A 288358-nucleotide genomic window follows, 5' to 3' on the forward strand; every position below is an offset into this window, starting at 1 on the left:
CAACTGCTTTGAAGAACAGCGCCCATAATAAGCCCCAGTGAACTCAAAGGTAGCATTTACATTCATTGGTTATATGTATATATAGCCCTAAGGTCAATGCATGTATTCACTTGACTCCTTTATACAGTATAAGAATGCAATGGGGTAAGATGAGAGAGCAAAGACTCCTTATAAAATGATCTTAAATAAATAGAACACTGAAAGATCATATTCAATGCTTTATTTATTTGTGATTAGCCCCTCCCTCCTCCTTTCTTCCCAAAATCGACCAGTTGTATCTGCTTCTCCGATGTCGGAATGAAAGAAATGTTGGAAGTATCCTATTGACAAATTAATATCCTGGATTTAAAGTTGCATTATATAAACACTTAAAAGCACACCAACATATACAGCACAAAATGTCTGAAGTGCAAAGTTGCTATTTCTTTCTTAATTATTATTGTTTGTTTTTAAATGTATGGATTTTGTAAGATTTAATATGAAATCTGCTAGACTTCTGAAATGTATTTGCACCCAGGAAACCATTCCATGAATCTCTCTGGTAAATTGTCATATGCAGTGGGTCACAGAGGTCAATGATAAATTGCACCATTATCAGCATTGTTTCAACACACTTAGTGGAATTAGCAGACAAAGAACTACGCTCTGACCCATGCTTGACGTGTACTAAATTCAGAAGTTTTAGTGTACTACTTCATATGAATAAAACTAAAATCTTTATTGCTTTCATAAGAATACCTGCATGCAGCTACAAGTTGCTTGCTACAGCATGTGATTTTTTAAACTCACACAAGAAGGAATCTGTTGTAAGAAGAAGGTAGCAATTTTAAGACAATAGCCTTATGATTATAAATGTTAAGATCAGCAGATGACGCATATTCTCAAGGGCAACTGAGACAAAATGTACTATGGAGAATGGAATAAAGAAACATTAGTGGATAAATAATTGAATTGTCTTAGACAACATTTAAATTACACTGTTTCCCAGTGGATACCATTTTTCTTCATTTAACTGGACACTACTCAGTTGAATGTTAACAGCTCCCACAAATGTTCCTTTGCTTTTCACAACAAGCTTCAGTATATGGCTTTTGAGCTCCATGACTTTGTTGTACACAACCTGAAATAATATAAAGGTTAACAGAAAAAAGCATGTGAATCTATTTGTCAGACAATATACTTACAACTGTACAGCATTCTGGATGATGATGATAACTTTCCAATAATTACTTTAAACTGCCCTCTAGAATTATCAACTACTGTCCGTGAGCCAAATTCAAGTTAATGAATATATCTCAGAAATACATTTGACCTTATATAGTTTATATAAAGGAGATTCTGCCAGCTTAGGCTTGTGAAATCTGATTACCAAGTATTCATAAATAAATTTGCAACCCGTGTTGCAAAGCTTGAGAAAAAAAATAGGTACACATAATTTTCCATGTGAAAATTGAAATTCTAACTTGAGCTGAGTGTTGAACTCAATTGTGAAGATATATCAGATACTCCATGAAGCTCAGCAGGGAAAGATAACACTGTTGATTTTCAAGAGGAGAGATTCAGATAAAGGGTACTTATCATGGACAGTGGTATGAAACCATAAGGTAGGTAATTACAGAAAAGTGTAGTTTATTATAATTTTTAAATATCTTCCCATAGCAAATGCTTTGATGGTGTTACTGGTGTTACTCATCTAAAGAAAATAATAACATGAACAGACAGGAAAACTGTTTTAATATCAAAATTTTTGTTTGCAACAAGATATATAATTTTTCTTATATGTTGCACTGATACACCTCAAAAAGGTGTATCACATCAATGTACAGTACTTCAGAATATTGTTTCTTGGTACTGTACTTGTGATTAAATCACATCCTGCACACCAAAATTAAGAAAGAACATGCCAAAGCAAAAACACATTTTCTTCTGAAACTACCATGAAATTTCATAACTGTTCTGGATCCAAGAAACCTGCATCATTAAAGAAACAATAATTTTCCTTTGAAAATTGTTTTTATAAGATTTACTATTGCAACACAAATAGTTGTATGCATGATTCTGGATGCTAATTGTATCCAAATATGTCCACTATAAAAATATTTGCATTTTTTAATGGACTCATCAAATTGTTGACATGATAGAAAGCTCAGCCCACTCCCTAGATGTTGTGGGTGTGGAACATCGTTAAGAATGGACCCAATTCAGCAAGTGGAAACTACTCAGTTTGGATGTTTCTGTTAGTCAAGAAGTGTTAATGCTTCTCAAATTAAATGAGACAGCTTGCTTAGCATCTCTTTAGAAAATTACTAAGTTTTAAAAATATCTTTGAAATTACCTTGATATGCTGAGAAAGCGCTGAGGTTCATTATGAAATGGTAATGATATATTTTCTGAATTTAAAAAAAAAAATCTGGAGTGATAGGTCAACAAGTAGGAGCTGCATTCAGGACAGACTCCTACATTTCAGGCTCCGCATTAATCAAAAACTGCTGAGTGAACTGCATATAGGCTGATAAAATGTGAAAGAATGCTGTCAGCTAGTTTCAGGCCTCAAAGGAAAGCTTTGTTAAGAGAAGTACATTTAATCTAAAATTTGTATGGAGGGAAATGTTTCCAATGTTTTTGCTGTTTTAGTTGCAATGGAAAATGCTTTAAATTTTAATCTCACTGTGAAGCTTAAAAAGCAAATGCAGTAACATACTGTCACTTCGTGAGAATGGGAAAGTGGAACTGCCTACGATGAGCTTGCCATGCAACCTGCTTGGATTTATTATGCAGTCTGAATGCAGTCTATACACATGGCACTGCTGAGGAGGAGGAACATTAGACTGAGCCCCTCTGCCCCATGATCTCTGTGGGCTGGACTGCAGAGTCCTGTCTGTACTTTGAATTATAAGAAGTAGAAATGGCCATGGGAGACATCCTTCAACCAGGGACAGAATTTGTAAAGGCTCAGCCGCAGTAATGCTTCTCTTGCAAAGTGGCAACAAAAAGGTGGTTCTGAACCTCACAGGTGGACCCAGGAGGCATGAAATTGCTGGTTCTCCCTGACAGCCCCACCAGGCACAGGCTGTCCCTGTGAGATTACAGATTGGTCTGGTCTGCGCCGCGAGCTGCTGGAGTGGCACAGCGGGCAGTGACAGGCAGGACACCGGGACAGGCTACTTGGTGTAATCGGTGTAGCAAGGGTGAATGGCCATGGGTTTGGGGATAGAAAAACTGCCCCTCTCACTCTTTTTATTTGGCTTTCAGAAAACTTTGGAAGTTATAGTTTGGAACAGCTGTCATGACAGTAGTGCCAGGTGCTTTTCAGTTTTTGTTTACTGTGCCTGTTTCACCAAATTGCATATGAATAAAAAATTCCAGCTTTCCTTTAAGAAGGAAACCAGCTTTACAGTAAGCAATTACATACTTTAGAATAAATCTATGATTTGATTATTTAAGTGACACTAATTCTACTGTATAAACATGCAATTTCTTTGCCAATATATGAAAGTTATCATCTTCAGCTTTTGCTTTAAGTCCCAACAGGCATGAACTGTGGTAATGAACAACTTTGTATCCATGGACAGAAAGAAGCTTTAAGTTTTGAGCAATGCCACACCTTGACGTGTGGGGTGGATGTCTTTCATATGACCCCAATAAACAGTTTCTAAAATGACCTTGCTCCAGCTGAATTTGCAATATCATCAGGATGCGGGGACAGAAGAAAGAATGCAGACAGCTGAATTAGTATGTGGATAAAACAAATACCTACCACCTGCCAGAATTTCAAAATGAGGACAGTTAAATCCTGAAATCTACATTTAGTAATAATATTGGCCTCCTATTTATACAGTCAGATCAAATGGAGGTGAGTTATACATGGCCATGCAGTAAATCAGCAGGACAGCCAGGACTGGAATTCAAATATTTTTGGCTCCAGAAAGTGAAGCACTACTGACCTACAGGAGTCTAATGACATTTTAATCACAAATGAGGGACAGTTGCTTCTCCTTAGGTAGCCATGGCACACTTCCTAGATTTGCTCTTAATTGTCCAAATTAGCTTTGACGCACAGTGCTGGCCAGAGCTGCGGTGGCACCTGGCTCCTCGTCCCCCTCCATCAGGCTTCCTGGGGCAATTCACGTCACCGCAGGCCAGCAGCCCCTCTGCTCTGAAGGCAGCTGCAGTAACACCCATGGACTGGTACAACCCAGGTGTATTTACTCATGTTTCCCCCATGCCCAAGCTTCATAGGCAGGATGGAGGGAATTCCGTCTTGTTCTGGCAAAGCACACATGGTCCTGTCTTGGAGGTTCACTCATTTTGGGGGTGTGCATGCATGCAGGCACTTCAGAGACAGACGACAGTGAGAGTGAGGGCTTGTAGCATGCCTCATGGCAAATGCAATACATACGAGCAAGAAACCACTGCAGCTCATTGCCACTTTTCATGGTGAGAATTTGAACTTAAATCGTTCAGATTCACTTTGAATCAAGTTTTCTTACTTTTAATGGAAGTATTCTGGAACCTCCCAAGTGATTACTTATTCCCAATAGTGACCTATAAAAGCTGGTATATATATTTTTTTTATTATTATTATTATTTTTTTTTTCATTGTCCTGCACCCATTTTCCCTGTGTTCTTTCTTTTCTTCACAACCATAATTTTTTAATGCAATGATACACCAGTGTGAATGCAACAAACACCAAAATCCAAATAGAGGAACAAGAGAAAAAAGGAGTGCTTGTTAAAAGCAACTCCAAAACATTCAGCATAGTTCATTCTACTGTTAATCCTCCTGGACCTTCACATTTTACTCTCACACATATGAGTAAAAATCAAAAATAAAATGCACTTTTGCAAGGTTGATAATTTGCTGTAGGCAGTCATAAGCAATAAAAGTACAAAACTAAAAACAAAAATACCCAAGAGAAGCACATTTCAGAATTTTCTCAGTCTTGAACATGGAGAGAAATTAATATACGGTTTCCTTCCAGCCGTTTGGCTTTAATAAAAACTTATGAACTCATAAAAAAGGCTAGTACATTTCTGTACACAGCATTTTGGACAGTAACTAACTTAACAGACAGCTGACTTATATTTTTAGTTGTTTTTCTTCCCTGGGGCTTCTTCTGCCTCAGTCTACCAGCCTTGGACACAAAATGCATACAGAATGATATCACATATGGAGGAACAGAGCTGCTAACAGCACAAGCTTCGGGTTTGAAATGTCCAAGTTCAGTGGAGCCATATGTCCCCACTGCGATTAGCAGTTCCTTGTGAAAAAGATTGAGCATCTGTGAAGAAGGTTGTAAGTTTTGAGTAAAGGATATTAAAGTTTGCATGGATTTTCTCTAATAGCAGTAGGATGGTCCTTAACCACAATTAAACCCCCTCCCAGTGAATACTGTCTGACTGCAGCCAGGATTTTGGATTTTCTTGTATTCAAATGGGTCTAGTAATGATTAGAAACAAAATTGCCTAACAGTGTTGCTAGATGGTTCTTGTCCATAGCTCATTTTAGATATTCCTAAATGAATGTTAAATATAAAAATATATATTTTTTAATAACCTTCAAATGTAAAGAAATTACTTTGGCCAGGTTGATTAGCCTCATTTTGCTCTTTGATTGAAAACAAACAAACAAAAAAAGAATAAAAATAAACCCTATTATCTTTTTGTTTCACTGCAACACTATAGGCAGAAGAATCTATCTCAGCTGTTAGCAGCAGTACTACTTGAGGAGCCTACTTACAGCAGTCATCGATGTAAGTAGGTAACTTTAAAATCATTGAGAAATAAGAAAAAAATCAAAATCCCAGGACTGGGTAACTAGGAGATAAGGACTCTTAGTCTCAGCTGACTAATTTATATTTCATCGTATCTTATCTATGAAACAGGGTGGAGTGATAATATTTTCTATGCCTTCTGCTTTGAAGCTTGCTCAAAGTACATTTGTAAATTGCCTTGAGATCTTTAGGAGATTTGCTATATGTAATACTTACCATCTCCAATCCCACCTACTGTTTGAATCTCATCTCCCTTTACGAAAGAATATAGTTTATGCTGTTTCTCATTTTATGGTAAACATTTGTCCATCCAAATGTTTCTCTGCTTAACTCCAGAGGCATAAGCACTTCAGTGGTAAGTGAAATAATTATATATGGCTGTGAATTGCTAGATTTTGACATAACAAGAACTGAGCTATTTATTATTGTGCTATCATTTAGGACAGTGACAGCCAATTTGGTTGTCCATTTTCAAATGCAAATTTGAATAACAGCATCCATTCAATTAGTATTTGTGCTTTTTATGCTATTATATAAAGCTGAATTTAAAATGGTCTAGGTTTTGGTGCAATGATGCTGGGGCTCATTTGGCTAACATTTAACAGTGATTATGGTATAAGACCAAACAGTGTGACTAATCCAAACACTTTCCTAAAGAGAAAGATATAAAGAGACTGCCTCACTTCTGAGAAAGAAGCAAAAGAGAAGATAGTTTCCATTTATGGTTCCGCTTCTGATATGTTCCTTCTGTTTGATAGTACTCATTGTAATAGCTCTAAATGCTCTATTGTTATGGTATTTCAAGAGTAGATAACAGAAATCAAGCACATAAGAAAGGATGGAAGAAAGTGAACAGTACTCACTATTTCATTGTAAGTAGGGTCAGTGCTTTTTGGAACCGTTCTTGTTTTCCTTCGACTAACCTCATCAGGGTCCGGCAGAAGATAAAATTCAGCATGTGCACTTGGGGCAGAGCCATCTGGGAGGCGCTGAAAAACAAAATGGTCATAAATATGAATACCTCTGCTATAGCAAAGAAAACAAATAAAGAAATACCAAATGAAATCTGGACTATAAGCAGACACAGAAACATATTACATTCTCAGTATTCTCTTGGCTAAATCAGAGTGCTAATACAGTAAACAACAGGCATTCTTAGAATTCAGCTTCATATTGAATCAGAAAAAATAAATCAAATAATACAAGGACAATGCAAAATTGCCTATCTTTAATATTTTACATTCTGTTAGAAAAAAATCCTTACGCCTTAATCTGCTTTAACTCAATTTAAACTGAAACAAAGTCTAGTCCTTCCAATTTCCAGAGTAATGTATAGAAACTGGATTCCAGCTGATATGCTCCTATTGATTTTAACCCCTAAATAGCAGTGCCGATGCTGGGGAGAACTGTTTGTTTCTAAGCATATTTCATAAAGCATATTACTACAGAGGAGCCAGGAGCATTTCCTGCAGCAGTAAGGGCAGGATAAGGAACAGGATTCTTATAATAACAGTCTGTCCCATCTCTTCCATCACATAGCTGCAACCTCTCTTTAATTTTCAAGCTCAAATTACTTAGTGATATTCCAGATATTCCAGTTTATGGTAGCTACTCCAGATCAGAGCCAGTCTATTTACCAGGCTCAGTCATAAGTTACTGCTGGTGGGTGGACAGCATTTGGATAACCTCTAAGCAGCTGTAAGCTTATTACTAAAGCAATATTTCAGTTACTCAGAAAACATATTGGTAGTATGAGAGGCTTTAAAAGAACATGCAAAAAATACAATGATGAATAAGTATGGAAGAGGTATCTTCCCAGTATACGTAACTTAATTCTTAGCTTATAATTAAGCAGAAACCTTTGTGTTGGTAAAATGCATTAAAATCAGAAACACAAAGTGGGCATAAATGTGTGGGTGTTTATCTACATATTGGTAATTTCAGTAGTATTATCAGTATTTCAGGCAGCAAGTTTACCTGATAGCTCATAAGCAATCCAGTGACAGGATGCAAGTGAAAATGCAGGCAAAAAGAAGAGATCTTGAGATATATGGAACACATGAACCCAGAGCATTCCCCATGCAGTTGCATTTATATTTCCCATTGTAGTTTCACCTGGCTCAGAATAAAATGGTTTCTCAGATTTTGATTATTCACAGTATGCGACCAGAAATATGAGTCTTTCTACAGGCATTATCAACACCATACTCTTGTGATAGGAGAAAACACTGTTGTCTTAGCAATAAATAACTTCTCTTTTGGGAAGAAAAACAGTGCTTGTATGTGTAAGCAACCAGTTCTTGCACAACAAATCTCTGATTTTTGTTATCTGAATTGATCCTTCAAGGCAGATGATACGGTCAACTGGAAAGTTTAATACTGCTGTGGTTAATACTATATGCTCAAATCGTCACATATGGTCAGCTCTATGTGAATGATTAATGATCTTGACACTAAGCTCTCCAAAATATATCTGATGTAAAATATACATGGGATTTAGTTAGGTGAGATTTAACTGCCAAAATATGAATGACATTAATGGCATTTTCCTAGGACTAAGTACTGTATTGTTAACACAGGACTCATAATTTACACTATCAATTTAAAAGCCCATCTCTATTGATCTAAGACTATATTAACACTTCAGTTAAGAATGACAAAAACAGTAAATTGATCAGTCTGTTAAAAATCAGGAAAGAAAAAGATATTTAGCATATTACCAGTCCAAGAAACCAGGATGGTAACTGTAATCAAGCTCTTCCCTTTTCTGTGAATAAAGCATCACTGTAAGTTGAAGACACAAAAAGGAATCTGCTTTAAAAAAAGAAAGGAGTCATTCTTACCAACTCAACTGCTGTGACCCAGCACAAGGATCTTCACTATCTCAAGCATGGAAATGCAATATAGACAGAGTCTTGTAAAATGTCAGGTTTTATAAATTGTCTCAGCAGTGCATTGCCTAACCAGGGACCACGTCAGAGCTAATACTGGATGTTGAGGTAAGCAGCACCTGAAAAGGGTACTGGGCTGAGGAACTCAGATGGTAGGTAAGAGGCTACAAAGGTAACAGAGAGAACAACTGCATCTGTTCAATTCCACTCCCGTTTGAGCTGCCAAGATAGTACAGGGTGCAGTTGCCTGTACTGTGCTCCACTGCACCCCTGAAGACAAAAATGCAGATCAGATCATGCATAGCAGTAATCTCCATATCAAACAGGCTCAGCCTGGCAGTCACCTGCCAGGGAAAGAACCCAAGCTGATTGCTGTGAGATTGTTTAACAGGACCTGGGTACCAGTAGTGTACACAAGGAGTTGAAAAAAAAAAAAAAAAAAAAACAGATAAATTTGTTGCAATGCCCTGGATCTGCTCCTTGTACCCTAGTAGCAATTCTGGCACATTGGCCTTCAGCCAACTCACCTAACCGGTCAGCTGACCCCTCCCAAAACTCAGGGAAGACACTTTGTAGTACCGCTGTGGCCATAGGAAACATGGAGAGAAAAGTACTTCCTCACTATGCCTTTGAAAGTAGCTAAAGACATGTTGAAAGGGGTGAGTAGGAGGAGAGGGTCAAGACAGAACATCAAAAAAATATATATATAAAAAAATTTAGCAATTCACAGAAGAAAAATCAGGGCAGAGCAGTTGCCCTGGGATCTTTCAAAACTAAAACCAAAACCACTTCTCATGAATAGCCACAATCAGCAAACTCTTAGAGGTAATGTAAAGGGCAGCCACCTGAATTCCAACTACAGATCCTAGTTCCATCTGTTTGTTTGGGCTTGTTTTGGTTTGCTTGGTTTGTTTGTTCATTTGTTTTTCCTTCTTTGCAGATAGTGTTTTCCCACTTCATCTTCCCTTGCTGGGAAGGCAAAGGGAAGACAAACTCCAGATTCCACAGTTGTCACAGTTCTCCATCGGCAGTGGCACTGGTATGCCATCAAATGATCAAAGAGCTTCAGCTGAGCACTCTTCAAGCCAGATCACATCTTTATGACGCAAAATATCTAACAAAAGTTGCTCAGTGTCAAAAAGGCTCTGTTCCATTGCACACTCATCATTCAAAACTACAGAGGAAAGGCAGGTATAAATCAGTCATGGTTTTACAGGAGCAGAGTCTGGGTAGCTCATATGTTGAGCTTGTGTCGGTTTCTCTTCTGGCTGGCACAATTGTTTAATTGTTTCTTGTGAAGGGCCTGCTTCACCAAAGGATTTCTTGAGACAAGACTACTGGTGGTCCTTGAAAGAGCTGTACTTTGCTAGGCCCTCCCTGCTAGGAACAAAGTGGGATATTGTTGGTTTGAAAATTGTAGTCTGAAAACAAGAGTGAGATTAACATGGTAGAACTATAGTTTTAAATCTAAAATAGATGAAATTTGGAGTAAGTTGTTTTATTAAGACAACAAACATGCCAGACAAAAATCTCAAGCATTTGGGAAAACTAGGTCTTTCTCAGGCTTTCACATATGAGTTAAATGCTTGTTTGAATGATGAAAAATAGAGAAAATAACAGAACTTTTTTCTTGCTAAAGATGATGTCTTCTGTCATATTCCACAGTGACACATTTAGAGAACAGATATGCTGGGCTATCCTTCCAATTCTGACTCAAACTGCACTGGCAGATGTATAAACTTAAATAAACATGAGGAACATCTGACCTAAATGCCAGACTTATTTACTCCAAACAATATCTATTCCGGGGTGGGTCCATTATAAACATGTAGTCAGATTTCTAGCAGTTTTATGAATAGTTTTAAAACCCAGCCAAAAATCCCTTTTGTTATTAGTGGATCAAAAATCACTCATTTCCATCCATAGTCCAGAAGAGAAATCATAAGGTGCCTTGGGAATGCCATTTTGCACTTTAACTACTTTGCAAAACACTTCTATCTTGAACGTACTTGTGATCTAGCAAGAAGAAAAAAACTTTTATACTGAATTCTATTTGCTTAATTCTCTAACCATTTAATTAATCCCAAAGTAAAGGAAGTTTACTTCCTTTAAATGAAGTTACTTCCAATTTAGATTACTGTCTTACTTATGTATTCTTGTAAATACATTCCAGCAGTAAAAATCCATAAGGCTGCAAAGGTGTAAAAGCTAGTTCACAACAGAAATGCCATTACTCTTCTTGTTATGCCTATGGACAAAAAAATAACCAACCAACCAACCAATTGAATGAACAACAACAACAAAACCACAACACAACAGTGATTTTGATCTGTAAAAAAAAAAAAAAAAGACCCTCATAATGACTAAATGACATAATGACTAATTATGGCCCTCATAATGACTAATGGAGGAACTCAATCACAACTGTCTGCATGTAAGTTAAAAAAAAAAAAAAAGAAACACAACAACAACAACAACAACAACAAAAACAGTTTATTTTGGAAATGTTATTATTCTAAATTCATGTAGTAGGTGATGAAAATATTTAAAAGAGAGATGGAGTGAGAGAGGAAAAAATACACTGGATCTGCTTCTCTCCACATCTGTAAGTCAATACTGAAAAACTAAGACAGACGTATCTATTATGGGTGTGTTCCATTCTTCACTCCAATTTTATTTTCCAAAACTAAAAAAGTATTGATATTTACTTACAGAAACCCACGCAGATAGGTTATGTTCTGTGTAATTTAATTTTACATATGATAATTGTAGCTGGGAAATAATGGATGAAATTCAATTAATTTTTCCACAGGAATTACATTATCTTAATGACTTTTCTCCCTCAATCATTGCTAAGCATCCTCAACTCTCCTTCATGATGGGTTCTTTATTAACATTATGAAAGGGCCAACTACTTCAAAATTTGCCATATTTAAACTACACAATTTAGCATGACAACATGAATACTGGGTTTCACTCATAAGAATGTAAAGGAAAGTTTTATGATGTTAATGCAACAGATGTTGGGGATGATCTATTGTAAAGTTCTCTAAAACTCATCTCTTCCTAAGTGACATCAAATTTTCTCTTTTGGTGACTGTTGCCTCAAATTTGTATCACCTCATCAGCTTCTCGTAGTGTTAGACATGCAGATATTTTCGTACTTTTTGTCCTAGAGTGAAACAGATTGATGGCTCCTGAAGATTTGATAGTTCCAGCTGCTGTTCTTTTTCTCATTTTTCACTTTCAACCATCTTGACAAAAAAAATAAATGATCAAAGGTAACTTGCATTAACTAATGCCACCTTTCCTCCTCTATAAATAACTTCCTTTCTTCCTCCAAAATTAATTTCCTAGACATTTTTCAAAACTCAATTGTTCTCTTGCCCTTCTTCAATGAAAAAAAACACATATATAATAAAAAATCAGGGTCTAAAAAGGTTCCCATTTAGCTACTCCCACAAAATGAAAATAAGAGAAAAGCAAACTTTCATTTTGTCCAGTAGCTCTAGCTCTGTTTTCCTATCTCTTACCTTCATCTATTGTTTTTCTTTGAGAATTAATCTTCTATATTGTGAAGAAAGGACTGCAAAATATTGCTTGATATTTAAAATAGAGTTATCCTTGCATTTTAAAACACATAAAACACATACTACTATAGCAAATAGGGAAAGGAAAAACAAACAAACAAACAAACAAAACGCTTCAAAACTCCAAAGCAAATACTAAATATAGTGGTGAGACAGATTTGCTTATTATCCATCAAAAGAGAATTAGAAAAAAAATCCACAGAAGAAATTAGCCTTGCATCACAGTAACCTGTATAAAATAGTAGTTGCCTCCTGATTAAATTAAAATGAGACAGAAATGTGGGAGAGCCATCAGTGTTGCTGCGCTGTCTTTCATTTTCTCTGAGAGACAGTGTAGTCACTATGTAACTTAGCAAAGAAAAGCAAAACCTGTGTAAGCTGCACCTTCAATAACTTCAATAACTACTGCCTTACGAAAAGCTAACATTGTCTGGGCTAAAAGTATCTGAGAAGATAATCAGCCCTAAAATAATGATGTTATCAAGCAAAAAACTCCTTCAAAACTAGAAAAATGTTATGTAAACCTTAAGAACAAACCCTGTGAATGAGACACTGAATACCTGTAGTCTACTCTGCTACTACACTATTCATTTTCCTACCACAAAATATTTTCAAATAATTAAAAAAAAATACAAAAGAAAATCATATTTGCAATAACTAAAAAACCAAATACAAAAGATAATCCAGTATATTGCTATGGTGCACTCTGCATGCTCTGCTATTGGCAAAACAAATAGAAAAGCAAGCAGACAAAAGTAATTGCACAATAAGGTATTTTTTTCACAATCATCCTTTTTTTTTTTTTTTTTTTTTTTCACCCCAAATTTTTAAACATTTAGCTGCTGCTCTGCAAAATAAGTTTTATTATATTTTCTGGTGCTGAATTTCTTGCCCTCTTCTCTGTCAGCAACTTCATTCCTATTACTAACTTCATTTTTATCTCCTGCAGACATTCAGATATGTACATGAACAGAGATATTCTGTAACAGAGGACACTGGCATGGAGGTTGCTGGCAAAGCAAAAACAACAATAAAAAAGAAATGAAATTGATCTCAATTTAATGCAGGTGAGTAAAAAAGATATGTTGTTTCAGAAGAATATATATGATGTTTCAGGGAAATTCTCAAAGGCATTTTTGGAACAGTCTTTTTCTACTTTTCTGAAACCTGGTAGCATCAGTGGTGTCAGTGAAGCAAGCCTCCAGATGGGCTTTGTCATTTACTATGATAAAAATGCAAAGGTGCTGTATCTGCATCTCTGATTTGAATCTCCAAAAATAGCTTATGCATATCGTGTAGTCCAATACCTTGAACATCCTCATCAACCTACCCGTTCTGCATGCAGCCTGTCAGTGCACCAAATGGGCAAATTGTGCCTAATGTAAGCGCTGTTAATTCAAAGGAAAAAAAGCAAAGCAAACAAAACAAAACAAAAAAAAAGTTTTGTTAACTGTAGTTTGTTCCATCCCTTTCTCCCTCACATGAAATAAGGCATTTTGGAAACAAACAAACAAAAAAAAAAAAAGTGCAAGTTTTCTGTTTCATATTTGATTGTAGTAGAGTAGCAGGGAAATGGACTTGTGCAGTATAGCTCTTAATAAAAGATGATATGCTGTATTTTTAACAGGGAGAGCTACAGCTACTCTGGCAAAATAGGGACTAGAGCTGTCCTGGGTCACAAAATCTCTGAAGAATGAACCAGCCATCCAGCCAACACCCTCCAAGGTCTCATGGCTGTCAAATAAGAAAAAATAACCCTCAGTCACTGAGGCAGAAGGAAAACTTCACAGCTATGGGCCAGAAATTTAAACGCCAGTTCTGGGCAAAGCTGTTGAGATGCTGACATATCCAAGGGCATAAGTGAGCTATGTATGTAAGTACCCATAAAAGTCTAAGCAGGTTTCTGTAATGCTGTTAAGGAGGTAGGTGAGAAATGGTTTCATCTTAATGTATTATAGACAACTCCAGGTGGACTTGGTTAAACCGCCCATGCATTGGTGCCTGGCACCATTTGAGATAAAGAAGATGCTTCAGATATCTGCATAAATGGTCAGGCAACACGCAGGCTTTATGTGAAGCCCTCCTCTTCTGCAGCAGCAGCTGGAGGACAGATGAGACATGTTAGTTTGTCTCCTGTATGTTCAGGAAAATGAATTGGGCCTTAAATACCCTCTGATCAAGATAGAAGCTCAATTGTTTAGGTTAGTCTCCAGTTTCTAAAATATTCTAAAATATTGGTGCCTCACATAACCTGAGGTGCCAGAAGATTTGTATGGAGTAGGATATATAACATAGGCTTCATGGAAAACTGGCACCCTTTGAGCAGCACTGGAGAAGAATGAAGATACTTCATGGTACTCAAAATAACCAAGATCAGACAAATAAACTCTCTCACATCATATATGTATGTGTTTTAATTTCAAAATGAATCCAGTCTAAATAGGCCAAGGCACACAGGAGTTGTTGTTGTTGTTATTATTATTTTCATTAACAAATATTTATGAAACATTTCACAATTTTTTTTTTCTTTTTTTTTTTTTTCTTCTAAGGAGGAAGAGTTTCTGGAAAACAGCCTGTGTCCCACAAGATTCAGGGCTACCTAAGAATACATCAGAACTTCTGATCTGCTTCAGTAGTTTGAGAGGAAAATCCACCTAACTCCACTTAGAATTAAGTAAATAAAATGAAAGCTTTCCTGTGATATGCAGAAGGTCACAAGGTTATCCAAGGTTTCTAAGCCTTTATTTCTGTAAAGCTCTGAAATCAGAACTGAACACTTTCAGAAAGATGAAGAAAGGAACTGAGATGTAGCTAGTGTTCAGTTTGAAAAGAGCAACTTGTACTGATGATCCAAAAAGAGATGTATATTAGGATAGTCACAGTCCTGAATGAAATGGGGGAAGAGTCTGTACAACCATATGACTATAACTTTCAGGTAAAATAGGCTCATGTCTTTTAGTGACCATACACAATAGCAGAGGAGGAGGGCTACAAATTAGTTCCATCAAGTCATGATCCAACTTTATTTGCATCCACTACCGTTTCTGAATGAACAAAAGAGAAAAAGATGACTTAGAATGACTTGTGTCCCTGCCCAGCCCACTCCAAGCTTACATCTAGCTCCTGAGGCTCTAACACCCCTCTAATACTCCTTGTAACTCCAATGCCCAGCACTAGATTACTGGGTACTCACATAATGTGGGTATCAAAAACTTGTCAAGATTGCAAAAATAATATAAAAGAATGCATATATAAATCCTGCATAACCAGAAATGTAAATGTATATTAAACGTGCAAATGTATATTAAATGTACTGCTTACAGTAAGATTTGAGCAAGAATAACATACATTTTTTTTTTTTCATGAAAGAAGGAAGTGACAAGATATACTCTAGATTCCCGAATCCCATTCTGCATTGCAATCTTCAAGTCACTTAAGTTGTGTGTTTTTCTTTTCTTCAGGTCATGTGTTTTTTTCCACACAGATAAAAAAATCAATATTCAGTCATGCCTTAAAATGGTTTATTCAATGGATGAGCAATGTTGGTGCAGGATGTAGAATGCAGAGAATAGATTTCATGAATAGATCTCTGAAGCCTTTCTTCCAGAATTACCACCAAGTCTGTAAAGAAGCTAAACCGCATTCCTTCTTTGTATTTTCCTCTCTGCACTCTATATTATTGTTGTGTTCAGAACATTTAATTTTCAAATTTATATTTAGTTGCAGGATCTATGAAACTGTCTGAGATACAGTGATCTACTTTGGACCCTTAGAAACATAGATCCCAGAATGTCTTATCTCCTGAACAAATACTTAAGACAACATTCACCTTTTCACTTTTCTTTTAAAATTCCTCTGCTGCCTGTTAGAGTGCATAAAATAAATTTCCCTTTGAGAAAGGAAACACATGCAAATGCTGTCGTTTTGTTTCTTTTTGTCACATATTCTTTTCTCTCCCTGTCTAGTCACAGATCACAAGTGAATGTAAAATGCATGTAGAAATTGTAACTACTTTTACTGTGCCGTCACTCTGCATTTTCTTAATTTGTTAAAGAAAAAGTCTGTATGTGCCTGATCTAGACTACTTCTAATTTCTGAAACTGTATAGAGCTCCCTCCACTTTTCTGTAGGAGATTATTCTACAGCTTGTCCCCTCCTTTTGTAAGAAAGCATTTTGTTACATGATGCATGAAATTTCTCCTTCTTAATTGTCATTCATTACTTGTAGTTACACTCACGCTCAACATCCTAAATAATTCTTCTTGAACGTTGCTGTGTTCTCCCTTAAATATTTGACAATTGACTTGTGTCCTTGTTAGTCAGTTCTCAATTAAGTTAAGTTTAAGTAACAATAAATCACACCTGGAGAATCAATCATTCCCAAACAACCCTACTGAGAACTCTTCTTTGAACTTGTATTCTAGTTCTTAAGAAGCTTTCAGAGAGCTACATTCTAGCATGAAAGTCTTATAAAGATGAACTTACTTTCTGCACCATGAAACAAGGATCTGGCCTTTCCATTGTCATCTCTCATGGCAACCTCATGTCTCACCATTTGCGTGTTATATTTTCATGTATGGGAAATAGATCTGTAACTCCCTGAGGGGATAGTTTTCATTTGTCCAAGCTAGTTGTAGTGTTCTGTAAATTAATTTTATTCTCTTGATCACGCTCTGTTTCCAATATTATTTTGAAAGTTTTCCTCTTTTGCAACAAATGGCAAATTTAATTTATGTTCACCTTCATCTCTGTACTGGGTCTGGTTGGAAAGTTAACTTTCCCGGCAGCAGCCCATACAGTGCCGTACTCTGTACTTGTAGCTGGAACAGCAGTGTTATCACACCAGTGTTGTGTCTACTGCTGAGCAGCAGTGGCACAGCATTGGGCCTTTCTCTAACCCTCCTAGGGGGTGGGCAAAAAGTGAGGAGAGAAACATCAGTAGGGCAGCTGACCTAAACCAATCAAAGGGATATTCCATACCATGTGATGTCACACTCAGCAATAAAAGGTGGAAACAGGAAGAAGAGGAGGGGGGGGGGGTGTGGGCTCTTGTTGAGAAGATGTTGGTCCTCCTCTTGAACACCGGCTGCGTGCGTTGAGGCCTTGCTTCAAGGACGTGGTCAATCATCGCTCATTTGTGGGAAGTAGAGAGTAATTTCTTTCCTCTGCACTTCCATATAGCCTTCATTTATTTTGTTTGTTTGTTTTCCTCCCTTCTTTTTATTTTTCCTTTTCCCCTCCCTTTTCCCCTTTCCCTTTTTATTTCCCCTTAGTTAAATTGCTTAGTTCATGGTAGTCTTTATTTAATTATTATAATTATTTCCCTTTAATTAAATTATCCTTATCTCAACCCGTGAGTTGTTCTTTGCTTTACTTCTCCCCCTCCTCATCTAAAGGAGGGGGAGTGAGAGAGCGGTTGTGGGGTTTAGCTGCCCAGCACGGTAAAAACACCACAATCTCCCAGATCACTCATACTGTTAAACAGAACTCACTGATCTTATTTTATTCAACACAGATCAGGTATGTAGGGAATTACTTATTTAAAAATTAACTGTTAGAATTTAGAGCTGAGGTAGTACTGTGGCTGTGACAGATGAAAGGGTTTAACAAGAAATAATAACAAAACTTTCCATACAATGTATTTGTCAAATGCCTTTAATAACAAATCAGATGGAATCCAAAAGTAATCCTTGTGTCACAGAAACTGAACTCATCTCTTTCCAGTTAAACTAGTGTTGTGTAATAGTAGCCTTTGATTATAGGTGTTCAGCTAATTTTCAGTCCAAAAGAGAACATGTCTATCTAAGCTAATTTGCATTCATTTTTAAAGTAAAAGCATTTTCTATGAATATGAAATTAAATCCAATTTCTCTACAAGCTAAAGTTAGTACAAGAGCCTTCTTTTCATGGCATTTTATTCCATTTTTCTGTGAAAGTCTAGGGAGAATTCCATCTGAATGTCTTACCCTCCTACATCAGCCAAACTGTTGATTTCATTCTGTTACCAATACTTGCTGACTAGCTTTTGTTCAGCTCAGAGGGATTTTTTCCACTTGTTTTACATCCGTAGATGACTGGCCAGACTTTGCTTACCTCTGGAACTTCTCTATCCCTGTTGGCTAATCCATGGGCCTCAGTAAAGAAAGCAGGATACATTCATAATATTCTGAAAGGGTAATGTTGCTTTTAAATTAATTGGCAGACATTACGTTGCTGGTAGGTAATATATTTTCCATTTATATCTATATAATGCTGTTCATAATGTGTAAAAATTAGTAGGCCCATGAGAGGAACAATGGGAACCAACTTTGATGGACCAAAAATCCCCACCCCTTCCCCAGCTCAAGTTAGGCAGTGAAGCATCTACCTGTGCTGTAGTTGGGAACTTCCCTATAGCCCTGCACCTGCAGGCTTAGAATTAGATTTCATTCTCTTGTTTTAGGGAAGACTTGGTTCTCACCTTTCTTCCCAAAGCTCTTCAACTATCAAGTTTCACAAATGTTTTTGGAAGCAATTTGTACTCGGATAGCGTAGGACACAAAATGGAAAGAGGCTGGATGTCTGTATAAGCTTAAAGCTGATTACTAATTCATCACCCACATATCAGCTACCCCAGAATCATTAATCACCAGGAGTGGTTCATGACAGCTTCGGAGCTTTTAAAACAGGAAAGCTGGAAGAAGTTTTGGAAAGTACTATAGGAGTTTATTTTAATTTCAGCAAATTTCCCCCCTGTAAAATTGGTTCTGAATGCATCACCTACACCCGCTTTCCTGAATTCCAGTAACATTTTACATTTATTGGCATGAAGATCAGGATAAGTTGGCTTTGTTTCTCCTCCCCACTGCCCCTGAGGAGTTATTCTGTCCACAAGAAATGGACAAAAATGTTTAGCAGCAAGGACTGAAAGTTTAGCTGCTTATCTGGAAAAACAGGGCATGCCTGAAGTCATGACAATGAAGCCAGAAGAAAACACACACTTCTTCTAAGCCAACCCTCAATGACTGTTCCCTTCTGGTTGTCTATGGAGCACAAAAAGAAACTTACTAACCGACTTTTTTTTTTTTTTTTTTTTTTTTTTTTAACTTCAGAAATGGCTATTTCTTTTGCCTCTGGTGTCTTGTTGAATAGACAAGCAAGCCCAGCAGTGGTTAGCCTGGTTGTTTCTGGCTATGCAGTATTATGCTAGTTCATAGTCTGCTCTGTGTAAGATTTGTTATGATCTTGATATTCTGCATTTTCTGTGCTGGTTAATACATGGAAGTGAACTTGAGAACTGTTCAAAAACCTATGTGTCTCCAGTGTTCATAAATCCACCTTTACAGCTTCTGCACAGATCTAGGCATTTACATCTTTCAGGCCACCTCTCAGGCATTCTTCCTAGTACTCCCTCTGTGCTCCTGTTCCTAACTGATGCCATTCTTCTGGGTATTGTCCTGCCAAGGCTGGGTTGTTCTTGATCCTCCTTGACAAGCCCTTTCACATGCTAAAACCTCACCCTGGATCCTGTATCTTCCTCCCAAGACCACTTAGTGCATTTTTTGAGGTATGGCACTATTGAGTTTCTGTAAGAAGCTAGCCTTGATTCATCTCCTGCTGCTGCCACATTGTCCAAGACTCAGGGGAAAACTCTCCCAGTCTCTCCACACAACCTCTCCAGTTCATGGCTACACCAACATTTCCTTCTATCCCAGCTTCATTTTCATAAGACAATATTGCCTCTACCTCCTGTGCATAAAGTGCACAGGCACTGCCTGCATTTGAGGGGTGCAAGTAATGGTCCAAGAGGCTGACTTAAAGTTATGCAATATACATGTATGGAAAATCACATTTTATTACTATTGCATATTTTCTATCTTTGAAAATTGGATTATTTTTTTTCCTCAACAGTGCAGTTGATACCTTCAAATCATAAGTAGAAGCTGTGAGTCTGATGTGAGTCACCTGACTTACAGAATCTCAGGATTCAATTAAAAGTGTGAATTTCTAAGGGAAATCATGAGACTGAAACATTGATAATATCTTGTAAACCTTATATCTATTTAACAGAACTCAGCTTCACTGTGCATACATAGCCTTAAAGTGTAGGCAAACATTTGCAACCAGTCTTATATCTCTCCCTTCTGAATGTTTTACCATGTGAATTGCTTGTCAAGATGCAAGCATTTTTTACAGTGGAAAAATATAGTTTGTGCTTTCCAGAAGGTTAGGTTAGATTAATGGTCCCTTCCAGTCTCAAAATCTATAAGGCTGTTCTACTCTATTGTTTTTTGAGGTATTTCTAATAGAGTTTTCTTCAAGAAGGACTGGCTTTCATAACACATAACTGAAATGTTGGTGGTGTTAGAGAGAGGATATTTGGAAGCAGATCTAGTAATGACTGATTTGTATATATGCAGCACATCTGGCACATGTGGATGCATCAGAACAAAAGTGCCTACTCTGTGGAATCGATGTATACACCAACATTAGACAGTCATTTGGTATGTCTGCACCAGATTAATGCTCTTTCATGTTCTATAGTATTTTCTACTATGACAACCCACATGAAAAATTCTGCAAAGCTACCATTGCATTCTTTTGACTTCCTCCCTTAAAGAACCTGTGTGATACTTGAGAATAGCTATAAACAACACCAGCTCCTTATGGATTAACTTGTACATCACATATTAATATAAGGTTTTCACAACAGGATCCAGATCTATTAAAATGCCGAGAACAAATCCCCACAAATAATAAATTTTATTTACATGGTTCAAAATTCTGTATCATGATGCCTATCTGTTCTATAAGGCTACATTTGGGATTAATTTGACCCACTACAATTATTTTCACATCTGAACACATCATAAAATCTCTATAAATAGATAAATTTAATGGGGAAGAGTGGCACAAGAATTATTTACTATAAATTATGAAATAAAACAAGATGGCAAAGTAATCTCTGCACAGATGAACCACTAAAATATAATTAGTGAGACTCTGCAAGAGACTGAATATACCTGAAATAGCTTTAACATGTCTTGAATAAGATATGATCTTGGCATACTTTTTAAATCCCTGTTCAGCTTAATAAAAAAAAAAAAAAAAAGAAAAGAAAAAAAGAAAGAAAGAAAGGAAAAAGAAAAGAGAGCATGTCAGAGAGATTGATCTATACAACTAGAAAGCTGAGAAGACTACTAATGGGATAAAGAATATTTCTTTTACAGGTTGCTAGTCTGAAGGCAGTCCAGTATCACAGTACCCCAAAGCACAACAGTTTCATATTTCAGATCAGATCAAATGAAGGATGGCTGGCTTGCAGGAAGGAATCAGAAGCCCAGGATTTAAAAACATGATTGCCTAAGTTAGGCTGCTAAAACACTCACCTTATTTTCAAGCCATGAATCATGGCTAGTTTTACTGAATTGGACTCCTACCACTTCTCTGCAAACTTACTGGAAAGCATTTCATTAAAGTCACTAACCTTCCTGAGCTAGATGCTAACTTAACTTTGTGTTGTCCCTCCCCATAAAGTGAACTGAACCCTGCATGTCATCTATGCTGTAATTTATTTTCATTTAATTAAATGACATGTACTTTCTAAGTTGAAGAACACAGTTATGAACCTATACATTTAAAATGACAAAAACAAGGAGAACGACTGTTTCCAACATCTGTAGCTCTATTTGTGTACATCTCCACATTACCCACCTGAACTCACAGTAACAAATGAGCACATCAAACATTTACATATTCCCCTCCCACAACCTAGAAGTTTATCAAAGTCATTTAGCTTTAGAAAGTACAATAAGAAAAATAAAGAGGGTGTTATACTATATCCTGAAGGTAAAGTTCATATAAATTGGGCCAGCAGAGGCTGATCTCACCTGTCAGGATGGCACATACGAAACATAGGCAAGTCTCTCAGGACAGAGAAATTACAGGATTTTATAGAGTAAAATTAATATACTTGAAATGAATATCAGAAGCTGGAGTAGCCAATGAACAGCTGGAGCTACATAATCCTCATGTGACTTGTACAAATTAAATGTTCAGCCCCATTTTATTACTGGATGGCACTCACATACATTCCTCAGTTTGGCCTGATCTAGGGAAACCTATTGCGATCCAGTCTGAGATGGAGGCAGCTTCAATGTATGCAACAAGAACCTGCATACATAAACACAAATCTTCCAGATAAACAAAGATAGCAAAAGATCTCTTTGCCACAGCTATTACTCAAGACCTGAGCAACAGGAAATTCAAGAGGACATCCAGGTGGCTGAACTCATGATGATGTAGCAGACACACTGCCTCAACTGAGGTACCCATCTAGATCTCTCATGTTACTCTCAATAATTTAATCTGTTTTATGCTGAGAGAGCTCTGCCAGCTCTCTCCTTGCATAGTCTGGCTCCAGAAATGTGCAGTATTTACCACTTAGCATCATGAGAGAGAGCTTGTTATAAAGATGAACATCATCACACCAAGAGACACTGCTTCTTTAAACACTCCACTACTCCCTCTGCTGACCTCTTCCCTGCTTGTAGACCAGTCATGTTGGGTTGAAAGAAGGGTGTGGATAATCAATAGAACCAGGCTGACATCCCTCAAAGAGTTATGATACTGCATGAGGCCATATATTTAGATGGCATCAAAATGTGTCAGCTGAAAGGGCCAAAACAGGCATCAAAATTGTTTTTCTACATGGCCTGGAAAAGATCATTGCCAGACATTAGGTTTCTAAATAAGTTCCATACTGAATGAGATCAAAGGAAGAAAACAAGTATTAAATATTGAAAAAAGCATATCATAATTCTGAGTTAAAATTACTTATATCAGAAATGGTGTTTTAGGATTAATGTTTTCAAAGTACTCTGCAAATATGAAGACTTATGCTTTATAGATTATGATGAAAATACTTACAATATTCCTCATGTGTTTCAGCATTATTGTCAGACGGGTGCCCTCATAAGATATGACTAATTGTACTCCAGGCTTATGATCAGTTGACTGAGGACCTAAAAAAGGTCAGTTTGATTTTTTAATAAAGAAATTAGTTGAAGTAGATGTCTAAAATAACTCAGAATACATGCAACAAAATTATTGCCTGCTTAAATCAGTGATCAAATTAGAAAACACAATTAAAGAGTGTGATCAAGAAAGTGGTCTGACGTAGTACTCATCTTCTTGCTTCTTTATGCATTGACAGTGAGATTTTTGTTTTCTAACTGCCATCAATCTGAATTTCAGTGGAAAATTTGTGACTGAGCTAAAAATAATTCTATATTTTTTTATTACACTAGTTAGTATTGTTGCAATTTTTCCTTTTTTTTTTTTAGTTCCTACCACCAAAAATAAACAAAAACAAACAAACAAACAAAAAAACACACAAGTTTCCAGACCAGTTCCAAAACAATAGTAGATTTACGATAACATCTGTATCTAACAGATTTAAACTCTCCCTTCCTCATCCTGTATTTCTCCTGCTCCAGGCTGGTTTTTATACAACCCTCTCCTTTCACAGATTTTCTGCTAAAATGAATTTACAGAGTTTGACTTCATTCTCACTGAAAAAATAAAAAAAAAATAAAAAATCAGTTTCCAAGCAAGAAGAATCAGGCTCGTAATATGGAATAAATGACTAAGCATATCCTGTTCCTTCTTTCTGTTGGAGGCATTGAGCCAGCTGTCTTCACTGCCAAAAAGGTGTGTCCCTGAACTGAGACATGTGTCTTACCTGTCCCACTGAGACAATGCAGACAATAAAAATGTTTTTTTTTACCATGATATACCAGGTAACAGTGAACACAATAACCTCCCATTGGTATTTCTCTGACCATATTATTCTGCAGTGCTAACCCTGAACATGGGGGACATGAGCTGTTTTGCACCACTTGGTCTGAGGCCCAGGGCTCTCACCACACTGTGATCATCAAAGGCAGCCCAGACACTACCTGTATGAACTAGCCTGGTTTTACTTGCAGAAATAGGGTTTCATTTAATTAGACCAAGGCTATGTTGCATTCAGTATTTTATATTTACTCTACTTGAAAAAATAAGAACTTAATCCTGCTAACCTTACAACAAAACAGTTATCTTGCAGGAGCTATGTTGTGTTCTGCCTTCCTCCCCATTAAAAATACAGCTGGGCTTGAGACCTCAAACAGAAAGGTGCTGCTCCCCTGCACATGTCTTGGGATCTGCCAGTAAAACATCATCCTACCACAGGGAGAGATAATGACACAAGACAAAACAATACAATAGTAATTAATTCTTTAAATAGAAACATATCATATTAAAAATGGAGGGAAGGATAATAAGAATGAAAGAACTGCCACCACACACTGGGGTTACGCAGTAGAAATAAGAGGTGTTTTAGAGAGCATCGGTACTATTCATCTTCAATAGCGGACAGGATTTTCATAACTCTCTTTCAGTCTCAGCAGACACCTGTGCACTCTTTTGCTCTCTCCATTTCTCTTTTGCAAATGTGCACGAGAACTGTTACAGCCAGGGTCGTAAGGGCAAAAAATCAACCCCTCTCTCCTCAGCCTTTACTCTGTTAGTCAGCAGAGGAAGCAGCAAGAGGGAAGTTATAAAGAATAAGCCATGTAGGCTATATTTTTCCGAAGAAACCAAACGTGTAACCTCTTGAGTGAACAGAGGCTAAAATAACTGCTAAGCAGATAGAATTACAGTGCTGTAATGTACTACAGAGAGCCACAGTGCTAGTGTAATTGCCATTTATCCTAAGGAAAGGAATTAAAATTAATTAAAAATAAGAGTGGGTACATACAATTGCCATAATATATTTTAATATATTTATTATATATTTTTATAATCACTTCTGAGTTGCTGATGTTTGGACTGGAATTTCAGAAGATGAAGCCATCTCCAGTTTCTTCCCTTTGGAGACTACAAAAATATATTTTTAATCATACCCTAATTAGAAAAGAGCCTGAAACAGACTCTTGAAGAATTGAAATGTTACGAAGAAATCACTAAGCTAGGACTTAGAAGACTGAGATGCAGTCCTTCATTTGTTATTCTCCTTTATGAGCTGTGACAAATCACTTAGCTAGACTATAACTTATTTCATTTCTTGTATGCAAAGAAGGACAGTGAGGGATAAGAAAGTGAGGAAAACTCCATGAAGCAGAAAATGCTGATTTTTTTATTTTTTTTTCCCTAAGGGTAACAAAAAGCTCACAATCCCCATTGCACACTCCCACTGCTCTGCAAAGCTGTTATCATTTTTAAAAAAAACCTGTGGGGGCCTTTTCCTTTAAGTTGCAGCAGGAAACATAGAATTCTAGGGCTTTCAACTCACTGTAACACAAGGGGCTTGTGCTTTAATGCAAGGACACAATTCTCTTGAGGGGCTCTGTTAATTTTGTGAATTGGAGTGGGTCATCTTGAGCAGTTTAGCAAGGGCAGCAGACCTCAAAAGCTAAATTACGTCATTAGAATTCAGTGAAACATTGTGCCTTTCTCTCCTACCACTACGGCCACTGCTTTTTTCTGTTTTATAGTGTGAGTGCTTATGTCCAGTGGAGAACTTTGACAGTTGTTGGCATTTTCATTTAGAAAAAAACCAACACAACAAATGTAAATAAGTTTCTAACCAAACTGAAAATAATGAAGTGTAGGAGGAGAAAATGCAATTCTAATTGACTATGTAAAACAGAGTATGAAACAGACACTATGGTCATGGCCATTACCAAAGCATTTGCTCCTGCTATGGGAATAAATTGGGCTCTAATCAAAGCACAAAAGCAAAAACAAAACTAGCCCTAAAATGAAGAAAAAGGGGGGAAAAACAATACAAGAAATCTAGTAAATTTGGAAATGACTTCTATTCCTTATATTTCATAATAAAAGACAGTTTCTATTAGCTAGACTTAGATGTTATATTTTAGGTTCTCCTACATTCTGCGCTAAATCATAGTCTTTTTGAAGTCTAGGTGATTTCAGCTTCAAATAATAATAAAATACACATATAATAATTACTTTCAGTCTATCCAGCTTGGGCAGGTGGACTTGAGCTCAAACCCTGCATTTTTAGGAACTGTCATGCTCTACTTGCACTTCATTATATGCAAGCACCAAATGCCAGTCTGTTGTAGATATAGGATAAAGCTTCACTGATTTCCATGAAGCAAGATTTCCCTCCCAGGGGCCGATACTTCACTCACTGGTGTCAATGCAAAACCTGTCAAATATCAAATGAGGACCCTGGAGTTGGAGTGCCAACAGACAGAATGGCATTTGTAACATTTTTATAAACGACTCGTGTCTGCATGCCCCGGCACTCGGGAGTGAATGTCAGCTGCCAATTTCCACTACAGAGAAACTCAAACATTGTGCCAGTTTATAATCTTTTTCATCAAGAAGCATGAACACTGGAAAAAAGTGGGTCTATTCTTCTTTTTAAATGACAAAAATAAAGAAATCAGTTTTCAAATTAATTTCTATTGAAGGTGGAATGATCTTCAGAGCAATCAATTATATAGTTCTTTTATTATCTAAATGGTTTTTCTAGCCTGTTGGAGAACTACCTGCTCTAAATTCTGTATTTTGTGCAGTGTTTGCTTTAGCAGCATTTTAAAATAAGCTCTGCATTATAATTTGCACAATGCATGAGAAATATAAACAGTGGAGAAGATGCTACACAGAAAACTGATGAAATCAATAGGGAAACTATAATTTATTACACCGAATTTCACATGTAGACTGCAAAGCAATATGCAAACACTAATTAACAAAATGTCATAGCACTACCATCAGGGAGTTAATATTATTCTGTCTTCTGTACCCTTGAATATGTCTTATACCTTCTTGGTGTTAACCTGTTCTGACCAAGCAAATGGTACTGGAACCTGTTCAATTTCCCAGGACCAGAGCTGAACATGCCTAGCCAAACAGTTGCTTGCTCTAGTTACAGTTTGGGTTTTTGAGCCTCCAGCATAACTGACAGTGGATCACAGAATCACAGAACGGTTTGGATTGTAAGGGACCTTAAAGGTGGTTTAATTCCAGCCCCCCTGCCATGGGCAGTGACACTTCCCACCAGATCAGGTTGCTCAAAGCCCCATCCAACCTGGTCTTGAACACCTCCAGGAATGGGGCATCCACAGCTTCTCTGGGCAGCCTGCTCCAGTGCCTCACCACCCTCTGAGTGAAGAATGTCTTCCTAATATCTAATTTAAATCTACCCTTTGTTAGTTTAAAACCATTACTGCTTGTCCTATCACTATCTTACAAAGAGTCCCTCTACATCTTTCTTGTAGGCCCACTTTAGGTATCAGATGATTGTTGTAAGGTCTTCCTGGAGCCTCTTCCTCTCCAAGATGAACATCCCCAACTCCTTAAGGCTGTCATCATAAGGAGATGTTCCCAGACCTTTGATCATCTTCGTGGCCCTCCTCTAGACTCGTTCTAATAGGTCCCTGTCCTTCTAGTGCTGGAAGCCTCAGAGCTGAACACGGGGCTCCAGGTGGGGTCTCATGAGAGCACAGCAGAGGGGGAGAATCCCCTCCCTTGCCCTGTTGGCCACATTGCTTTTGATGCAGCCCAGGATACAGTTGGCTTTCTGGGCTGTAAACACACAGTGCCACATCATGTTGAGCTTCTCATCAACCAACACACCCAGGTCCTTCTCAGGTTGCTCTCTGCCCAGCCAGTATTTGTCCTTGGGATTACTCTGGCCCAGATGCTGAACTTTGCACTTGGCCTTGTTGAACTTCATGCGTTTCACACAGGCCCACCTCTCAAGCCTGTCAAGGTCCCTTGGACGGCATCTCTTCCCTCCAGCATGTCAACCACACTACACAGCTTGGTGGCATCAGCAAACTTGCTGAGGGTGCACTTAATCACACTGTCCACATCACTAACAAAGATGTTAAACAGAACCAGTTCCAATACCAGCCCCTGAGGAACACAGATATATTCACTGATTCTCACCCTGCTCTCACCCTGTAAACCAACAAGAGGTGCTTATGGCCAGCAAACATCCTAAACCCAAGTGAAATAGGAACACAATTTATGGCAGTTGCTTTACGTCAAGAATGAACAACTGCAGCAGATGAGAATGCTATATAACATGAGCAAAATAGCCTACTCTCCAGAGGGAGCATTCATGAAGAATGGGATTCTTCATGGAGTGGCGTATTGTACATATTGCTTTTTGGAATGCTTGGATCTTGCTTCAGAAAGACACAGAGATGTTTCCTCTACTGCTCTAAATAGACAAAAGCACACTGAAGTGCATGCAACACTTATCAAACTTACCAGAACAGGACCTGGGTTGTGAACTGTTATAACCAATACCAAAGATTTCTTGCTTTCATAACTTTACCAAAACAGGCTCAATTAATCATATTTTCATGAGATAAAAACTCCAGAGGAAAAAAAATATATATAGAGATTGATATAAAAATTTTTTGATAGATTTTCTTTCTTCTTTTTATTTTTTAAGAGTCTTTATAAAAGCCTGTCTGTGAAATCATTCCTAATATCCTCTCTCACTCCCTTGTAGTGTGCTTGGTGTAATGAAATGCTGACAATATTCAGTGTAATTCAGAATCCATCCCACTGGGAATATTGAATCAGTATTCATGTCAAAGTAAATTTAGCACTGATTTTTAATCTCTTCATTGCTAGGAGCACAGTACAATTTCATAAATTTTAATTTTTATTTTACTTTAGTAAGTGTAATTACCTACAACATTTGTGAATTAAAGCTGTGTAAGAGAAGGATGCTATCTTGATCAAAATTCATAACCTGCTTCTGCTGGGCATTGGCTTTATTTTTTATTGATCCTAACTAAAAGACAGATGATTTGCTTGTGTAAAGGATGAGAGAGAAACCAGCAGGTTCATGGAAAGCTGCAGCCCATATTAATCCTGCATTATTCTTCAAAACAGGCAAAAATTAAGGTGTTTATATGTTCATAAATCAATAAAATCTGTGGGTGAAGGATGTATTGTTTTCATGGTAATTGCCTTTCTCCTGCAGGCACAATGAATTTCCCACCCCAGTCCAAATATGGCATTTCTATAGGGCTTTCTTTCAAGTCAAGTGTTTCAGGGCACCCTCAGCAAAGAGGAGCCTCCAGGACCAACAGACGGTGCCCTCCCCAGAAACTCTTTGTATGCTACCTGGCAGCTTGGCATGATCACTAGCCTGCCTTAGCTGGACTTGTGTCTTCCTTTACTCACAGGACAGATCGCAATAGGGCGGTGAATGTCATGCAATATAGATCTAAGTGAGCTAGGCACCTGTGGTATGGCAGAGATCTAACTCCAGCAACAAGGGGTGAAGCTTAGAGTAATGTATGAAAATTTTTCAAGTGAGTAATTAGTATGTACGTGGTTGGTAGGCTGACAGCTGCAATCAGCTGTGGACCAGGTTCAACCTCTTTCGTCACCAACCAGAAGTGGTGGCATACTCAAAGCAACTCAGTCCATAATTCTTGATCTCTGTTTTTACAGTGTCTAAACTCATTGTGTCCTGGTGTGGACCTTGGATCTACTGCTATTCTATTAACAAATGTCAGCAACCAATTTCTAGGCTAAAGGGAGATTTTAATATACATACATAAATACATACAGACACACACATACATATATATATATATTTCTGTTAAACAGTGTTTTTGTCCTGGGCCTACAATGAATGAGTCCAGACTTTAAAAGGCAGAGTTTCTGAGCAGGAAAATGATACCCTCTGTAACTACACTACATTAATCTCTCCTGACCAGGTTGTGATCTTTACGTAATGGGGCCACTGAGTTCACAGTGAACCAGCAGATTGGGTTTTCTGTCACGTAGCTTTCATCAAATACCCACTAAACACATTCTTACCTTTTTTTTCATCCTGTTCTCTGATTTTGAAGTAATTGACAACAAACTTAAGGACTCACCCTTCAGATTATATTGGTTTAGGACACCACTGTAGGACTAATTTATTTTGCAACTTTGGTACAGTTCAGTTCATGCTTTGCACAAGATATTTACACATGGATTCTCTGTAATAACTAGGCACCTAAACCTAATTGAAATGTCAAAATCCCTCTAAAGACCTCAGACTTAAACTCCCTCATGCCTCAGCTCACTCTCATGTCTGCAACATCGGTTAGAGTCTATAGAGAGCAGTAGCCCATGGACCCAGATACATATCACATTTGTACTCCAGGCTGGATTCTCTATGGTAAGATTCAGTTTTGAATATTTAAAACACCTAGGCCATTTCTGCATTATCCTCTCATTCTTTTGTACAAGTTAGAGCAACCATTAGTAATTTCCAATATTCATAATGGATTTAATATGATAATGGCATCCCTAATCAAATAAACTACATCGGGGGAGTTCTTCCAAAGGCTGAGAAGACAGAATAGGATTTATTTTGTTCTGATGAATTTTTTTAAAATGGTCACAGCAAAAGAGATAATAAAGCCCCTGTCTGCAGAGAGAAGAAATTAACATAATGGACATGCAAACTAAATATGCTGAGCTATTCCACATTTCAGAATGGAGTGTGAGAACTGGTCATCTTGGAAACATTCTGTCACTTGGAGCAAAAAACAACCAGATGAATTGTTTTGGTGCAGGGTGCAGCTGCAAGCTTCTTTATGAGATTTTATTTTGCCTAAAAATAGACTATTGAAGTTTATTTTCAGTGTAGAAATAGTGCAGTGGAAAATAAGAAACATCTATGGTTTACATTATATGGTTTATGTTTTGGCCCTTAATTCTGTAATGTCAGAGATTAGATTAAATTAAGTGCTGCACAGAAGAGGATAATGGTTAAGCATTTACATAGGCTAAGGGAACAAAGTGGAATGTCATTTAGTTAAGAAGTGAATTACCACTACCATTAATAATGTATGCCTAGGTATTAACATAATGTTCTGTTATTTACCTGCTCCACTCATTGTAAAAATGACTAAAGTCATCCCTAATGTTCTTTTCTTGCCCAAGTATACATTGTTCTTTGTTATGACTCATACCCTTTCCTCTAGATTCTTCTCTGAAAATTGTTTTGTAAAAAAGAAACATGCCATAGTGTGTCTAAATAAACTTTTACTTTGCATATAGGTATGTTTATTCAAAAAGAAGTAAAGCAAGGCTGAGGAGCACATGCCAAAGTGAAAACAAGCTACAGGTCACATTACTAAAACATTTCTAGAGACCTTGAGAATTCAGGAAGCATTTGTTGGTTATCTATTGATCAAAAAAAAAAAATCCACATTAAACACTTTATTCGCCTAAGAATAAAGAAGATTGGTAGTTGACATACCTAAGGTCACAGATGATGATGTTTCTGTGAAGGTTTTTTTGGTCCAATTCAAGAAGAAGCTGAGTACAAGCTCATTCTGAAAGAAAATAAAAATACTTTAGGGAATAACACATGTGCTCTATTCCTTGAATTAGTTCTCTCAGAGCAGATTGCTGGTAGGCTTTTGATGCATATTTTGGAGTCAGCAATGAAGGCCAACCTTTCCACTCCAGTCATGGGCAAGAACCCCATGGAATGATTTCTATGCAGGCACTGGGAAGACAGTGGTGCCCCTTACCACTGGCTCAGGGAGGCTGCACGGATGCCTACCTCACCCCTTTCTTTCAACACCCATCCAAATAGCAACGTGCAATATAGGCCATATATTTGCATTCTTACTGGATCACAGTATCTCCAATATACACATTAGCAGCTGCAACTACATATACAGTGCAGCATATCTATGAAACAAATGCAGGGTAACATCTTTCCAGAGTATTGTGCAGTCAGCATAAAATTTGTCCTTGGCAGAGGACCAGCCTCAAGCATCTGACCTGACCTGTGCCCCACCCTCTGGCTTAGATATTGCACATACCTGACTTGGAGGTTTAATGGATGCTCACACTGAAAAGGTCCATACAGAGTTAACTCCTACCAGAAATAGTCATATTTTACCAGCCTGTTTCAAAGAGTAAGCCACCTTACGCACTGCCCTATCACTTTGTTTTTTATGTACTGCCCTGTACTGCTCCAGTGAACATATATAACGGGTAGTTACATTCAGCTTTAGAGAATTAAACCAATAAACCAAATCCCCAGATTTGAGTATTGTGCAAGGCAATAAAAATATGAATTCTAAAATGAACTCTTATGATTCCGAATCAAAGGTGGACAGTAATTACATGTTATTCCCTTTTTCATAAAGTCATATTTCAGAATGTCCATTCTTTAAGACTGTAAGAATTGCTACATTCATACTGATGCCACTTGGACTGATGCATTAACAAATGGGCTGAACAAGAGTCTTTTCTGATTCTAGCATTAAAATGCCACCTTTTTTTTTTTTTTTTCCAGGCCATGCAAAAAAAAGTCTCTTATCGACAAGATGTATTTCATGTAGCTTTCGTATTGTTTCAAATTGACAAGATGCAGCATGATTTGTGAAAGGAAAGAAATAAAAATAAGAGTTTAGTGACAAATGCAGCTAGTGAGGAGTTACTGTAAGTTCAGCAAACAGAAGAACAATCTGTATATGGCATGGAGATAAAATTTAGCAATCTGGATTTATTTTAGCAGTTGTCTTTTGTTTTTCATTCCACTGCTTGGGATTTTTTCTCCCACATTGATATTTGCTTTAAAAAAATCAGAAAAAAAAGATAAATCAATATTTTTTTCTTCGAATTGAATGACAAATAATGAAGCTATTATCAATGGATTGCCGATATACCTGTCCGTTCTGAGAATAAGTAATTATTTTCTCATCTCATGAGGATAGGTTATAGTGGAAAGCTCATACATCTGCTTCAGCTTTTAACAGCTTTAAACAGCCAAGTTACTCCCTGTAGGACCTCCATTTGCTCTTTCAGCACAAGTCCCAAGGGTAGGAAATCTCAAGTGTTGAAAGAATGTATTTTTTTTTGGCAGCTCAGCCTTTATTTGACAGCATGAAAATAAGCAAAGAAACTTAGGTAGCCCTTTGAGTTGAAAGATCTTGAGAGAAGTGGGTAGGATGTGGAAGGAAGGATACACTAACTGACTTGAAAGAGAAATAGAAAAATTCCACACTGAGCAGCCTCGTGTTCTGCTTCCTCTGCTTACTCTGTCAGCAATCTGAAAATAGATATAATAGTGAACAGAGAGGTTTGTAAACAGGAGATGGGAAGATTTTTTTCAGGATACAGTTCCAAATTCTCTTCCTAGAGGAAAGAACACTGAAAAAAAAGGACATTTGGTTTAAGAACACAAGAAGAATCAGTGCAGATCATACACTAGGCATGAACATAACGGGCATGTACATGGCTAGTTCCACAGCACTAATTTCAAAGCATTCCCTGTCTGTGTGTCCGTTGTATTCAATTGGTATTGAAGCATGTGGGCAAGCAGCAAGGCTAATGTTGGTAAATGGAAAGAAAAAAGCAGGCCAGGTTGCAGGGGCAGATTTATCAAGGGCAAAGTGTTTCAGAAACAATGGAGGTGCTCTCTTACAGGTTTGCTTCAATAGGCATTTTGTACACTGCTATGTACAAGACAGCATTTTCTCCCTGAACTGTGCTAATCTACCTACTGCAGGATACCATCATTTAGGTTTCCATCAGCAAAGTATATAAGTATCTTCTTAAGTTTACTCTTCATCATCAGATCACCAAAACACATGCTGAACTTACAGGTGATTCCTAAATACTGTTGCAGTTAATGGGACTTCAATCAATTGGGCACCAGTCCAGGACTGAAGCACATGCTTAGAGTTAAGCATACATCTAATCACATCGCTAAGCAGAACCAGGCACTTCAGAGCCTTGAATGCATGCATGTATGGTCAAACGCACATCATATTTAGGTGGACAGAGTGAACAAGCAATTGTTATTACAAAGACGTGCGGCCATAGGTGGGAAACTTAAGATCCCATGACTGTCTTGGCAGATGGGCAGGGACTGAAGATGACCACAAGAACTCATCTACTATTTTTTCCCCTTAAATTATTATCTTTAAAACAGTAAATGGAAATTCCATAAGATAACAGCCATTTGGGGATTTTTAGGAAAGCCCCCTACCAGTTCTCTAACCATTCTTACCTACTTAGATAACAATTTAAAAGGTAATGTTGGTATTTTTCCAGGTCACTCAAAAACATTAATCTTTTGGGGAGCAGCCAAATACGTATAGGTGCATCAGTGCTGGTCTGGTTAGAACTCTTGCGTGACCTTTATTCAGCCATTATCTCAAAAGAGATGAATTCCACCTTCACTTACACTAGTATACAGTTGATATAAGCAATTTCAATGACATCAGGGGGACTAGCACAGCCCTGTACACACTATAGCACAGTAGAATTTGTCACTGTTTTCCATTAGAGCTTAACTAGAAAAGTACTCTGCTGTTAGTGAAACACAGCCAGATTTCAAGCCAGATTTAATTTCATCAAAAAAAAAAAAAAAAAAAAAAAGAAAAAAAGAGCAGTGTTCTTTGCTTTCAGCACTCTTTTCAGCTTTTAGAATAGATTTGGGGTCAGAGAACACCCAAGCACCTGTTATACTTAACCAGGATGGAGAAGCAGCAGGAAAGAAAGAAACCAGAAAAAGCTGACCTTGTTGCAGCTATTATAAATTCAGGAAAGGACAGAGGAAAAGAGAGGACTTTGAACCCTCCCCATTTGGGCTCTGCTTGATATCTGCCTGTAGGAGTACAAGAGTGGTGGGAGTTTAAGGGACCCACATAACTTAGGTATGCTTTGTACCTTTGTGTTATATAACTCCGTGCGGGCACTGCCAGAGATATTTTCTCAGATCTGTAAATCTCAAGTAGCTCCAGTGAATAAAATACAAATGAAATTTGGTAAGCTCTTATCAAGCTTTGTTACTTCTACAGTGCAAACCATTAGTCACTCTAGAACCACATTGTGTGCCTGTTTTTCACTGTATGTTTGAAAATGAGCGAATATAGTCTACAATCATTTCCATTTACATCCTCTTTAAAGCCATTTCACACAGCCTTCAAGTCAACATAAAGCTTCTCATAGAATCCATCCATACCTGATACACTATCACTGTTTGCTTACCTGATTGCACTTGGTTTATCTCTGCCCCCTAAAGTTTTAAATATTTTGGAAAATTAAAGAGAAAATTTTTATAGCGACAAAACACAATGCACCTCATTTCTTCATACTAATTAGCTTACTGTGCACTTACACTTATTATGTTGTTTTTTTCCCACTAACACCAAATGTGATAAACATCTCCCCTCAAACCTCCCTACCCACCACACTCACAAAACCAACCTATGTGAAAGATAAGGGATGAAAGAAATAAGTTCGTTTAAGGTATATCCTTAACTACATAGTAGTTTTGCAAGATCAGTATGTACATCTAGTTTCTGAGCTATGCTATCAATAACAATATGTACATATTAAATGCCACTTCTTTTAAATGATGAGAGATGGGGAAAGTATCCATAGAAAGTTACTATCTGGCCGTTGGTACCAAATACACAGCACAGCTACATCATACGTTGCTTTAGATTCAGTTTTATATTTTTATTTGTAATGCCCAAGCCAGGTGCAAGTTGTCCTTTAAAGATAAGCAAGAAAACCTTCAGCTTAGTCAATATCTAAATGCTGCTGCTTGTCAGCCGGGCCAAGAGCAGACCCAATGAACAGAGCCTTACCTTGCTTTTGTGTTCACAGGGAGTGTGAAACCTCCTACAATACTACTGAAAAATGACAAGCCACTAGGGCAGTCCTAATTTATATTTGTTGTGATTTGGGCTGCAATCTCCATTCACCCCATCACTCGGAGTTAAGAGTAAAATAGATAAAACTGTAATAGTAGGTGGCAGCAGCTGCCTTTTGTCATAGATTTGATTTATACTACAACAGTGTGTATTTTTGTCCTCCCCCATGTTACCAACTGTCCAATTTTTGTTCCTTGATGTTTCGCCTATTATTTGTGGCAACACTTGGCTATTTTGCCATTTAAAGAATCAAAACTTCAGGAGTCTATACATTGTTGAATATGTAGCCTTGCTTAGCCTGATCTAGAAGACTCAAACATACCAGCGCATGCAGCTCGTCAGTCAGTCAGCAACAGTGCAGCTGGCACAGAACTAAATATTTCTATGATGTGATCACACATATTGCCATTGATTTGAGGGGAGTAGAATGGAATTAAAAAAGATTCTGAAACACATTTTTGATCATGTCCCAAATGAAAATATGAAAATCAACTTCTGCATTTTAGTAGTTGATGTTATGGATATAGCTTGTTGTTCATGTATATAGTCTGGTGGAGTAGTTATTTATAAATGAGTGTTAACCTGAATTAAAAAACAAAAAAACAAAACATTCCTATTCCAGGCAACTCTTTAACAAATGTCTATAAGAAAACCAGTAATGAGGTTTATGCTCAAAGTAAGCCATAGGCTTAAAAAACTTTGAAGAAAAATGGGCATAAACACGTTTAAGCATTTAAAATAGCCCAACAGCAAATATCTCCATCAACAGATTTCTCAGCACAGATCCAATAAGGATGTGATACTACAACTCAGAGATAGAAGAAGGTGGCTTGATGCTTCTGTTCTTTAAAGAAGAATTTAAAGAAATACTTAATTCCATTTGAGCTACAGTACAAATGAGAAGACAGCTATTTCCCACATCCCTTCCTTTGTTCAAACCATTTAGCAGAAAAGGTCAGTGACATTCTGACCTACTCTTAATCATTACACAATTTTCACAAGTAGAACTTAGTCTGGACTGAAAAGCATGCACTTAAGGCATGACTGAGGAACAAATTTGGATATAATCCAATTCACTTTTTATTTCTAGGGTTTTTAATTACTTAGCTGATAGAACCAAGCATGCAGTTGGTCCTGTGCAGACTTGAATAACTCTTCAGTGCTGAAAAAAGGTGGTCTGTGGTGTCCAGTGAATCAGGGTAATGTGTTTACAGTGATAGCAAGGGTATTTAATTATGAAATAAAAACTCTTTCCCTTCTTGGCTTAGCATCATCTCAAACAATGCTCCAGGATACCATAGAGCTAAAATACAGCAGAGAAAAATGGTTGTGTCAAGAACATACAAGGATCCCTGTTCTACAGGCATCTACTCTTACATCATTTCTTCTCAAATTTCAGAATGAATTATTTAGTCCTACATAGTTTTACTCTTTCATAGGAACGACAGTTTGGTAAAGCTTGAGAACAGACATCTCCCTAAATGGTTTTGGTCAGGCTCCCTAGAAATTTGAGAAAAAGGATAAATTTGACTGTAAGGTGGTCCTATGCATGCAGAGAGAAAATAATTGTGTTTATTTTTATCAAGAAATCCTCCTAACTTGGCTTTCTGCTCAGAGTAAAATCAAGAAGACATTATGACACTTTTGAAAGAGTCAAAAGGGAAAAAGTAAAAAAGAAGCCTTCAGCTGGGAGTACAAAGGAAATTACCCACTGACTGGTATCCTTGTTCTAAGTGGGTCAGAATACATCAGCGTTTTCTAAATTTCTTACATCTCCCAGCAACAGAAGCATATTGAAGTAAAAATAATAATTCAATGTTTACAGAGTGTCAATAATTTTAAAGGTTATCACTGAGAATTGCAAGTCAGATGCATGAAGGTTAGCAAGATGATTTCCAGCATGCAACAGAACTTTATAGATGGAAACAATCTTCTCATTACTCCATTTACTATTGTTCCCCCTCCAAGTCCTGCACACAAGTAGCTGTATGATTGTTTTAAGCATGTAATTGTTTTATCCTCCTCATGGTTTACCAGTAGAGGCTGTACCAGACTTGAATGGTTTTTAGCAGCTGAACAGTCCAGCATGTCTGCATACCCCCCACTGGACCAGTTTAGAGCCACACCAGCATATGCTCTCAAACAGATCTGCTCACATTTCCCTACAAATACCCTATTCATCGTTGTGTCCTAGTGTCTCAGCAGCAACACTGGAAGAACTTATCCATCTCCACAGGTGTGCACTGCAGGACTGTAAAGGGAGGAGGCAAGGAATTAGGAAGCCCACTGCAAGGCAGCATGGTCAGGCTAATTATTAGACTGTTCTTAGACTGATTATTAGACTGATTATTAGATGTATTAGACACACATCGCATTGCCACATCATCCTTCAAAAAAGAAAGAAGGGCTATTGTTATGGGGGGCTCCCTTCTGAAAGGGACAGAGGGACCGATATGCCGACCGGACCCAACCCGCAGAGAAGTCTGTTGCCTCCCTGGGGCTCGGGTGAGAGACTTTGCCAAGAAAGTCAGGCGCCTGGTACGGCCCACTGACTACTACCCGCTACTGGTCTTTCAGGCTGGTAGCGATGAAGTAGCAACGAGAAGTCCGAAGGCGATCAAAAGAGACTTTAGGGATTTGGGGCGACTACTTAGAGGATCAGGGGCGCAGGTGGTGTTTGCCTCTGTCCTTCCGATAGGGGGGATCGAAGCTGAAAGGCGTGCTGTTCACATAAACTCGTGGCTTCGAGACTGGTGTGACCGGCAGAACTTTGGGTTCTTTGATCACGGGAAGGTCTATGCTACACCGGGCCTGATGGCACCGGATGGGATGCGCCTCTCTTGGAGAGGGGTAAGGATCTTTGGTCAGGAGTTGGCAGGGCTGATAGATAGGGCTTTAAACTAGAGTCGAAGGGGGAAGGGGCTAAAACTAGGCACGCCGGTGAAGACCTAAGGGATGGTACGCTAGAATCAGAGGGGCTGTGTGCCAGTGAGGTCCTTCGGTCAGATCCACAAGGTGCTGAGTGTAAGGAGACGCACCTGAAGTGCTTCTACACGAACGCACGCAGTATGAGGAATAAAATGGATGAGCTAGAAGTCCTGGCCCAGTCCCGCAACTACGACATCATCGGCATAAGCGAAACCTGGTGGGATGAGTCCTGTGACTGGGGTGTTGCGATAGATGGTTACAGGCTCTTCAGGAGGGACAGGCAGGGTAGGCGAGGTGGTGGGGTGGCGATGTATGTGAAGCAGGGGCTGGACTGTGTGGAACTTCAGGTCGGCAATGGCAAAGTTGAGAGCCTCTGGGTAAGGATCAAGGGATGAACGAATAAAGGGGATGTCGTTGTGGGAGTCTATTACAGACCGCCTGGCCAGGACGATAGTGCCGATAAATTATTCTTTACAGAACTAAGAGAGGCCTCGAGATTAACTCCCCTTGTCCTTATGGGGGACTTCAACTTGCCAGACGTTAACTGGGAGTGCCACACGGCTGACACGAGCAAGTCCAGGAGGTTCATGAAGCACCTAGATGATAACTTCTTGGTGCAGGTGCTAACGGAACCAACTAGGAAAGGTGCCCTCCTAGACCTGTTGCTAGAAAACAGAGAGGGTCTGGTGGGAGATGTGGTGATTGGTGGCTGCCTTGGTCATAGCGACCATGAAGTGGTTGAGTTCAAAATTTACGGTGACAGAAGGAAAAGTGCCACCAAAACCTCATCCCTAGATATGGGGAAAGTGGACTTCAGGCTGCTCAGGGAACTAGTCAGCAAGGTCCCCTGGGAAACTGCTCTTGAAGGCCTCGATGTCCACTAGTGCTGGTCATTCTTTAAGCGATGCCTCCTAGAAGCACAAGATCAGGCAATTCCTAAATATCGCAAGTCAGGCAGGCGGGGCAAGAGGCCAGCGTGGCTGACCAGGAATGTTCTAATGGAGATTAGGCAGAAACAGAGAGTGTTTCGCTACTGGAAGGAGGGCCAGGTGTCATGGAAAGAATACAGGGATGCTGTTCGTGTTTGTAGGGAGAAAGTTCGTGTGGCCAAAGCACACCTAGAGTTGAAGCTGGCTGTGTCTGTGAGAGAAAATAAAAAGGGTTTTTTTAGATATGTGAATGGAAAAAGGAGAACTAAAGAATACATAGGGCCGCTCCTTGATAGGGAAGGTCTCCTCACAGACAATGACATAGGCAAAGCAGAGATGCTTAACGCCTTCTTTGCCTCTGTCTTCAATGCCGATGATGGGCTTCGGGACCCAGGGTGCCCTGAGCTGGAGGACCGGGACGGTGGGGATGACAAACTCCCAGCCGACCCTGAACGTGTGCGGGATTTGCTACTCCACCTGGATCCCTACAAGTCCATGGGTCCGGATGGGATTCATCCCCGGGTGCTGAAAGAGCTGGCGGACGTCATCGCGGAACCTCTCTCCATTATTTTTCAACAATCCTGGGAATTTGGAGAGGTCCCGGTAGACTGGAAGCTGGCAAATGTTGTGCCGATTTTCAAGAAGGGTCAGAAAGAAGACCCTAGCAATTACAGGCCTGTCAGTCTCACGTCAGTGCCTGGTAAAATCATGGAGAAGATGGTTCTCGAACTTATTGAGGCCCACCTGGGGGACAAAGCGGTCATTGGTCCCAGCCAGCATGGGTTTGTGAAGGGTAGGTCCTGCCTAACTAACCTGATTTCCTTTTATGATAAGATCACCCGTATGGTGGACCAAGGGAAACCAGCTGATGTGATTTTTTTGGACTTCAGCAAGGCTTTTGACACGGTTTCCCATAGGATCCTACTGGACAAAATGTCCACCATACAGCTAAATAAAAACATCATACGATGGGTGAGCAATTGGCTAACGGGCAGGGCCCAAAGGGTTATGGTAAATGGGGCTGCGTCAGGCTGGCGGGCGGTCACCAGTGGGGTCCCTCAAGGCTCCATTTTAGGGCTGGTACTTTTCAATATTTTTATAAACGATCTGGATGTAGGAATAGAAGGTATTTTGAGCAAGTTTGCTGATGACACCAAACTTGGAGGAGTTGTGGACTCGAATGAGGGTGGAAAGGCCTTGCAGAGGGATCTGGATAGGTTGGAGAGCTGGGCAATCACCAACCGCATGAAGTTCAATAAGAGCAAGTGCCGGGTCCTGCACCTGGGACGGGGAAACCCTGGCTGCACGTACAGACTGGGCGATGAGACGCTGGAGAGCAGCCTAGAAGAGAGGGATCTGGGGGTCGTGGTAGACAGCAAGTTGAATATGAGCCAGCAGTGTGCCCTGGCAGCCAGGAGGGCCAACCGTGTCCTGGGGTGCATCAAGCACGGCATCGCTAGTAGGTCAAGGGAGGTGATTGTCCCGCTCTACTCTGCGCTGGTGCGGCCTCACCTCGAGTACTGTGTGCAGTTCTGGGCACCACAGTATAAAAAGGACATGAAACTGTTGGAGAGTGTCCAGAGGAGGGCTACGAAGATGGTGAGAGGCCTGGAGGGGAAGACGTACGAAGAACGGCTGAGGTCACTGGGCCTGTTCAGCCTGGAGAAGAGGAGGCTGAGGGGAGACCTCATCACAGTCTACAACTTCCTCGTAAGGGGGTGTCGAGAGGCAAGAGACCTTTTCTCCATTAACACCAGTGACAGGACCCATGGGAACGGGGTTAAGCTGAGGCAGGGGAAATTTAGGCTTGACATCAGGAGGGGGTTCTTCACAGAGAGGGTGGTTGCACACTGGAACAGGCTCCCCAGGGAAGTGGTCACTGCACCGAGCCTGTCTGAATTTAAGAAGAGATTGGACTGTGCACTTAGTCACATAGTCTGAACTTTTGGGTAGACCTGTGCGGTGTCAAGAGTTGGACTTGATGATCCTTAAGGGTCCCTTCCAACTCAGGATATTCTATGATTCTATTCTATGATTCTATGTTCACAGACCATAGAGCAGGAGGGAGAGGAGAGCTGTGTGTGGTTAGAAAGTGTTTTTATTACCATCCCAGGACTTTAAACAGTCTGATTTTTCAACCATAGATTAGACTTCAACACAGCAATGCTTGGCCTAGATTGAAAATTCATGTACCTTACAGAAGCCCAGAGAACAGCTGAAGATAGAGAGCTCTTCATTTCTAGGTCGCTGGCTTATATCAGTTTTTCCTCTGCTGTGACCAAAAGGTGCTAATGTAAAACAAACCCGTGACTCTACCTTGAGTGACAGAGTTTACACAACAATTAACCTCAACCTGTAGAGTTTATTTTGCAAGGTCAGTCAGGAGAGCCAAGCACAAGTCAGCTGTCCATGTTAAATTAAGTGCAACTCTGTGACACACATATAATCTATCACTGGAAATCTTCTCAATTTCAACTTGGCACATAATTTTTATTAATAGTAATAAGTAAACTCCTGTTTGGTTTATGTATGGACAGTTTTCTCTTTAATCTCTGCTATGTAATCACAGCTGGGAAAGTTATAAAGGTAGGCAGTAAACATTTTTCTCCTCTTGCAAGATGTTTGAAATTTTGAAGAAAAAATATCCCATCATATCCCTCTTTTGGCACCCTAGACTGTTGACATTATTAAACCAAAACAGCCTGAGTTTGTGCTATAGCCCTGAGGCAATGGGACATGACAAGGCCCATTTGGCAGAAGCCCAGGCTCTGCTAAAGAATGTGCTACCAGTGAAACAGCAGAAACAATGTAGGAGATCATGCCCCAGCTCCCTTGAATTTATTAAACTCCATATAACCATAGGGTCCAATCTTTCCTGTCCATCCAACACCTTTCCTGTCTATTGCTGCTCACAGGAAGACACTTCTTTTTCTCAGACCCAGTAATTGATCATTCAACTTATGAAGTTATGCAGCATAATTTAACATGCTCCCAGGATGCAAAAGGCTTCCTAGATGCCGTTAGCCTGGTGTTTCGCAATGTTGAGGTGCATAAGGCTTTGTCCTGGGCCAGACAGTGAAGAGTCAGTTTTTGTTACTATTGTGACTGTCCATTTTGAAATAGGAGGAAAACACCAAATCTTAGAAAACGATCAATAAAAACCTGTCAGTTTGAATGGACACAATATATCACTCTGATAATGAAATATTCTGATTTTGCTTTGTTTGCAAAAGTTTCTTCTACACATTACTTAAATTTTGAAATGAAGAGGTAGCTCTGTGCTGAAAAAACGGGACTTTTCATTTAGTAACTGTCAAAATCGAACTTTTCAATATTTCAAAATTTACTCCTTTTTTTAGACATTACATTCCTCAGAACCCACTCCTTACTGTCAAAAATACAGTGAATTACTACTTTTGGATGGCAGCAAAGGAAGAGAAGTTATTTTGAATAACACCCTGACAGGTCTAATAAACTATTTTTCAGCCATTCTTGCCTTTGTCTTAAGCTCTGATGAATGCTACAATGGATCCACCTTAAAATGGGTGCATCAGAAGTGTCATTTATGGCATTTAGTTTTTCAGACCAGGCAGTGGAAAGCTTCCTGATTCTTTTGGTACTATGCTACTAAAAGTCATGTGCAAATAAAATAAATACCGGAAATGCTCACATTTGCCATTTTGATGGATCCACTTAATAGCTGCTTCAGATAGAGATTCAAATCCTTCACTCTTTTATGTTCAAGATCTGCAAAAGGTATATGCCATGTGTGGGGAAACCTGCAAGAGAAGAGTATTTGTAATTATTACTCTTGTACTGTATTTGCTGAAAACATTTCCAGGTCTACTTAACAGAACATTAACTCTTTCTAAAATGTTTTGCTGGCAGGTGAAGAGATGGGTAGTTTACATAGGATTGTTTACTCTCTGCTTCTGGTTCTTTTCTGATAATAATTTGCTAATATTCTGTTTCATACTGTACCCTTTTTTTTCCTGTCTAAATCATTACATTTATGTTACACACACACATATACATATATACAAGTTAAAAACCTTAAAAGGCACTTATCTGCATTTTAGGGTATCTAAATACCTCTAAAAATTGGTCCTTTATGATTGTAGGAAAACATTACCCTCTCCATTTTTTTGCATAGTACATAGCACAACAGATCTGATCTCAGACCAAGGCTCATACTATACAAAGCCTTGCCATACAATAATGAATGCCAAAACCTTACAGCAACAATGTGACATTTTATGAATATACCAATGCTTTTTTTTGTTTGTTTGTTTAACCTTAGCTATTTAGAGTGTAGATAAGTTTTTCAGACTAGGCCCCTGAGCCTGAATGCAACTTCACGCACTACTATAACAAAAATAATATATGAAAACAAACTATCATCACAATTAGAAAATCAATCCCAACAAAAGCAATAACAACAGTAATAGCAATGTTCTGTATATTTTGTATTAAGATGTATTTCACTTACTAAATAAAACATATTGGCACAGGATGGTTTTATATCAATTTTCAAATGCTATGGTGAATTAAAATGTCAAAATCTGCTATTTTTTTCACTTGAATCATCTTAGTGTTTTAGATATAACATATTAGATCAGTCAAAAAGTGAGATTTTTAACAATACACATAATCAATTTACATTAACTTTGCCCTGACAAGGACTATTTCTGTCAGGTTGAAGGATCATTGGAAAATCCACCTATGCTGAATTGCATGTAATGGGTTTTATGATATAGATTACTAATATTGCTAAACTAGTATTATACTTTATGTCCACTGATCTATATAATACAGGGTAGCAGAAATATTGATCTGGTCATATTTCATGTTACATCACCACTGCAAACACTTAACCATGTATTGTTTACAAACCTCTTTTTCCTGATACAACCTGGTTTATGCAGCAGACCTGAAGAGATATCTGAAGGCTCCAGACAAATTACTAAAAAGCCAGCTAGCTCTCAAAATACACTGAAAATAGACACTTGCCCAGCCTTTTGAAAGACAGCTGGTCAGATCCTACTTTGAATAGGTTTTACCCAATTCCACAGCTCAGTGATAAGATGTCATCAGCTTTTCAAAAGCCAGCCAAATAGCAACACATGGAGCAGTGGATTCCCATCCCCAGAGAGGAACACTGGCCAGCATTGCAAACCACCCAGCTGTAAAAATAGCACAGCAGCCTCACCTAGTGAAGATAAAATGACCAAAGACAATTAAGCTACAGTTTTTGTTACCAAGAGATTCAAGGTAATTAGATTTCATGAACTGTAATTAGATGTTTTTTGTTTGTTTGCTTTTAAGCTTGTTTTTTAGCAGAAGGCCTTTTATGAAGAGAATACTGATTAATAAGGATATTGTAATTCTTTACAAGAGGACAGGTCTTTAGCTATCTTGTGTAATACTTCTGAGGAAGAACTTAACACTGGTATAACTTAGTCTGCAATTAAAATGGCAAAGAGTCAGGATGATAGCAGCATATTGCATAGCCTTTTGATTATTTTTGCCTGTATCATGGGAAGATCAGGGCTCAGTTAGGCACTGTAAAAATGAACACTGAGAGGCAATTCTTGCCTGAAGAAATTAGAGTAGTAGGGGATGTGACATGACCCAGAATCATGACATATATGAGCTGTACACATAAAATTAGAACCCAGGTCGTTTGACATATATAGACAGGCTGTGAATGTTTTGGGCTTCTCTAGGGCACAAAAAGGACTTCTTTCAAGAGATGGTAGGGAGGATCTGTTTGGAAGCAGCACAAAATAAATGAGGCTGCATAACACAAAGAAAGGACTCTGTAAAATGTTGGCCCTCAGAAAATGCATCCTAAGCACAGTGGCCAAACTGAGGACAGATACATGCATTATCTGTAACTTCAGAGACAGCTGATTGATGGCACCCATAACTCTCTGCTGCAGTGAAGGACAATATGAACCTTGTAGTAGAACTGAACAGTTCTTTAAAGTGACTTCATGCTTTTGCTGAATTGTGCCTGTGGCTGAAACGGAGTTTGCACTTGTGAACATGCTTGTGTTAGAAAAGGTTAAGCTTCCAAGTTGATTTTGAGCTTTGCATCTAGTTTAAAGAGATCAGAAAAACATAAACTTGGGCCATTTACACACATCCTGGGTACCAGATCCCATTTGCTACCAATTAGTTTGAAGAACATTTCCATGTATAAACTATTTCACTTAAATGCTTTGTTGAGTGAAAAGACTTTTGGTTAAAAAAACAAAAAACAAAACACACACACAACAACAACAACACAACAACACAACAACAGACGACGACAACAACAACAACAAAACAAAAAAACAACCAACCACAGTTAATACTTTGTCTAAAATCAAATAAGAGAGAAGATGCCAGGGTGCAAGGGCTTGTTTGGGGAAGCTGTACTTTGAATTATAAATATGGGATGAAAGTTTACATGCAATAGCAAAATTTTACATGCTGAGAACTCTGAGCTTCTGTCTTTAGTTTCTTGTGACAACAATATGAAGCAAGCTTTTTGCCTTCCTTTGATGCTTCTGGTATTGGCCAGTGCTAGAGGCCTGCATCACACAGACTAATGGTGTGATATGGTATAGCAGTTCCAGTGAGAACTTCACATACAGAAATAGCTTAGTTTTTACTCTCTGGGCTGCACTAGAAGCCTCCAAATGACAAAGCTACATTAAAATTAAAAAAAAAAAATAATCAAGATGTTAGCATATGAACATTCATATAGAGAAACATCATAAAATGAATTACTTTAACACAGTCTTGAGGAAAGATCATAGAGTGATAGGTTACTGCTGGGACAGAGTTTTGGCAATAAACTTCTGAAAGCCTCAGTATATGTAGATTAACCTCCTGTGAGTCCTGAACTCTCATTTGTATTAAAAATATTATAAGTTATTTTAATAAAGGTAGATTTAGTGAAAAATAGCTAGTGCTGGTTTTGAAATTCACTACAGGATTTCTGAGGTCTGTACACTTCTAGAAAGGAATATATTTTCCTTCAAGGGGTGTCTTCACTGAAAAAAAAAGAAAAAAGAAAGGAACCAAAACAAACCAAACAAGTCATAAATAGCCACTTGAATATTTTATTCTGCAAACTAATAGTTTGCATGCAAATGGCTCCAAATCAAGACAATGATTCAAGCACTTTAGGTGTTCAGTGAAATTCCAATTCTGACCAACTGCTGCAACCAGCTCATGTGGACAGTCATAATGAGTCAAACTGGAGCCAAACTCCCTCAGTTATGGGAAAGATTCTCTAGAATTAACCAATCTAAAGCCATTTAACTGAATAAATCTCACAAACTCAAGGAAATACCAAATTAGACTGAAATGCATCGATTTTATTTTGTAAGTCAAAATCATGTTAATTGCAGCTATTTATCTCAGGTCAAACATCGAAGACCTTTCTATCTTTCAAGTGTATCACTGGAATATCATCTTGGTTCAGGTAAAATGTTTATCTTTATGGTCAGCTTTTTGCTTTATTGTAGATTGAGCTTGAAGAGGTGCTTGTATTAGGCAAGCCAGTATGACTGTTTAGTATTTTCTTCTCAATAGCATATAAAATACAAAGCATATGATATCTGTAGAATATATTACTCTACTTATATTACCAAAGCCATGGAAAATTATTATACAAAGTAAAGCTGTTTCACGTAAGACAGAAATATGAAGCTATAAAGATGTACGCTTCAGGATATTCAAAGCAGGAATGAACATGTACATTGATAAAAAGGAATAGTCAGAATTATTGCAACTAATGATGGCTTATTTTTCAAGACTTATTAACTATTATTATTGATTGATGCAAGGCATAAGGTATTGTTTTAAAGGACTGGGAGAGCAAGGAAGGTTACTGAGTATTTCTCAGCTGAGAAGTATGTGCATCTTTTTGTAAAAATGTTGATCATGCCTGTCAGTATCAGAGATTGTCTTGTTTTTGTTTGGAGCCAGTGCGAACATTCCTACATTGTTTTAATATACTGATTTTGCACAATATTTTGACAAGCATCATGCAGAAAATAAAAACAATTAAAGACTCTATCATGCCTTTAATGAAGTCAATACCATTTACCCTTTGATTTCAGAAATATCTGTCAGGCTCAAACTGTTCCCCTCTTCTATTCCCATTATAAAGGATGAATAAAATATATAAAAGTTGGACTGTCACAATGGTCTATGATTCAGTTTCTTCTAGCCTGAACAGAAAGGTTGATAGAATATGTCTCATTGCCTTTGTGTTTCTAAAAATATGTCTGCCATACATTTTCTCACATTTTTATCTGTGCACAGAGAGAACCATTTAACATTCACTAATATGCTGCCTTACTCTGGGAGTGCCTCTGATGGAAACTGCTTCTGGAGATGGCTGTGAAGTTTTGAGAACTGGTCAAATGATTTCTCCACAAAAGTGACCACATTGCAGGTTTGCACCACCTGGACTAGATATAGCTGTATGGGGGAAAAAGGAGACGCAGAAAAAAGAAATGATCAGAGAGGAAATTTTAAAAAATAAAAATAAAAATGTACAAGTGAAAATATAGGGTGATTTTTACAAAGAAAACCTTTCTTTAATGTAGTGCCAAGTGCCACAGAATTCAGTTAGTAATTTATAGTCTTTGCTACACAGGAGGAACTTGCCTGGATAGCATACAACTGAAAGATCACTGTAGTGCGTGAAAACTAATAATGCACCATTAAACCATTATATAACAGTCTCCAATTTCTATTAGGCTTCCTAATTTTGTGCCATGCTTTCCTCCTGGATGCTTTAATTAGCTCTTGATTTATTTTTCACTACAGGTCAGGAACTTTTCTCCTTAATGGCTCCCTGCTAATAGCCGTCTGCCTGGTGTTCTTTCTCTCTGCTACCTCATTGGCACTGCTGTGATCCTTTCAATGTGGCAAAAGCACATCTTATATAAAAGAGGAGGAAGAGTATATAAGCTCACAAAAGAGTCATTGAAGATCAAGTGAAAAATACAACACATACGGAGTCAGACTTTTTGTTGAACCCCAAAATGGTGGCTCTTGCAATTGACTTCTCTGTGTTCAGCATCATCCATTCCTGGGGGACAGTCTCTGGAGCTGGAGGCTTTGCAGAGCCTGTCACTGACATCTGTGCAAGTGTGTGGATCAAGTTATTGAGCTTAACGGGAAAGCACTCCAAACTTTCCTTTATTTTCCTGAAAAACAAACAGAAGAGGTGCTATTGATGTATCTGGATCCCATTTCTTGATCCTTAGTTTCACAGATACAAGAACCAAAAAAAAACCATACCTAAAACCTACCTCACATGAATATGTACCATATGCACACCACTGACCATTATTTGCAGCAATACATTTCCATCCCTTGAGCCCCTCTGCTTTGAGGACCACTCTTGCTGTAGCTTCTCATGACTGACCTTGGGGTAGTTATACTTCATAAGCTGGATACAACCAGCCTATCAGACAAGAGACAGCCAGAATATTTTCATGTGTGTTTTGAGGAATTCCAGGTTAGAACAACATGTGCTCACTTCAAAAGGGACGGAAGATTGTCTTTGCAATTTCATTACATTAATCTCACATGGACATTAATCTCACATATGTCTGCACAAGGCTAAACATCTCTTGCATCCAATTTTTAATTTAATTGTGTGTGTCTTGTTAAATCCCCTACACAATTCTTAGAAGCCCAGTCTTTGTGGAACAGCTTAAGATGTATATATTTATTTAAAAAAAATATAAATAAATTCTCTTCTCCTCCTATCTTCTCCCATCTCATCCCTGTGTCAGAGGAACCAGAACATACTTCTAATTTCCTAGTTTTGAGATCTTTCATCAGAAAAGACACAATGGAAAGAAAAATTACTAGATATACATGCAGATATGTAGCACAAACTTGTTTTAACATCGAAGTGAACTTGAATTGGGAAATAACACTGCAAGATAATAACTGGTCTTTGAAGAGAATATGCAGTGCTTATTAGAAAACACTTGCCCTTCTGAATTCAATTGCTGCTTAAAATCTATTTAAAATGTGTTACTATTTTTTTTTTTCTATTTCCACGCTTAATTCTATAGCTCTCTGAAGACATTCTGGATGGGTTTTATGTTATAGAACAACATCCTATTAGTTTCAGGCCATATAGTAGCAAACCTCTATCAAATTGTCTGGTGTTCCCCCCACTCCCTGTTTTGGACTATATCTAACTAGCTTACAGGAATTGACAATACCCTTAACCACCTTCGTCATTACCTCTTTGAAGCTGAGCAAATGCTTCATCTGTCATTTAAGATTAAATTCTTATTCATGTCTTTCTCTGTGTGGGCTGGATTGCATACTACAGTCAATTGAAATCAACTCCATTCATCACATTAGTCTGATTTTCATGATCTCAGACATTCTGGCTAAAGACTATAGCTTTACAGATGCCACCATACCAAAAAGAATATTCTACCTGCAGCTAGCTCCCCAGCTTGCTCCCCCAACCTGAGATCTCATTCAAAATACCATGTGAACTCATCATACACCAATTAGGCATACTAAACTAAGGAAACAAGATGTATATGTTTTTCTTAATGTAATAGCATGAAAGGTATCTCTGAATTGATTTAGTTCATTACCTTAATTATTAATTACATTCTTCATAAACAAATACCTACAGACTATTTAATAAATAATTAATTAATACTAAAATTGAAAACAAGAAAATAAATCTAATTTCAAAATATTAGTACAAAATCACTGATTAGTTAGGTCACATCTGAGGTGAACATTTCTTTTTTAACTCTTATGTGTTTAATTTAATGTTTAGTTTAAACACTTGCTAAATCACTGAGACATGATTTAGGTTATAGAAACTGTAAATTGGCCATATTATAGCAAACTGATTAGGGATTTTGCAATGTTACTATAAGAGACGTTCACTTTGCAACTAAATACAGTGCATTTAAATTCACATAAAACAGGTCTCTGCTTATAAATTAGTATTAATTCAGACATCATCACTGTCACAGAGCAGCTGATATTGGAATACTACTATTTAAACAATCCAGTATTTTAATAGTTTGTAGTTTTTTCCATGGATCCATTAAGCTTCTAAAATACTTTTAACACTTAGATTGCTAATCACATGCCTTCTCTAAACCAAAACAGAGGCTTTTGTTAATGCTGTATCACTTGTCAGTGTTTAAAGGTAAACATTTAAAACAAAATAAAGCTAGAATTATATATAGTTTTTGCCATCTCTATATACTCTGCTTTCTCTGTATGTGGTCCTCTCTGTTATAATAGAAAGCAATAAGCAATCAGTATGTCCTGTCATTAAGAATGAGTTTAAAAGGCCTCTTTGCTATTCTGATGACATCTCAGAGTGTGTCTTCACAGCAAGGTACAACAGCTACAGTTAAAATTTGCTGAATTTTCTTTCAAGGGTGAACAAGCTTAAGGAAACTCTCTATTCCACAGTTTCCCAAAGCTTCCTAACAATGTATGGAACAGTGATGTACATCAAACTCGTGTCATCTTTTTAAATTTTGTGTTTTATTTTTGGTGTAGATTACATCGCTGACCCAGTTTACCACATTGTGGCAATCTGATTCCCCTTTCTGCCAGCATTTTAAAAATTCATTAGAAATTCATAAGAATCTGTACTAGAACCTTCTCCTTGAACTCTCTCAAATGCTTTCTCTTCTATTGAGCCCCATTAAGTTTAGCTACTGGTGAAGAATTTGTTAATAATGGGTATCATTTACTGAGATCCTCTTGCTCCCTAGGTCACTACCACTTTTGCTGTGCCTATAGCTGGCTCTGTCCTCACAATGGTATCACTGTGAATCATAATATTTCTAAAACAAAATTTGCTGGCAGCAACATTTTTTTGTTTGTTTATTTGTTTGTTTTTTCCACATGACAATATTCTTTTACCACACAGATTGCTGTCTGACCTATTTTGCGGAAACATGAGTTAAATATCTGGGATTATTCAAAGGGAATAACTTTTCATGTTCCACCTGCTGCACGGGCTTTGACTTTCAGATTTGGTTTACAGATTTTCTGCAAAACTGTCAAATCACTATCAGGTGAAACATGCACAGACTGGTTGGCAGTTTATGTAAACAGATGCATGAAAAATTTGGCTTTTTCAAGAGTGCCTAGTGATGGAAGTATACCCCCAAGTCTACATGAGAAAGTAGTGAAGTCCAAAAAGATTTATTATGTGAAATATGTGGTGTTGAGACTCCAACAGCCATGCAGCCATGTGCCTTTTAGGGGTTTACTTCAGGCTAACTCTGATTCTATGGGCAGAGCACATCTGATACTCTTTTGAGGTGCACCTTCCATTCCAGTTTCTTCACTGGTAGTCTTCCTGTGCACCTCTCTCCCATACAGAGGACATTCCCTTCCCTGAGCTGGTGACACATGGGGTTTCTACAACAGTATGAATGTCTCAAACAACATAACTTCAAGGAGGAAGTTTGCCTCTGTTCATTTGATGCAGGTTTACCAAGACCTTTACAAACTACTTGAGTGCAGCTGAAAGAGAGTTTAGTATAGTAGTTTTGTCTATGTCCCATTAGAAGTCACCAGCTGTCACTGTTTTTTCAGCTGTTTGGAAGATTTCTTGCTGGAATATCTGCAGTCACCTCAGAAACAGGGCTTGTCTGATCATTTAAAGATTAGTGTCACGTTTTGAAAGGGGTTACTGTGAACTGTCCAGTTTTGCAGCTGTTGGCAGTTGTGGTTTGGAGTGGATACATTTGACCTAGGCAATGGCAGGTACCTAATAAATGAAAAATAAGTAAAGATGGCAGCTGACCTTAGCAGCACCCCTCAATCAAGCAACTGAAGATATGCAGTGGTACTTCGCTGGTAATTGCCAGATCCACAGTGCCTCTCTTATTCATGAGTTTCTAGAAGTGAGTTAGATTGCATACTACAATCAATTGAAATCAACTCCATTCATTGCACTAGGCTCACTTTAATACCGTAAAAATAATTTTAAATACATATCACTTTACAGGCATATTAAAAATGTCAGGCAGCAGTTGACACCATGCTGACATTTGAAGATTATCTACAGAATACCAAAGAGGAAATTTATATCCAGAAATAGGATGACTTTCTTTTTTCATTGTTATAACTGAGTTGTGAAGGAATGAGGAAAGGAGGGAGGGAAAAGGATCAAGTTGAGTTTCAAGGATCAAACTGAGTTCAGGGCAGATGCTGGAGAGACAACGTTTCATTTGGCACTAGGTGCACAGAAATTACAGGCAAACACAGAAACTCTTGTTTAACTCTCAATCGGTGCACTGTTTATTCATGATCTGAGAGTGTGACCTTCCAGAAGGCTGCAATCTGTGAGCTTCAGAACTGCTGCTCATCAGCTCATAATAGTGAACTGACCCAATGTGAGAAGAGAACAGTACACAAATGAAAACACAGATTACTGAACATGTCTTAATTCAAAAGTGAGAGCAAAAGAAACACTGAATACTTTAGAATACTGAAAGGATTTGGACGTTAAAGTCCAAACTCTGGTATCATTATCCCATTGGCTAAAAAGGTGAAGGGCAAAGAAAAAATTAACATTGCTTTGCCAAGAATATTTGTGGCATTATTCATCGTTTTATGCTGTTTTTAAGTGCCAGTGGAGGCAATATCAGTACTATTCTCAAATCAAACTCAGATTAGCAGGTTTTTTTTTTTTTTTTTTTTTTTTTTTTTTTTTTTTTTCCAGCGGATACGTTATATGATTGAAACTGAAAGATCACAATAAATAACTTGCATTTAGAACAACAAATAACTCTTGGCATTTTTCAGCATTCCAATGACCACATTTCTTATCTAGAAATGAACTTTTAAAAAATAATGTATATAGAAATGAACTTTTTCAAAACAATAAAATGTTTACAGAAGTAATTGTGGAGAGAAAGCAGCTATGAATTTCAAAGGATTTGAAGGCTACTGGAAGTTATGCTAATAAACAGAACTTCCAATTTCACTTGCTTTCTAAGGAAAACCTGAAAAATAGATATAGGAATAAACTATGGAGAGACCATGAGAAGTGTGGGATTTGATTTTTTTCTCACCTGTGCTTTTTGTACAAAAAGGAATTAGGGAGGAATTTTTCTGAAGGATGGGAATAAAGACAACATAGGTAATGCAAAGCTCACAAAAATCTCAAAATATTAACATTCCTAGGAGCAGGTCAGAAAATGCTTATATTGACGGTAAGTCCTGAATAGATCTAGGTATCAAGCCATACCAAAGACTGCCTGGAAACACTTTTCAGAAGTTAAAATACTACTAGACATGAAAGCTGGCATTCTGCCTATGTTTAAACATGTAGAAGTGTTAGCTAATACATGCATTGAATTAACACAAATTATGTTTAAGCATGAATACAAATTAGAATTAAAAAAAAAAAAAAGTAAAATGAGATCCATAGAAATTCATGAGCTGATGAAAAGACAACTTGTACTTAAAATGAGCATATATGATACAAACATACACCTAGCAATATCTGAGTTTTCTGTATGATATAATGATCTCTATGACCAGCAACAAATTCAAAGGAAATTAGAACAATAGCCCTAGAGTTCTCTAAAAGCATTATAGCAGAAAATACAGTTTCAAATAAGATCTGAGCCCACAGCACTGCACAGATCTGCAGCATGGTGTTACTTTTATTGGTAAGCAGGACTTGAGGGTCGATTCCCACTCTAAAGTCCTGCACTTTCCTCAGCCTCAAAACTCCATAACCACCTCACCCACTTCCAAGAAAGAGTACGGAGAGAGCTCTCGTCCTGAATGCTGCCCTCATCCTTTATCTTCTGTCTAAGCAAGACTGCTGTGAATTTAACCCTAACCGTAACCTTATTCCTACCCAAGTGAAAAGCATACTAATGCTTTTAACCTCCAGAAGAGTTCTAGGCACTGGCTCTGAGTTTTGCATGACACTAATTCAATTTTTGCTCTGAAGACTCACGTTTCCCTATTTGTTATGTATAACCTAGTCTTTTTTTTTTCTCTAATTAAGTGAAATGGCTTTTCTACCCATGAGAGGCAAACACATCCACCCAAACTATGACAGATTCAAGACTTTTACATTTTAATTAGAAGCTGCATGTTTCCTATTTGAAGTGGAAATGTAAGTCTGTAATTTGGGAATATGTAAAATTTTAAAGGAAAGGATAAGGTAGGAGTTGACAGTAAATGTGAAGCTGTAATTAAATTTTAAAATAAACCAATCTTGTTAAGGGGCAATAGGGAAAGCATATGAGAAAACAAGAGTTAAAGGAGAGAAATCTCAGTGCTCTGCTGTGTGCAAAGTGATGGAACAATTGCTCTTGCCTAAAGGCAGTTCACGCGGTGGGAGAATTATGCGGCCTTATGGAAGTGTCCTTTAGGGCTTTGAGTTTGGAAAGACTGTCAACTGGACGTGCCCTGCACATGCACAAGAAGAAGCAGTCAGAAGGGTGTGGCTTACTGTGCATGTGTATGCAGTGATGAGCATGCTGTGAATTCAGACTGTCCTTTGCAAATGATGGTGTTGCAAAGAAGAGGTTCTGACAGGGAGAGATTTTCTCATACTGTGCCTAGAATGAGAAAGTGAGCTTCGAAATCCATTCAGTTTCCATTGATTCAATATAGAGCATCATCAAATTAACAGTTGGAAGTATATGTACTACAGAGGCCTGTCCCAAAAGATCACAACTGCAGGTTTCCGACCAATTTTTAATAGGTCATCTGCAACTCCTCACCAATAATCCCCAGTTATTATCACAAACAAGTAAAACATGTGATTATCCTCATACAAATAAAGCATTACATATACCTATACTCATATACAATTCTGTTCTGTTATACATCTATTAAGTCCTTAACAGAAGAATAATTACCATTTTGCAGATGGAGAAACTATGGCTAACAGAGGCAGAGTAACTTGCCTGAAGCAACGCAAAAGGTAGAAAGAAGATCAGAAAAGGGAATATAATGCAGGAATTTTAAGTCCTCATTCAGACGGTTAACAAGTCAAACCTTTTTATGGGAAGATTTTACAAAACCCACTGCAAACATTATTCAGATTTTGTTGTTGTTGTTGTTTTTGTTACTTGGAAGAACATTCAAACATTCATTCAAAATGTCTGCAGTCCAAATCCTGTTGCATGGAGTTAGTAGATCTAAAGGCAGAGGTAAACTGGCTATAAATAAGCCATAGTGGTTTTACCATTCTAACTGAATAAAACCGGTAGGCACTGAATAACTGTCTTCCTACATATGTACCACAAGTGCACAACTGTGTATCTTTGAGAAACCTGAGAAGGTTGATTATAAGATGCATAAGGAGTGGATTTTTTAAAGTAAGCATATGAGGATGAATTATCCTTTTGTGTAATTTCACTCATTACAACCCCTTAACATAAGAGGAAAAAAATGTGTTAAAAAAAAAAAAAAAAAAAGACAGCTTTTCTTTATGCCTGAAGGTGAAAAACTTTCTGGATTATATTGTCTTTACCTTGTAAAGTAGCTTGTAGCCTGGAGGTCTGAGTCCTGAGGACGGAGGTTATCATAGACATATTTCAAATCCTGAATACTCTTCAGCTCAGGCAATCCTGCATGCAGCATCTTAAAGTAAAGAAATGTCATTACTTCCTTGTGCTACTAAAAATAAAATTAAATTAAATGGGGCCAACTGAGAAATGGAAGGATTTACACAGAAAGGGCTTTTTCTAAAACACAAAGTTTTGCTGATCTGTAAAGTTGTTCTGGTGCTAGAGCAATGCCTGGAATACTAAAGTGAACATACTGCATTGTAAACCTTCACACTGAGGTACCAGGAAGAGGAACTGGAAAATCACCAGTCTATTTGAGCTATTTATTTTCTATTCCAATGTCACAATCTCAATACATGCCTTGCTAATCTTCCTTCATAGCCTTCTAATGGTGATAATGGGAAGACAACAGGATGCTGGGAAAATGTAGCCACCTGAACAATAGTGACCACTTTTCTGTTACACTGACAATGATAGCCAAGCCCTAATCCTATTTAGTGCAACATCACCTTCTCATCTGTAACTACGACTTCCACTAGCACTGCTCTGGACTCTTCCTGCAAATGGATCATACAGTCATTCCCTTTACAGTCAGTGGAGGAAAAAGATCCTTTTAAATGTTCACTTACAGAAGGAGCCCTGACTTGGCCACTCAGAACTGCTCTCTGAAAGAAATACATAATTCCTCTTCCATGAGGGATGGAGCTGGTCTAGTTAGTTGGCCATGTTAGGTTAAAAAGACAAATAATACAAATATTTCCCTTGCAAAGTTACAGTACAATGAGCAGTGTAGACAACTGTGTCCAGTTGACCATACATCTCTCTCCATGCAATGTAAAATGTCACAACAAAAATCTTTTTGATTCACTTCAAAACATACTGATTTTTCTCAACGATCACAGTAAGTTGAGAGTGATGTTTTGTGTGTAATGGAGAAAAAAATCACTCCTTCACATTGCTCAGAAGGAAACGTATGTGATTTTGCAGTCACTGCTGTGCATTCTTCATTGACATTTATGTCTACTGCAGATAGAATGTCCCACTGAGTTTTGCAGATAATGACAAAGAAAAAAAAGAAACACTGATCTTATTTTATGGTTTGGTTGAAGGTTAAATAGAGGAAAGCGAAAAGGGATGAGGGGAGGGTGTCATTTTCCTTATTACTTCAAACCTCAATATTTTTACATCAAGTTTCAATATTTTGTATGTTTTCTTTTTGGCATTATGAGGAAAATCTTGCTTCATGTAAGGCCAAATCAGTACTACCACTGGACCTTTAGATTGCTGTCTCACAGAGTTCTGGCTAGCAAGGAGCAGAAAGACAGAAAGTTCAATGAGGCGAATGTAAGTAGCTTGTTTTCTTGACTGGATGAAACTTGGTGAGTTGAGAGCTGGGACAATAACAATGCTCAGCACTTAGGGATACACACTGCTATTTACGTCTCCAACACATTTATAAGAAAGGTAACTCCTGTCCCCTTTTAAAATTAAGAGAGTTGTTGCATAGACAAATTAAGCTTCTTGCCCTTCATTAGAAAATGGAACAGTGACAGATCTGAACATAATCTGAATGATCCATAGTGTGACTACATAATGGGATTCTTTAGGATCCCTGAACTGCAGAAGGGAGTCATTTGCCAGCCCCCAAAACATCTTCAGCTGGGTGGTACCTACACACTGTTTTGCTGACTGCAAGAGTTGCTAGAGGGTTATTACACTGCTTCATCCCTCTTGCTTCATATACCATATCTATCTTGCTTTCCCTCATGGAGGAGGCTTCTAAAAATGTGGCTAGTGTTTCTAGATGCTAATTGGACAAGAGATGGAACAACTGTTCAGAAAACAACTACAGGTTGCCTAGGGAAACTCAAATACTAGATGGTTAAGTTTAAGCGTCTGGATTTATCCCCTCTTGTCTGACCACACGTCTTGACCTACCACACTTAATCATCTCAGGCCATCTTACTTGTTGAGTGGAACTGCTTATGCTCTCCTTGGGCCTGGATTCAGAGCTCCTATCAGCCTCTGTTTAATAGCTCACATCAACTCTTTAACAAGAGCAAATCTAATGAACTACAGTCATTTATACACCTGAACACTGTCAGCAGACTGTTGGGTCTCCCACAGATGTTTCTGCTTTTCAAAGTGATGGAAACTTCATGGATTATTTCTTACTCCCAGAAAATGTTGGAACAGTTCTAGAAACATGCTGCTCACCACTATGAAAAAGCATTAAGTCCCATACTACGGGAAAAAAAATAATTATGAAAACACTTTGCTAGAAACCACTAACAGTCACTGACCATCCAGAGTACTGTTTACAGCTCTTGTCAAGCTGTACTTTTTGGAAATGGCCTTATAGTTTGAATTTTTTTAACCATGCTTTACAAATAGTGTCTTATAAAACAGAATGGGACAGGGGAAAGAGAGCTAAATGATGCAGATTTCCAGATATTGAGAGGTATCTTAGACTGTCATTGATACACATAGGCAGTGGTTAGTTTGTCTTGTCCTTTCCTGATAACATCTGATATTTTGCATAGAAATTAATTCAAATTATGACTTCATGGTCTATTTAGTTTTCTTAACTAAAACAGTTTCAGAACTAAAACATTTTGATACCTTCTTCCAACCAACACTCCATTTCAAGTACAGAACCAGACTCACCTTTCCAAACATCACTGGCAAAAACAAGGCATGCACAACTCATCTAGTTTTATAATTTCCTTTTGATATCAAGTGCTCATCAATGAGGTGTGAGTACACTGCCAGTTGTTTTTCATTATGAAATGCAACACAATTGACTGAACTGCAGTTCATTGACCAATGCTTAAACATATTTGTATCCTGAATTTTAGCTCAGCACTCAAAGAACAGCAGAAACAATAGAAGAGGCAGTATGCCCTGAATATAAACAAACCTGAGCTGTATCCAGGCAGAGATAGCTAGGTATTTCAGAGTTCCTGCTGGGAACATTTTCCTAACACTCTCTATATATTATCTCACAGTAATCTAACATCAGTATCTCTTCTGGTTGCAGAAGAAGGGACTGACTGCACTGAGGACCAGGGGGTGAACAGGAGATGTAGCTATATTTCCAGCATGCAGTTTTAGGCAACCTGTCCAGAAATGCAGAGATAACTGCTATGGATGAGGGTGCACAGGTGCTCTTGATTTTTTTCCAGAGACTCTTTAACTTAGATAGTATTTCCCAGAATGGCATTTTGCACTACTTCCAGCCACTATGGCTACTACGTGTTTGGGCAGAAGCAGGGTTGAGATTTGATGCAATCCTTCCTGCTCTATATTGGGTAATCACACAACGTACCACTGCATGAGAATTTATGGACAAGACAGAGGCAGGACAAGGAAATTCTTGCTGTTTCTTCCCCCCTCCCCCACCTCTCCACCATTGCAGAAGCTGGAGACAATAGAGCTGTGTTTATGGAGTAACATTTTGGCTGTACTCCAGCTTCAGCAGGAATTCTGGTTATAACTTCATATAGAATTTTCATACACTAACATTACCTAGGCTTTGCATTGGGCCCTGGACATAAGTTTTGGATTAATAGTCTAACCAAGCATATAAACAAATATTAGTTAATTTAATATTCTCATTCTACCCGTGAGAGGGGAAAATTATTAAGGTTTCATACTCAAGTAGAGTCATAAAGAACTTATGGAATCTGCCACAGCACGTGAATCAGCATGAATACTTAAGGGATAAAAAACACCTAAAGATCTTTAAATTCTATACAAAAGGATTCTAAAATCAGTCTTAATATAGGTCTTGCTCCTTTATTTGCCATCCTAAAAAGGGAGTGTGGAATTGTGCAAAAAAAAAAAAAAGGCATCACTGGTAGCTGCAGTGCTGCTACATACTCTTACATCAGTCAATGTGTGAAACATTTAGTTTTCTTTGGCTTGCTATAACCATAAATGAGGTTGGCAAATGATTGCTTGAAAACCTTGAAAAATGACTGAGTGAAAATTCCTGAATGTAGACCTTGCACCCAGGTTATTTTACAGCTTTCAGCTATTTTGTAAAAAACAAATAAACAAAAACAAGTGGCAGCTTAGCTTTTCTCTTCTTAGAAATTAGTACATGAAATTGCATATTTTCTTTGCACAGGAAGTGCCAGCACTAACATTTTCTGGAGTGCAGCTTGATACCTCTTCAAATCATAGTGCTACAGGAGGCAGTAGAGAAGTGTTAAAAGGGAAGAGAACACCAGAGGAAATTGATTTTTGGTTTCATCTTCAAGTTTCTTACCATCTCCAGCAGATTCAAGAGTAACTGGCTGTGTTTCCTGACTATATTATATGCTCGACAACAAAGCTCCACAAACTCTTGAAAACGCTGTGGGTTTTTTCCACCTTCTGTGATGAAATACTCCATCTCTGATGTGAAGATGAAAGGAGCTCGGTCCCTTAAAAAGAGAACAATTACATGAGAAATTTCATTTAAAATAGCAAATCATGCAGGACGGTTAATATTTGTGTCTCATTATTCATATTTGTTTTTCCAATATTATCTTCCTCATTATTTAATCTCTCCTTTCCTCCAGTGTGGACAGGTCTATTGGTCTATCTGGTATCCCTGACTAATTGGGGCAGAGACAGGTCTCACAGCAAGAGCTTCCCAGTAAGAAAGACAACAACTAAACAAGTTTGGGGCTTACTTATTTTCCTCTGTCTTTTCTTTACTTTTCTTTTTAAATTCTCATTGTTTAATTTCTTGACTTCTGCCCGAAAGTGAATCTGGAAACATGTTCACGCCTAGTATTGAAATATTTAAAAGCTGTTCTCAAACAGGATGGGATATAAATATCAACTCCCTACCAGAAGTAGGGAGAACTGAGTTAAAGAAGTGAGTTAAAGAAAAAAAATGCAACCCCACAATCCAAAAGCAACAACAAAAATATATAACATATGATGTGATCATTAAATATACACCATTTTGAAGGGATGTTTCTAACTTGAGTTAAAACAGAATAAACCCAAATACATTCTCTTGTTCTATGTATAGTTACCCTGTATTCACTCAGGAGTAAACGAGGTGCAGAATCTGAAACCATGTCTTGCCTTTTTTCTTATCAGTAGCAATGTTTGTGACTATGACATGCTATAGAAGTAAAAAACAAATTAACCAGGCTTCTGCTAACAATGCTATCATTTGATAGTTTTAGAAAAGACAGATATACTGCATCTTACCACAGACAAAACTACTGCAGTGATTTTCTCATCACAACTGTGTATACAGATGCATGTACACAGATTAGAGGGCTATATCCCACGGAAATACACACAGTTGGTTAACCCTTAAATCAAAATAAACTCGAGTAAACCAAATACTTTTGGGAAACAAATGCAGAAACAAAGTTGAGAATGTCTGTTTCTTGCTAAAACTTCAAATGTGGGCAGAACCTACTCTGCTTGCTGATTCATTCATAAACAAGACAGAGAAAAATTTCCTTGGAAATGTCATCATTTTCCTACAAAAATGTTTGCTTGGTATTACTGTAGAAAGTCCACTTGCCATGAGATTCGAGGCTGCAGATGGAAGTCTCAGTTACATGAAATGTTAAATGACCTTCCCTTTCTTATTTGTGGAATATTATTTTTGTTGTTTACAGTGAAGACAACTTCCTTGAAAACAGACCCCCTACAGGCATCATTCAGCTCAAATCAGCCCAGGTCTTTTTTTTTTTTTTTTTTTTAAATTATTACTTTTATAATTTTTTTTCATTTTTTTTTTTAAATATATTATTCCATTTCATTTAGGCAGTATTAGGAATGACGAAAATCTCCACAATATTGATTCTTATTCTTTCCTTCCACATTTTTCTGTATCATGCAAGATGTTAGATGTATCATGCAACATAACAGTGTGACAGTTATGTTACAGTAAGACTTTTTCACAGTGATTTTGTAGTTTTGTGCTGTAGCTCTCAGAGAATTACAAAATTGATTCTATTACTGATTTCAGAGAGCAAGATTTTCCCAGATCCATCTCTTATTCATTCATCTTTCAGCTTATCTTTTGTCTATCAGTGGCATTTAATGTAGATGTTAAGTATTAATTAGTTAGGTTCAATTAGGGTCTCAGAAGTCAATTTGTTGAAACCAGTAAGAAAAAGAGATTGACCCAGAAAATAAACATTTTCACGTATCTGTGGGTAGACATCCAACCTAAAATCTTATTTGAAAGCTTTCTAGCACCTTAAGAATACTTAAAAAACAGAACTCAGTTTCTTGTCCACAGTGGGGTATTTGGGCTAAAATATCCCGAGCTAAAATAACTGCTCTAAATTTACCATAATGTGTACTATGTTCAAAGCTCATATTTGATTTCTGATGTCCAGCTGCATGAAGAGACACAATTACACCATGAAGACAAAGCCCTTTCTGAGCTAGTCCAAGTATCCCACATTAAGCTACTTGCTTAAAACAGATAGTTACATCAGAAATTACTTTAATGGAAGAAATATTATGTTTAACATTGCTGGGTTGGGCTGTGGGCCAACTTCCACATAATGCATTGACTGCAACATTAGTCAATTCCCCTACTGCTGTTGCTAAAGGATCCATTTGAACACATAACTGATATGTTGGTATTTACATGTATATTACTTACAGGTTAATTTTTCTTGTGAGATAATTTTAAGCAGTTTTACAAGGTTCTTAAATTTCTCAGTATTATTGAAGACATTATTATTATTATTATTAATAATAATAATAATAATAATAATTTGGTAGGGCTCTCTGCCCTTATTAACTTGCAAAATATGGTATAAATTTTTTTTTCATTATATAAGCCTGATTTTGCTCAAGGTATTGTAGTATCAGAACCTTGCCCACAAGTAACCCCTGCAATGATTCAGACACTAAAGCTCCATGCTTGCCTGTGTCTAAGTAAGCTGTCCACTCAGAAAGGGATCACTTGCAGTTGAAATAAAAAAACATGAAAACAACCTAGTATAAGAGACAAGATCCATGAGAAGGAACAACAGAGTCATTTGTCATGATAATATTAAAAAGTAAAGTTTCAGTGGGAAGAGATACTCGTTGACAGTAGGTTAAAGTTTCTGAAAGAAAAAAAAAAAAAAAAAACAACTGACAGGGCTGAACATCTATGTAAGTAGGCAAAATGTTCTTTGCTGTTTTCACAGACTTCTCTGGAATATAAAAATATGGAAAGTGATAATCTAAAGATTAGTCCAGAAAAATTACATACAGGCAAGTGTAAGTCACCATCCATCATGCATGGGAAAACTTACATCAGCAAATGATGGTGGATGTTTTAGCTTGCATAAGAAAAAAAAGCAATGACTGCTCTGGTTTTGCATGAGCTTTTTAATTTATCACACATACATGTGCAGATGAACTTCACCCAGGTGTACAGCCTATGTTTCTATATTTAAGCCATCTCTAACCAATAGCCTTCTCTATGGCACAATAGCTTAGACAGTATTTCAGATAAGCTTGTTAATAAATATAAAAGACATCACTTATTTGAACATAACCCTATTACATAATTTCTTCAAATGAAATTATCTAAAATATAATTATCTATCTATCTAAAAGATAATTATCTAAAATTATCTAAATATTAAAAACTTTATACCCCCAAATATACTCAAGATCACAGATAAAACCTATAATACTTTAAATCCATGGGATGCGCAAGGACCCATATTCTGTACTACAGCCAATAGGAAAATAAGCCATAGCCTAAAATCTGTATCTATTACATTTTTTTCCCATGCAATTAATGAATTAGCTGGGTGTAGTTTAACAAAACTAGTATGATTAGGTACTTTCAAGGAAAAGACTTTTACTATGATATCCCTGTAGAAGACCAAAATCCTTTTTATTTTCTTGAGTACCACCATTTCTAGAAAAAAAGCCTTATTGAGACAATTGGTGTGTCTTGAGGTGGACCATACCATAGATGTACAGTGTATAATCCCCTCAAAATCATTAAATCTATCTTGTCACTTTCTCTTGCTCTATCTTCCTCCTCTCTTTTCCCCCATGGCACTAAAGATCTAGATGAGATTAATAAACCTTTTTTTTTTTTTTTTTCTTTATGGGAAATCAGTCAAAAAGGTAATACCCCATTTTATTCCAGAGCCTGATTGCAATCCTGGACATTAAAGAGTTTTGCTTTACTATGGCTGTGACAAAAGAGTGCGCTCACATCATGTGCTCATGCAGGGAAAAATAAGATTAGTTTTATGTTTTGGTGGTTGTTGTTGTCATTGTTGTTGTTTTCTTTATTTACTGCTTTTAGAGATATAAGATTTTCATTGGAATGTGTTTTACAGTTCCTCTGAAGATTAAGAATGTTTGGATAATATGTCATCAGAGAAAGGAAAGAAATTAAACCTCAAGCAACTAAACAGATCATCATGCAAAAACAAACTTAGTTTGGGTTTATGGGAACACTTATTAGGACTTTACTATAGGCTAGAAATATGTTGCATTCTCTCACCCTCCCCCCTCCCTCTCTGGGATGGGGGAGAGAAAAGGGAAACTGAAGCCTGTGATAAAGATAGTTTATTAAGACAGGAAAATAATAATAACAATAATAATAATAATAATAGCACTAATAATAATAATGTGTACAAAACAAGTGATGCACAATGCAATTGCTCACCACCCGCTGACGGATGCCCAGCCTAAGCTCGAGCGGTCTGGCCCTCCCACCTCGGCTAGCCACCCCTATATATTGTTCAGCATGATGTCAGATGGTATGGAATACCCCTTTGGCCAGTTTGGGTCAGCTGTCCTGGGTCTGTCCCCTCCCAGCTCCTGCTGCACCCCCAGCCTGCCTGCTGGCAGGACAGAGCAAGAAGCTGAAAAGTCCTTGGCTTGGTGTAAGCACTGCTCTGCAACAATTAAAACATCAGCATGTTATCAGCACTCTTCTCATCCTAATCCAAAACATAACACCTTACCAGCTAGTAGGAGGAAAATTAACTCTGTCCTAACTGAAACCAGGACAGAAGACCAGTAAGATCATCAGGTTTTGTTATGAAATAGTAGATGTAATCTGATTAACCATTTTTTTTAAGACAAACAATAGCTTGCGTATTTTCTATTATGAATCTCACAGCACAGAACATTCGAGATAGATACACTGACTGTATTTTATATAAGTAGCAAAAGCACATGAGATAATCAACAACAGCAACTGAACTTTACTCTGATCCTATCTAAACTTCTTAATAGTGTTGTTAGTGCTTAAGGCACATGCAATAATACAATGAGACAAAACCAGATTAGTTTTTTGGATGTAGTCAAAATTGTCATATGGACATATGAGATAGAATGTGAAATGTTTTCAATGTAAAAATCATCTGCTCAGTAGCATAAACCCCCGTATATTCCCTGACTACTTTAAAACCACATAGGCTGAGTCAAGAGCGATGGATGGCATTCAGCATGATTATGTGGAATTTAGATGTATCCAATAAAATAGGAAAAGCTTTTAGGGAATGTTTGAATGCTGACATCTTTTGCTCTATGGAAAAAGCTGAAAGCTTACTGAAGAACACACACACACACACTAAATGAATATGAATGCTTATTTCTATAGGCTAAGTGAAGATACCTAATCACAGTAATGATATACATATACATATGTATATATTTGCAGACATAGAAAAAAGAAAACATGAGCAAATGTATCCCCTGCATATATTACAGAATGAAGAAGTAAACAACTGCACAGTACAATTTATCTTAAGCACGCATACATAGAGTCATAAAAAGATATGCCTGGAAGGGCAACCACAAGAGATACTCCATCTTTCTCCTTATGCAAGGACAAGATCAACCATAAACACACTTCTGAGATTCTTGTTTATCCAGTTTTTAAAGACGTAGTGACAGAACTCTTCTACATCCTCCCTATCGGATTTCTGTTCCAGTATCTCCCTTCACAGATTTTTTTTCTTAATGCCTAATCTAACCTTGCTGCACTTTCATCCTATTAATTCTTGTACTTTCCTAAGGGAACATGAAGATGCTGTCTTCTTTACAGCAGCCTCTACTGTATTTGCAGACTGTTATCATTTCTTTCCTCAACCTTCTGTTGACATTTGTTTCAACCTTTTCTCATATGTCTTGTTTTCCAATTGTCTGATAATTTTAATTACTTTTGTCTGAACTCCTTGTAATAGGTCCACATCTTTCTAAAAGTAAAATGTTGAAAGTATTCCAGTAGAAGTTTTACTAGCGTTACATGAAGCAAAAAGATTACTTCACATCTCATGCTTTACAATTCAATATTCTATCATCAACTTATATTCAATTTGTCTGTAGTACAACTGTCATATTCCTTTCTGTAAAACTATCTATCACTGCTAAGTCCAAATTTGAACATGGTCAAAAGCTCTTGTAATAAGTGTCTCCTGAACAGTCAACAACCGTATTCTCTGTCTCATCATACTAGTTACTAATGAAAATATCAAAAGACATCACTCCTACAACAAACTTTATGGTATGCTACTTGGTGTATTCTTCCATCTTGACACTGAAATGCAGGCTGGTAATTTCCATGAATGGTTGTTAAGGCAGTTCTGTGTTTTTTATAAAGTATGAATACCTCCCTTGCTGGACTTGACATCAGTTTTCCCATTGACTTCAATGATGGTTGTAACACTTACAGTATCATTGGCTTGTATTGCAAATCTATGTTCAGCTTTGTTTAGAAAACTTGTCTGGTTTCTGTTTATTTTACTGAAGGAATATTGCAAACTGTTCCAAATATATGTATCTGCTCCTGAAAAGAGTAAAAAATGTCTTGCTGAGACTTATTTCTCAAATCACCCCAAACTGACATATATCCATCCGTATCTAAACAGAATGACAGTCTAAATTTCAATTGCCAAAGTAATTATGATGCTTTAGAATGGGATAGAAGAGATAAATGAATTAGCAAATTTTAAATAGCTTCCCCCACAATAAAAAAATAATGTATTCTTCCTGAGGGATTTGTATTGTATTGAATTGTATTTTTGATAGCTTTTATTTCCAGTAGCAGAGAGATGGAGACTCACTTGGCTAAACAGAGAACTCATGACTAAGCTTCAAGGCAAAAAGGACATATATAGGGGTGGAAGGACTGAAACTCTACCAGGGCATGTAGAAATGGTGTTAGGAAAACCAAAGCTCAACTAGAATTAAAACTGGCAGTGGACATGAAGGGAAACCAGAACTTCTACTGAGATATCAATGACAAAAGAATGAAAAAGCAAATGTGGGCCTGCTGCTGAATGGTGCTTTACTGACACAGGAGCACAGATAAGACTCAGGTGCTCATTGCCTTCTTTGCCTGTCTTCACTGACGAGGCTCCTCTGGTGTCTGTGCTGACAGGTAGAGTTCAGGGAGGAGACAAACTGTCGGCAGTGGTTGAGGATTGAGTCTGGTATTACTTCTGAGAACTTGACCCACACCACTTCACGGTAGTGGGTGGCCTACATCTGATGGTGTCAAGGGAGCTGGCAGATGTCATTCTCTCACGTGAACAGCTGCTTTCCCTTGCCATCCTGGTGTGCCCTTCCAAAAGAGCCTCCATCTATCTGTTGCGGCTGCCCAATCATGTGAGCTATCCCACCATGTCTCTCTGATCTTGCTGAGATTGTATCCCTGTAACTCTGCACAGACCTCTAATCAATCCCATTAGTTTCTCATGAGGTATGTGCTAGTATAAGCAAACTTCAGAGAGGCACCCAGTTGTATTTATTTTCCAGGAATCTCCACTGCCCAACTCAATAAGTATAGATTATGCTGCCTCTCCTTTGGGACATGCAATGTCTCAGATGTGATCTGGTAACTTTCCTTTTCATCATCTCTTACCCTGCACAGTCTGTTGCCCCCCACATGAAACTGCTTTACTTCCTCCACCAGCGCACATTTCCAGTAGCCTGCATCAGGAGCTTGCATTTCCTGAAGCAAGAACACCATCTCCCCAGTAGCCTCCATCAGGAGCCTGCTTGAGGTGAAAGTCTCTAACATTACAGCGGTAGCTGTACATGCAGCCAAGCACTGTGATTAATGGTTTGTTGCCTGTAGGTCAGAAACAGACCACAGGGGTTTACTCTAGGTCCTATCACGTTCTGTATGTTTATCAACAACCTGAAGGAGAAGAGAGAATGTATCCTCAGCATGTTGGCAGATGGCATCATACCAGGGGTGAAGCTAAGGTATTATGGCAAAGCTGCCACTCAGAGGGCCTCAGGCTGGAGAAATGTATGAACAGGAATCTCGCAATATTCAGCAAGGAAAAATACAGAGCCCTGTCCGTAGATGGAAGAGCCCCTGCAACCACCCAGACTGGGGCCTGCCCTCTTGGAGAGCAGCACTGTGGAAAGGGTACAGGGCCCTGGTGGCAGCACACTAAGCATGAACCAGTAGTGGTGGACCAAGTACAATCTTTGGAAGTGATGAAGACTAATAGCATCCTGGTCTGAATTAATGGGGGTGTAGCCAGTAGACCCCCTTTACCAAGTACTTTTTAGATCACACCTTGCCAAATTAAGAAAGATGTCACTAAACTGGAGTAAATTTAGCAAAGGGCCACCAAGATGTTTGGAGGGCTGAAGCACTTGCCAACAAGGAGAGGATGAAGGAGGCAGGCTTATTTACCTAGGGAAAGAAGAGGTTTTCAGGAAACCAAATAGAAATCTTCTAATGCCTATAGGAGGTTACAAAAAAGATGGAGCCAGGTGAGAATAAGAAAGGTCAAAAATTGAACAGCTGAGGTTATGACTGACAGTAAGGGGGAAACAAACAAGCAATGAACAAACAAGCAACATAGACACAAACACAAACCAAACAAACAGTTGAAAAAACTGCCTTCAGTATGAGAATAATTAAATATTAAAACAGGTTACCCAGAGAAGCTGTCCTGTGAGGTTTTCAAGATTGAACTGGACAAAGCCCCAGGTAACCTGTCCTGAATTTAGTGTTCTCCTTATCCCCTTGATACTTTCATACAAATGCTCCAAAACACATTGAACATCCTTGGCTCAGGTAAACTATATGGCCTGGACATTCAAAACATGCATATAATATTTTTGACCTATGGTCTTTACCCAAATGACAAGAAGTCAAATCAATACCCGACAACAAGGTTTAAACTCTATTTCCTGTCATTTCTACTGCTGTTTGAGATATCTACTGTGTAAAAAGTTTCTAAATGTAAATTTGAAATCTTGCCTCCAATTACAGTTTTACCCATCTCATTTTTATATTAATATCTATTTTTTAGTGTCAGAAACATCAAACTAGAAAGGATATCCTAGATTCCTTAGGTAACTGAGGATGGTTCTTAAACCATTATGGTCTTATTTGTTCATTACATTACTTCTTCTTAAATTCACTTTGCTATTATTAATAATTTTTATCATCAGAATCTTAATGTTAGCTTCCCAGTTAAATCACTGTATTGGACAAACCCACTATTTTGCCCAGTAGTAAAAGTAATATTTCACACATTGCACTGGCCTATTCTAGATGATTTATCTGTGTCTGTCAGTAATTGAATTGTTTACATTGAGATTTAATCATGCTTAACTGATATGGTGGAAAACAAGCTGTAATCCTCGCCTAAGCTAAGGGTTCTGATTCATCATTCTGTTAACATCTAGTTTCCCCATGTAAACTGAGCCACAGTACCTATTTATTTGTGCCCCTTTGCCTGTCCAAAGTGCAATGGAATGTCATTTGACTGAATTCTCTTTCACAGTGGGCCAAATGAAGTTACTGAAATGAAAATTCAATTACGTATGTTCCCATAGGATTACTGTGCTAAGTGACAGCATAGCTAACACAAATATTGACAGCTAAGGTTAGATATGTTCCTAGTGTACACCTAGTATTTGCATTGTGTATTGCCATGGGGACTCATTTGGGACCTTACCTTGTGACAAGACAACTGGCAATAGACTCATGATGGGAGAGCAGAAACTAATTTGAGACATTTCTTGATTATTTTCCTACTATTTCCCCAGTCTTTACTACTTATTCTGCAATCTGACCACAATTTATTCACGTATATCACGGAATTTCAGATATGTTGTACAGTCAGCTGCATTTATGTTTTGGAAGAATCCCCCCAAAAAATCCTACCTCAGGGATGTACTCTGTTCTAAGAACATTCATGCAACCTTGCATCTCATATTGACTAGTTTAAAAGCACTACTGTGTTCAGCAATACTGTGTCCAGTTATATTCTGGGGCTTCATGTCAAGATCCTTTATCCAGAGAGACACACATGAAGTAGCCTGTATTCTGAGTCACTAGCAATCAGATTGCATAACAATTTTAAGGTGGATTTAAATACTTTATATACTTTATGTTCAGTAGCTGTATTTGAAATTGTTTGGTACAGCTTTCCTGATGCCTTATACAATTTTCTAAGACTATCACATTTTTCGTACTTGTTAGGAATTTTTTACTGTGTAGACAGAACAGCTGAGAATCATTCACAGGGAATTGGAGTGATTCCTCTTGTTAATAAAGATTGTTGGACAACTGCTTTTTGTGTTCTGGACAACCCTCAGCAGTGAAAAAAAAGGTTTTAAATTGCAGTCATGAAAGATGCTTTAAAACAAGTGGGCTTTTGCAGTCAAGAAAGATGCTTTAAAACAATTGATATATCCCATATCAATTAATTATTCAGCTAACAGGTGTTTTCAGAATGAGACGGCTATTTGGAAAATACAGTAGTAGATGTTGGATGTTTGTATATTGCCATGCAAAATAAAGGAATAAATCAGTGAAGAAGTTGAAATTTCTTAGGGCAGGGTATGAAATATACATGAATTAAATATATCAGTGTGCTTGTGCTTTCTGCTTAAGGATGAAGGACAAAGAGGTATCATTATGCAGAACAAGCTGAAACAGATACCAAATCTAAGCAACAGAGATTAATTTAAAATTGCTTGATGTATACAGACTGTGTGTGAGAACAGCTCCCCCGAATATAAATAGGTATGTAGAATGCTTTGGAAAAAGAGATTTATTATAATAAAATGATTCTGAGGGTAGCAGGAAAGAGGAAATCTATGTCTCTGAAAGAGTTATACTTTGAAAATGATAACAAATAAAACCATATAATCAAAGTGGACAGTGAACATGAAGTCTTTTTTCCCTTTGATTCCTATTTTATCGTTAAACCTTCTGCCTCTAGAGTTATGATCTATAAAACTTTGTGGGGTAGCTGAGAGAAAAAGGGAGGAGGAAAGGGGAGAAAGAAACCTCTGAAACAGGAAGATGATAGGAAGTCACTGAAATAACTCATTTGCAATAAATCTCCCAAAGTGCTTGGAATTCCATTGGCATCAGTCCTCTAGCCCAAATAATTGTTAGCAAGAATATATGATAACTCCTTCAGGAAAGTGTCTGTTCTTAAAGACTGGAAAGCAGTCAATGCCTTGCTTCAGCAGAATGAAAAGCCACGAAGGATATTGGGAGCTGCAACAGATGGGATCTGGGTTCCAGGGAACTCAGTTGAGCAGAACAATACACTTGGATGAACAGAAGTGGACAGGGTCAAATCAGTGCACACTGTATGGGGAAAAAACATGTTCCCCTTAACCATCTGAGTACTTTGAAAAGATTAACAAATAAAATCAAGGATATAAAGTGAACAGTGAACATAATTTACACAAAAAGCTTTAGCTGAATGTCCTCCACAAGAGGCTATTACTGAAAAATAAATATCCAATAGTAAAGCACAAACTACTATCCAATCTTGATAATTAGAGAAAGTATCAAAACAACAATAAATACCTACTGTTCAAAGCAGACATAGATAACAGAAATGTATCTGAAACTCAAGACTGCAATTTGTGCTGGTCACATATTTCAGACCTGATTTGTGCTTTTGGTGTTTAAGACATGACAATTATGGGTACCTAACTTTGGAAGTGATGGACTTCTTGCCTCATAAATTCAAGCCCCGTTAGGCATTGTCACCTTTGAGGTGACACTGTTTCGCCTTTATGTCTTTATGCATATTTCACCTTTCAGTCTTTACACAAAGACTTATATGTATGACTAACTTTAAACACTTGTATAATCTTACTAAGATCATTTGGATTACTAAAATGTTTTAAATCATGAGATTAAATCTTTCTAAGCTTTCAGTCATATTTCTGGAAGAAGAACGCATAGAGGAAGTGTTGAAAGTCGATGATGGCATGGAACTCTATACCTCACATAACCTACTAACTCCAGGTTGATCATACCAGAAAAACAAATTTAACCTTCAGAAAATGAATTACTAGACAGGCACACCAAAACATTTAGAATAAAATTTTTCAGCAGATAATACAGGCTGGCCCGAAGTAACAGTTTGATTGTTATGTTAATTTATTTTTCAACTTTCACATTTTAGACTCTTCCTTTAAGGATTACTCTAAATAATATATTTTTAAAAAATGAAAAAAATGAAAAAAAGAAAAAAAAAAAATTTTCAATTTTCTAACTTATCTCTTGCTTATTTTTCCTAGTTTTAGGAAAAACACGGAAAACATGTAGATACATTTTTTTTTTTTTTGACTGTATGCCAACATTGACATTTTAGAAAGACATACCTGAAAAGAATGCATTTCTTCAAATAAACACTTCCAGTAAAACAGGAATTTTAATTTTAACTATTAACCTTAAAAACAAGATGTGTTATTTTTGAAATAAGATACATTTTTCTGCATGCTCACACTTTCTTACATGCTATTTAGTATAGGAAAATACTGACATAGGAAGAAAGTGTGGGAAACATAATTTTCCCATATTTTTGAAACTTCCTTCAAAAAACTGGAATTTCCCAGTGGAATAGCTAGATTGCTTCTGGTAATTAACTTTGCAGAAGAAATCAACTTAGCAGATTTAACTTCTGGGAAAACCACACCAGCAAGCAGAATGAGTTTGGCAAAGAGACAAGAGGGTCTCTGTGATTCAGATCAGGGAAAGAAAGGTCAATGACTGGGTGTTTAAAAAAAAAATAACGGACACTAAAGTTATCATGATGAGAATATATAGTGTGCCATTTAGGTGGACTACTCCATACCTTGCCATCAGTTTTCAGACTTGGTGACTAAAAAAATACAGGCAACAGTTCTTGAAGTGACTGGTAGTGGAGAGGATGAAACTGCTGAAGTTAGAATTAGTTCAGTTAGCTCAGGATTTAAATAAATCTCTTACAGCCTAATTCAGCAATGAAGAAATATTCAAAAGGAACTGGTCAGAACTGAAAGGAAGAAAAGACAATCAAAGAAAGTGTGTGAAGTACCGCCATTAGACTGACACCTTCTTCAGTGCCATTTGATGGAAGTCCTGTATGATTACGTGGATAATATGACACTTATTTTAGTCAAAGCGGGTCTTAGATGATTGCCCTGGAATACTCAGTAGTTAAAGAATAGGACAGTTATATGAAGTTAAATGACAGAATTTTCTTCATACAGTTTGAAGTATTCCTGAAGAATTCTCTACTTGAGGGGTATGTAAGGTCAAATTCAGTGGCTGGATTAAAGAATGAAGGAAGTCAAGTTTTATTACCACTAACAAAATCTGTCATTTAGTGTGACTAAAACATTAAACAAATAAAAGATAATAAAGTCTCATGTTCAATAGGAAAATTCCCTGTGTGAATTTGGGAATAATCTGTCTGCCAAACTCTGTTATTATACTTTTGGTTAGATATATCATACATAGACTTCCAACACTTCTTCTGAAAGATTAGTTCTTAGACCCAAGTAAAGATAGGCTATTAGTACTACTGAACATATTTTGCTGCACTGTGAAGGTACATGGAACTGGAAAAGATAGAAAGTTCCTGATTCCTCTTCCCTCTGAAATCAGTAGGAGCCGAGCTACTGACTTCTACCTTGGACTCAAAACTGAGCAGATTTATTGGATACCAGTTAAACATGAGGGCAGGAATTAGAAAAGCTAACTAAACCCTTGAATACAAAAGAGCATGACTACATGAATCATATCAGCTTCAAAAGTTTCTCTGAAAATTCATATTGGATTTGATAGAAAGAACTGCAGCCCATGAATGATGTTGTTCGATTCTCAAAACTGCCATGTTTGTTTTACAAACTTTGTTTTACACTAAAAGAAATGCTCCACAGCAGAATGTTGGAGAGGACCTACTGTTATGAAGCTTTATGAGGAATAAGAGCTTGCTAATGGCAAAAAGCACTCACTGAAAACAGAAAATGGACAACCGTGGCAAGCAAGTTATCTTCCTAACTTTTAAAAGGAATGTCCATTTTAAACATTTCAGATAGGGACCCCTTATCTATAAGCATCTACTCACTTGAATAATCTTTTTCTATTTTTTTTTTTATTTTTTTTAAGCTGTTAGGGATTGGTATCAGATGCTTTCCATTCTTTAAAGCTACCTCCAGAACTTCACAAGCATGTATATAGCACCTATTGTACAAAACCCCAAGGGTAAGCACAAATAATTCTGAAGACCTGGAAGCATTTAATTGCTGTTTTATCAATATTATTTCAGGGGCATGGTATTGTTTGGGAGTGCAAAGAACCCAAATAAAAATCTAATAAGAACTCAAATGAAAAACTAGTATAAAGAGCTTTTAAAGAAAGAAGAGGCTAAAACTATTTCAGGATTTGCATTGTGGGAATGGGTAGATACAAATAGCATGGAGGGTTTTAAATTCTGAGAGGGCCTGAAGTTTGTGGGAAGTTGAAATGTGATATCCCTGGGTTCCTGTGTTACAAATAATATGCTACATTTTACGAAGGTGCATACAACTCAGGAGAGCTATAGTTATTAATCTTGCACCTGCTCAGCTGCATGTAGGGACAGGGAAGACAAACATTGTCCCATGACATTCACAACCTACAGAAAGTGAGTCCTTGTTTTGCTAAGGAACCATGACGGAGTTAAGTGAAGGTCCTAAAATGTATTACCATTTTATTTTATGGTTTAAGAGCAATATACTGCATGGAGAAGCAGGAAAAAAACGGCCACTATTTATGGAAGTTATTATTCTTTATTTTTTTTTCATAGACTTAAAAGACAGTAGAGGAAGACTGAATGATAAAACAGTAAAATCAACATCTGTTTTTATTATTGCTATTACATAATTTCTGTTTAAATTTGATTATTGTGTGTCCCCTTGTATTTCATTGGTCCTACCTTTCACACCTAGATAATTCTTTGCTCATGAAAAAATACTGCTCAATTCCTGCTAGGCTCCCAAAGTCAGTTTGCTGGAGTGAGGGATGCAGCACTTGTCTCTGAGTGTGCATGAGTATCTTTTTATGACTCTGCTCTCCTTTATTCTTTCCACAGCAAATAAGTAGGATTAAGAGAGCATATCTTGAATGATTGATGATAATTCTGAGCACTGCAACTAAATCTTGTGACTGCCTAGATTAGAAGTACTTATTAGCCTCATCAGCTTCCCTCATACCAATACTCCCACGCTGTTATTTGTCTTAAACAGTGAGATAGTCAAAAATAGTCAAAGGCCAGCCTGAGGGGGATTGGGGGAAGGGAACGAATAATTCCAACTATTAATCCTGGAAATTATCAGGAAACTTGGAAGAAAGTCACCACCCATACACACACTACTCATCACTGTTAGGGATCATTCACTCATTCTCTATTCTGCTGTACCAGTTCCTTTATGCATTGAACACACTAGCATTACCCTATCTACTTTTATTACATCCCAATTAAGTCCTCCATAGCATGTTCACAGTAGGAAACAGAAGACACGATCACACTATTTTGTTTATAATGGGATAGTCACAACAGATAAATACAAACATAGAATAATCACAGCCTCATCCAAATAAAACAAGATATTTGCAAAATAGACCCTGACCTTACTGTGGTTGGAGGTGAAACTTTGAAAGATAATGAAAATATTATAATTTCACCCACAGAGGCATAATGTAATCATTCTCCATATCTATTTGGAAAATTTGGTTTCTTCTCTGAACATGGCAAGGAAGTTGCCAATTAAACACATTTATTGTTTATCCGTTATAGGAATATTGTCAGGAGAAAAAAAAAAAGAAAAAAAAAAAAAAAGATATCTGAATCCTTTTGACATAGGCTAGTCTACTATTCTGGCCACAACAGAGCTGCATCTAATTCAAATCTCTGACAATACAAGGATTTAGATGTGTTTTTTGATGTTTTTTGTTTGTTTTAGACTGAAAGGGGATCTCTAACATCTCATTTTAATTACTTTTCCAGTCATTCCTATATTTATAAAGGTTCTGTGAACAACAAAAAGATGATGTCCTGGAAACTTCAGAAAAAAAAATCGCGACCTTATTTATATTTTTTTGTATGGGTGTTGACAAGGCAGTAAAATTTTAGACCATTGTTTTCAAACTTACTATATGTGTTACTATAGATACTAACCTTCTTATACTTCCAAATGTCTGTGCATGACCTAAAAATTTTCCAAAATCTATGTGGAACATGTGTCCAGCATTTGTCAGCATTATGTTGTCATTGTGTCGGTCACAGATGCCCAGAATGAAGGTGACAACACACCAGCCCGCACAGGAATAAAAGAAATTCCTTATTGCCTAAATAAGAAAACAAAAACACTTATTAGAATTATGAAGAGACATAGCTGTTTGCACTGCTAATAAGAAAAAATGTTTTTCTACAAATGCTAAGTATGTAGATAAAATTTAAACAGAGGACTGTTTTCAGTAATAAACAAAAAAAAAAATACAGCAAATGCAAAGTTACAATGCAACAAAAATTTTGTGCATGAGGTTTTCAACTTGTGATTTACAGACACTTGGAATTCTGTGGAAAACTTCTACAGTGAAATGTACCTAAGAAAAGCAAGCTTCTTTTTGGAAACTGACCTTTTATGCTCGTTAGTCTGCATCTATAATGCAAAAGTAACTGTTTAGAAATATGATGTAAAACAATTAATTGGACAAATTTCATTGTAAAGAAAGTGGGTTATTTTACACAATTGGTTTGTACCTACATTGGTCTTTTATTTCCAGAACTCAACTACATTAAATCATAATTGATGAAGTCTCACAATATTCCAGCCCAAAGCATTCAGCCCCATTTAACAGAAAGGATCTTCTAATCTAAAAGGATTTTAGCATCTTCTAATCTGAATAGACTATAGGATCAAAACACGTTCCATGTGGAGAAACCCAAGACAATGTTTAAACTCCAAACCAGTCTATCTGTCCTGTTTATAACCTACTTCTCTGGCAAGCACTTTTACATAGTGGAAATGTGTATTTTCCTGCTTCATGTAAGTAGACTGGCTCATTCAGATTTATCCCATGAATCTCTTTACAGTACTACATTGTATCACTGCTCTTTCTCAAAAACATGCCTACAACAGACATAGAAAGAAGTACATGGTAAAGCTAATGATATGCTCACCAGACACTCATAGATGGATTTCAAGTTTTCTGCTTACTTCAGAGAGAAGTATTTAACAGCTGTGGACTTTTCCTATTAGAAGAATATACCCAATTGCTGTCACAATACACACATTCAGCATTCTCTCTGAGGCGAGAGTTATTCTTGATTCAAATCATGACCAATCTTCTACCCCAAAGCGTAAGAAATGGGTCTTGTCTTTTTTTAATCTTACCTACTACAGTTTAAGAACTGTAAATGCAGTTCTTATTCAAAAGTCTTAATCTTACATGAATGTTAATGACAAAGTGATTCATTTATATAGAAACCAAAAAAAATCTTAAATTGTGGGCATTATATTTTTGGACAAAACCTACATTAGACAACATAAATAATTATTTAGTCATTCAGGATTTCCATGCAGACACAGGGTGCCACCTGCAATTGCTGATACAGGTGACAGCTCTGTGGAAGACATAGGCCATAGCATGAGACTTGTGAATTTTATGTCTAACTGTACTACTTACCCGCTTAGATGACCTTGGATAAAACACCTAAGCTTACTGTGATTCTGTTCACCCAACTGTAAAATGAGGATATTAAAGCTTATTCTGCATAAGCTTTTTGAGCACCTTAAACACAGTATTATATGAATTAAAAAAAAAAATAATTACTAAGTAAAAGAGAAAAGTTCATTCATCAGCAAATGCAAGGTGAATGTATAGTAGCAATTTTATGCATGTCCTATGCAATTAGAGCTGACTTTTTTTTTATACATTCAAGAAATCAAATGAAAATAGCTAGAAATTGGTTTTAGAATATTCTACTTTAATGGTACTTTCTACAAACGGTAGCAACAGCAACAAATCCATTTTTCAGTGAGTTACTAATAGCTATCTCAATTTTCAATTGAAAAGTTGGCTGCACATCTACCATAATAGTGTAAATTTACAAACCTGTAAAAAAAAAATAATTCTTTGAGCCAACAAAGAATGAATAGAAACAGTTCCTTTCAAAGGGAAACCTCTGCTTCTATAAATAAAATTTTAAATTTCTTGGCTCATGCATAATGCCTGGTTTCATAAAAACAGATGTATTACATGGGATCCCACAATGCGATGTGAAAAGCATGATCTTATGTATCATGTGACTAGGAAGCTTCCATAAAACAGCTTTCTAAAACTGTGGATATTGACATGGACATTTCCAAATACAGGAAATTCACTAAGACTTTGCATGGTTAATATAAAATAAAATGTTTAGAGAGCTGGACCTAAAAAAATATTTTGGAGCTCAAAATTTAATTTCTACATCAGCTTCTCTTAACTAGTATATTTCAAAATATCACTATGATACATTATTATAGAAAATGTGGTATAATGCACCTGATCCAGAGCAATATCTCTTTATAAAGAGAATGTCAATTTAAGCCAGTTCCCTGCTTTCTACATGTATGCATGTGACTTGCTTGTCCTGAATGTGAGTCACTTATTTTTGCTGCTTACTGTTGTTATGGTTTTTTCTTTTCCATGGTAAAGGATGAAAAGTATAATAAGGTTCATTACGATGTTACCTCTTGGTAACTTGATTCCAGCTGATGGTGATGACGGAACCATTTTTTAATTGTGTTTTCTTTCAATGGTCCTATCAGTCCAGATTCCCTGTGGATTTTGGCTAGTGTGGTAGCATCTGGCACCATCTGTACCAATCCTGGTCAGATACAAAAGAGATCACATGAGAAGCCCATAACTTTAAAAAGATATGATGACCATTAATGCATTTGCATATTTTTGGATCATCCTATGCAGAAAAAATGCATGCTTAGAAGCTTATGAAATAATGAATATAAATAAAATTCCAATCTATCTTCTTCATTCTTTTTTTTTGTTTTAGGAAACAAAAAACAAAGGTCAGTGAAAAGTAGCAGTTCCACAAACAACAAATATAAACACTAATACCAATATTGTGTACATAACTGCCTCAAGGTACCAACAAGGCCAACAATTTAACAAGTTTCAAAATGGGTAGAATATGTATACAAACAACAAAAATCTATTAAAAAAATCAGATCAGATATTTACTGTGAAATACGAAGTTATTTCATATGTGCTTATTGTCAAAAATGCTGCAGACTGTTCTCTGCAGTATATTAGACTGATCACAGTTGGGATACAGGATACTAGACAGTGCAGAAATTAGTCAGGTCCAAGGTGACATGTAACAGGTCTTTGAAATGTACAGAGAAGCCAAGCATTTTGCAATGCTTCATTTGAATCCTATGCCTCTACTGCATGTACTCATTCCTCTTTTGGAACCGAGACCTGGCTTGACAGACTTGTCACTGTACCTGTGTGTGGTTCTCTGGCACCTTACCCTGAAACTCTGCATTACAGGAAGAACTTCTAGAGATTTTAGTCGGTGACAGGCTCCCCTACAATACCATGCCTGGAAAGTGGCATCCTACCAGTTCTTTAACTGCTTTTCACATTTCTGTGTCTGCTTGAGACTCAAGTGATTTCTGTGTTCCCATGACTACACAATTGCCATCTTCTATCCCCCTGGTGTGGAAAATGTGGCCCATGGAGCAAGGTGATAGCCCAAGATATGGAAGACCTGTGTATACGTATGAACTTTAGCACATGCCCTGTAGTACCACAGGCATGTCATTTGATCCTTAACCATCAACAGTAAATCAGTTATATTAACACTATTGTAATTCATAAGGAAAGACATTGTGAGGGGAGTCACTGGGAGATTTTCTGCTACTATGGTGCTGAAAGGAAGAGACCATCAGACAGAATATTATTTGCAGATGTTCCCTGTATCTTTCTTAGTAAAATCAAATTAACTGCTCATATATCAAAGAGACTATAATATGTTCAGAATTAATATTCTTTGTGTCATTTGTGTTTGAAGAAGAAGCCTTCAGGCTTTGACTCCCATCTTTACAAAGAAGGGAGGAGTCTTTTTCAGGTCACCTTAACCACCTGCCACGTGCATGAGGTCATCTATACTTATTCCTAGGGTCCCTTTAGATCACTCACACTCTCTCATTTTCTCTGTCTCATCATAAAAAAAAAAAAATCATTTTATATTATTATATTAATATAAATATTTACATAAATATATTAATATATTATTATTTTATATAAAATATATTAAATATAATATTTTAAACATTTATTATTATTGGTAGTTTTTGTACAGAAGGTAATCTCAATATTTCAGTCTTCTTTTTGTGCAAGGATTATTTTCAGTAAAACATTTGGAGAGTCTGTGAAAAATAGTAAGCTTATTGCTGTAGGTAAGTTTTTTTTTAGCAAGCAATTGGCTTCCCTGCTACAGCTCTGCTCTAACAACCATAAAGGAGAGAAATAAAGCTTTCAGATGAGTCAGGCTTGCCCTAAGCAGCATTAATCGCAAGAGTAATATTTCAAATTCAACATTGCAAAGCTGTCATCACTTGTCTACAGGTACCTTCTGTAGCCACATGTTTCTAGGTTCATTTAAGCATCTACGTAGGATCACACAGGATTAAAACTTTAGTAGGTATGGACAATTTTCTCTAAGACCCTCTTTATGTGTGAAGTTACTTTTAAGAATGTGGTGCAAGCTGCTGATGTTGAAACTTGTGGAAAACTCTAGAATACAAAATTCATTGAGTTTGGAGAGCAATGAACATTCTGGATTATGTAGGTGTGAAATTTAGGGCCTGAGTAACCAAAGTTATCAGCTTTTTTTTTCTTTTTTTTTTTTGGGGGGGAGGGGGGAGTGAGGGGGTGGAAGTGGCAGATAAACAGGACACCCGTGAAAATAAAAGTTAAAGGGAGGATATTTTGTATTGCTATTTACATAAGATATGAATAATGCGATAGGGGTAATATTTGTAATCTAAAACTGACCTTGGTCTTTTCCTGTGGACAAACACTTATAAATTATCATTTGCATATCCAGTCCCTCTTGGAGCCAAATGTTGTCCATCAGTCGAATAATTTGCAGAACCAGCATATCTTGACGTAGATCATCGCCTATCTGTTAAAATAGCACAAGAAATCCAAGCTTCTCCTTCAATACCACACAGACATAACTTTGTATTTTATTTGGACTTTTTCCCACACCAAAATAGCTACATTCATTTTGCAGTAAAAGCCTCTTATTTTTCTTCAAAGTTGCTACTTATCTTTCTGTGTCAGGAAGAGGACTGAGTAGATGGCACACGTAGGCAGCAACAGTTTTGGCAGCCATAGAAATAGTAGCAAATGCTCTCTGATTAACTGCAGCCTTTCTGCTTATTTTTCATATGCAATTATTAGAGTTTGAAAACTTAATCTGGAGGTAGGATCCTAATTTAGCTATGTTTTAAAGTCTACCTAATGCTAGATCCCTTTTCTCAAATGACAGCATTTGACCTAATGTTAAGCTTCACAACTTAGAGCTTGAAGTAGACTGAAGAGGAATCTTATCATCAATTTATATTTTATCCATGACATGATTCATATTCAGTTTCAAACAGTAATGCAGTGCTGACTACTCTTCTCAAGGAGTCTGTTAAACAGTAATCTTAGTGAAATGGGGTTGTAATTGTAGCCATGAGAGGTAATGAAGAGACTATCTTCAACTGTGGCTGCGTAAATAGCCTGTGAAAACAAGTCCTGTTTTGTTTTTTGTTTGTTTGTTTGTTTGTTTTTTGCCTCCCCACCACCCCCACTCCCATCTAAAAGACATGTGCATGTGACTTATTATGTTTTGCACTTTTGTTATGTTCTTTTTACATAAGCATTCCAATATACAGACATTTACCGCCATTAAATGAGGGGTAGAGGAAACAAACTTATCTTTGAAAATAATAATAATAAAAAATCTGTTTCTTTCATCTGAAGGTAATCTTGACTCCAAGTAATTCTTCTCAGAACCTAGACCTGAGAAAAATCTTAGCCTCTCCACTTACCTGTTCTCCTACCCTCACATACACAGCAGACAATTTAGTATAATAACAGTGCTTATTATTTTATCTATGCATTATCCACCATGAATGAACAATTGAACTACAGTTCAAATAAAAGATGCTTTAATACAAGGGGTTGCTGTCAGGAAACGATGACGTCAATGACACTGCTCCTACAGCAACTGGACAATTGGTATTTCTGGAACATTACCAGGTAGGGGAAATGCTGTCTAGGTAGAACTAGCACAAATGTTTAAATGCTTCTTTGGGAAGGATTTGCTCAAGTAAGAAGGAACCTTCCTATTTAACATTGAGTCTCAGGTAAAATAGTACAAGAAGCAGCTTTCTGAATGTTCAGAAAACAAAACATTGCTAGTCTCCCCCTATCATGCCTAGAGACTATGCTTCTAATTCCTGAGAATCATAACTGCTCTGAAAGTCAATTTCATTCTGGACAGCCTGCATGTTTTTTATTAAATTTATTTTTATCAATTTTTAGGCTTCTGGTTTGGAACATGACACTGCAAAATATCTAGGAATAATGTCTTTGGCAACATGAACCACTTTGTATCCATCAGACATTTTATGATCTTCAGTGTTCTTCATCTAAAAACAACATCCATTGTTAGGGAACATTTTTACTCTTTTGAAAGAGAAGCAATTTTAGATTGCACATATTGTCTTTTGCTGATGGAGAAGCACTGTCCTGAGCTCTGAAGCTCTGAAAGTGACTATTTGAAGATAAACTAGAGGAACTCTGGATTAATTACTCCGACTAACTCTACTAAAACAGAGCTCCTCTGCTGTCCTCATCATCCCCATTCCTCAGCCCATTATCCCACACTCTCTGATAGGATTGGAATTAGATTCTGTCCAGCAAACTCTGTCTTTAACACTATAGTATTTTGATTTTTGGGAGTTGGACAAGGTTACAGGATTCAATCATATTGAATAATCCCTTCTCTGACTTTGGTGTGGTAAATAAACTAATATAAACTTAATATTTTAACCTGGTTTTCTCCATTAAGGAAAAATAAATGCAAGAAGTCACTTGATTATCTACTGATCAAATGTTGAGTACTGGAGTGCATTTTCTGTTCATATTCCAATGAAAGTCCTCGTGTCAAAAATAGTGTGAAAAGTGAACAACAGAGCCAAATCAAACATTATCAGTCTCCAGATTTAAAATATTAATCAGCTGGATTTCAAATCAACCTTTTACATACAAAAGGAAGTGAGGATTAGAGGAATAACTTACCTTAAAAATAATATTGATGTTTCCACTTGGAGTATTTGCATTGATGAAGGAAATTTTTAATGGAAAAGCATTGGATGTAAAATATGAGCATGACTTCAGGGAAAAAAAGGTGAGAGAGGACAACCGAGTCACATATAAAAAACTTGAGGTTAATATAATAACTCCAAAAAAAGATATCATCTTTAAATGCTTCTCAGTATCTCTAATAACAAAAATAAATAATTACTAATATTATTGGCTATTTTGTTGGTTCAGGAAAACAAAAAAACTTCTTTATCCACTGGCAATTTGTTCCACTCCATAATCAGATAATATGAATGGATGATATTTTACATACTGTTTTTTATTTTAATGCAGTCCTATTAATACTAACATTTCGCTGGGATTTAGTGGACAAAAATACATAAGACTTATCTAATCAGAATCTGCAATACATTGAAAAATCTTTAGTCCTTTTTTTATTATTATTAATATTTTTCTGCAAAGGAATTACAAGGTCATACAATCTTTACGGAAACAAAGAACCTGTTAATTCCAGTGGTCACCTAAGTCTGGATGAGGATACGGGAAATTCTGAAAATCCCAACCTATTTTATGTGGAATTTATCTTAATTAAACATAAACTCTGACCTTTCATTCCCGGTAGCTCCTTCCACCTGAAGATCTGAAAGGCCTTTAAAAAGCATTAATGAGCCAAAAACTGAAAATCCTTTGTGTTAGGCTAGTATTATTATCATCATTATAAAAAGGGGAGAAAAACCAACAACACAACCAAAGACAATGGTAAATTAATGGTTTGGTTTCTAGAGATAATGAGCACCCCACAGCAGCTACTGCTATGCTTACTTGATGGAGAACAATGGAGGCTAATTTGAACAAAAACACTACTAGACACAGCTGTCTATTCCTTTCCAACTAAATATTTCAAAGCATGGTACACACATTCAAATATCATCTTAGCCACACCATACTATTGCAACTGCTGCTATAGCTATTATCAATGATGAAATCTTGACCCCCTATGGAATTTTGACAATTGAAATGTCTGAATCTGTACTTGAAAGTTTACCGTGATATAATGCATTAGTGATAAAGCTGGGCTGCTAGTAAAATCAATAGATATAAAAATTTATTAAATTTCAGGTTACTATAAGCATTTAAAATGTTAGTTTGCATGCTTGTACTGATAAGTCAAGAAGATGCAGATATTTATAGAATGGCTTAAAATGATGTAAGAAAAAGGAAAAAATATATCTTTTCAGATACTTATATTTAAACAATTTGTATATATCCAGCCAAGCTTGTGCTGTATAAATAGCATGATTGTATGCTGAGATATCTTCCCATTAGTCAATATTTCCAAAAAGCCTGAAAGCAGTGAGAAGCAGCAGGCTTCAAATTCTTCTGACTTACATCATCCACAGTTGACCCAAACCTGTGGGTGCTGGAAGACCTCTGTTCTCTGAGAGATCAAGGCTGAATAGCAATTACTTGGAGAATCACAGGTCAAAGACAATTGAAGGGATCAGCACCTTTTTAGAATCAGGTCCACTGTGGATAATGAGCCAGAGAACAAAAATAGAGCACAAATTGCTGTAATTAGGAACCTATAACCGATAATATATACAAGTCTTCAGGTTTGTTTTTCCTTGCTGCTGGGTACCTTTTTTCTTTTCCAGAGCTGGAACAGCTTATTTCTAGCATAATATTGATTATGAAAACATCCTAAACAATGAATAACTGAGTCTTAGCACTGTGGTCAAAGTCAAGTAATGCTAAACAGCATTAAGGTTTCCTTTATTTACAAGTCACTTTTTATAGGAGTCATAGACGCATGTGACTTACTCTAAATATTTAATATTTTAGCAATTCTCAGTCATGTGCCTGGTCTTACTGAAGCAAAAAGAGCTAGGTCTAGATCTTTAGCAGTTCCCATCTGTGACAGGGAAGAATTTTAGATGAGAAAAAAACTGCCACTAGGAGCTACATGGATAGAATAGAAACCAAGTCTCAGTTTCAGGGAAGGCAAGTGCCATTGGCAATCCCAATGCCACAGCAGGGCAGCAGAGCTGGGAGCAAGCTGCTGAGTTTGAAGTATGTGCTGCTGCTGCATGACATGAGATTTACAAGCAACACCTACCCCAGCAGTTTCCTGCACCTCTATCTCCAACAAAGGCCCCTGGTTTCAAGGGGATTAGGCTAGATGTCAGTTTACCAGATGACTCATGCTAAATACCAGTAGGATTATTTCCCAGTCAATGCATCAATTTATTCCCTCTCCCCCTTTATATTAAAAAAAAAAAAAGGAAGTAATTCATCATATGAACTAAACTTACATCTGCTTCTATGCCTTGCACAACAAGTGCAGGATTCAGGGGAAGTCGACAAACCTTTACCTCCTGGAAGAACTGCTGAAGTCTGCTGAGTTCCATCTTTAACACCTCCTGCAACATGTGAATCATTATGGCACCATGAAAGAATATAACACAATTTTTTAAACTGTCTACTGTCTTGTTATATTATAATTAAACATAACATTTTAATTAAAACTTACACAAGCAGATATTGATATCACAAGGAGGAGTGGTTTTAAACTAAAAGATGGGAGATTTAGATTAGATGTTAGGAGGAAATGCTTCACTCAGAGGGTGGTGAAGCCCTGGAGCAGGTTGCCCAGAGAAGCTGTGGATGCCCCATCCCTGGAAGTGTTCAAGGCTGGCTTGGAGCCCTGGGCAACCTGATCTAGTGGGTGGCATCCCTACCCATGGCAGGAGGGTTGGAACCAGATGATCTCTGAGGACCCTTCCAACCTGAGCTGTTCCATGATTCTGATTCCAATTCTGATTCCAATTCCAATTTCTAGTACACGGAACTAATAGTATCCATGTAATCTTATAACAGCTAATAAGGTTACACTGAGGTACAGTTATTAAAAATAAAAACTGTAATTTTATTTCACCTTAATGCTTTCACTACCTAGGTGCTCTACCAGTCCATGCTGTTATGTAGGTTCAGATTCAGAGCCCTTTACTAGGGTATCCACCAGTGCTGCTGCACCTCATGTATTTTTTTGCCTTTTTGGACTTTACAATTTGTTGCCTGAACACTGTGATCTCCCTCACATAACAGTAGGTGTGTTAACTGCAAGTGTCACAGCAACCACTACAGCCTTGAGATTAATCTTTATCATTTGAAATATACATCAGTAATGTATAATGCATCACTACTATTTATATTTCTTTACATGGATTTTTCCCTTTGCAAATAGGTATTTTTTCTTTTTACTTCCATGTTTGCTTTTCTGCTTTTAGTAGCAATACAGAGTATTCCGAAAAATCCTTTGAAAATCTTTGAATCCTTAACAAGGCAATAAGAATTCATAACTTTCATGATAACTAGCAGTGGCAGGAATATTTTTATCTGGCTTTCTGGATTGCCTCACTAAGATCTCAGCAAGAAAGTGTTTTACACATCAGGTATGTAACAACAGCTGTTTTAGAAAATTAACACATTTCAATTGGAAATGTACCTATGCAATATGAAAACTGTACCCACTGTAGAAGACTACAAGCCTTCTACTGACAAGAATTCTGGTGTATTTGAGATATTAAGTACAGGCCACTTTGATTGTCACCTTTAAGAAATAAGAATGTTCAATGTCTCAATGACAACTTTCAGCAAAGTTTTCAAAAAACACTGCACCTCCACAGGAGACATATTTTGGGATGAGATGTTGAACGTGAGTCCTTTCAGTTCAAAGTTACCCAGGTTTGTTGTCATTGTTTCTGACCTCATCCAAATCTAGGAAACTATGGATGAAAGAATTTAAATGGTTTAAAGGAACTGTTGATCTCTAGAGCATTAATGGTAAGAGCATGCCCATTAAAAATGTGTATTATCCTTGTTTTTATACCTGTCCAAAATTTTAAAAATTTTAGTCAAATCTTAGGTTTATCTAAATAAAGGGCACTATAGGCAAGAGGTGCCACTTTGGAAAAAGTAAAATTACCTTGAAAAACTTAGATAGAAGGGGAATTTTTTTATTATTATTTGTATTTTGTATAACAAACCTTTCTTTTTGGGTCACTGGCAGCTTTTACTTTTTCAGCAATGTCTTCCAAAATTCTAAGAAGTTTCCCCTCCTTAGAAAACTCATTGTTCAGGGCTTTTCCAGCAGAGAATTGGAAAGCAGCCAGTAGTTTCCGATACCAGATTTTGAAATGAACTTCATTCTGTGCATTCTTCAACAGCCTGAAGGGAGGAGGAGGAAAAAAAAAAAAACCACAAATGAAATCTGTGTATCTAAAACTGATTTTTATTTTATATCACTTCTAGCAGGAACAATAAATGCACTCCAGACTAATCTGTATTTGGTGACTTTGTGCAGCTTAGCAACAGAGAATGAAAAAAAAAAAAGTTTATTTGTTGGCAGTACTCAGATCCCAGAACTAATGAGATTTCAAATGTTTTGAATCAATAGGAACCTGCCATTTCTTATTGTCTATACTGCAGTGCTTATATTGCTCCTCTTTTCTGCAAGGAAATTTTACAAAGTGAAAACATATTTTTTTGTTTGTTTGTATTTTTGAAGTCCAGTTTTAAGTGTATATTCCTAACTTTTTTTTTTTTTTCCCCTTCGGCCAATACACTTACACAATCAAAGATATCTTTCAGCAAGGAGGTGCATTTAAAGACCATTTTAGTTTCAGCAGTATCATCAGTTCCAGAAGCTTTCACTATTTTAAGTTGAGGAGACATTTCTGAAACTGGAAATACTTCTGATAAGAGTGAAATGAGACCACTTTATTCCTTTTTTTTACTGATAGGTGTTGGTCTAGAGTAAAAATCCAGCTTTGAGTTTTACTGAAGTTTGTCAAAGCTTTGGAACTGGAGTTATTCCCTAAATAAAAGTCAGATGTAAAACCAAAAACATACTTATTTTTCCATAGATTTACCATGCAGTACTCTCTAATTATAAGTTCATTTGGGCCAGTAAAGCTGTGGGGTTTAGGTTTTCGTAGTTAATTTAATTGATCACTGGGGATTTTTTTCTTGATGAGGTCCAGAGTTTTTGTACACCTTTAATTTATTTTTGTAAGCATAGATAGAATCACCAACTTCATATTGCCACTAACATCTTGCCCATTACATGGGATTTTCTTTCCCTAAGGGACTGATGGACTGCTGTTCATTGTTGTTGCTGTTGTTTGTTTGTATTTCTGAACATCCCTCCCTACAACTTCAATCTTAAGAAATTAATTGAATCCAAACCTTAAATTTCTTATAAATGCCTGCATTTTAATGCAGTTTCTCTTAGCCGATGAGGTTACTCAAACCTAACAAATAATTCTAGTTTTCACAGGACAGAAATTAGAGAAGTTGACTTTATAGCACATCACATCTGACTATGTCACGTAACAAAAAGTAGGCACATGATATATCAAGCACTGATATTTAAAGGTAAAAAAAATATAATGACGATAGACTCTGGCTTCTACAAATCATTTATAAGGCATTAAAATATGATGATGACAGCTCATCCATCTTTTGGTAATGAGGGATTCCTACCACCTTTCATAAGGCAATGATCATTCTGGGTCCTCTTTTCCTATATAACTCAGTGCAGAATATTATCACCTACTGGTCTCTGAAAAGCATTTCCTGTTACGCAGAAACTGTGAACGTCTAAGGGTTTGGTAAGTACTGAAAATCTCAAAAGTATGCGTGGTGTTTCTGTCAGAAAAGCCTACACATGAAAGTGAAGATGTATGAGAAGTTTATCAACAGCACTCTCCAGGGGAGATTAAATGACATTTCTTTCTGTAGTTTGGTAAAAATAGATAATTACTTTTTGAATCATCAAAAAAATAAAATAAAATTGTCTTTGCAGTGCCTGGTGGAAGGGAAACCCCAGCACAGAGACAGCTGTCATACCCTGAACCCTCCACATACAAAATATAGCTGAGAGCACAATCATATATGGTGGCTGATAAACTAATTCCTCCAGATTTCTAGAGCATTAAGACCAAGTTTCCACAGAATTCTTTTGTGTTTTTGCTTAAATGTAGATAGATACCTTGTGCCATTTTAGCTACCTTAGAAAATCCCATTTGTCCTCCAGTTGCTGCCTTGGAAAGGCATGGGTACACTGGAGGCAATATCTCATATGTGCCAAACCCATGCAGATGTCTCAGACACCCTATGCTGTGTAAAATGGCCTAAATTTGGGCTACTGAATCCCACTCTGTAGTGGCCTTTTTAGCTCAGCTGTAGGCAGATAAAGTGATTTAAAATAAAAACATACTCTGTCCATTTCAACTGCAAGTCAGGAGCATGCTTGGTGATTATTTTGTGAAGAAAAACATTACTGGTTCACTCCAAACTATCAAACAGGCAGGAATTTTAGTTTACTGAAGCAGAGCCCAGCTTAGCCTCAGTCTAGATAAACAGCTTGCATTTCCCTTGGAGCACAGGCAGAATGAATTTGTTCATTTCTGCCCCACAAAAACAAATGCAGGCGGACCTAAAAAAAGACTATATCACCATGATCTATATTTTGAGTTGGCCAGATTACACCAGTGCAAAATCTCTGTACACAATACACTTGCATACTGAATCAGCTCCTGAACATTTAAGTCACATTCGTTCACCTAGTCCATTTTTCACAGTACATATTTATAGAATCCAGAGACACTACCTTTTCATGTTTGAGATATCCCTTTTATCCTCTCAGATATACAGAACACTAAAATGACTTTTATTTCCCTAAAATGAAAGAATTTCACATATAGGAAGCAAAACAGCAAAAGCAAAACGCTTTCCTATTTTAAACAGAGCTACTTACTCCTCACAGAACGTGGAACAACCTAGCAGATCCTTTTTTTTTTTTTTTTTTAATTATTATTCTTACAGCTAATCATTCACATAAAATAAGCTTGGATGAATTTTCGTACATACACATGATTTATAAATGTATTTTCAACCTGAGGGAAGACTATAAGCCAGATTCAGATAGCTTGTGCAAAAGGTGTACATGAGGACAGAGGATGGATAGAGACCGAATCCTGTCAGATGAGCTTCTCGAGCTCAAGCCATGTGGGAAATTGAAGCAGCCATAGTGATCTCTGTTAAAATCCACTTCCTGCCAGCTGCAGTCTGACACACACTCTGCAGGCTGAACCCACATGGCAGCTTTTGACAGTCCACGTGCTTCCCCAGCAACCTCATGAGGGACTTGGCCTCAGTACTCTGCACTCAAAGTACGTCTGGTGACTACAGTACAGGCAGGTCAGCTCCCTTCTGCCTGCCCATTATGGTAGGTACTCTTTTAAAAGCATGTAGACCTCAATTTGTAAAATGATTTGAATTAAGTGGGTCTGACTTTTATATCCATTTCATAAAAGTAAGTCCCAAGGAGGATACGAAGGCCAGCTGTTAATGTGATGACTCATTATAGGCTTTGCTTAAATGTTTACTCAACAACTGAACAAATATGCAGTTGTAATTCTGTCGTCCCAGTTTTCTGGCCCACACATCTTCACCCTGTCATTGCAAAAGCTCAGCACAGATAGGGAAGTCTGCAACTTCTGAGGTCACAGGATGGAGAAATACTCACGACAGTAATGAAATTTTCTAGTTAGGACTTGACGCCTAGCTGTGACAGAGGAAGACTACATCAGAATGATTTAAAACTCAAGGCTGCCAATAAGGAAATAGGTAAAGCTTTTATTCTTTTTATTATTTTTTTTTTTCATGACAATTTTCACAGCATTCTGCAATACAAAACTCAATATAAAATCCTGCTTTATGCCAGGCCTAGACATAGGATCTTGCTCCTAACAGCAGAGAAACAACCCTCACTCTTCAGGGTTCTGACTTGAGACAAGTGCCTTTGCTCTCACCAAGGCCAGGGGAATTCTGATGTATTGTCCAGAGGCCACTTTCTGGGAAACAGCATAATGGGTCTGGAAACAAAATGATGCTGACTTGAGAGCTAGCAATGAAGCCATCTAGACTGCCTACATTTAGCAGCAGTCAGAGGGTCCTGGGGTGCCCTGAGAGTTGCCCCTAACATTGTCCCGCAACCAACCGCTTCTCTTCCTCTCTGCATTCACCCATTCCACACCTGCAAGGTGGCTCAACCCCCCTTTTATGGCACCTGAAACTGCAGAATTATGTTTTTGTGTTTTCCAGGAAGAGAAAATCAGGAGTGCTGGAGAGATTTTTGCCACAGGGCAGAAAGGAAGGTGGGACTGAATCATGCTGAGTTGACTCCTGTGACAGAGAAGGAGAAACAATGCTACAACCAGCAGTTATGAAGAAAAGAGAAATGAAAAATAAAAATAATGAAAAAAATAAGAATTAATAAAAAGGAGGGAAAGGAATAGGATGTTGTGGATCTTATCGTCAAAACGGGTTAGCTGGCCACATTCTCCTATTCTGCTGTGGGGAAAGGGGAAAGCTGGTGCCCTAATGGCTTTGCAGAAAACACAGACTGCTCTCTGGATTGGAGCTGGCAGACAAGTGAAAGAGCTCAGGCAACTCTGCTGCTTGAACATCTAGTCCTTGTCTCCTTCAGAAATAGGAGGATGATGAACCAGAGAGCAATGCATGACAGGACAGATTAGCTTGCAGACCATTAGGGCACACTGTAGCAAGAGAAACACAAGATGCAGTGTCAAAGCTGGAGTATTGATTCTTGTTAATTCATGTTTCCAAGTGGTGTCTGGTATTACTACACAAAAGCTGTACTCTCCAGCACACACACTGCTCAGACTTTGCTCAAGGTGTTTTGAATTCAGAGAGACGCCATGAAAATGAGGTTCCTTAGGGTTTCATGGGCAGTGCTGAGGCCCTTATTGTCATTGGCCAACTTGTGGTAGACTTGACCAAGGAAGGCAATATGCTTTATTGTGGAAGTATATTTTATGATTTTTTTCTGTTTCACTTGGCAGGAGGCAGGACAACCCACAGAGGGAGAGAACATTAGTACAAGACTTTGCTCATTATAGCAATAGTTATTTTAAAATGTTTCTCTGCAGCCCTTTGAATCAAAGACTAGCACACAAACTTTCTCCACAGACGCACAACTTCCATGTCTAAGGTTTGCCATCCAACATGATTTTCATTAGACATCTTGCAATATTCCTAAATTCTCCTTACTGCTTTGTAGTGACATACAGGAATGGACCACACCTGCAGCATTTGAAGGATTTAATTTTTATATGCTTGAGCACATTTTACTGTTCGTGCTCTTAAACAGGAGAGTAAATAAAAAGGTAGTTTATCAGAGGGGTTGAGCTTAAATCCCACTGCAAGTTACTCACACACACGAGGATGAGAGAAAAAAGTAAAATGTGCAGTTGAAATTTAGTACCTCCATCAAGCCAGCGATGAGCCATAAGGATGACTAGACAATTGCTGCTATTAATTACCCAGTTGCAAACAAGATCTTTTCTTAGTTTTCTTATTTATCTCCCCAAGATTATATTGCACAAGGTTTTTACTTCCCTACTAGTGATAACAGTAATAGTTCCTTTGATAGGGATATCAACATAGCAAATAGTACACAGACACTATGAATTCCAAATAATTCCAAATACCTTTAACAACTACCCATCATCCTCCATCCCCCTACTCCCACAACTCCCCTATTCCTCTGCAGTATACAGCTAAGTGTACTGAATTAATCTTTGTCACTTGCTAGCTGGTCCTCTCAGGCATGACTTCTTCAGAAACAGCCAAACTCTAAGGCAGCAGAATGCCAGGCTGGCAAATATGACTGTGTCTTTTCTGATGACTTTGCCAGTGTCTAGGACAGATGATTGAACTTGCTGATGCTCTGAGGAACTTGTCTGTAGGATGGCAGCTATTGCTTTAGAGGACAGAAAAGAACATTGCACATATTGCAATGTAATCTCTGTTCCCAACTGCATTCACATCTGTGAGACGCGCACTCCTTCACTGGACAGCAAAATTTGATTTCATTTACCTTGGTGGAAAGCCTTAAGGTGGCTCTGTTCTCATGGTCCTTTATTATATAACAGAAATATACAGGCTACCTCCACTGACTTCCTTTAAAAATAGATACAGAATAATACCTGTCTTTTCTAACTAACCTCACATTTTAAGAAGCTTTGATTTAGATACTACAAGTCAGAAAAGAAAAAAACAGAAAACAACAGCACCATTCTGTGTATACCTATTGTGGTATGTAAATCAGCAAAGCTATAGATGTAAAAATGAACAACTGAGAAGCAAAAATGCCTAACATATTGAGAACAATGCAATTTATGCAAGGAAGGCTGGAGAGCAAAGTCAAGAAGGCAAAAGAGTTAATGTAAAACCAGGATGGAAGGGTCATAGCACTTCTCCCAAATGACCGTGGAACCACACATTTTCCATAGCTTTACAGAAGCACCTAACCTCTCATTGGTCATTCACTTGACTGGAAGGATCAAGATTGAAATCCCATTCACTCTCCCCTTCTTTGAACAAGTTACAAAGCCAGAAGAAAGGGGGAGTTTACGTGAGAGCTGGCAGAACACCAGCTCCTCTGCTGATCCTTCCTCCCTCCTTTGTTTTTATTCCAGAAAGATGAAAGATTACATTTTTTCAGGAGACTGAGTAAAGCATGGAGCCCTATTTTATCTGAGTCTTTCTAACCAAGTAAATCTTCCAGGATGGAAGAGCAGCATCTGTTTAGAGGCTTGTAGCACCAGTCCACTTTTGGCTCTTCACACCTCTCACACAAGCAACCTACAAGTCAGTCTCACCAGCTGCTTCTGACATTACAAAATTGCTTTTGTGGACCAGTTTTTCAAAGCACTACCCTTGAATAGAAAGTATTTCTTCTTAAAGTGAAATTTTATTTCAAAAAGCTGTAAGACACATTTGGTTTTGTCTTTCCAACTCATTTTTTATAATATAAAAATGAACAGATGTCTAACTTGTCAGTCTCCCTTAAACAACAACAACAACAAAGTGGCAGACATTATAAGATATGCTCCTTACACTTGAGAAATATTTCTATGGGAGCCAAGGGACTAGCTGCCTTTATCTGCTAATCTTCTCTCAAAGATCTTCATGAAAAACGAACAGAATTTGCATCCAGACAAATCACTTGATCCAGTAAATTCAATTGAGCATATTTCCCCTACTCCTGCTTTTCCCCTACTGCCTTAACTGTGGAATGCGTGTCCTGCTGACTCACAAAAAAAATTAGCAGATCAGTGAAAACAAAGGCTATGCTATGTGAGTAGGTTGCCAAATCCTGCTAAGGCTGCATAGCAGACCAGTGTTTTAGTTGATACATAATATAATTAGTTGCACACACTTCTGTATGGGGAAAATAAACTCCAGATAAAATTGGTTTTGTTTGAAGGAGAAAGAGCATTCACCTTCAAAATTAACCATATAAAGAATGAAAAGAATGAATAGGAGAGTATAATGGTGCACAGGTACCACTTATCACTACCAGATAGTAGATGCTACCATTGTCTAAGCTAGAAATGATTACTCTTAGAACATGTTTTCTGCAATCTGTTGAATGGACAAGTTAATGTCAATATATGTACTACAAGAAATGTCTAGAAAAAAAGAAGTGGCAACAGTTTGTGTCTTTCTGATCTAGGGTATTAAAAAGAAAAAAAAGAGTATTTTTATTAAAGGTTTTATTTTTTTTTTTTCTAGTCTGCTCCTCTGCTTTGAGTGGAGTCTGCAAGCACCAAAACCACTATATTTTAGTAACCCACTATCACGAAAACAAGTACCTCCAGCGTAACAGAATGAGTGGCTGTTCCCCACATCTGTATACAAAGCATCAATCTAAAACACTAGAGATGAGAATGCCTTCACCCTGAAGCATCATTAACACCGAAAATGACTTTTTTTAAGCTCAGGCTTGGAACTCTAGCTCTAACTGCTCTCTACTTTTAACAGAAAGAGTACCACTATCACAATAATGAGAATCAAAGAGAATGATTGGCCTTATTTTCCTAAAAGTGTGTTTGGAAAAAAAAAATAAATAAGAAAATACATTTAATATCTGCAAGAAGATTAGAAATGGGACATATTATTTTCCATTTAATGAGAAATACAGCATTTAAGTCTGGCACTAAATCTGAGAAGTCTGGTTCCATCTTTGCCAGCACCCTCTACATACGGCTAGGTATGTCCTTGTCTGCGCATGTTTCAAATTTGCATTTTTTCTTCTGAAAAAATGTGACATTATTGTCAGTTTGTCATGCAGTATCTTACTTACACCAGAACCAGCAGCTTGGGAGCTACAAATCAGGTATTGTTGTAATAGCTCAGAGTAAATTTGCAACAGAGAAACAAGCCATTCATTCCAGGCATTACAGAAATTGTATTCTTCCCAGTGGGTATATGCATTGGAAGCTTAAAACAAGTGGGATTAGATGGGATAATCACCACTAAAATAAGCAGGCATAATGGCTTTAATGGAATGATGTCCAAATATGCCAGAAATTAACAGGATATATGAAAGTGACTAGGCTACTCTACCTTCAAACCATACAAATAAAATGCAAAATTAATCTAGATTCCATGGAATCACAGAAGGAGTTGCAAGGCATTGTACTGCAACTAAATTTAGGCCACAGTTATTATAGCAATACACAGAGGAGAATATGACAAATGTTTTTCTTCATGTTCCTATAATTTGGGTAGTTCATGTCTACCAAAATGGCTTTGGATAGCTTCTGTAGCTTCCTGTTAGCTTCACAGCTGGAACAACAACAACAAAAAACTTATAACACTATAAAACAAAATGTATGACACAGAAATAATTCTGTATGGCTCTACATGCAGTGGGCAGTCCAGATTTACTGCAAACTGCAGCGTTAAACCTGAGTTACACTGAAACATTTTGGTTAACTTCCCTTTAAAATGTTGTAAGCACTTTTTTTTTTTTTTTTTTTTTTTTTTTTTTAATACATACCAATACAGAAGTAGCTTCAGGGATGAAACTAAAATTGTCTTTCTATAAGGTCATTATGGCCTTTGGCTGCTCATATAAGGAGCGGTACCAGATTATAGTCATACATTCTAAGCCAGATCTGTGCTTTATAATCCTAGAGCTTTCAAATTACTGTTCTTATGACTCACCTTGTGCATGGGGAAGGAGGTACTTTTGGTGGGTGTGGGAGGGGGAGAGATGGATAGGATAGGATAGGATAGGATAGGATAGGATAGGATAGGATAGGATAGGATAGGATAGGAAGAGAGTGACATAATTTTACAACAATTTGTCATTTCAAAAAATTTATTCTGCAGGGCAGAATGAGATTGGCTCTTATTTTTCCTATCCACTCTGCACTCACAAAAATTTCCTTTGTTTACCAATGTCTACATTCAAACTTGTTACTGTGCAAGTAGAGTCTTTCTCAGATTTTTACGTTATACTCAGATGTCAACAGCAGCAGAAGGATGGATGAGGTTTGATACAAGTACCTTGGGAGTTTACATAAGGCAGCATCACTTCTTGTTCTCTGGAAGAACCTGTCTGTAGATCCACTGTGTTTTAAGCACAGGTAATGCAGGTGCAAGAAGACCTAGGACCCTGATTCCACATTATTTCCTGTCTTGTCAGTCTCTCTGGGATCTTTGCTGTCATCTAGACGTCTCCACTGTAGCCAGTAGCACTGCTTACTTCTTTTCCTGATATCTAACAAAGGGTATATTTTCAGATCATAGCTTACACAGCAATAGGAAGGAATAATGAGCCTTCAGCAGGTATTGCTGTATGTGTTTCAGTAATGATGGCACCTTAATGTAATAACAAGATTGCAGAAATTTGTTTAAAGTATTCCTCTCATATCATATGTAGTGTGCTTTCTGTAAGATGTCAAGTCTTCTACTTCTGGCAATTTGCCATGCAGCATCTCATTAGAGAAGCCTACTGAAAAGTACAGCTCTAGTAGTCGGACTAATGCTGCACAACAACAAAGGATGTGTGGATCAGATGTGTCTATCACAGTAACTTGCTACCTCTGTGCATGTGTGTGTGTGACTTTGTCAAAAGAGTAACTCTGAGGGAACCTCCATACCTCAAATTAAATGGAGTCATATGGTCCTTTACACTTCAAAAATAACAAGAAAAACTCATTTGTTAGCAGGGAACAGAAGACAGTATCAGACTTTTCTATGGGCGAGTCTCAATAATACTTGTTCATCCTTTCATGATTATGACTCCTCTAAGGGAGGAGTCTCTTCAGACTGCATAAGTACTCTGCAGCCTTCCTCAAACTAGGTGATACATACCGTGTTTCATTTAATTAAGGCAGAGGAGACCACAAGGACCAGCTCTTCTCAGCTCATTTCTGTCACTGGCAGGATGAAAGAACAAATATTCATATTGCAGATAACAGTGTTTCTGTTATCTTCATATCCCTTTCTCTCTAGGTCAGTGTTTCATCCTCTCTGGTCTACCTTGTCTTCCTCTTTCCTCAGTCTCTACTCATTTTACCCTCCCTGCTATATATAACAAGTTTCTTTTGCAAGGGTAGGAAAGAAGGGCAGAGCAGACAAGGAAATATCTTTGGATTTCTTTTTTTTAAATACTGATCTGGCTCTGATCTTCCTTCCATTTCACCACTTTATTACCGCCAAATATTGGCTCTGTAAAACAAGAAGTGGGAATTTGAAGTTAAGCAGATACACCAGGGAAAGCTTGCTGTAAAATATTACCAAAAGAAAACTTTTTTTTTTTTTTTTTTTAATTGGCCCAAGGATATTTTCCTAGTCGACAGCTGGCTTGGTTGCCAGGAAAAATAGAAGAACTGGAGGGCAAGCACAGTATGAAAGTGAGGCATAGACCTACATGGAATTAGGTTGGCTTAGTTCTATGCTTGCTGAAATTCATTTCTCATTACAGAAAGCCTGATGTTGTTTCATTGTTGGGTAGTAGATGTTAAGTTTCATCTAGGTTTACAGGTCCGTTTTAGCTCTACTGAGACATGTTCAACTGGGGGACCAGACCTGAGTAACCATTTGAATAAGCTAAATTCCCTTTTAATAAACTCATAACTAAGAAAACATTATTTCTTGATCTTTTACAATCTCACAGTTAAAATTCACAGATTTTTAATACCAGAAAAATGTAAAACAGATATAAAAATGAAAATCTGTCTTAAATTCCTGATTTTATTTGTTGTATGACTTTGGACTTCTCTTTTTTTTTTTATGCTTTTTTTTTTTTTTCTTTTCAAAAAGAGAAAATGATTATTTATCTTCTCACAGGATGCTGTTTGTTTGCAAGCTGCTCTTATGCCACAGAGGCAAATTCTATGGTAAATAGGTCTGTTTAATAACATTGCCACCCCCTCTCTGTGTGGTACTCATATAGCCAGCATTTTTCAATCATAAAGAAGAAAACAGCAGCCCTGGTCTTTTTTTTCTTTCACTCATGAGAAAAGCAGAACTAAGACTTAGTTGCTGTGATGAAAAGTTTAGTTCTAGTTCCAAGATTCACAATCACATTTCTGGAAGTATTACTGCAGTAAGCAGGTGTCGTATTTCCATATGTCCTGACTCAGGTAAGAGTGGAGCGTGCTCTCCAGGGGCAGCTACTGCATTGCCAGAATAAATATAGATCAGCCATCTGACACAAAATGCTATTGGGACTTTGAAACTCACTGGCTCTGTTATAGGCATCTTCCTTGCATCAAACTGCTGTACTCATAGAATCATAGAATCATAGAATATCCTGAGTTGGAAGGGACCCTTAAGGATCATCAAGTCCAACTCTTGACACCGCACAGGTCTACCCAAAAGTTCAGACCATGTGCCTAAGTTCACAGTCCAATCTCTTCTTAAATTCAGACAGGCTCGGTACTCCTGCTCAGTCCATGTAAGGGTGCAGCTGGACAGTAGACCGAGAGGCAGAAAATATAATTTTCCTCCCCTCCCTCACCAGACACATGCTCATTCCTTTTTTATTGGTCAAATACCCCCAAATCAACCTAATTTCTCTTTAGATGCATTCTCTGCTGAGTGAGCAAAAATCTACGTGGCAAAAACTAACATGGATAAGTATCATATTATCAATACCAGCGAAGTGGTGTCAATACTCATAGGGTGGCCATCATGGACTACTCTAGCAGAGCCAGGCAAATTACTATTTAAAGCTCCTGCAAGTGTCTGTTTAAAAAACTCCTGACGATAAAGCAGAGCAACAACTGAAGACTTTGCTTGTGTCAGCTTTAAAGCGATGCTAAAATTGATATTAAAATGGGCTATTATTCAACTGGTTTTCCATTTTCATACCATGACCAACCAATGTACTGAGAGACACACAACACAAAGCACTGACAATTACAAGAATATTTGTCGTGATAGCTGCTTAAATTTGTTTTAACAAACTGCCCTATCAACGAAAACACATGCATGTTATCTCTGCATCATACAAGTCACTTAGAAGATGGCTAAGCAGCGCCTATGATGAAAATGAAAAGTTCAATTAATAAAAAATGCTTCTCCTGATAGAAATTGTCACACACAAGAGAATTACATTATCAAGAAGGTTAAGCAGAAGAACAAACACTAACTTCTAATACCAGTTACAAAGACAGCTCAGACTCAGCAAAGGAAATGCTACAGGTCAAAGTAGAAATAAGTTGAGTAAGGTAAGCAGAGTTTTATCAGCTATTGTTAAGTCAAGCCCTAAGCTGTGTTGAAATGTGCTCGCTGTCTGACCTCCTCTGTGCCTGTGCCCAGCACCCGCAGTATAATTATTACAAACTAATTCCTATTTGCAGGATAGAACCCCACTTTTATTGGTAGTACACAAACAAGATCTTCTTTAAGCATAACATTACAATGTGCTACAGTCTTTATGATGAGAGACTGTTCTTTAAATTAATCCATGCCCATGGACTTGGCTCTGGAGATCCCTTTCAATCCCTTCTGCATTAGCCAAGATGGCAGCTGCCACACTAAAGCTAATAAGCCTGATTAATATCACTTCAGTGAATTTGATTTTTTTCCACACATCAGATAATTCTATACTATTGCAGACATTTATATCCATTTATTATCAGCTGACATAACATAATTTTTCATTTAACACTAATTGAAAACTACTGGTTTCTTATTCCAAAGATCATTTGCTGTCATTTATAGCTTACAGCTTTTTATACAGCTATTTTTCAAACAATATCATCATTAAAATTTATGTGTTCTCTCTGCTTGCAAAACTTTTATACCAAAAAGCAAGTGATATGAGCAGAATGAAATAGTCAAGGAATTTCTTTATATATTTGCCATTATATATTTGTAAAGTTTCTAGTTGAGCAAATTAATAAAAATATAAGAAACTATTCTTAATTTAAGCAGTATTGAACTTAGTCCCTCTAGTTATTTATCTTTTTACTAAATAATTTTGGGTTTGTTCAGCTTGCCTTCAGGCTCAGTTTCTTCAGATGCTAACAAAGTGCACATCCCTGCATTGCCATTTGCTTTTATTCTAATGTGAAGGTAAAATCCTTCAGTGGCTGCAAAGAAATGTCATTGGTTATATATCAAGGAACTGACAAGAGGTAGAAGCATCCTTCATCAAACTTCTGGATGAAAGACACTATTAACATTTCTTTGATGGAGTATTTACAGGGCCCCATCATAGTCATCACTTACAGCAGGTAGAATTCTTTGGGACTAAAATCATCATTCGACCATTCTTCTCTAAATGGGTTCCTATCCTATGGTTCTCACCATCATACTATCTTCCACCAAAACACGGTGTGCATGGAACAACACAGAAAGATACCAATGAAAGGCTCCATACAACAATCCTTAAAATGGAAGGAAAAAAAGTCCTGGAGAAAGGGTGCTAAGGACCACCCTAATGGATCAAGAATTAAAGGAACATGGAAACCAAAATCAGTAAACAAGCAAAGACAGTTACAGAATTAATTTGCAACTTAAAGAATCGTGTAACAACTGATATTGAGAGGAATCTCAGGTATCTGTGTGGTCTGATCCCATGTTCTGATAGCTCTGATACTGGATCCGTTTTTTCAAAGTGCTTGGCCTCAGCAGTATGCTGAAAGAATTCCTGAGAGAGGGGAATGAACAGAGCTGCAAATTGATGGTATAATATTGAGCCCTTAGGACACAGGGGTGGTTCCAAAGGATACAACCTAATGATGGGCAGGACTTCAAGGACTCCATGGTCCATCCTACAAAGTCTTAAAATTCTGGTGACCATCATAACTTTTTGGAAATAGGAACATGAATAAACAGGCAACAATCTGCATTTCTAAATTGAGAATGTCACTCTGGTCTAGTCTGTATTCAGCCCCATCAACTACATTTTAACTCAAAAGCAATTTCTTGTAAGCATTTCTAGCTGGTGCACAAGTGTCTTAGGAACAGCAAATATCTTATAATTTCTGTGACACAAATTAATTTTAGGGTATGAAAAAAGACTCCGTAATATTATTTACATGGTCTAAACATCAGCCAGAACTACCCTTGGGTACAAAATAGAAGAGACTGCGATTTTGCCTATGACACAGCCTTGAAAACATCCATTTGCAAGGTTACAATGTAAAAAAATAAAAATTAAGATCACCTCTGCTTGAACGAATGGCTGCATAAATAACACCATTTGGTCTACAGTCCTCCATATACTTAAAAAGGCAAAGGAGGACAGCTTAGTCAGAGTCAGGATTTGTGTGAAATGATTAAATACAAGTCTCTAGTGGCTCCTTTGAAAAGGAATTTGATGTCTGCTTTCTAGAATCAATAACTTAGCCTGAGATAGAAGCATAGTGTGGTTACATGTCTGTGGTCTCCAGAGGAACATGTAGCAATATAGGCAATCAAATCAAAATTGCACTACAATTGCAGACGGGACAGCAACCCCACAAGCTATACTTGGGAGTAATACATTTTTTTGTGGAAATGGTTCTAGATCTCCCAGTTTTCTGAGGTCTTCACCTGAATCTAAGTATCACAGCTGGGAGAAATTAACTCATTTCTTAGAGGACAAAGCAGAACAATATTACTTACTATACTACTTTATCTCTGCTCTCCTTTATCGCATTTCTGCATCCTTGCTCCTGGAAAGCTACTTTGCTTCCTTTGCTATCCTTCTTGGTTCCCTCAACGACTATCAAAAAGTCTGTTTATCCATATCCAGCCTAAACCCTCTTTTGCTTCATTTCCATCCTAGTTCCACCAGGAACATTGTGGCAACTCCCTCCCATCTCAAGCTAATAAGGACTTCTCTGACGTCTGAGCCTTGGAAAAGAACTGGGATCTTGAAGCAGGAGAGACAGAAATGTTTCCACAGCAGGGTGGAGGGAATTCCCAGTTTCAACCCTATCAATTGTTAGAAGCATGTTACTTTTCACATAATACCCTCTACTCACTTGCAAATGAATCTTGAAGGAAGTGTTCTCTTTCCAGATACAAAACAACATAGAATATGTGACAAAGACTGCAAGCATGAAAGCATGTGCACCAGTGTATGTATAGCTGTAAATATAGCAACACTACTGCATACATGTGAGAAAGCACTGGAGCAGGAGGCGGCCTTGGGGGAACTGTTATTTTAATTTCACTGGATGACAGACAGTGAACAATTGCTGAGGGAATCTGAACATGAAAGTCTGAGCATTTATGTAAGGCAAATTAAATAAATAAATAAATATATACACATGTATATATATACTTAATCTACTTGGATATAAGTCCAGTTACACAAGCTAGAAAAATGAAGAATAAGAAGCATAAAAACAGGATTTTATTGAGAGAGATGTTGAGGGCTCCTTTGTTTGTACTGAAATACTTGGAATCACTTTTATCTCTAAGGATTTGAACTCTCCAAGACATTTATTGGATGAGATGAGAAAGGAAATTTCTGTTTGTGAGAGAGGGATGGTGCTGATTTGAAAAGATCATCCACTTGTGAATGTGCCATTAGGAGATGTGCCATCTCCTAAAACATCTTAAAATTGGTCACCTCTGTGTTTTTTCACATTATTAATAACGTTAATAATACTAATGGTGTTGGCTTTACTTCCATGTCTGTTTTTTCCCACAACAGAATCTGCGCCACTCAAGATCTATAAATGCTCCATTGAGCTCTGCTTGCATGGCTCAGCCACACCTTAGAAATTCAATTATTTTTTTTCTTATGAAACCAACAGCCAACATGTTATTTTGCTTCTGTCTAGTAAAATCTTGAACTAAGTAGAAATTTTGTAATAAGAAAAACAAGTTCATATTCACCTTTCAAAATTTTCAGTGGGGATAATTTGTTTCAGCTCTTTGAAAGATAGTCAAATGGAAACCTATAGCTACACCATCACAGAAGCTTTGACCAAATTTTCAATTTCCCATATACATAATTCCAGAAACACCATAACCTTAAACTTAAACCCCACCCCACCCTCCACATAACTTTTTTTTAAAAAAAAAAAAAAAAAAAAAAAAAGCAACTGGGTTTTCACTCAAAAAATTGCCATCAGGGAACAGCACTCAGGTGACATACTATACAGCAGGGATACAAATGGTATTTCAGAGATTATCGTGTTTAAAAACAAGCCTTCTTTGAAGCAAAGAAGTGAAACAGTCACTTAATAGTTTAGTAATGAGCAATTCAGACAACACCAAAAGAAGGAGGTGTACTTTTTATAACAACCTTTGTATTAGGGACTGTCTTAAAATGTGACTTGAACCTCCCCTAGGCTGAGTTGGAAAAAAAAACATGCTGATGGCTTTGGGATGGTATTCTTTTAAACAATAAATGGGGAAAAAATAAAAATAAATAAATAAATATATATATATATATATACACACCAGTCAAAAGTTACCTAATGCGACACTCGCAGGGTTACCTCAGCCATAATTCTCTACTTTCAAATCTCCAGTGAATAGCATAAGAATCAAGACTGTTTTCTCAGCTTCATCCTGCACTTCAGAAATGTTTGCATCATTTGCACATCTAAATGTTTGTATCTAAGTTGAATATTTCTGTGAAAAGCCTTGATTTTGGTGAACATTTCCTCAAAAAGATTTCAGTGAAAAATTCCTTACTAACTCTACATTAATCCTTCAGCCATAAATCATATAAGAGTTATTTCAGTAAAAATACCAGTATTGTTATATTACAATAATACATCTCTGAATATTAGAATAATGGCTTTTCAAAGACAAAAGGCAATTCTTGTAGCCTGATTTTCTTTCTGAAAGAATGAAATAATGTAATGAACTTCAAAAATAGTGTTCTGTGTATTTGACAGACACCATAGCGAAAGCTAAAGAACAATCCAGCTGTCTTCCTTTTGACTGAGATTTGTGATAGTTGTCTGAACAACTGACTAAAGTTTTACAGGATTTAGATTTGAGAGGAATCTTCATTCTTTTAGTGGTCACTAATCACTTTCTGTTATTTAATTCAAGTCTGCAATAAATACCAGTTTTAACCAAGTAGGCTCTTTGCCAAGAAAACACTGAATAAGATGATGTGAGACATGGTGCTTTGCAATTCTTTTGCTTAAAAGGACGTTATTACAGCATGTTAGCAGTATTGTTTGAGAAAAAAAAAAATACAGCGCAAAGGCAACCCATCAGACAGTTCTTTCGTTCCTCTCTCAGTTTATTTTTAATTTGGTCCCCTGCCAAATGACAACTTATGATTACAGAGTAACATAACATTCAGTATGGAAGAACATTCAGAAAACAATTAATGATTAAGGAAATATTTTCAAACAGAAGGATTTTTTTGAATTTAATCCTGGAATACTAACTATCTGCAAATACCTAAAATACTGAATTATAATAATTTTACACTGTTAATGTTGCAGGAACTTTTATCAAACCTTACCCACCTCTTCTGTAGAAATACCATCTTTTATTATAGTCTTTGAAGTTTTTATTTTACAATCTGTTAATAATTATATTTGGTTTTACATTTGGGACTTCTTTTCTCAGAACAATTCCCATTAGTCACAAAGTAATTTTCTTTCAAATTATGTATTGATGGCATATATTTAATAAAGTCTTGTTCATGATTCTTCTTTTTAAATGTTTCAGTCATTTAGACATAGGTCCAAGGCCTAGCTTTGGCTTTCTGATGAGGAATGATTAAACCCAGAAATATTAACCACAGAAGCCTACAGCTGACAGTGATGTTAAAATGACCAATGATTCATTATACTAAATGTCCTGTATCCAGTTCAAACCTCTCTGTTTGTTCATACATTTCCCTAAAGATGTCACCAAAAAAAAAAAAAAATCAGAAATAGAAATGATTTACTAAACTCAGTCTTGTCAGACTAAAATTTCAGTCTTTGACCTGTCTTTGACTAAGGCATGATAACCATAAATGAGTACTCCCAACATATCCATTCAAGAAACTCAGAGCCTGCACGGCATTTATACAAGTCATGCAGTAAGAACTCTGTGAAACAGTCAAAGAAAAATGTATTGAAAACAATTCTCTAGGGTAGCTCAAGACAAATTTTGTCAAAAACTGATTCAAACAGCTATAGTTAAAACACAAAAGCTTGCTTAGCTGGAAAGGGTAGAGTAAAAGACCTTTCTATATATAACAGAACAATGGTTATTTTATTTTTTTAACATAATATGATGCATATTTGAAACATTTGCAGATTCATTTTGCAAATGATAATTGCCATTTGTAGAAAAATTATACAAAGAAGATCATAATGAAATAATTTTCAGCAATCAGAATCTGCTTGGTATCACCACAACTCTGTAGCAGAGAAGCAGCTTGCTGGAGGACCACTCTCAACTGCAGGGCTGCCCTCAGCTGAAGAATGCAACATTTCACCACAATAGCAGCTGCTCAGCAGAGAATCACAGTAGATTCTCCATGCTGCTTGTTTTCCAACTGAGGATTTCACTTTGAACAGTCATTATGGTCCAATTTAGGAATGTTGCGTCATGTTTACATTACAGATACTGCCATTATTTATGAGTTTTATGTTTCAGATTATTAAACCGGTCCTATTTCATATAGTAGCCTAGCTCAATGAATACCTGCAGAAATATTTGATGGAAAGACATAGCTTCACGGATTCTGTTGTCATCTCCTTCCAGCAGCCTTTCACAGTATAAAACCACAAAACAAATCATCCACATCAATCAAATTCATGGCTGCAAATTATCCATTTGAAGTGACAGAACTAAATGAATGTTTTGTCAAAAGCTTTCCTGATTTATTACTACTCTGATTTACTTCCCAAATGTTCCTCTGGGACATGCAGAGATTATGTGCAGTATCTGCCAGGATAGATTTTGGCTGTTTTGTTTTTGAAAGAAGCAACAATAAAACATTTTTTATGGAAGAAAGATGAAAGGAGCAGATTAAAGCCTAGCTTGACAGCTACACAGAACCCTGCTCTGAATCCCTGCCACAGCAACACCAGCTCCAATTCCTTGGTCAGAACCTATGGCTTTTGCAAAGAGGATGTCTTTCTCCTGTGCCAGAACAGCTGGAGAAAGGGAGCTTTCAGCACTGTTCCATCCCACAAGCTGGTCATTTTAAGTCCATCACATCCAAGCATGAGACACATAACAGACCATTAAAACAACACATTTACTTCCTTCCACAGAGGATATCCCAACAGACAACACCTATATTTCACGTTCAGTTACACTGTTGAATGAGTTATGATAGATATGACTCTAACCTAATAGGGAGTTTTTCAGTTCAACTGAAAAACTAGATTTGTCAGTTTCAATATTTTTAAACGTAAAAGGAGCAAAAATGAAGGAAAACAGACAAGTAGTGTTTTGAAAAATAATATACTGAAAAACATTTTGCTTAGTGCTACTTTATAAATCATGAAGTAGCAGAAATAATTAAGCTTACTTGCTCTTTTTTTTTTTCTTCTTTTCAGAAATCTTTCACGTTTGTTTATTTTTCAGATCCAACTGTTTGCTTCTACATACATGTGGTGGCATATTTTTCATTACAGTAACACACACTGATAAATTTGTCCCTTACAGACTTTTTTATTTTTGCATTTGTCAATGTTAATCCTCTAGTTTTGGGCATGGAATTTCCTCTGTTCTAAAGGTTGGGAATCAGAAATCTTTATTTATTTATCATTTGAGACCTATTATTACTATTATTATTATTACTATTGTTATTAACATTTATTAATCATTACTGATTGATAATAATTATTAATAAATTGTTATTAATTATATAATGATAACAATGATAACAACGATAACAACGATAACAACGATAACAACGATAACAACGATAACAACGATAACAACGATAACAACGATAACAACGATAGAGCCCCAGTTTATTATTTGAGCCCACTGAATCAGAAATAGTGTGAGGGTTATGTTATAGTCCACAAATAGTAGTGAAATTAAAAGAGGCTGAAGGTCAGTGTTATCTACCTCAGATGGTTCACACATGCAAGCATGGGCAGGGCAGCATTGGAGGACAGTGTGTGTCACAGCTTGGGCACTTTTGTTCATCCTGTATTTTGGGGTGGTTCCCAAAGTGAACTATTTCCAAACTACGCTCCACTACTGTACTGGAGAAATCAGTCCAAAACAGAGCCAAAGAGGAAGGCAGCAGTTATGAAGTATAGCTAACCAGAGATCTAATAGTTGGGTTTGCTCCCTGGTCCTTTTTTACTGAGTGGAATTGACAGACCTAGAACAGATAAGTAATGTTACAATATACTACCACCTTTTATCAATTTCAGCTGTGGTCACAGCCTATTCACTCTTCTATTTCTTTACAGCTGAAAAAAAAAGAATTCAAAATCGCTTTTTTTTTTTATCCTTAACAACCAAATTATGTTGACTTAAATGCAAGACATGATTTTGTTTATTTAAATGTATTGTTTGCCCACTAAGTCTGTAAATACTGGGGGTCAAAAATAACAGATAGAGTTACGTTCTTTTTTCTTCTTAATAACAAAATATTTTTGTTACATTTGAAACCATCTTTATCTAAGACTGGAGTCTGAGAAAACTGAAAGTCTGTGAGTTAGAAAACAAAATAATTATTTGTTTTCTAAGGCAATAACCAAAGTCCCACATAGCTAATAGTGACACACTTAGTACATTGGACAGTTAAATCCTTATCTCACAAAAAAAATAACAGTCTAAAGACTGTATTTTATATAGTCTGTATATGCTATACACATGTGTAACTACAGCAAAAGAACTCCAAATTATTGATGTTTCCTAAGTAAGCATTCCAAATTCAGAATGAAAATCCCTAGATGTGAATCCACTCTATGTTTTAGGTTCTCTACAGACTAAAACACAATGATCATCACATCAAGTACTCCTAACTCAGATGAAACTTAAAATCATTACTTGGATGAATAACACCTTGCCTCAGAATGCTGTAGGATAGAGTAACTCCAGAACTGAACTCAAATTCTAATGTAGAGCAGCAAAACAACTCATCAAAGATATGCTGTGATGGCTACTCACAGGATTAAAGTTACATATGTGATTAAGTGTTCTGATTCTGATTGATTAGGAGAACCAAATTAATGCAAAACAAAATTGATGACTTTTAAATTTACATTAATGTCATTTTAATGGGTTGGGCTTTTCAGCCTGCTCTACACAGCTATTTAGGATTTCATTAATGATTAGCACCCTTGATAACCTCTGACTGTGGGAGAGAGACACCATAATGTGGGATGAGAAGGAGCTGGAGGATGGCTGCCTGTTCAATGTTAAGATAATTAAGGGTGTCGGACAGATGAACATCTGCTTGATGTATTTCTTCTTTTGAAGTCTTCAAGTAAAATATAGTTAATGTAGACTAGCTCTGACAGAAAAAAATAACAAAACAATCCTTTTGGAAAATATAAAGCAATAATCCTGATCTTTAAACCCTGTAGTACTGAATAAACCTAAGTGGTAGCAATTTTAGAAAACAGTATTGAGGGACAAACCTCCCAATGAAAGAATATAACTGATGCCTTTTTAAACTTGAATACATTGCTTATGTTCTTCTTCTTATTATTATTTATTTTTTGGCCTCCTACAGCTATTTTTGTACAGAAAAAGAGATAAAAATAAAATACGATGTTCTAGCCTTGAAATCAATAGTCTAATTCATATTGCTTTTAGTGTGCTGGATTTCACTGAGTCTGAGATGCATCGTAGTAAAGACAGAAGATAACTCCTTTTTCTCTTGGTCATCAGACAAAACGTAGTTGAAAAATGTTATAAACCAGAAAAATTCTATAAAGTTTGAGTGACTTAAAACTCTAAGAGAACTCCAAGAGGAGAAGTTACAAAAGAACATTTTGCCTCCTACAAGGGTTTCACTTAGCTTTTTCTCTTCTTGAGCTAAGCATATAAAATGTTCACGCTCTGCAAAAATTTATAAACACCAGCACTCTTCCCCAACAATGAAACCTGTTCCTAGCACCACCTTCAAGCAGCTGCCACCAACCTTAGAGGACACTGCACTTCTCCCCATTATTCAATCCTCCTGTGAAAGGCAACCATCTGTGAGACATATTCCTAGCCACCTGCTGCCCCAGCCAGCTGTTTCAATTGTATGTTGCAGCTGCCACTTGTGAAAGAAACTAAAACCAAAAAATGCTCCAAGCAAGTGGAAACTGGTAGGTTGTCAGAGGTAGAGGTGTGGATTAAAACTCGAGGACAAAAACTGAAAAAAATTGTCTGTTGAACACAGTAGCAAGGAGATAAACAAAGACTGCCAGCAGCTGAAATGGCCCAAAGGGTCTCAGCAGGTTTCTTTCCCCTCAAGCAACTCTTCTGCTATGCTAGAACCAGCTTAAAGCTTTGCTTTTCAACATAGCTCTAAGGAAACAGGAAAATTTGCTCAAGCCTTCTCCCCTCTCAGGACTTCAGCTAGGAAAAGACTAGAATTAGAGTAAACATTTAGGAGACAGTTGACCAGAGTAAATGTTGTCCATGCTTCACACATATGAGGAAGTTACATAGCAATAAGACTAAAAGGGGATTTCAGTTGTATGCAGGTCCTGTGTTGGCACTGTATGCGTGGCAAATTCAAAATAAAATATTTAATCTCCTTGTGAAAGGAAGTGAATTCAAAAGGACTAGTGAGAAACTGAAACACCGACAGATGCAGACAGCCTAAATTTCTAAAGAATTTGGAGAGGGGAAAAGTCATTCACAGTAATAAAAAAAAAAATCAGGGTGAAAGATCAAATTACCTGTTCACTCTAAATAGCAAAATTAATGGGACAAATACACAGCAGATACAAGCAAAGAATGGACTTACTTTCACTGAAGCTATCCTGATTTACAACAGCTGAAGATGTCTCAAGAATCTTAAAATTAATATTCTATTCTGTCCACCTGTGCCAATTTATGTCTCCTCCCCCCCTCCCCTTTTTTTTTTTTTTTTTTTTTTTTTTTTTTTTCCTTTAATATGATCTTTAGACAAACTTATCAGTGCTTTATGGCAAGGTCTTCAACAATTTGCTATCCAACATTAATATTAAACAGATGATGAGCTGGTACATCATTATTGGGTAACAGCTTATCTCTTGCATGCAGGGAAATTGAGTCAATTTTAAATAACTGAGCTATTATTAAAAAATATGTTTGTCGTTAAAATAACTAAGTGTTGCCAGTCACCACCAGTTCTGGTAACTAGTGTCTAGATTTACAACAGTGTTGTAAAACATGGAAATTTAACTCAGTTGATGTTTCCCCTGTGGTCATGAAAATGCATCACTAGTTTTCTGAATTACATTAGAGTCTTCCATTCCAAGTTCTATTTTGGGTAGGTACACCGTGCACAATGTTGAATTATTTAATAGTAGGATGTTAATATAATTTATTACAATTAAAATAGATATAATCTTGTTTCTAATGTTTGTTTTTATCAATCCTTGCTTCTAAGACTATTTGATTGCTAATCTGGTAATGAAACAGAATGAAATGCTTAAGAGAATCTAACTGCATTTCTTAAAAGAAGTTATGGGAGCATGCATGAGTGTGCACGCACACATATGTTGCCCATATTATTAAATCATTGAGTTTCTTTTAAAAATCTCTTTAGAGATGACTGGAAGAAATCCTCTGTTTTCCATTACTTCTTTAAAGACTGAAATTCAATTTGCAAAGTAAAGGAAAACTTTATTAATATGAAATTACTGTTAAATTTTCTAAATAGATTTTATTACTTATGAAACTGTGTTTTAAAATTATGGAACAAAAATATTAATAAATATATAAATTTAAATGTTAGGTAGGTAAAAAACTGTTTACTACTGGAGAACATGGTGGAGCAGAGTAACTAAAAACAAAAAGTATATTGTGTGATGAATACAAGAGGCAAAATTTTAAAAGCATGTGCTTGATTTAATTTCTTCATTTTAGACTGAAACATTTGAACAAAAAGCCTAAATAAAAGAGGTACTCATGCTCGTTCCACTAAATTGAACAGGACTACCAGATGCTTTTATGATTACTTTAGGCAGCTAAACATAAAAAAAAAAAAAAAAAAAAAAAAAAAGGAGCCAAATCTTCGCTAGGATTGTGTGCCAGATAAGGTACTGAAAATCCAGAAGATTATAATAAATAAATATTCAGACTGAAGCAGTGTTTGAAAGAAAATTCAAATATCCATACCATTATCGCAGTGTTTCACTCATGATATTATCTGACTTTTTGGTTAAGGAGCCCCTGGCAGCAAACTCTTAAGATTACTGAACTGACAGGGAAAGTTAGTGCATGCTAAGAGTACATTGCCAACTGATGGTTAAGTTTAGCTTCCAAGATCATAATGCTGACAAAAGTACATCTGTCCTGTGACTCAGTAAGACAATGATGAAAGAGCACTCTGAGGAATAACTATTAAAGAAATTATATTTTTATATTATTAAAGAAAAAAATGTAGATCTTTGAATATTTATATACATTTACTTATACAAAATGTATTTGTGTGTGCATATGTACTATATATATGTGTATATTTACATATACATACAAACACATACTAATTTTAAGATTTAATCAAAAGCTGTCCCTTTAGAAAATTATAGTTCACGTTTCAGGTAGAAGATACTTTCTTTATGCTTGTTCATTTGGGGATAAATAGCAAATCACTATTTATAGAGTTTGGAAATATTATTTGTGGGAAGTGTCCACAATCGTGTACAACGCCAGGATACGTGTAACTAGAAAGATGTTTAGTAAATCAGTAGTTTCCATCTGAAATCAGTGCTCAAGAGGATACTCAAAATATCTAATCCATACATAATAGCTGATGATATCTCCAACTGTTAATGCACAAAGGGAGGAAAAGTGCTTGAAAAATAACTGATAGTTGGATGACATGAACAGGACTACTATCAGCTGAAAAGCAGAGAATACAGTGAATGTTCAGAAATATTCTATTAGAAAGAGGTATGTATATCTAATGTTATATAGTATGCTATATATAAAATATATGTATTTTGCCACATTAAATTCTACTGTGCCAGATAAGGATATATATTACCCAAGATACTATATCTGCCATATTTTACCCAAGACTGTATATATGATCAGACAACTCAAACAAAATTTGGGAAGAAAAAAAAAAAAGGGTATCTACACAGGTCTCCATTGAAAAATAAGGAGGAAGAAGGTTACAGATAATCATTTTTCTTCTGACATCAAAGAGTGAAAGAAAACACACCCAAATTGATGATGTTCCTATTGTCCATTCAACTCTAGAAAACATTTCTAATTATACAGAAAATCTACTATCTCTGTTGGCACACTTAAGGAGTCTAGATGGGACATTTTATATTCAGCATGACTAAGTTTAATATAAGACAGTAGAAGCCTCAGTCATACATGTATTTTAGGCACTGTCAGAAAAATGACTTGCTAAATGTGGTTCCTCTTTATTTGACAGATACACTTATTAGGCATATTATTATTATCCTACTCATTTCAGTGAAAGAAAGACGCTCTAAATTCTGTTTTATCCACACTAACACTTCCAGAGATCACGCAGGTATGAAAGTATGATCTATGCTCTTTCCAACCTCACACTTCTTCAACAAAATGATTACATTTCGAGCTGTTGTCTTTGCTTTTCAGGGAGGAAAGCTTTTGGTTTCACAGGTCTGAACCAGCTGAACTGTAAATGAAAGCTCATTTCATCCATCATTATTAAACATGCAAAGAAAACCAGCTTGATTTTCAGATCACAGAGCAGTACAGATGACAGAAGGCCACATTCCTATTCAGAGAGCCTTGAAGTAACAGCATAGCAAACAGAGTAATCACTGCATGCAAATAATACAATTACAGAGGTCTTATATTGTACAGATTGATGGTGAAAGGCAATTACTGTCAAGAACTGTTGCATCGCCATAATCACTAAAAAGAACTACTTGAAACACTACTATCACAAGTTAGACTGATATGCAAATGGAGTAAGAGATTGACTTTGACACATAAGAGAAGTCTGAAATCTTCAGAAGAGGTTAGAGAAATCACAAAAGCAGGACCTTTTACCAGTAAGCCAATGTTGCTTGGATATCTTGCAAATTTTAAGGAAAACTACATTTGGTTCAAAATAGACAAAGAAGAAGATTACAAATGGTATCACACCTGAGTGAATAGACTTCTTTATTATTATTATTTTTCCCTGTAGGGACAGGATGAAGGCAGAGATCAGTAGGTCTTTTTTACAATTTACCCATACTCAATACTGAAAATAGAATAATGAGGGAGCAAAAAAGAAAAAAAAAAATAGTTGTTTTTGTTGGTTTTAAACAAAAACAGAGCTTGTCAATAATTAAGTTATGGATAACATCCACTGTAATGGAGAATTTATATGGTGGTAATAGAAAATAATCTTACCAGTAAAGTTGATGGGCTATTTGTATGCTTTGAAGAGAGCGATGCAGCAGGAGTTTTACTAGAGGGCTTTCAAGACTCCATTCAAACTTAAGCACCTTAACAGACAATAACAAGAATCACTTTCATGCTGATTTTGTTGTCTTTCCTTTATAATAAAATAAAATGAATCAGAAAGAACATTATCTCCAGTGAATAGTTTGAAGGAACCAATCCAATTTACGGAGAATAACCTAGAAATGGAACGAATAAAGAAACTTCTGGATGTGTCTACCATCATCTGTAAGACAGGCAGATATCATCTTGATTCTGGACACGTTAAAAGACATGCAAATATGTAGCCATTAGTATATTGAAATTTTACCCTGACTAATTGGTTTGGAAAATAAACTCTATCCAAAAAGTTACTTGTGAAACAAGAGCTGATAAAGGTGAAATGTAACATAAGCATCCTACTCTGCTGAATGCTGTAAAGATGTGCAGGTTCCGCTGCTTCACAGAAACGGATTATGTAGATGTGTGCATGCATGTATATTTATGTGTCTATACTAATATATGTGTATGTGTGTGTGTATATGTATATATATATAAATTTTATTTTATTTTTTTTAAAAAAGGAACTCTGAAATGATGAAGTGTAAGTAATCCGTGCATAGTGGTACCAAGTAAGGGGACAAAGATTTTGATTGGCTGCCTCCTCCTTAACTGCAGAACAGCACCTATTCAGCCACAAGGTAATTATTTTAAAAGCAGTGGGCCCATTACTTGTAAAACATTAATTTCCCATGAAAAACAATGTACCTCTCTAAAGAGACTGTTCTATAACCAACCTGGTCTGGTTACTCTGTGCTGACAATGATTTTCCTGATATATTTGGTATTAAGAAAACTGCAATTAATTGCAAAGAAACCTCTCATTCTCTGACTGCAATGAAGCCTGGCCTGGTGGTCATAGCAGCATTTCAGTTGTTCACTTTTTCAGATGTTTCCAACCCTGATATACCCCAACTTTTTTTTTTTTTTTTTTCCCAGCTGTGGAAAAGACTTCTTGACGTATATGGAAAAGTTCAATCAGTATGCCAAAACAACTGCATTTTCTTGAGTGAAAAACAGTCTGTGCCTCAATCCTATTAATTTAATCATCACATCAGATGATCAGTCTTTCTTATTTATTCCTCTTATAATGTATTATGCAGAAAGAAACCAAAATGTTTAATGAAGTTATTGATCTGGACAGAAGACTTCCTTGACTATCAATTTCTTTCTTACCTGAACCAGCTGTGGGAGGTATTCTAACAATTCATCATTTGACAGATTTTCTATTTGTTGGACTGCTGTTCTGCGAATATCTTTATCTGGAAAACTAGAGCAAAACAAATAGATATCATTAAGAGGTACCAAGGCACTGTTGATGCACTGCAACCCTCTTGAGCTCTCATTGATACTATATACTAGAAAAACAGGTTTTCTCTCAAAATGGAATAGGAAAAAATCAATTCATTTGCCTTACTGTAACAAGAGTCAAGAAACACATAGTAGATAGCTTAATTGAATTGACTGTTACAATGCCACACAAGGATAAAAAACAACTCACAACACTGAACTTCAAATCCTTTTTTTTTTTTTTTTTAACTTGAACTATCACGTTATAATTTCCTTTATATGTATCAAAATATAAAGGAAATTTTGTGTCCTCCCTTGCTGTTCTTACTTACCTGAAATACAAATTTCTGTGCAATAGAACCTCTCAACAGTCACTTGAAGACATATTGTTCTGAGCAACAACTTGAAAACTTGAAATTTTCCATAACAGAAGGGTTCATTTTAGATAAATTATTGGACCTACTTGAAAGGCCTGACTTCTATGCTGCACTTGGCTACCACCTGTAGCACTTTCAACATCCTCCTCCTTCTCTGCCCCCTCCCCTGTCCTTTTAGCAATGTGGCTCAGTTCAGATTTTAATATTTTGTCTGCTATGGTACCTATTTGATGATGTTTATAATACAGTTAATAATTGCAAGCATGATGCCAAGAGGGCCTTTATGGAGAGAGAGAAGAAATACTTTATAAATAAATTATCACATTAGTCCCAAATTAGCCTATTTTACAAGAGTTATTTATTTATTTACTTATATGTTATAGGTAACCAGTTAGCAATATGAAGTCTTCAATATTCACATGGCTATTTAGAACAAAACATAGTTGAAGGAAGACTACATATTAAAAAAATTCATCCCTTTCATATCATCCCATGATCTAATTTTGCAATTGCTCCAAAGGCCTCACTACCAAATGTGCAAATAATATGGAAATTAATCTTTCCCTTTACCATCTCACCTAGTTCAACATGTTACTGAACAGCAAAGTATGTTCTATGCTTGGCACCAAGTCAAGCAGAAAAATATTAGTTACTGCTTGTCCTTATTAGCAGCCAACATTAGAATATATGTAATGTTATGATGGGAGAAACTCCTATATTTTTTACAGCTAAATGGAGAACAACAAAATTAGTTTAATCTAACCTTCCCCCAAAATCAACAGCTAACTTTTGATTTGTTTAGAATTAGTTTGCCATAAATCAGAACTGAGATTATTCCTAAGTTAGCAAAAGTATTTACATTAAATCTGATTAGAGTAATGATGAGCTCAAATTCATAGGCATTGTAGTGAAAAATCTACAGGTTATTTATTTCAGGAAACACAACACTTGTCACAATGATCTTGAGTGAGGTTTGGTGTAATTTGTTGGCCTTAGTTACTAAACTGTTTCCCTCAGCATGTAAATCTCAAGGTTAGCTTGAGGCTGAGTTGAATCTTTTTGAAGGAATAGGCAATCAATGTGTTTCCTTAACCATCTGACAATTTGCTAAATCTCAAATGTAATATCCATTGCTCTTTTGAATTTCAACATTGTTTAGGACCACAGCAGAAAAATATTTAATTTGATTTGGTTTACCTTCTATATTTCTATTTGAGCAAACATTTAACATCCTCAGAAACACTGGAACTACAACAACTGGTGCTTATGCTACTCATGCACACATGCATCAGTTTATTTGCTGAAATCTAATAATGTGGTAAGGTCTAGAAGGCGATCTGAATAAGAAATGCTGCACTTCACATGCCTGGAAACTATGCTATCCTTGCAGTCCTGGGCTTGAGGGGGTTTCCAGTGAACAGTCTTGCAAAATTTTGAGTGTTGCATCAAACCTGATTTCAGTAATACATTATTCTTGATTAGAGGAGAAACAGGCTTCGTCTCTGTGGCTCACTGCAAGAAATCACTTTAGGCCTAAGAAAAACATCTTCATTGTTTGGATATTGGGGACAAACCTGATTTCCAGGGCTTGCTACAATGAATATGTAATCATTTCTACACACTGAAAACTCAACAAGCACAGAAGATGAAATGACTGTATCACAATGGATTCAATATTACAGTGTTTAGGGCACCCTCCTAAGAAGCAGTTCATCTTAAGTACGTATATCTGATCAGTTTTTGAAAGGTTTTGAACCATAGACACCAGATTCCTGAAATGACCTATGAAAATGGCTTCTGAAGACAGAGATTCTGGCACCTCTCTCCCTAGCTGTTTTAAGATTGTCAATAAAATATCTAAGAATTTAGCTAAAAATGCAAATTAAAACAAACAAAAAAAAACCAACAAGCACTTACAAATTATTGACTCTTTCTTTGCATAGCTATAAAATGTGATTGAAACTGGTAATTTTTATTCAGATTTCCAATTACTATTAGTTGTGGTTGTGTGTTTTTTTTTTTGTATGTTTATTTGTTTGTTTGACCAACAAGCTATTGGTCAATAGGTAACTGAATAAAACTACAGTTTTTTACATCCTCATGCATCTGTTTGACTGCATTGTAACATATTGTAGCTTTCTTCTTTTAATATTTGTTTGCCCTCACTTCGGGTAAACTAAGTTCTCCGCCAATGGGGATTGTGACTTGTAAGTTTATCCCAGATTTCTATTCTCAGAAATGCTACTGAAGAAAAAACAATATGTAAATGATGGTTGGTTTGTATAATCCTCAGCAACAGTTCACACTATGAGGAACTTCAGATGTCCCCTTCACAGCCTGTCTTGCAACCTAGATTCTCCTTAACTTATTAAACTGATTTCCTTTGATATTTAACCTCAATAAACCTTTTGCTGTTTTGTACTTTCCTCCCTACATGATACCAGTGATTGACAGCCATCCATGTTATAACTTCTGTCTAAGTAATTGTAAATTGCTGGGTCTCCCATGAGATTTTAAGATGGCTCCTGAAAAAGCTTAATTTTGAGCTGGATGAGCGTACACTACAATTTGCTTTATAAGTAAGAATAACTTTCAGTCCTTGATTCTTTTCATATAGATAGCCAGTAGGGAGCTATTTATCTAGCTGCACCTTTCAGCTAAATCAGATTCAAACAGAAAACTAAATGCTGCTGAGGCATCCTGTGGTTTGTGACATTCTCTTGAGATTTTGGCATCTGCCAGTGGTGGCTTTGATTGTAAATGAGAAATGGATGTGATTTTTTAATTATTATTTTTTTAAAGATATATTCGTTGTGCTGCCTCGATGTCCTGTTTTTGGCTGGGATAGAGTTAATTTTCTTTCTAGTAGCTGGTATAGTGCTGTGATCTGGATTTAGGATAAGAATAATGCTGACACCACACTGATGCTTTAATTGTTTTTGAGCAGTGCTTACGCTAAATCAAGGACCTTTCAGTTTCACATACTGCTGTGCCATTGAGAAGGCTGGGGGTGCACAAGAACCTGGGAAGTTGACATAGCCGGGACAGCTGACCCAAACTGACAGAAGAGATATTCCGTACCATACAGCATTATGCAGAGCAATAAAAATTGGGAGGGTTGGCCATGGGGTTGGGTGGGTGGGCTGTCCACTGCTTGGGGACTGACTGGGCATCAGCTGACAGGTGGTGAGCAATTTCACTGTGAATCAGTTGTTTTATATATTTAATTATCATCATTACTATTATTATATTGTTATTATTTTCCTCTTCCTTTTCTATCCTATTAAGCTGCCTATCTCAACCCATGAGTTTTTACCTTTTTCTTTTGTTTCTGATTCTCTCCCCCATATCACTGTGGAGGAGGAGAGTGAGCAAATGAGGAAATGGCTGTGTGGTGCTTAGCTGCCTTTGAGGCTAAACCACAATAATCAGATAACCCTGTCCTGGAAGATATTTGTTAAATAAATGGCACTGTACATTTCAGTACATTTTCTAACACATGAGGACCTCTGTAGAGAATGGCCTTTCATGATAAATTTTTTAGGTTAGAGGCTTATAATGTGCCACATATTTCTGCAAGTCCGTTTATATTTCTAGTGTAAACTTTCTGTTCTGTTGCATTTTCAAAAAAGAATGATTACAGTCCTAAGAAACACATCTTATTAAGTCTGTTAGAAACAAGGAAGGCTGAGCTAGCAAACTTACTGGAATCAAGATACCAATACAAACTCAAAAAACCTTTAAATAGTAAAGGATATGTCACTGACAGCCACAACAAGGCCTGGTGAGAAAGTATGGAAAAACTTTTAAAAGTAATATGTAGATAAGTTTTGGATGACAGTTTAAGTATTTTAAAAGTAATTAGAAAAGAAATATAAAGAAGGAATGAAATTAAGGAATCCCTTTAATTTTAGCATTTCTGTTACAGGTAACATCAGCAGGGCTTTTTTTTTTTTTTTTGTTGGTGTTTTCTTTTTTCATTTCTCTGAAGGCTTCTACAGAAAACACTATGCAAGCACATGAATATTAGAAAATGGCAAGGTCTAGAAGAAAGTATAGAAATAGAAAAAACAGCATTATTAAAAAGGACATGGTGTTTTTGTAATTTTCAGTTGAAAGAAACTCATTGTGATATGGATTGTGAACCCTTCCCATTCCCACCCACTTTAAAGAAAAAAACTTTATCATCAGTTGCAAAGTTGATGGTCTGACACACTAGCTCTTACTTTTTGCTGATCTATTGGCAGATGGATCTGTAGAATTTACTTATAGACAGCATATGTTAAGTAATGTTCATATACAGTGTCTACAAGAAATTTTGCCTAAACAACTAATAATAGGTGATGTCACATATGGGAATCCATATCCTAGGAGAAAACAAGGGAAAGAAGAAACAAACAAAAAGTACTCTTCCATATGAAAAACTGTGTGATCTAGAAAGTCCCTGCCACTCCACAGACAAACTCTGTTCTTTGTTACAACAAAACAAAACAAAAAAATAAAATGGAAAACTATTATTTACATGTTTAACGATCTGATTAGATTGTACTTTTATGTACAGAAAGCATGCCATACACTACATAGTAATCTCTTGCTATTTTTTCTATTATAGCTGTCTATTGCAGTACTTTCATAATTATTGCCAAGCAAGCTAACAAAACTTTAAGGCAATGAAAAAAACAAGATGGAATTAATCACATTCTGTTGCTTAATGTAAAGAGTTGACTATTCCTAACAATGCATACAACCCCATGTAAGTTATCACTAAATTTCATGTACATTACTAAAAAGCAGTTTTATAAATTTATCAGTAGTATATTCAATGTATCAAAGTATAAATTTAAGTGTAGATTATTGTTTTATTCTTTACTTCTTTGCATATGCCCCTGATTGCTCCCCACATTGATATACAGCTATGTTCCTTTAAACCAAGTAAGATGCAGGCAGGCAAGATATGCTTCAGCTGTAGCTGTTTTACAGATACTCTAACGGAAATTCAGTTGTAGACTTGTATTGAATACTTCAAATTCATTTAAAAAACAAACAAACAAACAATGACAATCTGATTCAACACTTCTAAAATCAATTTGGCTTTCAAAGGTTTGTGAACAAACTCTGGTTTCAAACTATCACATTTTATTATAATTACTGGTTAGAAAGTGAGTTTCATAAACATTGGTATATAACCTAACCTCTGCAGCTCAACAGATATTCTGCTAAATAATATGAAAATGAACGGTAATACTTTGAGTGTCAAAGGCTAAGGGGTCCCATAACTAAAAGTACATAATTCCTGGCCAGAGAGAAGTAGGAGGGAGCCTAAATTCTGCTATTTGGGTTAATGAATTCATTTTGCCTTTCATTTTAGGTAATTTGAATAGCAAAATAACCTGACAAAAATTTACAAGTATGATTGCTTTATACATATGCAAAACATTCACGTTCTAGCAATACATCAGATACGATAGCATTTCTAACACTGTCTTTGGCTTCTCTCTGTCATAAAGAAAATTCTCTGAATAAACAAGCACACTGGTGTCATTTCCCTGGCTAGTCTGCCATGCAAAGTAGATACAGTCAGAGAAAGTTCTAATTCTGTAAAAATTTGTCTTTTTACCAAGCCCAATAAGTGAAGTCAACAGTAAAATTGACAAGGCACCAATAAGCAATGCTGGGTAGGAGGGACCACCTCTATATGTTCTGCCTTTGGAAAAAAAATAATAAAAAATAATATAAAATCTTACTCTGCACTTCTCCATGCCAGCCTCTTCATCCCATCTTAATCAACTAAACAAATACTCATTGTTTTTTTAAGTATTGGCTTCCAAGGCTTTAAGAATAAATGCACTCGATACAAGTACTGGATGTAAGATTGCTACTGAATTTCTCTGTGAAATGTACCATGATTGTGCTTCCAATTTATGAATGTTCTTACTTGACACAGAATAAATAAGTATCGTATCATTTGGCTACCTTGAGATATGTCTAGAAAGTTGAAGAGCATAAGCAGAAGGAGAGACATGCCCAAAGAACAAGAAATATCTATTAAAGTGTACATTTAACTGTGTAGAAAACAATATAGAAGTATCAGAATGTTGAAAAGAGAGGTTTAACTCAGATGCAGATAACCAGGCTTGATCTGATGGGTCATGATACCTCTCCCTAAGCTCTCTGGCATTGCCTTCTGACCCACACAATGAGTTAGCACCTCCAATAACTTTGATTTCTTTGTCCTTGCAAATGTGAGCTTGAGCTTAATCATTGAGACAGATGCTTCTTTGTTCTGAGAATGATAATTTAGTGTCACCAGCCCAAGGCTTGCAAAAGTGACTAGTGATTTTGAGTAGCCTCCCTAAACAGTGTAAAGAGGTAGCACATTCCTGAAGGAATTCAGCTGCTCTTTCAGACACTGCAGACTGAAGTCCCAGCAAAGGAACATCCACATTTCCAGTCACACATTCTGAGTGACTGGAAACTCTTGATCTCTATTACAGTACAACTCACAATATGGTATTACTTCTATATGAACATAGAGATGAACTGTGTATCTCCTTGCTACAGGATGTCCTGGAAGTTCAATGTTTACATGGAATCCATTTTTATTTTGGAAAAAAAAATAAAAAAAATATAAGAGGGCTATTCAACTTTAAAACCTCTCAGGTGCAGATTACTGGAAGATACGGAAATATCATAATGTCTTTATGTTTGGTCCACTGTTGTTATCTTTCCCAGGTTACCATTAGAGATAGGGTGCACTAGACTCAATTTTGGTCTGATTTGGTGCAGCTGCTCCTGCATTCTTGCATTATGTTAAGGAAATGTATGCACAAAGATCAGCCCTAATTTGATTAATTTACCTATGATATGATAGTGATGGTAACACAAGTCCTTAAAATAGACACAAATATATAGAGTATTTCTTTTATATTCTGCTCAAGTTTTACAAGAACATGGACCTTTCAGCTGTGTCTCAGTAATCACAAGAAATCAGAGATCTGTTTTGTTAACAACAGAAGTTAGAAACTGAGCTGATGAATTGTCATAACCAAATATAATATGGGATAGAGATGAATGAACTTTCAAAAACAGCTCAGTTATGGAGCTTACAATCCAAAGTCAGTGAAGGTAATGGTGAAGGGAGGTTAGACTGGTTATCCAGTGCTATTTCACTTTTCCAAATGATTGAAATCTGAGCAAAAGAGAACCAAGACAAGAAACCTCAGAAATATTTTTATACAGAATGTACTTCTCTCCTGCAACCCACTCTCTCAGTTTATGTATACATGTCTGTTGGCAGTTGAATCATGCAACCTAGACATCTTTGAAATTAGAAACCTTTAATGAAATGTAATCCCTCTGTTTCTGAGGGCTAGCTTCCCATTTGTTCATGCACCTATAAAATCCTGGGGATATGTGGAAGACAGAATATTTTAAAAAAATTTTTATTTTGTTAAAATTTGTACTGTGATCCACAACTTTTCATAGCATTAGGGTGAAACAAAACAAAACAAAACAAAACAAAACACAGATTGATGTTATCTTTGTTGAGAAAGAAACTATAGGGGCAAACAAACTAAGGTAATGATCAGAAGCCCTTGTTCTTTGGCACCCCTGCAGGTGCAAGTCACACCCAACAGTGGCACCAGGAGAGACAAAGTGATGACATTTTCTTGTTTTTCTATCCCAGCAATCTTTGCCAGAATGAATAGCATGTATGCAGCATCCAGTACACACTGAGAAGCTTTGTGACAGACTGACTCATATTTAAAATCCTGTGAAGCACCTGACAGGGCTAATCTTCTGCACCACACCCTGATGCAGAGCTGCATCTTCGAGGAACAATCAAGCCCTTTGCAGAAAGGCCATTCATACAGGGTATCAACATTCGACAAAAGGTCAGATCTGAAAGCCTGGAATGCTCTGATGAACTGTCTCAAACTCTCTTGCTACTCTGGGGTGTGGAAAACAACATGCTGCCCACATAGTCCTTTTTACATGGATCTTCTATAAATTATTTTATAATTTTTCATCATTTAATAATAGTAAGTGAATTTTTCCAAATATGCTCCAGACCCTGATCTTTCAGGATCTTTCCTTCCATCATTCCCACTAAACATAAGACATATACGCAAACACGTGAAACTTCTAATATTTTAGTTTGTTCTTATATAAAGCTGAGATGCAGGTATTCTTAGGAAATCACTTTTAAAGGGAAATATCAGTTAAAAGTTAGTTTTATATTATTAAATAACTGTTTTTTGTTTTGTTTTATTTTATTTTATTTTTTTTAAATAATGTGGAGGTGAGTGTATACAGTCCTTTCTCAACAAGTGAGGTTCTAGGTGAAGTAGTTTTTTTCTCTAAATGTGCTGTGTATAATATGGAACTGAGATTGCAAAACAGGTGCAGCTTTTGCTTATCCAGACATGTAAGGGCTTGATAAACCAGATTTGCTCAGTCATTTCACCTGCAGGTTTAATGTTTTCACAGGTAGATCACTTAACACAAAACACCTCCCAAGTCTTTAGAGGAAACATAACTGCTGACAAAATTCTGTCCTCTGACACTTACTATTATTACATAATTGACTATCCCAAACATCAGGAAAGCCTCCCAACAGACAGTCAGCTCCTGGTGTAAGAAGTGGGGGTGGGATCACAACAGAAGTTACTCAAAATATGGGGAACTGGCTTCAAAGTTTCTTCTTCAAATAGATGGGCTACAGGTGGGTCTGCACGTATTTACACAGTATCACTGTCTGGAAGCACAGTTCAGTCCTCCTTATCTCCCATTACTTCATGTCTGCACAGTAGTTTGAAGATACAATGTTATGGAAATGCTAAGTATTTGACTGATCACCTGCTACCAGAAACTGACTGAATTGGCTATACAGCATGAAATACTCTTTTTATTATCCTGAAAAATAGGATATCTTCTCAGTCAAGAAGGCAGGGCCAGCACGTTCAATTTAAGGTTATCACAGGAGTTGCAATTACATCTTCACTTTGACACAGGGACAGAACCAAAAGCACAATCACTGAAAGAAAGCATGATCCTATGCTGAGCAAACTGAAGTGCTGAATTAATCAGCAGCATGTGATCATTCTGCTTATCGTTATTTTCCTACTTTGTTAATTTTCCCTTACCTGAAAGTCAGGAGCCCGAATGCCTCTAGAGGGTTAGAAAATCTCCATCTCCTCATGACAGAATACATTTCTGATACAGTTGTTCGATCCCAACTGGGTGCACTGCCCAGTACCAGAGGAAGAGAGCAATTTTGATTATTGCAGTAGTAACGATAAAACCATAAGATTCTTCTCTGTTGCTCTGAGAGTCTGGAAGAGAAGATTAGAAATTCAGTTTGAAATTAAAACCACCTGGAGCTTTGTGTAGCAACAAACTTTATTGTACTGGGGGACCAAGTCTTACAGAATACTGCTTTTCGGCTAAGTACATGTTTTCCTTGGGGTAGGGTATCATTTTCTGCAGACCAGCTTTTATAAGAAAAGTGATACTTATACTCTGGATCTGTCAGCCTTGGGTCATATAAAAATGAAGTGTCAAAAGACACACATGTATGGATATTTCCCTTTCCAAGCACTCTCATTTTTCTTCTCCACTCTGTTGTTGGTGTTTGTTCATTTTAACTGGGATTTTCTGACAAAGAAGGTGCAGTTTTCACTGGATAAATTATTGTTACCTCCATCTGCTACACATCATCTCTAATTAAGTAGTGTAACAACTACACATACAGCACTCCTAGTCATAGCTTTCATTCTTGCTCTTCCTTGGTCTTCCTTTGACTAACACAGACTTGTCTATTTCTAGCATATTTGCAATAAAAATGGGGCTTAGGTACATCCATGCACGTACCCAGGAACATGACAGCACATGCATTCACGCACACACGCAGTGTGATCACACCTAATTTTAGCATGAGCTTGCAGAATGGTAGGAAAGCTCCCAATGGCTTCTGTTTGCAAGGCCTAGCATGCTGTTTCTCTGTACTTATGAAAAAAGGATGCAATACAGAATTCCACACAGAGATATGAGATGGCTGAATAACAATGATAAAACAGCTAGATAATACACAATATTTTACCATAATATCTGATTCAAAATAATAAATCCTAGGTCCTAGTATCATCAAAAAATAGAAGAATAAATCCCCCGTGAGAAACAAGCCAAGACAATGTCCTAAATTTGATATCAGAGCAAAGCTCTGAAAGTGCAAAATGGTCTCCAGTTGACAGAAATCATTACCGAAGCCAAGACAAACATCAGTATTCTTGGTCATAGTTGATATGAACGGTGATCATCTACTCAGTAAGATAACTTAAATATGACCTTAAGCTGATCTGGATATTTCAGAGCAAGGTGTAAGAATCTTTGTAGAAGGTAGTAAGCAAATAGTTTATTTCCAGTCAAGTATTTCATTATTTGAATGTGTATAAACTGGGTTCAAAATCCAAGCATTTCCATACCTGTCAATATCTTCCTCCTCCTATTTGCAATGATTTGGGGGCATTCTTAGCAAAAATAAGTATCATTGTCCTTCTCAAATTCTCAAGACTGCGGCTTTCACAGCTTAGAGCAATGAGCTCCTTTGTGGTTCTATTTTCACCAAGCAACTTTTCTTTTTTTACAGTTTTAAATTGCCAAATATTTGGAACAGAGAGTGATAGAACAGAACAGAGGTGGTTTTTTTTTTGTTTGTTTGTTTGTTTGTTTTTTTAATGCCACAGGAATGTTTATTCCTTTCCTTTAGGAGAAATATATGTATGAAGAAAAAGAAGAACATACCCCTATGATAAAAATTCTGTCATGTCTTTTAGCGACCATTTCGAGAAAAGTATCATTTTAGCAGTCATTTTAAGAAACTGCATCAGAATTCACAGCATATCTATTTTGACAACAGATAGATGTTTCTCTCTGTGAAGAAGTCACACAGAAAAAGAGATAAAAGTAGGCCTAAGACTTTATTGCCATCTTGTTTTCTTTTGCATTCAGACGGTTTTCTGCAGGACGGTTTTGCTAAAGGACCCATTTTATACGCTGACTTTAAGCAGAGACTGAAGCTTTCAAACAGCATCCTCCAAACTAGACAATCTGTTGTTCAGATTAAAGCAGCTAAAGCCTCCACTGAATTTACAAAGGGAGATAAGAAATCAGTTGTTGTATTAGGTTTTCTAAATATTACATTTCTCCCTTTGACTTTGCTTTAGAGGCAATGCCATTTTCTCTTGCCATGTTTCTACAAGAAATTAGATTAACATATTTTAAAAATTAGATTAACATATTTTAAAGATTCAAGATGAAACTAAAGGTTAGGGTGTTTTTATTTATTTATTTATTTATTTTAATTTTGAGATTTTCATTTCATTTTCTTAGTTATACTAAAAGTTCACATATACATGTGATGCGACATTTAAGATATGTGGTAAAATTATTCTGCGTACATATAACATCTGCAGATTGTTATGCTACTAAGGCTGTTTTTTTGTCTAAAATGGGTTAAGATATAATAAACCCTATTCACTGATAAAAATGCAGTTCATTGAGCTTTTTCTTTTAACATCATTACGTCTATCCTTCCCTCTATATAGCAGGTATTTTAAAATATATAGTCTTCTGCTCAACATAAAGGAAAATATAGAAGAAAAAAATCTTACTTAAAACCTAAATAATTCAGTAGTTTTCATATTTTTTTTTGATAATTTTTCTTAATCCTTTTAACTAAATGAAGGAAAAGCTTCTGTGGAAAATTTGTTAGCTGGTGTTAATTATCACTTATTTTGTGGAGAAATGGCAAGAAATAGTTTAAATGCTTCTGAGTGCTCTGAACATTCATGTGCAGTCCTAGAAAAGAACAAGACAAAATAGCAAAAAGAGAGTCAGAAAAGCAAAACAAAGTTAGAAAATTCAAATTTCTGTCCCCCAGTTCCATTTTGCACTTTCTCTTCTGTGGGCAGACTAGTGAAGTGTGCAGTATTACTGCCTTTTTTTTTTAGACCTGTACTATCTACCAGGCTCTAAGTAGCTATTTTTAATCGAAATTCACAGTCTTGTTATGACTGGTAGGCAAAGTAGAGTCTTATTAGACAAGTGGCAAAAACGAAAAGAAAAAGGGAAGCTGAAACAGTAGAAAAAGTATAAGGAAAATGATGAATGAAGGAAAGAAAGATGGCAGAAATAAGACTGTCATCTTCCTGGTTTCAGACCAGTCTGATCCTTCCAGTGGGAGCCACTGTGCACAAGCAGGTTGTACCACATTTGAAGTGCAGCCATTGTCCCAGATGGCTAGTTTTCTGGGGGGTTGTGTTTCCACCACAGTAATCCTAAAAGAAATCAAAGGCTCACATCTCAATTGTTTTCAGAATTCAGCCAAAGTGGCTGGCAGTGACTAATTAACTCTCTTAGTCCATCCCCCTGCCCCTCATGTGGTTTGGTGGTGACACCAAAGATCACATAATTTAGGGCCATGAGCAGCACAAGAGCCATATGTTGAGGTTCACTTCCTTAATTTCCACTGACACCCTCAAGTGACCCATCACTAATCAACATCCAAAAGATGCTGGCCGCAGGGACCAGCATTCTGAGAGCTAACTACCAGAGAGACAAGGGTTTGAGAGTCAGCTGTTGTGAAGACCATATGCCTCAAACAGCAACTGGGGAGACCCGTGTGTGTGTAATAGGAAGCGGTCCAAACACCATCAAGCAGAATATGGCTGTGAACTTGAGGGCTTTTATGTCTGGTCATCAACAGCTGGGGAAAGAGGGAAGATCTGGAGCCAGCTACTAAATAAAATGAGCTCAACTTCTGGAGCAATTGATATTTTAATGCTGAAGATTTAGATATAAATATGTATGTTCATGGATATATTCTACTGGCAGACTTTGATCCTGATCACGCAGAGTGGAAGAACAGAATCACACTCTGTGCTGTCCACTTTTGTGAGAGTTCTGTGTCTTTGTGTATGTGCTGGGAAGGCACCGTCTTGTGTCTGGGCTGATTTGTGTGGTCAGATATTTGTACTGTGTGTGCCTACCAGGAAAAAGCACTCCATCTCTCTAATGGCTGAGCCTGGGGACACCAAGCCCTGGCCACGTTGCATCCACAGTGCTATTGGTTTGACAGCCTGTAACAAGGACAACCATGCAGTTGTCTGGTTTTAGCCATTTTCTCCTTTCTCTACCACACGGTTTAGAACTTTTTCTGTCCATTCACTTATTCCCTCTGCTTTCAGTACAATGACTAAAAGGACAGCCTGTGAGAGGTTTCTTGTGTCTTCCATCCACAGACACCTTTTTATTTTAAATTAATATCTGAGACTTATAGGCCTGAAACATCATAAAATATGTTGTTACTGAAACGTTACCTAGATTTCTCCTTTTTTCTTGACACATGAAGGAAGGAAGAGAACCTGAGATTTCATGGTAATAATGTGGTTGGATACAAATATATTTTAAAAAAACTTTAATAAAACTATCTTGACTAAGGAAGGTAAAAAGAATGCTTCTGATATTGGTACAACAGAAAATTGTAGGCTGTCAGATTCCTCTGGACCAGAAATCACTTAATAAACATAGACCTTCTTTATTCAAACCCCCAAGTATGCCACCCTTCACCCTGATGATACATTTGGTAGATCATCTTGACCACAAGATGGGATAACTGAAAACAAGCTGTGGGAAAAGCCAGGACTACCATTCTTTTTCCTCCAAGGATGTTATTGAACTTACTGAAATCTTAGCAGCAGCCACTTGAATCTGTCTTCTGCAAACTTCCCAGCTGGAAAAAAGAAGCATTCACGCCTCCTATAAGTATTACCACCTCTAATGAACTTCTAAATAATTTAATGAATAATAAAGCGTACTGTATGTTACAGTGTAACCCTCTGTAACAGCAACTCCTAGGAAAGCATATGAGTGAAGGAAGCTATAGATGGTTATATAAATACAATAAAGCCAGGAGACAAAATATATATATATATATATAAGGCATTTCAAAATGACATGGTTTCCTTTAAAACCTGAGAAACATCATCACGGACCAGATCACTGGTCTATCTCTCACCCAGTATTTTGCCTCTGACAGTGGCAATCTGAGATGCAATTTAGGCAGGGCATGCCAGCCTGGCCACTTTTGGGGGTTTCTTCCCTTCATATTCCCAGAGAATCCAAAATTGTTGTGCTAGGGATGTTATAGTCTCTACCCTTGCTTCATCTTTGTAATATCTCCTTATGAACCTGTCCACGAATCTGTGGACAGCCTTTATGAATCTGATGGCATTGTCTACCTGCCCAGCATTGTGCCAGTAGATTTTAGAGGTTCACCACTGACTGCTTGAAGTGTTCTTCCATTTATTAACAATAGATCTACTTCTGCCATGGGATATCCCTAGCTTGAATATTGTACCTTTATTTCTTTCCTTGTTTTTTTTTTTTTTTTTTTTTTTTTCTTCCTTGTCCACTATCATCATGATTTTGGAAATAGTAAACACACCACTCTCTCAGCCTTCTCCTCTCTACATAAGAAGTCTCAGATTTTTTAGCTTTTAGCTTCTCCTGATTAGGCTACTACTTCATCCCTTCAAACATGTTACCCTTCTCTACCTTTTCCAGTTCTCCTGTGTCCTTCCTGAGTTGTAGATGCAAGAACTACACAGCATACTCAAAACACTGCCTTTCAAGGTTTTAGACAGCAGTGAAATGACATACATTGGCTTCTCCTCTACACCCTTCTTGATGACACCTAGTATTTTGTTAGCGTTTTCGGTTGCTGCTGCACATTGTACTCATGAGTTCAGGGAAATAGCAGCAGTAATTCAAAGATGTATTTTCTGTGACGTAGATGCAGGTTTTGAATTCAGTGTAATGTACAGATTTCCTAGATAATTTTTCCTTAAATATATCCTTTTAAATTTACCCACACTGAAACTCACTTGCCATATTTTTGCCTCCTTATTTTTGTAAGGCCCTTTTGGATGTCTCCTCCATGACACAGCTTCTATCTGGCAGAGCTTAGTACCATCTGCAGAGTTGGAGATTTCACCATACACTTCCTTCTCCACATCATCAGTGGAGATACTGAATAAAATTGGTCCCAGCCTTGAGTATGGAAGGACTCTACTGCTGATTATCTATTCTGAAAAGCCATTAAATGTCCAAACTGGTCTTTAACCAGTTTTACTCTATACCCATGAACACTTTCTTTAACAATCTGATATGGAACCTCACTAAAGTGCTTTGAACATCCAAATACTTTATGTTCACCAAATCCCCCAAATCCACGAACCCTCTGATAACCTTCTAGAATAGCAGCAATAGGTTGGTGAGGCAGGTTTCTGTTTACAAAAGCTTCATTGGCTCTTTGCTGACAGATTTCTCCATGCTTAGCTAAATGCTTAATGATCTTACTTCTTCTCACAGAAACCACCATTTTACTACAAACAGAGGTCAGATGCATTGACTTGAAGTACCCCAAATCATTTCTAGAGTACCTTTTGCAGGTGGGAATCATGCAGACAACTTGCAAGTGCCTTAGCACAGTGGCCATTTATGATAAAATACTGTCCTCCCATTCATATTAGAAATAAAATAATAACCAGACCACAGACCCCATGAGTAATAAAAATAACTTTATGTTATATTCTGTCTTTTTAAAAGATGAAGCAAACATTAAATACACTTTTTTTTTTTTTAATTAAAAAAAAAAAAAGGAAATCAACATAATCGACCTAGAAAAATCTTCTTAACAGATATATCACAAAGAGAGCTAGACTGGCTTTAAGTTATTTAGTTATTGTAAAACTAATGTATCTTTTGAACTTCGATGAAAGATTAATTTACATAATTAACTGTGACTGGTATAATGACTTTCCATAACTATTTATGTTCTTAATGCCACTTGGATTATATCTAAAATTATTTTATATAGTACATCATCCTAATTGCTTATATAACCTGAGCATATTTATCTTCTTCAATATACACAGCGCATTTGTTTTTATTTGTCTTCTGTTTAAAGCTAAACTTTGTATACTTCTTTCCTTGTTTAAAAAAACAAAAAACTAATAAGTGTTGTTTTAATGATTATATGCTATTACTATAGCTTATTAGTCTGAGCAAGTTGTCGATAGAGAATACTGATTTTCATCTAATCTAAAGGTTTTCATTCTAATACTGTTATAGACTTACCACATCACTTGAAAACCTTCTGAATCAAAAGTTGGTTTCTCCCCTCAAATACATGAAAAGATATAATGATAGAGAGGTAAAAACAACCCTTTTCTAAAACAGTAAAGTACACTGCCACTTCCAGGGGCTTATTTAGGCTTTGCTGTCATCTGTTCTCTCATTTAGAGGTGCTACTTCTCAAATCAATCACCCTTTGCTCCTTCAGAGAAAAAAAAAAGTTTTTAAAGAAGTGGACTCATTTAATTGTGATCGATAGAATAAGTACTTCAAGCAAAGATTCAGCAGAACTAGTTGGGTACAACTTACAGCAAGAGAGACTGTGCCTGTGAAAGTCTTGCAATATGCTTCAGGCACTCCTTGGTTGGCTCTTCAAGATCTTTTTTCTCTTCAGGTTCAGGTTTAATGAACTCCAAATTAGTTTCTGGAAAGTCAATCTTTATTTAAAAAAAATAATAAAAAAAGACAAAAAAGATAGAAGTCCTCTTAGCAATATGTATTCTCAGATACATCTGTTAATAAATGTCATCCTGGATTTGTACAGGAAGCATACAAAATATGAGAGAAGAGGAGGTAACTCTCTGAGGATGTTCACTGCAAGTAATACTCTACTTAGAGAAGTTGGTGATATACCCAGCCCACAAAAATCAGTGGGAGCTTTGTCTCAGACATTCTTGAGAGAATTTAATCCACTGTATTTATTAGAACTGCATGTACTCAAGGCTGAAGTTGTTTTTTCCTTCCTTCCTCCCTTTCCTCGTTTTTCATGAGATAGGTCTTAAATGAAAAGCATCCATTAGATATTTTTTTTTTTTCAAAAAAAAAAAAAAAAAAAAAAAAACAGGAATAATTCTGATATGCAGTTTAAGAGCTTAAAAGATGGGAATCAGATTCCTGATATCAGTTCCTGATGCTCAATTTCATATACGTTGTATAGTATCTACCATTATTTCATTCTTTGCACTTTCACATGGGCATCTGAAATTTAGGAAAATGTTTTTAAGATACAGAGAAAGAAAACATTCCACCAAAATTATGAATCTTGAGGTCACGGTAATCTGAAAATGTAGGTTGTTCCTTAAAATCCAGTTCAATTTGCACATCCTATTTTGGTTTGCTCACATCGTAATCTCTTATCCTATACATTTTCTATATGCATATAAAATAGATATGCATCACTCTTCTAAAGGCTAACAAAGTTATTCCCTACAAAATGTAAGCATCATGTTGGCCACATCAGAAAAGCAATCTTTATGGCAGTACTTCCAGTATGTTCACAAATCACGATACTGTCACTTATATGGCAATAACTGAGAAGAGCATGGGGAAATGAGAGACTCTCCTTTCCTGTTCCTTCCAGCAGAGAAAGATTATAACACAGTAGCCATTTACTGTCTGGGCTTCCTTTATTATTAAGAGAGAGAGAGCTGTTCTAAGTCATCTTCTTGGCTCGAACTCCTCAGACTAGAAAATCCCTATTTGCTTGTCTATTAAAAATAGGGTATTCTTAGACCAGATTAATTTATCTGTATTATCTGTTCTTTTACATGTCATTTGCTAATAGTCATTTCAGCTTTTTTAATACAGAAAGCAATTGGCTTTGCCCTCAAAGTATCCACTTGCTAATTTAACTTGGAAAGGTGACAAAACTACCAGGCATTTTGCATTTTCAATACTGGGAGCACCATTCTGCCAGAGTTTGTGGGTTCTCAACATGTAGTTATGGAGGGAGAGCTCTACTGCCATTTGTTGACAATTTGCTTGTAGATGCTTCCTTTACAGCTCCTTCACACTAATTGCAAGCTGTATTTTACACTTATAATTGCACACAGTTCAGCAGTACCCAGAACTAAAGTTCAGATTTGAAAAGCCATCTGCAAGTCATGTAACTAGTCAGCAATTTTTGTCAAAAGTATTTTTGGAACTAAAATCATATTAATAAAAAATTACTGCATGAAAATCTTCCGTAGCTCTCAGAGGTGTCATTCTATATACAAATTATCATACATATTTGCCACTGTGCAGCATTATACTTTTCATCCACTATGATTAACATGCCCTCTCTGAGTAGCTATAGTAGAAATAGGATTTCTAATTTGTGTGGTCTTTTTTTTTTTTTTTTTTTTTTAAAGTATGTTGGAAATGAACTTTTCTTAGTTTTTTCATTTTCTTACCTGCAAAGTTACTGAAGTTGGTATATCAGTACTGCAGATGCCTGGCGTAATCATTGATGCTGGAAGTATGCTGTCCAACTTCATGCTAAGAAGCACAGTTCCATGGATGAGCCGCCTGCAATGGACACAGACAGAAATACTGCCTCAGTACTGGAGGTGACTGGGTTTATTGAAATCACATCTAAAAATACAGAAATGGACAGCTTAAAGGACAAGTGAAAGGATAACAAACCTTTCATCTTTATGTGGTTAGTACAAATCTGGTCAAGATCAGTAATGTTTGTACACTGGTGGCCTGTCTGCCATAATGCTATCTATTTAGTTGCAGGGATTGTGGCACAAATCAAGCTGATGAGAAATTCCAGATCAGCTCTGTACTTTACCATTGACTTCCTGTGTGACAGGGGTTGTCATTGAAGCTAGGTATAAAATGAGGATAACATCATATTCCTATCTCAGTATTTCATTTTGGGAATATGGTAGAGACTGTGAAGTGTCAACATACTATATAAGGTGGAGGGAGTGGAGAGCAGCATTCATTTAATTCCACAGAGAGAAGAAACTCATGACAATCTACTGTGACCAGAATGAATCGTGCTAATTTTATCAGTCAAAATGTGTAAATGGCCAGTAGTACAGCTTCAGCATTCAATGATCTGGAAGGAATTTGAATGGGATGGTTTGTACCACATGCACATTTGTTTTTTGGATAGATGAAAGATTATGGTCTGAAGTACCTATCTGAGCACTACGCACACGATAAAGCCCTGTCAGAAACAGGCATGCATGTAGTCTGCAAGTAAGAAAAACAGCATGATTTGGCAGGTCAACACAATTCATTCCAGAAAACCTGAATAAAATCAGAAAGTTCTGGTATCAATTCTAATTATGACTAATCTGCTCAAATTAAGAACGTAGTACCTGGATACCATACTATATAGTACACCAGACTTACCCTTTAATTTGTATATATCTTAATGGTTAGTTAGGATAAATTCAGAATTTTGATATGCTGAACATCTCTTTTTTCACTGGCAAATTTTATTACTATTATTCCAATCACTGCTCAGTCAATGAAACTGTGATAGAATGGGCTAGACTGTCTTCTGCCAACTCTAACAGAAACACAGCCAGGTAGACAAGTTTTGAGTAAACAGCTTTTTACCAGAGATGAGGATGTAAGAGGAAAAAGATAACTCAGATGGACTTTCTGATGAGTTTGCATCACTGCTGGAAAAAAGTACATTTTTGAATTGCATATGAAAACAAATCGCTGCAAAGTCATCTGAAGAAGAAACAGGGGACTCCTGCAAAATCATTTTTGTGATTCAACACTTGGTGCAAATGTAACTTAGGGCTAATTTTTGTTTTTCACTTCTGAACCTATTGATGTCATAAGTGCAAACATTTTATTTTATTGTGAAATACAGCTCGAGAGGATTAAAGACAAAGCTATTTTCTAGTTTCTTTTGCAGCTGTAGGCAGGCATATTTGCAGGGGAAGGGAGGCAGAAAAAGGAACTGTGATGTGAAGAAGATGCCACATGGGGAAAAAGAGTTTGTTATATGAAGTTTTTCACACTCAGCTGATGTGAATGTGGAAGTGATAAGTCGTGGTTCAAAGCTGTTTTCCTGCGATGCTTAACTGGAGTCACATCTCTTTGTGCATCGCCTTGTGGATGGAGTCACATCTCTTCAACCATTCCCTTGTGGACAGAAGTTTACATGATAATTTGAACTAATTACCCCTTAAGTTACCAAGGAGAGGAATAGCTGAGAACTGAATGAACTTGAAGACTAAATTATCCTTTTGAGTTCTCTTTATGGCTAATCACTTTTACATCATCCTCTAAAACCATAGAGGGCTTTAAAGAAGAATATAGATGGTAGATTTTTTTTTCCTGGGTAACCTGAAAATCTGTATAGGCAAATACAAGAAGTACCACAGACCTCAGAGGCACTGTATGTGTGTTTAATTGAGACATTTCCTTAACTCATTATTACAGCTCATTTGTACCGAGTACAGTTGTGGCTGAAGACTGTCCTGGAAAGTAAAGAACAATTGGTAGGTGGACTTCTCCAGTCTCAGAGAAGCACCAAAGAAAGCAGAATGCTTTCAGAAGCAGAAGGACCTAGAATGCTCAGAATTTCAGAACCAGAAAGACTAAGAATGCTCATATGTTAAAGCAGATGAGAGGACTATGAGTAAATCCAAAGACCACTGAAACAGTATGGAGATACTATCTCCTAAGAAAAAAATGAACTAGTTTTTAAGAAAGATATTTATACCTGTATACAAAATACCCTAATTTATATCTACAAATAAGTGAGTAACTCAAGCTGTAAATCACTCTTTAGACCAAGGTGAGTCAATAAACACAGGCAGTATTTTAAAAGTGTGTGAAGAGACAGTGACTACTGAAATATGATATATTTTCAGGTGCAGCTTTCCCTAGCAAACTTTGTGGAACTATATGCACTACACAGACAATACTCTTCTTTTGGACACAAAAACAGAATGATAACAAATAGCCTCGTGGGTGAATGAAAGTTATATTATATTTAGGAAAAGGAAAAGAGGCAGCAGAGTGTGCAGGATCCATTCAGAAAAGGAAGGAGCCAGCATCATGAGCATTATAGCCATAATCTTTTCTGAACGGACTCCTCTCTCTGCTGTCTTGGACTGATGAACTCAGGTAGGTCACTCCCCGTTTTTCCTAATAGTTTTCTCATCTATAAAGTGAGGACAGTAATGCTGATCTTTGTAAAGTGATCACAGTTATAGGTGATGGCTTCCATGTAGCAACTGGAAAAATTCTCTTCAGCATAAGGCCCATAAGAAGGTGAATAAGCAAGTGCTGCCTTGTGTCTGCTGCCATTTATTTATTTATATTCTCACACAAAACCAGGGCAGGTAGAAACCCCTGGAATTACAGATTTCCAGCTGTTGTTTCCAACAGGAGCTAAAATAAACTGCCACAGAAGAAGAGGAGACTGCAATGGAATGACAACACAAGGCACTCTGTCTTATAAATTCAACCTAGTATCCTAAATTCATATGGGACACCTCATTCACCACACCAAGAAAGAGGAAAATTTTGTTGCCTGTTCTGATTTGGAAATACCAGTGCAAAATAAATCATGTTGTTAGAATCAATGAACTCAGAGCAATGGACACTGTGGGAGACATTACAGCTCCCAAATTGCCCCATATGATGGATTCCTGATTTGTTAATTAGCTCTAGATTGCTAAACTATTCAGCCCAAGAGACAAACACATTTTTCTGACATGAAGGAATGGAAAATTGACAATTTGGTTTGCAAACACTTTTGAACTGACTCTTGAAACTAAGATTTCTTGATACAGGAACATCATCAAGGGCCTTATTGATTTACGGACACTTGATAAAATAAGAAATGTGAATACGGAGGCTCACCAACTGGACAAGTCAGAAGCCATCATCGTTACTGTGTTCATTCACAAACGTATGTAACATGAGAGGGGTGTGACTGTTTAGACAAGATATACCAGGAAAAAAGATGGCAAAATATGGTGCAAAAATAATTCAATTATCCCCAAACCTGACATAATAAACCTTAGAAATTCAGGGGTAAATTTAAAGGAAATCCAAAGCTGCTATGCTAAAAAGAAGCATGTTTTATGGCCTAAGAAGTGTTAATTCTGCCCTGGAATGCTATCATGAAATAACAATTCTAATTACATGTACTACAACATTCTAGAAAATTCACATTAGATAAATAATTTTCATCTGCAAAGAAATGTTATATGTCCTACAGACATTTACAAGGAACAGATCTTCACAGATTTTCTAGCTTGATTAACTCCCATAAGTCTGAAGACACTGAATATTGCAACTGGAAATTTATCAGATTACTCCAGATTAAAACAAATTTGAGGCAATGCTCTTAATTTTTACTGATTTTGTGCCCTAAAACCAAACATACAAAAAAAAAGTTTATAAGCAATAATTTTAATGTAAACATCTACACATAGGAAAAGACTAGAGAAAATTTGCAGAATCTCAGTTTTGTAAAGAATTTCAGAGAAATCTGCACAAACATGTAAGGCTGATTAGAAGAAATACCAACACATATTTAACAAATGATATAGTGGCCACTCTCTATCCATCAGCTAGTATATCCTTCTTATACATTGATCTGTAAAGGGACTTTGACATGCAACTGCTTGGGTTGGAAAAGAGCTGGTCCTGCCCCAAAACATCAGAAGCTTTCTCTGCTTCTAGCCAGAGATGAAGGGAACTTGCATACATTAATAGCTAAAATAAGTTCAGTTTTTCTTAATCTTCAGTTCAGACTAAATATAAAGAACTAAAATATGAATGGGTGAATACACTATACAATGAAAATAGCCATTTTTGAGAGAAAATAGGTATCAAGGAAAGAAGGAAGGAAAGAAAGGTATTTTAAAAGCATCTGAATCCTTTTAAAAGCAGCTCTCTGTCCTTATCTTTCCTGAGCCTAAGAAGAATGGCTCGGTTACCAACTGGAACAAGGATGTTTGATGACCCAGGCAAATACCTCGGGGCTACTGGCTACTTCAAAGAGCCTATTTCTGTCCTTTCCTTGTAAATTAAATTCTAGACTTGAGGATCTGTTACAACTCTTTCAGAAACATAAATTCACCTCTAAGAAAAGCATTCATTTGAGAAAGAGGTATTTTCCAAGTCAGCAATGTTTTGTTAGACATTTCCTGGTCAGATTTATTTAATCTTTTTATATACATTTACATCGTTTGTTCATTTAGAACATTATTCATATAATACTGTAATCTTTGCAGTAATACAAGGTTCTCTTGATACATTAGCATAACACTACAGGTACAGACCTTTTCTTAGTACCTAAAGTTCAGAAGTACTTTGCTGAAAAGAGTCTTGAAGTTTAGTTTCATTCCAGGCTGTGGGGGCCCAAAGTCTGGTTAATAGTTCATTGATAACATTATCTATAAAGAATCACCTCACAGTTTTAGTCCTGCTGCTCTCTATGTAGCTAACTTTGAGAGCTACTTTACTCTATCCAAAAATATTTATGATCTTCCAAGGAAAATGAAAAGCAGGCTGGGTGAATGTTAAGACATTTTCACATTTCATATTTGAGAAGGAATTTCAGGGCTATCCTTATTTTTAAATCAGTCTATCAATTCAAGTCATGGTGAATGAATAATTTTGTGGAGTTGTACTTGGCTAAAAGAGGAAAAGGCATTTAGGTTTCTTTGTGTTAGTAATTGCTATAATTGTAAATGACACAGCTAACTGATTAGGGGGTGTTGAACATGCTATTCCTAAATTATTCCAACCCAACAACTCAATTTTTATTTTTGCTTTAAAGGGTCATTTCAGCAGTGATCTGAACAACTATACAGCAGATGAAAGGAAAGTAACCCTGGATCCCCTTCACTGTGCTGATTTTGTGTTCTAAGATAATGGAGCCATTTTTCAGTAGAAGTTTTAAAATTATCTGTGTGACTTGGAGATCTACCTAAGGAAAATCAGTATGTTTGACCTGAAGATATACATTACAAAATATATAATACGGGGAGTTGAGGACTAACAAATATTTCAACAATCCTTGATTTAGAACTTAAATGCTGAAAAAAAATAATAATAAAAAAAAAAAGGCTGTAGTAGAAGAGGTGCTCTAGTAGAATAGGATTCTCATGTGTCCTATTTACCTCCAGAGATGCCTTCCTGTTTCCCAGTTAAGTTCCCATGCTTAATGTTCTGCCTCTGCATGTACCAAGCACACATCAACTTGCTGGGGCTGAGAACAAGTTAACAATTAATTTCAAGATTTTCAGCAAAGATATTCCCTCTGCATGTTTCAACTTAAGCATCATAATGGTAAAAATACTCACATTAAGTACAATGAATATTTTCTTTAATAAGACACACGAAATGGAAGAGTGATTGGTGTACTATTCTTCTGATTCGCCTAATGAAAAGTCACTGAATAAAACTCCTGAGCAGTTGTTAGAGCAGAGATTTGATTCACATTTCTTTCCTTCCTTCAAGCTAAGAGCTCTTATCATTCAGTCATAGAAGAATGTTCTCCTTCTCTGAATAGAAATTCAAGCAATCTTGAATTTTCTCCTGAAAATATGGAAAAAGCCTCTAGCCCAGTCCAACCTATTGGCTAGCATTTTAAACCTCTTAGCCTAGAAGTTCAGAGGAATCCAAGGTCTTTCACACCAAGTAAACACATACATGCAGTAAGTTTCACTTTGTTTGGTGTTCTTTTTTTTTTTTTTTTTCCCTTTTCTTCTTTTTTTTTTTATAATGGTGATTGCTATGATGTGCAAAACTAGATGAAGATATCTCAAGATGAGGAAGGAGCTATATTTTAGATACAGATGATTATGCAGAAACCTGTGGGGCTCGGGCATATTTGTCTATTGCCCATCTCAGTTATCTGTGCATTCAGCATGTCTGCTGTTGTGAATCTTATGCTGTGGCATGCAAGGTTAAGGTGTTTAAATAAAAATTAAGTATCATCATAACAGCTTGATCTAAACTCAGATGCCTCAAGGAATCTAAATAAAAATTAAGTATCATCATAACAGCTTGATCTAAACTCAGATTTCTCACTGCTACTAAAATATATAAAAGGTACTGTAGAAAGTTTACCTTAGATCTCCGTTCATGCATCATTGCAGAGACAATCAAGCCTACGAGTATCTTTAAACCACTGTTATACTGTGTTATGTTTTGAAAAAAAAGAGACTAAAAAAGAGGAGAAAACTTAAGTGGCCGGTAGACGGAAAGCTGATCACCACTAACTGTCTGACTGAGTAGAATGAAAGGAAAGCAAACCGAAAACAAAACCAAAAGAAAACAACAACAAAAAACACCATGATTATGAACAAGAAGCTGTGCTGAGAAGGAATTTATAAAGCTGCAACATGGGTGCAGCAAAACCTTTCAACAGGCTTGAGGAATTTTACTGTGTTTAACCGTTATGCAAGCCAAGTTCAAAAAGAAGGTATTGAAAAGCTTATAGGTGGAGCTCTTATAGGCACATCAGGATCAGTTTACTGTAATCTAATCTGAAATTAGTGTTTTTTTTTCTGTATTCTTCCCAAATTGAGTGTAACCCTGTTCAGAAATGGTCTTTTCTCAAGCTACCCTACAAAAGCGAACTTACTCTTTTGGATACAATGGGGAGCATGTCCAAGCAAGCACCTCTGTGTTTTTAGAAGCACTGTTTACTCCGAGTAGTTTTATTGTCAGTATAGTTTCCCTTGGAAGAGCCTTTATTCGCAGAGGAAAGTTGATTCTAAACGAAAATCAAAAAAAAAGAAAAATAAAAAATTTAGCATTGTTACCACAATTGACATCTTTTCCCGTTTTTCTATATATTGACATATATTGACATATATTAAGCTATAAATTATGAGAGTGCAACTCTGAAGGAAAATGCAACTGATAGATCCTTTCAACACACCAGCTACATGTTTATAAATATTGCCAGACGCTAACTTGGGTGATAGTACTTGAGAAGGGGCAAAGAATAATTCATTCACTTCACTGGTAACCACTAGAGCTGACAAAGGCAGGAAAAGCCTAGTTAAATTCTTGCTTAAGAATTATCTTATCAATCAATGAAGGGTTAATTCAGCATAAGTACCTCCCCTAAGGGTGAACTGTAAACCAATAATTAGTTATTTGCTGGCTTGTGTCTTCAAAGGAAAACAAAGCTTAAGAAACTAGAAGTTGTGCTCTGGGTAGGGTATGATAATAATTCTTGTGTTCACATGTGCTTCAGTGGAGTGATATTTTTCAAGCACAATCTAAAAGCAGATTTTGTCTTAACAGGAATGAATGATTCTTTTTTTTTTAATGGAAAAAAAATCAGATATGAGTGTTTATCTCAACTTCATATTGAAGCAAAATTGATTGGTCGTTTAATTTGTATATATAGATTAAATGATTGACTTAAAAACATAACTTAGAGCAAGTCTAATAAATGAGAAACTTTCATGCTATATGGAAAAATCATGTTACTATCCAGACATGTGTAAATCTATTTTCTTTTTCCTGAAGAGAATGTCTATAGTGGATGGAGCCTTTCCAATTTTTTTTCCATGTTTATTCAGTAAAAACTTAAATTTCTCAAGGAGAAAATGAGATTAACTTTTTTTTTTTTTTGTATAAACAAAATCAATATAAGGGGCTAAAGGCTAAAACAATTATTTTGCATTGACAGCATAAGCATTAAGAAAACAAAAGGTCTGCATAAAATTGAATTTAAAAAAAGAAGATAAATTTAAATAATACAGACTCCATTTAATTTTCACATATTCAATCTAAATTGCCAGAACAATACAGCTTTCAGCATTAAAAAAAAAAAGCATAGTCATGTAGTAAACAAATGTAGAAATTGTTATTTAAAAAGTATCAAAGCCTGAAAAGCATAAGGATTATGGGTAGCAAAAATATGACAAGGTAACAGTAAAATGTAAAATTAACATAAGATTTTTCTCCTACTTTTGTCACTCCGCATCTGTCATAATTCTACTGGCTTCAGAAAAGTTTGCTTGAAAGCACTGAAGAGTTGAAAAAAAAACATTTGGTTTCAGCTGAAAGTCTCAAGCATGCTATATTTGCATGAGTGTCAGGATTTCATATGATCAATCCTAAACATTTTGGAAATTATTCAGATTTGCATACCTCTCAGAATTAAAAAAAAAAAAAAAAAAAAAAAAAAGCGAGACAGCGATTTCCAACTCTTTGTAATTAACATGAATAGAATTGAGAAGCGATTCTAAATTGACTTCCCACATGTCCCTATTTATAGCTTTCAACTCTGCTTCCTGTCTCATGCCCCCTTCCTCACCCATAATTGGAAAAAAAAACTTATGGAAAACTATTACATGTCATGGATGGTTTGTTCTGCCTTTTTTCATTTAGAGGCCAAAAGCTCTGTCCATATTTCATAATACCTTTTGACAGTGTTACACAACGTTAAAGCATCATTAGTATTTTCTGTGATGAGAAACAAATAAAAGCCAAGACATGCATCATCTAATACAGAAATTTGATAGCACTCCCTGTGAATACGGAGAAATTAAAAAAACTGATAATATCCTTCTCCTTGCAGAAAGCAAATGCTTGTCAGAGACTCCCTAGGACACAATATATAGCACTACCAGACATACATGTATGCACACGGAAAAAGCAAAGCAAAAGTTAGGAATCCCAAGACTTAAACCATGGGCCAAAGATTAGCAAAATTTCCCTTCCAGTGGCATGTGATATACATAGAAGGGGAGTATCTGTACCATTTAAGACTTTTTTTTTTTTTTTTTTTTTTTTTTTTTTTAAGACGTCTAAGCCTACCCTGTTAGTATTATACTTTCTGACTGCATGAGGCTGAGACAGAGATGACTCAGAGGAAACAGGAAATGGAAAAGCATGAATGAACAATTTCAGCAGTAGAGAAGAACAGAGAAGCTACTCACTGAGAAAGTGCTGTTTACAGATGTTAGATAAAGTTATACAGCTGTTTTCAAAGGCTAAGAACCTAACATCATAAGAGCACTCAACACTGAAGAGCTCTGGGGCACTCTGGTCTTTGCCCTGAGAAAGTATAAACAAGATAGACAAGCCAAACAAAATATGGGGAAAAAGGAAATCCAAAGCCAAGAAGGTGATGAATGGTAGGCTTAATGTTAATTCCATATTTCATGTCTGTAGGTTTAACATAAATTACTGAGGATGGAAAAAGAAAGGAGGTGGTGGAATGAGGAGATTAAGAGCCAGTTAAGAAAAAAAGTAAGAAAATAATTGAGAGACCTAAGCCATTTAAAAACAAAGTTGATGAGAAAGTAGAGGGGGCAATTTTGGACTGTGCACATTATTAACTAGATAGTATCAGCCTGTTCAAACTTTGCACCAATGTGATACCATTTTTTCAAAGATAACACACACGTTCTAAAAGAAAAAATAGACTTCTAAAAAGAACAAAGACAAAAGACACAAATTGAGGCATCCTCCTTAAGTATCAAATCATTCCTACTTCTTCTGAGAACATTCTAAGAAGGACAAAAAATGATAAAAGACATCACCAAAAGATCATGTTCAAACACACACACACACACAAAAGAAACAACTACCAACTTCAGACAGTAATAGGTTAAAGCAGTGTAAAACACAAACTAAATACGTGAAAATCAGCAAATAAAACAAGCCTTATCTTTTATTGAAACACTCTTCCTAGATTCCAATTATCAAAACACTGCTCTCCATTTTCTTTTGCCTTGTTTATTCAGTCCTAATCAGGACTCATTTTGAATTTGCTAGTTTTATTTTTTGGCCTGATTGATGCCTAACTGTTCAGTGAATAGGTGACTTCCTAACGTAATGGAAGCTCTTCTTGGTAACCTTTTACCACATTCATTTTCAATGGCTGTGACCAACTGAAAATAGCTTATAGATTAGAATGAAAGTAGCACTTTAACAACTCAGGACAAGAAATCTTATAAGAAGGAAATCATCTTCTCTGTGAATTTCTGAACGTATTCCCTTCTGTTTCAGAAAGTGACTTTAAAGCTAAAATATAGTGAACACAGTTACAGTTTTAGTGATGCAGATTTCCTACAACAACAAATGGTGCCACTTGATGACGTATAAAAACCAATGGCAGCAATACTTACTTCATTAAAATATTCTATTCTTAATCCATTCCAGCTCAAATTCTTGCAAAAAAAGTGCTAATGAGTGTTTATATACATATATTTATTATATGAAATACAAACCAGCCTGTTCTTGAGTATGTTTTAATTTATGCTAGTTAGGCACATAACACATTCAATGCTAAAATGGCACCACCTCTACAGTTCCTCCTCTCTGTATGTTTCAGATTATTCTGAATATATAATCTGAATGATATATATATGTTACATGCCACATGCTACATGCTATATATAAAATGCAATTATAATCAGTATTCTGTCCAGTTTGGTGCTGTTTGTTGTTTCTCTTGTTTTGAGAGTTAGCAACACCAATAGCAAAAACACAATTTTCCATTATACAACTGTGATAACTATTTCACATTTAGTATAAATTAAAACCAAAACCACAAACATTTCCTTTCCTGTGCCTGTTGTCATACAGAAAAGATCTTGTCACCTTACTATCCTGATTAATATTTGGATACAGTTCCAAAGTCACACTGTATTAAGCACAACTCAGTACAGCTGTCAGCTCCCTTCTTTATGAAAAAAAAAAAAAAAAACATTTGATTTTGCTGTTAAGTGTTGTGTGAGTTTTAAAGTAAGAACATGTGTGTTATAAGCACCTGTTTCTGAATAAAATCTGCCCTGTCAAGCAAGCAATATTCTGGTGGATCAAAGACCAGGAGGGAAAACTCAAGATGTAAGACTATCGGCTGGCTTAAAGCACCCCATCTGACCTTTGCATTTGGGCTAAAAATAGCAGCTGTTTGCAAATCCAGTTCCAGATACAAGCTAAAACATACTAAAATCATGTCACATCTGACTGCCTAGATTCTCAGCTTGTGCTTCTGGATCTCATTAAGTCTAAGAAACCTTCCCTTACGATCTGAGGCTTACAGAAATCTAGGCTAACCATTTCTATGTGGAAAGGTGGAAGGAAACATGGAAAAACCTGCCAGACAGATATACATTTGTGGTTTTATAATTTGGAATTTGATTCAGATTTTGAAAATGATTTTTGAAACTCATGCAACAATAAAAAAAGTAAAAAGGTGCATTTGTGAACTAATACTACTAAGTTTCATGCAATTCTAGATCTTGTTTCTGGTGTTAAGAGCTTCTTATGAGTACCTATGAAAGAATTTGGTGTGCATGGTTACCTGTTTTTCCATTAAGCTCTTTGCTGGAATTGCAGACATTTAGTATGGATTTTGCAGAAGGAGAGGTTTAAACAGAAATAATGAAGCTTTCATCTGATTTCCTTGTGTTTTCACAGAAATGGAAGAAGAGCAGAGTTCCAGTCATGTCTGAAGAATTTATTTTTATTCTATTGCCTTGTATTTTGCTTTACAAGGAGGTTGTGTGTAACAGGCTTTCCAGCAAGGAATCAGCCACGTTTTAAAAGCCAAAAGTACTCATAAACAATATAGTCCTTCCTCTATATTTGAATTATATCTGTCCATATGTACCAAAACAAAGAATTTGACTAAAACATGGGTAAAAGTGAAAATTGCTACAGAGCCAATGGGAACAATCCAACTTTTTCAACACAAAGACAGCAGTTCGTTCCCAGTCATACAAAAGAGTAAGGGTTCAACACAAACTTTATGGACTCAACTGAGGTATCAAAGAAGATAGTAGGCCCCAAATTAACTATTTGCAGACGTATTTCCAGACATATATATATATATGCAAATATGTCTGCAAATAGATGTATGCAGAAATGCACCCATTTTATTTCTTAACAGTAGGGCATTCATACTAAGCTTCTCTCATCTGTTCAGGAGTGTTGTGTAAGAATACAACAAAAACTATTAAGATAGAAATGCAATGGGTTTGACATAAAACTGTCTTGCTCCATTAGACCAGCTTAAAACTGATTAATAGTTTAGAGGAAGGCAAAAAAAAAAAAGTAAATGGATTATACATTTTATATTCAATTATAATGTAACAAAGCACCTTTTAGATTAATTGTACTCTTTGTTCAATTACAATGTAATCAAGCTACTTTCAGATTTAGAATACAATGGCAATATAAAATATAAAAATTTTGAAAGACTAAATATAAAAATGTCATGCTCAGAAATCCAGAGAACGTTACCAAAATGTAAAAATATAAATAAACAAAAAGCCTACTTCTTTCCAACCTATTGCAAATATGCCTTTTGTCATTCCATTGCCTAAACTGAATGCTATTTAAGTTTGTGCCTTGCTTTTCAATTGAGTTATTTTCCTCAAAGCAGACAGGCACATGGCAGGCAATTGGCAGCCTTTATTCTAAAATTCTATTCTCTTAAACGAAAGGTCCTCAATTTAAAACCAGACTGCTTACATAAAAATCAACAGCCACGGTCCTTTCTAAACAAAGAATTAAAGAAATGTTACAATAAGTTCTCAAGCTGGATTGCATATCTATTTAGAGGTGGATCCAAAGTGCAAAGTCCTCACAAGAGAACCAAAATATAGGCTCTTGTACCTCCTTTCAGTTTCAGCATTTTCCCAAAGCCAGCAGTGCTGAACAAAAGCTATTCTCAGACCAGCTGAGTTTAGTTTATTCTCAGACCAGACTTAGCTTAGTGCTATTGCTCTTCCCTTTGCCTATCCCATTCCTTTCCCACTCCTACCTCCCTAAATTTCTCTGAATTCTGTGGGGTTTAATTTGCACAGAAGATACATAATAAAAATGTGGGCCTTTGTTCTGTTTTGTTTTAAATTAACATTCAGTTGGTAAAATCTTCAGAAAAGCATACATCAAACATGGACCAAAACTTACTTCTCATTCCACTCTGCCAGGAAAAAGAAGGATCTTTTAACTGGTATACGTTTGCAAATCTTCACTTGACATATTGTCTTCCCAGCGTAGGTCAGTGAACAGGAAAAAGAAAAAACTTTGTAACTACAAAGAGAAAAGGAAAAAAAGATTAACTGCAATGTAATATGTCCAGCATGGTTTACCATTGCTAAACAGTTCATAAAAGGCTAACTGTTCATTAGGGCTATCTGTTCATAAACTTGTGAGTGCCTGTTCTTATGTAGCAAGAGAATAAAAAATAAAGAATCTCATTTTAATGTTTTATTTTTAAAAATCTACACTTTAATGTTCAGAGTTCAAGAAAAGTCTTCAAGACACCTTAAATTCTGGTCCAGATTTTTGGCATTAACTTTTTTTTTTTTTCTCCTCACTATTGCAGTCAATGCAGTTGCATAAATTGCATTATTGCAGTTTAGACATAAGGTTTGAAGTGTTTCAACTTGGTCATCATATAACTTCAGTCAGCAAACTATTTACACTTACTTTTTTCAATCTGTAATAACAACAACAACCACCAAAACAAAAAAAAACAAACATAATACAACAGGGTAATAATTAAGGGAATCTATACATTTATTGCAGAAGAAGCATTAAAGACATCTGTGCTGGTATTTGTCACATACTTATCTGACTGGTTTCACAGTGTAATTCAGGTCTGCATCTACTTCTTGGTTTCATATTCTTCTTACTGAAATATTTATTTATTTATTTTTGGTCAAAACGAGAGGAATATTTTACAATCAACTAATGTTGTTAATTAGTCTTGTAACATCCAGATCCTCCTAAAATCCTAAAAAAATTGTCACACTCAGCTTTAGACCACATGCTGTATAAGAACGATGAACATGGGAAAGAAAATGGAGTCAAATCTGAAGAGCAAGTCTGAAGCATTTGCAGAGTCAAGCTTCCTGGCTTTGCCTTATTTACAAGCACTGTTGTTGATCTCTTCCAGAATGTTATAATAATTGTTAGAATTATTGTAGCAGATGTATTATTTTTTTTTTAATGTGTAGTATCTATAAGGTATCTATGCAAAGAAAGGAAAAAAATACCAAGAGTAAGAAAAGCTTTTGCTCTTAAATATGGCATCTATTTTCGAGAGTCCAAAGGCTACAAACAATTGGAGTATAGTGAAGAAAATAATAGATTGTTTTACCATAAAGTGATTAAGCACTGCTGTTTAAACAGAATTATTGATACACAATATAGTGATATATCCCTGATTTACATACCCTAAGACCTAATCCTGGAAAGATTAATCTTTATGCAATGTTTAAGTTCAGAGTGCACATGCTTCAACATATATGTCTAAAATTGTTAGAGTGTCCAAAGGAGGGTAACAAAGATGGTAAAGGGTCTGGAGGGGAAGACATATCAGGAGTGGTTGGAGGACTTGGCTTGTTCAGCCTGGAGAAGAGCAGACTGAGGAGAAGCCACACTGTGGTCTAGAACTTCCTCAAGAGAGAAATGGAGGGGCAGGCACTGAGCTCTGCTCTCTGCTGACAGAGACAGTACCAAGGGAACAGCATGGAGCTGCGACAGGAGAGGATCAGGACGGATATCGGGAAAAGTTTCTTCACTGAGAGGGTGGTGGGCGCTGGAACAGGCTCCCCAAGGAAGTAGTCACTACACTGAGCCTGCTGGAATTCAAGAAGTGTTTGGACAATGCTCTCAAACACATGACCTGTTTTATTTTGTTTGTTTTTGTGTGGTCCTTTGGTGACCCAGAACTTGGACACGATGATCCTTGTGGGTCCCTTCCAACTCAGATATTCCCTGATTATTTGTAGAATGTTTTGCCTAGGTATCCTCCCTATCAGTTCAAAGGCATGGCACTCTAGTCTTGTCCCAAAGATCATTTTATATCATCCTGAAATAGAGAAGTATTTGAATTTTGGGCTATAGAAACAAATGCAGCCAAAGCTGATGCTAGCAATATTATGCCATTGGCATCAAATAGGGAACATCTGCTTAGGTTCTAAATGAGACAAAAGAACAAACTGATAACAGAAACAAGAAGGAATTAAAATACCATAAAGAAAGGGTTGCAACATTATTCTGCAACTGGTAAGGTCTGTACCTATTTTTTCAAGGAGAACATTAAGACTGGAATAGAGAAATTGAGAGCATAAATATAGAAATTGATAAAGTGCCAACCCACAAAAGTGAGCTTGAGAGGAATTTGTTGAGACACTAAAATGATTCTGTAAAACAAAGGTAGGTCCCCCTCCCTTATCCCAAACAATTAGAGGAAAAGCTGTTTATTACATACTTGAATGTATGAAGAAACAATGAGAGACAGATAGTCAGAGATGTCTAAATTCTAACATTTATATTGTATATATTATATTTATGCAAATAAATGTACTAAAATAATGTTATGATCAGCAGCAAGATCATAAAATCTGACCTTCTGGAGAGGGAAAAACAAGTGCTGTGACATGGTCAGCATGAAATTATATAGTACAGAAATAACCATGAGGAATGTGGGTATGAAGTTAGTAAAAGTATCTGAGGAAAGTAGGTGACATGGACTGCAGTCTATGTTAAGAAATTCATGTTATGTATGAATATTGGAAAGACTGGAAGGGAAGATTAAGGAAGAACATATCACAGAGAATCACAGAATTTTCTAGGTTGGAAGAGACCTCAAGGTCATCGAGTCCAACCTCCAACCTAACTCTAACAGCCCTCCACTAAACCATATCCCTAAGCTCTACATCTAAACGTCTTTTGAAGACTTCCAAGGATGGTGACTCCACCACTTCCCTGGGCAGCCTGTTCCAATGCCTCACAACCCTTTCAGTGAAGAAGTTCTTCCTAACATCCAGCCTAAAACTCCCCTGGCTCAACTTAAACCCATTCCCCCTCGTCCTGTCACCAGGCACGTGGGAGAACAGGCCAACCCCCACCTCGCTACAGCCTCTCTTGAGGTACCTAAAAAGAGCGATAAGGTCGCCCCTGAGCCTCCTCTTCTCCAGGCTGAACAAGCCCAGCTCCCTCAGCCGCTCCTCGTAGGACTTGTTCTCCAGGCCCCTCACCAGCTTCGTCGCCCTTCTCTGCACCCGCTCAAGCACCTCGATGTCCTTCTTGTAGCGAGGGGCCCAAAACTGAACACAGTACTCGAGGTGCGGCCTCACCAGAGCTGAGTACAGGGGGACGATCACCTCCCTAGCCCTGCTGGCCACACTGTTCCTAATACAAGCCAGGATGCCGTTGGCCTTCTTGGCCACCTGAGCACACTGCTGGCTCATATTCAGCCGACTGTCCACCATCACTCCCAGGTCCTTCTCTGCCTGGCAGCTTTCCAACCATTCCTCTCCCAGCCTGTAGCTCTGCTTGGGGTTATTGCGCCCCAGGTGCAGGACCCGGCACTTGGCCTTGTTAAGCTTCATGCAGTTGACCTCAGCCCATCGGTGCAGCCTATCCAGATCCTCCTGCAGAGCTTTCCTACCCTCGAGCAGATTGACACACGCACCTAACTTGGTGTCATCTGCGAACTTACTGAGGGTGCACTCGATGCCCTCGTCCAGATCATCGATGAAGATATTAAAGAGGACCGGCCCCAGCACCGAGCCCTGGGGGACGCCACTAGTGACTGGCCTCCAACTGGACTTGGCTCCATTCACCACGACTCTTTGGGCCCGGCTATCCAGCCAGTTTCTAACCCAACGAAGCGTGCGCCAGTCCAAGCCAAGAGCAGCCAGTTTCTTGAGGAGAATGCTGTGGGAGACGGTGTCAAAAGCCTTGCTGAAGTCAAGGTAGACCACATCCACAGCCTTTCCCTCATCCACCCAGCGCGTCACTCTGTCATAGAAGGAGATCAGGTTCGTCAGGCATGACCTGCCTTTCATAAAGCCATGCTGACTGGGCCTGATCGCCTGCTTCCCCTTCAAGTGCTGCATGATGACTCTCAGGAGGATCTGCTCCATGAGCTTTCCTGGCACTGAGGTCAAACTGACAGGCCTGTAGTTTCCCGGGTCAGCCCTCCGGCCCTTCTTGTAGATGGGCGTCACGTTTGCTAGCCGCCAGTCGATTGGGACCTCCCCCGATAGCCAGGACTGTTGATAAATGATGGACAGTGGCTTGGCCAGCTCCTCTGCCAGTTCCCTCAGTACCCTTGGGTGGATCCCATCCGGCCCCATCGACTTGTGCACATCTAAGTGCCGTAGTAGGTCACCAACCAGTTCTTCATGGATAATGAGGGCCACATCCTGCTCCCCATCCCCTTCCACCAGCTCAGGGTACTGGGTATCCAGAGAACATCCGGTATTGCCACTAAAGACTGAGGCAAAGAAGGCATTGAGCACCTCCGCCTTTTCCTCATCTCTTGTAACTAAGTTTCCCCCCGCATCCAGTAAAGGATGGAGATTCTCCTTAGTCCTCCTTTTTGTGTTGATGTATTTATAGAAACGTTTTTTGTTATCTTTAACGGCAGTAGCCAGATTGAGCTCCAGATGAGCTTTGGCCTTCCTAATTTTGTCCCTGCACAGCCTCGCTACTTCTTTAAAGTCCTCCTTAGTGGCCTGCCCACTTTTCCAAAGCTTATAAACCCTCTTTTTCCTCCTAAGATCAAGCCACAATTCTCTGTTGAGCCAGGCCGGTCTTCTTCCCCGCCAGCTCGTCTTTGGGCACGTGGGAACAGACCGTTCCTGCGCCATTAAGACTTCCCTCTTGAAGAGCGCCCAGCCTTCCTGGACCCCTCTGCCCTTCAGAACCGCCTCCCAAGGGACTCCACCAACCAGTGTCCTGAGCAGCTCAAAGTCAGCCCTCCGAAAGTCCAATACAGATAGATTCTCATTTTCATATGCTTGAACATAGTGTTCAAGACATCAGTGGCATTTTAGGCCATATGTAATTTCACATTTTTCTGGTAAAACATAAAATGCAAGGGGAATGTTATAACCATCTGCAATATCAGGATAGTGATTGTAGTTCTCCATTTATTACATTAACTAATGCAAATTCTCACAGATTTTTATTAAACTGCTAATTACAGCTAATGCTGTATAGTACACTCTTTTGCTCACAGTCTAATGCAAATGATCCCAGTTTTTTAATCAGTCATTTGGAATTCAAGGTAAAGTGGGAGCAAGGGGAAAGTACTAATAAAAACTTGGAGAACAGCATTTTCAGTCATAAAAATAATGTAACCAGACTGTAGTGATCTCCCCTCTGATTTTACTGGAGTGGTAAGAGGAGAACGTCAGTTTTACATAGAGTAGAAAAAGCAGTTATTTGAAATGACAACTAATTTGAAAAAAAAAAAAAAAAAAAAAAAAGCTGAAAAGAATATTTCAATCAGCCTTTTACTGAAGTTGTGACCCTTTTTGATTTCCTCTGACAGGTGGATATACCAGGTATGCTTGGACCCATAAACTGTACTTATTTTAATCAACATCTATAAAGAGGATTGTCAATACGCATGCCTTACTGAGTAATGTGGTTTGAATACACAATGAACAAAAATTGCTCATAAAGTCTCGTTCAGATTGGGTTTAACCAAGCACCCTCTGATTAACTTGGTAACCCTTCCAGTTACTTGTGCTGCAAAGGCCACACAAAGCCCCAGACCAAACTCTCTTGACATGCAATACACATACTCTCCTCTGTCCCTCTGAGCAAGCCAGTCACACAAGCATTTGTACAGATACCCATCAAGGTTGACATTCTGACTTTGCCTGTTAACATCCTTCCATACTGGTCAAGAGCAACCATGTAGGCCACCTCTTCCATTCTCCTTCTATCAATGGGGCCTGGAAGTCTCGTACTTAGTCAACTTACGTTGGTGCTTTTTATGCTAAAAGAGTCGTGGAGATGCACCAACTTAGTTTCTAATGTTAATACAGGAGAATCACCAAAGCAACAGAGGTAAGCTAGCACCCGTTAAAAATACGTGATTGTGAGAGATGAGACAACACCCTTATTGTGAACACTTGCTAGATCCCCTCCTACCTGTTCACCCACACTTCTGGTATGTTATGGGCAGCATAAACCGTAAAGCTGAGCTGGGAATCGAGACTGATGTCTGCACATGAAGGGTTTTTAGGTATGCTGGCAAGCTGGAAATCTGTTTCAAAGCTGCTGCTGTAAACATGGATGAGACGAGAGATGGCCATGGAGAGCTCAGTCACAGCAGCCTCCATTAATGCTAAGAGGAGAGAGAGAAATAAATAAAGGTTAGCAATAGGTCAGTTGTGATGAAGCATGTTTATCTTAAACCATCAGTTATGGCTTTAAAATGCTTCCTAATAAAATTTAATTAAAATGATATAACCTACCAACTGAAGCCAATTAGCCATCTGTGCTTCTGAAACCAGCCTTAGCTCATTTCTGGTGTATCATTAGCAGTCTTTCATTACAGTGCCTTCAAATTAAGGCATTTTCCAAGTACGCCTTTTAAACTACAGCAAGTTAGCGTGTGCCTCAGATACATCATTTCAGCCTGTTAATTTTTGTGCTGGAAGAATTTGTATTATGTAAGCATTTTGTAATTTATGCAACTAAGTAGTTGCTTATTTCAAGGGAAATAGCAATGCTGCTGTAGAATGAAGAAAAGGCACTGGTTAAATTTTAGGACTGTAAAGCTATTGCAAATACACATAAACAACTCACAAAATATATATAACATCAGCCACAATTAGACATGGTCAAGTATTGGTCATAACATTCCACAGACACTGAAAGATGTATCTACACAGTTACATCAAAAGCAGGCTGTCCACTCATTTACATTGCACCTTTATTTATGTTATTTCCTTTTGGCGTCAGCTCTGCAGTACTCTTTTTCTGCAATTACTGGCTTTTATTCACCTTCCCTCTCTCTGCATTTCTGGAGTTGCTGGGGACTGACTGATTGCCATTGTAAATTAAAATTCCCAGCCCCTGCAGCCTCCATCAAGTGAATGTAGATGGTACAAGCACTCTTATTTCTCAGGTAAGGGACAGTTTGAGGAAAGAAGTGTCAGAGCACATTGTATCATTCCAAGATCAGAAGGATTTGGCTCCCAGAAGGGTATCCAAAATTCTCCCTCTCCTCCCCTCTATCTCCCAAGTTTCTACATGAACAAGAACACACATTTATCACCTTTTGCCACAGTTCTCAACATACTCCCTCCACTTGTCAGGACACTGCAATCAGTAGCCATTTATTCGCCATGTAGTAGTATCTATTACCAAAAAACAAACAAACAAAAAAAAAGTCCCGGGAACAAGAAGCCTGACACTTATCTGCATTAGCTTTAAATATTTGGGATAGGAGCAAGTATCCTGACCAATATCAGCTACAGAGCTACAGACAGCATGATTCACTGAATTTATCTATCCCAGTTTCCTACTGGAAATGTCTCCAAACAAAATATCACTGGTCTGGAACTTTATTTCCCTTCTTTGATACCTTTGGCCTTTAAACTAGAGAATACTCAGGATTATTGAGTCACAAAATGCATGGCAAAAAGTCCAAAGGAATTGCATTTTATATCCATCTTCATTCTATAAAGAAGACATTTAAATTATATAACAATACAGACATACTCAACTTTGAAATAGTTCAATATATAGTAAAGTTTGCTACTGGAAATACTGACTGGAGTTACTGCACACATGAAGGACTGGCTAGAATAACACATATTCTCTGGTTGTAATCATCTTCCACATACATGAGCAGAATCATTTTAGAGACCAATCAATTAAGAAAACTCAGGCTTTTTACTCTGTTTTTTATACAGTTCTGTGCCTACCATATTTTTCTTATTTCTTTTTAATTATGCTCTCTACTATTTTCTCTATTTATAATCATTTTCCATAATTGCTCTACCTTTAGCTTTAATGCATTTTTCTATAGGATACTATATTATTCTGAAACCCAGTTCTCTTGGTTGCGCAATAAGATGTACACCTTCCAAACTAAATGTTTAATTTGCACTGAATTCTTTTACATTCCAAGGAATTCCCTATAGTCATATACATAAAACCTTTTTAAGAGGTCTAGAAGAGAACATCAGTGGATTTTTACCATAGCACAGTATTTACAGTGAGGAAAAACAGCTATTTAAAAGACTCCCTGACTCCAATCTGTTCAAAGAGACAGATAGGTAGAAGTAATGTAATAGCAAAGTCCTTGTTTATGCAAATTGGCCCTCTGAAGTGAATGATTGCCAAATACAACCTCTTCAGCATTTTCTCCAAAATGAGGGGCAACGGAGTTTGGAATCCTTATAAAACTTCCAGCTGTTTGCTGAATCATGCCCTTTGGCCCTGCAGTTTATACAACCTGTATTCTATGCTATATGGCAATTATTCATGTTTTTTTCAAGAACAAGAGGAAATGTATCACATATCAACGAAGCCACAGAAAGAAGGAAATATTCCTTGCAGAAAGAAAAAATAATAATCGTGAAACATACACAATAAGGTAATGTGTAAACATTTTCCCTAATAGAAGATTTTCACAGGCTAGATGCCTATTGTTGTATCCAAACTCTCGTCCACTGGCCACATTTGCAGAGGAATGATTCTATCCAGCTACCTGAGAGACATAACTGAACATCAAATAGGTAAAAACAAAATCCCCCAAAACTGAGGGAGAAAAGGAAAAACATAAGGAAAAACACATTTCATTACCTCATTTACTTGTTACATGCTTCATTTTGTCAGTGGTGAGGTGAAAAAGGTTTCCTGTGTCAGGGATCTGCTCGTCCTACAAGAGCTATGTGGCTAGACAGGGCAAGGTTAAAAGTCTTCACATAGTTACAGGCACTATCTGTGAGACATACACACAAACACCGGTGAAGGAAGCTGGGAAATTTTCTTTCTTTTCTGTTTCTCTCTTTCACCCAAGAATTTGCAGAATCTGTGCCCAACTGCGGAAACAGAGCCAGTTTGGAAGCAGGCTCTGGTGGGTGCTGCAGACTGGTTCTGTTGCTAAGATGGCATGAAAGGTGAAGACAGCAATGGGGCAATCAGTCTGACCACCAGCAAAAGGAGATGAATGAAATTTCAGCGTTATTTACATAATTAGTAGGAGATCCAGCATGATTCTTCTCATGAATACAGTTCCTCAAGTGTAAGCAAATGTCCAAGTATGACTTGGTCTGCAACTACAACATTTTTTTCCTACATGTGCTTTTTTACTTATCAGTTCTCAGTTTAAAACCACCCAGTGGTTTTTATGCCACAGTCAGCCCTTTCCCCACTCTTCACTCATTAAGCCTGATGGCAATTAGCTAAATTAGAGACAAACATCTTGGCTAGTCTGTAAGCGTCCATTATTCACAAGAGTTGGTCAGCACCTTTTCACTGTATTTTTTTGAACTGCTGAATAGGATTTAATACACTAAGACTACACAGCCCATTCATGAAGCCAGAGAGCTTTACTGCTTTTAATGACTAATAAATCATAGATGAGAAAGGACTATAGCGTTTCGATAATTTACATAGCAAAGGCTGTAGGCAGATCTATAGCAGATCCAAAGTTTTAGGTATGCCCGAGTTTATTTTCCAAAAAGGTGTCCCATGCATAGTTAATCTCCAAGGGTATGATGAGTATACCACATCAAAAAGTGAATTGTGACTGAGATTAATAATCTCACAACTGAAGCCTCAATTTATTGCTGGTATGGATTTATTCAGCATCACCTTCTCACTGTTCCACTATGGAAATGAGATGAAAACAAGGGAAGAGAATTTTAATGACAACTGCCAGATATGTTTATTTCTGACACATGCTCCTTGTACTTGAAGTTTGAAGGCATTAATTTCACTGTTGATGAGAAACAGAACAACCCATGCCATCCCTGAAAATGTAAATGAATATACCTGCATGTACTTTCAAGAGATAGTAAGCAATATACTAGCTTATTCCTTATTTAAAAAAAAAAAAAAAAAAAAAGTACTTTCTTTTTCTCAGTCCAGTTTTACAATTCACTTAAGATTTCAGTATCAGACCTTGCAACAGAGTAGGCACTTTGCTAGCAGATGACATCAACTTAATATATATTAAACATGCCCTGTCTGATTCTGTACACGTTTTCTCCAGGTAAGACACAACAAATACCTGGTTGAAAAGAATTTGAATGGAAGGCTTAAGATTCTTATCTTTAAGATTCTCAAAGATATTTTGGAGAACTTGATTTTGACATTACTCTTTCTCACTTATTTTGAGTGAAAGGCTCACCCTCAAGATTTAGCTGAGGTGCTAAGGAATATGAATTAGACTACTGTCAGAAGAAAATGAATAAGAAAAAGGCAAAACATGAAAAGGCTGCAATGCCCAAACTGACCAGCTGAAGTTTCCATGCACCAATATTTTTGGTGTTTTCTCCTGTTAACTGAAGAATCCTGTGAATTATCTTTTGAAAGAAACTTAAAAATCTGCTGTTGTCCTAGTACTAGTACACAAAATGTTTTTGCAACTGTTTTTTTGTTTTGTTTTGTTTTGTTTTGTTTTTGAGGACTGGGGGATTGTAGTTATACAAAAATTGGTCTTAGTTAACAGCTTGACTAAGCTGTCAGTCAACAACTTACAACTTGACAACTAGGTCTTAGTCAACAACTTGACTTTCAAGAAAACATATCAAGATGTAACACAGCAACAGCTTAAAATTAAAGAACCATGCTCAAAATTAAAAACAAAGCAGGAGAGGCTTGTGGAGATGAAATATATTCAATAAAAGCTCTTGACATTTTTCTATGCTCTGAAAACAAAAAGCGATCTTTCCAAAACAAAATTATAATGGCTTTGTCCCAGGGAAAGAAGGAAGGGTTTTCCATTTAATATAGGAAAGCTTTAAAATAAAGCTCCCATTTTCCTCCTTCCTCCTTTTTTTTTTTTTCTTATTTTTATTTTTCTTTGATAAATATTTTTATGACCAGATCTAGAAGTAACTATCAAATCCAAACTCAATCACTGATCTTTACACCCTCAAATGTAACGACAGCTTCATTTTGTTAAATATATCATCATCAAGGCATCTGTTTTCTACATTCACTCAAAAAGAGAAATTTCAGCAGTTCTGATAGAAAAGACTGTTGGATTCAATATCACCAGTTCATGGTGCATATTGGACTTTCAGGGATGGGCCCCAGAGAACTATGGATCAAGTTCCAAAAGCTGCTTATCATGTCTGATCTGGTGAAATCCTTGCCTGAAGTCACAAGGCTGTAGACAGTGTATAAACGTTCATTCATCAACTTTTGAGAAAGGCACACCAAGTGAATTTTATACCAGCATGCAGCCTTTTTCATACTCTAGATTGCAGTGAACCACAATGTTAAATCTCTATTAACTTGAATAATCTTATTCTTTATTTTCTGGGAAAACTATATACTGCAGAAAGGTGATAATGTCTCAGAATTAAGAAAAATAAACCACATTTAGCAGTCCAACATTAGTATTATTTTTCTGAGGACATCATATAGGGAACAGAACATGATCCATACTTACATGTAGCATGGATGAGTACTACTCTGTTCACAGCAATGGAATAATTTGGTCTACAGAGACAACACTGTTAATAGAACCAGTTATTGCAACACTAAATCAAGGCTTCAGATTTTGAATATACACTTTGACCTGAGTAGTCCATGGTGAATGACTTACATTAAACCTCTGATAATCTTTTATTAAAGAGAAAAAATAAAGCTGTTTCTAAATAAATTAATAAGTAAAACTTTCACTTTGATATTATCTTATATCCTTTTCTCTTTTGTGGGAGTGAGAAGCTATAATGGAGAGAAGCAAAGCACCATTTGGCAGTCTTTTATGATACTTGAGGTAATAACTGTCACTTGGGGGAAGGAGGAAAACAGCAAAAAATATTAGCTGAAGTAACTGATTATTGTTCCTGCTGTTTGAGTTTGATCCTGCTTTCTTGAAGATAAGCATGAACACAAAAAAGAAACAGAAAAGAACAGCACAAATGGGAAATGTAGCCTGTCCTCTCAATTGTCAGTGCTGACTTCGTTTGCAATTGTGCTGCAAAAAACATGCTTTTTAACTTCTCCTAGGTCTGGAAAAAACTGCCCTAGGTTAAGATGGTGATTTTACTTTACTTTTGACTTACAGGCTTGCAAATTTTTTCATGCATGCCATTTAGCCAGCTAAGCATAATGAAGTAAAAAGAGGGCAGGGAGCCAATGAGGTGGAAAAAAGAAACACTGGTAGTTTCACCTGGAATGCAGGTCTTACCTTCCAAGTGATTTTTACTTTTAGCCTCAGCAGGTGAAAATACCATCTGAATTCCTCTCAGGCTCAGTATCCTCAGGATGGGAGACCCCATGGTATTATCATGAAGGTGAGCACTGAGGTGTTTGTGACTGAAGAAAGCTCTTGATCCCCAAAAGAACAGATGTGTGTAATGCTTTTATCCACCTCCTGGGCATGAGTTCTAGGTTCCAGCAGATCAGTTTTGGGCATTGCTCTTTTACTTTTTTTTTTTTTTTTTTTTTAAATCAAACATAACCTTAATAACAGGCTTCGATATGAGATCTAGACTTTTTTGTTTTAACATGTTTGCCTAGCTTTAAATATTTTGCTGTCTTTTAGAAGTTTATTTAGTAGGTCTAGATGTAATGCACAGTGTGTTAATACATACATGAAATGTATATCAGTGCATGTAAATGAATTTTTGATTACCCTGGAAAACTTTGAATGTAGTCTTCTACACAGAATTACTAATGGCCTGGCAAGTTCTGACTTGCAATCAGTAAGTTGCAGTTTCTAATATTACATTACCAAAAGGATCCTACAATTGTTATGAAATTCAGGCGTGCCGAGAACAAACAGTAGTATAAGTATTTGCAGTTAAAAGTTTCCTGGCATAAATAAATAGGTGCAGAAAAGTAGAGTAAAAAGCTGAGAGATTCCTTTGCTTATACTCAAGAAATCAGATTTTCCTTGAGGAAGCTGCTGATTCGGTGAAGCCCAACCTTGAAAATATCATTAAGTACAGGAATGCTTTAACTCCTTTCCAGACAGGTTTTCTGGAACAGTGGGTGATTTCCAAGGTAGATGTTGATTAGTAACTATTAATTCCTTTTTGTATTCAACCATTTTTTTCCATTAGTAATGTTTAAGGGATAAATGACTATATCCAAGAGAAAATAATCATATAAACTCCTTACCATCCAGCTGCTCCCTTCCACACCTGCATGTTCTCCCCATACTCCCCTGGTCCCCTTGCTGCTTAGCTTTTCTTAGCAGTTTACAAATAGAATTGCTGTTTCTTTGTTTGCTGTTTGTGAAACTGAATAATGGTGAAACAACAAGCCTGGCATTTGGAGTCCTTCGTTTAAATCACATCTGTGTTTGAAATGCTGCTGCAATCTTTGTGGTTGGTTCACCTCTTTACCTCTCTGGGCAAATTGCAACAAGAGCAGCTAAAAGAGGGAATGAGAAAAAGTACATCTTAAATGGACACTTTTTTCCTCAAACAAAACAGACAGACGGCCATTCTGCAGCACACCTTGTCTCATCCTGAAATGCAGACGGCTGCCCCTTTGAGAGTGTCAGCGTAGTGCTCTGGTTACAGGATGCAGGCAGCCACGATGGGGTAGGGCAGGACCTGAGCCCAGGAGGTGTCACCGCAGGGAACCCAACACAGACATTCATAAGAGGACAGACTCCTGCTCATCCCTTAGCCTGGGAGCAGCTCTGTAGTAATGCTAACAGTACTGAGGCAGTGATGCTAAGTGGATTTTATCTGAGGGATTAAATAAGGTAGGGTATATCATTTTGTCCATTACTGTTAATTAACCTACTTTTATGACAGTATATCATGCCAGACAACACTGTTTACACAATGAAAGATGACAAAGAACTGAAGCTTAAGGAAGGAGGAATGAAAATTACTAGAGTTGAGGAGAAAAGCCACGCACAAAATTATTTTTTCAGGCTTCTAGGAAGTTCCTTATTTTCTCTTTTCTCTACATAAATAGTCAGGGTTAAGAAGAGCTAATAAAAATAACATTGTCATCACTACTATGATCACCACTAACTATAATATGTTCTTTCATCTGGGAAATGCTATGTTTCATTTATATTTTTGTATCACTTAAATTTGTATTTAGCATAATTACCATGTAACTGAATACATAAACATCTGCAACATGCAAACTAAAACAGTTCACTAATACAAAAAAACAGCAAAACATGTATTTTCTGATGACATCTTGAATTTTTAAAAAATAACACTTTACCTTTGTCTGGTGTTTCCACACATTGAAGTGTATTCTGGAAAGATAAAACCCAAGGGAAAAAGTAATCAGTTACTTCAGAAAAGAACAGATAGCACATAAAATGGTGTTAGGGACAGTACTCATGGGAAATAAAGTTGTTTGGGGTGAAAAAGGGGAATGTTGTTATGACAATACTGGTCATGACTGATGACCAGTATTACTTACCTACCTTCCATCTCTAGCCCCTGCTCCCTCTAGCAGCTCAGACAAGTTGCTCAGGATGGGATTTCTGGCAGTATTTAAGAACGTCAAAATACAAAGAAGCACTTAATCTGCATTTAAGGTGCATACACATCTTCAGCCTTTGCATTGGTTTTCTAGAGATAAGAAAACCCCATCCATTCTTTTGCATATCTTGTATAGACAAATACCACAACACCTCGGCCTGCTCAGCCAGGTTTTTGGCCTCCTCTCCAAGCTGAGGAACACCAACTTCCTGCTCAGGGAGCCTATAGGCTGTTTTCCTGCAACAAATCAGCACAAACAGCTATGCCTTCAAAGGCCTTCAAGCAGACAGCTAACTAGGATTGACCAACAGGAAATACCAGGCACAGTGATCCATGGGTCATTTAGGCCCTGGCTGACTAACCACAGCTCTTGATGCCTAACATCCAGGGCAGTACCTGGATTCTCGCTTCAGGTGCCCCAGTGCTGTGGATGGGAACTGCTGGGTGCTTATAGCCTCTGAAAGTCAGGTAAGTTATGTAGCCTGAAATGTCCAGGCTAACTTTAAAGATTTTATTTTTATTTATTTATTTATTTATTTTTAAAGCTGCTCTACTAAATTCCCAAGTCCAATAGCTGCCACAGTCAGGCCTCGCTCCAGGCTTCTCAGACACTGGGTAAAAATAAAAGTTGCTACAGTGCACGTACTTGCCTCTCCATATAAGAAAATCTGCTGGCAGGACGTGGAGCTCAGCACCAAGCCAGCTTCAGCTCAAAAGCTTCCCCTGCTGGCAGCACAGTCAGCCCTATTTTTGTCTGGCTCCTACATCAGACTCTCATTTACCAAGGTGACATAGAAATATGTTAACTGAGGTGTGACTCAACCAGAGAGTCTGTCAAGGTAATTTGGTGCTTCAGTATGCCCACGGCTTGCACTATAAACCCATGTCCCCGCAAGGTTTATTATCCTTTACAGTCATTAATCCCTCTGCAACAGGTTGAGGATGCTACATATTAATACACATGTATTCAGCAAGAGGCATCTTAAAAATGGCATTTCATGTGTATGTGACATATGAAGTGCAATGCTCAAAGTATATCATCCCTCAGATACCCATCTTGGAGTTGTCAGCAGTTGTCTGGTAAATATGAAGAGGAGTCAAATGCTTACTTGAGGGGAGAAAAGCAACCTCTGTGTTGAGAAATATGTTTTCACAATCTTTATATGCAGCAAGACAAATGGGAATGGGGACCTTTGTTCAATTCTCTCAGATTTTGGAAAGTAAACAACCTTTTGGAACAGCACTTATAATTTCAACACAGTGTAGCCCATTTAACATACAGTGGATTAGTGCCTGTTCTGGCAGGATTTGATCTCATAGGACTTTTTGTAAGCTGCTGTAAGAAGGGAAGAAAAAGGAGAGATGAAAAATGTTAATTGTACAGCAGGCCCAGTATTTCCCCTGAACGGATTTTAAACTCCCAGGGTTAGATTGGTTAGAGACTGAATGAATCACCTTTATAAAGAGACACAATCAGTTAAGAAGAAACTATCACTTGTTCCAGTTGCTTTCATAACATCTTAGTCTTAGCCATACTGGAGGAATTCATGGTACTGGCAGTGAGGCAGTAAGAGGGCAATAAGTATAGTTTAATTGAACACAAATTTGAAGAAAGTTTGTGTTTTTTGTTTTGTTTTGTTTTGTTTTGTTTTGTTTTTGTTTTTTTTGTTTTGTTTTGTTTTGTTTTGCTTTTCCCCAAAAAATGAAAAAATAGAAACAGTGTTTTTTGTTGTTGTTGTTGTTTTTAAAGTAAGCAAGCACCCATGTACAGATATGTATACCTGCACATATCAAATAGCAAACGTGTATTGCATCCTATGTAATTTACATTGGAAGGAGTAAGCAGTAGTTTCCCTGATACATTATATGCACACAGAGCTTGCCAAATGAAAATGTTAAAAGGCATTCCAAACAAAATCATACCATACATTACACTAAAGCATCATGAAAACATGGTGAAAAGTCAATTAGAACTTTTCTTCTGGCATTTTGCCCTTACCCAGACTGTAATGCTGCAGTATTTGAGATGTGACAGGTAGCCTCAAATTTCATTTCAGTTGTGCAAGTTACTTGCTTGTCTGAGAAAAGACTGATCCTTGTAGCAGTTAGGCACCCTTCCTGTCTTCCACCCTAACAAAAAGTCTTTGGGATACTGTGTTGATGAGCATAATAGAAACACAAAGCAGATTGACAGGATAGACTAATACGGCAAGATTTAATCACTTGACCAGGATTTGTAACTCACATTAAATACCCCTACACTTCAGTGTGAGATTGACTTGAAAAGGGATTGGAGGAGTTGGTACTCCATAAAGCATCCAAACAGAGTACTAATTCTGGCTGCATATGTTGATACAGAAGAGAAGTGGTTTGTATAAAACCAGTTTATGTTTGTATAAATATTTGTAAACATGAGTAAAATCTGATTTGTTTTATATATATATATATACTATTCTATGTATAATGTAGTTTTATATAATGTGTAATCTCTGTTTTCATAAAATTGAGCTGCATTTGAGTTATAGAACATGCAGAAATATACTTTACTGACTTATGACATTTATACTTCTGTGGCTGCTGAGCAAGATGAGGCTCTTCATAGACTCAGACCTGAACTTTTTACAGATTGCCAGTCTAATAGACTATCCTAGCACTTATTTCTCAGATGAGTAAGAAGCATATAGCAGCAGCATATGCTGGTGCAGCAGCAGTTCAACTCCCCTCCCTCAGTTTGTTTCAAGTCAGCTGTTAGTCAGGTTTGCTTCACCAGGTAAGGGACTAAGGGGAGACGGGTGTCAGTCAAGGTTGTAGACAGACTTTATAGGAAGGTTTCAAGGGACAGGCAAAAAGTTCAACTAACAAAGCCTGAAAGGAAATGTTAGAAGAACAAAGAACTCAATATCTTAAAACTGTATTTCTTTCAAAAAAAAAAATAAAAAAAAATGGTAACAATCTAGTCAGTATTCTTCAACCGAAGCGTGAAGACAAGCAGCTTCTTATGGGAATATTAGGACAGAAAAGTATTTTAAGACTAGTGATAAAACATTCAACTTTAACATTCAAAAGAGTGTATTTAAGAACAGTATCATTTCTCTCACTACAGATGAGCAAACACAATCATTATCATGACCACCATCACTTAACATTTTTACTCTCTGGAAATTCTAGCCAGGACCAGCACTCTGCTATTCTAGAGAATGTACATATAGATAAAGAAAGGCGTTCCTTTCTCTGAAGAGCTCATAACTGAAATAGATAGAAGACAGAAAAAGGAAAGAGTATTACTCCATCTATACAAGGAAGTACATGGAAATTGGTTCAGTAGAACCTCGATATATTGGAGACAGTCTATAAAGCAGAGCTGGAAATTCCCCAGCATTGGACACATGCTATGGAATGAGCAAGGGCAAGCTGGAAACCCTTGGAGCAGGTTTTATTTTATTTTTATTCATTTTACACAACAGAATAGATCAGCTCATAATTCAATTATTTGCCTAATAATAACAATCAGTTCGTCACTAATTTTAGAACAGTCTTTGCATGACAGTGACTCAGAAGAAAAGCAGAAGCTAACATGATCAACAGAAACATTAAACTTGAGAAAGATGACCTGCACTCTTAGTTTTTTATCGCATTACCTTATTCTTCATGTAATGACAGGCGGGACAAGCAATACTAACTGGGCTGCAAATCTGTCTCTTTGACCACTATATCTGTCTGTTGGAATTCACTGAAAATGGACTTAGGGATACTCAGTAAATATAAGCGAGTCGGAAGAGGCGGTTTACATGTTGGATTCACAGAGCTGACCTGAACACACAAAGAGAAAATACACTAAAACAATTCCCATTCATTCCAACATAAATGTTTTAATAAATTAGTCCTAGTATTTTACTTCTGCTCTAATTCCTTCCTAAAGGAGACTATCTTCTGTTACTCCTTTCTATCTGTTTACAGGAGCAAGCTCTTTATCCACCTCTTAAATATTCTGGGTTGACAAAATACTTTTCTCAAGGGGAAGGTATTGATCTGCCTGACATCTCAGAGGACAACCTGAGGTTTAACTGAAAAGCAGGCCTTGTTGTTACTTTTATCTTTCTCTACTGTATTTGCCCTCTAATACAAAAAAAAACCCTCTTAAATGGAGATACTCTCATTTCCATTTGAATCAGTGGCATGCCAGATAAAATGTGCACTGTTACAAACATGTTTATGCTGTTAGTTAACCAGAATAGTGATTTATAATAATTGACACTGCAGCAGACACAAAAAGATTTAGGATGCTACACAGACAAGATTTACAGTGAACCATGACCTGGAAAGAAAGCAGGGGAGTACGCTTAAGTGAATCAGCTGGTCAGCTCTGAGCAACATCATCAAAACAGAGCTATGTTTTTTCTTGCAGCTTGTTCCTTAACAATACTTACCAGCTTTTCATCTTGAGAAAACATTCAGTACTCTACCCTTCAGAGAGAAAGCACCCACGTAACTAATTCTAGAAGGGCACAGCTGGTTCTGTCCAGGACCATGCTCAATATCTGCTCTGCGAGCTCTAGTGTCCCCTGTTCCAGAAACATATAGCTTTACTTACAACCCAGATCTGCAGAAAACCATCACAGATACTCTAGAGTTTATTTGCTTGGGTGCTGTACTGGAAGCTACTGCTCCACTCTATCCCCACCTCAACGTATGAGAGAAATGAACAAAGGCATAGATTAAAGGTGTTTTGTGAGCATCACTCAAATCACTTCAACTAATACACTGGTTTTTGGCAAGTCTTCTCACCTCTTAGTGAGAACCTTGCCCCTGTAAAATGATGAGCATTTAAGGGTTTGAACCTGTCAAGTGTAAGTGCATATGAATGACAGGATAATTAATTTGCTGTATGTCACTCCTATGACATGAGAAAGGTTATAAAATGAATTGTTAGCTTTCTCCAGTCTTATGTATGGGACCTCAAACTGTCTATCAGGAATAATTAAATTCCTTTTATGTAGTTAGGCATGTTTAATTAACATTCACCAATTAACCCATTTAACATTAGATAGCCCAGTGTTTACTTTTCTGTCCCAGGTGTTAGACATATCATGAGACAAAGACAAAAAAAAACATTAGAAAGAAAAGAAAGAAGGAAGAAAGAGAAAGAACAGCTTTGTAAGAAGGCAATGGTGTGAGAAAGCAAGCATCTTCTCCATTTGGCAAACACACCTATTCGAGCTCCACTTCCAAAAATAAAATAGGACATCAGCTTGTCAAGGCAGTCTTAAGAAGGCTTCAGTGTGTGTCTGTATATATATATTTATTTATTTATTTTATTTACCTGTGCTTTCACCAATGGCACCGCAAGGAGTTTCTTGACTGCATCAGTAATGTCTCTGGTTTCCACAAAGCAGAGGATACTGCAGATTGCTTTAGCAACTTCAATCACATTATCAACTTTGTGCTGCTGATAACAGAGACAGAAGAGGAAAAGTGTTTTTTTGTTTGGTTGTTTTTTTTTTTGTTGTTGTTGTTGTTGTTGTTGTTGTTTTTTTAAATAGGCAAACAGCATTAGTTTGGCTATGTCAAACTTGCTACTGATCAATAGTTTGCTAGGTATAGCTTTTTTTTTTTTTTTTTTTTTTTTTTTTTTTTTTGTAATCCAATTCTCTTCCACAAAATGTACCCCATTGAAAACTGTGACAAATTTGCTAAGACTGATCTTGAGGCAAAATGGAGGTTTATCTGAACTTCATAAGTGTAGAAGCACTATAAGAAACTTCATAGAAAATCTGAACCTAAATGATTCACAAACTTTCTGAGGCTTTTATCCTACTGTGAATCTATCCCCACTATTGTCTCCTACCCATCTCTGTGAGAGATGGCAGAGATCCATGTTCCTCCTAAAATTAGTGACTGTGTGGGAGGCTGCATAAACTGACACCTGTGGACTGAGTAGTTTTGTAACTGTTTTTTTCTGCAGAGTATATATATATATATGGTTCAAACTATTAAATCTTATTGATAATAAATTCATAAATCTTTAAATATTACCATATTAAAATAAATCTCTACATGAATAATGTCAGATATGCATTGGGGAATTCAAGAAGAAATTTGAATCCCAAAGGAAAGAAAAACTCTTCATAAGTATCAAGTACCCTATGTTCAGGAAAATAAATAAATAAATAAATAAATATGTGTTTACTACACAGTTATATGACTTCCTTAAATTTTAAAACATTCTCTGAAAAAGCAGAAGCTCTTCTACAAAATATTCTCCATGTTTTCCTACTGATAAAAATTCCTTTCAGTCAGCTACAGCATGTCTATGTACTGATAAAGTCATTTCTCTAACTCATCCATTTCATGCCTTAAAAGGGGCATGAAACCAAACCAAGATGAAATTTCAGTTTTCAAGCTAAGTTTCTATATTCAGATAGTACTGAGAAGGTTAACACCTATCATTAATACAAATAAATATAAAAATATATCGAGGTTACTAATTTCATATTTAACTGTATTTTTAAATGTAAGTTGATTTTGTTTGTTTAATGAAAAAATAAAAACAGCAACATCTTTTCATACTAGAGGCTCTAGCGAGAAAAAAGCTATGGCTGCCTGTGATCTCTTGAAAACTTTAGACCTTCATTTGGACTGAAGCTGATTCACCCTTTTGGCAATTTACAAGGAGTGCACTTCTCCCTCCTGCTTATTTATCTCCTATCACCTGGATTTTTAAATTGAGCTCTTGTAGGATTTCCCCTCTATGCACACATACATTGCCAAAAGAAGTAGGAGCCTTTACAAATGATACAGCTTTCTTAGCATCTATAACTATGACAAAACTAAAGCATTATAGAATATTATATGTGCTATATTATCATTATATATGAATTACGTATTATATATGCTAGTCTACTGTGCAGTGGAGTAAAAAATGATATACAGGTGTATATATGCAATACTATACATATGGTAAATAAATACAATCTTCATTTGTTATTATTTTGTTGTTCTCTGCATGTGGATACAGATTATTAGAAAAATGGATTTTATATTGATACAGAAAAATACATGCAGGGGCAATTTCTGAGAAGTAAATCAGCATTACATGAACACAAGTGTAATTCTTGAGTAGAGCAATAGCTATACTGCTGGAGAGAAAGAAACGCCCACATTACATATTTTTATATACACATATATATGGTGTTTCTCAGAGAGCTGGGTGCCTTGAGGAACATCTCTATTTCTGTATACTATACTATTCAGTTTAGAGATCAATTTAAAAGTATTTAATGTTTTTATAGAAGTTACTATACCATATACCTTTGTATACAGTAGCTACTTTTAAGAAGCAGATTATACATCAGGGAACAGTAAGCATATAAGAAAATTGTGGAGTACTAAATACTATGAGTGATGACTTCTTTTGCACTCTCTTTTTAGATATTAACATGTACAATTTTTCCTTTTCCCTTTGTGCATATATCATTCTTTTTTTTTTTTTTTTTCCCTGAAATGAGGGAAGGCAGAGATTCATTTATCTTACAAAAGATACTTTTTTTTTATAGATTTCCTAAAAGAAGTCAACAAGATTTATAGTCAACATCTTGTATATGATTTTTTTTTTTCCCTCTACATATGTAAATTCCAGCAGAACCTTTGAAGGATATTTTTGGATTTAAGTTATTTATATGATAAAATAAAGCTATGTCTGCAGTCCGTATTAAAAATTTAAAATGTTTTCTCTCTATGTTAGTAGTATAGTCTGAATAGATTTAAAAATAAAGTGGTTGTCAGACTATTAGGGCAATTAAAATGCTTAGCTGTCTGACTGGACAGATTCTAGGAACACTAAATTTCAACCCCAACAGCATCAATTTCCGCACCCATGAAACATCCACCCTACTTGATATCAGATATTCTAAACATTTCATTTCTCAATTTTAGAGGTTTTATTCATTGTTAAAAAATTAAAAATAATAATTATAAAAAATTGCCATTTATTGGTCATTGCCAATGTAGATGACAGTGGATTTGTCATAGAAGTCATGCATTGGTATCTTCATGGCTTTTTAAGGCATCTGTGAATAAGCAGGTTTGGAAGGAGGTAGATAAATAAGTTATTATTTTATTTTTATTTTATTTTTTTTTATTTTTGAACTGAGGATGTCAGGATCTGTCTGATTAAAACTGAATGCTTATGGAAGTTTCATCTGAGCAAAGAACTTTAGCAGATGTTTGTGTACTTCTGAGCAACTCCCACTGGCTTATCCACACTGAGTGTGGATTGTGTTTAAGAAGAAGTGTCCCATCTCTCTGCAATGATGCAGGTTCTGGTTTCAAAATAATTATTCCCATCTAACCTTGGTATAAAGCGCAGTTAAAGACCACAATTTTAAACCTTCTTAAGTGAATCTACTCAGATTTTAGAGAGAAAAAAAAAGTAAACAAAGATTCAAAGAATGAGTCAAGGGTTCTCTTTTTTATTTTTAAACTGTATATTCATGGCTATAATTTATTACATCACAGCTTCAAAATTTTTCAAGCCACTTATTAAAGCAAAGCAGTAACACTAGTTCTTATTACTGTTAGTTTGAAAAAGGTCTATGTGTTACAATGCCTCCTCTGATTGAAAACATCTGCATGGTGATTTGACCTATATCATTAACTTGCAGCTTTGTTCTTTTAACCAACTCACATAAACTTTCTTTAGTGTCCTTGTGCAGACACCACATTGAGAAAGAAAAAAAAAAAAAAACTACAGAGAAATTTAGCTCCATAGTAGAATATGCATATTTGGTGCATAAAATGAATACTTGAAAAGTATTCTGTCTTCCCTTTATAGATAAATTAATGATCAAGTAATTGCCTAGTCAAGGTAAAAATCCTGAGCAAAAACAAATTTAACAGTGTTTGATTTTAAGTCTGAATAATATCTATATAGCACAGATTGCAAAGTATGGATTGTAATGTATCATTAATTTTGAGACTATAGCTACCTTTAAATTTTGAATCCTTTTATTATAGGCATTAAAATTTCAAGTGAATGTGAGTAATTATACTGATGGGTCTACTTCAGTAAAGAAATATATATGCACATTTGAGTTTGGAGCCCTTGATTTTTCCAAATGTCTATGACTACATCCCATTTTATACACTAAAAATTCTCCTTTGAGATACTGCTTACAGAAGCAAAGTTCAGTGAATGACTACACTCAAAACCAGAGATTTTCTTCATAGTTAGGCACAGTTCAACAGCTTTTGAACTTTTATACACTTTGCATAAATAAAAATGTAGAATACATTTACCTACATATATTTATGTACATATATTGATATATATATATTTATGTCTGTATGCATATGTGCCTTTATGTGTATATGTATACACACATACTTGTATGTACATTTATGTTTTCTGACTATTCAAAATAGCAATGCCCATGAATCAAGAACATCCAGAAATATTAAAAATTGGACTTCAGTACAAGTGACATTTCTTAAATGAAACAGTAATTTTAGATTTTAACATATTTTTCAAAAAAATCCACACTTCAGTGTAAGGAGTTAAAACTCATTTCTTTCCAGTACAAACCTTTGAAATTCAGTTAGTATAACAACCTGAAACTCAGATAAAGTAGATATTTGTTTTCTTCCAGGCTACCACTCAAATATGCATTTGTCCTTTAGGTTTAAGTGCTGCCTAAAACATTAGTTAAAGCTAAGATTTCCTTCAGGGATGTAATATTCAACTGGCAGCCCACAATACTTTAGAAAAAGCCCTTATAAGTTTTTTTTTGCTGCCTAAACCTAATTCTGCAGTCTCAAGTTTGAATATATATATATATATGGATATATATATATCCTAAATATGTAGATACTTGCCCATGAGTTTGCAAAATCAAGGACAAGTTTTGCAGGTACCATGTATATTATACCTCTACTAATTCAAAATATTATACTGTCAACCCAGTGATACTATTTTATTTACAGATTCCCTGATGCTTAGAAACAGTCATCTCTGATATTTTACCTTTCTAGCACATTCTTCTTAATCTCAAGTCTTGTTAATAGAATTTATACCCTTCCAAAGTCAGGTTGAGCAGCCTTAATTAAAAGTCCTCTTTAATTGCATTTGAGACAGATTAATAATCAGATACCTTTCGAATTGAAGTTAATGCTTTTCTGGTATAACAGAGTGAGAACAAATACCTCATTTTGCAATAGATGCTCCACTTGACCTCTATATTTCATAATAACTGAGACAAGGTTCAGTCTGGAAATAGGAGAAAAAAGAGAACAACATCAAATTAATAGCAATTGGATAAAGAGAACATTTTTTTTTTCCTCCCCATTCTATAAATCAGAAATAGTTTAACTAACAGGGATTTTAATGTTGATATAAAATAAGGACAAATGTGTAAGCATTTGGTATTCGTGAGCCTGGTTCTCTGTGGCTCTTCAGTAGCCACTTGCCACAGAGTGTAGATGTAGAAGTCCTCTTTTACCTGGAGGATACAAGTTTCACAAGTGAAAGAACTACCAAAGTGATTTCCTAGTTAAATGTCTATTTAACTCGAAATCCCAGTTATTTCTCTAAGGTTAAGCATGTGCTTACACATTACCTTGAAAGATGGACTTAAGTACATGCTACGATGCCTTGTTTCTCAATCACTTCAGGCTGTAAAGCTGCAGAGAAACAGGCAAAACATCTGCAAAACATCTGAAAAAGCTCTACATTTCAAAAGCCCATACAAGCCACAAGTATAAAAATGTGTATTATAAAAAGGGGCATAATTGTTACAGATTTCGTTAAACTTTATTTGCTTACAGTTCTAAAGTTTACATGCTCAAACCATTTCAGCAACTGCCTTTTTCATACTATTACCACAGCTGTGAGTTGATTTTACATTGTCATTCAATTAAATCCTGAAAACTGGTTTAACTCAGTGGGAGACATCTGCCACACTGTAGTCCCATACCTTTGTCAAACTACACAGGTTGCCACAAAGTTTGTGCAGGCAGACTTCTGTGCTTCAGCAAAGCTTCATTAAATGTTGTAGGGTTATGAACAAGAGAAGAGCACAGGCCTTTCTGAACTGCAGTTTCTGAACTGCAGGACTGATGTTTCAGCTGTAAATCTTACCATTTTAGAACCATAGGTTCCAAGTGCTATCCATAACGTAACCAGAGTCAGTTTTGCTTTTTAAGAAGTATTTGTGTCATTTTCTGTTTCTAATCATAATCACACTGTATTTTAAGCACAGTGAAATTTTATTTGCCATTTAAAAATGTGCCTATGGCTAAAGTTACTGCATAAAGGAATACACTTTCTTTTTCCTTTGACAACTACATCTGTAGGGTCAAGTCTTCAGAAAATGATAGGAAAACCTTAATTCCCACTTACACATCCTGCCCAGCCTACTCACTGATAACTGGATACTGTAAGACCTTGACAGTACTAGGTATACTAGTTAAAGTATACGTGTGCTTTTATGGAAAAGTGGAATCTTCAATTTACATTCCTTCTTTGGTGGTTTATTTTGTACTTGTTTGTTTATTTTGGTTCTGTTTTTTTTGTTAAAATGTCACTTTCTTGCTCGCACTTTTCCCTCTCCTGTATGTCCCACATTCCCTTTCTACTAGGGTTCACTCTCATTAGAAAGATTAGAGGGAACTTCCTCAGCATTGTGGACTGGTAGCTGACAGTCATCAAAGTATTTTGATTACTTCAGAGCAAGCAGAATATTGTTTGCGGAGGAACCGTGTGAGTCCTTATGTACCTAAGCTGGGCTAGCAGCAATCAGAGCTTAGGGTTGCAACTATGGTCCTAAGTATAGGTTGTACGGTATGTCACTAGATTTTCACCATATATCATATGCTAAGAGGAGGAAAGAAGAGGAAATTTCACTGAAATTGTCACACAGAATAATAATAATAAAAAATAATCAGGTAGACCTTCCTTGTGGTAATACCAGAGTGCATTTCCCTGTACTTGCCTACTGTTCACCTCCTCCTACATATGGCTTCGCCTCTGTGGCTTTTTTTTTTTTTTTTTTTTTTTTTTGCAATCTGCACTAGCCTTATCTAGCCAGGCAGTTTGAGCATTGAGAAGCTGCCTAGCAATTCCTCCTGTAATCCTGTTAAATCATAGCTAATACAAGTTGTTGCTTTGCTTTGACGAAGTCTGCAGGCATAACATCTTTTTCATACCATTACCCAGCTCACAAGTACTTCTGGACATGTAAGCTTACCCTATTGCCTTGATGCACACAGTTAAGCATGCTTACTAGCATGCTTAGCCGACTAACTAAAAAACAAACAAACAAAAACAAACAAACAAATGAACCCATATTTTCCATCAGTTGATTCTACCCTAGAGAATTTTGTATAGATAAATATATGTATAAAGTAGTCATAATTTTACATAAAAATTTCAGAAAAAAAAAAACAACAACATGCAACAAGATGACCAAGATACCTCTAACTGTTATCCTGAATCTTCAGCTACTAGATAACTAATAATAGTCATGTTACTATAAATACATACCAAATACTTTAACATCTTTGACAGCTGTGCAGAAATATGATAACAAAAATATGAATTATGCAGAAATATGCCAGCCAATGATCATTCAGTGTTTCTTTGATACTAAAGAAAAATTTGGATGTTTTTTAGCAAGGCTTTGAAAAGAAAATAAAAACAAATAAAAATATGAAAAACTTTGGAGAGTTAGTCTTGACTCCTGACTGGTCTATATGGGAAGAAGGAGATGGTCAAATATATACTTAACAGCATTAGTTTTTTCATTTTCCTGGCAGCAGTACCTACTGTGGGATGGCACTGGGTTTCCTTTCTAAAAGACCACTGACAACCATGCTGCCTATCTGAGTTTTGCCTAAATGCATGGATCAGATTAGCCATCATGTTATAGTTACTGGCACCTCAATGTTGGTGACTATGGGCCAAATTCAGTTCTGGTACTGTGGACTGTAGTTCTGCTGATGCACTCACAATTTACATTGTGTTTAATTTTCAAGCTATGAAAGTCAGTGAGTGAAGCAATGTAGGGGCTGCTGTTTTTATTTGTTCACATTTGCCTGTGAGAGCAAATCTGATGATTAAAAAAAGTAAGGTTCCAGTTCATTCTTTTTTTCTTCTCTGCCAAGTTCTGCATCTGGGAAGGAAGAGCTCCATGCATCAATATATGCTGGAAGCTGACTGTCCAGAAAGCAGCTTTGCAGAAAAGGACCTTGGGGTCCTCATGGACATCACTGAGCTGAACATGACTCAGTAATATGTCCTTGCAGGGGGAAAAAATATCTAATTAGTATCCTGGGCTGCATTAGGCAAAGTATTGCCAGCAGGTTGAGGAAAGTGATCTTTCCCCTCCATTCAGCACTGGTGAGGCCACAATGGGAGTATCACATCCAATTCTGGGCTCCCTAGTATAAGAGAGAGGTGGACATACTGGAGAGATTTCAATAGAGGGCCCCAAAGATGTTCAAGGGATTGAAGCATATCTCATGTGGAGAAAGTTGTAAAGAGCTGGGACTGTTTAGTCTAGAGGAAAGAAGGCTGAGAGGAGATTTCATCTATGCATATAAATACCCAAAAGGAGAGTGCAAAAAGGCAAAGCCAATCTCTTTTCAGCAGTACCCAGTGAGAGGACAAGAGGCAATGGACACAAACTGGAACAGAAGAGGTACCACCTGAACACAAAGAAACACTATTGCATTTTGAGGGTGACTGAGCATTGGCACAGGTTGACCAGCAAGCCTGTGGAACATCCATCCTTGGAGATACGCAGAAACAGTCTGGTCACAGTCCTGGGTAACCTGGACTGTGCCCAGACATAACTTCATTAGATCTTATAGAAAGAAATGCCTATTCTTGACCATTTTGAATGCGCTACTTTCACTTCATGTTCCTTTATACTTGCATTGGAACGTGCAGTAAATGATCCTTTCCTATGCACATTTTCTGTGCTCCTCAATTTCATATATACTTCACATCTAAAAAAAATACCTATCTTTCATCCCTTTCTCTGGATAAAGACATCAAGATTTTTTATGTCTTTATCAGAATATTGTCATTTATTTGTTTCTCATATGGAAGGCATTTCATACCTCTTAGAATCTTTACTGCCCTTCTCTTCACTTTTTGAAGTTCTACTACATCATATTTGTAATGGAAGAATCAGAACTGCCAGCAGTATTTAAGGTAAACAAATACCCTACATTGATCCTGTGACATAATATTTGTTTTTGTCGTTCTTGTTTTTATTCCTTTTATAATTCCCAACATTTGTTTTTATCTTATTTGCAACCACTGTGCACCAAACTGACATTCAGAACTATTTATTATAAACCCAACTACTCATTCCTGGTGGTAAAATTCAACTTGGAGCCTATGCATTTCATACATGAATTTAAGACTCTTTCCTCCCATCCACATTTATCATCTCGAAATTTCATCTGCCATTTTATCACATGATTGACTTAATACTGTAAAATCCTTCTACAGATCATCACAAGCAGTTGTTGTGCACATTATGGTCAGCAAACTTTTGAACTTTTGTTACTTAGATATTACTCCCCCCCACCTTTTTTTTTTTTTTTTCCAGTTGAGTTAGAAATGTAGTTGACAGCACAGGTCCTGACTGCAGATCATTCTGGGTCACCACTGCTGGAAAATTATTTTTCCCCACCCATGAACAACAAATGGGACAAGCAGAAAAGAGCAATCTATCACAGCTCATGCTTCTACTTTTTCAATACTTACTGAACTTGTGGTTGAAGAACGTATTTATTGCCCATGCTATCAGTTATTCATTGCCCTACAGCATCAAAGGAAATCTTGAGGAGTTTTGCAACTCAACATCTTTTCTCACATATCCCTTCTGAAGACTCTCCTTGCAATGAAAAAGTCCACGCAATTTACATCACAAGAAATAAAACAGTGAATAAGTGGTGTATATATAGACTGTATGATAAGTTTGATCTCTCTACAAGGACCAGAATGAAAATTTGAGCCATGCTCCTAGGAAAGCAGATGGATCCTCAATAAGCACCAGACATTCTCCTTGAACAACTCACAACCTCTCTGTTTCTCCTCCATCTGCTAAATGACAGGTGTGGCATCTAGCTTCCTTGGCAAAGTACTTTATGACACATTGATGAAAAATGTTACAAAAAGCATTAAACAGCACTTCTTTCTAAGTGCTTGAAATGGAACATAATGAAAGTTGAATGAGGAATCTATCTTATTTATTGCTTATCCATGGCAGGTTAGATTTAGAGTCAGACACACTTTGTGTACTAAGTTAAAAATCTGTTATAGCTAGCCCCAATAAAAAATAAAACAAAATTTGACTGAACTGAAAAAAAAAACAAACAAGGATAATGAAAAGTAAATTATTTTTACAGTATTTACTCTTAAACATTCTCTCTGTCAGAGCAACACACACTTGATTATTATGGTTCCTTTAATCCTGGGAAACTTTGAGAAACATGAAACCTCTAATGAAACCTTCAACAACATGAAAGGGTGAGAACTGGGTAGATCTATATACAATTATAGATTTTTGCTAAGCAACCAATAAGGTCTGAAAAGAAAAGTCTTAAAACACCATATCAATTTTCTTTCCCTTTGGTATCATTCCTGTACCCAGCAGGTCTTGGAATTGTCTTTTGAGCTCAGGAGGCTCACTACCAATACAAACAATTACAAATAGAAATACTATTAAATACCAGTGTTCTTACCGAGTCAGTCTCCAAGCACAAGTATATTCTAACAGCTGATTCACACTGAACTGTCTTTGGTCATCCTCGTACTGTAGAAGAGAAGTATATAATGAGGTATAATATTATGACAGGAAGAATGTACATTAGACAGATTTGCTTGGTATTTTCCAAAGTCCTGTTGTTCCAAGTTCCTGTTGTTTCAGGAACTCCTTCCTTACGGTATACATTGGTTTTTCAGGAGATTTTATTTGGTAGCTCTCTGATATTACACCAGCTTGTACTGAACAATTCTGTGAATTTGCCTTGACACATTCTGCTGAACAAACCTGTTTCTCTTCAGATGTACTCTCTCCTCCAGCCCCACAGATATTTTTCCCTCTGATGTACACATAGGCAGCTCAGCCCATGCCAGACTTGTATTGCCAGTGTATCAGGCCACCACCATGTCCTGAAAAACCTGACCTTTCTTTGACTTGTGATTGAGCCCAGATCCCTGTAACACACAGAGGAAAGTTACTGAAAAGCTTGTGACAAGCATGACCCCAAATTCACTGGTCTTGGATTACAAAGGAATAATAGTTGTGAACAAATATAACTTTGGGAGGGGTGAGGGAGAGAAGAATCATATAAGAAAACAGAAACAGCTTAGAGGCATCTAGTGGTGGAAAGCTCAATATGGATAAATTCACATAAATTCTGCTTTAGATTGCTATGTAAACATTTAGTAATAGTACCATTTAAATAGCATGATCTAAGCTAGATATTTTACAGATGTGCTGCAAAGAAGTTCCATCTGGAGTGTTACTATCTGTTTTATCACATAGTAGCAATAAGTTGAAGATGAATTAAACATATGAAGAAGGGGGTGAAGGTAAGAAAAACATTCTCATGTATTAAACCTCAAATGTACATGCTTGGACCTAAGCTCTAAGCTGTGCTTTGTCTTGGTATTTGATCATATGCAAACACTTGTGTTGCTGATCTCAGTGTAGTAATGTGAAAGAGTTAAATTTTTACAGGGGAGAAGACAGGGTAAGTATCTGGGGGTTAGGGAACAGGATGCATCTGGGAATAGACAGTCTCTCAGCTGATTTCAAAATCTGCCTCTGAACCTCACAGAAACGTTCCTACAAATATGATTGCAAGACATGCACAAATAGCTTATGTGTACCATCTTCCTGAGTGCAGCACTAATGACACTGTGCAGGGCTCTGACCTAGTAACTGCACTTCTTGCTCACTACTCAAAACTGTCTTTTGCCCTTACCTACACAGAGGTTTGGAGGCTCTTATCTCTAATAGCTATTAGGCCACTTAAATGCATGTTAGAGGACTGGTGTAACATCTTGGGCCTTGAGAATACTCCGTAGTGCTACCTTCCTATTCCAGGAAAGAAGTTAACTCCAAATACTCAATTGTTGCATTCTCTAATGTGATTTGTATTTGCTACTTCTACACAGAACAATAGGCAATCATATGCATCTTGACTCTCAGGAAATGATACTCCATTTTTTAAAAAAAGTCTTGTTATTCTACAGATGAGTAGTGTACATATTCAGCAAAATCTACTCTGCATTTTTATAATGTCACTGCATGCTTATCTGTCACACTATCACCTTTGGAGATCTTACAAAAAGCACAGCACATCTGAACTGAGTGATTGACGAGGCTGGAGATACTGATCAAGACTGAGAAATAACAAACTTCCTCCTTGCTCTCATACATTGCAAAGACTAGAGGATAGGGAGGGATAAGCTTGGAAAAAATATAACACAGACTGAACAGAGGGAGCCCTGAAGCTCAGAGAGAAAGCAGATACATGATTGATTTGAGCCAAAAGCTTTAGGAGATCTAATGGTCTGTGGCAAAAAGATGAGTGTAATGAAATTATTTAGTACCTAAATACAGAATCACAGAATCACAGAATTTCTAGGTTGGAAGAGACCTCAAGATCATTGAGTCCAACCTCTGACCTAACGCTAACAGTCCCCACTAAACCATATCCCTAAGCTCTACATCTAAACGTCTTTTGAAGACTTCCAGGGATGGTGACTCCACCACTTCCCTGGGCAGCCTGTTCCAATGTCTAACAACCCTTTCGGTAAAGAAGTTCTTCCTAAGATCCAACCTAAAACTCCCCTGGTGCAACTTAAGCCCATTCCCCCTCGTCCTGTCACCAGGCACGTGGGAGAATAGACCAACCCCCACCTCGTTACAGCCTCCTTTAAGGTATCTGTAGAGAGCAATAAGGTCGCCCCTGAGCCTCCTGAGCCTCCTTTTCTCCAATAATACATATGGAAGATTATTATATAGAAGGCTGTCAAGTTATGAATATGCTTCTGTGATATTAGTTAAATTAAAATGTTAATGGAGATTTCTATAAAGTAACATATTCCGAAGTTCAACATTCTGAAGGATCCTGCAGATCACAGGTCAAATTCTCCCCAAGAGTAAGCACAGATTAACTAACAAAATTAAACAGTAGTTGCAGATATACATAAGATGGATCAGGAAAGCTTTATTGCATCTTAAAAGTCTCAACGTTTATGCCTTTAAAGAAAACACATTACCTTCCCATATTTTTATATGAATTCTAAGGGAGGAAAATTTATTTATTTTTAAATTGCCTTTAAACCTGTGACATTCAAATACATTTTACAACCACCAGAGCTGCAAGCTCCAGAGAAAAACAACAATAACAACAGAATTGAATTTGTGAGCTCTGCGTAGACTACCTCAGGTTCTGGAGTTTAGTGTGGAAGAGCAGGTCTTCACACATCCAGAGAAATCTACGAGGTTGGGTCCAGAGCAAAAGGAAATACTGTAGCCTGCAGTGCACCATAGGATGTGTCTACTCTGTTGGGTTTTATCTTGTCCTGACAGATCTGCTGGTGGTGCCCCAGCAGAACACAAGCAGAACACTTTCTGATATGAGTGCTCTGTCACAGGCATGCCCTGGAGCTGGAGGAAAACTTTTGGTCTATGACTTATGCCAGCTCAAGAGCTGTTCACGTTCTTTGCTATTATTAGTAGCCTGAAGTAACTTCATGGCCTGAAGTTTTCACAGCTGTGTCAGTTATCATAAAGGAGTGATCAATAATTCACTTGAACACATCTTAAGGTGTCACCCTTTCTTGTTAAACCCTATTGTGCATTATTAATTACAGTTCCACAAATCCGTTGCAACAATAAATATTTTCTAATGGCCTGAACACTGCTAGTTTGTCTTCCAAGCTTGTTACCTGCCTGAAATAATGCTTGAAAGACTATTTTTTTTTGTTTGCTCATGATCATTCTATGTGGTAATTGTAACTATTTCCAAATGTGAAATGTCAGGAGCTGCTCAGTCTCTACTCCAGACCTCCACAATGCATTGCTGTATATTAATCCTCATTTAGACCTGTCAAACTTCAACAGAGATGAAAAAGACTTTGAACATATTAATAGGACATGAAGCATTTTACAGTAGCACAATTTCAAGGGATACTTAAACACAAGGAAATGGCTCCATTCTATCTGAGGTTGTACATAGTCCGTCTAAAAAGATGCAAACATGTAGATAATGGAAAAAATCCTACTTGTGATGAAGCACTGACTTCACTTTTCTCAGCTTATGCTTTGACTGTTCACACAACTCATTACATCTGGTAAAACATTAACACCAGTAACACTGGTATATATGAAAATAAATATATTTTTGAACTTTCAGGAAGTATCATGTGCTGGCTGTTTTTAGCCTATCAATTCCTTTCTGGAAACAAGTGAGACTTTTGTTAGAAATCTGTAAGCGTTCTTTGCTGACTCTTTCCTGGAAAGATTTATGCTTTACATGGACAATAAGGATCTGGGGACAGCTCTGAAGAAATGAGTCTCTTAAATAGGCAGAGCACTCTCTGGAAATGGTATCTAGATACATTTTTCTGCTTCTATGCTATCCCACTGTACTTCCTAAACATCCCCCAGACACCAGGAAGTTAACATTTGTGACCCACTGCAACTTATGGAGGTCCTGCTTAAGGGTTGTCTCTTAGAGACCAGCTAGGATAAAATACTGAATAGGAGAGATATGGAGTGAAAACAAATCTAGCACTCATTATTCAGAGTATTGTAACCCATGGATACTGGGCCATCATTTGACAAGAGAACATTGGATTTTCTCCACATTCATTTTAATTCACAAGATTTCAACATGTGGAAAATAAATCTACAAGGTGCAGAATTTCCCACTGCTGTCAAGAAAAGCTCTTTGTTTATGTGGAATAAAATTGGGCTTCAATATGTTTCTATAATATCAATAATATAACCTTATGCTTTATAAGATCTATTTGAAAGTTGAGTAGGAATCTGGCATCTTGAAGATGCGTGTCTTAAATGAGTTTTTTTTGAGTGTTAATACTGTAAATCTCATGACTGTAAAACAAGCAAACAAATATAAACTAAAGGTCATCCTTTGGATGAAAAGCCTGTGATTCCAAGTAATGCCCAAGGACAAATTTCTTGCTTTTGACTGCTCAGTTCAAGACAATTTACTTTTTCTTAATACATCATAACATGGAAAGTCAGCTCCGCATAAAATGAAAGCAAGCAAATATTCACCTTAAAAATGCTTTTCAGCTGAATTTATAAAAGAATTTCAAATGGTTACTGGCCAAAGTTTATAAATTTTCTAGCTTAAAAATAAATTGCACATTGCTTATAAGCATCCACTTATATTGGTTATTAAGATTAATAGTGAAATAATACCTATTTGCATATACAGACATATATTTTTAAATATGCATCCTGATTTCAACAGCGTAACATCAGCAACAATTATTATGAAGGCAGTCTCCAGATGGTGTTGGTATAGTGTTTTGCTTTCTTAGCACACAAGCAAGATTTTAAGTCTCAGAAGAGAACCCTGTATGTATCATCATGCTCAAAAGCAAATAATTTCATTTGCTCCCCCTTGTTGTTGTTTTGTTTGTTTGGTTGTTTGGTTGGTTGTTGTTTTTTTTGCTTTTAATTGAAGACAGAGTATCTTGTAGAGACCCAGTCATTGGCTCACAAGTTTGAAGGGATTGCTGGTGAGTTGTCCGAGGCTCCCTCTTTTCAGTATGTTAGTGTAAAAAATACCTTCAGCACATGCTGTATGCATATAAGTGGCAAAATGACCATGTATCAAACTTCTAATTTATGTCACTTAATTCTCACACAGAAAACACTGGAAACTTGTAGCTGCCCAGCAGAAGGGCCTGTAATATAATATTCCATTTAACAGAGTTGATGACCTAAAAGATGTAAATGACCTTTCAACCATTACATACACTTAGGCATATCCATAATTGTATTTAATCACTATTACTTCACTCTTCTCAAGCCCATCTTTCTTTCTGCTATACAGAAAAAAGTTTTCCCATCTCTTAACACAGGATGCATTGTCATATATTTTAAACCAAAAAGGACTATAACCACCATCTAAGCTCATTGTCCGGTTAATCTAGACAATGAAAATTACACAGTGATTCCTGCCTTGATCTCAGCAACAGTCAAATGACAGCAAGGTATCACAGATAATTTCCCAAGACAATGCTCATTCCAAAGATCTCTAGATGTTATTTTTGCTGCTGCAATATGGGGATAAGGTGAAAATGAACATGAGAGAGATGCTTGCTCACTCCCTTCTGAAGACATCAATTCACTCACTCGCTCTAGACTGAGAGCAAGTATTTGGAAATTCATTGATCTGAATTATTTTTGAAGAAGTGACCTAGTGATGAAAACTTCTGTGCTTACTCATATTACTTTATTTTGAACAATGCTACACCAAGAAGAATCAAGGTTTTCTTAAGAACACATAAATGAATAATATTAGCAGTGAAGTGTCAATAAATTAAGTCATAGCTGTACCAATTAGCATGGTACATGCTAATTGTACCAGATTTCTGCTTTTATCTGTAGAATAGTTGAGATGTTAAACAGAAAAAAAAAAAAAAAAAAGTTTGGCCTTACTATATTCCTCTCTTAGTGCTTCATATAATAATGTTATATTGAACTTGATGTTACTTATGGTAACACAGCAGAAATGAAATGAACACCCCTATTCTTTTTTGTCAGAAATGTGTCACCTGACCCATATTTTGACAGACCTAGTTTGATAGCATACCTATTCAAAGGCATCTGTGAAGAGCATCAACACACTGCCAGTGAACACTGCCCAGAACATCAGAGTTTATGCCCTACTGAAAACTTTGTGTTAGAGGTAATTCAAGGTGGTCCACTGGGAATAAAGCTCACATTTATTACCATAGGTCAAGGTTATTAAAGCTCAGTAATCTGTTGGAAAGGTTGCTTAATATCAAATAATCTGAATAGAAATGTATCTGATTTTAAGCTGATGAAAAAATATTTTCTCTAAGGATGTATGCATGTGTATAGACACACACACATGTTCTAAGGCATCTCACACATGCACAAACACACTGAGATTCTGGCTTTTATCAGCCTGCCTTGGTTTTCAGTGATAGTGACGAAAATACAGATATGATTCATTTTAGACAATACTTTGAGTGGTTTTCGCCTAGTCATATTTATATAGAGACAGTCCAATAAAAACCACCATCACTACCAACAAACACTTCATTGACAAACTGAAATCATTATCAACATTAAAGTCTAATAAAAATGATTATTTCTATACAGGTGGCCTTTCATCTTTTTCAGTTGCGTGTTCTCTACAGTGACATACTAGATATAAGCACAGGAGCAAAGCAGAGAGATTTCCCTGTACGTTTTAACTAGAGTTCAGCAATAATATATGCATACTCAGGAAAGCAAATAATCTCTTTGATTATTACTGCAGGTTGCTACATAAAAGGGTTGGTGGAATTTTATTCCTTCAGACATGCTGAAAGAAAGTGGAGGAAGAAAAGACATACCGTTCGAGCCAAACTTTGTTTCAAATTTGTGGTGATGTGTAGCCGAAGTTGAATGCAGGTGGTTGACTTGCGAAGACTCTCATGGCTGCCCAAAGTACAATTACTACAATTTGGGGAGAAAAAAACAAATGATTGTCTCTACATATCATTTCCCATTTTATTCTACCTCTCTCCTTCTCTTAAAAGCACTTGTGGAATAAATTATCAGTGCAAAGCAGACCAAATAATATAAAAACTGAGCTTGGTATCTACATCTGTGCAAACTGATGGGGTCTGGTCCTAGGTTGATTTCTTGTGAAACGACTTAAGAATCATCTCTTGATTGTAACTTTGACCGTTAAGTTCTGTAACAGAACAGCAATGAAACAGAGAAACAAACTGTATGTGCTCCCAAATCTTGAGACTGTCAATGTATTCTTCAATCCCAAATTAGTGCAAGTACACCAAGCATGGATGCATCACTGTAGGATGACTTGCAGCATTTGATACCCATTTTGAAAATCAAATATTAACCATAAGATTGAAAATCATATACATTAAGACAGCTGCCCCTTGATTCTCAAAGAAATCAAAGTTTTCATCCTGTGTAACTCACTTAAAGATGGTAAAAGAACCTGTGAGTCAGTCTTCCACTGCCTCAAATCACATGCCAGCTAAGGTCAGACATAGACCTCTACTCTATCAGCTGGAGTGGTTCCTACAAACTACTCTGCTGGTCAAGGATGCACTAGCTTCCCATAGCGGGGGAGTTCCTTATTCTTATCTGCCTCTTCAGAGCAGCTTCTAACCCACTTATAACTGAGAAGTTGCCAAGAGTGATAATACAGCTTTAGTTTACCACTCAAAATTTCTTGGATCAAAAATCATTTCAAACTTTACCTTCCTTTTCTTGTTTTAATCATGTGGAATAATGCAAAAATAATTTCAGTGTTAAGGGAAACATATTTTTACATTAAGAAAAAAAAATCCTTTGGAATTAATGGCTGTGAAAAATGATACTGATTTTTGCAAAGGCAAGTTCATCTCCAAAACAAGCTAACTCTAGTGCATGTTCAATTAGATTCATGTTGCTTCTTTCAAGTCTCCAGACACAAGAGTGCCAAAAGGGATGTTCCATATTTATACAGTCTTATAGTTGTTTCATAACTCTCTGGGCCATGAAGGAAAGAAAGAGGATTCTTTTCAAGTGCTGTGGAAAACTCAGAATTCAGATGTAAACTGTATTTAGGCAGGAAGAAACCAAATGAGGTTTAATACATGTAAGAGCAAGTGTAGAGTCCTACACCTAGGAAGGAACAACTGGACATATCAGTACAGGCTGGGGGATGACCTGCTGGAGAGGAGATCTGCAGAGAAGGACCTGGGGGTCCTGGTGGATGACAGGTTGACCATGAGCCAGCACTGTGCCCTTGTGGCCAAGAGGGCCAATGGGATCCTGGCATGCGTGTCCAGCAGGTCAAGGGAGGTGATCCTCCCCCTCTACTCTGCCCTGGTCAGGCCTCACCTGGAGTACTGTGTCCAGTTCTGGGCTCCCCAGTACAAAAAAGACAGGGATCTCCTGGAAAGAGCCCAGTGGAGAGCCACAAAGATGATACGGGGCCTGGAGCATCTTCCTTATGAGGAAAGGCTGAGAGACCTGGGTCTCTTCAGCCTGCAGAAAAGAAGACTGAGAGGGGATCTCATCAGTGTGTATAAATACCTGAAGTGTGGGAGACTGAGGGATTTGGCCAACCTCTTTTCAGTGGTTTGTGGGGACAGGACAAGGGATAATGGCCACAAGATAAAGCATGGGAAGTTCCGCACCAACATGAGAAAGAACTTCTTCACAGTGAGGGTGACGGAGCACTGGAGCAGGCTGCCCAGGGAGGTTGTGGAGTCTCCTTCTCTGGAGATATTCAAGGCCCGTCTGGATGCCTACCAGGGCAGCCTGCTCTAAGAAACCTGCTTTGGCAGGGGGGTTGGACCCAATGATCCCTCAAGGTTCCTTCGAACCCCTACAATTCTGTGATTCTGTGATTTCTTTCCAACTAAAGAGGTCTTTTGATGGAGTGTCTGAATGTCATGATTTTGGCTGGTATAAAGTTAATTTTCTTTACAGGGGCTTCTATGTTGCTGTGTTTTGGATTTATGATGAAAAGAATGGGGGGGGGGGGGGGGGGGTGTAACACACTGATGTTTTAGTTGTTGTAGAGCAGGGCTCACACAGAGCCAAGGACTTTTCTGTGTCTCCTGCTGCCCTGCCAACAGGGAGACTGGGGGTGCACCAGAGGCTGGCAGGTGACCAGGCTGACCGAAGGGACATCCCATACTATACAATGACATGCTCAGCAAGAAAAGCCAGGGTAAAGAATGAAGAATGTTCAGAGTAATGGCATTTGTCTTCCTCGTGAAATGTTCCAATTGATGAGCCCTGCTTTCCTGGAAATGGCTGCCTGCCCATGGAAAGCAATGAATGAATTTCCTGCTTTGCTTTGGTTGCACATATGGCTTCTGCTTTACCCAGTAAGCCACCTTTATCTCTACCTGTGAGTTTTTGCACTTTTACCTTTCTGATGCTCTCCCCCATCCCACCTGGGAAGAGCAAATGAATGGCTGTGTGGGGCTCAGCTGCCTGCTGGGGTTAAACCACAATGCTGAATAAAATTGTCTGGATTTACTTCCCCAAAACTACCCCTGGCCCTGTGAATGACTTAGAGGCAGGACTTGCATCTCGCACAGCAGCAGAAGTCCCTAGCAAAAATGAATAGTTAAATTTAAATAAATATGCTGTACATAATTGCCACTCAGTACAATTACAGGAAATTCATGTATCTCATAAATGTTCTGCACCTACCCTATGCCATAGGTAAGTAAAATACATACTTCCCATTAGAGATCACAAAGGGTATAAGTGTAAATGTGGGATTTTTTTAAAACAGATGTTAAAAGTTACGGAGGAAAAACCCATTTCCATCCTACAGGACAAATATCTAGAAGCAAGATTATTTGATTGTGCTTCCATACATTTGCAAAATTGCTTGTTAAGGACAAAGTCCTTAACATAAGTGAGAGACAGTTAACATCAACACAATCAAATAGTTGTAACTGTTGGAAAGTGTCTCACCAATATGCCTCAACCCTTCTCAAATTCCTTTACAAGCAGAAGCCCAAGTGACCAATTCACATTTTCTGGGACTACACCAACATAAAGATTCTTTTTTGTTGCTCCTCAGCTCACATTTGTGTTGTGTCTACCCAATTTGCTTTTTTTTTTGGCAACTTCTTTCATTCCTAATTTCATCAAATCAAGTCTAACAATAAACTGACTGAAATAATGAATTTTCCTGTGATATTTACATCCTTTAGAACTGCCTCACACCAAAAACTTTTACCCTTATTTACCTATTATTTCTGATCTTTCCCACTTTGACCTACCTTAGGACATAGACACACATCTGTGAGACTTTACTCACTTTTTCCCCAATTCCTCCAGCATGTTTATTCCCCCTGTACTGCCTACTTTACCGAAGTCAATGCTAGGAATTGGAATAGCTATATCAATTTACACTAACAGAACATTCCTTTGTGGTCATAATTTTATACCACAGATGTACAAAAAACATCTTTTACCAGTGTAATTATTCCACATCATCATGCTTCCAGGCAAAAATAGCTACATCAACTGAGGTTTAATTTTGTGGCTATAATTATACTTACGGTAGTGGCTTGCATTAGCTCTGCTGTATCAGGCAGATACTATACATCACCAAATCCTTTATTGACATAGCAGTGTTGCCTGAAACACTGTAGTCAGAGGTACTGACTGTACAGTTGATTTCATGACTGGGTTTTATTTGCACAAATGCAAAATTTTTTTTTTTATAAATATTGTGACACAGCAGACTAGACAAAATGAATGAATGCCACCATAAAATGATGTGGAACCTGTCCTAGACAAAGAGTGAACTACAAGAAATAGATGAGCAGCTTTGTCATGAATTGACAGATGACCTTCTAGCCATACCCAGGCTGAAACACACTACACAGCTTGGACTTTTGCAGACTACTGTTCTATCTGTACTATTGATATAAAAGTAATATAGCCAACTTTGGAGAATAGCATCGTTAATAGTAACTGGTTTACAGTGCTCTGAGCTCTGTAAAGAAAACAAAACAAAACAAAAAGTACATTATTAGCAGCTTTACCCCTATTTTTGCTGAAATACTATGTGGAAAATACAGCTTTGATGAAAGCTCCATGGCAAAAGGCAAAGTGATTGTCTTTAAGAGACAAGGTAATTAATTGGTCAAAGTGATTTGCCTATGGTCCCACAACATATCAGAAGCAGAGAAGGGGAATATCCCTCACTCCCGTGATTCCCTCACTGATAGTTGATTTTGCCTCTCCCCAGCAATGTTCTCTGATGTGCTGTAAGCTCCAAATCCTAATGCAGATCCATCAGACTCTTTTTCTTAAGAAAAAAAAAAAAAGACTTAGCTGAGCAGCATCTCTGCATGAGAAACTTAATCTGCAGCGACAAGAGAAAATAAACTTCATTTTTTACAAAGAACATATTCACCCAAAAGGTGCTGGCTTCTAATGATTCCAATCTGCATGAATATAACTCAGCCCACTCTATAATTAATAGCTTAAAATTCACTTTGAGTGAAAACCAATTCTTACTTAGGTCTCAATTCTCAGAGAATATAATTAGCGAGGCAAAAAAAAATGTCATCAATAAGGTTACAGGCAAGCATGTGAGTTTAAATGATAAGCATTTAGATTTTTCTATTCCATACTCCTGCTCACTATGTTAGCTGAACTGCAAAGCAGTAAGGTAACTATGAAAATCACAGAGTGTGGATAGAGTGTAGATGGAATTAAAAATGCGTATGAAATGATATTTTTAAAAAATCTGATACCTTCCAAAAAATAATTAGAAATAAAGCTTACAGCTATCCTTGGACAATATTCCTTTGCTGGGTCTGCATTGCAGCTCTCTCTTTACTAACAACAGTCAGATCAATAAACAAAACAAAACAAAAACAAAAATTGAAATATATTTTCATGTTCTTTGTTTTACTAGGCACTTCAGGATGCTCTGAGGTTCTAGTCTGAAGCTGTAAAGGTAAAAAAAAAAAAAAAAAAAAAAAAAAAAAATAGATATGTCTTTGGCTTGCTGCTGGCATTGACAACTTGGTAGTTATTTGACCCTAGCTGCTTAACCCCAATATAATTTATTTTTATATGATTTAAAGGCAGAAGTAGAAGTCTTGGATGAAGGGATGACAAGGGGAGGATTTTCAGAAACAGCAGGTACGTCGCCCACCAAAAAAACAAAGATGATTATAAACAGGACAAGTGTAAGGGAGTGGAGACCACACACACAGCTAGGAAATCCAGAGAAGAAAGGTAGAATTAATCTATACTTATGATATGATACTTATGAAAATCAGAAACTTCTGGAAATAGTGGTAAAAATTGATGAGAAAGATTTTCACTCCTCTCTTCTTTTAAGGACAATGATTCTTTTAAAAGTCTCCAGATGCATTTAGACTGAACATGGAGAAAAGGAACTGCAGGAAATGAGTTGGAGAAGATATTAACATATTCTTTACAGTGACGGGGTAGGGAGAAGATGGTAATGGCTACTGATAGCACTCTATCAACACTGTAAGAAAAACCTGTAGGAAAGGGAAGTGTAGGGAAAAAAAGAAAGCCAGCAGGTTGAGGCAAAGCCAGGATTTCTGATCAGTAAATAAAATGACCTTAAAGACCAGAAACCAATGAGGTTCCAAATCAGAATTTCACAAATTGCTTTATAAGTTATGGACTGAACTGCAGCCTATACGCAGGTTTCTGACTTTTTAAAAATGTGGCTGTTTGAAATCTGAACTCACACCTTGTGTGAGTCAGATCACATGTGAATTCAAGGATATCACCATAATAAGGAAATAATGGATGATGAAATCTTGCAGTGCTGAGCATAATAGTCACTAGCACACAAGTATTTGCTCCTCAATTCACAGAAAACTAAATGGATTTTGGAAATCATCAGGCCTTTCAGGTGCTTTTGCAGAAGGCACATTGAGGTGATCATAGGTGATCATTAATACAGTCAATTATAATAGTAAATGAAAGTTTTTGACAGATCTTCACTTGTGTGGTTCACTAAACCACTATTCTGAGAACAATTCACCATGTCACTGTTTTGGTTTCATTTTTTTTATTTTTTTTTCTGGATTACGATAAAGCAGGAGCAGCACAGTATTAGTTCCCTTTGCTGTCTCATAACTTGGGGAACTTCTACTGGAATTTATCTCTGACTGATTTCCAAGTACTCTGCTAGGGAAGAACTCTACAAAACTATATCAAATTTCTCTGTTAGCAACATAGTGAGGAAAGCAATTTGCACTAAGATAGCCCAAACATAAGAAAAAATTCACCCTGAGGCAACTCCGCAGGCTGTGTTAAGCTACCCAAGGGATGAGTTTGGTCTGGGGTTTCAAATTTCAGACACAGAACTCTGATGAGGAAGCAGGAGAAAGGGAGCTGAAAATACAGCACAGAGTAGAATTACAAACTGCTGAGGCCAGAAGTGCAACTCAATCCTTTCTGCACAGCAGTGAAAGAGCAAAGCAAAGAAGCTGAGGACATTATTGACCTTGTTTCATTGCTAATGAGACATGCAGAGATTCTGCAAATGCAGGAATTTAAGTAATCCACTATTGATGAGTTCTGCTCAACAGTGAAAATAACCCTATTTAGAACATACTGTACACTGTACTGAAATGCACTGAGCTCACCGTCAACACAGACTCATTATTTCCATTTTCTTTGGCAATTAGTATGAAATCAGAAGAGACTTGGGAAAAAAAAAAAAAAAAAAAAAAAAAAACAGGAAAAAACAGCAGCCCTGGCACTAGCCTTCTTACATAATCAGATCTATGTACAGATCTATGTACAACCTCTCTGCTCAGTGGTTCCAGTGGTGCAGTGCTTCAGACAGCTCTCTGTATACTGTATATCTGAGAGCTTAAGGAGTGGACTCAAATGTTAAAGTCTCCACCTTCAGTTACAAATTATAATTGACCATAAACATCTTGACCTCTGCACCTGTGTAAGGGCAGAAGTATTCAAGCTATTCAACGACAAAGCTAATTTGCACAGTGTGACACAACTTGCTCTGACAACTACATTACTTTCATTACTGAAGCTGGCTTGCTTTAGGCTAGTTCAGGTAATCTTTACACTATACTGAAAATAAGGTTGCTTCTAAAAGTTTCCCTTTCAATTACAGACATACAGTATTTTAACACTATGTTATGTCTCTAACATATGAGCTGTGACTCCTGCAATAACAGCTTAACATGTTACCACAGAGAATTGCCAGCTTCTCCCCCTCTGCTAAAGTCACCGTTCCTTTAGCAGAAGCTGACATCAAGAGCCTGTGCTTCAAAACAAAACCTGCTCACTTTACACAGAATCACAGAATTTCTAGGTTGGAAGACACCTCAAGATCATCAAGTCCAACCTCTGACCTAACACTAACAAGTCCTCCACTAAACCATATCCCTAAGCTCTACATCTAAACGTCTTTTAAAGACCTCCAGGGATGGTGACTCCACCACTTCCCTGGGCAGCCTGTTCCAATGTCTAACAACCCTTTCGGTAAAGAAGTTCTTCCTAAGATCCAACCTAAAACTCCCCTGGTGCAACTTAAGCCCATTCCCCCTCGTCCTGTCACCAGGCACATGGGAGAATAGACCAACCCCCACCTCGCTACAGCCTCCTTTAAGGTACCTATAGAGAGCGATAAGGCCACCCCTGAGCCTCCTCTTCTCCAGGCTGACATCTGAATTCAAGATGCCAGTGGGTGAGAAAAAACTAGCTGAGTCCAGTAGTGTTTTCAACCACCAGAGTAGTTTACTTGAATGAATATTAATCAAAGCATTTACTTCCTAACTTGTAGACTATATACATTCAGAAAGACCTGTTTGTGTGTATAATATGCTTTTCCTTCAACTTGCAGTCAGTACAAAAGTTTAGCTTCATTTCCTTCACTACTGCTGCAACTGGGTATAAAGAAAAATTACCTGCTAAGCAGCTGTGTTTCATACTGTTTCTCATCTCTTTGCTGTTTTTTCCCTTTGAAGACATGAATACTCTCCTGTGAGACACTGGAATTTAGCAGCATCCTTTTAAAACAGTTGAGAAAGACCAGAGGACAAAGGAATGGAACAAAATATTCAAGGCTTGATGAAGCTCATGTAAAGAAGCCAAGATTTGCATCCTTGCTCTGGACCACACAATAATCTTTGTAGAACATAATGCAAGTGCCATGTGATCCAGGAGTTAAAGAAACAATATGCTCGGTGTTTGGAACATAATGCTCTTACTTTCACCATGGTTCTGGTTACATTGCACATAAGCAGAGGTTGTTACTTGCACAGCTTATATTATGGAATACATAATCAATACCACCTATTAATGAGATACATACTTTTGTAAGAATTCATCAGACCCACAAACACTTAGAAGACATTCTTCTTGGACTGGGTATTGATTTGTGCAACAGAGGATCTCCGCAATTAAGTTGTGAGTAATACAGCCAGCTGTAAATAAAGATAGAAAGAAAAATAGTAGCTTGCTAGAGAATTCCAGGTTATATTCTTGAGAAAAATACGAGAATTTCTTTGTAATTGTTCACTACTGCTGCAGACTAGCTCCATCAAGAGGAATTAGAACAAGCCACATCTGATTTTGCTTAATTTTGCTTTAAATACTCTACTAATCATAGAATATATGTTCATTTATAGGAAACTGGCTGTTTTTTAGGTAGCTGGAATGGAGAGCTGAGCAATTTTTCCAGGTAGGAAGGAAGAGACCAATGGTTAATCTTTTCAAATCTATAAATACTGAGTCATTTTCCTGATCAGTGTTTTGGTACATTTCCCATACGTGAACATGGTCTAATGCAAAAGTTGACCTTTTGCTGCACAAGACACAAGTAGGCTCCAGAATTTTACTTCTCATTGTATCTGTATTTTCTTAGCCATAACGAAGAAGTAAATTAATGTACAAGATATATGCTTTATACAGTCTGCTCTTCAGAAGTACTCCATCATTTTGACAATTTTCTCCAGAACTATTTCAGCTTTTAAAGCCATTTTCTAACCCTTCCAATACACTTCCTCTCTTCCCGTTTCAGAAGAACTGATCAAAAACTAGAAAAGAATAGCTGCATAATCTGGCAGTCAAATTGCAAATGTGTCTGATAAATCCAGTCTTTATAGGTATGCCATGCATACTCCACCACCACTGGTGCTTCAAACCTGAGATAACCCTCTTCAGCAGAAACAGTATCTGACTTTTCAGTGAAAAGTTTTCTTATAGTGTACCAAAATGTTTTCACAGTGCAAGATAAAATCTGAACTTCCTCCAAAATTCTTAGGCAATCTCACTATCAGCAAATCATACTAGAAAAGCATATAAGTAGATTTTTCTTTCAGTATTTCATTTGTGTTGTTTCTTTATTGCTTCAAAATTAACGGCTGCAAGAGCTATTAATACAAGGTTTAAGTAAACTTTTTGACATAAAAATAAACTTTTGGACATAAAAATGGAAACTACCCACAGTTAAATAAATATCTACAAAAATTAAACATGTAATCCACATTTGCATGTTGACTAAATTACACTGCTCCAGATTCAGGCATGAGTTTGAAACTGAGCCTAACCAACCATTTTAATTGGTTTTATTTTTTTTATATTATTATTTATTTATTTATTTTTATTACCAGAGTAACCTAGAAGCAGCCAATTAATGCTGGCAAATCTGGTCCAGAGCTGTTACACCGCTTGGTTTGTTTTAAAACAAACCAAGAAATGCAAAACTATTTCTGAAGGGAAGTTTAAGGGACTGTGATACTGAAAAATCTTCAGAGAACAGCTGACATTTTAAGGGAGACAGAGTTGGTTACTATATATAACTTTGCTTTGTTTTTCTCTAGGGAAAAAGCAGAAGTGTCAACAGATTCAAAAGTTATTTCTGAAAATTTTCATTTTCTTCACAAAGACACTTTTCTTTAGAAAACCATTTTGATTACACAGTTTTTACCAGCTATACTGATATCATGTGTCCAGCCCTTTGACAACTCACTGTCTTAAGTAACTCCTAATAGATGGTTTGACATGTAAACTGCAATACTTGTTTGCTAAATTTACATGCACCAGAGAAAGGAGAATGGTACAGAATTTTGCATTAAAATCATAAGATGCACATTGGTCAAGTCACTCACTGGAAAAAAAAAAAAAAAAGAAACTTGCTAGTATCATTCATAAGCACTCCATAGATCCGTTTTCCTTCCCTTGCTTTGCCAAATGTTTTTTCCATAACTTAACAATTCTTTATGCCCATTATTTTAGATGGGACAAAACACTAAACTCCCCCCCTGCTATGAATGTATCTTGTTGTTTATTAAGCCTGTAAGCAAGTTCATGTTAGGGACTATTTTCTTACATTTCCATCAGTTTTAGCTGTGACTTCTGAAGTATTTCTGTAAATAAAGTTGCACAGACTGACAATCTGAGCAATCTGTAAGGTAAATGATGCTACATGATAAACATTTGCCAGTTGTTAAAACTTCTGCATTACAGGGGATTTCAGTGTCGATCTTTTGACTATCTGACAGAAATGCTGGAAATATTTTCTGTTCCACGTGTCCCAGGACCTTTGGCCCTTCATTTCATGGTATCCAAAAAATAGTGATTCAAGACAATTCAAGTTACTACTTTTCCAGGTTTTCTAGTAACTGTGTAGATGCTCTGAATACAAGTAACCAAATTTGTATGAATAAATGTGGAAACCTTTTCTAAAGTATTTATAAATATATATGTTTTAATATATGCTGACTGACATTCTGTAGAGCTTTGGATTTTCAGCTTTCAACCTGTCAAACAAACTAACACTCACCTTGTTAGAGTCAAGTAATTCCTTGACAATTGAAGAAAAGATTCATACAGAAAAGACTATCATTTAATGAAACAGCACAGGGAGGGGATTATTTTTTCATTTGTTTCATCTCTACATATGTGGATTAAGACATAAAAATTACCAGATCTGTAATCAAAAGTCCTGCCATTCGCCATGGATACAGGATATACTCGGGTAGTGACAGCTTTCCACTAACACTAGTGATCAGGTTGAGAGGGATATCAGGAAGTCCAGTCTAGTCTAGCCTCCTGCCTGAAGGAAGGTCAACACTGAATTCAGACCATCTTGCTCTGGGATATCTCCTGTCAGATCTTGAGAACCTCTAAGGATTCAGACTTCATGGCTTCTGTGGGCAAGCTCTTCCAATTCTCAATTATTCTAATTTGTCCTTATCTCTATCTTGAATTCCTCTGGTTTCATTTTATGAAAATGTACTTCCCCTGACTTGGTCATAACCTTGGTTGCAGAGGAGTCTTAATGACCACACTCTTATGTCTTGGATTTAGCAACAGAGTGAAGGATGTGAAAAGTTCCATGACTAAGTGGTGGATACCCCCTACCTTTTAAATTACGCACAAGCTTAAATTCCTTAAGAATTGAAGTCTAATATTGCCCACTTCTGAAACTGCCAGAATTGGTCCTGGTTGTGATTTAAAAAAGTAGAAATCTACATGTTAGCAAAGTTTGATATGTAGTGTGATTTTAATTTTACTGCAAATATGTTGAATGAATGCACTCAAGATTCATATAAGGTTTACCCTCCAAGTATTTTTCCAGATAACAAATGCATTTTGTTATGATCTCAACAGAATGGAATCATAGAAGGATGTGGATACCTCAATCACTTACCATGTTTTGTAAGAAGCAGAGGATATGGTGAAGAATCTGTCCAAATGCTGATTCTGAATCTTAATTCACCAAGAATATGGTCTGGGAACTTTGTTGTAACACTCCAGATTTTCCCAGTGTTTGTCTTCAAGTCATAAGCAGGATAGGCATTTCTGATTCTGAAAGAGCACGATGAAATTATGCCTAAATAGGTATGCATTATGAGAAAGAAAAACAAAAAATCTACAAGATACTGATAATATTATTTAGAGAAGTATTAGGAATAAAATCCGGTGTAGAAGGTAAAATGTTTTCATACATTAATCAGACAACTACATACAACTTAACATACATATAACTGCATCTTATATATACAATTTATATGTACACGTAATTAAAAAAAAAATCAGTAAAATCTTCATAAATTTCACAAAACCACTGCTAAGTATAACTTCAGTGAAGCCATTAGGAATTTAAACACAAACTTCAGTGTACTGTGAAGAAAACAATTTGAGTACAGCAGAAATGAGTGTTCTCAAATATATGCTTTGATACTTAAAGTTTTAACATAAAGCTAACTGAGAGCACATGCACAAACAGCTGTGACCAGGACAGCTGGTCAAAATGAATACAGGAGGGTGCTTTCTATGCAAAACCTTAAGTCCCTGTCTTCACTCTGCTCTAGGATCCAATCTGAAATATTCGTTACTAAAACCCAGGACATTTATGTAAATGTCTTTAGAGAGCAATAACTGTTATAGTCACTGTGTCCCTCTGATCTTATATACCATTACCTATAAAATAAATTGCCCCTCCTCCTTCCAATTACCAAAGACTTGCAGAAACTAATTTCTCCTGAGGTGCCATTTTCTAATGAACACTAGTCACAGGTATTATGGCTGTCAGCTGAGATTAAACTTGCTCTTAAAGCAAATACACTTTGCAGCTGCAGGTAAGGGTACATATTGTACCAGCTGAAGCTACATTACATTTCACTAATCGGACTGAATATTTTGGCAGCAAAACTCAAACATCCTGTACTAAGCATCCTGCATTCTTTGTTGGTCGTTAGTTCAAGCAGCATTTTGTAGTATATGAGTTGGCAGTGCCTTACACAGTCTCTGACTACAGGATGTTTTGAGCTATGGTTCTCTCACATAAAGTTCTTCATTACTATGCCCTCCTGCCTCAGGGTGGCTACTCAAGTCTCAACAGCACAAACTCTTCTTTTATGCCATATATTTCTATAGCATGAGAAGAAGAAAAAATTGGTGTGGGAGGAAGAAAAGAAAAAGCCTATGCTCCCAAAATTAATAATCCGATGAAGCGGCCCATTTCTTATAATGAAAAGCCATGGGGCATGATGTTTCAGTGGGCTGAGAGGAAATGAGGCTTGACAATACCTCCAGTACATAAGATAGATTTATACTCATAGTAAAAAATCATTATACTACAGAGGCTGCTTTGGTGACCTGTGTAGTTGATGTCAGTCTATTTCTTTTTTGAGCAAGGTACGCATAAAGCTTTCTCCAAGCACCAAATTTCCTCTTGTAACCTATTTCTATAAGAGGGCAAAGATGGCTTAAGACAGAAAACTTCACTACCCGTTTTCCAGCATCAAACTAATGGGTTATGTAGACATGCAGGGCACACATCACATCCTCAACTTACCGACAGGCATTTCAAAACTGAGTAAACCTCATCTTCTTCCCTAACTTCACCTTGTCTATATTTTAAGATAATATGGAGACATAAATTTGCTTTTTATGCCTTTTAGATAAAAATGCATTTGGTTCCAGAGATGCTTATACCACCTATTGTTTTCAAGTGATTAAAGGGCTTCTGGTCTGAGCTGTTAGGCAAAACATGGTCATTCCAGAATTTGGAAAGTTTTGGTCTTCCAAGGCATAGTTGAAGTGCTTCAGAAGTATTACATGAAGAAAATCTCATGCCACGTTCTGCACTGAAACAATTCAACATATGCTGAAAGTACTAACATTTATAGGGATTTGCTACTTCACAGTGCTATGTATTTCTCTGTTTTGCAGAACATATATTTGAAATCAGTAGGAGCTGGAGGAACTTTGCATTTTGTAGCATTGAACCCTGAGATTGTCAGCCTGGCCTCTTCTGATATCAAACTGGCTTTAAGATGTATTCTGAAGCCACCTATGGGTGAGCTTTCACTGTAGTTATGTCCACAGTTGTAAAGGAACATGATAAAGGATTTTGAAAACACTTTTAAAGTTAGGTACGTATACATTGACATGTTGCAATTAGAGACTGATACCTGTACAAACATTACCTGAAGAAAAACAGGCTGGGTTTCTATTTGAGCTACATGTTGGAGCTGCAAGTTTGCATGACAGAGTCTGAATCATACATCTTACTTCTGATGTATAAAACTGACAGTTATTGAGATTGTTTGAGGACTGAAAGGATGCTCATTTGGCAAGACTAAGAGACTAGTTATTAGTAAACTTATGATTTTTTTTTTCTGTTACATTTTATCCTGAGAATACTTTTCTCATTAGATAGAAGGAAAGCAAAGGCTGTTTCTATTTTCCTTTTAAAAGAGTATTTGCCAGTGGTGCATGCTAAAAAAAGATATTTCAAAACAGAAATGTCTCAATACTAAGACAGGAATGTCTTAATACTTAATACTAAACGTTTTTTAACCCTGTAAATAAAATTATTTATTATAAAAAAAAAAAAAAAGAAAGCTTTTCCTATAATTAGAGTGTTAGAGTGTAAAGTTAAGTGTAGAATGTTTGGACAAAAATCTAATGCTTTTGAGGAAAGCCTATCATGTGGAACATGTGTCTGGTGTTAGTGAAAAAAAGGGGAGGGGTTTAGACTGAGGAACGTGGGGAGAAAAAAAGAAAACTGAGACATATTTGATTAAGTATGTTTTGAAGCTGACCATTTACTCTATGAATGTAAAATATATTTGCTATTATATAATATATAATTATATATATAATTAAATAATATAAAATAATAATTAATATATATATATAATTAAATAATATATATATATAATTTTCCTATGAGGAGCGGCTGAGGGAGCTGGGCTTGTTCAGCCTGGAGAAAAGGAGGCTCAGGGGCGACCTTATCGCTCTTTACAGATACCTTAAAGGAGGCTGTAGCGAGGTGGGGGTTGGTCTGTTCTCCCATGTGCCTGGTGACAGGACGAGGGGGAATGGGCTTAAGTTGCACCAGGGGAGTTTTAGGTTGGATGTTAGGAAGAACTTCTTTACCGAAAGGGTTGTTAGACATTGGAACAGGCTGCCCAGGGAAGTGGTGGAGTCACCATTCCTGGAGGTCTTTAAAAGACATTTAGATGTAGAGCTTAAGGATATGGTTTAGTGGGGACTGTTAGCGTTAGGTCAGAGGTTGGACTCGATGATCTTGAGGTCTCTTCCAACCTAGAAATTCTGTGATTCTGTGATTCTGTGATTAATTCCAGAGCAATATCAAACTGTATTTTTTTCTTTCTTTTAAGAGCAGCAGGCTTGGATGACCTTAAATACTGTCAATTCATTAAAGTCTATTTAAAAAAAAAGAACAAAAAACCCCACAATTTTCCAGCTACTTTTCTGGGGATAAAAGAATATCACCACACACACAAAAAAACACAACAACAAATCCCCAACCCCAACACACATACACATGCATTTGTGCTAACTACTTGATAGTATGATCAGTGAATGTCTACAAAGGGGAATGAAGCTACACAGTCTATAAATATGTATTTCTTAGTGGTGTTAGATTTCAACACAATTTTTCTGACAAAATTAAGAAAGTAAAAAACAAAAGAAAACAAAGCAAGAAAACAAACAAACAAAAAACCACACATGCACAAGTTCTATCCCATTAAGCCACACTATTAACTTGAAACTGTAAACAATAATTAAAGGAATTTTTGTTGCTTGCTAAACCTAATACCTCATCAGGATATTATATAGTAAAATTCTGTTCTCAGTCAATCAGTTCTCCGAGTTCTTTTTTCCTGCTCTGAGCTATGTAAGGATTGATATTGTCCAAGTAAATGACAAAATAGATTTTAAGTTTCACACACATTAACACTAAGGATGTACTTATCATTGATAAAGGTGACAAAAAAGGCAGAAAATATTATTGGAATTATTATTTTGTGGATTTTAATCTTTAAACCAAAATTAGCAGTGTTCCTGCATTTAAGCTGATACCAGAATTAAGACACTGTTCAGGAATGAAGGGATAACCAATCCAATTAATATAAATAAGTGAAATGTCACAGTTGGCTGAATAATTTTTTTTTCTATACTTACTCCTCCACTGCATTGCAAAAAGCAACCGTGTTTTCATTACTCCCTTGATTTGCTTCAACCAGCTGGATAGACCAACCTGTAACCTAAAAATACCAAAAAGAGACCAAAAGACAATTATTTAGACAACATACATATAAGGAACGTAAGACTAAACTTGCATTTGGTTTCATGAGAATGAAGTTTTGTATCTTATCATCCCTCCCCTGATTTAGTGGAGTGCCAAATAAACACAAATAACACCATTTGACTGCACTTTTAATGTTTTCAGAGATAAAATAGAAAGTCACAAAGCATCAGCTGCCCAGGTTTTAATGATTTTTTTTCCTCCTTGAAGAAAATAAAGATTTCCAAGGCTTAAAATAAAGCTTATGCTGATGTGAATTTTATTTCTTTTTCTGTCTTTCTGCCCCTAATGGAAGCTCAGGATTTCGTCAAGCTCTATAAACGTTTCAGGTAAGTCCCCAAGAAAGACAGGAAGCTAGTGTATTCTTTCTGAAGATGAAAAATCCCCTGATGCTTTCCCTGAAGTTGGTCTGAGCTGCTTTTTTTTTGGGTAGAAGTATCCCCTTGTGTGCTTGCTGTACTACCCTTCCATCAGAACATAACCCCCAGGAGACTGTGTAATACTGCTACATCTGCATGCCCTTCCTACTGTTGTACGTACAGACATATGGACTCAAGGCTCAACAAAGACATCAACCTTTAAACCCCTTCAGAAAGAGAAGCAAATAATGCCATGGCACAGAAGTAGAAACAGATATAGTGAAAGATGTATTTTCTCATTTTAATAACATCAGTGAATTATACAAAATTATTTGGTTATTATTAATTTATATAACCTTACAATTACACCCTTCCCCACCCCCCCTCCACCCCCTTTTTTTTTCTTCTTCTGGAGAAGGAAAATTTTAATTACAGTAAAAAATGGGATGAGTATAAAATATGAAAGACCTGTGGGGAGCTGACTAGTGAGGAGACCACAGCTACGGAACTGAATGCTCAGAAGTTACAAACCCTTAATAGGTGCTGTCAGTCTTGAAAATATTAGATACAATGAGTCCCGTTAACCACATTAACCATCCTGACGCTCTCCTGCAGGAGACAGAAGTGAAAACAGAAGCTCTCTTCCTCTCTGTACCTTTGCTGGCAGCATTTCTGAGTGAATCCTAAAGGCAAGCATATCCTGCTTTGACTAGCAGTAGTCTACACAGAGGGAATTGATATACCATTGCTAACTAACTCAAATCAGTTCTGGGGGCAAAGGTATATACAGACACAGTTCTGTATTGGGTTTATGTGGCAAGGTTCTGGTAGCAGGGGGGCTGCAGGGGGGCTGCCTCTGTGAGCAGAGCCCAGCAGCTTCAGCCAGCTCCAAAAGGACCCGCTGCTGGCCAGAGTCAGGGAGAGATGCTGGTTAGGCCTCTGGGAGAGCAGATTTAAGAAAGAGAAAAACAAACAAACAGCAGCAACAACAACAACAAAAAACAAACAAACAAACAAACAAACAAACAAAAACCTGCACAGTAGCACCTGGGAGAAAGGAGCTTGTTTTGCCTGTGACAGTAATTGGTGAGCGATCTTCCCTGTCTTTATTTCAACCCTTGAGCCCTTTTTCATTGTAGTTTCTCCCCCTCTTCCTTCAAGAAGGGAGACTGAGAGAGCAGTTGTAGTAGAGTTTAGCTAGCCATCAGTGTGAAACTTGTACAAGTTACAACTGATGAATCATGTGGGTGAGAGGTAAAAGAAATTTATTTTTGTCATTTCTGTTTTCAGTGTCCAGAAACTTTAATTTCTTCCCATTGCATATAAAGGGATCATATTAATTACATGATGTGTTGGGTCTGTCTGGGATGGAGTCACCTTTCCCTGCAGCAGCCCACACAGTGCTGTGCTCTGCACTCGTAGATAGAACAGCACTGATATCACTCCAGTGTGGTGTGTATTGCTGCATAGTACTGGCACAGCATCAGGACTCCTTCCAAGCCCCCAAGAGACAGCAGGCTGGGGGTGGGCAAGTGATGGGGAAGGGACATCACTAGGGCAGCTGACCTAAACCAACCAGAGGGATATTCCGTAACACCTGATGTCACACTCAGCAATAAAAAGAGGAGCTCTTGTGGGGGAGGGTGCTGTCCTCCTAACAACTGCTATGCATTTTGAGGCCATGCTTCCCAGGACGTGGCCAAACATCTCTTGTTGATGGGAATTAGATAATAACTTTTTCTTTCTTTCTTTCTTTCTTTCTTTCTTTCTTTCTTTCTTTCTTTCTTTCTTTCTTTCTTTCTTTCTTTCTTTCCTTCCTTCCTTCCTTCCTTCCTTCCTTCCTTCCTTCCTTCCTTCCTTCCTTCCTTCCTTCCTTCCTTCCTTCCTTCCTTCCTTCCTTCCTTCCTTCCTTTCTTTCTTTCTTTCTTTCTTTCTTTCTTTCTTTCTTTCTTTCTTTCTTTCTTTCTTTCTTTCTTTCTTTCTTTCTTTCTTTCTTTCTTTCTTTCTTTCTTTCTTTCTTTCTTTCTCACTGTGCTTCTCTGCAGCCTTATTGTTTCGTTTGTTTCTTTTTCTCCCCATTCTCTTTCCCTTTAATTAAATCATTCTCATCTCAAGCCTCGAGCTCTTTGTGTTGTATTTTCTCCCCTTTCCTCTTTGAGGAGGGTGGGAGTGAGAGAGTGGTTGTGGTGGAGCTTGGCTGCCCACCTGAGTAAAACACATGATCATATTATTTTTCCATAGGACTCTGGTCTCCACTCAATGCAGAGATGTGAAAATGTACAGTGAATGAACAGGTAATTGCAGAAGAGAACTGATGATAACAGGGATAAAGTAACAGAGTGCATCCCTGGAGAACTGGGATCTTACCTTTCACTCATCCATAGATTTCTAACATCATACTAGTGAAGTCACCTGAACCATCCTTCCTAAACACGAACACTAATTGTGCGTGTACTCCTCATTTCTGAAGTCCCCAAACTGAAATTGTGAAGTTTGGTGTGATGGCTGGACTTCTATGAAATGAGCATTGCTAGTTATCCTGTAAACATTAGATACTAAATAACTTAAGTGGCCAAATCTACGGGATACTTTCAAGGTTGTCCTTTTTGCTTTCTTTCTAGTATGGAAAAAATAAAAAATAAAAATATTCTCACAGAGAATATATAAAAACAATTTCTTCGGTGTTTTTGAATATCTTGACTTGGTGGTGACAGGGCCACAGAAAATTAATGATGGTTTTATTACATAGGACATATTTCAAATAACATGCATTAAAACAAACAAACAAACAACAACAACAACAACAACAAAAAACTAGGGCCATACAACTACATCCAAGAGCTAAGGGTCAGATTAATAGTAAAATTTCAGTAGTATGAATATTTCAGCTTGTGTACTTATGACCTATCTCAATACTAAACTCCATGTTTCAGCATCCTTTTCATTTCAGGTCCATCCTCAGCCCTAGTTCTCAATTCCTACATGTATTATTCAAATGCATCATTCACATGTCCTGGACTTCACAGATTGGAACTGTACTCATTCACTTTCTGTGAACAAATTGTGGTGCTCCACTTTGCCACCATTCTGACAGTCTTACTCAGCATTTACCCTGTTCCTCTGCACCCATTCTTAACCTCTCCGAAGTTCCCAGAGCAGTAGCAATGGTTTACCTCTTCCCAGACTTTTTTACACTTTCCTCTCTCATTCTTTTTTTTTCTTTTTTCACCTACTTTCTCTTTCTTACCATCTCAAGGTTCAGTTGCCAGCCCCTTGCCTTGGCTCTCTTTCTGTCCTGATATGGTTGCTTCTCTCTGAAAGAATTCCTGTGACCACACTGATTTTTCTGCTACAAATCAATTCTCTCCTCTTTCCCATTTCTTCCTCTTCTAGCTAAACAGCTCAAACACTTCCCTGACTTAATCAAATCCTCCCACACATTCAATTGTAGTCGCCCTTGACGCACTTCTCTCTCTCCTCTTCCCTCCCCTATAATTCTCTCCTACTCCTTTAGAAGTATTTGTGCCTGTTCTTATATGCCCGATTCCTCTAGCACCTCTTCATCCCATACCACAATTTAATCTCTTCCTGCTTGTTTGAATCCCACTATTTTATACTTTTCTCCTGAGAAGTCTTGTTGTTCTTTTTATCATGATGTCAAGAATGCTTTGGTTTTCCTATTGTAAATAGAAAACAAACAAACAAACAAACAAAAACAAACAAACAAAAACAGACCTTTGTCTCTCCACCCATAATCTCCTACTCCTGCTTCCTGTATTCATCACTGAACTCCAAAATGTGGTGTCTAGGATTACTGTTAAGAGTTCCTATCCTCAGATACTCCCCCTTTTCCCCTCCCCCAACATACACACACACACTCCCCATCTCTCTAGGACGACATATGTTTACTTCTGTAGTTCTCCCTATTCGCAGGAAGAGAAACAAGTCAATCTAATGTCTCTTCCCCTTTGCTTTATGATACTGTGATCACTGGGAGTTAAAAGCAGAAGGTGAACCTAAATTGTCTTTTAACATTCATGGTGCTAATGTATCCTGTAGGCTATTTCAGGATTCCTGTAATGATTCAGAATACTAACAAGGACTAGAGGAAAGGGAGGATTTATCATTTTCTTTTTCCTTCTCTATGTCAGGATTTTGAAAGAAGGAAAATGAGGAGAGATACAACATCAGAGAGTCATGGGAGTCCCAGAAGACATCATTATTAAAAACAGCAGAGCCACAAATAGAGCTATGAACACCTGATAGAAGGAGGGAAAAAAAATAATTTGCTTCAGAAAGACAAGTAAAGGCTGAGTGTCACAGGGACCAGCTTCCACGGTTATAGTAGATGTATATTCTTTTGGAAAACAATTATACACACACATACATGTATAAGCGTATGCAGCACATAGTGAAGGCAGGACATACATTGTCTCATCTCTCAGGATCAGGATAGATCAGTCAAACTAGACAGACAATCTGGCTCAACTGAAAAACGCATTCATCAAAATATATTGTTATTTTGAATCTCAGGTTTCATATCAGGTTATACAGATTTATTCTCTCTCTTTCAAACACATCTTACTTCACTTTTCTGTACTCATCCCTCTGTGGTACTTTTATGGCTCAATGAGCCAAATAATTCTAATGGTGCAAAAGCAGATTACAGATTATATTTTGAAATACTGATGAATTCTAGACCATAATCTAGATTCTATTCTGGTGTAAAATGACAAGTTTCCATTAGAGTTAGTAGAGATACTTCATTTTATACCAGGTGAGGAATTAGAGGTATTACTTTAAAATGAAATGAAGTCTGTTTTTAATAGGTAGATTGCAGAAATGTGTTGACTCTTAGTATAAATTGGGTGAAACATAAAACAGGGAGGACACAGATTCTACCAGTATAAAATTCTCATTAGCTAGACAGAATAGGTGCCTTCCCTTCAGAAGTTATTTTTTATGGTCTGCTGGGTTCTCCTCTGATATTACAATCAAAGGAAGAAGATGCTCAGATTTTTTCATGCTGCATAAAAATCTCTTGAATAATCAAGTACTGTTTGTTTGAGAGCATCGTACTTGTAAACACTGTGGGAAATTCTGACTGCCAAGAAGTCAAAAGTTACACAATTATTAGAAAATACACCTGAGACTTCCCTGCATCTCTATTTTAGGAAGTAATGAAGACCAAATTAGAACTGAATAAGAAGTCTCACATTTACCTTTGGCCAGCTGAATTGTAACACAGGTGACAAGAGCTCTCTACAGGACCAAAAGCTTTTTCTTCCCTCAAAGCATAAATAGTTTTCTTTTTCACCAGGTGTTAAAATGAAGTGCTTCTAATACATGCTGCATCAGTATGAGTGAATATGCAAAGTGCAAGGACACAGGCAATAAAGATCAAGAACTTTAAACACTTAATGTCAGAAAATTTACATACCTCTCTGTCATGTCCAGAGCTGCTGGGCCAAGTAGGTCCTATGCTGTATCTATTGGAATTGTTGATTAAATAACCCTCCCCATTTCTGCTTTCTTCTCTCACTTGTGCAAATGGGTAGTTGTCTAAGAAAATAGGACGTTGAGCATCTACATCGTCAAAACCTATCTGAAAATATGTGTTGCCTCTCTCCACATTTGAATCAAACGCGTTTGGGACTGTAGTTACACGATTCCCTCTGAAGATTTCTCTCTCTTGACTATAAGGGTAGGAAACCACCAGAGAGAAGTTTCTGTCATCAGACAGTAAAGAAGACTTGAAACCAATCGCTGGTGACACTGTGCCTTGTTGCCAATGAGATACTGGATTTGCAGGGTGAACTTCATCATAAGCAACCGGAGGATGACCACAGAAATGCTTCTCTGGCACATTCAGACCAAAGTTGTCTGATGTGAAAAAATGTTCTTCATGATGATGTGAATGTGATGAACCATAAAAAAAAAATTCGTTGCTGACTTCATCAGCTATTTGATCAAATCCTAGGTGGATGTCTCCATTAGAATCAGAATGGTACACTGGATAAGGTGCTTGGTCCCCAGTGTGTCCTTCATGATATTCATCATATAAGAAAGGAACCCTTCCAAAATATGCCATAGCTGATTTTTATCTTCAGTCTTATTCCTCAAAGAACTTTTACAATATTTCCAGGGTCAAAAGAGTATTGTTCATAACTGCAGCTACATACCCCCACTGAAATAAAGCATAGAATAAAAGTTAAACAAACAAACAAAAAGATCTGTTATAAAAAAAAAAAAAGCTGTATACTTGCATATATATATAAAAATATAAAGAAATAGATAGATAAAAAAAAAATAATAAATATAGTGGTTTCTCCAAAGAGTGTGAAGATTTTATTCATCCAGAGCGTGAGTACTCTTTTTCTTGGTCCTCATTTCCAGGTGCCCTTAAAATTAATTTAATTTTTTTATTTCCTGGACTCATAAATAATATCAACAGGATGCCTGGAACAACTGATCTAAAATACTAATTCTGACAAATGTTAAAGAAAATGTCTATTGTTTTATACTTGTATACCACACCATAGGCAGGAATCTAAAATAAGAGGGTAGGAAATATTCATATTAATGGCCACTTTAATGGCAGTTTTGTTCATATACTTCTCTCTTTTGTGACTCTACAATTTATTCATATTCTAACACTTTTTATCCTGGTGTAATCAGGTGACAGAGGTTTAGCAAGTGAAAGAACAAGGGTAAAATATAGAAGACTTGGATCTCCAACTAATATTCCAAGTGCTACACCCCAAAAGCTTGTATATGGCATATATAAATGAAATATATATATTTATAAATAAACTTTTTTTTTTTTTCAAAACAAATGCGTCTGAAAATCCCGAGGTTTTATTTTTGTTACTAAATTAACAGGCCAAGACATAAGTTTTCTGCAATAGTTCATCATTCACACTGTTATCAGCAAACTTCCTGATCTGATTTTGGGATGTGCCAACTAGTCCTATGCTTCAGATTAGCAGCGTGTATTGGAGACCTTTTTTTTTTTTTTTTTTTTAGGAAGAGAGTTTAATTCTAAAACCCAAATTATTCTGTGCTACTTGCCTTTAAGGATACGGCCTGTTTTATTTACTGATACAGAAGTAGCCTAAAATACAAATGGCATGGAATAGCAATACCACAAAAAGTACACAGTTGTGCTGGGTACTTTATCACACAAAAGAAATAGAAACATCTGATTTAATAATTCAATAAAAAATATATTCCCTAGCAGTAAAAAAACACTACCAAGATGGAAAGTGCACTCAGATACTGTTAAAGCTCAGCACCACAAATTGCTTTTCCAATATGTCCCCAAGATCTACACTATATTAGCTTAGATAATGCTGCCTTGCAATGAAAACCTGTATTACAGCAGAAGGTATTCATCACAACTTTATTTATTTTTGTTTTATTTGAAGTCAAACTCTAGGTGGCATAGGTTCCTGTCACCTACAGTCAGGAACGAAAAGAGAAATGAAAAGTTAAATAGGCTGAAATGAAATCTCCAAGTTAGAGGTTGAAACAACTGTTTCAGGCACTGAGCTTAGTGATTCCATGTTATGTAGCTTGGTTTGCTTTGCTCTAACTGTGCTGGGGGCAAAAAATATATATTTATTTATGAAGTTTCACTAAGCCAGAAATCCAAAATGACCACACTGAATGGGGATCTACACCACGGACTTCAATTACGAGCCTAGTCCCTGCCATTTCTGTCACAGTGAATCATGAATTATACTTTTAGATTCAGATGACATTTTTTTTTTTTTCCCAGAAATATTTTAATAAGCACAGAAGTAACAATTGCCGTTTTTTGCAGCTTCCTCTCTTCTTCCCCTTTCTACAGCAGTTGAATAAAAGAAAGATGATAAGAAAGAGAAGATGCATCCATGAAATCACAGAAATCACAGATAACTTCTTTTATTCCTTTTTTTTTTTTTTTTCCCTAGAAAATTGTGTTTCAGGAAAAATAAAAAATAAAACAATGACCTCTTCCTCCAGTCCTACATTCCTTAATAAAGTTTGGCTACCTGTAACACTGTAATAGAGGCACAGACAATACAATGCTTTTTACTGCCTTTTAACTGTTTCAAAAATATTTTCTTGACATTTCATACAAGTTCCATTTGTAATAATACATCAATAGCTAATAGCTAACCCTGTTTCTTACACCACTACAGCTTTTATGTATAGTATCCCAGCATTTAGCTGTTTCTGAGACAGCTAAAAAAACACACATCACACCTCCATCTACCTGCGTATGACTGCTTATTTCCTGTACTCTCCATACTGTTCAGGAGAAGTACTGCTTTCTTAGCCATCTTTAAATGCAGGCAAGTTAGATATAGTGCTAGAAGGGCCATCTGCATTGTCTGCTGCCCTGTTCTTCTCAGTGGGCAGAGAGGCCATGAGAAATTAGGAGTCTGCACTATGCACCAGGCTCCCTCTTCCAGCCCTGACCACTGCAAGGGGAGGACCTCAGGGAGCAGACACATACAGCACTGTTTGTAGAACCATGTCTACTTTATATGGACACACATATAAAGCTAACCATTTAGACTGGGAACTTGACATGTCATGCTGTAAATCCCAGTGGTTTAAGTCTCACCTGCTCTTTGGTTTAGTAAGATTAGGCTCTGAAATTAGACTGATCCTTTTCAAAGCAACACCCAAGTTCAGGAAAGGGTTTGGCTTTTTGCCAGCCACTATTACTGTATCCAAATCATGCAAAGCGTGTTGACAACACTGAATTTTCAGAAATCACTAATGAAGCAAAATTTATACTGTGAGTTTTGTTGTTGTTTTAAACTTTACTTTTTAGGGTTTCTGAATTCACATTTTGGAGATTTTCACTATTTTTCCATGCAATTATGAAGACTTCATTTTCTTTTCAAATGACAGCCCATGCTTGCACATAATCGTATAGTTCTGGGATCTGGGGCTTTAAGGGAAAATTCCTCAAAATTCTGTAAAGTAGTCATTACAAACCAAGGGAGCAGACATCATTACACAATGCTCCCGACATTGTAGCTTCTGGCTAAACACACAGAAATACTTCCCTTACTTCAGCATGCACGTACATACTAGCATAAAAGCTTTGTGCACTGTAGGCTCAATTTTCTCTTTTCATTGGATCCCAGAAGTGCAATACTGGGCTAGTGCTAAGCAGTAAGAATATATGTTGCAACCTCTTACCTGAAACACACAATTTGTTAGAAGGATATAGTCTCCTATTTCTTCCTGTTCACAGACACATTGAGATGACCTATGTGCTTTCAACACGAAGGGGGTGTAACTTAGTCGTCAGAAGCTTCCCTTCCTGTTTAACTGGTTTACTAAAGTGATGATTCTTTCCCACCTCTTCCTTCAGGGAAATTTCAAACAGCAGTAAAAATAAAAAGGAATCATCTTATCTGTTGTCTCTCATTATTTGAGAATCCTACTCCCTCCCTCTCTCCCTCTCCCTCTCCCTCTCCCTCTCCCTCTCCCTCTCCCTCTCCCTCTCCCTCTCCCTCTCCCTCTCCCTCTCCCTCTCCCTCTCCCTCTCCCTCTCCCTCTCCCTCTCCCTCCCTCTCTCTCTATCTCTCTCTCCCTCCCTCCCTCCCTCCCTCTCTCTCTCTCTCTCTCTCTGTCTTTCTCATGGTGGTAGATGATCTCACGCTTAAAGTACAAGTATCAAATGTGCTTAAAATAACAAGACAACTTCATGGGAAAGGCTTGGAAAGATTTGCCTCAGAATGACTTCTGCATTACAACAGGATTCAGAAATTTTACTCTGCTTCATCTTCATGCAGCTTCTATTTGCCACTGGTGGTGAGAGCTCTGAAATGAGTCCTTTGCTCACAGAAGAAAGGGAAGGTACAAATACTGTCTGGCAGAGAGGTCCTCCACATTTGGCTCCTCACTCTGAGAGCTGGGACAGTCTAAAGGGGAAGATTCTTAAGGTGGGATATTGGCCACAGACTGATGATGGCTTTGTCCCTCTAAATAGGGCCTGAAGTAAAAATACAACACTGATTATGAACATATTCCTAGTCCTCAAGGAGCCCAGGACCCTCTACCACTAAAAGAAGCAGCAGAGGCTGCTCCAGGCACAAAATAGAAGGAGTTCCCTCAGGGATGATCTGCCTCAAAGCTTCATACCTTTCCTTAAAAAGGTATAAATTGCCATGCTGATGTAGCTATTCAAAACTCACAAAAAATCCCAATCCTAATCTACTCCACGGTTGTTACAAGCAGGAAAATACCCTCAAAAATGGTGAGGTAGTCAGTGTAAACATGACTATTTCAGTTATAAAATGCTGTATGGCAAGACTGAACAGATTAGGATAAAGCACTGAAAGTTAATAATTAATTATAGATATCTTGTATCTGATAAACTGAATGAAGTAATAATTTGATAAAGTGTTCTTGGGAAAACTCTGCCCTTCAAAGTACCACAAAAGCTGTCAGTGATATCATTGCAATTTAAAAGCAGTTAGCCAAGGACAAAACTTATTTCAGTTGGTGAAAGGTAATGTTTTTCTTCTCATATATTCTCCAACCCTTAAAAAATGTCACAATAGTTTGCTCCACAAACTATTTGGTGGCATTTATACTGCACTGTAGTTGTTACCAGTGATTACTTTGAAGCGATCCTGAGAGACAGGATCACACCAATTTTAGGAGGTGCTATTTCAGAATTTATGGCAGTGTGACTGTGTGATGTTGCTTCATCTCACAGTGACTGGATGTAGTAAAAGGAGGAGGGTAGAGAAAACAGAAGAAATATGCATGGGGAGAGCTCATATTCCTAAACAAACACAGAAGGCTATTTGTGTAATATGAACTGGGACATGTCCTCCTCTCCCCATGGTGATTTCCACAAGAAATTTAAGAAGATTTTCCTTGGGAAACCCTGAACATTTTCGCAATTATTTGTTTTCTTTTTCCCATCAAAATAGTAGGCAGAAAACTGCTGAGTCACTTTCTACCCTGATTTCCTCCTAGCACTCTGAAGAATTATCTCCCCCTCCCCTCCTTCCCCCCTCCCCCCCCCCCCCCCTCTTTTGCTGGCCTGTGGTACATCATCTCCAGAGACAAAAAAAAAAAAAAAAAAAAGGAGACTCCCTGGGATGCCTTCTTTTCTTCTGTTAGATACTCTTGCTGCTCCACCAACTGGCAGGAGCCTACAGCTCACTAAAATTAAAGATGAATCATATGTTGATTTAGCCATATATAAACTCATGTGTATGACCTAGGTCTGACAAAAAGCTGCGGGTAAAGAGCTGGCAAAATAATTGCTCTTACGTACCCCCAGATGTACAGCATCTTAAGTAAGCTATTGCTCAGTCTTGCTTCACACAGTGTGAAGCTTTCACAAATCTCACCCTTTCATTTGAAGCCTTGAGGCTTCGACTATAGCAGGTTTCTAAGGGGAATGCAGCAAAGTGTTTCAGCAGTCTGTAGGGACAGAAACCTGGCTAAACATCGAGCCAGTAAGGAGACTGTTCCATTTCGTAACAGATCCAACCTCCCGTGTTACTGTTCTCCAGTGCCACCTACTGTCATTTTTCTGAAACTGTAACGCAAGGAACAGAGATCACCGTGGCAAGCACAGCAGCAATTAAGCTTTATGTCTGGCTGCAGGGGATGTCATCATGTCTATCATTATTACTGACAAATATGGCCCCTGTCGGAAGTCTGCCCTTTATGAGCAAGATTCATGGTTGTTGATACCCTGCTTGCAGATGGTGTGATACTACTTCTCTTAGATCAGTGCTCCAAAGCACTGCGGCACCAAGGTGATGGCAAGGTATCAGCAAAGCTATACAAACAAAATAAGTTTTTTCCATATGCTAGTGAAAACAAACAAACAAACAAAAAGTGAAAAATGTCAAGATTTATTTAAACAGAAGATGAACAAGAATTCTGGTAACAAAAAGATGTGGTTAATATCTGGTTTGCTGCATTACAGACTTGTATTTCCTTCTCACTTACAAGGTTCACAGAGCATGGACTATACCTTACCTGTTTAGTAAAACCTAGCATGGTAGATTCTTCTGGGCAAGGAAAATAAAAGTTGTAACACCACATAGTGGTTGAGTCATTATGACATGATTCATCTGTGAAGAAGACTTTTGTTGTAAAGGGCAAAAAGGACTTTTCAATTCTGAAAACACTTCTCACTCTCATTTATTCACATAGAATAAGTCAAGGGAAATGACAGGGAGAGAATAAAGAGGGGGAGGGAAGCAAAGTTTCACTTTTCTGTGAGATATAGATAGAATATTATTATACACTATATAGAAAATATTTACATGCTCTGCTGACACCTACACATAACATACAAAGTTACTGAGTTACCAACACCCTCCTGAGCTTTGAAATACCTACACTACAAGTGAAAAACCTATCTGTACAGTCTGTACACACCAACTGGAAAGCTAGCCATTACTGAATGTAGACTACATATATTAATCCCTCTTTTTATTTGAGCATCTTTGTACTTTGATACTGTAAAAGGAACAACACGCTTTACCAGAGTTGTTTCTGAGTGCAACAACTCCAGCTTCAAAAATCAAATTGCTGAGAAAAATGAGTGTTAAAATGGAGAACAGCCACATCACATCCATCTTAGAACATAGTTAAAATAAGACATCTAGGATGATTTTTATATGTGTGTATATATATAAATACGAGATATATAATACATAGGCATATATATGTATGCATATACATGTATATATGTTTACATGCATGTATTTATATATGCATGCATACATGTGTAGATACTGTATATGTGCTTACATACATATATTAGGCTTTTATATATAGACATAAACATATCATAAATATATATATCATATATATATATATATATATAAATCTAATAAACACTAAGTGGCCCAAGAAAGGAGCTTAAATGCTTCAGAAAAGGAGAACTAAAGCCACACATTTCAGGTGAAAGAGACAAACTTTCCAAAGCTGAGTGCCTAAACCCAAAGCTCTTTTTCATACCACTCTTTAAATTTCACTTTGTGTTGTTTTCTTCCATTTCTCTTACCTCCTGTGATTTTTCTGCTGCTATTCTTTTTGCCTTCCCAATCCAGTGTGCCTGCTCAATGGCTTTGTCATTGCAATGCATTCAACAGGGTTTGTTGACCTTCCAGAAATTGTTCATATCATACATTGTACAAATATAAAAACATAGTATTGTGTTACTAGCACACTGTTAAGACAAGCTCCTTATGTACTTCAGAATGCTTTTTCCTAAGGAAAATTTAGCAAGCTAGTTCATCACCATTTTTAAGACCCCTTCCCATTGCAGCCATGGGGCTCTGCAGGATTTCTGGAGCAGAAAGAGGGTACAGAACAGCCCTGAAGTGAAGAACTCAGCCACTCTGGTGAACCTGAGCCAAGGTGACTTTGTTATTGTAGCCTGGCAGAATTGATCCCATGCTGCCTCAGGAATCTGTTAGTATTATCATCACATTGAGGAGAACCAGAATTAAGTATGGCTTTAAATTCAACTCCAAAGTATCTGCAAAACAGGGAAAGGGCAATGGTAACAAAGACCCACTTGTATACCCTGCATTCATGACCATGACGCCAAAAGTACTTTCAGGTCAACCAGTAAAATTTTAAAGCGTTATATTATAAACCCTTACATAGTATACTACAGGCTAATACATACTGTAAGCCTAGTATAACAGCTGACTGTTATATGCTCTATTGTCTTTATCAAAGAAAATAAGTAATAGTTTAAACACAAAAGTAAAGACATCTAAGGTCAAAACACTAATTTACTTGCACAGTATTAACATTGTCTTGATTTGCATTTCTGAGAGGATGCTTTTCTTACATTTGCTATAATGTCCATATTGCAGTACAGCAATATCTTTAAAAATGCAGTATTTCTGAATTTTCCCTGAACCTTTCTTGCACAAAGGTAGCTTCCTGCATCTTTCTTTCTGCTTTAGTTTTGTAGTCATACTTGCTGACACTATGACTAAAACATTTTATTTGAAAAAACAAACAAACAAACAAACAAAACAAACAAACAAACAAACCAACAAAATACGTCTTTTACAAAAAATTAGTCAGTAGTGTATATACAATTTTTAAAGCAACTGAACAGCATTCCTTATAGGCAATTCAGGATATGAAGCATCTGCTTAGATAGCTAATTTGGCTGCATATTTAGGTTGCATATGCATGCCAGCACAGCATTCATTATTGTTTTCATTAAAACTTTACCTGCAGCATGAAAACCAACAATAATTTACTTGAGTTTCCTTATAAATAATGCAAAGAGACTGCTTATCTGCAGTAATATATATTTCTGCAAACTGCTATGTGAAATTAAGCTCACAGCACCCCTCCACCACAGTTGGACAGGCCCTTAAATTAGTGACTGGCAAAGAGATGCTCTCAGTGCTGAAAATCAAGCTTCATGTATCTATCAGAGCAAAGTACTTTCCCCATCAGCACTACCTGTACAGATTATTCTTACAGTAGCGATTGTTCTCTGCTATGTCAGGTCCTGTGCTAGCCTGTTCATGGTTTTGCTAAAGATGTTTCTGTATTTATGAACAAAAGGACCTGTATAATGGAACAGATCAGATGTGTCCACTGGGGCTGAGTAGTAAATTCACACCACAGCAGTTCTGCAGCTGTAAACATGCGCTTTGCTTGATGACACCACAGGTACTTACCTCACTGCATTAGCCATGACTTAGGTTTGTGTCCTATCTGGCACTATTTTGGGTGGCTGATCCAACCCCTATTGTTACAGTTGCCCTGTCTCTGTCTTCCTTTCCAGTACAGGAACAAATCTGCTGAGACAGGAGTCAGGAGTGAGTAGCATGATGCTTCACACCACAGGTGAGCACCTGTGTTCAGTTAGAGGGGAGCTGCAAGGCCCCACTGCAGAGTGCAGAAGAGGAAAGTTGTGCTGGGGTATCTCAGGGGAAAACAGAAGAGGAGCTAGTATCCCTAGTTCTACCTTGCACAACAGCCTCTAGAGATGGCTGGTGTCTTTCAGAGACAGGTTCCCAGCTCACAATGAGCTTAGTTAGTCTGGCAAGCACTAGGTTAGGAAATGAAGAGAGAGAAAAGCAAGAGAGGTCTTCTCAGTTCCACCCATCCAACAACCTATGAAAATCACTTATTCAAAGAGTTTAATAGTCCTCACATTGACAACAATTTCCTAGTACTTTTGGATGGGAAGTCAGTGCAGGGGAAATTACTATAAAAGAAACACGCAGTATCATCCATCATCACCTAGGCCTACAAGACAGCTAAAACCACCATGCACTGATGACACAAAGGCAGACAGGAAGGTAGACATTTTCCGCCACAGTTGCTGGGGAAAGTGAAAACCCAGGAAGTGATGAGGTTTGGTATAGTTTCTGCAGTAAGCACTGAGTCACCCCTGCTCCAACAGGTTATGCCTTGCTCACTTCACTCTTTAGGGTTCATTTGTAAAATCAGAAACCTCCATTTAGAAGAAATTTTAAACTGAAGACAGTGATCCTATTACAAAATGATGCATCACAAACAGCACAACCATCTCCCCTACTTCCCAAGGAAGAGCTGAATTAACCGGATGAATTTGATTCTAAACATGGGAACACTAGGCTGCTCCTACCTGTTCTGGTAGCATCAGCGTGGGAGCTGTGCTGATGCAAAACTCTGAGCTAGGGTACCTGACTGGAAGCCTGCAGTGTTCAGGTCAAACACAAGCCTGGGGTATGCCTAAAAGCAAATGAATACAGAACTCACCATCACTTAGGTTTTCATTAAGGGTTGGGTGTTTTCTGGAGGACAAGAGAGGGAGAGTCTCAGAATGTCTAGGAGAGCAAGTCAGTCTTACAGCCTGAGAGCTTAATAAAGAGTAACAAGTAAATTTGAATACACCTGATGCTCAGGTGTCATCTCAGAAGGCTGCATCACAGGCCTCCGGGAGATGGTCTAAAATAAGGTATCACGTTGTACCATATAACACACCCTTCCTTTGAGGCCTAGCCTCACAGCATGTGACAGTCAACAGACATGAAAAAAGCTTGATACTGGAATTTGAGAATATATGCATGATTTATCTTGGTATCAAAATAAACCTCATCCACAAAACCCCTTGAACATTTGCACTTACTTCTTACTGCCTCAGTTAACTTTGCCATGTCTACTTCACAGCAGTGAGTCCAGGAAAAATCCAGACAGCCTAAACGGGCTGGAGCCCACTCATAATACATTGTTCATGTCATTTACTGATGCATAGTAGAAATAGTTATCTTATTCTTCACTTGGTTGATCTACTTTTATCTCCTTGATTCAAATGGTGTTATGCAAACTTCATGTTTGCTATCAGACTATGAAGAAGCCTATTGTAAGTAGGATACGGTTTTCTTAGATGTAAATGCACATGCAAAATAGAAAGAGCTTTTATATTGAGGTTTTATTTTCCTATGAGGTTCAAGTATTTTATCATTTTAATAATATTCCATTTTCCTGTTGCATCCACTTTTAAAACATCTTTTGTATTAGCTCCGAATATTATAATTGCTTCAAAATTCCTCTGGAGGGCACTATTACTATAACTATAGAATTAGCTACAGATGGATGTAATAGAGATAAACACTAAATAGCCTTGTTGACAGGAGGCAGAGTGTCTTTTAACCAAGACAGTTTCTTTACTGCTGCCTGGTCTTTACTTCAGAGAACATGGGAAATTCTAATCTTAGCTACAAAGATAAATAGAGTTTAGAAATCATTATAGAGGTTTGTCTAGGAAAAGGTGATGTGTGGGGTGTGAGTAGGGGAAAATCAGTTAACATCTTTGTTAGAAAGTACTGCAGTTTGGTATATCTTTCAAAGACTTTCAAAAAGTGATATTTCCAAGGTCTAGCACGAACTGTGAGGCTTTGGGTTGGGAAGGGGTATAGGAACCTGTTGTCCCTCAGACTCCATATTCTCTGTGACCACTCCTGTAAACTTGAAAAAGGACCAGCAACTGACACTTCTCCACACAGGCACTACAGCTGCCCTATCCTACTGCATAGGGCAACATGATATACTCCTCCAGGATTTAAGAAAAAGCCTATCTAACATAGAGAGGGAGAAAAATAACATTTCGGAGTTGGAAAATAGATTGTGACGTACCATAGTTTATTAATAGCTGCCTGTTTTTCAGGACTGAGAAGGAAATCAGAAATGAACCTCACAGTTCATTGGAAAACTTTTTTAAAAACAGGATAAACTCATGAAAGCTTGGAAAGGTTAACTCGAGAGTGAACATGTGTGTCTAATATGGTGCCCTCTTGTGACCACACAATATATTACATGATGTTCTTTTTAATCTCAGCTCTCTGACATTTTGTAGGGTAAACAAGTGATGAACTGTGACCCTCAGAGTTCATGTTTTAAAGTTTTTCTTTTGCATTTTCTGCGAAAGATCACATTTATGTGAAAAAAAAAAAAAGTTTTATTTTAATGTCACTGCTTCCTCTTGTCTTTTCCTTTTATCAATTGCACGTACAGTTATTTTATTTTCCAATTAAACTAGAAATTATTTGAGTAGGTAAAATATTTGTGTGATAGCTTTTCTAGCAAGTGGTGAGGCTCTTAGGATACTATGTTGTAGTGAAGAAAATGTTATTGATGTAATATGTTTCTAATTAGGCCATCAAGAAAAGGAAATAAATTTGAGGCAAGAGTATATTTCAGGTATAGCAGAAATAGTTGTTGTGGTTTAACCTGGTCACCAGCTAAACACCACACAGCCGTTCGCTCACCTTCCCCTTTCCCTCTCTGGGATGGGGAAGAGAAATGGGAAAGTGAAGCCTGTGAGTTGAGATAAAGACAGTTTATTAAGACAGAAAAAATAATAATGATGATAATAATGTTAATAGTACTACTACTAATAATGTGTGTGAAACAAGTGATGCACAATGCAATTGCTCACCACCCGCTGACCGATGCCCAGCCTATCCCCGAGCAGTCCGGCCCCCCCATCCCAGCTAGCCACCACTATGTACTGTTCAGCATGACATCAGATGGTATGGAATTTGGCCAGTTTGGGTCAGCTGTCCTGGGTCTGTCCCCTCCCAGCTCTTGCTGCACCCCTAGCCTGCCTGCTGGCAGGACAGAGCAAGAAGCTGAAAAGTCCTTGGTTTGGTGTAAGCACTGCTCTGCAACAATTAAAACATCAGCATGTTATCAGCACTCTTCTCATCCTAATCCAAAACATAGCACCCTACCAGCTACTAGGAAGAAAATTAACTCTGTCCTAACTGAAACCAGGACAATAGTATATAACTAATATTAACAAGGAATAATTAAAAGTTATAAAAAACCTACTAAAACAAAAATAAAGGTTCTAAATTAACTTCTTTTGAACTTAAATTTAGATCTACATTGATATTTTCATGAGTAAAAATTATCTTTTCTCTTTTGCAATGATCCCTTCCTTACCTGAATTTCTGAATTCAGACTGAATTTTCTGTACCTAATCATTACCTAATTCAATGGCATTACCCCCATGTGTTTCATTTCAGCTTTTTTTTTTCTTCCTGATGTCTGCTTTACCACACTAAATGTTGAATTTTCACAGCTTCTTCTCCTAAACACTAGCCTTCAATAACAATTAGAGAATTTTGTTTTAGAAGATTTAAAATAATAAAGAACCACAGGAACTTTTCAAATGGATGTAAGAGGGAGAAAAAAAAAGACAGGTCAGATTTTGGGTACACCAACCTTGACACTGTCCTTTTAAAATACTCCCTAGACAACTTTAACTTTTGCAACCAGCACTCAAGCAGCTGCTCACCCTAGGGCCCAGTCAGATTGGCAGGATGACAGAGGTCAGTATTTCACACGAATGAACAATTTATCCAATATATAAGGCAGGCATTCATCTCTCTCTCTCTTTTCACCTGTCCTTTAAAGTTTAAACTGAGACTATCACAGGTACTGTGCACAATGCAATGAAAATCCCTCTTTCTATTAACCCTTTGAACCCTTACAATGGGAAGTGATATCCTTACAATTTTAAGCCAAGAGAGAAGCCACAGAAGGGCTCCCCTTCCCCTCACCCCTCTTTCATACCAGCTTCTTTTCCCTATGTACTTTCCTTCACAAAGGCACCCCTGTTACCTCTTGAATTCAGTCACTAAGTATGAGAAACCCATGTTGTTCTTTCAGCATTCAAAGTGCTTGTGTGAGGAGGGAGTAGCATTTTGACCAGATAAAAAAATTCAAAGATCAGATGAGATTTCTTTGGGGGTATGTTGGGATTCCACTTTAATCCAAAATGCAATTTTTAAGAAAAAAAAAAAAAAAGTGATTCAGAAGCAGTCTCTGAGAATAACTAAAATAACTTAAAATAACTATTTAGCAATATTTGATTAAATAGGTTAGATAAATTAGATTAAAGCAGTTAAGAACATAGTAAAAGTAAAGTGTAGACTACTTTACTAACTGCATTACACTTAGAAGGGTTTAGGTTGGCTATAAAGAAATTTTGTTTGTCCTGGAGGCACATGCTGATGTGTATCACCCTAAATTTCTGTACATACAAAGCGAACTCAGGGGACCGTTAACACAATGGAAACAGTTGGTAATGAGAGAGAAACCCATGTCTCCTGAGCTCCAAATTGTTGTAAGGAACATTCTCACCACTCCTTTTGAACCTCCAAAAACTTTAAACAGGGAAAATCATGGAAGAGCTATGATTTATGACAAGGAAGAGTTAAGAAATTCTGAGCTTCTCGTTATCCAGATGTCTCAACCTCATTGATATGTAGAAGTTCAGGTAATTAAAATGTTAAGGTGTGTAGGGTTAGCAATCAACTCTGCACTTTCATTGCACTAAACACCACTTTGCCTATTCCAGTTAGATAACTAATTGAATGGACTACAGTCAAGCACTGGGTATGCTTTTGTTGAGACATACATGTATATATCAAATGAAGAAATCTGGAATTGCAAATGGTACCTTTTTTAATTAACAAGAGACACTCAAGCCATCCTGATGTTGATAAGTCTACAAAAATAACAGACACTGAAGAAAACTTACATTGCATTTTTTTTTATTCAAGTTTTTGTTATTATTTTGTTTTACCTCATCTGAAACTTAAAGCTCCAATGAACTGATGAACTTTACTACCTTTATCAGGCTCATATAGTTCAACATTTCTGTTGTACATCTAAAATATTTGGACAAATTGTAAGACAGCCTCCTGCAGCTAAATAAAGCTTGCTGAAATAACTACAATACCCTAAACCCCAAACCAAGGATCCCTTGCAGAAATACTTGCAGAAATACTTAGAAATACTAAGGGGCCCCTTTATTCTCCATTTGCTGGAAGGCAAAACTTATGATCCATTCAGATCTCTGAAGGATGAATTTCAGCTAAAATTCTCTAGAGCCTGGCCTAAAGTAGACATTGCTTCAGTGAATTCAATTTTCCAAGGTATTAAGAACTGAGAAAGTAAAATAGATGACAGGCACTGAGGGTGCCCGATTGGAGGTTAATGGGGCTGTTTGCCACTGACTTCAGGTAGGCCAGGATTTCAACCTTGCATTAGGGAGCAGAGCAGAAAAATGTTGTACAAGATTTAAACCTTTATCAACCTTTATCGTGAAAGCACAAGTTTGGCAGTAAAATGTGAATAATGATAATTATTATAATTACATAAAATATGTAATATAAATATATGAAATATAAATAAATGTAATAAATAAATATAAGCAAATAAATATATATATTATATATTAATATATAATATAAATGTATTATAATGATAATTATTATAACTCTGGTTGTAAGACTCTTTGAAAGATGTAGAAAGAAAGCATGACCTAAGAGTGTGGTATTAGGGGTCTTCCACTACTAGATTGAAAGAAAACAAGACTATTGCTAAAAATTACTATTCTGAGGATATCAGGCCTTTGAAGGTGTTAATCCTACAACAGTGTTAATTTTGTTAATGTCTATGTTCAAACCTATTATGGAGAGAAAAAACAGCCTTCTGAATTAAATATAGCTTTTCATATTCCTTTTAAAGTGGAAGACATTTGAACAATGCAAGTTTGCAGTTTCAGTTTTTCACTTTCTATACATCCTGTTTTCCTCAGCAGAGGCATAGCACCACAGAATAAGAAAAATAGTTTTATAACGCAATAGGGAAGTCTTGTCATTAGGACCTCCCACAGTCAAATGATCAAAAAAGCACTGGTGCTGGAGAATAAAGCTCTCAGCATACTTGTTTTCTTTTTCATGGATGAGTCTCCTGTTAGATTTGGAATAAGTCCATGTCTGTCTTCGTGTTGGCTCACTTCCCTCTCTTATAGCTGGGAAGGATTTCTATTAAATTCCTGGCTCTAAAATCTCTGAAAACCTGTCTCTAGATCTTCAGGGATATCACTCACTCTGTTTCTTATTTGTGTTTTAGGAATGTGTTTTATGAAATTCACATACCATGGTGATCTCAATCTTCATCGTACATTTTGGAGTGTTAATGTAACACAAGCAAAGAAAATATCTAGAATTTATGTAGCTTGAGGTCAACTAAAAACTCATTGGAAGCAAATTTGGCCACTTAGTAAGGAATAATGAACTGTTACAAGTCATTTTGATAAATAGGAAAATGCTTTTGATATACAAGAGGTTTTTGATGCTCTGCCTCACCCTCCGAGAGGAAAATTAGGAGAAATTTAGAAGTCTGTCTTTAATTCCAATTTGCATATAATTTCACTGGTCTAAATATTTTACCTTGATTTTGGTGGTCTGAAAACACATTAAGATATAGGCTTAGTACCATTAGGTGTAAAGAAGAAAGGAAATTAAAAAATAAAAATGATAATAAAGGTGACAGGCAAAGCACTGTGGCAATGGATCAAAAAGTCAGGAGCACAGGAAAGAACAGCAAACACAGAGGGGAGCAAAAAAAAGACTAATCAGAGAGGGCAGTAGAGGATGGAAAAAGAATTAAGCAAGGAAAGGAAGGAATTATCTAAATCAGAAGTGCAGTGGAGGCAAAAATATATTTAAACAGAGCAGAGAGATGTTACAAAGAAAACAAAGTTGTAGAGAGAAAAATTATAAATTATGAAAATGAGATACAAAAGAGCTGAATAAATGTGAAAGCAAAGGAGTTGAAGCAGAGAAACAGAATAGAAAAACAGACCACTTCACCCCTAGGAATACAGTTAATTCCAGTCAGGAGGTGGCTTGGGACCCACATTTAGTGGACCAGATTACCAGGGTTTTATTAAAAAACAAGTATACACACAGAACTTGTAGACTACCACCAGTTCTGGATGGCATCTTAAAAGATGCTTTTCAACGCCTTTAAGCTTTCTGCAGGATAGCAGGATTTCTCATTTGTGTCTTACTGTTTCAACATTAATGTCAACCTTACTTTACCTCTCCAGTTGCCTCCTGCATCTTCTTCCTTTTACACTTCCTTGCTATTTTTCACCTTATTTTAAAAGGACAACTACAAGTAGTGCTTGTTTCTAACCAACTGTAATAGTCTGAAAGATAACAGTGCATCCACAAAAACTATAGAACAATTGTAAGGAAAAGATGGTACATCAAGAAGAAACAAGTCAAGAAGGCAGCAAAATTCAGTATTTTGTCTTTCATACTGCCAAATATGGGTATTTCAGAAGCAACTGTAAACATTCTCATAAATATCACAGTTTTCTTAGAGGCAAAATGTTAAAAATCCTATACCTTGAAGCATTCAAGTAAAGAGTCCAGGTAATTCCAATCAAAAGTGACTTGGATAGATTCTCTCTTTTTAGAAAACAAAAGAAAACAAAACACAATTTCTCGCTAATGCTGCCCTGTCTATGCTCTTTAGCCCCTTATAAGTCAATTAGTAATTAGGAAACAGCTTTCAACTCCACCACCAGGTCTTCCAAACTGGGTCCCATTTCAGTATTAAAATATTTGGCCAGAATATAAAAGTCTCACAGCCGTGACACCAATGTTTTTGAAAGTAGCTTTGATTCTTCTGTTCCAACACATCATTTAATTTGAACTGTGTCTTTTCATAATACTTCAATTTACTCTTTCATGAGTTCAGCAGTAAGACCTTACAAAGGAGGCCTGCTAGCAAGCCTTTCCCAATACATTCTTTACTGTGAAGAGAGGATAGCAAACCAAAGTTGAAGCACTAATGAAGCACTTCATGAATTAATGGTATGCACGTGGATGTGATACTGTTAAATGTTATTCATTAGATCTCCTGATTAGCAGCCATCTTGCTGAAAAGAGCAACAAGATGACATCACTTGCATTTTGGGACTTTAAGATAAGCAATGCTATAGCAACTGGTGCACTTTACTAATGTACTTTTAACTATCACCTTGTATTTAGTACATAATAGGACAAATTTAAAGGGCAGGAGAGTAAATAATTAAGACTTTCTTTCCTCCTTGTATAAAACACTGATGGGGGGTCACTCATGCTGGGAGACCACACAATGTGGGTGAAGCTCCCTGTTTTGGTGGCATCTGTTACACATTAGTGCAACTAAAATTGATGTTTTCCTATGTGAAAACAGCTTTATAAGTAGGAAAAAGTCTGTTTCACTCACCAGGTCCACTTCTACAAGTGCAAAAATAGTAATCAAACTTTTGCTTATTGGTGAACTTGCACAGTTATGGTAAACACACCTGGTTGGAAATAACTACAGATTTTTGAACTCAATATCTGTTAATTTTAAGTTCTTTGTCTTTCAAAAATCTAAGCCTTTTGTGAGAATATAAAACTTGAAGTACTTTTTCCACCATAAAAGTTTCTGAAGTTTATGATAGGTTTTCCAACCTAAACCAGAGAAAGCATACCAGATATTGATCACTAAGCCATAGTGGGAACAAGCAGCACAGTTTATTTATTTATTTATTTATTATTATTATTATCATTATTACCATCATTATCATTATCATTCTTGTGAAATTTAAAAAGCAAATATGAAAAAATAACCACAAACATATTTTAACTTATCATATAAAAATTCTTTAGGACATTTTCACATGAAGCAAGCATTTTCTACTCAGGTTCACTATCAATCAGAAAAGGATTGAAGCCCTGATCACTGAACTGAGGGTTAAACAGAAGAAAACTCAGGCAAGTGAAAAATTACAAGCATGATATGACAGCTGGACACAAAGTAAGTCTCACAACTAAAAGTCCAAGAAGAGAGTCCAACTGTGCAAGTAGAGCTGCTCAAATTGTCTGTCAGGGATGATTCAGTGACTGTTTTTTCCCACTAAGAAAATAGGTATGCAGCACCCACTCATACTGATTTCTGCTTGTGCTGCTGAACCTGTCCAGCTACCCACATGGCCTCAGAGCTAATGCTTCTTAAAATGTAATCTTCAAAAATATTACATTTTTCTAGTTAAAACATACCAGTGAACCATCAAAGGAATAAACAGAGGGAACTGCCAAGTATGAAAACCAATCACATCTAAAAAGATACATCTAACTTAGAGTAGAGGAGGGCCTCAAAGATCAGGAGTAGCAAATTAAGTGCAAGTGAACAAGATTGGTTGTAGGCCTTTAAAAAGCACATCTTTAGAACCTATGATTTCCACATCACGTGAAAAAGGGTATCTTCTTAGTATAGGTTGTATAGATAAAACCTACTGTAAATGGCTTTCTGTGGTTATCAACAGAAACAAATATCATCTAGGCAGGTGAACACCAGACATGATAGCCTCCTCTCTGAGCATTATTAGTCTTGAATAAGTTTCTGCTCATAGATCATATGCATGTATATGCACACAAGTATTTTCGAAATTATCATTTTTCAAAGCTCTGTAAGTGAAAGCTATTGTGTTACTGCAATTACTTTATACACTTAACTCTTTCTGAGCTGCAATGATTGTGTTACATGCATTTAAACTGCATATAGGTTAATTTGGCATAGGTTATTAAAGTTCTGGTAAAAAGGACCCATTTTTGAAAGTAAGGATTGCCCTCTTACTAACAGTGTTTTAAGCTCTTGTAAAACAATTCTTATAAGAGGAAACAAAATGGAGCAACCCCATACTGTAGAAGGAAACTAATCCCAGAAGTAGACTTACTACAGTAGAAGTATTTGTCAATATTTAATAAATAAACAGTGCAAAGTTCAAGAAAGCACATCAGGGCACACTCATCCCTCCCGTGAATACTAAGGTCAACAGCTTGGACACTTTCCCAAACGTGTGCACATTTCTCACCTCTTTGCTGTATAGTGTTGAGCTGGTCCCTAATATAGCAATCCATTACAGTGACAAAGTAGCTCTTAGTATGCCCAGTAACATGCCTGACAGCAGCAAGTGTTGAGCTGCAGCCAAATTCTGTCTCTTAGTGAGATAAAATCAGATTCAGAAGGCTAATAAGATAAGGATCAGGGCTCTGTGTACATCTATTCATTCATCAGAGCACCAATTTAAGTACAGGAAAAATAAATGGTATATGGAAAAAGCAAGAGGGAAAAAGCTATCCTTAAATATTATTTATATTTCAGAAATTGTGTGAACTTTGAGTAGCTATTGTCATCGTCAACAATATTTTCTGAAGGTGTTGACTAGCATGATAAGGAAGATTTTATGTTAAAGCCAAGATATTAACTGTCTTTCACTCTAGTCCCATTCTACAATGAAGTGCTTTCTCAAGAGCTGCAAAGAGGCAACTTTATAATTGTAAACAAGACATTCTTAGTCACATATTGCACATATCCGTTATTTTTTATTGTAAACTCCTTAAGGCAGAAGCTATTATTAATGTTAAATATATTAAAAGTCATATCAAATAGCAGAAAGGAAAATAAGTGACAAATTAATTTAACTTGCAACCAACACTGCATTGGAAAATGTTGTAAATAACTCCAAGGAAAATTTATAGAGTACAGAATAACCTACAGAAATTGATCAAATAGGTAAATAAAAAGTTTTCAACTTGGAATTAAGACTATACACTCAATTTATATGCATGAAGTCATGCACTTGCTGGGAAATATATATATATATATAATATATATATATGTATATAAATATATATATTATAAATATATATATATAAAAAAAAATATATTTTTTCAAGGAATTCAGACTCGGTTTTTACTTCTGAGAAAGAACTGACATACTGTGAACATGCTGCCAGAGCTTCTCAGTCCTTCACCTAAGGGGACTGAAATCATTACTGGATGTAAGATAGCATAGGTCTTTGCCCATTACTTGTCAGCCACCCTTTACCCTCCTGTTTGTTACTAGCTGACTCACAAACCTAGTCTCCAGCTCCCATCTGGAATACTATATATGGGTGCACTTTAAGGAAAAAAGATGCTACCATATGAATGAATGAAAACATTTCTATACATTTAGTATGGGAATTCAAGTCTTTTGCACATGCAAGAATAATCAAGAAAATCATGCTCATTAGAGAAACACCAGATGAGAAATGATTATAAGTGACAAAGTTTCCACTAAAACACAGAACACAGGTTCTTACAACAGTATCTTGTTTAAAATTCTGTGAAGATTAAGTCCCCATTAGCAGAGGACCAGCCTTGATAAACTAAAAAGCCTTTTCTGTGTAATTGACTTAAAATACACTATTTGTGTTATAATTCAGTTGTTATAACTGGATTTTATTTTATTTTATTTTATTTTATTTTATTTTATTTTATTTTATTTTATTTTATTTTATTTTATTTTATTTTATTTTATTTTTTAATGAAATTTGACCATACCTGTGTATGGTCAAATCCTGTTAAGCTTCAGGAAGCTTTTGAAAACCTATTATTGTCATCAGGATACCCATAACTCCAGTTTCTGTTAAGGAAATCAGTGCAAAGCTCATGTTACTGCTGACACTATTAAAATTGACAGACAAGTACAAGTACAGTGATGATTGTAGCATGCATGCTCTCCTGCAAATAGTCAGCATGAAAGTTTTGAAATTCAATTAACAGAAATCTTCTCAATTGTGATGCTTAGCTTGTTAGTCGTGCCTAATTCATCATATAGAGATAGCAACTTTCCAAAAACTAACATAAACATCAGGATTTTCATTCCTTTGTTAGTTTCAGTATAGCTAGAAAGAGACTTCAGGGTTTTCACAACCAGCAAGAGTATAAATTGGACTTGGCATAAAACAAAACAAAACAAAACAAAACAAAACAAAACAAAACACTACCAACAAATATCCGCCAACATAACATTTTAGGAAAGACAGAAGATTGTTTGAAGTAAACTCATTTTCATGCTAAATAATGAGAAGTTTTTATAAAATTGTTCAGAATGTTTTTTACTTAACAGAACTTTAGAGTTTATAAAAAGGAGCAAGACTGTCAGGACAAGAGCTAAAGTTCTTTCTACCCACTGAAGAGGTTTGAAACTGACAATATATGCATATGATAGAATATATATCAATATATGCTCATATTGACTATAGAACTCATCCCAGTGCTGGAGAGATTCTCTTTTTGGAAAGACAGTAATTGTCCTCAGTATTCTTTTAGTCTTTGACATCTATTTACTAAGATACCTTTTCCAACACACTTCAATGAGGATTTCTAATTTAACTAGATGTCAAACCATGTTAAAAGGAGTAAGACTTCTGAATCATTTTACTTAGGCCTTCTAAGGACCTTGTGGTCCTCCTACCTTCTGGCAATGAAGTGCTAGATTATTTTCAGAAAAAAATGAGTCAAGCAGAGGTCAAAGGGTGAAAACCTAAAACTCATCTAAGATTTGTAATCCAGGACTGGCATACAGTCACTCAAAGGCTCAAGAGACAAGAGTTCAGCTACTGAAAAAGATATAAGAACACATGTCACTTCCTCTGTGCCTCAATTCATGCATTTGCTTATTCCTGAAGATTGATGATATGATGAAAATTTAAAATTAAAAACAACATTAAAACAGTGAGGGGAAGAAAGAAGGAGAAAAGTGGAAAGGAGGGAAGAACATTTTAAGGAGTCTATAACATTCATGCCAAATTCATTAGTAACGTGTAAGCAGGAATTCCAAGCAGGAATCAAATGATATTGATATGGTATCAAAACACTTTCCTTCCATAAAGATGCACTAAAGATTCTTTACGAGAAAGAAGTGAGGAATTTTAAGAGATGAGCCCAAATACTGCACCACTCATTCATATTATTTATTTATAATGTATAATTATTTTGTTCATGCCTCACTATTAACTTACTATCACCTTACATGTATTTGCCACTCCTCCACTACATACACCAGGAGAAAGTTCTGGAGACAGATTTCCTTCCACTCACTTTTGTTCTTTGCCATTTACCATCTATGACTTTGGTTCCTACTCTTTCCTACTCAGAAAAATCATTAAAAATATATATCTAATTTTTAATTTTCAATTTTAATTTTATTTTTTCATTTTTTAAATTTTTTTCTGCCTGATGTCTTGGACAAGTCTGCATATTCAGTGAAACGAAATAGGTGATGTCAGAAAAAAACTTATGAGAGTATGAAATTGTAGGTTTAAGCACTTCTGGTGATAATGAAAATATTGTACCAATATTGCACTAGCATCCATGGCCAACTACACTCTGATCTCTGTATGAAAAGGGCAGCATGTTTGCGTAGAATCTATATTAACAGAGCTACAGTATTACACATACCCAGCAGCTACCATTATTTGCTTCTGCCTGGGGTTCAGGCATAGCCATGTGCACAAGTACAGAAAACATATTCTGTTTTATAACAGAATTGCAGTGAACTTCTGTTTATTCTAAACAGTAAAAATACTGCTTAGCAAAGGACACCTTTAGTGAATAGCATTTGTAAGGAATCATTAGCCTGGTACTTTAGTGAAAGAAACATTTTCTGGGGAAAAAACCAAACCAAACCAAACCAAAACACTTGCACACTCTCTAGCGAGATATTACAATATAAAAGATTATACTGACAAGAGATCTGGTTGAGAATAGGCTCTAACCATATTACTCCAAGAAAATCTGCAAAGAGCAGTATCTGAGTATCTAAAAAGAAATTGCAATGATATATATAAGCAAGAAGCTGAAAGTGCGACAATTAAAATAATCAAAAACCAACTCTACACTAGTGAGAAACTGTTCTACTCTTAAGATGCAGCCTGTACTTTACACTTATATTGATGCTTCTGTATTACCTCATGAAGACATAAGACAAGGGGTAGCAGTAAATATTTCACCAAAATAATCGCCAAACATATGTCTTTTTAACAGTAAAAGAAAGTCTGAGGAGCACAGTAAAACTTTATGCCTCATCAATAGCAGCTGAAATGCAAAGTTCAAGTAACCCCTACATCACACCCCTAGTTGCAGTTATTCCCTGCCCTTCACTTTCTTGCTAAGCAGCCTTATGTTCTGTATTTTAAATTGATTCTCTGTCACTTCCATTCTCCTGTGAAGGCCCAGTGTATCCTATACCAAAGTTACAGACAAATGCCCAGCCCTCTCAGCCTTCTCATTTAGACCGTTATAATTCTCATTCTGAGCTTGCAATTCCTTTCCAAAGGCTAAAATTTGATCCTCCAACTTTGGCACAAGATGCTCCTCCGCCTGATATTTTACTTTAATCCCTCCTCCTAATTTTCTAATCATCTCAAATGCCACCAGAGATGGCCCCTCAGAGGATAAATTCACTGCTAACATTCCTGCCTGCTTGTGAGTCATCACAAATTAGGGACTAAAACTGTAATTGAAAAATGTTTCTCTGCTACTTCTTCCCCTGAAACATTTTGCCTGGCCAACAAATGATACTCAGGGGATTTGTTTTCTGAATATCATCTTACACACCAGAAATAAAAGACTATTGAATCAGAAGGTTGAGGTAAAGCCAACTTTAAAAAAGGGAAGAGAAAAAAAGCCCAGAAATTCTTATGAAACTAAGCTCACATTTTTCAAGCTACCAGTTTAATTCTTATTATCATAACATTCTACAGCAGCATATAGATTTCTCATCTGAGATTTGGACCTCACTCAGCCACATACTGCATGAAAGTATGGTGAAAAAACAGTTCCTTAATTGTTCAAAATCTATATAAAAACAATGCAATAGAAAGCATTCATGACAAGTGTGTTTAAATAGAGTTATCCTGCTATTAATTTAGTCAATATAGTTGAAGTTATTTCTAATGCATCTCTTGACTACTCCTCCCTTCCCCCCCCCCCCCCCCGCACTGCCAGCAGACACTAGGAAAGAAGGAATCCAACAAACAAGGTGCAGAGCTTGCATCAGAAATGACAGTAAGTCAGGAGCAAGGAAGGCTAGAGTTAAAACAGAGATCTCACAGTACCATAAACAATAATCCATTATCCATTCTCCTCATGGACTCTACCACCTTTGCTCAGATCAAATGAAGCTGTATTTCCCAGAGCAAAGCTAATTTGTATGGGTCTGATAACACGATACAGTGATAAGCAGTGGTGTAGAGACAGAAGAATCTGTCCAGCCCATGCTGCCACACAACCCTTGTTGTTCTGAGCCTCATCTCTCTCTGTTGTCCTAAGCCTTGATATTCATTCAAACTTTTGATAAAATACCAGCATTGAGACATGAGTGATTTGTCATCTTTATACCCTGTAAACACAGCATAAAATAAGTTAGACTGATTGAAATTACAATGTTGAGGCAAAACAAAATAAGGATCAAATCCAAATTGACAGCTACATGAATGTTATTAGTTTGAAGGAAAAAAAAATATGAAAAAACTCTAATCCAAAAACCAATAAAACACCTTGCCAAATATGATGTTATCTGAGTCTCGTCATATTAAAAAATTTCTATTGAATCCCCCACTTTCAAGTTCAGCATCAAAAACAGTTTAAATGATATTTCTGTCAGCTTTTTTCTTAACCTTCATGAAAAATTTACTATACCATGCTTAGAATTACTTGAATAATACATATCTTGTTTTAAATTCAAATTATTACATGCACTTGTAAAATGTTATTTGATTTGATTTTTCCTCCCACACCTTAAGTAAAATATGTGAGTTTTTTTTTTTTTTTTTTTTTTTTTTCCCTCTTGGGTAGCATGTATACCAGCTATTCTTTTTCCTACAGGAATTTAAATTTTCAGTTAATCCAAAGCTATTTCTTTTACAATTGCGTGCAAATAAGTTAATGGACTTTTTTTGTCCATTAAGGGGCTTTTTTCCTCCTTTTTTTTTTTTTCTTTTTAATATTTTAATAGTTTTATTTTTTTATTATTTTTTATTAATAAAAAAAGTCCATAATATATTTTGTAATTTCTAGACCTCTCACAAGAAAATAAATCACAGGACTGCAGCACCATGACTTGCAAACTCTACTACCATACAGGTTTTGATTTTGCAAGATGACATATGCCTATAGATCTGTTCTTTTTTCACTCTCTTTAATTCTATCAGGGTTTTATGCAAGTCCAGTAAAATTTACCATATATATAATATAAAAGCATAAGATGTATTGCTATATCAAAAGAAACACTCTGCCAATTATATATGAAGCACTTCTACTTTACTCTTCCCACCACATTGCTCCTCCCCTTTTCTCAACTGTTCTCAGAACAAAGGTCACCTTATTTTTTGCATTTTTCCGTGAATTTTACATCTCATCTTTCCAAACCAAAACTTTAAATTGATTCTGGTTCTAATACGCCTGACTTAGTGGGTTTTTGAGACATAATGGTTTTCATCCCCATATTAGAGAGCTGACATACTGTGTACTGAGTACTGTAGCTGAGTACTGTGTCCAGTTCTGGGCTCTCTGGTACAAAAAAAGACAGGGATCCCCTGGAAAGAGTCCAGCGGAGGGCCACAAAGATGATACAGGGCCTGGAGCACCTTCCCTATGACGAAAGGCTTAGAGACCTGGGTCTGTTCAGCCTGCAGAAAAGAAGACTGAGAGGGGATCTCATCACTGTGTATAAATACCTGAGGTGTGGGAGACAGAGGGATTTGGCCAACCTCTTTTCAGTGGTTTGTGGGGATAGGACAACAAGTAATGGTCACACAATAAAGCACAGGAAGCTCCGCACCAACATGAGAAAGATCTTCTTCACAGTGAGGGTGACGGAGCACTGGAGCAGGCTGCCCAGGGAGCTTGTGGAGTCTCCTTCTCTGGATATATTCAATGCCCTACCTGGGCAGCCTGCTCTAAGAAACCTGCTTTGGCAGGGGTGTTGGAACCAATGATCTCTCAAGGTCCCTTCCAACCCTTACAATTCTGTGATTCTGTAATTCTGTGACACCAATGATGGCCTTAGTTCTAAACAGCAAAGTAAGTTTCATGCTTATGATGCCCAAAATATTACAAGGTCAAAATGATCTGGGAGATGAGTGAGGGGAAGTCTCTCATTCACTTGAAGCATTTCTGTGGAATTCCTTAACTCTTAACAAACTTTAAAATCTGTGAGCATACAAATGTGTTTTGACTGATTAAAAAGATGATATACCAAGAGAAGCCATTTTAATATTAGATCAAATAAACGGGAGTAGAAATTACCAGGTTTTTGTTGACTATAATGAACATTTTCAGGGAAAGCATAGGGATCTTTACATATTTCTGCATCTTCGTAGTATCATTCTTCATGTGTTAAATCAGTCAGTGTAGAATACATTACTTTGAAGAGATGAAGGGGTGGAAGAAACTGTGGAGTATATTACTGATGTACCCTAGAGAAGTTTATTAAAATGAGAAAAGAAAAAATGATAATTTTCATATTATTATTTTTTTTTAATTTATTTTCAGCACTGTAAAACTGTGGGAACCTCTAACAATAAATAGTCATAAGGAAAAGAAACATGGAAACTCATCAATTTACCTCCAAACTATTATCAACATCCTGACTCAAATATTCACGTATGGAGCAGGACTTCACACTACATAGTATGTAAGATCATGCACAACTGTATTCAAAATCAAAACATTTCAACCCATATTGCCTGATTTTTATTTTATTTGATGTTGATGGATTTAGAGCTCTGACTCATCATTCCAAACTTCTCACCTTTGCCGTCTTCCTCTGGAGTCTCGCTATTTTTCTTAAAGAAAAGTATCCAAAATAAAACAGCATTAATCCTGCTGATGACTCATGACCATTCAGAAGTGATGATCAATTGCCTCCCAGGTCTAACACAATATTCTTGTTTACAAATCTGAATTGAAATTTAGCATTTTTTTTCCCCCAAAAAATAGTCTAGTGTTGACAAGTACAGTTAGAGAAACCTATAAAAGCTAGTTTAGGTTTATAAGTGCTCTGGCATGATTTTTCATATGTTAACCTTTCCGGTTGCACTTATCTGAAAATGTGGTATGTTCACTTATTCTCCCATTCAGATATCATCTGGGTTCTAGACATGCCACTCTCACATTCAGATTTCAATCAGATATTTAGTAAGATGATCTGATGATCTTAGTGGTCTTAGGAGTTTCACTTGTCTCTCTCTCTCTTTTTTCTTTTCTTTTTTTTTTTTTGTCTGTCATTACAGAAAACCCATTATAACATTCTGCACCTTGTTTTTCCAGCAGTTAAAAAACAGCTATTCCATCCAATGTCAAATATGTATGGACCATATTCTTGTTTTCTGGAGAGAATGACGTGTAGGAAAGAAGTGTGTGCATGTTTTCTTGATTTTTTTTTTTTTTTTGAGATAGTTTAGTTTTATTAGTTGATAGAAGAAGAGGGTAGAAAGAAAACAATGCAGTAAGCATTCAAGGGGAAGTGGACTGAGAGCTAAAGCAAATACTTCTTCAGGGACCAAGGCGGTAAGGAATAGTCACACAAAGCACTTAGGTTTTGAAAAGCCCTGGATCATGAGGGTGACTCACTGGGTCACTGTCCAATTGATTTGTGGATGAAGTAACCCAGATGAGTTAATACAACAATTTAGTAAGACACAGAGCATACAAAGGGTTACTATGAATTTCTGCCATCTTCTTGCTTGTTAACAGTAAGGTAGTAGATGGAACATATCGGACACAATCATCCTGCAAGGTTTAGATGACTATCTGGACTACAGTCATCAGTGAGAACGTAGAGCTGTAACACCCCTGCATTTAAAATACAAATATACTTAAACAGTAAAAGGCATAAGAAATTTTGAGAGGTAAGAAATTAAAAACATCATTGCTAGCAAGGGAATATCTGAAAGCACAAAAACATGCAACTAGAAAATATACTTGGAAATAATCCAGGATATTTAATTTTCATGAGAAGTACAGAAAATGAGAAATGAGTTGCACCCATCTATCATATCTTAGCAAATGTCTCACAAGTAAATCACTATTCTGAAGAAGCTGGATTAAGCTCAAAAAATGTGTTTAAACAAGGAATAATAATAGTGCCATGGAGTCAATGGAGAAAACTGTGATTATGACTTCCAAACGAGGGAGGTCACTGGGTTATGTCTAGATTTCCAGAGAATAAGTGTGATCTCATTTCCCAAGAGGTATAGATAAAATAAATTATTAGAACTGTGGTAATCTGAGTTTATAATGGCATTTGAACCAGATGGTATTGGCAAATATATCTAAAGATGATCTTACTCCCTGTGAAGGCTCTGAATTCAGAACAAATGGTATCCACTTACACAGGGAAAATAACAGCATTGATTGGCTGAAATGTTCATCAACCCAGAAATAATATGCATCTGAAGACATGCATGATATCATGATCTGCAAATAAATGATGGAGAGATAACAAAAAATCTTTAAGTAACAGCACCAATGCCCCAATAAAACGAAATCAAATGGGAATGATTGAAAACTCAGATGCAAATGTAACTGGGATTTTAATGGACTAAAACTAGGCTATGTCTGGATAAAACTTTTGATGGATAATGCTTATACAAAATCACTAACAGAGACAGACAGACAAAATACAAATGGTGAATGTGAATTTTCTTACATTTGACAAGTTACTACATGCTTCTGGTATCACTGTTTAGAAATGGCAGTGCAACCGATATTGAAAGCATACTAGGAACATAGAGGAAAAGAGATACTAGATTGCTAGAGATCTAACTGACTTTTCATGTGAACAGGGAAGCACCAAGTCCATAACCAGCAATAAGAGAACAGGACATAACTATTCAATTATTGTTAACAGCTTTCTGTGGGGAAAGACCATGTAGATACAGAATGGATAGAGAAGAACCAAGAGCTTCTCATACTATACTCTGACAATATAACTGACTATGGTGAAAGAAGTTATTAAGAAATGGCACTCCTGAATACAGAAAGAATACAAGAAAACAGTCCGTGTACATGTACTTTGTACTGCTGTCCACTTCAAACAAGTAAAGCACTGTGTCTCACTGTTCCAGTTAAATCAAATGAAGACTAATAAAAGACAGACTATTGAAGTGATGCCTCAGCCTCTAGACACTTTCATTTTTTGGAGACCAGCATAAAGAGACAGTAACTTTTTAAACTTTTCTAAATACAGCTTTCTTGCATTGAAGTTGAACCTCTCCCTTTCTATGCTCTTTTTGCCTCAAGGGAGGAGCACAATAGATTTAAAACCCTATTGTAGGAGCCAGAACACAATTCTGTTCTTTATAGTGCAGGATTTAGCTCATAACAAGTATAAGTGACTTTACTCATCCTCTCCAAGAAAACAACTCTTCTATTCTGTGAGATTAACAGGCATCCTTAATGGGGCAAATACAGATGAAATATAGCATGCATCAAAACAGTAGCATTCAATATAGAACAAAGTCAAAAAATTATGACCTTTAAATACACAACTATTTTTACATTTGCAAGACATATTTATGACTTTAGGTTTTCACAGCATCCAAGAAAGGAACATGCTAACTTCATTTCTAAAGGTACATTACATTTAGGCTTTTCAATGTGAGATTGACTGTGTTTTCACTCTTTTGAATAGTGGGACACACAGCCTATGACTGACTGATTTGGGATTCTTCAGGATAGACAGGCAACTGCTGACCCCCATGTGAGTGACTGTCGTGATATATGCAAGCCCCCTTAGAATATAATGGACTATTACAGGATACATGCTTTCAGAATTATTTTGATGCAACTCTGCTAAGGCAAAAGAGATACATGAGGGATTAATTTGGCATTTACTCTTCAGATGATTGTTCTGTGCTTGTAGCTATTACTGTTCTTTTGGCACAAATCCAGATTAGCCATTAGTGTGTGGATTGCCACTACTCTGCCAAGTTTTCAGAACAAACAAAAATAAAAGCCACTTTGATAAGATGACAATAAACATTTAAAGCCCAGTATCTCCTTATAACTTTAGTAACAGTAAAAATATGGAGCCAGCTTTCATGTACAAACACAGAAAATTGGCTAAAGTCATTGAGGCATTAGTGATTTTACATAATTAAAATTGGCATTTTCTATTTGCTACAATTAAAATTGCTGTTTTATAGAGTAATTAACACCAGTGATTGGTGTTATTGTATATGCTTATTAAAATACTTATTTCTGTGAAGAGAAAATTGAAAAATGGCACAAGAAATCTAAAGAGTAGAAACTCTAGCAATATTTTACATCATGTGGCACCAAAAAAGCCTTAACTTATTTTTAATATGATTTTCTGAGAAGTATCTTAAACTACATTGCAGTTGCCTTGCTATTGCTTTGATTAATTAGCAGGAAGATCATTATGTATTTCTACTTTATCTTCCACTTTGCCATGGCACATTCCAAAGCTGATACTTTCTTTATGTTGATCATATAAATCAGTTTGATGGAGTAACATGGCTTGTGTAACATCAGCAGCTGCTATGTCCCTGGAAATAATCGTTTCACATTTTCCTCTCTCACAGACATGCCACAATTGTAGCTCAGAAGCATTCTATGATGGGCCACTCCACCTGAGATTTTCATCTTTCTTTAACAGGAGAAATCTGTGCTTTATAACAGAAATGAATTCTTTTAAACTTTAAAATAAATAAATAAATAAATAAATAAATAAAGTGGCAGTTAGTATTACTGGCCCTAATTTTATTATTTAAAGGACACTAAATTTGTACTATAAAATTTAGTGCATCTCAGCTTTTATTTCCTCTCTTCCTTTCTTCCTGTCTTTGAGCCCGTATTCAGTCTAATCACTCTAACATTTTGAAAGGGACATTATTTATTTTTCAATTTTTATTCTTTGTCTTATCCCATCCTACAACCTATCAGCCTTTTCTTTTTTATTTGTCTTATTTTATGTGTATAGCTGAAAGAACATTCCTATTTGCTTTTACTTCTTTCACAAGGTTTAAGTCAGCCTTACTTTTATCAGAGCTTATTTCATTTGCACATAACTTGAGCTCTACTGTGTAGCCTCCTGTGCTGTTCAGTGCCTCTTTCTATTTGCAAAGGTGTTCTCCTCTTGCTCTTCATTTTTGTCATACTGGATTTACAACCCCCTATGTCTGTTTTCCACTGATTAATATTTCAGTTTCTTTTGTATCTCTGATGAGAAGAAATGTGAAACCACTACTTTTCTACGTCTCTGAGCTTTTCAGCTGGCCTCACTAACCAGATCTTTTTATATTTGCCAGAGTTTGCCTTTTTGATGTAGCAATTGAATCAATAATAAGAGAACTGGTGGAAAGTCCATAGGTACCTTTCTTCTAACATTGCAGTCACTATAGCAAATTTATTTTCCAAAGAACTATGAGCTGGAGAGACTCCTCTCACCAAACTTAAAGTCTCTTATTACTTGTATTTATTTCTTGACACTTGTGCAAATACAGTATTCATACTTTATGAAGATCTTGACATCCAAGAACAATAAAATGCACGCCCCACCCTGTAATACCCTCAGTATCATTTGGAAAGTCTTTTTTAAAGCAGAAGGGACACTAATGTTTTCTTGTGCCAGAACCACTGATTGAAAATCCTTATCCTCCTCTGCATTTTGATATAAGCTCCTTATAGATTGCATCAACAAGCAGTAACTTGTTTCAAAACATTTTTCCAACTCACCTCCACTTAATTACACTAAGTAGAAAATAAGCTCAGGGATACAGGAAAAGGAAATCATCAGAACTGCAGAATTTTCACATGTAGGTCATCATTTGATAAAGCTTAGTCTTACCCTGTTAAGAATATATCCACAGGTGAAATTGAAAACTCGGGGGAAAAAAAAATCCATAGCAACAGTACTTAGCTGTCCTAGTTCTGGCATCACTAGTTATGGGATTGCAGAAGTATCAAACACAGCATAGATCAGATCCACCTCAAAAATACCCTGACTCTACAAAGTGTGGTACCTACATATGATATTATGAAATAATGTCATTATTGTCTATACCTCATGTTTATACTGTAAGCATCCCACAGAAATAGACAGAAGACCTTAGAGGAAATAAATGTAGTGCACCACTACTTCTGAGATATGTCTGGATGGTTTGAACATCAGAAGTATATCTCAGTGATAGCACCAATTTGATTTACAACTTAATAACTTTGTTTCCAGAAATAAAGCAAAGTTGTTATTTAATGTCTGAAATACTGCCATTTTCTCCAAATGCCAGTAATAATTTAAATTCATGACTTCTGTATTATTCAAATGGCCCAATTTAATATGAACAGTATTTCTAGTGCTCAGTGTTTATGAAGAGTATCTCTTTAGGGTATACCTTACTTTATGACAAACAGATGCTAGAAATAACTACCTGGTGCTCTGCTGCTGTGAACTGGGGATTAAAAATAGTTTTCTAGCCTGAACAGAAGAAAACATAAGGATCTTTTCTTGACAAGATGCTAGACCAGGGTAGCCTAATGTCTTCTTCCTCGCCTCCTCCACTCTCACCCTCCACCCTCACTTCTCTTGCCTCTCTGGTGTTCTCTCTCTCTCTCTAACTCAACAGGAAAAAAAAGACCACACTGTAAATCATTTACACTTTCTTTCATTTTTTGCTACCATCCTTTAGGCCTCAGAAGCTTCAAAGATGAAAAGCAACCATTTCAATTACAGTAAAGTAGATCATACACCAGTGATGAACCTGAAAAGATGTGGTTCTTTAACATCTCTAATGCTTTTTGCTTGTATAAATTACTTTAGGATCATTTTCATAGCCATGTTTAAGTACTATGGGGTACTAGGAAGGAAATGTATTAGTTATTTATTTTTTGGCTAGCACTGAATTGGAAGATTCAGTAATTTATTTGAATAAATACTTTTTTGAACAGCACAGGATAGGCAATAATGGTGCAATGAGCAGTTTTCCAAGGGTCTTTATTTTGCCTTACTGAAAAATGTCAGTGTTGCTACGGAACAAACATGTTACAGGCACAGGATATCCCACTCCATCCTACTACCAGTGCCTAGTGCCATGCAACTTGCACGTTGTGACTTGAGTTTCTCTTTGATTTTACCACAGTTAACTAATCAAAGATGTGTATAAGGATACTGTAACCAATGTTTCAATTTTATGTGAAATAGTTCAGTTCTAAATGAATATAATTATAAAATGTATTCTTCACTCCTTCTTCAATTAATATCTTTGTTTCATTAGATAAATGATCACTTAAAGTTTTCACTAATCTTAACTACAAAATTTATTACCCACACTAGAAATCTGGAATAGTCCTACTGTCAAATTAAGGGCAATATATATATATTTTAGTTTTGCAGATGATAGTTACTGGTCTTTGACATGTGTTCTTATTGTGATGTATTCAGATATTCTGCTGAAAAACGTACCTGAACTTGTATTTTAGGGGGAAAGAAAGTAACAACAATTTTAGAAATGTTTCTTTACATTATTTGTATTACCAACCATCAATGTGAAGCAATTTTTAACTAGCTTTTATCTGGTGTGGTGCTACAAAACCATAAGGACTTAAACATTCATCATTTTAAAAGTATTTGTCATCTGAGTAACTGAAGAACCACATCAGTGTTAGACAGTAAATTCTGTAAATTCTGTAAATTGAAACTGATTATGATGTAAAAGTTCGAAAGAGGTAAAAACTAAAGAGGCAAAATTTGCCTCTTTAAAACGTTAATTGTATTTCTACAGAATATTGAACAAGTAACTACTGAAAACAAAAGTAGAAACAGGTTCTAAATTTGCTTCTTGAATCAAAACCAGGATACTGTTCCAACAAGCACCCAAAGATCCACAGACAACCTATGAATTGACAGAGCTTTGTAAAATCCATTTTGCAAGTTTGGAATGAATCATAGAATCATAGAATATCCTGAGTTGGAAGGGACCCTTAAGGATCATCAAGTCCAACTCTTGACACCGCACAGGTCTACCCAAAAGTTCAGACCATGTGCCTAAGTGCACAGTCCAATCTCTTCTTAAATTCAGACAGGCTCGGTGCAGTGACCACTTCCCTGGGGAGCCTGTTCCAGTGTGCAACCACCCTCTCTGTGAAGAACCCCCTCCTGACATCCAGCCTAAATTTCCCCTGCCTCAGCTTAACCCCGTTCCCGCGGGTCCTGTCACTAGTGTTAATGGAGAAAAGGTCTCCTGCCTCTCGACAACCCCTTACGAGGAAGTTGTAGACTGTGATGAGGTCTCCCCTCAGCCTCCTCTTCTCCAGGCTGAACAGGCCCAGTGACCTCAGCCGTTCCTCGTACGTCTTCCCCTCCAGGCCTTTCACCATCTTCGTAGCCCTCCTCTGGACACTTTCCAACAGTTTCATGTCCTTTTTATACTGTGGTGCCCAGAACTGCACACAGTACTCGAGGTGAGGCCGCACCAGTGCAGAGTAGAGCGGGACAATCACCTCCCTTGACCTACTAGCGATGCCGTGCTTGATGCACCCCAGGACACGATTGGCCCTCCTGGCTGCTCATTTTAATAATGAGCATTATTAAAAATAACCTGTGCACGATCTTTATTAGACATTAATTTTATAGTGAATTTTATACTTCATTGCAACTCAAATTCCCTGCCTTCACTCTTAAATCAAGGATCTAGGCTGGTATTCAAATAAATATGTTGGGTTTTTAAAAACTAATTAAAATAATGCAAACCACTCACACCACAGTGTTGGTTTTTTTTTTTTTTTGTTTTTGTTTTTGTTTTTGTTTTTCCTCCTGTCATAAAATGCAGATTAATTGCATTACCTTTAAAGCTTTGGGGTTGATCAAAACTTCTTTCCTCTAGTTAGATTAGAGAGCAAAGACAAGGAAGTTGAAAAAATATCAAAGTTAATGTTGTGATATACATGTATTTAACAAGAGCACTGCAAGGGAAGCCCTATCCTCGTATAAAAAAATGTTTACACAGACAAACATCCAAACAATCCTCTTTGATAATATGAAGAAAAAGTGCTACAAAGGGCAAAATATGATAATAGCATATCTGTGCATTAACAAGAAAGCCTCATGCCCAAAGCTATGAAAATAAATGTAGAAGGTACATTTAGTTACAGGGACAATATTTGTCTTGATACTTTTGACTTTATGGTATAAAATATTTTTGACCTTTTTAACATTTTGGATATGTCATCAGTATTTTCTATTTCTGGATGTTATTACGTTATACCTTTTTTTTTTTCTTAGCTTTGTGTGTTCTCTCTGACAAGAGTCTTTTTGCCCCCAAACAAATTCTCAGTTAAAAATTACTTATCACTAGACTTGTCTATTGTTAACAGTAAGACACTACTCAGCTTTGATCAAAATGTGCACATTTTCCATTACAAAGAAACATAAGTTATCTGACTGAGGTTGAAGTGGGGCTACATAAAAAAATCTTATTAGTAAAAATACAGAAAAAATGTTATAGTCACTTTTCATAGACTGCGGTAGTAAGAGAAACATAGTAGTGTATTCATAAAATTATTTCTTGCAGAGATTATATAGTATTTATATACATTTATTTTACCAGAAAATCACTTTTTTAAATTCCAAATGTCTATGGAAAAGCATGAAAACCAATCAAAATCTACTGCACAAAATTTTGCGTCTATGTCAAAGCTTTGTTTATTTTCTTTAAATCTTCATGAAAACTGAACAAAACTGCCAGAAAACTGGATAGGCTAAGTAAATTTATAATTGCTAACCTAGAAATCTCTTGTTCTTTACTTAAGATTTTATTTTGCAGAAGAAAATACACATATGTGTATTCTAATGCTTTGGGTATGTGCCAGATTTATTGCACTTGAAACAAAATTCCCATTTACTCATGACACATTTGCAGCTATAGGAATAGAAGTATCCCCTAGTAAATTATTAAGGTAATGTAACACAACTTGCTTTTCTTAACCAAGACAAAACAAACATGTAAAGGGACAGCAGTAATCAGGCATCATAATGATTGAGTGCCCATATCAGCAAAGTACTCATACAGGTAAGACATGCTTAACACAACACATATGTAAAGTTGCTCACATAGTTATGAAATGTCAGGAACATGGTACCTGATGTTGCATGAAGGTGAGGAAGAGGTGAGGAAGGTGCACACTTCTTCTGAACAACCTGGCTCTCCCCATACCAAAGAGTAGGACCTCTGCTGTTAAATGAACCAGCTGCATGTGTTGGATGTCCGGGCTCCCAGAATAGAAGAAATATTATGTTACTGCAGAATAGTTGAGAAGCATATACCAATGTCCTGCTTTCTGAAGGCATATCCCAGAGAAAGATTGCATCTTCTTTTCAGCTTTGTCCAGCCCAGCAGCAATGAGCTGAAGTCAGCACAGTGCAGTGGGTAAGATGGAATATGAAAATTTGCCACCAAGAACTCCACATTATAACATAATTGAAACCACATAATTAGAAACTCATATCAGTTTTTTAATTGTTTTTAAATGAACTGGATTGCTTATCCCAGCAATGGTGCTTTATCTATGGAGATGTTTGTTTCCATTTTATTTTACATGTATTTTTTAAGGTTATGACTGGGCCAGTCTTAGGTGATGAGAATATCCAGCTGTTGACTAAGGAGCATTTAAGTCTCACTCAGGAATCCCAAATTAAAGCAGCACCTTACAAAGTGGTAACTTAAGAAAAACCACAGAATAATAATAATAAAAAGCTTAAATAAACCCTGCTGCATACAGAAAATCACTGATATACCTGCAGCATTCATGGAGAGGCTAGACTCAGTCTTCTATATAAAAAAAGATGCTAAACTCCAAATTATAAGGACTGTGTTCAATCCTTCAAGATAAACCACTCTAAAACTAGTACAGTGCTGAAATGGGAAATACAAGGACTTGAAGGAACTACTGGTGTAAGCACTAACAACAAACAAAGAAAAAGAAGATCAGACTCAGACATTATCCTTGTCAAGTCACCTTATCTGTTAAAAATTAAATAAGAATAAGAACTCAAAACAGAACAAGTACTCTTGCCTAGGTACTGTTTCTGGTTACACAGAGAAATACGGAAATGTCTTCCTCAAACTCTGTTGTGAATTACAGAACCTATCCAATGAACAACAGTAGAAGTTATCCAAGAGAAGCACAGTAAGAAAAGACCTACTAATTTACAGAGGATCTCAGAAAGATCGATGAGAAAGAGCTGGTCAGCCACATCCACATATGCCATAGACAAATATTCTGTATTTGTGTATCCTGTTATCTACATGCATCAGCTGAATACTCAGTTGAGGTTATAAACCTGTTTGACGAAACCAATAGAAATGGATTTCACTATGGCTAACCTTCTCCCAGTTCACAAATAATAGGTTTTACCTTCACTTAAATTGAATATAAATAGAAAAATATGTAACCAAAATAAACCATTCTTTAAACTGAAGTAGGTATTCCCCCAGGAGTCCATGCTGTTTAACAGCATCAATTTAGTTAAATGGTATCAGTGGCACGTAAGCCTCAGGCAAAAGCACTAAACGTTCCCTTCCTGTGCTGAATCATTTCACCCTTTCACACACTCTTGTTACTCAGGATAAAGCACATTAGCAAACATCTTGTTCAATTTGGTTTATTGCAATGATCACAAATATTGCTCAATTATTTTTCTTGTTTCATAGTGAGTGGAAAAATAATGATCTACACATCACTAATCATTTACTGTGATGTCAGGTACTCCATAGAAGTTTTCTGTGAAGCTTGGAATGAAACACATAATAGAAACATTTTTTTCCAAACTATTTGGGTATTTGAGTTATAACCAACATATAACTCAAATGCTTACTGTGGAAAAAAAATTATCATTGCCTCTATGAGCCTGTCTGCAGAGTGCCATTTTCAGTCAAAAAGTGTAAAATTATATATTAAAAATAAGAAGAAAAAAGTCATGTAGTTGTTCCAGATCAGCTAAAGTCACAGAATGACTGTGTGAATGACATTGTGAATGGCCTTAATCAAATGCTGGCTAAGTGTTTTCAAAATAAAAGATACAACTTTCTAAAACTGATGCTTACATCTGAGATAACTCTACATCTAGATGCTCAGATGGCAAGGGACAACTAAACTTCGGTGAAGTCAAACCACCGCTTTGTACCCAGACCTGAAAAGTTCCATTTCTAAAGTCTCTCATTTCTGACAAAATAAAACTAGCTGTAACTTCATATAAATGTAACTTATTATATTTATACTGCACTTAACCATATTTATGAGAAAGTAATCCTATACTAAAACTGAAAATCATTAATGGAGCTCAAGGGAGGAAGATTTTGCAGACTTTGAAGCAAAACTAGTTGTTCTTCTTATGTCCAGTCTATAAACAAGTATGTGTTCAGCTGGAAAAAAGATCTTTGGGGGGGTATTTTAAAGACTTTCAGCATTGAATAGGGGACATATCTTTTTGATGGGGAAACTGGAGCAATTAGGCCTGTTAATGGGCAGACTCCCCTGTGGAACTAGCAAAAATCTTCATGACATTATAAATTGACTGACAAGGATCTACCAACTACTCTGACAGAGCCACTACAAAGACCAAATGAGGTTGAACTGAAGCACTTTCATATTTAATGATATCATGCTACTAGGTTTTCAGTCTTAAATTTACAAAAGAGTTTTGCAAATTTAAGATTGCTCTCAACATGATAGCCTCCGAACTTCTGTAACAACTTGATACATTTTTTTTGTTGTTGTTTTTGTTTTTTGTTTTTTTAATATAGAATGAAAGAAAAAAATAAAACTTCTATAACATGATAGAATTAAGTAGTTCAATGAAACTGTAATTAAAAGAAGAACCTGGATTAATATAATCCATAATCCCACAGACATACTCTGAAAGTTAAATCAGAGCAGTAACTTCTACTGGGCCTTCTTTAATCACAATGGACTTCAGAAGGATCAGAGTATATTTGAGAAACTACCTGCAGCAGGCCAGGAAGGAAAAAAAGTGTCAGTAGCTAAGTAATAAACAACTCAATCACATAAGGACTTAACTTCCCCCAAAATTATTTTTTATTCAGCTGATATTAAATATTAAAATTAAAACATTATGTCTTTTTCCAATATTCCTAACAATATATTATTCACTACTTTGACATTTCAAAACAAATGTAGAAAAAAACATATAAAATCATACAAGAATTTTAATTAAAATTAAACCGTTTTTGGGTGTTGAAATGGGGTGACATCAGCTGACAGATATTTTAAACATCCTGATGGGAAAGAGGATCAGCTAGAACCTGATGGTAACAGCAAGACAGGCATTGCTGACTTATATTAGAACAATTATAATTACACTCCCTCTGCACATCAAGGGTCCTGGGCATAAGCCTGCAGCCAAAGAATAACTAAGTATTCTGTTATCTTTTTCACAAAACTAGTACACAACATTTAGTAATTTATTTTAAATATTTACTCTTCTGCTTACATGGAGTGCTGAAGAGGTCAATTAATTATGCTTTCATCTGAAAATGAAAAGTTATCTATTGATACTTACTGGAGCTATATCACAGTAATCAAAAATATTGCAGCATGTACATCCTCACAGCAAGAGAGAGTATTTTTTATGCAGTAAAAATGTTCTTTTTAAAAAAAAAAAAAAATATTTCTTATTTGCTTTATGCAATAATTTTTCCACTACTCTGAGAGGTGGCAGATAATACTATCAAATTTTGTCATAAAAAGATGTGCAAGAGGAAACCTATGCAAGGAATGGCACTATTGATAATACAGGTCAAAAGAGTTTAAAATTTCAGCTAAATTCTATCATGATATTCAGTATCTCATGAATCTTCATTTTTAACAAAAGTGCAATTTCAAAAAAAGAAAAAAAAGTGGGGGGTGGTAGGTAACTTTAAACAACTGCAGCTTAAAAGAATAAAATACAGTTTAGAGAAACTACTATTCATTTTATTTAATTCACATAGAATTTAATACTTCCATCACTATAACGCATCTTTCTTTTCTCTCTCTCTCTCTCTCTTTTTTTTTTTTTTTTTTTTTTTTTTTTTTTTTTTTTAAACTCACTGTCTATTGCCGGTGTATGAAAATATCATCTCAGTTTACAGATTGTATCCCACATATGATGGAAATTACTTTAAATTAAATTAGGCCAGCATCTAAAGCAGCATCTCTTTTAAAGAGTTAAAGCATTCTTGTTTCCTGCGGTTTTAAAACTGCAAACATTTATTATTTTCCTACTTGTAATCTCTGTTCAGTGACCAAATAAAGGTTTTATCCTAAAACCATGTGTGCATAAATAATGTCATTCAGCAGTGATGATAACAAGAGTTAGTACTCAGGCTTACACCATATATTCCCCCCCTATTTTGAATCCTACAGCAAGCAGCTTTTCTATTTGCATAGAGAAGCATTTTCTGGATATGCAGACCATACAACGATGTCATTTCAAGAGTATGGATTTATACAGCTTTACATGCTCTCAGTCTATTTCTTTTGACTAGCACAGAAAAAAATCAAAATGTGTAAATCTGATATAACTTTTTTTATGAATACTTGAAACATAATCGCATCTTCTTTATGGGTCTTCTGCTAGCGTAGTCTCATTAAAATTCATTCTTATGAATGTGCTGTGTAGAGAAAATGCTGCTAACATGTCACAATAAACTAACTGCCTGAAACCTTGCAGAAAAAAGAAAAAAAAAGAAAAAGAAAAAAAAGAAAAAGAAAAAAAAAAAGAGAGGTAACATTTGCCTTGTACCTTGTAGTTTATGAGAGAAGATATCTAGAAGCAGCTGTAAAATGGTCATAAAATAAAATTGGAATTTATATCAAAATCACTTTTAATACCTTAGGGCTTTTCTATCTCTGCATAGTTTACCCTGAGAGATTTAGTGGTGGAGTTTTATGTTAACAGTCTGAAAGTTATAGTGGAGTTGTCAATAATACTACCCTTTTTTTGGTGTGTCTGCCTATATAAATATCCGACTATTTATTTTTAAATAGCAAGACAGTAACCCCCAGAAGGTTCAATATGAAAATGCTGTCGGCAACAGCTGAACAGTTATAGAGCTGTTAACCACCCCTAATGAAAAAGCTATTGACTACAAGCATTTTTTTATTTTTTTTTTAACAGTACATGTTTTTCAGACGGGGGGCAGAAGGTGGAGTAGACTTGCACACCCCCCTTCCTGACGACATGCCTTAAAATTTCTCTTGATATATTTAAAAAAGCATAAAAAAAAATCACAATTCACATAGACACCAAAACAATTAGACACATTTCCTGTATGGTGGTGTCTGGAGCATTTGTGGAATCCAATTACAGTAAAGGCATTTGTAAAGGGTGTTGGCTAGGTGTTATTCTAAGACAAGGAAGAGGTAGGTGTGTATACATAAATATATATATGATAAAAATGGTAAGAAAAGTGCAAGGAGCAGGATATTAAAAATAAAGGACTTGCATGAAAAGCAGAAAACACTATGTAAATGCTAGCACGTTACTGTAGGACTTGCCTCATGATTAATAAATACAGAATCACAGAATCACAGAATCACAGAATTTCTAGGTTGGAAGAGACCTCAAGATCATCGAGTCCAACCTCTGACCTAACGCTAGCAGTCCCCACTAAACCATATCCCTAAGCTCTACATCTAAACATCTTTTAAAGACCTCCAGGGATGGTGACTCCACCACTTCCCTGGGCAGCCTGTTCCAATGTCTAACAACCATTTTGGTAAAGAAGTTCTTCCTAAGATCCAACCTAAAACTCCCCTGGCGCAACTTAAGCCCATTCCCCCTCGTCCTATCACCAGGCACGTGGGAGAATAGACCAACCCCCACCTCGCTACAGCCTCCTTTAAGGTATCTGTAGAGAGCAATAAGGTCACCCCTGAGCCTCCTTTTCTCCAGGCTGAACAAGCCCAGCTCCCTCAGCCGCTCCTCGTAGGACTTGTTCTCCAGACCCCTCACCAGCTTCGTTGCCCTTCTCTGGACCCGCTCAAGCACCTCAATGTCCTTCTTGTAGCGAGGGACCCAAAACTGAACACAGTACTCGAGGTGCGGCCTCACCAGAGCCGAGTACAGGGGGACAATCACCTCCCTAGCCCTGCTGGTCACACTGTTTCTTATGCAAGCCAGGATGCTGTTGGCCTTCTTGGCCACCTGAGCACACTGCTGGCTCATATTCAGCCGACTATCCACCATCACTCCCAGGTCCTTCTCTGCCTGGCAGCTCTCCAACCACTCATCTCCCAGCCTGTAGCTCTGCTTGGGGTTATTACACCCCAGGTGCAGGACCCGGCACTTGGCCTTGTTAAACTTCATACAGTTGACCTCAGCCCATCGGTGCAGCCTATCCAGATCCTCCTGCAGAGCCTTCCTACCCTCAAGCAGATCGACACATGCGCATAGCTTGGTGTCATCTGCAAACTTACTGAGGGTGCACTCGATGTCCTCATCCAGATCATCGATGAAGATATTAAAGAGGACCGGCCCCAGCACCGAGCCCTGGGGAACGCCACTAGTGAACAGCCTCCAGCTGGACTTGACTCCATTCACCACGACTCTTTGGGCCCAGCTATCCAGCCAGTTTCTAACCCAACAAAGCATACGCCAGTCCAAGTCAAGAGCAGCCAGTTTCTTGAGGAGAATGCTGTGGGAGACAGTGTCAAAAGCCTTGCTGAAGACAAGGTAAACCACATCCACAGCCTTTCCCTCATCCACCCAGCGCGCCACTTTGTCATAGAAGTAGATCAGGTTCGTCAAGCAGGACCTGCCTTTCATAAACCCATGCTGACTGGGCCTGATCGCCTGCTTGCCCTGCAAGTGCTGCGTGATGACTCTCAAGAGGATCTGCTCCATGAGCTTCCCTGGTACTGAGGTCAAACTGACAGGCCTATAGTTTCCCGGGTCTGCCCTCCGGCCCTTCTTGTAGATGGGCGTCATGTTTGTTAGCCACCAGTCAACTGGGACCTCTCCCGATAGCCAGGACTGCTGATAAATGATGGATAGTGGCTTGACCAGCTCCTCTGCCAGTTCTCTCAGTACCCTTGGGTGGATCCCATCCGGCCCCATCGACTTGTGCACATCTAAGTGCCGTACCAGGTCACCAACCAGTTCTTCGTGGATAGTGAGGGCCGCATCCTGCTCCCCATCCCCTTCCACCAGCTCGGGGTACTGGGTATCCAGAGAACAACTGGTATTGCCGCTAAAGATTGAGGCGAAGAAGGCATTAAGCACCTCCGCCTTTTCCTCATCTCTTGTAACTAAGTTTCCCCCCGCATCCAGTAAAGGGTACCTCTAGTGGTTTCTAGCTTGGGAATTGAAATGCAGTTTGTTTGGAGTCATAACCATGTACAGATTTTCACTTCCACACTTAGGGTGGTTCCCATTGCCTGGTGAGGTTCCACATGGAACGTTTTCACAGCTATTCTGTCTTGTAGATTAGTCTCAAGTATAATTCCAATGTTTATTAAACTTTTTTTTTTTTTTTTTTCTTTTTTTCCCCTCTGTATAAGCTTGTAAAAGTGTTTCATTACAGATCTTTAAAATGGAGGTTCTGGTTCCCAAATACTTCCAGCCCCATATCTGTATTGGTAACTTTCAGCTATGGATATTCTCAGGAATAACATGAACAGACACTTGGACAGCCAGAGGACAGTCTGAAATAGTTTGCTTTCCAAATAAGAAATGAAGTGAAAAAGCTGAACACATTTCATGTTCTTTGATTGCTACTTTATATAGCATTGTATAGCAAATTATTTCAGGCTTCGCCACTAAAGAACAATTACCCAAAGTTGTTTACAGTATGATTCCAAAGGGAATTGCCAAGTGTTTTCTTTCAACCAGTGTACAATTTCAAACTCATTAAAGTTAGAAATGGAGAATTCTGCAGGGCATAGAAACAGATGAGCTATGGAATTTCAACACATCACCTCTGCCTGTTCAACACTATTGCTGCTTACCTCAGACAGCACAGGCCGCTCCAGTGTGAACTATATGGTTAGCCTAGACCACTGCTGGCCACGTGTTTCTGCACAAGAATACTCCATTGATAGGTCACACTGGGACCTCACATTAGAAACACTACATATCTGAGGACTGCCTGCTTCTGACTAATGGAATATGAGCTCTGCAGTTTTCTGGACCTATTCACTTTGGAAAATTGTGTCAAAACTTGCACACAGTACTTCCTTCCCCTCCATTTAAATCTTTATCTGCATTCACTTTAAGATACAGCAGGCCATGCAAGGTCATGAAAATGCACTGTGTGAGAAACATTTCTACGTGAGAAAAATCACAAGTCATTAAAGAACTACTGATATATTTTCAATTATTTATTTTTTTTTTTTTAATTTTTTTCTGGGAGAGGAAATGGAAAGTGGAAGATGGAACCCCTGCCGCAGCTGTAAGCAGGGTGTAGAGTGTCTGGTGCTGGAGGACCCTTAATCATTTAGAATAAAGAGTTCTTAAGGTTGTCAAATATATGCCTAGTGCTTGGAAAAGAAACTTGTGCTATGCATAGCAATGCAAAATGTCACTATATTTGATACAGCTGCAACGGTATCTAGAGAAAAAGACATTACAACTTCAGAAAAGCTTCAAAGATACAAAAAATAGGCCAACATAATGACTGCATCTTGAAGAACCATCATAAAATATTTTAAAATACCAGGATTATCCTGAGGTCCTGAAATACCCCGTAAAATAATGATAGAGCTACAGGCAGTTTAAGAAATAAACCAAGAACAAAGCCTGCACAGCTTTGTTTTCAAGAGATTAATTTCCACTTACAGTAGAAATGCTGGGTTTGAGTTTTCCTTATCCTCTTGAGCTACTACATGCCTTTAATGAAGTGTGGGCAAAGCTAGACAGTACTTAAACAACAGAAAAGGCTCTTCAAAACAGTTTCAAGCCCACAGTTTCACCTACAGGATGGCACTTTCCTTGTTATAGTGAATAGGTTTAAAAAGAGTACTGAAAAACGAATTAATCTTAATTTGAATTACATTTCCCACCACCAAAAAGCCTGATGAGTTTGGTTTGGCTACAAGGTGACTGAGACTAACCAGCATTTGATGAAGCTTAACAGGCTAGGTTGTACAAGTATTTTATTATCCTGGGATCAGAGCCAGATAGGCAATATATTTCTAGGAAGATGTGAATGAAGGTATATTTTGTACCAGCTGACTGTTACCACCCTTGTATGATGCCACCTGGAAGCAGCTTGGCAGTCTTAAAAAAAAATCAATAAAAAGAAGAGCTGAAAAGTGGTCCTCAGTATGTGCACTAAACCACATGAGAGGTTTGTTTAGAAACCTCCTGTTTGCTTAATTATAAATTGAGACTACATGAAAATGTGTTGGGGGATGGGGAAGGTAGTAACTTTTAAAGCAATAACTTTGTTTTGGAAGCAAGTAGATGATGTGCGCTAAAACCAGGATTGTGCTAGAGAAAAGTGGGGTTCCACCAGTTTCATTTTTGGGCTAAATTAAGAAATAAAATTAGGCATTGTAATAGTGAGGTGTCCTGTTCCCCAGCAAAATCCTAAGCTTGGACTGGAGCAGACAGTCTCTCAAAGACATGCAGAACATCAGGAGCTTAAGAGCAAGATTCGCAGAGACATGGGACAGGCTATCCAAAGGTATAAACAAAGGTATAAGGCCTAATATTTGGTGTCTGGCCTCTAAGTAATTAGGCGTTTAAGTACACATGCATAGGAAGACGTCATTCCTCTTAGGGTTTAGAGCTGTGATTCCTCTCTGAAGGTGAAATGCTTTCCTTCTGACTCACCTCCACCAGAAGAATGAGACCAAAAAACTGATGCTTATGCTGAGCTGTACTTCATTCCTCAAGAAATCAGTGTGACCAAAGACCATGATGCTACTAATTGTTAGAAAATGCAGTAAACACTGGTTGTAAAACTGAAAATCTTTTTCAGTTCATCTGCAAGTAATTTAATTTATTTATTTGAAAACCTTAGAAGTGCTCTGCTGTCCTGGTTTCAGTTAGGACAGAGTTAATTTTCTTCCTAGTAGCTGGTAGGGTGCTATGTTTTGGATTAGGATGAGAAGAGTGCTGATAACATGCTGATGTTTTAATTGTTGCAGAGCAGTGCTTACACCAAGCCAAGGACTTTTCAGCTTCTCACTCTGTCCTGCCAGCGGGCAGGCTAGGGGTGTAGCAGGAGCTGGGAGGGAACAGACCCAGGACAGCTGACCCAAACTGGCCAAAGGGGTATTCCATACCATCTGACATCATGCTAAACCATGTATAGGGGTGGCTAGCCAGGGTGGGGGTCCAGACTGCTCCGGGATAGGCTGGGCATCAGTCAGCAGGTGGTGAGCGATTGCATTGTGCATCACTTGTTTCATACACATTATTATTAGTAGTATTATTATCATCATTATTGTTATTATTATTATTTTTTTTTTTCTGTCTTAATAAACTGTCTTTATGTCAACTCACAGGCTTCATTTTCCCATTTTTCTCCCCAATCCCAGAGAGGGAAAGGGGAGGGTGAGTGAATGGCTGTGCGGTGTTTAGCTGCCGGCCAGGTTAAACCACAACTTCTGCACAGCGTTAGGTGTCTAAGGCCTATCACAAAAGCAATCAGATCACACTGGAGACCAGCTGTGCATCAAGTAGATTGCTTTTATCCAAGTGATAAAAACCTTGTAGAGTGTGAACAATATTGGGCATAAAACTAACATTTTTAATGAACAACATAAAAGATGAAAAAAAAAATGAGCAAGAAATGGTAATTTAGACAGAAGATAGGGTAGGAAAAATGAGTCTCCCTAACATGACATTTTATAGCAACTGGGTTTTGCAGTAAGCAGAATTTAGAAGGGGGGAAAACGGTATTTTTCTCTTCTAATTAATCCAGTTGGTGTACCTTGCAAATCAGCCAGGAATGTTCCAGCATCAGCTGAATGAATTTAAAGAACAAGCCTTAACATATTTTGGACCTGTTTCAGATCCAGGATAGGTGGTTGAAACTCCATTAATTTCAACAAAGATGCAAAATTGGCCTTTTACTGTAATCTTCCACATCAACATGAAAGAAAGAGCATAAACCATTAAGCATATAACTGCCTTTATATTTTATTTCTTTTATGAGGCTCCTAGCAGTACATTAAGAGCAGATTATATCTTTTGTGAGGCATCTAACAGGACATTAATGATGGAAGGGTGCCCAATAAATAAAATGATTGTTATTACTATTACTTATAGTTGGCCTGCCAGTATCAACCAATAAAGTTTTAATGTTTGGAAAGTCACCAGTCACTTCAAGACTCTGCATTTTACGCCATCCTCTTCAAGCGCTAGCATTATTTTATCAGGCTAACTGGAAGTCACCTAAAACTTCATTTCAGCACACACACACACATATATATATGTATATATAAACTTGTCGGTGCTGAAGGTCCACATGGAAGATATGGATACTGCAACAACAGTCTGTACAAACACATGCTGAGTCAGAATACCAACATGTGGGATGAAAATAAGGAGGATTATTAGTCTGATCAGAAGCACTTGATGTAGACTTGGAGAACATTTGCTTCAGTATTTCATCCCCTTCTTAATACTGGCTTTTCATCTGTGGTGCCTTTCTACATTTTACTGGCCTCTCTCATACAGCATCATTCCTATGTGCTTGTCCATTGCACCATTTCAATGCATTTTACTCATGAGCAGTTAGAAGTATTCCGTAGTTTATGATTAAAAAAATAAACAAATCTAAAACCAACTAAAACTAACTGAAAACTTGGAATCAGTTTGCTTTTCCAGGATTTCATATTCAATACCAGAGACTCTAGCTATTTGAAGGAGAAGAAAGAGAAGAGAAGAGAAGAGAAGAGAAGAGAAGAGAAGAGAAGAGAAGAGAAGAGAAGAGAAGAGAAGAGAAGAGAAGAGAAGAGAAGAGAAGAGAAGAGAAGAGAAGAGAAGAGAAGAGAAGAGAAGAGAAGAGAAGAGAAGAGAAGAGAAGAGTTTTCATTTTTAAGAGAAGGGATTCTCATCTGAAACCAAGTTATATGTATTCACACACACACTTCAGCCTACAGGTCTGGCTTGTGAAGTGACAATCTTTTTTTTTTTTAAATTTCTCCTTGCCCCTAAATTTCACATTCTTGTATACTTTAAGGCATGCAAAATCCATGAGAATGGAAATGATCTACCAGCAGTTACATCTGAGCTACACTCTGTATACAGAGACTCCACAGAATCAAACATAAACATGTCTGGGCTGAAGAAACATGCAATGTTTGTCTTGCTTTCCAGATTCTGGAAAGCAGATATTGGTCCCTAGAAACTAGTATTTTCTCCTAAAACTACTGCTTACACACCTTCTTCATACATTCCTGTTTTGAAAAAAACTTGTTATTTAAGATAAATGCATTTTAAAAGCCCAGAAGAGGCTCCAGGCAAAATGTGGACCACCACTTCCACATTGATGCCTTTAGAACAACAATATTTAAACACAATTCAGCTATTAAAAATTTAGTAAGAACATTTATGCTATAAAATTCATGGTCCACAAATGGATCAAGAGCATTTATTACTATTTGTCCTTCACTTCCTTGTCACTTTCATTTTTTAAAGACAGGTAAGGTAATAAGGTATTATCTCTTCCATACCCAGAGTAAGTTATCTGGCTAACAATTAAGTGAAATACTGCAGGAGGCCTGACTTTTATACACAATAGAGAAATTGTTTTAGTTGGTCTTATCAAAATACATTTTGATGAGATTAGTCCTAATGAAATATACTAATCTCTGAGCTAGCAAGCCCTACTTATTTGTGGTAGGGCAGGGATTCCAGCAGGGTGAGCTCTCTGAGACATATTTCTCTTTTTGCACTGCAGAATGATCTCTTCTATTTTTTCAGCGTAGCTCAACTTTCAATACACAATCATTTCTTAGCTGCTGAAAAAAGACTATTGAAAGATGATAAATACACTGAATACTACCAAACACCAGATGGAGAGCAGAGAAATCTCAAGATCGGCTGCTACCACCTTGGTGAGGAGCACATCGTCTTTGGAACAGCCAGGCATTCTTACAGCTACCAAGTCTAATACATTCCACCAGGAAAGAGAGCATCATGATACCTGTTTACTTCAGCTGAAGGCAAAAGAGAACTAACACAATCATTGCCAATTTTATAAGAAATCTCACAGGGCTTCATGCATTCCAGTACCTTCCAGTACCTAAAGGCTACAAGAGAGCTGGGGTGGGATGCTTTATCTGGAAGTGTAATGATAGGTCAAGGGGTAACGGTAAGGGGATTAGGTAAACCTACACCCCACTCCCCTGTTTTTAATAGGTTTGTTCAGTGCACTTGCTTATATGGGCACTTTTTAACATGAAGATGCAGACGATCAGCAGTCCTGACTTTTTGTTTAGAGGAGCAAAAACTTAGTGGTATTAATTTTGTTCAGTACAGACATAACGTACAACAGTGTTAGCAAATGCTTTCTTGATTTTACTTGTACCTTAGAAGGTTGTACTTTTATTCTTTCTCTGAAAAAGCTTCTAGACATAGCTAACAAAAGCAGATTTTTTCTTTTTTAAATCTGACTAGTAATAGATTTCAAATGGTCTCAATAAGAAAAAAAAATGCATAATGTACAACAAAAAGAAGAGAGAAATGTTTTCTACCTATAGTATCCAAATATTTTATCAACAAGTGTGTCCTCTTCTGGGTTCAGTGTGACAGTGAGGCTGGTCCTGGTACAAGCAAAACACAGTCTTGACAGCAAACTTTGTACTACTAGAGCAATACTGCTTGCCTGCACCTGCACATAGCAGGGAGCTCTGAAAGGACACACTATCTTGTGAATTCTGCCTGACTCAGCACTCCAAGCCAATGATTAGGAAAGACATTATTTTCTGGATAGATTTTTAGGTGACACATTTCCATTGGATAGTTAGGTAAGGGCAAGATACACGCAGCTTCTAAAGGGTAGCAAGTTTTCAAACCTTTTTGACCGGAGGCTGATCATTACCATTGATTGGCAAACACAAAACTCTGCTAAAACTGGGAAGCTGAATGGAAGGACTTGAGTGTCAGAAAACACATAGGGAAGGAGGAAATGGGAAGTAGTGAAGAAGGGAAATGAATAGCAGTGATGAATCAAGGTTTGAGGCATATGTTAATTACCTCGATGCTTGGTCATGTCTCTTGTGGCAAAGGAGCAGGAAGGAGATAGAAGAGGCAGGCTCTAGCATCCCAGAACACATTCGTCATTGATATATCTGGTCTTTCCAACCCTCTACTGGTGGTAAGACCCTAGCGTTCCATGCAGTAATTAGGATGCTGAAGCCATAGAAGGGCATACAAAACACAGTTTAGAACACAATGCTGTCCAGGATGCTATAAATGGTAACAAATCCAAAGTAAACTAGTGGAGAAACAGCTTTACATTCCTCTATGAGACAGTGACCTTGGCAGACCTGCCAGCACTCAAGTGTTATGCCATAAAAGTATTAATAATCATATATGAATAGCTTTCAGAGACTGAAGTACTCCAGACATGTATGTTGCTTCTCCAAGTCTTTTCAGTTCATAATACAAATTCCAAATCCAAAACCTGAAGATCTACCATCAACAGCCCACATTCTGGCTCATTTCATCATATCAAACACACTGCAAAGATAAGCCAAAAAAATGTCAAGCACAGTGGTATGAGTTTGCTGGTGGCAGACTTCAACTAGCTAGTTAAGCTCTCAAAATATTAAAAAGCAACTAAAAAGCATTAGTTGTTCACACCAATTACAGGACTACAGATTCAAATATAGTGCTGCTTTCTCTTTCAGTGATGGTCTTTTATTCCTGATGTTGTCCAATATGGACCTTCCCATCCTCTTCTCCCCCATCACTTTTTTTTTTTTTTTTCCTAAGGCAATCTTGACAGCCAAAAAATATTACTACATGCTAGAGTATGAGGATTACTATGGACACTGAAATGGAGTGCATCTCTCTTATATATGACTTCCATTGTAGTGCTAGGAGCATTGCAAGCAAACCAGGGAAAAGCTAGAAACAACTTCCTGGTGGCTGATGAAAGGGCTTATATGTAGAGCGTGATACCTGACTACTCTGGGGCCGTGCAATGTGAAGAAGGCAGACATTCTGAAGCCATCATAAGAGCAACCACTGATGTGTGACAGAGACTTTTTGGAAAAGCTTAACACAAAAGTAAGATGTGGCTGAAAAGTAGGAGCACATAACTTAAGAACAAAATAGTTAAAAACAAAACAAAACAAAAACAAAAACAAAAACAAAAACAAAAACAAAACAAACAAACAAAACACAGCATCTGTAGATCAAGTCTAGCAAAAGAATTTTTGTGATGTGAAAAAAAATAAATCCACTGGGACAAAGCAGTAAAAGTTTGATTTATATGACAGAAAAGATCAAAAATTCTCAAATTTGGTCACCTTACATCATATTTCCAAATGAATTAGGAATATGGCATAGAATATTGCATAGAGTCCATCATAGTATCTGGCATAGAATCTCCCATAGAATCCCCCATAGAAGCTGGAACACAATGTGACACAGAATCTGGCACAAGATTTCCCATAGAATCTGGCATAGAATATGTAAGAGAATGGTGCATACAATCTCAGATGTTTCCATAGAATCTGGCAGAGAATCTGGCACAGAATATGGCATGGAATCTACCATAGAATGTGGCACAGAATCTCCCATAGAATCTAGCATAGAATGGGTCATAGAATCTCCCATAAAATATCCTGTAGAATTCCCATTGAATTTTCCATTGAATCTGGCACAGATTCCCATAGAATCTCCTACAGAATCTGGCACAGAATCTCCCATAGAATTTTCCATGGAATCTGGCATAGAATTTGACATAGAATTTCCAATAGAATATTGAATAGAATCTGCCAAAGAATCTTCCATAGAAACTCCCATAGAATCTGGCACAGAATCTGGCACAGAGTCTCACACATATTCTGGCATAGAATTTCCCATAGAATGGGGCATAGAACCTCACATAGAACCTGCCGTAAATCCTCTCATAGAAAGGGACATAGAACCTCCTGTTTTTCCTCCCGTGGAATGTCCTATAAAACCTTCTGTAGAACCTACCATAGAACGGGGCATTGAATGCCCCATAGAATGGGGCATTGAACCTCCCATAGAACTTCCCCAAGAATGGGGCACAGAATCTCCCATAGGACCTCCCATATAATGTCACGTTGAAAGGGGCATAGAACCTCCCACAGAACCTCCCACAGAACCTCACAAAGAATGGGGCAAGGATCACTCATCAAATCTCCCATAGAATCTCTCATAGAACCTCACATGGAACCTCCCACAGAATATTGCATAGAATCTCCAACAGAATTTCTCATAGAATTTCCTATAGAAGGGGCTTAGATTCTCCCATAGAAAAGGACATAGAACCTCCTGTAGAACCTCCCATAGAACCTCCCATAGAATGGGACATAGAATCTCACATAAAATTTTCCACAGAAGGGGGCAAAAAATCTCCCATACAATCTCCCATGGAATGACCCATAGAACTTGGCAGAGAATCTCCAATAAAATTTCCCAAAGAACTGGGCATACAGTCCCCCATAGAATCTCCCATACGATCTTCCATAGAATCTCCCATAGAATGGGGCATAAATTCTCCCATAGAACGGGGCACAGAATCTCCCACAGAACAGGGCATAGAATCTCCCATAGAATAAATGAGAAATGTCCCATCAAATCTCCCATAGAACCTCCCATAGAATCTCCCTTATAATCTTTTATAGAATGGGACATAGAATCACCCATAGAATCCCCTATAGAATCTCTTACAGAACGAGGCATAGAATCTCCCATAAAATCCCACACAGAATCTCTTATAAAATGGGGCATAGAATTCTCCATAAAATACCTCATAGAATCTCTTATAGAATGAGGCATAGAATCCCCCATACAATCTCCAATATAAGTCCTCATAGAATCCCATATAGAATCTCTTATATAACGGGGCATAGAACCTCCCATAGAATCCCCAGTAAAATCCGCCATAGAATCTCTTGTAGAACGGGGCATAGAATCCCCCATAAAATCCCCCACAGAATCCCTTATCAAATACCCCTTAGAATCTCTTAAGGAACAGACATAGAATCCCCTATAGAATCCACCATAGAATCCTCTATAGCACTTCTTATTGAACGGGGCATAGAATTCGCCATAGAATTGCCCAAGGAATCTCTTATAGAACGGGGCATAAAATCCCTTATAGAATCTCCCATACAATCCCCCAGAGAATTTCTTTTAGAAGAGGGCAGAAAATCCCCTATAGAATCCCCCATAGAAAGGGGCATAGAATCCCCCATTGAATAGCCTCTAGAATCCCTCCTATATCCCCCATAATATCCCCCATAGAAACCTTATAGAACGGGGTATAAAATCCCCCATGGAATTCCCCATAGGATCTCTTATATAATGAGGCATAGAATCCCCCTGTAGAATTCCCCATAGAATTCCCTATAGTATCCCCCATATAATCTTTATATAACAGAGCATAGAATCCCACATAGATTGTCCCATAGAATCTCTTATAGAACTTGGCATAGAATCCCCATAGAATACCCTGTCAAAACCCCCATAAAATCTCATATTGAACGGGGCATAGAAACCTCCATAGAATCATACATAGTGTCTCTTATACAATGGGGCATAAAATCCCCCATAGAATTCCCTACTGAATACGCCATATAATCTCTTATAGAATGGGGCATAGCATTCCCTATAGAACCCCCCATAGAATTTCTTATAGAACAGGCATAGAATCCCCTACAGAATCCCTGATAGAATCTTTTATAGAATGGGGCAAAGAATCCCCTATAGAATCCCCTTAGAATAGGTTATAGAATGGGGCATAGAATCCCCCATTGAATCACCTATAGAATCCCCTATAGAAACCTCAGTAGAATCTCTTTTTGAATAGGGCATAGAGTCCCTCACAGAATATGGAATAGAATAACTTTTAGAACGGTGCATAGAATCCCCCACAGAATCCCCCCAAAAATCTCTTATAGAATGGGACATAGAATCCCCCATAGAATCCTCTATAGAATCTCTAATAGATCTGGGCATAGAATCCCCAGAATAATCTCACATAGAATTCCCTATAGGATCTGTCATAGAATTTTTATAGAATGGGGCATAGAATCCCCCCCAGAATCCCCTATAGAATCTGCCTAGAAGCTGTTATAGAAAGGGGCATAGAGTCTTCCATAGAACCCCCCATAGAATATCTTATGCATTGGGGTGTAGAATTCCCTGTAGAATCCGCCATAGAATCGTTGTGGATGGGGTGTAGGATCCCCTGTAGAATCCCACGAATAATCTCTTATTAAATGAGGCGTGGAATTCCCTGTAGAATCCCCCATAGAATCTCTTGTGGAATGAGGCATATAATCCTCCCAAGAATCCCCTGCAGAATCCCCAGTATAATTTCTTATGGAACAGGGCACAGAATCCACCGCAGAAAACACCATAGAATCTCTTATGGAATGGGGAATAGAATCCCCTGTTGAATCTTCAGTAGAATCTCCAGTAAAATACACCATAGAATCTATTATGGAACGGGGTGCAGAATAATGCATAGACTTCCCCGTAGAATCCTCCTTAGAATTCCCTGTAGAATCCCCCGTAGAATCTCCTATGCAAAGAGGCATAGAATCCCCTGTAGCATCCCCCATAAAATATACTGTTGAATCCCCCATAGAATCCGCCGTAGAATCTCTAAGGAACACAGCCTGGAATCCCCAGTAGAATTCCCTGTAGAATCATTATGGAACGGGACATCGAACACATGGTAGAATCTCATATGGAATGGGCCGTAAAATCCTCCGTAGAAACCCATGTGGGGTAGAAAACCCATGTGTCCGTAGGAAACCCATAGAATCTCCAGTAGAATCTCTTAAGGAATGGACGTGCAGAAACCTCATAGAATAGCCCGTAGAATCCCCTGTGGAATCTCATATGGAATGATGTGTAGAATACCTTGTAGAATCTCTTAGGAAACAGGGCATAGAATCCCCTGTAGAATCCCCTGTAGAATCCCCTGTAGAATGCCCTGTGGAATCTCTTACTTAACGGGGCATAGAATCCCCCATAGATTCCCCCTTAGAATCCTCCATGAAATCTGTTATGAAACAGGGCGTAGAATTCCCCGTAGAATCACCTGTAGAACCCCCATTAGAATACCTAATGGAATGGGGTGTAGAATCCCCTGTAGAATTCCCAGTAGAATCATGCATAAAATCTCTTTTGGCACAAGGTGTAGAATCTCCCATAGAATCAAATGTAGAATCCCCAGTAAAATACCCTGGAGAATCTTTTATGAAACGGGGTGTAGATTCCTGTGTAGAATCCCCCAGAAGATTATCTTATCAAACAGGGTGTAGAATCGCACGTAGAGTCCCCTGTAGAATCCCACGTAGAAAATCAAATAGTATCTCTTATCTAAAGGGGTGTAGAATCCCCCATAGGATCCCTGATAAAATCCCACATAGAATCCCCCTTATAATCCCACATAGAATCACTTATGGAACACAGTGTAGAATTCCCCGGTAGAGGCTATTATGCAACGGGGTGTAGAATTCAATGTAGACTACCCAGTAGAGTCTCAATTAGAATTCCCTGTAGAATCCCCTGTAGAATCTCTTGTGGAAGGGGGCGAAGAATCCCCAGTAGAGTCCCCTATAGAATTGATTCAGAAACAGAGCATAGAATCCCCCATAGAATCCCCTGTTGAATGTCTTGAGAAAAAGGGGCATAGAATGCCCTTAGAAGCCCCCATAGAATTTCTTGCGGAATGGGGTGTAGAATTGCCCATAGAATCCCTTGTGGAAATACCCTGTAGAATCCCCGTAGAAACCTGGAAGAATATTTGCGGAACGGATCATAGAATCCCCTGTAGAATCCCCCAAAGAATCTCTTGCAGAACGGGGCATACAATCCCTTGTAGAATCCCCAACAGAATTCCCCGTAGAATCCACTGCAGAATCCTTCGTAGAATACTTTGCGGAGCAGGACGTAGAATCCCCCGTAGAATCCCACGTAGAATCCAACACAGAACCTCTTGCGGAACGGGACATAAAATCCTCCAGATAATCTTCGGTAGAATCTCCCATAGAATCCGATGTGGAATCCCTTCTGGAAGGAGCATAGAATGCAACGTAGATTCCCCAGTAAAATCCCCTGTGGATTCCCTTGTGGGAGGGGCATAGAATCCCCCATAGAATCCGCCATAGAATCCGCCATAGAATCTCTTGTGGAATCTCTTGTGGAAGAGGGTGTAGAATCTCCTGTAGAATCCCCCATAGAATCCACCATAGAACCTCTTACGGAACGGGGAGTAAAATCCCCAGTTGAATCTCTCGTAGAATCCCCGTAGAATCTCTTCTGGAATGGAGCGTAGAATCCCACGTTGATTCCCCAGTAAAATCCCCAGTAGAATCCCCTGTAGAATCCCCTGTTGAATCCCTTGTGGAAGGGGCGTAGAATCGCACGTAGAATCTCCCGTAGAAACTCTTGCAGAACGGGGAGTAGAATCCCCAGTAGAATCCCTCATAGAATCCCCCATAAAATCCACCATAGAATCTCTTCTGGAACGGGGCATAGAATGCCCAGTAGAATCCCCTTAGAATCTCTTGCAGAATGGGCAGTAGAATCCCCCATAGAATACCCCGTAGAATATCTTGAGGAACGGGGTGTAGAATCTCCATAGAATCCCCCTTAGAATCCCATGTAGAATCCCTTGCGGAACGGGGCATAGAATCCCCCGTAGAATCCACCTTAGAATCTCATTCTAAATAGGGTGTAAAATCATCCGTAGAATCCCTTGTAGAAACCTCCTGTTGAATCCCCATAGAAACCCTGAAAAATATTTTGTGGAACGGATTGTAGAATCCCCCATAGAATACTCCATATAATCCTCCATAGAATCTCTTGCGGAATGGGGCTTAGAGAGCCATGTAAAATCCCCAATAGAATCCCCCTTAGAATGTCCTGTGGAATCCCCTGTAGAATCCCCCGTAGAATCCCGGTAGAATGGGGAGTTTCCTGTTGACTGGCAGCTAGCAAACGTGATGCCCATCTACAAGAAGGGCCGGAGGGCAGACCCGGGAAACTATAGGCCTGTCAGTCTGAACTCAGTGCCAGGGAAGTTCATGGAGCAGATTATCGTGAGTATCATCACACGGCACTTGCAGGGCAAGCAGGCGATCAGGCCCAGTCAGCATGGGTTTATGAAAGGCAGGTCCTGCTTGACGAACCTGATCTCCTTCTATGACAAAGTGATGCGCTGGGTGGATGAGGGAAAGGCTGTGGATGTGGTTTACCTTGTCTTCAGCAAGGTTTTTGACACCGTCTCCCACAGCATTCTCCTCAAGAAACTGGCTGCTCTTGACTTGGACTGGCGTATGCTTTGTTGGGTTAGAAACTGGCTGGATAGCCGGGCGCAAAGAGTTGTGGTGAATGGAGTTAAATCCAGCTGGGGGCTGTTCACTAGTGGCGTTCCCCAGGGCTCAGTGCTGGGGCCGGTCCTCTTTAATATCTTCATCGATGATCTGGATGAGGGCATTGAATGCACCCTCAGTAAGTTCGCAGATGACACCAAGTTAGGTGCGTGTGTCGATCTGCTTGAGGGTAGGAAGGCTCTGCAGGAGGATCTGGATAGGCTGCACCGATGGGCTGAGGTCAACTGTATGAAGTTTAACAAGGCCAAGTGCCGAGTCCTGCACCTCTGGGCGAAATAACCCCAAGCAGAGATACAGGCTGGGAGATGTTGTGGTGGTTTTACCGTGCTGGGCAGCTAAACCCCACAACCGCTCTCTCACTCCCCCTCCTTTAGATAAGGAGGGGGAGAAGTAAAGCAAAGAACAACTCACGGGTTGAGATAAGGATAATTTAATTAAAGGGAAATAATTATAATAATTAAATAAAGACTACCATGAACTAAACAATTTAACTAAGGGGAAATAAAAGGGAAAGGGGAAAAAGGGAGGAAAACAAACAAACAAAATAAATGAAAGCTATATGGAAGTGCAGAGGAAAGAAATTACTCTCTACTTCCCACAAATGAGCGATGATTGACCACGTCCTTGAAGCAAGGCCTCAACGCACGCAGCTGGTGTTCGAGAGGAGGACCGACGTCTTCTCAACGAGAGCCCACCCCTCCCCTCTTCTTCCTGTTTCCACCTTTTATTGCTGAGTGTGACACCACATGGTATGGAATATCCCTTTGATTGGTTTAGGTCAGCTGCCCTAGTGATGTTTCTCTCCTCACTTTTTTGCCCACCCCCTAGGAGGGTTAGAGAAAGGCCCAATGCTGTTCCACTGCTGCTCAGCAGTAGACACAACACTGGTGTGATAACACTGCTGTTCCAGCTACAAGTACAGAGTACGGCACTGTATGGGCTGCTGCCGGGAAAGTTAACATTCCAGCCAGACCCAGTACAGATGGGTGATTGGAAAGCTGCCTGACTGAGAAGGACCTGGGAGTATTGGTTGATATTCGGCTGAATATGAGCCAGCAGTGTGCTCAGGTGGCCAAGAAGGCCAACAGCATCCTGGCTTGCATAAGAAGCAGTGTGGCCAGCAGGGCTAGGGAGGTGATTGTCCCCCTGTACTCGGCTCTGGTGAGGCCGCGCCTCGAGTACTGTGTTCAGTTTTGGGTCCCTCACTACAAGAAGGACATCGAGGTGCTTGAGCGAGTCCAGAGAAGGGCGATGAAGCTGGTGAGGGGTCTGGAGAACAAGTCCTATGAGGAGCGGCTGAGGGAGCTGGGCTTGTTCAGCCTGGAGAAAAGGAGGCTCAGGGGTGACCTTATTGCTCTCTACAGATACCTTAAAGGAGGCTGTAGCGAGGTGTGGGTTGGTCTGTTCTCCCACGTGCCTGGTGATAGGACGAGGGGGAATGGGCTTAAGTTGCGCCAGGGGAGTTTTAGGTTGGATCTTAGGAAGAACTTCTTTACCAAAATGGTTGTTAGACATTGGAACGGGCTGCCCAGGGAAGTGGTTGAGTCACCATCCCTGGAGGTCTTTAAAAGATGTTTAGATGTAGAGCTTAGTGATATGGTTTAGTGGAGTACTTGTTAGTGTTAGGTCAGAGGTTGGACTTGATGATCTTGAGGTCTCTTCCAACCTAGAAATTCTGTGATTCTGTGTGATCTCTAGCAAAAAAGGGGCATAAAATGCCCTTAGAAGCCCCCATAGAATTTCTTGTAGAATGGGGTGTAGAATTGCCTGTATAATCCCTTGTAGAAATACCCTGTAGAGTTCCTGTAGAAACCCAGAGGAATATTTGCGGAATGGATCGTAGAATCCCCTGTAGAATGCCCTGTATAATCCCCTGTTGAATCTCTTGTTAAAAGGGGCACTGAATCCCCCGTAGAATTCCCAGTAAAATCCCCTGTTGAATCCCCATTAGACTCCCTTGCATAACAGGTTTAGAGCTTAGAATCCCTTGTAGAATCCCCCATAGCATCCCCAGAAGAATCCCCTGTAGAATCCCTTTAGGAACGGGGCATAGAATCCCCCATAGAAACCTCCTTAGAATCTCTTTCAAAATGGGGTGTAGAATAACCCTTATAATCCCTTGTAGAAAACTCCTGTTGAGTCCCTGTAGAAACCTCGAAGAATATTTTGTGGAACAGATTGTAGAATACCCCGTAGAATCCCCCAAAAAATCTCTTGCGGGGGATGTAGAGTCACCCATAGAATCCCCAGTAGAATCCCTAGTAGAATCCCCCATAGAATCTCTTACTGAACGGAGCATAGAATCCCCGTAGAATCCCCTGTAGAAACTCCTGTAGAATCTCTTGCAGAACAGGGCCTAGAATCCCCCTGGAATCACCTGTAGAATCCCCCCTATAATCGCCCATAAAATCTCTTGCAGAATGAAGCGTAGAATCTCCCATAAAATCCCCTGTAGAATTGCCCACAGAATCTCTTGTGGAATGGGGCATAGAATCCCTCGTAGAATCCCCCATACAATCCCCCGTAGAATCCCTTGTGGAACGGGGCATATAGTCTCCTGTAGAATCCCCCATACAATCCCCCATAGAATCCCTCGCGGAACGGGGCATATAGTCCCCCATTGAATCCCCCTTAAAATCTCTTTCGAAACGGGGTGTAGAATCACCTGTAGAATCCCTTTTAGAAATCCCCTGTAGAATTCCCCGAGAAACCCCGAAGAATATTTTGCAGAACAGATCCTAGAATCCCCTGTAGAATAACCCGTAGAATCCCCCATAGGATCTCTTGCAGAATGGGGCATAGAGTCGCCTCTAAAATCTCCAGTAGAATCCCCCATAGAATTGCTTGCGGAACGGGATGTAGAATACCCCGTAGAATCCCCTTGTAGAATCCCCAGTACAATCCCCAGTAGAATCTCTTGCAGAAGGAGTGCAGAATCCCCCGTAGAATCCCCCATAGAATCTTTTGTGAAAGGGGGCAAACAGTCTCCCATAGAATTCCACGTAGAATCCACCATAGACCCTCTCGAGGAATGGGGCGTAAAATCCCCCAGATAATCTCTGGTAGAATCCCCTGTAGAATCCTTTCTGGGAGGGGCATAGAATGCCACGTAGATTCCCCAGTAGAATCCCCCATAGAATCCCTTGTGGGAGGGGCATAGAATCCCCCATAGAATCCGGCATAGAATCCCCTGTAGAATCTCTTGTGGAATGGGTCGTAGAATCACCCGTAAAATCCCACGTAGAATCCACCATAGAACCTCTTATGGAATGGGGTGTAAAATCCCCCGTTGAACCTCCCATAGATTCACCCGTAGAATCCCCCGTAGAATCTCTTTCAAAAAAGGGGCATAGAATGCCCATAGAATCCCCCCTAAAATTTCTTGCAGAACGAGGTGTAGAATTACCCATATATTCCCTTGTAGAAACACCCTGTAGAATCCCTGTAAAAACCTGGAGGAATATTTGCAGAACAGATCGTAGAATCCCCCGTAGAATCCCCTGTATAATCTCCCTTTGAATCTCTTGCTAAACGGGGCACTGAATCCCCCATAGAATCCACAGGAGAATCCCAAGTAGAATCCCCCGTAGAATTGCTTGCGGAACTGGGCATAGAATCCTCCTTAGAATTCCCCTAAGAATCTCTTTTGGAATGGGGTATAGAATTACCCATAGAATCCCTTCTGGAAACTCTGTGTAGAAACCCCGTAGAAAGACCGAAGAATATTTTGCAGAACAGATTGTAGACTCCACCATAGAATGTACCGTAGAATCCTTCATAGAATAACTTGCAGAACAGGGTGTAGAAACCCCCGCAGATTCCCTTGTGGAACATTGCATAGAATCTCCAGTAGAATCCCCCTTAGAATCTCTTTCGGAATGGGGTGTAGAATTGCCTGTAGGATCCCTTGTAGAAAGCCCCTGTAAACTCCCCATAAAAACCCCGAAGAATAATTGGTGAAGTGGATCGTAGAATCCCCCATAGAATCCCCCGTAGAATTCCCCATAGAATCCCTTTTAGAATCTCTTGCGGAACGGGGCAAAGAATCCCAGGTAGAATCCCCCACAAAATCCCTTGTGGAAGAAGGCGTAGAATCCCTCATAAAATCCCCCGTAGAATCTCTTGCTGAACTGGGCATAGAATCCCCCATAGAATCCCCCGTAGAATCCCCAACTGAATCCCCTGTAGAATCTCCTGCAGAATCCCTGAGGAACGAAGCATAAAGTCCCCCGTGGAATCCCCCGTACATTCCCTCGTAGAATCCCTCTTTAGAATGCCCCGTATAATATCTTGCGGAACTGTTTGTAGAATCCCCTGTAGAATCCCCCTGTAGAACCCCTTGTAGTATCTCTTGCCAAATGGATTGTAGAATCCCCTGTAGAAACCCCCTGGTAGAATTCCCTGTATTTAACCCGAAGAATATTTTGTGGAACAGATTGTAGAATCCCCCGTAGAATCTCTTGCAGAACTTGGTGAAGAATCTCCTGTAGAATCCCCCACAGAATATCTTGTGGAACGGGTTGTAGAATCCCCAGTAGAATCCCCTGTAGAATGCCCCTTGGAATTCTCCATAGAGTCTGTTGTGGAACGGGTCGTAGAATTCCCCGTATAATCCACCACAGAACCTCTTGCAGAGCAGGGTGTAAATTCCCCCAGATAATTCTCCGGTAGAATCCCCCATACAATTCCTTGTGGAAGGGGCATAGAATCACACAGAGATTCCCCAGTAGAATCCCCCTTAGAATCTCTTGGAATCTTATGGGTGTAGAATCACCCATAGGATCCCTTGTAGAAACCTACTGTAGAATCAACGTAGAAACACCGAAGAATATTTTGCGGAGTAGATCGTAGAATCCCCCATAGAATCCCACGTAGGATCTCTTGCGGACCGGGACATAGAATCCCAAGTAGAATCCCTCATAGAATTTCCCGTAGAATCCCTTGCAGAAGAAGGCATTGAATCCCCTATAGAATCCCCCATAAAATCTCTTGGGGAACGGGGCATAGAATCCCACGTAGATTCCCAGGTAGAATCCCTGGTAGAATCTCCCGTGGAATCTGCTGTAGAATCCCTTGTGGAAGGGGCATAGAATACCCCGTAGAATACCTCGTAGAATCTCCCGTAGAATGCGCCTTAGAATCTCTTCTGGAACAGGGCATAGCATTCCCTATAGAATCCCATAGAATATCCCGTAGAATCCCCCTTATAATCCCCCATAGTATTTCTGCTGGAGTGGGGTGCAGAATCCCCATTATAATCCCCCGCAGAATACCCCGTAGAATCTGTTTCGGAATGGGGCATAGAATCCCCCCTAGAATTCCCCTTAGAATCTGTTGCAGAATGGGATGTAGAAACACCCATAGAATCCCTTGTAGAAACCAACTGTAGCATCCCCATAGAAACCCCGTAGGATATTTTGCAGAAAGGATCATGGAATCCCCCGTAGAATTGCCCTTAGAACCTCTTACGGAATGGGGCATAATATTCCCCTGCAGAATACCCCGTAGAATTCCCCGTAGAATTCGTTGTAGAATTTCTTGTGGAATGGGGTGTAGAAACCCCCATAGAATGCCTTGTAGAAATCTTATTGTAGAATCCCCTGTAAATAACCCGAAGAATATAATGCGGAGCAGAATGTAGAATCCTCTGTAGAATCCCCCATAGAATTCCCCGTAGAAACTCCTGTAGAATTCCTTGCAGAACAGAGCCTAGAATCCCCCATAGAATACCCCGTAGAATAACCCGTATAATCCCCCATAAAATCTCTTGTGGAATGGAGCGTGGAAACTCCCATAAAATCCCCCATAGAATCGCCTGCAGAATCTCTTGCGGAATGGGGCACAGAATTGCCTGTAGAATCCCCTGCAGAATCCACAGTGGAATCCCCCATAGAATTCACCGTAGAATTTCTTGTGGAATGGGGTGTACAATCGCCTGTACAATCCCTTGTAGAAACCCCTTGAAGAATCCCCCATTAATACACAGAAGAACATTTTGCGGAACGGATAGTAGAATCCCCTGTAGAATACTACATATAATCCTCCGTAGAATCTCATGTGGAATGGGGCATAAAATGCCATGTAGAATCCCCAGTAGAAACCCCATAGAACCCCCCCTAGAATCTCCAGTAGAATCTTTTGTGGAACGGGGCTTTGAATCCCCCGTAGAATCTGCCGTAGAATCCCCCATAGAATACTCCATAAAATCCACTGTGGTATCCCTTGTGGAACGGGGCCTAGCATCCCTCGTAGAATCCCCTGTAGAATCCCCCGTAGAATCTCTTGCAAAAAAGGGGCATAGAATGCCCGTATAATCCCCCATTGAATCTCTTGCTGAACGGGGCACTGAATCTCCCGTAGAATCCTCAGTAGAATCCCCAGTAGATTCCCTGTAGAATCCCTTGCGGAACGGGACTTAGAATCCCCCGTAGAATCCCCTGTAGAATCTCCCATACATTATCTGGAGGAACAGGGCGTAGAATCCCCTGTAAAATCCCCCTCATATTCTCTTTCTAAATGGGGTGTAGAATCCCCCATAGAATCCCCCGTAAAATCCCCCATAGAATCCCCCGTATAATGCCCATTAAATTCCCCTGTAGAACCTCTTAATGAACGGGTAATAGAATCCCCCTGTAGAATACCTCGTAGAATCTCTTGTGGAATGGGGTGTAGAATGCCCTGTAGAATACCCCGCAGAATCTCCCATAGCATCCCTTGTATTATCCCTTGTGGAACGGGGCGTAGAATCCCCCATAGAATCCCCAGTAGAATCTCTTTCGGAATAGGGCTTAGGATCATCCATAGAATCCCCTATAGAGTCTCCCTTTTAATTCCCTAAAGAATCTGTTGTGGAACAGAGCGTAGAATCCCTGGTAGAATCCCCTGTAGAAGCTCTTGCAGAACGGGGCATAAAATCCCCCATAGAATCTCCTGTAGAATCCCCTGTAGGATCCCCCATAGTATCCCTTGTGTAACAGGCATAGAATCTCACGTAGAATCCCTCATAGAATCTGCCGTAGAATTCACCGTAGAATTTCTTACGGAACAGGGTGCAGAATCCCCCGTAGAATCCCTTGTAAAAACCCCATTGTAGAATCCCCTAGAGATACCCCGAAGAATATTTTGTGGAACAGATCTTAGAATCTCCCTTAGAATACCCTATAGAACTCCATAGAATCCCTTTTGGAATGGGGCATAGAATCCCATGTAGATTCCCCAGTAGAATACCCCAAAGAATCTCTTGCGGAACGGAGCATACATGTAGAAAACCGGTAGAATCCACCGTAGAATCCCCCATAGAATCCCCCATATAAACTCCTGTAGAATCCCTTGTGGAACGGGGCATAAAGTTCCCCATAGAATCCCCCGTAGAATTGCCCATAGAATCTCTTCTGAACAGGGCGTAGAATACCCCATGGAATCCCCCATAGAATCTCTTGTGGAACTTGGCATATAATCCCCTGTAGAATCCCATGTACAATGCCTGGTAGAATCTCCCGTAGTAGCTCTGTTGGAATGGGAGATAGAATCCCTCGTAGAATCCCTTGTAGAATACGCTGTAGTATTCTTGCAGAACAGGGCATAGAATCACTTGTAGAATCCTCCTTAGAGTCCCCCATAGAATATCTAATGGAAAGGTGTTGTAGAATCCCCCGTAGAATCCCCCATAGAATCTCTTGCTCAATGGGGCATAAAATTCCCCGCAGAATCCCCCAAAGAATCTGTTACAGAACCGGTCGTAAAATCCACCGTAGATTTTCCTGTTGAATCCCCCGAAGAATCCCCCATAGAATCCGCTGTAGAATCCCCCATAGAATCTGCTGTAGAATTCTCCATAGAATTTCTTCTGGAATGGGGTGTAGAATCCCTCGTAGAATACCTTGTAGAAACCCCCTGTAGAATTCCCTGTAGATACCCTGGAGAATATTTTGTGGAACAGATCATAGAATCCCCTGTAGAATATCTGATAGAATCCCCTGTAGAATCCCCCATAAATACCCCCGTAGAATCCTCACTAAACTCTATTCGGAAAGGGTTGTAGAATCCCCCGTAGAATCCCCCATAGAATTCCCCAGAGGATCTCTTGCAGAACAGGGTGTAAAATCCCCCATAGAATCTCCTGTAGAATACCCCGTAAAATACCCCATAGAATCTGCCCTAGAATTTGCTGTAGAATTTCTTGCAGAAAGGGGTGCAGAATCCCACTTAGAATCCCTTGTAGAAACCCTATTGTAGAATCCCCTGTAGATACCCTGTAGAATATTTTGCAGTGTGTACCGTAGAATCCCCCATAGAACACCCTATAGAATCTGTTGAGGAATGTGAGTAGAATCCCCCATAGAATCCCCCGTAGAATCCCCTGTAGAATCTCTTGCATAAAAGGAGCATAAAATGCCCATAGAATCTTAGTAGAATTTCTTGCAGAACGAATCGTAGAATCCCCCATAGAATACCCTGTAGTATCACATGTTGAATCTCTTATGGAATGAGGAATAGAATCCCTTGTAGAATCCCCCGTAGAATCCTCCGCAGAATCCCCTTAGAATCCTCCGTAGAAGTCCTTGTGAAACATTGCATAGAATCTCCCATAGAATCCACCTTAGAATCTCTTTCAGAATGGGGTGTAGAATCATCCATAGGATCCCTTGTAGAAACCTCCTGTAGAAGCCCCATAGAAGCCCTGAAGAATATTTTGGGGAGTGGATCATAGAATCCCCCATAGAATTCCCCATAGAATCCCCCGTAGAATCCCCCATAGAATCCCCCTTAGAATCTCTTGTGGAACGGAACATAGAATCCCAAGTAGAATACCCCGCAGAATCACCTGTAGGATACCTTGCGGAACGGGGCCTAGAAATCCCCCATATAATCCGCCGTAGACTCTATTGCAAAAGGGGCTCAGACTCCCCCATAAAAATCTCTGTATAATCTCTTGTGGAATGGGCAGTAGAATCACCCGTAGGATCCCTTGCAGAAACCCCAGCATAGAATCCCCTGTAGATACCCCGAAGAACATTTTGCGGTGTGAACCGTAGAATCCCCCATAGAACACCCTATAGAATCTGTTGAGGAACGTGAGTAGAATCCCCCATAGATTCCCCCGTAGAATCCCCTGTAGAATCTCTTGCGTAAAGGGAGCATAGAATGCCCGTAGAATCTACGTAGAATTTCTTGCAGAACAGGGTGTAGAATCGCCTGCAGAATCCCCCTTAGAATCTCTTTTGGAATGAGTTGTAGAATCACCCATAGAATCCCTTGTAGAAGCCCCATGTAGAATCCCTTTAGAAACACCGAAGAATATTTTGCTGAACAGATCGTAGAATCCCCCATAGAATACCCTGTAGTATCACATGTTGAATCTCTTATGGAATGAGGAATAGAATCCCTTGCAGAATCCCCCGTAGAATCCACCGCAGAATCCCCTTAGAATCCTCCGTAGAAGCCCTTGTGGAACATTGCATAGAATCCCCTGTAGAATCCACCTTAGAATCTCTTTCGGAATGGGATGTAGAATCATCTGTAGGATCCCTTGTAGAAACCTCTTATAGAAGCCCCAAAGAATATTTTGGGGAGTTGATCGTAGAATCCCCCGTAGAATTCCCCATAGAATCTTTTTTGGAACGGGGCATTGAATCCCCTGTAGAGTCCCATGTAGAATCCCCTGTAGAAGCTCTTGCAAAATGGGGCATAGAATCTCCCGTAGAATCACCGTAGAATCCCCGTAGGATCTCTTGGGAAACAGGACATAGAATCCCCTATAGAATCCCCCATAAAATCCCTCCGTAGAATCAGCCATAGAATCTCTTGTGGAACAGGGCATAGAATCCCTTGTAGAATCCCCTGTAGAATCTCTTGCAGAACGGTGTGTAAAATCCCCCGTAGAGTCCCCTATAGAATACCCTGAAGAATACTCCATAGAATCTCTTGCGCAGCGGGACATAAAATTCCCCATAGAATCCCCCATAGAATCTTTTTTGGAACAGGGCATAGAGTCCCCTGTAGAGTCCCCCATAGAATCCCCCGTAGAATCCCCTGTAGAATTGCTTTTGCAACAGAGCGTACAATCCCTTGTAGAGTCCCCCATAGAATCCCCTGTAGAATTTCTTTTGGAACGGTGTGTAGAATTCCCCCTAGAAAAAAATGTAGAATCCACCATAGAATCCACCGTAAAATCTCTTTAGAAACATTGCATAGAATCCGCTGCAGAATAACACGTGGAATCTCTTGCGGAACAGGGCATAGAATCTCCTATATAATTCCCCGTAGAATCCCCTGTAGAATGTCTTGCGGAATGGTGTGTGCAATTTCCCGTATAATCCCCTGTAGAATCATTGGTAGAATCTCTTGTGGAACGGTGTGTAAAATCCCCTGTAGAATCCCCCATAGAATCTCTCGCAGAATGGTTTGTGAATTGCTCTTAGAATCCCCCTTAGAATGCCTCGTAGAATCCCCTGTAGAATCCCTTGTGGAACACTGCATAGAACACTGCACCTGTAGAATCCTCTGTGAAATCTCTTGCAGAACGGGGAGTAGAATCTCTCATAGAATCCTCCATAGAATCCTCCGTTGAATCACACGTATAATCCCCCGTACAATCCACCATAGCACCTCCTCCAGAACGTTGCGTAAAATCTCTTGCAGAACGGGGCGTAGAATCCCCTGTAGAATCCCACGTAGAATGTCTTGTGGAACGGGGAGTAGAATCCCCCACAAAATACCCCGTAGAATCCCTCGTAGAAAATCATGCTGAACAGGACTTAGAATCCCTCATAGAATTCCCCATAGATTCCTTCATAGAATCCCCTGTATAATCTCTTGCGGAATGTGGCTTCGAATTCCCCTGTAGAATCCCCCATAGAATGTCCCATAGAATCTCTTGTGGAACGGTGTGTAGAATCCCCCGTCAAATCCCCCCTAGAATCTCTTGCAGAAAGGGGTGTAGAATCCACTGTAAAATCCTCAGTAGAATCCCCCGTGGAATCCCCCACAGAATCTCTAGAGGAAAGGGACGTAAAATTCCCCATAAAATCTGCCCGTAGAATCTCTTGAGGAACAGGGTGTAGAATGCACAGAGAATCTCCCGTAGAATACCTGTAGAATTTCTTGAAGAAGGGGAAGTAGAATCCCCCGTAGAATACCCTCTAGAAACCCCTGTAGAATCTCTTGTGGAACGGGGGTCAGAATAAATCTCAGTATCCCCCATAGATTCCACAGCAGGATCCCACGTTGAATCCCTTGTGGAACGGCGCATAGAATCTCCCCTAGAATCCCTTGTGGAATCCGTCGTGGAATCCACCGTAAAGTAGCCCATAGATCATAGAATCATAGAATCATAGAATATCCTGAGTTGGAAGGGACCCTTAAGGATCATCAAGTCCAACTCTTGACACCGCACAGGTCTACCCAAAAGTTCAGACCATGTGCCTAAGTGCACAGTCCAATCTCTTCTTAAATTCAGACAGGCTCGGTGCAGTGACCACTTCCCTGGGGAGCCTGTTCCAGTGTGCAACCACCCTCTCTGTGAAGAACCCCCTCCTGACGTCCAGCCTAAATTTCCCCTGCCTCAGCTTAACCCCGTTCCCGTGGGTCCTGTCACTAGTGTTAATGGAGAAAAGGTCTCCTGCCTCTCGACAACCCCTTACGAGGAAGTTGTAGACTGTGATGAGGTCTCCCCTCAGCCTCCTCTTCTCCAGGCTGAACAGGCCCAGTGACCTCAGCCGTTCCTCGTACGTCTTCCCCTCCAGGCCTTTCACCATCTTCGTAGCCCTCCTCTGGACACTTTCCAACAGTTTCATGTCCTTTTTATACTGTGGTGCCCAGAACTGCACACAGTACTCGAGGTGAGGCCGCACCAGCGCAGAGTAGAGCGGGACAATCACCTCCCTTGACCTACTAGCGATGCCGTGCTTGATGCACCCCAGGACACGATTGGCCCTCCTGGCTGCCAGGGCACACTGCTGGCTCATATTCAACTTGCTGTCTACCACGACCCCCAGATCCCTCTCTTCTAGGCTGCTCTCCAGCGTCTCATCGCCCAGTCTGTACGTGCAGCCAGGGTTTCCCCGTCCCAGGTGCAGGACCCGGCACTTGCTCTTATTGAACTTCATGCGGTTGGTGATCGCCCAGCTCTCCAACCTGTCCAGATCCCTCTGTAAGGCCTTTACGCCCTCATTCGAGTCCACAACTCCTCCAAGTTTGGTGTCATCAGCAAACTTGCTCAAAATACCTTCTATTCCTACATCCAGATCGTTTATAAAAATATTGAAAAGTACCAGCCCTAAAATGGAGCCTTGAGGGACCCCACTGGTGACCGCCCGCCAGCCTGACGCAGCCCCATTTACCATAACCCTTTGGGCCCTGCCCGTTAGCCAATTGCTCACCCATTGTATGATGTTTTTATTTAGCTGTATGGTGGACATTTTGTCCAGTAGGATCCTATGGGAAACTGTGTCAAAAGCCTTGCTGAAGTCCAAAAAAATCACATCAGCTGGTTTCCCTTGGTCCACCATACGGGTGATCTTATCATAAAAGGAAATCAGGTTAGTTAGGCAGGACCTACCCTTCACAAACCCATGCTGGCTGGGACCAATGACTGCTTTGTCCCCCAGGTGGGCCTCAATAAGTTCGAGAACCAACTTCTCCATGATTTTACCAGGCACTGACGTGAGACTGACAGGCCTGTAATTGCTAGGGTCTTCTTTCTGACCCTTCTTGAAAATTGGCACAACATTTGCCAGCTTCCAGTCTACCGGGACCTCTCCAAATTCCCAGGATCGTTGAAAAATAATTGAAAGAGGTTCCACGATGACGTCCGCCAGCTCTTTCAGCACCCGGGGATGAATCCCATCCGGACCCATGGACTTGTAGGGATCCAGGTGGAGTAGCAAATCCCGCACACGTTCAGGGTCGGCTGGGAGTTTGTCATCCCCACCGTCCCGGCCCTCCAGCTCAGGGCACCCTGGGTCCCGAAGCCCATAATCGGCATTGAAGACAGAGGCAAAGAAGGCGTTAAGCGTCTCTGCGTTGCCTATGTCATCGTCTGTGAGGAGACCTTCCCTATCAAGGAGCGGCCCTATGTATTCTTTAGTTCTCCTTTTTCCATTTACATATCTAAAAAAACCCTTTTTATTTTCTCTCACAGACACAGCCAGCTTTAACTCTAACTGTGCTTTGGCCACACGAACTTTCTCCCTACAAACACGAACAGCATCCCTGTATTCTTTCCATGACGCCTGGCCCTCCTTCCAGTAGCGAAACACTCTCTGTTTCTGCCTAATCTCCATTAGAACGTTCCTGGTCAGCCACGCCGGCCTCTTGCCCCGCCTGCCTGACTTGCGATATTTAGGAATTGCCTGATCTTGTGCTTCTAGGAGGCATCGCTTAAAGAGTGACCAGCACTGGTAGACATCGAGGCCTTCAAGAGCAGTTTCCCAGGGGACCTTGCTGACTAGTTCCCTGAGCAGCCTGAAGTCCGCTTTCCCCATATCTAGGGATGAGGTTTTGGTGGCACTTTTCCTTCTGTCGCCATAAATTTTGAACTCAACCACTTCATGGTCGCTATGACCAAGGCGGCCACCAATCACCACATCTCCCACCAGACCCTCTCTGTTTTCTAGCAACAGGTCTAGGAGGGCACCTTTCCTAGTTGGCTCCGTTAGCACCTGCACCAAGAAGTTATCATCTAGGTGCTTCATGAACCTCCTGGACTTGCTCGTGTCAGCCGTGTGGCACTCCCAGTTAACGTCCGGCAAGTTGAAGTCCCCCATAAGGACAAGGGGAGTTAATCTCGAGGCCTCTCTTAGTTCTGTAAAGAATAATTTATCGGCGCTATCGTCCTGGCCAGGCGGTCTGTAATAGACTCCCACAACGACATCCCCTTTATTCGTTCGTCCCTTGATCCTTACCCAGAGGCTCTCAACTTTGCCATCGCCGACCTGAAGTTCCACACAGTCCAGCCCCTGCTTCACATACATCGCCACCCCACCACCTCGCCTACCCTGCCTGTCCCTCCTGAAGAGCCTGTAACCATCTATCGCAACACCCCAGTCACAGGACTCATCCCACCAGGTTTCGCTTATGCCGATGATGTCGTAGTTGCGGAACTGGGCCAGGACTTCTAGCTCATCTATTTTATTCCTCATACTGCGTGCGTTTGTGTAAAAGCACTTCAGGTGCGTCTCCTTACACTCAGCACCTTGTGGATCTGACCGAAGGACCTCACTGGCACACAGCCCCTCTGATTCTAGCGTACCATCCCTTAGGTCTTCACCGGTGTGCCTGGTTTTAGCCCCTTCCCCCTTCAACTCTAGTTTAAAGCCCTATCTATCAGCCCTGCCAACTCCTGACCAAAGATCCTTACCCCTCTCCGAGAGAGGTGCATCCCATCCGGTGCCATCAGGCCCGGTGTAGCGTAGACCTTCCCGTGATCAAAGAAACCGAAATTCTGCCGGTCACACCAGTCTCGAAGCCACGAGTTTATGTGAACAGCACGCCTTTCAGCTTCGATCCCCCCTATCGGAAGGACAGAGGCAAACACCACCTGCGCCCCTGATCCTCTAAGTAGTCACCCCAAATCCCTAAAGTCTCTTTTGATCGCCTTCGGACTTCTCGTTGCTACTTCATCGCTACCAGCCTGAAAGACCAGTAGCGGGTAGTAGTCAGTGGGCCGTACCAGGCGCTTGACTTTCTTGGCAAAGTCTCTCACCCAAGCCCCAGGGAGGCAACAGACTTCTCTGCGGGTTGGGTCCGGTCGGCATATCGGTCCCTCTGTCCCTTTCAGGAGGGAGCCCCCCATAACAATAGCCCTTCTTTCTTTTTTGAAGGATGATGTGGCAATGCGACGTGTAGGTCGCATTGTCTTAGGCGCCCCCTCCAACTGGGACGGGTTTTTGTCTACTTTGTCATTTAGATTGTCTTGCTCTAGTCCTTCATATCGATTATTTAAGGGTAGATGAGAAGGTGAGGTGGGCAGAGAGAGGGCTTGCCTACCACCCCGAATAGGCACCTGCCTCCATTCCCCCCCTTGATCTAGGTCTCCTCCCGCTGCCTGGCAGGAGGAGGGAACCTCCGTCTTCTGCGTAACAGGAGACGCCTGTGCCGTGGCAGTCTCGTGAGCCTGCCTCAGAGAGGGTAGAGCGCACCTCCACCAGTCAATTTCCATCTCTGATTCCCTGATGCTCCTGAGCCTGTTCACCTCCTCCCGGAGCTCCGCTACCTGGCTGAGCAGTTCTTCAACCTGGGCACACCTCCCACAGGCATACCCGCCACTGCTGTCGGAGACCGACAGAAGGCTGGGGCACACTCTGCAGCCCAGGACCTGGACGGCTGCGTGTTTCCCCGAGCCCTCCGTCTGAGTAGCCACACTGGCGACCGTGGCTGGAGATGCCGCACGAGATGCGGAGGCCACGGTTTTCTGCCTGGTCGACACCATGGTCAGGTTCTACGCAAGCAGGTTACAAGCACCGAAGGGAGAGGCAGCTGCAACAGAGCGACGATGGGCCCCCCGCTCGCCTTGCCCGCGCGAACTGCCGCGCAAACTGCCATGCCCTTCAACGTGCCACGCCCTGTTTGCCCGTCCTGTTCGCCGCACTCCTGGTCGCTCGCGCTCCCTAGGGGCAACTTTTAAACAGCCTGGGAGGGGGCGCTGCTGGCTCCGCCCTCGCCTCGTCAGCCTCCCTCGCGAGGACTGCCGGGTCCCGGCAGCTCCCCCCGAGTGGCCTCGATGCCGGACAAAAAGCCCTGCTCGCCTCAGTCCCCTGCTCTGCTGCAGAACACGTCTGCCCCGGAGCCGATCGCCTCAGCAAACGGCTCTAAAATGGTGGCAACGCCTGATTTAAATAGCCCGCCACTGACGTTGCTGGCTCTGCCCTCGCCTCGTCAGCCTCCCTCGCGAGGACAGCCGGGTCCCGGCGGCTCCCCCGAGTGGCCTCGATGCCGGACAAAAAGCCCTGCTCGCCTCAGTCCCCTGCTCCGCTGCAGAACACATCTGCCCCGGAGCCGATCGCCTCAGCAAACGGCTCTAAAACGGTGGCAACGCCTGATTTAAATAGCCCGCCACTGACATTGCTGGTTCCGCCCTCGCCTCATCAGCCTCCCTCGCGAGGACAGCCGGGTCCTGGCGGCTCCCCCGAGTGGCCTCGATGCCGGACAAAAGGCCCTGCTCGCCTCAGTCCCCTGCTCCGCTGCAGAACACGTCTGTCCCGGAGCCGATCGCCTCAGCAAATCAAGGCGATCCCCTGCAGAATCTTTTTCGGAATGAGGCAGAGAATCTCTTGTGGAACAGGACGTAGAATCCCACGTAGAATCAGCTGTTAGAATCACCCATACAATCCCCCAATCTCTTGCGGAACGGGGTGTAGAATCCCTCATAGAATCCCCCGTACAATCTGCTGTAGGATAACTTGCGGAATGAGGCATAGAATCCACGAAGAATTCACCGTAGATTCCGCCATAGAATCCCCCGTATAATCCCCATTAGAATCCCCCCTAAAATCTCGTGTGGAACGAGATGGAGAATCTCCCGTATAATCCCTCACAGAATCCCCTGTAGATTCCTTCATAGAATCCCCTGTAGAACCTGTTGTGGAATGGGGCGTATATTCCCCCATAGAATCCCTTGTAGAATCCCCCTAAAAATCTTCCATAGAATCTCCTTCGGAACGGGGTGTTGAATCCCCCGTAGAATCCCTCGTAGAATCCTCCGTATAGTCACACTTAGAATCCCCCGTAGAATCTCCTGTAGAATGGGGCATAGAATCCCCTGTAGAATTCCCCATAGTATCTCCCATAGAATCTCTTGTGGTACAAGGTGTAGAATCCCTCGTAGAATCCCACGTAGAATGTCTTGCTGAACGGGGCATACAATCCCTCATAGAATCCCCTGTAGAATCCCCCCATAGAAACTACCGTAGAATCTCTTGAGGCACAAGGTGTAAAATCCACCGTAGAATCCCCCATAGAATCCCCCATAGAATCTCTTGAGGAACAGGGCACAAAAATACCTTGTAGAATCCCCCGTAGATTGCTCCATAGAATGCCCCATAGAATCTGTCTTGGAATTGGACGTAGAATACCCCATAAAATCCCCTGTAGAATCTACTGTAGAATTTTACCCCCTGTAAAATCGCCCGTATATTCCTCTGTAGAACACCCTGTAGGATCTCTTGTGGGATGAGGAGTAGAATCCTCCACAGAATCCCCCGTAGAATCTCTTGGGGAATGGGACATAGAATACCCCGTAGAATCACACGTACATTCCTCCATAGAATCCCCCATAGAATCTCTTGGGGAACAGAGCGTAGAATCCCCCGTAGAATCTCTTGCGGAATGGATGCGTAGAATCCCCTTTAGAATTTCCTGCGGAACGGGGCATAGAATCCTGCATAGAATCCACTGTAGAATCTCTTGCGGTATGGGGCATAGAATCTCTTGCGGAACAGGGCATATAACCCACGGTAGAATCCCCCATATTATCCCCTGTAGAATCCCAAGTAGAATCCCCGTAAAAAGAATTCCTTGGTGTAGAATCTCTTGCAGAACATGGCAGAATCTCCTGTAGAATCTCCTGTAGAATCTTCTGTAAAATCCCCATAGAAGCACTTGCGGATCAGGGCATAGAATCCTCCATAGAATCCCATATAGAATCTCTCGTGGAACAGGATGAAGAATCCCCCATAGAATCCCCCGTACGATGTCTCGTGGAATGGGGTGTACAATCCCCTGTAGAAAACCCCGTAGAATGCCCCATAAAATCTCTTGCATAACAAGATGTTGAATCTCCTGTAGAATTCCCCATATATTCCTCCACAGAATTCCCCATAGAATATTTTGTGGAAAGGAGGATAGAATCTCTTGCGGAATTGGGCGTAGAATCTCCCGCAGAATCCCCTGTAGAAACCCCCGTAGAATCCCACGTAAATTCTCTTGCAGAAAGGGCCGGAGAATCCCACGTAGAATCTCTTGTGGTACGGGGTGTAGAATCCCCCATAGAATCCCCATTAGAATACCCTGTATAATCTCCCGTAGAATGTCTTGCCGAACAGGGTGTAGAATCCCCTGTAGAATCCCTTGTAGAATCCCTTGTAGAATCTCCGGTAGAATATATTCCAGAACGGTGCATAGAATCTCTTTCAGAACGGGGCATAGAATCCACTTAGAATCCCATGTAGAATCCCCCATAAAACCTCTTATGGAATGGTATGTAGAATGCTCTATAGGATCCCCCGTAGAATTCCCCCTAGAATTTATTAATGAACAGTCTATAGAATCCCCTGTTAACTTCCCCGTAGAATCCCCCATATTATCCCCCTTAGAATCTCTTGCGTAGAGGAGTGCAGAAGCCACCATACAATCCACCATAAAATCCCCCGAAGAATTCCCCATAGAATCACTTGTAGAACGGTCCATAGAATCCCTGTAGAATCCCCCGTAGAATGTCTTGCGGAACGGTGAGTAGAATGACCCGTAGAATCTCTTGCAGAATGCTGCACAGAATCCTCTGTTGAATCCCCCGTAGAATCCCCAGTAGAATCACTTGCAGAACGGTCCATAAAACCCTGGTAAAATGCCCCGTAGAATCTCTTGTGGAATTTCACGAAGAATCCCATGTAAAATCCCCCGTAGAATCTCCTGTGGAATGGTGTGTAGGATTCCCTGTAGAATGCCCCATAGAACCTCCTGTAGAATCTCTTGCAGAAAGGTGTGTAGAACCTCCCATAGAATCTCCCGTAGAATCCCCCATAAAAACACCTGTAGAAACACCCATAGAATCTCTTGCAGATTGGTAGTAGAATCACCTGTAGAATCTCTTGTGGAACGATACACAGAATCCCCCATTGAATCCCCTGTAGAATCTACTGTAGAAGGCCCTGATGAATGCTCTGCGGAACAGTGCGTAGAATCCCCCGAAGAATCCCCCACAGAATCCTGCAAAGAATTGCCTTAAGAATGCCGCAAAGAATCCACCATAGAATCGCGCGTACAATTCCCTGTGGAGTACCAGTATAATCCCCTGTAGAATACCTCTAGAAACCTTTTTGGAATGGTCTGTAGAATCCCCCATAGAAAATCTTGCAGAACGATGTGTAGCTTACCACAAAGGATCCCCCATAGAATCTACCCCCTTGTAGAATCCCCAGTAGAATCATCTGTAGAATCTAGACACTAGACATTGGAACAGGCTGCCCAGGGAAGTGGTGGAGTCACCATCCCTGGAAGTCTTTAAAAGACGTTTAGATGTAGAGCTTAGGGATATGGTTTAGTGGGGACTGTTAGTGTTAGGTCAGAGGTTGGACTCGATGATCTTGAGGTCTCTTCCAACCTAGAAATTTTGTGATTCTGTGATTCTGTGATCTCTTGCGGAACGCTGCATAGAATTCCCCGTAGAATACCCCATAGAATCACTCACGGAATGGTGCGTAGAATCCCCCATAGAATCCTCAGTAGAATCCCCGATAGAATCATTTGCGGAACAATGCATAGAATACTGTGAAGTATCCCCCGTAGAATATCTATAGAATCCCCCATAGGATCCCCAGCAGGATCCCCCGTAGAATCTATTGTGGTAGAATCAGTTGGTAGAATCCCCCGTAGAATTTCTTAAAGAACAGGGGTTTCTAAAGGGGGATTCTAAGCAGTGTTCCACAGAGGATTCTACGGGGGATTCTAAGCAAAGTTCTGCAAGAGATTTGGTGGGGGATTCTATGGGGGATTCTGCGGGGAATTATACGCCCCGTTCCGGAAGCGATTCTATAGAGGATTCTATGGGGGATTCTACACACCGTTCCGCAAGAGTTTCTACGGGGGAATCCATAGGGGATTCTACACACCGTTCCGCAGGATATTCTATGGGGGAATACACTGGGGATTCTACACACTGTTCTGAAAGTGATTCTACGGGGGATTCTGCGGGGTATTCTACGGGAGATTCTACGGAGTATTCTACAGGGGATTTTATGGGGGATTATACGCACCATTATGCAAGAGATTCTACGGGGGATTCTACGCGGGAGTCTACAGAGGATTCTGCAGGGGATTCTATGCACCTTTTGGCATGAATTCTACGGGGGAATGTATGGGTTTGTATGGGGTATTCTACGGGGGAATCTATGAGGGATTCTACACCCCCTTCTGCATGTGATTCTAAGAGGGATTCTATGGGGGATTCTATGGGGAATTCTACAGGGAATTCTATGGGGGATTCTACGCACCGTTCCCCAAGAGATTCTACAGCAGATTCTACAGGGCATTCTAGGGGGGATTCTACGAACTATTCCGGAAGAAATTCTACAGCGGATTCTATAGGGCATTCTACGAGGGACTCCAAGGAATATTCTATGAACCGTACCACAAGAGAATCTACACGGGATTCTATGTTGGATTCTACGGCGGATTCTACGCACCATTCTGCAAGAGATTCAACAGGGGAATCCATGGGGGATTCTACACACCGTTCCGCAGGAGATTCTACAGAGGAATATACTGGGGATTCCACACACCGTTCTGCAAGAGATTATATGGGGGATTCTACAGGGGATTCCATGGGGGATTCTATGCACCGTTCCAAACAAGTTTCTGCGTGGGAATCTACGCAACTTTCCGGAAGAGATTCTACAGAGTATTCTAAGGGGTTTCTACGGGGGATTCTAGGGGGGATTCTGCTGGGAATTCTATGCACTGTTCTGTAATAGATTCCACTGAGGATTTTATGGGGGACTCTAGGAGGAATGCTAGGGGGAATTCTAAGCACCGTTTTGGAAGAGATTCTACAGGGGATTCTACAGGGCATTCTAAGGTGGATTCTACGGGGGATTCTATAGGAGAATACAGGCACCGTTCTGCAGCAGATTCTACGGTGCTTTGTACTGGGGATTCTATGGGGGATTCCACGCACCTTTCCGCAAATGGTTCTACTGGGGATACTACGGAGGATTCTACAGGGAATTCTACAGGGGATTCTACGCACCGTTCCACAAGAGATTCTACGGGGCATTCTGATGGGGATTCAATGCAACCTTCTGCAAGAGATTATACGGGCCATTCTATGGGGTATTCTACATGGGATTCTATGGGGGATTCTATGCACCTTTCCGCAAGAGATTCTACCGGGAATACTACGGGGATTCTACTCACGGTTCTGCAAATGAATCTACCAGGTATTCTACGGGGGATTCTATGGTGTTACTCCGGGGGATTCTACGCACTGTTACGCATTAGATTCTACTGGGGATTCCATGGGGAAATCTACGGGGCATTCTACATACCGTTCTTCATGTGATTGTAGAGGGGATTCTACAGGGGGATTCTACTCACTGTTCCACAGGAGATTCTATGGAGGAATCTATGGGGGATTCTATGAACTGTTCTGCAAGAGATTCTACAGGGGATTCTATGGGAAATTCTAAGGAGGATTTTGCTCACTGTTCTGCAAGGGAATCTATGGGAGATTCGATGGGGGATTCTGCAAGGTATTTTATGGGGGATTCTACGTGGGATTCTATGGGGGATTGTATGGAGGATTCTACAGGGGGTTCTACGGGGGATTCTAAGCACTGTTCCAAGTGGTATTCTAGGGGGGATTCTAGGAGGGATTCTAAGCACCGTTCCAAAAGAGATTTTACAGGTGATTCTATGGGGGAATCTATGGGGGATTCTACCCACTCTCCCGCAAGAAATTCTACAGGTGATTCTTAGGGGTATTCTAGAGGGGTTGCTACGAGTGATTCTATGGGGGATTCTACGTACTGTTCCACCAAGACATTCTACAAAGGATTCTATGGCGTATTCTAGGGGGGATTCTAGGGGGGAATCTATGGGGAATTCTATGCACCGTTCCTCAAGAGATTCTATGGGGGATTTTATGGGGGAATCTAAGGGGAATTCTACACACCATTGCACAAGAGATTCTAAGAGATTCTGAGATTCTGATCGAGACATTGGGGAGGCAAGGACAATCCCTAGACACGGACTATATATCTTCAAACAGGACATTGGAATTCATGATAAGGATACAACAAAAAGAAGAATCAGCAAAAGCCAACTCTTGCAATTAAGAAACGTGCCAACACAGCAGAATCCTGACCAAAGGTGAAAAGTACACTGTGAGGAAGACTTGGGGTCTTCCTCCCAAAGACCACTGCCCATGTCCCGAAGATCCCTGCCTGCAGTTCTTGGGAAGCTCTACACAGGTGCAAGGTGCTAAAAAGCTAATTAGCATGAGAAGTGAGGGAAGGCGGGGATAGGTGATGAATATGTATAGGTGCTTGTAGAATATTAATAGATTGATTGTATAAATTCAAGACTGCTCACCACTTTGGGTATGCATGATAGGTGGAGAGATCCCCTGTGCATC

At 37.9% G+C, this 288358-nt stretch overlaps 1 protein-coding gene across 1 annotated transcript; it reads right to left on the reverse strand.

Annotated features, from left to right (window-relative positions):
* Positions 1-292: 292 nt before the first annotated feature.
* Positions 293-211506, reverse strand: PIK3C2G (phosphatidylinositol-4-phosphate 3-kinase catalytic subunit type 2 gamma). Its single transcript, XM_082751635.1, has 33 exons — positions 211435-211506; positions 207674-208420; positions 201751-201833; positions 197459-197616; positions 194117-194228; positions 185634-185736; positions 178736-178806; positions 173183-173246; positions 168306-168428; positions 162720-162753; positions 154479-154674; positions 148485-148607; positions 142180-142311; positions 135002-135116; positions 133137-133264; positions 125777-125965; positions 116140-116233; positions 114875-114969; positions 88090-88270; positions 86356-86463; positions 84020-84112; positions 81719-81848; positions 79390-79526; positions 76833-77002; positions 60671-60827; positions 56361-56470; positions 48846-49038; positions 48183-48304; positions 43494-43602; positions 31541-31616; positions 23164-23258; positions 6638-6763; positions 293-1120 (listed from the first exon to the last, which is right to left on the reverse strand). The coding sequence occupies exons 2-33, from the start codon at positions 208322-208324 to the stop codon at positions 968-970; spliced, it is 4431 nt and encodes a 1476-aa protein (XP_082607761.1). The 5' UTR covers positions 208325-208420; positions 211435-211506; the 3' UTR covers positions 293-967.
* Between the last annotated feature and the right edge of the window lie 76852 nt (positions 211507-288358).

The sequence above is a fragment of the Aythya marila genome (assembly GCF_965140915.1).
Source record: "Aythya marila genome assembly, chromosome: 1".
Lineage (NCBI taxonomy): Eukaryota > Metazoa > Chordata > Aves > Anseriformes > Anatidae > Aythya > Aythya marila.

Coding starts and splice junctions, on each gene's coding strand:
- PIK3C2G (XM_082751635.1), bottom strand. CDS start 208,324: ATGGCATATTTTGGAAGGGTTCCTTTCTTATATGATGAATATCATGAA. Junction 197,617..201,750: donor TTTTGCAATGCAGTGGAGGA/GTAAGTATAGAA, acceptor GTGCTCTTTCAG/AATCAGAAATGCCTATCCTG. Junction 6,764..23,163: donor TGAAACACATGAGGAATATT/GTAAGTATTTTC, acceptor TTTGTTTTTCAG/CGCCTCCCAGATGGCTCTGC.